The sequence below is a fragment of the Crotalus tigris genome, unplaced genomic scaffold, assembly GCF_016545835.1.
Source record: "Crotalus tigris isolate CLP2741 ecotype Arizona unplaced genomic scaffold, ASM1654583v1 scf7180000018350.1424685, whole genome shotgun sequence".
NCBI classification, from domain to species: Eukaryota; Metazoa; Chordata; class Lepidosauria; order Squamata; family Viperidae; genus Crotalus; species Crotalus tigris.
Genome location: NW_024096959.1, coordinates 1,035,374 through 1,312,431, shown reverse-complemented (window position 1 = coordinate 1,312,431; position 277,058 = coordinate 1,035,374). Strand labels below are relative to the sequence as shown.

The window sequence follows — 277,058 nt, the reverse complement described above, 5'->3', positions numbered from 1 at the left end:
CCAATAGAATTAGACTCTATTCAAGAGAGTCTATTCTATTGGCTTTCAAAAGCCAATAGAATAAAAGGGAGTAGCACAGCTAAGGAAAAGGGGAAAAAAATGGTGGACTGTGTTGTTTGGCGACCCCTGTGAAATGGGGTCCCGACCTACAGTTTGAGAACCAGTGACCTAGTGATAAGAGTGAATGACTGGCCTAAGGTCACCCAACTGGCTTCATGCCTAAGGTGGGACTGATACTCATAGTCTCTTGGTTTCTAGCTTGGTGCCTTAATCATTATACCTAACTAGGCATTGTACATCATATTTATTATCACTTAAATCAGTGGTTCTCAACCTTTATAATGCCGCGACCCCATAATATAGTTCCCCATGTTGTGGTGACCCCCAACCACTTATACATCACTGGGTGCCAGGGGCATGGCCAAAGAAAAGGGGGGAAAATGGTGGACAGCCTTGTTTGGCGACCCCCCGTGAAATGGTCGTTCGACCCCAAATGGGGTCCCGACCCACAGGTTGAGAACCACTGACTTAAATAATTACAGACTGTATTTCAAGGCTCCTTCTTAATGCAAAATTTGCAGCACCAAATATCAAAGAACAAAAGTAAAAAAATTGCAGTGCAAATCATGGTTCCAGGTCACACTTCAGTGTGGATTCTCTGGATTTCATCAGGGTTTTTCTCTAAACTAACTTCCAAACACATAATATATCTGAGCTCATAAATTGTCCACTTTTGAATTATGGACCTTCAGCTTAAAGACATTACCATGACCCAAAAACAAGGAACTGAGTTACTTTTTTTTAATCCTATGAATTTTTATGCCATTTCACCCCTCTGCCATGTTCATCAGTTTGTACAGCACATCTGTACTGATGGATTATTAATAATAAAATAGGTACTTGTGGTTTAGAATCCAACCTTAGTAAAATTATATATTTGAGCATGAATGTTAATAAATAATGAACATGACATTTATATAGGATCTCAAACCTATAGGTGAATTAATAGTATATTTCTGTTCATGGACCAAACAGTAAAAATCACAGAACTCATTCTTCACAGTATCAATATTTGCAATATCAGCACAGTTGGTTAAACCGTGAAATTTCAGAATACTGCCTTGTTGATGGACTTGAATCATACAAATAATTGCAGCTCCATATTAATTGTTTTAAATTCGTGTCAAAAACCAACATATGGTGCCTAGATTTGTGTAGATACTTTCCTCCAGCAGCTACAAAATGCTCTTAAATTTATTAGATCTGACCACTATTTTTTTACGAAATGCTATGTATCTTGTGTGAGCTGCATTGTTATGAACATTTATTTATTCAGTTTGTATAGCTAGCTATCTCACATATATCTTTCTAAACAAATCATAATAGCTAAAATACCAACAATAAGAAAAATTAAGATAAAAATGAAAGCACATAAAACTACTTTAAAAACTATTAAAGTCATAGAACATAATCAACAGCAGCCTTACAAACCATTCACAACATTCATTATGAATGTTGAACAGACTCTACACACAATCAGATCCCAAAGTCTGGTGGTAAAAACATGTCTTCAGCGCCTTCTGAAAGGCCCGTAAAGTCCTATATCTGGGGATAAGATATCCCAAAGGGTGGGTGCTCTCTTTTTGTGCCCCTTCAGGTGTCTGTCTCTAGTAGATTGTAATCAGAGTATACCATTCCTACATACCTAATGGGATGGATAGATGTAAGCAGAGAGATGGTGTCTCGGATCTGATCCCATACCTTATAAGGCTATATAAGTCATTATCAGCACCTTGAAGTGAACTCAGAAGCACACTGGAAACCAATATATGCTCATTGAAGAGCACACATAATTGCCCATACTGCTGCATTTTGGACCAGCTGTACTTTCCAGGTGTTCCTTAAGGGCTGCCCCATGTAGAGCACATTGCAATAGTCCATTTGGGAAGTGACCCTGCATAAGTGAATGATACTAGAGCCTTCCGGTCTAAAAATTGGCACAACTGGTTTACAACATGAGGTTGTACAAAGGCCCTTCTGGCCATGACTGCCACCTGCTCTTTGAACATGAATTGTGAGTCTAGGACGATCTCCAAATTGTACACAAAGTATGCTTGGGGCAGTGCCATGTTATTCAGAACAAGAGATGGTAAGTCTCTGGAATCAAAAGTTCTCAAACCCTAAAGGCAGTCTAGCTTTCTGAAGTCCCATTGTTCCAAGTTCCCACAGTTTCCAGGCAATGAGACCGGCATCAACAGCATCACTTAATTTTCCAGAGGCAGAAATGTAAAGCTGAGTGTCAGAAGCATATGATGATACTTGCTACGTAGCAAAAATATCAGAATGATACTCAGTATTATAACAAAAAGCAAATAATGGTTATTTTGCTAACCCATTATTTTATTTTTATGCTATATAAAGGTCATTTTAAGGGTTTTTCTTTAAAGTTCCTGCAACACAGTGCTGGAGAATTACAGCTGATGTTATTTATTAATGCAGAACATGCAATTAAAATATCTGTCCATCTTTTAATGTAGACCACAGGTATCAAACTCGCCACGTCACGTGACGGGTCGTGACCTATCGCAACTTTTTTCCCATTGCCGGAGCTGGGGTGGGCACGGCCTCCACATGATATAACCAGCCCATGGACCAGCAGTTTGACACCCCTAGTGTAGACCAAATGCACTAACAGCCTTTGAAACTCTTAAATTATTATTTTGGAGTATACAGAAACAGTGAAGCTTAAACTATAATTCCAATATATAAAACAACTGAATAGTTTTATTAAGATAATGAAAAATTAAAATAACTTAGGAATACAGAGTTGGAATATGATTAGTTGGTAATCATGAGCTCTGTTGAAATACAAAATAATTGCTTCCAAATGGCCTATTTCTTATTGCCTCTGATAAGCAATATGGAGCTCCTGTTCTAAAAAGTATACATTAGTTAAAGCAGAAGAGATTTTGGAATACTAGCATATACTAGGAGTTAAATTGGGCAAATGTTGGGATGTTTATGTTTGTTCCCAAAGTGAAAGTGCAGAACCATATGTCAGAACTTTCTTGAATCTTATTTCTGTATTTGTAGTTTATAACAAGGCATCAAATGTCTGCAAAGAGTCATATTTCATATGGGTGGCCATATAAATTGAATAAGTAAAGACTTCCCCCCAAAAAAATGTGATGCTAATTTTGGAAAGACCAAGATATACTTTGAAAATATTTAAGACTGTTGTACTGTTGTTGAAAGGTACCATACAGTTCCTTCAGGTTGACAGAATCTTGGCAGAAAATGGAATAAAATACTGCTTTCTTTTTTCTTTTTTAATTGAACTGTATCAGGCACTAATAGATTCCATGGTACTAAGATAAGTTAATGAAAATAATGGATTAATTACAATTATTTCTGAAAGCTTAAGTGTAACTCTGAAAAATCTTTTTCTCCAGTAGAATTTAGCTCTTGATATAAGGAAGGAATTCAGGTTGTTTGCCTTTTCCAAAAAAAGAGTTTTTCTGCCAAACTTCCAGGATTTATTTTCCTATTATAGATGTATAAGAAATCTTATGAAATAAGAAACAAGCAAACAAAAATCCTAAACAGAATTTTAGTGCAGCCTTAAGCATGAAGCCAGCTGGATGCCTTTGGGCTACTCACTTTCTCTCAGCCATAGGAAATGGCAAAGAACTTCTGAAAAACCTTGCCAAGAAAACAGGGACTTGTCCAGGCAGTATCCAAGAATTGGACATAACTGAACAGATAAGGAAAAAAATCTATTTTAAAAGCTGTTTTTTTATGCATTATGTTATACATTTTGATATTTTTAGGTTATATCTCCCATAATACTACTGCCAAGGCTGTGGGCACAATGTTTCTTATCCTTGACATTTTTGAACTGAAAGAACCTAACCCATAAACATTGTGAAGACAGCTACTTACATTGTACATGCAAACATGTTTGCTTTAGCAGTTACCACAAGTGATAGTAATGGTATTTGCAACAGAAGAGAATATATGTAGCCCAGGATTGAACATGCTTACTAGCACTGATGAAATTACCTGGTCAGCAAACAACCAAACTCAGAGAACACCAAGTGTTTTTGGTAAGTTTGATATTTCTATCCCAAAGCTTTTGCCAGTCTTCTAAATCTATAGAATATATAAAAAAAAAAAAAATGCCCAAACTATCATTGTTTCTGTTACTTGTTACATCTTCTAGTTTAAGAGGAATTTGTAGAGTTTCTTAATCAAATTTTCATCTGTTTTCAAAAGTATTTTATCAAGTTGTATTTGTTCTTTATAAAATCCCATTGACTTTGCATCTTTTTCATATCTTGTTTGAATTTGCAGATAAAGTCACCATGCTAAGTCAATACCTTGTTGTTGAAGGTCTTGCCTTTCTTTAAGTTTTCCATCCTTATCCAAAATGTCTTTATGGGTAACAAGTTTATCATAATTAATTAGATTTGGGTAAGCGAACGCTTCCATAGTTGAAAGCCACTCAGGTATTTTAGTATAATTTTTTTGTTTAATTCTCTCCCATTAGCAAAAGTACCTTTCTTATAGCATGGTTTTGAAAATATTTGTGTACTTTATTTTTCCCGTACCACAGAAAAGCATGCCAACCCAATTGTAAGTCATGTCCCTCTAGGTAGAGAAGTCTTTTATTTCTCAACGTTATCTATTCTTTAAGCCAAAGCAAAATGGCTGCTTGGTAATAGAGTCTCCAGTCCGGGAGTCCAAATCCTCCACTATCTTTATCTTCTTGTAACATTTTAGTTTTAATTTGTGCTTTTTTCCCTTGCCATAGAAATCTCAATATTGTTGCATTTAAATCATCAAAAAATTTCTTTCTCAGTTTTACAGGAACTGTTTGAAATAGAAAGAGTAGCTTTGGTAGAATACTCATTTTCACTGTTGCTATTCTTCCTAACAATGACAATTGTAGATTTTTCCACTTTCCCAAGTCTATTTTGATTTGTTTCAATAATATTTCATAATTATTTTCCTTTAATGTTGTGCATTTTGATGTTAAGTGGATACCTAGGTATTTGACTTTTTTTTAACTATTTGGAGATTTGTCTTTTTTACAAATTGGGTTTTCTGTTTATCTGTTAGGTTTTTTGTTAATACCTTAGTCTTTTCCCTGTTTATTTTCAAACCCGCCACTTCTCCAAATTTCTCTATTTTCTGGAGAAGTTTAGTAGATATTTCTAGTGGCTTCTCCAAAATGAAAACCAGGTCATCTGCAAAAGCTTGTAGTTTGTATTTCTGATATTTTATCTCCAGTCCTTTGATTTCCATATCCTGCCCGATATTTCTAGCCAGAACTTCCAATGTGAGGATAAATAACAGGGGAGATAGTGGACATCCCTGTCTTATGCCTTTTTTAATATCAAAACTTTCTGTATTGTCTCCATTCAAAAGTATCGTTGTTTGTTTATTATAGATTGCTTGGATTGCATTTATGAAGTTTTTGCTGAAATCCATTTCCATCAACTGTTGGAACATAAATTGCCAATTTAAGTTATCAAAAGCTTTTTGTGCATCAAGAAATATCAGTGCCATCTGTTTCCCTGGATGGTTTTCATAGTATTCCAAAACATTTAGAATAATCCTTAAATTGTTCTTTATCTGTCTTTTAGGCAAAAAGCCATTTTGATCTATATGGATAAATTCAGTCAGAAATTTCTTCATTCTTTCTGACATTATTGAAGCAAAGATTTTATAATCCACATTTAATAACGATATTGATCTATAATTTTTTATTTGTGTGGAATCAATATCTTCTTTAGGAATCAAGGTGATATTAGCTTCAGTCCACGGGTTTGCTATTTTTATTTCTGAAAAAATGTCATTGCACAATTCCTTCAAAATCAGACATTGTATCTTGTAAAGCTGCATAAAATTCTGCAAGAAGTCCATCAGGACCCAGGTCTTATCCTTCTTTTGTCTTTTTTACAGCTTCTGTAATCTCCATCATTGATATTTTCTTGTTTAATATATTTCAAATGTTCTCTGGGACTTTTGGAAGGTCAGTTCCTTTTAAATAATCCTGTATTCCCTCTTTGGGAACCACCTCTGCCTTATAAAGTGGGTCATAATAAGCCTTGGTAATTTTTTTCATTGTGTGATTGTGGAAGTCTAGCTCGCCTTTTGAACCTTGTAGCTTATTTATCATTCTTTTTTCTTTTTCTTTCTTCAGTCTATATGCTAACCATCTTCCCGGTTTATTAGCATTTTCAAAAAAGTTCTGTTTAGATCGTTTAATCTGCTGTGCCATGTCTATCTCAGTTAGGTTTAGTTTATGTTTTATTAATTCCATTTGTGTCTTCAAAGTCTTTTTTTTGTGGATAAATTTGAATTCAGATTCTAATTTATTAAGTTCTTCTTTCAACTGTAGCTGTAATTGTTTCTTTTGTTTATTCTTTTTAGCCACATAAATTATGGCCAAACCCCTAAAATATGCTTTGGCTATATCCCACACATTTTGAAGGGAGGTTTCTTCTTATTTATTTTAAAGAAAAATTCTATTTCCTTTGTTGCTGGTTGTAGGAATTCTTTTTCTTTCAGTATATTCAGCAACCATCTTAATTTTTTCCTAGTTCCTTTCCAGGTCATTTTAATTGGATTGTGGTCTGCCCAAATATTAGTTTCTATTTCAACCTCATGTATTATAGTTTTCAAACCATAAGATGTCCATATCATGTCAATTCTTGACCAAGATTTGTGCCTATTTGAATAAAACGTATATTGTCATTTTCCTGGGTTCATCTCTCGCCATGTATCTTGAATGGACAGTTCTTCTTTCGTTTTTAAAAAGGCCTTGGGTAAAGTGTTTTCCCCTTTTTTGCCTTGTTTATGGCTTTTATAGTCCTGGGTTGCATCAATTATTGCATTGAAGTCTCCCAACATACAAAGATTTTGGTAGTTTAAGTCCACTATTTTATTATGTAATTGGTGATAAAACTGGTCTTGCTCATCATTAGGTGCATATATTGCAACCATCAATATCTGTTTTTGATTCAACATAATTTCCACCATTAATATTCTCCCTTCTTCACTTGTGTAGACTTGTTTTAGGTTCATCTTTTCTTTTATATAAAGAACTATACCTCTTTTGTTTTGAAGTACCAGGAGAAGTAAAGCTTACCCATTTTTGGTTGTTCTAAGATTCTAGAATGTTGTCTCTTGATGTGTGTCTCTTGGAGAAAAATTATGTCCATTTTTAACTTTTGGGGTCTAGTAAACATTTTTCTCCTCTTTGAGGGAGAATTCAAACCATTAATATTTATTGAAAAAATTCCAACCTCCTCCATGGCTTCAATTATATCTGGACCTCAGTCTTCTAGGGAAGTCATCTGCCTCTGGTCTCTCGGTCTTGCTCTGGATATGTCTTTTTAAGTTCTTCTGCCTCCACTTGTTTAGATGCTCCTACAGTGCTTGCTTCCTCTTGTTTCTTAGGTTCGGAATCGCCTTTTTCCAAAAAAGGTCTGTGGTTGTTGAAAAATTCCTCTGTTTTGAGTGGTGTATCCAATCTATACCTTTTGAAATCCCCAAAAATTAATAACCCTTCTGGAACCAACCATCTAAAATTCACTCTTTTGTCGAACAATTTCCTTGTTAAGAATTGGTAATCTCTTCAAGCTTCTCTTATCCTCTAGGAATTTGTTTAAGCACTATTAATTCTTTTTCTTTGTATTTTAGTGGTTAGTCTCTTATTATTCTCAAAATCTCGTCTCGTGTAGATCTTTTAAGGAATCTTACGTGGACTTCCCTAGGAACTCTGTTTCTTCTGGCATAGCTTGAATTGACTCTAAAGACCTGATCTATTTCTCCATTCATTTGGGGCTTTTCCATTCCAAGTAGCTCAGTCATCAAATCTGACAAATTTTCATCCTTATCTTCTATTACATTTTGGAATCTTAAGAAATATGATGCTCTTTCCATCTCAATCACGGCCAAACTATCTTCCAGTTCCGTCTATGCTTGCGCCAATCTTTGATTCTCATCTTGTAAGGATTCCAATTTATGCTCAACTTCCACTGACTTGTCTTCTATTTTTTGTATTCTTTGTTGGTTGTCTGTAATCGCCTGTTGGAAGGTTTCCATTTTTTGATTCATTTTAACGAGATCATTTTTCAAATCTTCATAGTTTTTATCAAGGTCCTTTTTCAGGTCTTCATGGTTTTTATCCAAAGATGCCACCTGGGCTGCATTTGCTTGTAATATCGCCTGGATATCCTTTTGTTGAACTTCCACTTTTTCTTGTTGTAGGAGTGTAGTAATAGATTTTTGAGGCACTGGGCTCGCCAAGGTCAAAGCAGGAGCAGAGGATCCTTTCCTCCCCAACTTGGACAAATTTGAGACACTCATCTTCCAATTCCTGTGTTATATTATAATCCACCAGGTGGCCCGATGGCAGGTTGTAATCCAAAGGAAAAAAAACTCCTATTGCTAGGAGGGAAAATCAGACAAAATTTAAAAAGAAGAAATAATTCCAGTAGGGTGATAAAAAAACACGAAAAAACATCCAAGAAAAATAAAGACCAACCAGAGGAGAACAAAATCAGTAGTAGTAGAAAAAATAGGGAGAGGCAAAAAACACTCCCACTAGCAAGATATTCAAAAAAAGAAGTCCAAAAAGGAAAAAAAAAGAGGAAGCAAAAAAGGAGGCCAGAAGAAAGAAAAAAAAACACCAAGTGTTTTTATCTATTGATACTTTTATCTGTTCAATGCTTCTTAAATAATTAAACTATACCGTTTCTCAACAAAAATGTGCAACTTTTTTGTTTAAATCAGACGGCCAGTAAATGCTTAGCTCCATCCAGTCGTCTTGACTCTACTCCAAATTAAGGGATTACAGGATTGTAAAAAGGGAGTTTTAAAGGATTAGAAAGTAGACATTTCAACTTTAAGGTTTTTGTTTGTAGGGATGGGGTGGGGTGGGGACTTTAAAAAGAGGATCGAGAGAGATGCAGGAAATTACACACCTTTTAGCTTAATGTTGGTTCTCAGTAACATGTGAAAATTTTTTTTTAAAATAAATAAACATATAGGAGAATAAGCTTTTGTGAAATAGAACCAACAGAGTTCCTGCAAAAGTAAATCTTGACTCACTAACCTTTTAGACATTTTTTTGAAGCTGCTAACAAACATGTAATTGGCCCTTGAAAAGTCTTTAGCAAAATTTCTTATTAAAATCTTCTGAGCAAACTGACAAATGAGAGGAGGTGTCGGTCATGGGCAGGGAACTGGTTAAAGAATAAAGACAGAAAAGTAAGAATAAATGGGCAATTTTTGTTTCAAAGTGGGATTTTGAGAGCTATATTTTTAAATTTGCTCATGAACTATCCAGGACAAGGATTAAGCAATCAAGTAGCCAGGTGTGCTTCTGAAAGACAAACTGGCAGAAACTTTATTTTATTTGTTGACCCTTAAATAATGTTTGCAGCTGATATTAAACTACTTGGTATAGTAAGATTAAAAGGATATTTTTAATGGCATTACAAATATTGATTCATCCAGTCTGACTATATGAGCCTTAAAATATCAAATTTCAGTGAAACCATTGCAAGTCATGCATGTTGATACAAAAGATTTCAGACTTCTGTGCACTGGTAAGACTTGAACCACAAGTGACTGATCAGAAAAGGGATCTTGGCGGATAGTTCAGTGATATCAACCTCTCCTCCACCCTACCCCCAAATATTTCTAGAGTGATTGGTTGCTGTGCTTGCTTTGCATATATAATCACTGCAGTATTTGTTTATTATATATCTGTCAACTGAGAATGACAAATCATGCTTCTAATCAAAGTGGACTTTAGACCATAGAAGTTCCATGATAAATTTACTTTTGGTTCACAAAATTCTATATTGTAATGCAGAGGTTCTCACATGTATACATAACACTAGTAAAGTCCTTATCCAGATTTTACGCTGCTTCTTTTCCTTTTTTAAAAAAAACAAAAAGATCTAGCTATATATTTAGTATATCAGGATTTTCAGAACTCACATTTTCAGGACCCACATATCATTGTCAAATAATTCCATATAAGCAGAACTAAGTTTAATAAAAATTATTTGCATATTTTCCCTGTTCTCAGAACAAAAATTTAGGTGAGGAACCAACAACCTGATAAACTGAGTTCAAGCAACTCAGTGGCTAGCCTACCAGACCACACTATGGTTTCATGTGACCATAAATCTAATATAAATCAGATCGGAACTTGTTATTTCTGCTGCATTCTACTCCATTGTAATAGAGAACATAAACACTACACATGATTGAGTTCGTTTTGATTTCCTGATTATTTCAAGGACATAAAGGTAGTGTCTAAGTCATCTCTCCCTCATATTTACTAAACAGCCTTTATTAATTTGAAAATACAATATCTCTAATTAAATTACTTCTCTTTCTGGTCATTTCCCAACCAGTGACATTTGGCATATTTTAGTATCATATCCAACCATTTTCAAAACAATTTAAAGCCTGTATTCTTATTTATTTATTTGCTTAAATTTGCACATCACTCAACTTTCAACAGAGCCAAATGATGGCTGGATGACTAGAAGATATTACAAATCACCAGGAAGGATTCTGCCTCTCTTGAGAACAAGAGATGAAAAACAAGTATGCCTTTGATGTGGAAGGAAAAACAGTTGTATGTGTCAGAAAAGTGAATATAATCTTAGAAAAAGGGCAGTGTACAAATGCACTGCTAAAGCTATATACTGTTGTTGTGTTGTTTCTCAACAAATACATTTATTTATTTATTCTGCCTTTATTATTTTACAAGTAACACAAGACATATCTAATAGTCCTTCTTTCTTCTGTTTTCCCCACAAAAACAATCCTGGGGGAGGAGGGGTTGGGCTGAGAGAGTGATTGGCCGAAGATCACCCAGCTGGTTTTCGTGCCTAAAGTGGGACTAGAACTCTCTTCTCCTGGTTTCTTACCTGATGCCTTAACCACTAGAGGGCTCCATTGGTTTCCATTTTGCCTTGGTTCCACAATCCTACAGCAAGAAAAGATACACAACTTTAATAGATAAAAACATTAAATTATAAAACGAAGCAAAAGTTATAATCAAAATGAACAGCAGGCAGTTTGTAGGCAGGGCCTGCCTTCTAAGAATGCAAGAATTGACAAGAGACAGGCCTCTTGTCAATTTCACCCCTGCTCCCCTTGTCTGGATTACAGGCAGTCCTCAGTTTAAGACCACAATTGAGCCCCAAATTTCTGTTGCTAAGAGTTGTTAGGTAAATTTTGCCCCATTTTACGACCTTTTGTGCCACAGTTGTTAAGTGAATCAGTGCAACTGTTAAGTTAATAACATGGTTGTTAAGTGAATCTGACTTAATAAATGACTTTAACCTAGCTTGTCAGAAGGTCACAAAATGTGATGACATGACCTGGGACATTGCAACTGTCATAAATATGAGTCACTTGCCAAGCATCTGAGTTTTAATCATGTGACCATGGGGATGCCGCAATGGTCATAAATGTGAAAAATGGTCATAAGCCAGTTTTTTTCAGTGCTGTTGTAATTTCAAATGATCACTAAATGAACTATTGTAAGTTGAGGACTACCTTACTGTGCCTAGAGAAAGAGTTTCAAAAACCCTGGATGTCAATCTCAGCTGTATTTTAAAATGAACCTTTTGGAGTTTGTCTATTAGTTTAGGATTTTTTTTCTTTCCCCCTGTCCAGCCACTATAGTGGAAGACAACTTTGATTTGAAATATTAAAAACTGCAACTAGTGGTAGTTGTAGATGCAAAAGTGCAAAGATGGTATTAGACCTTCGGCTGCTTTCATGCAGCAGTGATGGTAGTACAGCAGCTTAAGGGCTTCTTTTAGTGTTTTTATTTTTTTTAACAGAACACCCTCATACAGCTTTTCACGGGGGTTAGCAATTTATTTCTTGTGTTGAAAAGCTGAATGAAGAAGGGGATTTTCAATTCCTCAGGAGCTGCAACAACAGCGCAGGACACTGATTGAGCCTCTTTTCCACCTTTGTCCCGGTCAACTGGATGGAGCAAAGATTGGCCAGTGATTTTCTCAGCATGTTCTCTGCATTTTAAAACAGCATCAGGGACGGCAAACTGCTGGTCGTTTTCAAACTGCTTTGAAGGATTTGGTGAGTGAAAGCAGTGGCATGAAAGGGCCTATTGTTTCCAAAGAAGTTCACATAATTTAAAAAAAGAAAGCTTGGAGCTTTTCCTAGGCTCATAATCTTAAACTGACAAGACAAAGGTAGGCAATGAAGGGGAAAGATCTGTTCATACAGAGGAAAGAAGCAGTAATTGAAAAGCTAGAATTTTTGTGTGTGTGTATTTTAGACTCAATCTTTCCTATTGTTTGACTAGCAACTTATGGTCTTGTTGAAAGAGGACAGAGTGTGCTGTCCTTCACTGCCATAGTACCAAGATGATATTTAAGTGGTACTGGTGATTCGGTTGCGCAGATGACAGAAGCAGCCCCCTGGACTCGGTTGGTCACTTCTTGCTGTGATGGATACAGCATCCCAGTGGGTTAGTGTACAAGACGAATGTGTTCATAGTGTTCTGATCTATACCTTGGGATAACAATAAATGAGTACTGTGTGTCCTGTTGGCAGTGAGAAATAAGATTGTTTTTTTTTTTTAGTATTTGCAATGTGTGCTCCTCAGCTACTAATTAATCCTTTAAAAAAAAAAGGAGAACAGCAGCAAGTGTAGGATTACAAAAGCAGTTTTTTTAACATGACATTCCAGAGACATCTTAAGATATTACAGACTTCTTCAGTTCCCAGTAAGCCTGGAAGATTAGCTTTAGATGCATATATGCATATGTGCATGTATATATACAGTATCTATATCAAATTACATCTCAAAGTTTAAGGTTACAAAAAATCAGGTTTCTGAAATATATATGCAGTTTAATGTTTCAATCAATTTTTTTCAATTACTTATTATTTCCACATGCAACTGCCCCTTAAATTGTTCTTTGGATCCAACTCTCTTCCAATTAATCCACATTCTGCCCTTTGGTGGCCCTCCATGATTAGTGTTTTCTGGCTTAGAAACCAGAAAACTTAGAAAAAGTGTTTCACCAAGTCTATCAGAGAAGCAGGAGATAATTTCCTCCTTTTAAGATCTTTTCTTAATTCACAGAAATTCTATGGTCTTGGAACTCATATTATCAATCCACAATGAACACAATGGTTTTCATTCAGAAGATCAAAATACCAAGTGACAAAAAATCATCAGTACTCATATCTATCTGGAAATAAGGGGCTTTCTACTGGTAGCAATGAAATTCTGCAGGATTTGTGGAAGATACTTCCCTTTGGCAAGAAATCTTGCCTCATGTCATGTATTTCAAGCACCAGTTGATCTGGCATTTTGTTCAAATAATGTGGCTTCATCATTTTGAAGAATGCCTTTACAATAACTTTTGCATATGATCTGATTTCTTTTGCATATGACTTGGAAAATACACACTTCTGGCCTGACTTCTCCATAAAACACACTTACATGCATAATCGACCAGGGAAGAAAGCTGGGGTGAAATTTGATAATAATTCATCTAAGATTATATTGAATTATTTCCAATTACTAAAAATAAACTGCATTAGCTCTTTTGTTAGAAAAAAACCCAGTAGAATTAACCAGTGGCATTTGTAGCAAACTACTCCACCAAAATGATGGGACACGAAGGACTACGTCATCACATAAATACCACCATTATATATTAGCATCCTAATGTCAGACCCAAGTACATAAATTGGATATGATGATGTTAGCTAAAGTATAATTTGCTGCTTATTATTTCTTCCTGAGGGTGTCCGTACTATTTGATGTGGGTTTTGGAAAAAAACCTGTTGATCTGGGTGGATTCTTTCACACTGCAATGCTTTCATTTCCAAATTCCTCAAAAACAGCTTGCCTTCACTTCTCCAATATTGCCATTCTGAGAAAAAGAAACAAAAATAATTGCCCAGCACTGATGTATCACATCTGCTGCAGAAAAGAAAATCTTCCTATACTACTGCATGCAAAAGGAAGGAAATAAAAAAAAAATTGTTTGTGCACTGCCATCCTTACTTCACATTGCATTTATTTATGTGACCATCTGCAAAGACCTTTAGCAGTTTCTATGAAGGTGAAACTGAATAATTATCAAGCAGCACTGTGAAATAGTGACTAGACTGAAGAAGCAGGGAAGCATGGTGGGATCAAGAGTTTCTGCCAATGGAGAAATTCCTCAGATCTACAACATCTCATCCTTTAACCAAATATATTTCCAGAGATTTCAAGTAGACACCCCATGAGCTGGAAATAAATTAGCATCATTGTGTTTGTATAATGAAGTTGAACAGTATTTCAAATTCAGATATTAAACAGATATTGAACAGTAAAGTGTACAATAGGCCAGAACACACAGTTGTAGTTGATTATTAGAGCAGGGGTGTCAAAATATCCGGCCCGTGGACTAGTTTCATCATACCGAGCCCGCACCACCCCAGCTCTGACAATGCAAAAAAAGTCACAATATGTCACGACATGTCATGTGATGTGGCGAGTTTGACATCCATGGGTTAAGAGAGTGCTGACTCATGCATGATGCAATCTACACTATGATTGGTTGCTATAACTATAAAGGGTATAAAGGCGGAGTTTCCCTTTTCCCCCACCTTTTTTTCTGTTTGTCTTGTATTCTGTATGTTCTATATACTGTTCTGTGTGTTCTGTATACTATTTTAGATTTACCTCATGATCTTCTTGTGTTCCTTATGTTTTTTTCCTTTTCTGGATGATGACAAAGACAGCTGTAAATTTGAATATTAAATATATTTATATAAAAGACTACAAGTTTCTGTCAGTGTCTCTGATTTCATCTGGGCAACTGCTGTACAATCCAATAACACACTGTTAAACGGGAATGATGTTAAGGGATTCCTTGTTTAGAGATTCCCTATGAGTCTTATCTGCTGTGCTTTGATTTTACCGTATAGAAGTGCAACATGGAACAGAAGAATTGGCTAAAGAAAGATTGTTGCGCTCCAGAGAGGCATGCTAAGAACATGGAGCAGCATGACCCAGATAAATTAACAAAGCTCTGTGAGATAGGATTCCTTTCCATGCAACTCTTGTAAATGAACGTTATGCTCCATTAAGTGCACAGTCAGCTCTTGTATTATATATTATTTTTGCCTTGCACATTTCTGACAGCTCTGAAAGTTTGATTTTTACAGCCCAAACAAACTTGTTATTTTTATAATGTCTCTTTTGTATAGCAAGTCCAGTTAACAAACTTGCTAGCTAGTTTTATCCTTGCCTTGTTGCTGCCATATATAGTTCCATTTACTTCTATAGATGACCAGCAATTATTTTTTTCTGATTGTTTTATTCCCAGTCATCCAGGTCATGGTTATACAAAAGTCCTTTTTTTTTCTAAAGACAATTGAACTTGTAACGCCTTGAAGACGTTTTGCTTCTCATCAAGAAGCTTCTTCAGTTCTAACTGAATATAAATATAAATCCTTCCATTCTCCACCATTCAGTCAGAATTGAAGAAGCTTCTTGGATGAAAAGCGAAATATCTTCAAGAAAAAACAAAGTCCAGTTGCCTTTTTTTTTTTTAAGAAAAAAAAGCACCTTTGGTTTTTTTGTTTTTCTTATCTATGTTTTTAAGTATACCATTTATAGGCTGCAGTTTCAGTACTGTTATGTTACCAGTTGCTGGCATAATATAATTAGTTAATTAAATAAGAAGTACAAATATTTTTACACAAACAAGAATTTTCTCTTAAGCAAGTGGTTAATTTTTATAATGTCTCTTTTGTATAGCAAGTCCAGTTAACTGACTTGCTAGCTAGTTTTATCCTTGCCTTGTTGCTGCCATATATAGTTCCATTTACTTCTATAGATGACCAGCAATTATTTTTTTCTGACAGACTGCTGCTGTTGTGCATTACCTAACAAGGCACAGAGGACTGGAAAAGAGCTGATGTAGTTCCCATCCTCAAAAAAGGAAAAAAAATGGATCCAGGAAATTACAGACCTATCAGCCTGACCTCAATACCTGGGAAGATCCTGGAAAAGATAATCAAACAATGAATCAATGAACACCTAGAGGCAAACAAAGTCATTACTAAAAGCCAACATGGTTTTGTCAAAAATAGATGATGCCAGACAAATCTTATTGCATTCTTTGACCAAGTGACAAAATTAGTGGATCAGAGGAATGCTGTGGACATAATTTACTTGGACTTCAGGAAGGCATTTGATAAAGTAGATCACAACCTACTACTTGACAAGATAGAAAAATGTGGGGTAGACAGAACCACCACCAGATGGATCCATAGCTGGCTGACCGGCCGTACTCAGCGAGTGGTCCTCAATGGAACTGCATCTATATGGAGGGAAGTGTGTAGTGGGGTGCCCCAGGCTCTGTTCTGGGCCCAGTACTCTTCAACATCTTCATCAACGATTTGGATGAAGGGATAGATGGGGAACTCATCAAATTTGCAGATGACACCAAGCTGGCAGGAATAGCCAACACTCCAGAATACAGGCTTCAGATACAGAAGGATCTGGACAGACTTGAACACTGGGCACTAACTAACAAAATGAAATTCAATGGTGAAAAAAGCAAGGTTCTACATTTAGGCAAGAAAAACCAAATGCACAAGTACAGCATAGGTGGCACCATGCTCAATAGTAGTAACTGTGAGAGGACCTCGGAGTCCTAGTAGACAATCACCTAAATATGAGCCAGCAGTGTGCTGCAGCTGCCAAAAGGCCAACACAGTGCTAGGCTGCATTAACAGAGGGATAGAATCAAGATCACGTGAAGTATTAATACCACTCTTCAATGCCTTGGTAAGGCCACACTTGGAATACTGCATCCAGTTTTGGTCACCACGATGTAAAAAAGATGTTGAGACTCTATAAAGAGTACAGAGAAGAGCAACAAAGATGATTAGGGGACTGGAGGCTAAAACATATAAGGAACGGTTGCTAGAATTTGGTATGTCTAGTTTAACAAAGAGAAGGACAAGGGGGGGACATGATAGCAGTATTCCAATATCTCAGGGGCTGCCATAAAGAAGATGGAATTAAGCTATTTTCCAAAGCACCTGAAGGCATGACAAGAAGCAACGGGTGGAAACTCATCAAGGAGAGAAGCAACCTAGAACTAAGGAGAAACTTCCTGACAGTGAGAACAATTAATCAGTGGAACAGCTTGCCTCCAGAAGCAGTAAATGCTCCAACACTGGAAGTTTTTAAGAAGAGACTGGACAGCCATTTGTCCGAAATGGTGTAGGGTTTCCTGCCCGACCAGGGGGTTGGACTAGATGACCTCCAAGGTCCCTTCCAACTTTACTACTATTACTAATAGAAGTAAGTGTTTTAAGCTTCCTAATGTTTTGAGTAATAACAATTTGGGCTGTGTGTAGGAGTTTTGTGTGTTAATGTTTGTTTTGTTTCTTTTGAATATTGAGTCAGTAAGGGAATGCTGGGTTGATGCCTATGAATCACTTATGAAATAATCGTGTTCAGGATATCTAAATAAGTGTAATGTGGAAGGTAGTATCTGCTGAGTTCAGTCAAAATGCCAGCTGTAGTTTTCTAATCATGTTTTTTTTATTGTATTCACAAAACGCACTGAGCTGTATTCTCAGTAACCATAATGGGTAGACCAACAAATCGTACACTGGCAAACCACATTGCTGAATTCAACCAAAAGGAGGATTGTTTTATGTTTAGTTAATTAATCAAGCCTTGATAAACCGATTTGTGTTTAACAACAAGCCATAACCAATAGATTCTTACATCATGCAAAGTCATTACATGCAAACCAGATGTATGTAAAACAAAACTACCTTACAAGGATGAGTTCATTCAAGAAAGAATTGCAGCCAATTATGGAAAACTCAAAGTAATGCTGTATGACATGTTTATTTCATATATTGAATTATAAGATGAATATCTAAATATCCATTTTGAATGTCTGCTAAAATAAAATAATATAGTCTCCAGTACTGTATATGTCTGTACATGGATATTCATAATCAAGTAATTCTGTGTAGTTAGCAAAGTAGTGTGCCAGTTTTATGATCACCCAAGATTAAAAAGTAAACCTTATTTAAATTATAAAAGTATTAATCAACCGCTGTACGTATTCTAATAAATGACTTCTCCTCCCCACACCACCCCAGGCAGACTTTTCATAGTACCTTGTAATGGAAAATAAATGCTGGAACAACCAGATCTCAATCTGTTCCCATAAAAGTCAAATATTTACAAAGCAACACACTGAACCTTGAAGGTTATTGTCACGTCTAAAAGGCTTTAATGAATATAATTGATTTGAAACATGCCTATTATAACGTTCTTTTCAGAATCAACTATATGTTGTAGTAAAAGAAGCTTTGATACCAACAACACAGATTGAAGACAAGCTGATCCCCCTTGATGTGCTTTTTGCCCCAAAACCATACTCAAAAAGATAATGGAATCCATGCCCCCAACTTCACTCACTTTCTTGTTGTGCTTAGGAATGCTGGCCAAGTCACATTTACAAAGGTAAACATCATGCTCTATAAATTGATGATTCAGTACAAAAAGTTCCACTCTTTTAACCACTTCTCCATATAAATACAAATGTGTAATAATATGAATTATGCCATTGATAAAGTGTGTAAAACATCTAAACACTGTGATAGAATGCAGCGGTTAAAGAAAAAAATGTAGCTTCATGATAAAAGTGTTCTCATATTATTTTAGCACACTTCTCAAAATTGTTTCTACAGTGTCTTTGGTGATTCCCAGTCATCCAGGTCATGGTTGTACAAAAGTCCTTTTTTTTTTCCTAAAGACAATTGAACTTGAAACGCCTTGAAGACATTTTGTTTCTCATCAAGAAGCTTCTTCAGTTCTAACTGAATATGAATATAAATCCTTCCATTTTCCACCATTCAGTCAGAATTGAAGAAGCTTCTTGGATGAAAAGCGAAATATCTTCAAGGAAAAACAAAGTCCAGTTGCCTTTAAAAAAAAAAAAAGCACCTTTGCTTTTTTTGTTTTTCTTATGTGTTTTTAAGTATACCATTTATAGGCTTCAGTTTCAGTACTGTTATGTTACCAGTTGCTGGCATAATATAATTAGTTAATTAAATATGAAGTACAAATATTTTTACACAAACAAGAATTTTCTCTTAAGCAAGTGGTTAAGAGAAAATTTTTATTTTTGTAAAAAATATTTGTACTTCATATTTGATTAACTAATTACCTGCAACTGTCAAGGCTTCTTGTCCATAGGCTTTCTGTGTGTGTGCATGTGTGTGAGAGCCTTTAAAGCAGTGGTTCTCAATCTTCCTAATGCTGTGACCCTTTAATACAGTTCCTCATGTTGTGGTGACTCCCAACCATAAAATTATTTTCGTTGCTACTTCATAATGGTAATTTTGCTACTGTTATGAATCGTAATGTAAATATCTGATATGCAGGATGTATTTTCATTGTTACAAATTGAACATAATTAAAGCATAGTGATTAATCACAAAAACAATATGTAATTATATATTGTGAAATATTTATGTCTAATTACAAATAAATGAAATTTTGTCTTGAAGCATGGTGTAGCATGGGTAACAGTCTTAATATAACAACAGTAAACTACATTGCTACATTTTGCGACAGTATGAGTAAAAAGCCAACCCACAGGTTGAGAACCGCTGGTTTAATGCATCCAGCAATAAACTAAAGCAGGGAAGGGGGCTGGCTTTGCCCGGCATCTAATCCCCTCCCTGCAAAAGGAAAAAAAAATGAAGCCTAAAATGATGGCCAATAACTTTAGCAAATAACACAAATAGAGTCAGCAGGATCCTCTCCCGGATGGAGACCAACTGAGTTAATGTGAAAGACAGTTTTTACCAGGGAATCCTCAAGGATAAAGAGATTCTGCCTTAGGTATAGGTCTCCAGGTGGGATAGATTTGTTTGGGGAGGGTGGAGAGGGAATTTCAACAAAAGCCACCCAATCTTAAACCCTCAGACCTCTCCAAAGGGTTTTTTTCCTGAAGCTCCTGAGATCTTTTTCTTATTTTACATTCTCTTCCTGATGGAAAGAAACTATTTTCTAAATAAGTAGGCTTGGTTTTTCTCTGCAGAAAAAGTAAGGCGGGGAGAGCCCCGACTGGAAAAAACGAGGGGGATCGCACAGTCTGAATCTGGCAGAAGTCTGAGTATGCTGCCTTCTTTTGACAGCCCCCCTCCCCTCTTTTGCATATTGGAGGGGCCAGGGATAAATTCTATTAAAGCTGCCCAACAATGCGAGGAGCTGTCAATCAAAACCACCAGATCTGTACCTTCTGTCTGCTTCCTGTAGATGTGTAACTAAGGGCAATGGCCTATAGGTGATCAGATTTTCTTCCTAGCTGTCCTAGGCCTCTAAATCTCTCTTCCCCCCCCCCCTTCTTTCTTTGGAGCCTTTGAAAAGCATTTTGAGCAAATAAAACAAGCAACTCTCCAACTTTTCTCCCCCACCTTCTGTTACGGGGCATCAAATTCACCCGATCTTCTCCTCTTGATTATTTCTCTCATGTTCCTAAACGGGCTCTTCCTATGATTTACTTCTTTCTTTTTTTAATATACCATTTATTTGTTGATATTTAAAGGTAATAAATCCGGGAGGTTAAAAAGTTTGAGCAAACTATTAAACGGCCAAGCCTTTGCCTATTTAATAAGGGATTGATAAACCTAGACACCCGACCCTCTGGGGCTTTTTCCTTGCCGGCTGCTTGAGCAGAAAAGCAGCCAAACCTCTCCGATGGGTCTTTCCCTTCTTCCTAGGACCATCCCCAATCAGCTCTCCCCTCCCCTAGCTCAGAAAAGCCGAAGAAGCGCAGAAAGATTCCCCGCCTGGGAAGGATTTTTTTTTTTAAAAAAAATGCCCCAATAACAACTATTGGCTTGAAGATCCCCCGGCTGCTATTTTTAAAAAGCTGAGAAGAGGGAAAGAAAAGAAGAAAAAAAAGAGACTAGGACTTTTTTTTTTTTTGCATTATAAAAAGAGGGAGAGGGAAGGGGGAAAAAAGGGAAATTCTCCCCAGCAGCTGGCTGGTCTGGCAGCGGTGCTGGTGGTGGAGCAAAGGGGAATCGGGACCCCGCTCAAAGCTCTCCAGCCTTCCCGGGCTTCAATCTGGGGGCCCCTTTCCTTTCACGTTGCAAAGGAAAGGAGGGGAGGGGAAAAAAGTCAGAGTTCGGGAGGCCCCGCCTCTTTCTTTTCACCCTGGCTGGCTGGCCAGGCTTACTCGCTGGCTGGGGCTCACTGACTCTTCCTCTCCCCCCCGCCGCCTTTGCTTTCGTGACGTCGCTGCCAATCGGGCTCGAGCCGCGCCAATCGTTCCTAAGACCATTGGAAATATGTGTTTTCCAATGGTCTTAGGTGACCCCTGTGAAAGGGTCATTCGACCCTCAAAGGGGTCACAACCCACAGGTTGAGAACTGCTGCTTTAAAGTAAAAGTATAAAGGTCTCAGACTTCCTCTCTCAGGAGTCTTTTAGGTCAATTCAACTTGATCTATGTTTACTTTGTCTATGTCTTAATAGTTTTCTTGTCACTATCTGTCTTCTAGGAAATGCATTTCTTGGAAATATTTTTTAGGAGAAGCCATTTTAAAAGCAAATACCTTATGGTTCTCAGATCATACAGGAAAGTATTCCCTAACAAAGATCTGATGACAGACATTCCAAGTTGCAATAAGTCAAACATGATTCAAGTTCCTCACTGCTGTTTCTCTTCTTTAATTACAAATTGATTTTTTTTCAAGTAGTCTATTAAGTATACAATTAACCTAATGTTGTCTGCTGTTTGTCTAATTTTTATAAATCTACTTGATCATTCTTAATAACAAATGATATTACTTACCATAATCTATTTGCTAACACTACTATTAACATCTTTGAATCAACATTAATCAGAGACTGGACAATAATTAGCACAATGTAAGTGGTCTTTACCTGATCTGGTATATTAATACTACAAACTGATTAAATGTCACTGATAAAATTGTCTTATCAAATATCTCATCATTCCATTGACAAAGTTTAGCTACCAAAAGATCTATAAATATTTTATATTGCTCTATAGAGAATCCATTCAATCTTGATGTTTTACCACTTGCCATTTTTAAATCTCTTCTTCAGATAATTTTACATAGAAAGGCCTCTATATCTTCTGATACATTTTCTGGTTTGTTATATAATTCTGAATATAATTCAATTCTTCCCAGTTTTGTATATTTCATCTCTTTCCCCTCTAATAATTGGAATTATTGCCCTACCTTTCTTTTGTTTTAAGTGATTAGTGATTTCCCTGTTCTCTCAGAGCCTCTGTTATTAACACATTAGCATAAATTATGTCTGATGTGATATTATAGTATTTAGTTTATATTTCTTTTTTATATTTTTCCTTGCAAAGTAATAGATGGGCATGTAACCATCTCTGTCCATAATCTTTCAGTTCATCTTTCAAATTATTTTCCCTTTTATTTTTAATCTTACTTTTGCATGATGCATAAGCAATAATTTGATTTTGATGTAAGTTTTATATGTTCCCATTCAAAAATGTGAGCAGTTGATATTTCTGAATTCCAATCAAACTGTTGTAAGATCTTTACCCACATTTCTTGTACAAATTCTTTATTATTCAATAAGGAGCCATTGAAATACCAATTTCTCAGTACCTTGAGCAGTTTTGGAAATGGACATTTCAAAGTAATTGTACTATTGTCTGATATATACATAAGAAATATCATGTTGTATTACATTCTAGAATTTGATGATATAAAGTCAGTGATGTTAAAAAAATCACTTGAATAAAATGTATATTTTTGTTGTATATATCAAATGCTAGAGATCTATTCAATTCAAGTCTTCCCTCTATCCTTAATTGTTTTTCCCACTAATAATTGGTGTCATCCTGGTTAATTTTGATCAAGCTCAGGATCCAGTGTTTCATTAAAATCTTCTCTTATTATCACTTTGTCATAAATACACTCATCCAAGTATCATAAACATCCATAAAATGTAATAGGAGTATCTAAATTTGGTCTACAAACATTAACCATAGCTACTGCAGTCCTTGCTATTTTAGCACATGCAATTAAATAACAATGTCAACAATAATCTGTTTTACATCAATTGAAAATCACTTTTGAACCAAAATGGCCAAGACTTTAGCCTTTGTCAAAGTATCTCTGAGATAAGCCTCTCCACCCAATCCAATTAGATCAATTAATAGTATATCCTGCTATTTTACTAAAAATATCAGTCATTTGCTAACATTGTAATTCTAGTGTGAGATTTAAAAATAAGCTGAAGGTCATTATAGTCTTTTGTAGATAAGCAATATCTGCCCTTAACAATTTTAAGTAAACTAAACGTTTACACAACCCTTTCACTAACTTCATCCATGTACAAAGATGTTCATACATACTATTAATTGTTTCTGAAATCCTGCTGTTGTATAAGAGAGAATTTTCCATTTCAGTTCCCCCCCCCCCAAAACAGCACATGTCCAAAAAGATAAATCTTCAGGATTTTTCCTCAGAATATCTTCAGATTAAGGAAACCCCTGCATTATCTGCCTCCTTATGACCTCTTTGGTTTTAAGGTAAAATACACTATTATGTTTCTTCCAAAACTCTAATATGTGGCACTCATCTTCCTACTCAAAAATGTGCCTTGTCTCCTCTGTACACCATGGCTCCAATTTCCATTTCATGCATTCTAGTTACGTATTTCTTTTCTGTAGGATGCTACTGCCAAATATTTAGCATTGGGAAACTTCTATTATATTTCTGATTTTAAAAAATCTGTGAAATTATTGAAGACTGCTAGAACATGTTGCTTGCGTTCCCAAACTTTGTTTATTTCCCTTAAGATCATTCCATCTGTTGTACTCAGCTGCTCAACAATTTTTTCCATATTTTACAGTTTTAACTTTGGCAAGGATCATTTTTTTCCCTCTGCCTTTCCAGCCTTAAAGCAATGGCTACAGTTCCAACAGCATTTGGTTCAAATGGAAATGTAAGATCCATTTATCAACTGCTTTACTGAAGCTTAGTCTCCTTTCTTTGTGCATTGTACTTCTGTAATAAAATTAATGTTGCTTCTTTGCTTCCTGTTTTGAAATCAAGAATTCCAAGATGAAAATTTTCCTTACGATAAGTTTTCTTTAGGACTAAATGCTTAATATAGCTGTTATGTTTCCTGTTCGATGCGGCATTGACGAGGCAGAAGGAGAAAAACTACTTTCTTTATTGAAGTCAAAACAGAAACTAACAATCATTTGCTCCACCCCTATTTATACATTCAGCTTTAGGATGCGGCAGCCAATAGGAACACAGCATTCTCCCGCTTAAATGCATACTAAGTAGTCTGTAGACAAAAAATCTGGCTGGCAGGCCAGCCACGTGGTCTGCTAACCGTTCTTACACAGATCTCAGCAACCTGTTTCACAAATTTAACTCAATACATTACAATAGCTAAGTGGTATTCTTAGTTAGGATTCATTGCCTTGGATCTGTCAAGAGAAATAAAAATAACCTGAAGGTGATTGTATAATAAAAGAAGAGATACGTCAAGCATGAATAAATGCTGAGTGAATATGGATTGAATACAAAAGTAAGTGGCAATATGAAATACTTACTCTGAGATAGTTTAATCATATAGAGAGAATGAGTGAGGGCGGAACACAAAACAAATTTATGAGGGAAAAGTGAAGGATTTGAGAGGAAGAAGAAGACCAAGAGACCAGAAGAACAAAATTATCCATTAATAATTTTTTACAATCCTCCCACTGGGAGTCCACACCCCAATCCTAGCCAAGAGCTAGCAGAAAGAGCCATATCTTTAAGGTACATTTAAATAAAAGCAAAGTCAGGGCTGTTCAGATCTCTTGGGAGGATGCTATTTCAGAGGGCAGGTGCTATGATAGAGAAGGCATCCATTCCATTTCCCCTTAAATAGTTAGGGCCTGAGCATGCCAGTTCTGTATGATCTTACAGAATGAGCAAAAACAATGGGACCAATAGAAGAGAATATTTATAGCTCAGAGTTGAACTGTGGGGTCCTTGGTGCTCTCTGAGTTTGATAGTTTTTTTGCAGATGTTTCAATACCAAACTAGGTAACATCACCAGCCAAGAAAACCTTTAGACTCTTTAGAAAGCATCAAGAACCCCACAGAAACAGTGGAAGAAAGATAACTTCTCAAATAATTAGGTCCCATGTGAGATATAGCTTTGTAAGCAATAACCAGCTTACCTGGTTTAAGTTACCTGGAAGCCTATTGCAATCCAGGTAACTTAAATAGCAAATATGTTACTTAGATACTACAGCATGCTTCCAATTGCTCATAATATGTTGCCACCAGATTTTGGTCCACCTGAAGCTGCCTAGTGGTTTTCAAGAGGCGTTCCATGCTGAGTGCATTGGAATACTGTAGTGCAGGGGTCCCCACCTATGGTCCCCAGCCCGGTACCTGGTCGCATCCTGTTGGACACCAGGCCCTGGGAATAGTTGGCAAGTCCTGCCCCACTTGTGGTAGCACTACCATGTGGGCACTAGCAGTCCCATTTGCGGATGCGCAGGGACGCTAGCACAGCTGCCAGCATCACACAGGCATTGACAGCCAGTTTGCGCATGGGTGCATGTGGCCCACTTGTGCATGCACATGAATGCTAGTGCCACCATTGTGTGCATGCCCGCTTGCACATGCATGCACAGCCCTCACACATGCATGCACGCACAGCCCCGCACATGTGCACATTTCCCTACTGCTCCCTTTCCTTCCGGGCCGCCAAGCCAGAAAGGTTGGGGAAGTCTGTTGTAGTGCACATACAAGATGACCAAGGGATGGGTGACTTCTAAGGGCCTCCCAATCCAGGAATGAGCATATATTTGGTACATAGAACTAATTTGTGGAAGAGCCTTCTTGAATACAGCTACTACCTGCTGTTTGAGCAGGAGCTGGAAGCCAAAAAAATCCCTGAATGACACACCGATCCTATCTGGGGAAGTGTGAAACTTCTTAAATTAAAAATGGAGATTTTGATTACCTGGATAGTCTCATGTATCAGGAACACTTGCTGTGGTGGTAGTGGTGTGGAGGGCAAGAAGAGGTAGGTTACTTCTTGCTTTGCTCATCTTCCTTGTCTCTTCCTCTTCCTCTGCATTTTTAGTTGCTTCCTGATAATCATTCCAAGGCCATTTTGTGACATTTTCATATCTCAATGTTACTATCAATTAGGTAGGCTTTTTGTTATTCTTGCTCTTGTCTTTGTATTCTTGTTGTCTTTTTCTATGTACAAAAAATATCTTCATTTATTTATATCAGTTTCAAAAAGGGAATCCAGCATTAATTTATTTTATCATCCTTTTGAATTTAGAACTGAGCTTTTAGTTTAAGAATTGGTAGGTTGCCAAGATATAATCTATGAAGAAATATATTGCAAATTCCTTCTAGTACATTTGTTTAGTCGTACAGCTTTAACTTCGGTTATTATGAGGGCTAAAAAGGAGCATTACTGGGTGTAACTGATATTTAGATAAAGAAAAAAGAAGTGTTGAGACAAGTGGGAACTGAATAAGAGAAACAGGATTTACCAGTATGATCACTCTGCTTGCTTAGCTGGTTTGACTTTGCAAAAAAAAAAAAACTGCCAGATGATCTAGCAAGAGTTCTGGGGTAGTTTTGCCTGGTTAATCCATTTCAGAAGGAATGAATCATCAAATTACAACTGTGATTTGATTGTGCAAAAGTGCTTTGTTTCCTTTGATATTCCATTTTTCTTTCTTACAAAAGATTATTCTCCCCAAAGAATGAATGGAAAGTAGATTAAGGAAAAAGGATGTAGAAGCTGTTTGGAACAAAGTGATAAGAATTATGTAAAACATCTTAGAGTTTCTGCTAATGGCAATAATGAAAAGGATGCAATGGAAGTAATTGTTTTGGAAATGGGTGATGAGAACTGAATAAGGAACTCAAAGAGTATGTGAAATAAAAAACATAAAACATGAAATTCTGAAGCGAGAAAATGTTGGAAGGAACATTTTAGATATTTTATGAGAATGATAGTCATATGCAAAGTATAGAATTGAGGCAAACTCTATAAATATTAATGTTCATGGGAAAAAATGAATAAACACAATATTAAAAAATAGTAACTCTGAAGATATACTGTAACTGTGGAAATATTAAAGTGTGAATTTAATTTGTTATAGACTAGTTGGGCAACTTGTTTAATTTGTGCATAGGACTGCATCTGTATTTGAGGACTAGAAGTGTGTCTGTATTTTTCCACTAGTAGTGAGTAAGTAGTAAGCTGGAATGCAAGAACTATAGAGTAATTGTAAAGGAGGTCATAAAGTTATGATTGAGAGAATACTGGAAGTGACAATATGTAAAACCTGGCAATGCAGTTTTATCCTGACTTCTTCAGCTGGTCATTGAGAAATGAATGGACGTGAAAAGAAAATTTATTATACATTTATTCATTTAGAGAAAGCATCTCATAAAAATGAATAGGTTTGAATTATAGAATATTTTGCCTGAATGTGAGCTCAACATTTATACTTGATAAATAGTATTAGAGCATAATATGATGGAAGAAAATATGCATGAGAATAAGTGGAAGACTTGTCAAGTGATTCATTCCTGAATAGGGAATAAGACAAGGAAGTTCATGGCCCTTTACTGCATATTAGTACAAGGCGCATTAGTGGTGATGTTAGAGATCAGTTGACTGGAAATGATAATATGCATGTACTTTTGTTGCATTGTTGGCAGAGAACCGGAATGAATTGGACTGAATGTCAGATAGATTGTATGATCCAATAAGGAGTATGGATCTGAAAACTAACGTATCAAATTATGTTTGACATGGAAAATGGAGTAGATAATTGCAAGTTACATGTAAATGGCAAAAATAATCCCTGAAACAGCTAGATGAATTTGGCAGAACGTTTACTAAAAATGGGAAGATGAATGAAGGGATTTTAATATTAATTTTAATTTAATATTAATATTAAAAGAAAAATAGGAGATACCATCTATGGGCCATTCAAAAGACAGGCTCAAAGGTCAAACAAAAGGAAACCACAGCCCAGATGATACAACATGCCCTCTTTATCTTCCAACTATTCTGTAACACCCAGATAAGCAGCAGCATAAAAAGAAACTGATAATAATGTGACCGTCACATAGAAATCCACATCCAACAGCACCGCCGTCCAATTATATACAAACTGGATACGACAAGCAATTATATATTGCATTTCATTTCTCCAACAGCACAATACTGAAGATGTTACCTTGGTAGTTAATGAAATGTCTACAAATGAAAGCCAACCTAAGAGAACCTCCATAAACCAATATGTCAGTCCTGGGCTGTTTATATTCCCTATCATCACAATCCCAATCTTTTCTTTAAACTGAGATTATTTATTTAGTGGAGAATTTTTTTCCTTTAGAGCAGTGGTTCTCAACCTGTGGGTCGGGACCCCATTTGGGGTCGAACGACCATTTCACGGGGGTCGCCAAACAAGGCAGTCCGCCATTTTTCTCCCTTTTCCTTAGCTGTGCTACTTCCTTTTATTCTATTGGCTTTTGAAAGCCAATAGAATAGACTCTCTTGAATAGAGTTTAATTCTATTGGCTTTCAAAAGCCAATAGGAATTGTCCAGGCTGTCTCTGCCCTGCTGAGCCCGCCAAAAGTCCCATTCTGCAAATGGTGCTGCACCAGTTGAGTAGTCCTCGACTTATGACCAGTTGAGTAGTCCTCGACTTACAACCGGTTGGGGGTCGCGGCATTAAAAAGGTTGAGAACCACTGCTTTAGAGGCAGTGATAATTAAACTATTATACTTGTTAAAATGTTAGAAATTCAGATCATTATGGTGACTGGAATTCTCTTATGCACTTTTTTGTGTAAAAATAAAAAAATTAATTTGTGATTTATGATTACATAGAATAGGTTATAGAATGAAGAGCAGTATGATGTCACTTTAGAGAGAGATATTAAAATACATTTGTAACAACTACTGTGAAGAGGAGGGAATTCGTTTCTTTCTTTTCCTTTTTTTGTTCCTAATTTTTTACTACTTTGTATCAGTTTGTATGTTCTTGTTTAAAAGTTTTAATAAAAATTATATAGAAAAATGAAATTGAAATCTTTTTTAAAATATCCTTACTGTTTCTTCGCTAATAAAAGCAGAATAATTTTATAAAGTTAGCAAATGGGCATATAAAGATAGTCATTAATTTGGAATACCAATTATGTTTGTTAAAAAATTATGATTAATGCAGAATCATGTCTTTCCTAATGCAAAATTATTCAGTTCTAATTATTTTTATCACTTTTAATAACCTACAGAAATATTTCTTTGCAGATATATGAACCTTAACCAAACTAAGTCACTAGATATGTCCATTATTTTCTTTTACCTGGAAAACTAACATTAAACTTCATTCTTTTATTAGAGATGTAATTATCAAATTTCTCATTGTAGCTGATCGTAATTTTTTTAATGAAAATCTGGTAGCTTTTTACATTGACTACTCTTGATGCTTCAATTCTACCCTTAAAACAGGAAATCCTTAAATGTCATGTCAATTGTGTTGGTTCAAGATGATCTGGCTTTTTGGTCAACAAACACACAGTTTTTTCCTTATCTCGTTAAACTTTTCTGAAATGTCTTCATATCACATTATGTAGTGTAACAAAGTGTAGAATAACCTCTTGATGCTTGCTTTAATTTTATCAAGTTCTGTTTGCAAATTTAAACAAGACTGACATAAATAGCCGTCAACACTTAAACTTATTACAGCAATACAGCCCAACGCAAGCATTTGATTATATACAGTACATGGAAAGTACTACAGTCTTATCACCAAGCTATTTCTTTCTTTCATCATTTCCTGGTTAGTTAACAAAATCTAAACATATCAGCCTAGATATTATTACTGGTTCACCAGAAGAGAACAGCTGGGATATGATAACCCCCATTTGTTTTATGTCCTTCACCTAATAAAGTAAACTAAATACTTTTCTTTATCTTAACAGGCAAAATATTTTCTATAAATCTAACAAATAGATTATCAGTTAAGAGAAACAAATGATAACAGGTTAGAGCAGTGATGGCAAACCTTTTAGAGACTGAGTGCTCAAACTGCAACCCAAAATCCACTTATATATCGCCAGGTGCAAGGTGGGTGTGGCTCACTTGGTGGGTGCAGTTACAGTGGGCTTGGCAGACTGGGTGGGCATGGCCGCTGGATGGGTGTGGCTGCAGTAGTCGTGGCAGATTGGGTAGGCATGGCCGGGGTGGGCATGGCCACCTTGATGTTGCTTATGGGGAGAGACATGTGGGAGCCGGGCAGGGTTGGGGGAGATCCAGGGGATCTCTGGTGGGTGGAATGATGGTCTCCCCAATGGCGGCTCCAGGCTGGCTGGCCTTAGGCCAGTGATGGCAAACTTTTAGAGACCATGTGTGCTGGAATGATGGTGTGTGCCCACAGAGAGGGCTCTGCATGCCGCATGCCGTAGGTTCGCCACCACTGGGTTAGAGTATGAAAATGTGTATTTATAGACTAGAAACACAGAGTATGCTCAATTATATCCTAAGCCAAAATTAATGTTAACTATGGGTAAGTCATTCACCCATGCTAGATAACAAGTCCAAACTCAGATAGTAATGGTTTGCTGATCAACTTTTATACAACTGTTATTTTGGCCACCTATTCCAACCATCTTTATGATGACTGGATGTCAACTCTATTTGATGGATCAGACGAGAAAATCCTTTCCAAAGGAAAGCTAAATTAACTCAGTTCAGCTCAAGTTTATTGTTGTCATTAACCAGCATTAACTAGGATAAAACTGCATTTATTGAGACTGGCTATCTTCTAAGTCTAATTATGCTCTACCTCCTTCTCCTTCTTATAGTTCAGTAAATTTAGAATGTGTCTGCCCAAGCCACTTCTGAATGTTATCTAACTGTTCTGAATTAAACAATGCTTCAAATCCTTTTGTTTAGGCAATCTCCATCATGGTCCATACTGATATATTAATACTTCTTTTCCTTTAAAAAGATAATAACAATAACAGTAATAAAATGCTTGTGGGTCTAAATGTTTCAAAGATACAAAGATACAATAGACTAGGGGGGTCGAACTGCCAGCCTGCACCCATCCCAGCTCCGGCAATACAAAAAAGTCACATGATGTAGCGAATTTGACACCCGTACAATAGACAGTTTGAAGGAAGGCGAAACTTCTATTCAGTATATTGAATATACTTATTTTACACACTGGATTGCCTTTTCATCTGTATTGGGACTCTTTCCTTGTCCTCTTTAAGGGAAGGCATTCTTGAAGCTTCTAGCATGAGAACTAGACCAATTAAAATCATGAAACTCTCTAGTATAAACATATGTATATAGCATAAAAACATGCTTGTAGTGATATAATATGTAATGCAAATTATGGTTCAATTAAAGGTACTATACTAGATCTAACGATGACTCATGCTAATACAATTCGCACAATTTTTTAGCAAATCAATAATCTTTTAATCCTTTATAAAATAATCTTTTATACTGTAAAAAAGCAACTAAGCTCTATAGCAGGGGTATCAAACTGGCGGCTCACCGGCTGGATGTGTCATGCACAGGCCACGCCCTCCCTGGCTCCGCAAAGGTAAAAAATGTTGCAATACGTCACTATATGTCACGTGACATGATCAAGTTTGACACCCATGCTCTATAACATTTAAAGGTTAACACATTGCAACCTGATCTTTTATATAGTATGACAGCATGATTCAGGAGATGGACAATTAACAGCTTTTTGAAATCAGCAAATTAATATATTTGAATGGAGAGCCAAGAAAGTCTTCACTGATCACATCTTTTCCATTTTATTCTCTCCACATTAACTAAGAATATCTGATAGAAAATTACCACAATTTGGGATTGCAGTTAGTAAGAGGACTCAAGTCCACTGAACTTTATCACAATCCCCCTGAAAACGTATTTGTTTGTGGTGCTGTAGTGTAGAGCACATGGCTGTATTAGCACTCCATGTAGATAATAAAAAATTTTGACCAAGAGTTTAAAAAGGTCACAGTTATTCTCTTTGGAATTTATCCTCAAGCAAGAATTCTAATGAAGAATTGAGGGCAATTTAAAATGTTGCCAGCAAAACACAGTCAGAAGATAAAAAACTACTCCAGTATCCTTAGGGATGCTATGAAAATCTCACATATGGTGAAAAGAAATATGCTTGAATAGCTCTTGCTAGGTTTCAATGATATTTATTTTTTCTCATATGAAAGGAAGCCTACAAATATTGGCTCATAGCAGTGGGATTCAATCAGTTCGCACCAGTTCGGCAGAACTGGTAGCTAATTTTTTTTTGCCCAGGCCCAGAAAGGACTTCCAGAAGCAACATCCACACAGAGAACCAGTTGTTCACATATTTGAATCCCACCACTGGCTCAGAGGCCTGAGACATAGAGTATTGTAGGTTAAGCCTAGGACACATAAGAGGCAGCAACTTCCTTTCTTCTGCTTGTTTCAGCAATTGGCTGGCCACTGTTAGACTGAAAGTACACTTGATTTATTTACTGGAAAATAAATTGAAGTATTACATTCCTAAACAGCCTTAACTATCTCAATTCTCTGGAAATGGAGAAATCTGCTAAAAGCATATAAAATATAATTAATATAATAAAAAACAGAAAGATTATACAGATAAAAATAAGAGCAATCATTACAATTTACTCTATTTTTTGGGGGGGAGCATGTGTAGTTGAAAAGATTGTCATCAGAGAAACCCTAAAATAGGCTGTTTGGGATGGTAATTCAATGAGTAGAGTGCCCTTTCTTATACCATAGGTCACTGCCCTTGCCTCTAGTCTACAGGCAGCTGAACATTGCAGTCATAAGCTCAATGTCATGTGACTGTGCCCTTAGCCACATTAGTGCCGGCAAGCCCCAATTACTGCTATTAAGTGAATCATCACAAATCATTAAGAGAAGACTTCATGTGACTACCACTTCCAACATCCTGCCATCTTTTCCATTAACTTTGCTTATGAGAAGTTAGCAAGGATTGTTGGAAATCTTGATCACATGACCATGGGATGCTATGACGGCTGGGACTCTGAGGAGAAGTCATAAGATCTCATTTAATACCATTGCAAATTCAAATGATCATTGAATGAATGGACGGAATCCACAGACTCAATAGGAAGGATCTCTAAACCTCTCAAGATTGAAAAGTGAGAATCAAAAGTGAAAAATAATATTTTAATTCTAGATTCAAAAGGCAAAATTAATTTGACTGAAATGATAATTGGAAAATGTTGAAATAATATGGATGGATGGATGGATGCATGGATGGATGGATGCATGGATGGATGGATGGATGCATGGATGGATGGATGCATGCATGGATGGATGCATGCATGGATGGATGCATGCATGGATGGATGCATGGATGGATGGATGCATTTAGCTGCTATCTACCAACAAGAATTCTGATATATCAACAATATTCAATAACTTTTATGAGATCTCATCTGAATCAAATCACTCTTCTGAGCTATAAAGAGTTGTAATAAATGACATCATCCTTATTGTAAATTTATATGAGTAGGTAGTTAAATAGAATTCAAAATCTCTGTAACTCTCTAAAATCCATGATATGATTAAAGTGGTTCAGATTATTTAATATAATCACATCCTTCAAATAAACTATTGGATATTTCCTTTAATGCCAGGACATTTTTTATACTGAGTTTTGTATTACAGGAAAAACTTTATTAAGAAATAGTTATTCCTGAAATTTCTAACATCTAATTTCAAAACTGTTGTACAAAAATAAATAAATTGTCACTTGCATTCAATTTCTTCATGGAAGTTTCAAGTGTAACTTTTAATTGTTATGCCCTGCACTATTATATAAGCTGCAGGTACAATCCCTTATGTGAAACTTGAGAATATGTTTCAATACTGAAAACCCAAACTCTGAAGTTCTTAATGTTCTTAAGTTAATAAGCAAAAGTTTTCCTGATGTTTGCAATGGGGATGGGTAGAAGATGTGCATTAACAGTCTTAAAATAAAAAGGAAATACTATTTAAGTTCAAGTACCACAATTGACTATGTACACCTCTTATGAATCTGGGACTAGAAGTATTTATGTACCTACACTGCTTTGCTTCCCAAATTAAATTAGTAGGTGCGAATACTCTTTCTGGGAGTCATTGAGGCCACTTGGAGGTTCATCAGTACAACCAGATGACTGCAAGGAATATAAATCCTTTCATTCTCCACCATTCAAGTCAAAACTGAAGTAGCTTCTTGGATGAGAAGCAAAACATTTTCAAGCAAAAACAAAGAAAGTTCAGTTGCCTTTTGAAAAAGCTTCTTTGGGTTGGTGTACTGGGGCTTGCTATGCTAAGGCTCTAGCTTTCCACAGTGTGCATGCCTATATTCTCCTGCTATGTTTTCAAGGGTGCAGGAGGACATAACAAAGAAGTGGAAATGGAAAACATAGGACATAATTTCCTAGCAGTTTGTTTCTGAATTGATTTTAATGGAGAGTCTAACTTGGGGGTGTAAAATATAAATCAATGTGAAATATCTGGAAAGCATCTGATGAATAATTAACATCAACATTTTTCAGAGAACTACTTTGAAGAGCCTTTTATTGAGGCAAAGTAAAATTGTTTTTTTAAGCAGAGGATAGGAGTCATTGTCTTAGGCTGCATACTGTTTCCCTGGCACTCTTAAATATATTGTTGCCCTAAGCAACTGCTTGGGTTGTCTGTGAGGCCAGGCCTGCCAAATTCTGTTCTTGGGTGCTAATACATGAATGTCACAATGACACTCCACGGGGAAGATATCTGTGATGGGTAGGTGGTATTTTACCAGGATATTGATAAAAAATATGGCTATATGGTATGCAGTGGCAAGCTTATCAACAACTGTTTTCAACAACTCAGTCACAAAGTGGAATGCAAACGATGTATAATGTGCCCAGAAAAAAAATGCCATTCAAATATTTTGCATTGATCTCAATTGCTTCTTTTGTTACGATGCCAGTTAAATGTTATGATGCCAATTAAATAGCAACATATTTTGAAACCTGAACTATGGAAAAGAACTAGCGGAAAGAGAGCTTGTACATCACTTTGGATGATATCTTTAAAAAAAATAGATTATTTATGAGTAAGTAAGAATTCCAAGAGATTGTGCTAACATGATTTTCACAATACAGTACTATCCAAGATGTTAAGGACATCGAATGTATATCATGAAATTCTGTGGCTATATTCATATTATGAATTTATATATTATGAGCTATGATGGGTTGTATTTTTAAATTACATTTTGTTAAATAAGCCACTATGGCTTGGTTCATAAAACTTGGTGATAATTTTTGGTTGGCAAAGCACAAAATAGCTGGCCTTATTCCACAGGTTATGCTAGAATCAAACAAACCACACCTAGTGTCACGGGTGTTGTGGTTCCGGCTAATGAAACATTTGAAAGAACTTCCAGGCATTATTTTCCTAAAAGTCTTTTATTGTTACAAAATGTCGGCACAGGCACAACGGAGGGATGCTAGGATCTAAGTTCTCTTCTTCTGAGCAATTAAATTATCAGCATGTTCCCTCCCTAAATTAGCCGTCATATCTCACATTATCCAATTAGTGAAGGTCAAATGTTTTCTTCCTCTTTCTTTCCCGGGCTTTACCCCCAACCCCCCTTCTGCTCTGAATTAACCCCATAATTACCAAACAATTCTACATATTGTCAAAAGCAAGAATATACAATATTTGCAGCGTTGACAACGGGTTTATCCAGTCAGTATCTCAGTCTTTTAGTATATCTTAAAACACAATCATATAGTAATAATCCTGTGTATGTCCAGATGATCAGATCAAGAAAACTAGGATATGTAGAAACATATTCTCAGTGATTACCTTGTTCCTCATGCTATGAAATATAAAATGCTAACAAGAAATGGAACCTGTAGTCTATTAATTAAAGCAGTGACAGTATGTTTCTTATTGTAGATAAGATAGGAAACCTTTATTGTCATTTTTTTTTACTGTGGGCACAATGGCACACAACCGATATCCGTGACCAATACAAAACTTAGCATTCAATGGGGAAGAGCAGGGAATGAGAATGATGTAGAAATAAATACAGAGGTAGTAACTGTCATGGGAAGATACAATCAATCAGAATAGAGCTGGAAGAGACCTTGGAGGTCTTCTAGTCCAACCCCCTGCTCAAACAGGAGACCCTATACCAGTAATGGCGAAACTTTTAGAGACCGAGTGCCCAAACTGCAACCCCAAACCCACTTATGCATCGTTGGATGCCGAGTTGGTGTGGCCCATTGGGCAGGTGTGGCCCATTGGGTGGGCATGGCTGCGGTGGTAACAGCAGACTGGGTGGGACTAAAAAGTCCGATCAATCAATTCCACCTTTGCAAGATCATTTTTTTCCTGCGAGAAGTTGAAATTGACTGATTTATTGAACCTTTTTTTTTTTTGTATACGGCATCGGAGGCCTAAAGCAAAAAGGTTTTATAAAACCCAGCTGAAGGCCTAGGACTGGGGCAACGGCACACGTGCCCACAGAAAGGGCTCTGAGTGCCGGCTCTGGCACGCGTGCCATAGTTTCACCACCACTGCCCTATACCATTTCAGACAAGTGGCTGTCCAGTCTTTTCTTAAAAACCTTCAGTGGTGAAGCATCCACGACTTCTGAAGGCAAGCTATTCCACTGGTTAATTGCTCTCTCTGTTAAGAAGTTTTTCCTTAATTCCAGGTTGCTTCTTTCCTTGATTAAACATCCATTGTTTCTTACCATGTAAACAAACATTTTAGGGTGGTGTGAGATTTAAGCTAAGGACCAGGGAAGATATGTCAGTTGTATAAACAATCAATAACCAATCAATTTCAAGGCCATGAAGCACCCAGCTAAAAATTCTTTGAAATGTAGCAGGAAAAAGAAAGAATAATAAATACCAAGAATTGATTTCTGACTTTCTTTTACAATAGATATGTGTAAATTTACATTACTTCTTACTCTAAGTTTAAATATAACTTTCATTTTTTCCTAACATCTACTATTTTTTCTAATCATCAATCCATACATCCTAATTTTATTTTTTTTCTGTTTCATATAAAAAGTCCAGAAGGGACTTCCAATCAGCATTCAAATTAATCAATGTCATTTATCTAATTAAAGCTGTCAGTTTTGTCATTTTGGGCAGCTCCATCAAGCTCACCATCCATTCTTCCATTTTTAGGCAAAGTCAATATCTTTCCACTATTATGCATGATGAAAGTCCATCAATCCCAAAAGAAATCTCTGGTTTCAATTGTATATGTGTCTTTAATATATTCTGAATTAATGTAGTATTTGAATCTAATTTTTTTAGCTTTTTTACATGTCCATTAAGCATGATAAAAAGTCTCTTCCTGTTGTTCACAGCATATCTTTATACATCTGAGACAACTTTCCATTGATAATACCAACGATATGTCATTTTATAAAAATTCTCTTTAAGATTTTAACCAAGTGTAAATTTCAATTTTTTTCTACCACAGTTTCTCTCCTTGTTCCATTTATACATTCTATATAGATTGAAGCAATCTGATAAAATGCAAATCAATCTGGAGGAAAAAAAACTAGCAGGAAGAAAAAGCATCAACTTTGAACTGCCTAAAATGTTAGAGGGCAATCTGGCAGAGGGCAATTAACTATTTTATGATGTTTCATCCTCATATATAGTAAAGATTCTTATCCTAACATGTCGTGTGTCTGAAAACAGTTCCAGCCTAGCAGCCTAGCCATCTAAGCCATGCTAAATAACACGTCTGCAAATTTCTGCCAAGGTTTTATAATAAGAGGATGCAACAAGGAAAAGAAGCCAAAATGACAGCAAAAAAATGCACCATCAACCCAAAGGTCTTGATTTTTAATGCCAACTCAATGGTTGATAAAACATGTACTGTCTGGGATTTTATCTTTGAGGAAAGTGATGACCTGCCATGTAATAGAGGGCTGCGGAAGGAGGGAGAGAGATATTGTCAGCTCTATCTGCCTGGTTATTCTGTATGGAAGAAGATAGACTTGAAGAATGAGGAGGTGGTGTAGGTGTAGTTTAAAGTATGTTCATCTCACTGACTAGAAGCTCCATATAACCATCTGCCTATACTGAGAATTTGCTACTGTAACTGGGAAGTCAAATCACCTTATAAGCCCTACATGGCTTGTGGCCAGGTTAGTTCAAGGAGTGTATTTTCCTAGTTACATTTACCTGACCCACCAGAGTGCGTATGTTAGAGGTCCTGTCTCTTAGGGTGGTCCATCTAGTGGGATCAAGAAGAAAGGTCTTCTCCATGGTGACTCCCTCCCTATGAAACATCATCCCTATGGAGATATGATTGGACCCCATCTTCATACTCTTTCAAAAGTCCCTGAAGACAACTGGCCTGGGGACTCCAGGGTGATATGGAGCCCATCAAGAAGTATGTTTGATTGTTGTTCCTGGGAGTGGAGATTTACTGGATTTGTACTTGGGTTTTTACTTCTGTAAGCCTCCCAAAGCCACCGTAAGTTGGGCAGCCAAATAAATTTTCTTAATAAATAAATAAATAAATAAATAAAATATATTTGGGGAAGGTGAGGATCACCGTCTACTTACCTGGCCCTTTCTTTTCCTACTTGATTTTTCCCATTAAGTTGCATGCTCTGAGAAGGTAGAATTTTGCAATCATTATCTACAGTTCACTTACTGTATACTGTAGCTGTCCATGCAATTAGTTTATCTGGAGCTACCCTTGAAAAATATATAGAAATTACAGTTGATGCAAAACGTGGCAGCAAAGCCGCTAACAGGTTTAAGGTACAGTGCGATCCTAGATGTTACAGAAAGCTGTTAATTCTAGTGTGAAATATTTAATGCCACTGGGAATTTTTTCTTCATAAAGATGAGTCAGAATTTTCTGCTTATAACTGAAATTTTATTTGAAGTTCTCTTAGCTATAAAATAGCTTTGTCCATTATCTATGCATAAACTCTGCATACCCTTACGTGGCTATTATATCATCACTTAAGGATTCCTTATCCAGGCTAAGCTTACTCTGCGCTTTGAAACTTCTTACAGGATTATAATGTGATTTCTTCTTTGCCCTGTACTTAATTCACTGAAAGTCAACAAATAAGAGGGAAGTGAAAATATCAGTGCCTTGATCAGATGAGCCTTGAACCTTATTAGAAAACATCTGACAAATGGTAACATGATCCAAAGTACCACTGTATAATTGGAACAAAGGAATGTTTTGAAATAAAGCTTAATTCAGATGCCGATACGGAACCCTGCAGGGCATCGATATGTTTGATGAGATTGATGAGTTGCATCAGCTGATGATTTGATATCATACTTTGGCATCAAACATCCATTTAAATAGAATCTAGAAGGTTACAGGTACTGTAGGAAAGTTAATTATTATTCTTCTGTCACATTTCTGACAGCTTAATTTGTAAGAATGATGAATTTTCTTAGCATAGCATGACTTTCTTCACATCATTTTTGTAACCTGTTTTTGTAAGCTGTTTCACATATTCTGATAGCTCTGTTTAGCACTTCAGCATTTAATTGATTTCTTGGTAGATGAATACATTTTAAAATGCACATTTGTCCAAATAATTGGTCATCTTCTAGAAATATTTGATACACATTAGAGAAATTCTGCAGACGGCAAGCAACAAAAGAACATCTCTCTAATCCAGGGATGTCAAACTCTCAACATCATGTGACATGTTGCAACGTATCACGAATTTTTTTCCATTGTGGCAATGGGGTGGGCACGGTTTCAGCATGACGCATCCGGCCCGTGGGCTGGCAGTTTGACACCCCTGCTCTAATCTCACTTAGAATGGGATTTTCCTTCTAAAAAGATGGTTCCTGTGATCCATTATCACAGAAACAAAGAAAAATATTTCAGAAAAAATATATACAAACATTAGAGTACTACATTTTCAAAATTTGTAACTAATCAAGTATTTTTAACTCTATCAAAGCATTATATTCCCCATTTGAAAGGCTTCAACATTTTAATCCTTGATCTCTTTGCTATTATCCACCCACCCACTAGACTAAAAATATATTTATTCTTAAATATGCACTTATATGGGTAAATTAGTTTATGCATATTTGTGTTCCTTTTATAGTTATGAGTTAAGTGGCAATCCTAAGTAAAGCTGAAACTTTAAGGCATAAATGTGTCCTTCTAAATATATATTTCTACATGCATCTATGTACATATAGAAACTTAAGTATCTCAGAACATGGTCTAAAACACAGTTCTTTTCCTACTCAGTGAGTCTAACAGGAAACCTATAATGCTACAGCAGACTTCCTCAGGGAAAGTGATGGGTAGCAGATTGATTCATTGATTTAAAGCCCTTATACTCTAAATGGTGGAATGTAAATATTTTCAAGCCTTAGTTGTCTGTTTGACAAGATTGATTTCATGTTTTTGAGTCATCAGACTTATTAGGTGTTCGACCCAGCTGAAATCAAATTCATTCATATATCATTGGCCTCTTAAAGATGCTGATAGGTTTTATTCTGGACCATATAGCTCTATGTAACCTCGTATAGCTCTATGTAACCCTAACTAGTGAGCATGTATCAGTATGTTAGAATATCTGGCAGTTATTGGGTTAAATGCTGGGTATGTTGATGGGTCAGTGGGAGGAGTCTCTAAAGGGCATTGGGAGACTTCCTGGACACAAGCCAGATTGGAATGTCTTTGTCTGAAAGAAGCAAGGGCCATCAGATGTCACCTGATGAGCCTGCACCATTATAAAGATGGTATGGAAGAGAGCATCATTCTCTTACCTGTAGGAATGGACAAAAGATGTAATTTCCAGAAGTAACAACACAGCATGAATGCAAGTAATCTTTGTAATCTTTCTGTCTGAAATATATTTTTTGTTATAAACCATTTCTATTGAGTTATCTATCTGACTTGATTTAAAGAAGGCATTTTTAACTCAGAGTCAGAAAAGTAAGAGAATGCTCAGAACTCATATCAGCTTTATAAAGGCAAACAGTAATTGATGGGGCCAGTCTCCCACTAAATGCCTGCAAAGCAAAGTCAGTGTGTCTGTTTGGCAGACAGCGTTTCAAAGAAGGTGTGATTCAGATGCATTGTTTTGTTAATTCGCTGTTAATTCTGCAAGTAGCCACTGCATGACAAAGTTTATCTGCATATTGACAAGCCTCTGCTGGATAACGTTTAAAACAGTGGTTCTCAACCTGTGGGTCGGGACCCCATTTGGGGTCGAATGACCATTTCACGGGGGTCGCCAAACAACGCAGTCCATCATTTTTTTCCCCTTTTCCTTAGCTGTGCTACTCCCTTTTATTCTATTGGCTTTTGAAAGCCAATAGAATAGACTCTCTTGAATAGAGTCTAATTCTATTGGCTTTCAAAAGCCAATAGGAATTGTCCAGGCTGTCTCTGCCCTGCTGAGCCTGCCAAAAGTCCCATTCTGCAAATGGTGCTGCACCAGTTGAGTAGTCCTCAACTTATGACCGGTTGAGTAGTCCTCGACTTATGACCGGTTGTGGGTCGCGGCATTAAAAAGGTTGGTTTAAAAGCAAAGAGATATTGTGAAGTCTATTTCACTAAGTAAAAGGAAAAATCTGCACTCTTATTTCTTGCATGTAAAGTTTGGATTCTAACACCAAAAGGAGCTTTGGGCTTTATCCCCCTCCTTTCTTTGCCAATGAATTAAACAGCCTGAAACAAAGAACTGTTTAAGGACTGCCTCTAAAGTTCAGATAAAGGCTTGGAAAGGGTGATATCCCCTCACCTTGTTATACTCTACTTTGGAATGCAGCCAAAGGCAGGCAATTAACTCTTCACTGCCTTCAAGTGTAGCGAGGCAAAAACAAATCTTTTTCTTCTTCCTGAGTCTGCTAGCCAAGGAAGGCTGATTGCTTTTTGCAAAGCCATTCTCCCCTTTTGGCCCCAGATGCCACAACAATAAAACCATTTGTTGCTATAGTGACACAGCATTGGAGAAAGAAGCTAAACTCCCCCCTCCCTTTGGAATGCTTGGAATTTCATCCAATGTCAATGGAATAAGAAGGCATCTGGTTTCAGAGGCAGAACCAACCCCAATAGCATTGCAGTAGCACTCCCTGGTGGTCAATTTATACATGACACTCTTATGCGATTTCTTGCTTTTTGCAATCTACATGCTGGATTACAATAACTGACAAACTAAGAGCACCCCGTAGAGGGGAAGAAGGTACTTCACTGCTTGCTTCACTAACTATGCAGAGTAAATCTGATAGTTAAAGAGCAAGTTACTTAAATTTATCCCAAGCTACCAACACCCCCTAGAGGGCACAGAGTGAACTTCGCCAAAGTATTCACTCACTCAAGCTGAAGACCAAGTTGTTCCAAGGAAAATAAGGAGAAGGGAAATAAGGAGAAGAACAAGCAAAGTCAATTTTTCTTGCTTATTATCACAAGCTGATAACCAAGGGGTTCCAGCCTGCAACTTAACGGCCAGGTGGGAGTTTTGTAGCTCTACATTCTCTCAGTGGCCATTAGCAGTAACGTGGTAATAGGAAGAATTTGGCTGGCCTTTCTTCAGATGCCCCCTAGTGGTTAAAGGAGGAACTAGACAGAAGCCTTTAATCACGCCCAGAGCCAGCCCTCTAGTGGACAAAGGAAGAGCACCCTGGTAGCTGACCCGCAGCAAGTGACCCCTAGTGGTGAAGGGGTGAACTGCGCTGAAGTACCCATGAACTCAGGAGAACGCACCCAGTGGCATCTCCACCCACAGACAGCACCCCTGAAACTGATCTACAAGCAGTGACCCCTAGTTGTAAAAAAGAAAAGTTCATCTGATTTGCTTTAAAATAGCTAGGAAGTGCACTGAACCTGTCCTAGCCACGGCAGAGTGTCTTATTGATTTAGATCAGTGGTTCTCAACCTGTGGGTCGGGACCCCATTTGGAGTCGAATGACCATTTCATGGGGGTCGCCAAACAACACAGTCCGCCATTTCCCCCCCCTTTTCCTTAGCTGTGCTACTCCCTTTGATTCTATTGGCTTTTGAAAGCCAATAGAATAGACTCTCTTGAATAGAGTCTAATTCTATTGGCTTTCAAAAGCCAACAGGAATTGTCCAGTCTGTCTCTGCCCTGCTGAGCCCACCAAAAGTCCCATTCTGCAAATGGTGCTGCACCAGTTGAATAGTCCTCGACTTATGACCGGTTGAGTAGTCCTCAACTTACGACCGGTTGGGGGTCGCGGCATTAAAAAGGTTGAGAACCACTGATTTAGATGAAGGGGTTCAACCAACCAGCCTAGTTGAATCACCCCAACCAGCTGGTCAAGGAGAGACACTGCAAACAGCCAACCTTGACCTACACACAAAGGCTGTAGCTTAAGCCTCAGTGAAGCCAAAGATGTCTCAGGGTCACTATGATCTGAGACAACAAAGAAAGCCCACAAAGCCATGCACTCACATCTGATGGAGAAATGGGACACCATCCACAAGCGCCATGAAAGAGGCTGGGAGAGATTATACAAACTCTACCAAGAACAGAAGGAGGAACTCTCCCCAGAACGTGTGCACGCAGTGGAAGGAGACAAGGAAGACACCTATGCACAATGGATGGACTCTGAACAGCAACTCAAGGACATTCAGGAACAATTAAGAGACTCAAGAGTCAATAGCGAGATGCAAAGCCTCAAGCTACTAAATGAGGAACGTAAGAAGCTTCCAGAGAGCTCACAGGGTTCCCCACAGCCTGAGCCTCGCCAGAGAGGCAGACTGGTCGAGTCCAAAGTTTCCCGCTCCTCACATGCAGCATCACAACAGGCACATGTGGCTCCATCTCAAGTGTCTGAAAAGGCCTCATACTTTTGCCATATCTCCAAGGCGCATTCTAGTGTGTCACAACAATCTCACATCACAGGCGCCTCCTGCCTTTCGAAAGCATCTTCCTGTCATAGCCGAGTATCCAGAATTTCACATGCAGAGCAAATAATCATCGATGCTAAAGCTGCTGAAGCAGTCTTTCATGTGGTTCAAGAGGAGAGGCAGAAAAAGAAGGAATTGGCGGCCATAGAACTCGAAGAAGCTGAAATAGAGGCCAAGCTAGAAGCCGAAGCAATCAAAATGAAGAACGACTGAGAAGCTGAAGCTGCCAGAGTGAAGGCCAATCGAGAAGCTGAAGCTGCCAGAGTGAAGGCTGATCGAGAAAATGAAGCAGCTCAAATGGAAGCCAAACAAAAGGCTATAGCATCTAAAATGAAGGCCAAAAGAAAAGACGCCCAAGAAGAGCTTGAACTTGTTCAAAGCCAAAGAGATATGGCAGACAAAATGGCTAGAGCGGAAGGCCTTCAGAAAACATTCCAGAACACCATTTTCTTGCCAAATAGGAAGCAACTGCAAAATGAAGAGCGTCATGTGAATGCTTGCAAGAAAGAAGTCAAGTGGGGTGAAAATGGGCACTTTGGAATAAGCTATTTGTTAGCATGAAGATGAAATAATGGTAAAGCAAAATTCAAGACTAGACTCCAAATCTGATATTACTCTAAAGTTCAAGGTGAAAAATCAATAATCAAAGTACATTGTTGCAATACACAGCACTCACAAAATATTTCAGAAATGTTTTTCCATTGCCTTCTTTCTAGAGCTGACTGAGAATAACTGGCCCAAGGTCACCCAATTGGCTTTGTGCATCAAGTAGGACTAGAACTTACAATCTCCTAGTTTCTAGCCTTATGTTAGAAGAGCTGTGGTGGCATAGTGGTTAGAATGGAGTATTGCAGGCTAATTCAGCTAATTTTGCTGGCTGCCAGCAGTTCAAGTCTCACTGGCTCAAGATTGACTCAGTTTTCCATCCTTCCAAGGTCGATAAAATGAGGACCCAGATTGTTGAGGGCAATATGAGGACTCTGTAAATTGCTTAGAGATGGCTGTAAAGCATGTGAAGTAGTATATAAGTCTATGTGCTATTGCTAAGTGCTATGCCTTATAACAAACTGGCTCTGTTTAAGAGCCATACTATAATACTGAAATATTTCATTAATAATTTACAATATTATTTAAGAACTGCTAAACAATACCGTATTTTATCCCAATGGGCATTTTCAGTGATTCAAAGTAACTATCAACAATGCATTCCAAGATCTTTTCAGGAAGGGCTTTTCAAACTGTGATTCATTGAAACAACCTGCAGCAAGACAAGAATTACCATTTAAAGGAAAAAAAAATCCTGACCAGTCTAGTGCAAGCAAAATATGAGTTCTATCAAAACACCCTTCAGCATTGTTATAACAGCTTGCCTTGCAAATGGGAGAGAAGAGAGCTTTTAGAGATAGCTAACATGTATAAACCATTCACCAGTTATCTGACAACAGTTATTTGTTGTTTAGTCTTCATTATTTAGTTTTATTCATAACATAAGCAATACACATTTCATTCTTTTAAATAAATGTATTTCATTAAATATGAGAACCCTGTTTTAGGGAGCTAATTACCCATAACTGAAATACATGCAGAGCAACTATGAATGTTGGTGAGAGGTATAAAGAAAACAGTGATCTTCTTCCGGTGGTTAAAGCGGTGGAGATGGCGGCTACTTTGTAGCCGTCCTCCTGAGAAGGTGTCAGATCCGCGGAGCACAGCGTTTACCAGCTGGCCCGCGGCTCGCAATCCCCTTCCCGGGCGAAGGGAAGGGGTAGAGATCGCATGAATAGAGGTAGAACCTCTTAACTCTCCCTGGATTTTTATTTTTAGGGGGGTAGAAAGAGGGTTCCCTCGGAGTTCATTGCCTTCTCCGCCTCTCAGCTGTCTTTGTTTCTTCGGAAACAAAGCGAGACGCCGCTACCATCTCCGTACTTAAAGAAACCGTGAGTAATCTTAAACCGGACAGAACTGTTTAAAGGATTTTATTTATAGTTTAGCTTTATTTTATTTTTTTTTAGTTTATTTAGTTTATTTAGTATGTGCTGATTTTTTTTTATTTTTTTTGAGCTTTCTCTTTTTTTTCGGGCGGAAAAGTGAGAGTGAAAGTAAAATGGCGTTTTGAAAGTTTTTTCCTTTAAAAGACGGATCGGCTGAATTGTTGTTTAATACTGCTTTTTTTTTACTTTTTTACTTTTTTATTCTTGGGGACTTTTAGATTGATCTTATTTTATTCTATTTTATCTTATTTTTAATTTTTTTTTGGATTACTTATTTTTATTGGTATTTTTAAGAAGAAAGGAAGATAAATTAAAATGGCTTCAAAACGACAACCAGCTACTGCAGCTTCTAAAGTAACTTCTTCTCCTGCTACTTCTACTGTGCAACAACAACTTAAAATAATACCCTCAGTGCAGCAACCTAAATCCACTCCACCTTCACCTCCCCCATCTGGCACATCAGCACAAGACATTAAAGAAATAATGGTAAGTGCCGTCTCACAGTTTAGGGAGGAAATGAAACAACTTTTGGACCAGAATAAATCTGAAACTAAGGAGGAAATGAAGAAAGAGATGAAGGAGCTTTTAGAACAGAATAATGCTATTTTGAGGGATGATATACTTCTAGCTCTATCTGGAATGGCCTCAGTGGTTGTGAAGCTGGACTCCAGAGTAGAGGAAATTGAAGAAACAGTTGAACTTTTGGATTATAAATTTCAAGATATGGAGAAAAAAGTGGAGACTTCACAAGATGATATTCTTATGTTCCAGTATAGACAGATGGAATATGCTTTGAGAATAAGGGGTCTGAAAGAAGATAAAACTCAAGATTTGATGGAAATGGTGATTAATGACTTGGCTGTTATTTTGAATATTGATAAAGAAGAGTTACGTGGGGATGTGGAAAGAATTTATAGAGTTAATTCTTGGATTGCAAAACAGAGGAATTTGCCTAGAGATGTGGTGATATATTTTGCTAAGAAGTCTCTGCGAAATCAGATTCTACAAATTTTTTATAATAAAAGATTTCAGATTGCTGCCCAAGATATTATTATTTTAAAGGAAATTCCACCTAAAATTTTAAGAAGCAGAAAAGATTTTGCTTTTTTAGCAAATGAACTTAAAGCAAGACAAATGCCATTTAGATGGGAGATTCCGATGGGCATTGTTTTGAGCCATGCGGGGACACGTTATAGACTTAATACAGTTGCTAAAGCTAAGGAATTTTATAAAACGGTCCTGGGAGCAGGCTCTCCTTTGCCCATGATGCATAAAGTCTTGAGTGACAAAGAGATGGAACAGAAATCTGAAGGTACAGGGATGATGACTGCTGGACAGGTGGTATGGATTTCTCAACCAGAGGTTAAAGAACAGAGAATGACCCGTGCAGCACATAAACGTAAAGAAAAAGAACAACAGAAAAAAGAAAAAGAAAAAGAAATTGAAGAATCTACTCAGCAAATTGCTTCAGTGCCGGTGGGAGGAGCAAGACCCAAAAGCTCTGCTACATATTCATCAGCAGCAGAATTTGAGCGGATCTTCTCCAGGCTGAAGGCCAAGGGAGATGGCAAAGCTCCTGTCCTTGGAATGTTAATGGATTAAACATTCCTCAAAAGAGAAAAAAAATTTACCACTATTTGAAACAACATAACAATGATATTATTTGCTTGCAAGAAACTCATATTACAGCTAAAGATCAAAAATATTTAAATAATCCTCGCTTGGGATCTCATTTTGTATCTCCCGCCCCTGGGAAGAAAGGGGGTGTGGTAATCTATGTTAAACAGAATTTATCTGCTACCTTGTTAGAATCAGATCCTTATGGAAGATATGTTATGCTTGAACTTGGTTTATATGGCAAGAAAATTCTTATTGTGGGGTTGTATGCACCAAACCAGCAACAGGAGCAATTTTATAGGTTACTACATCAGAAAATAACTTTGTTGGACTATAGATCTGTGATTTTAATGGGAGACTGGAATGGTGTCTTAGATATACAAATGGACAAAAAAGGCTCTTCTACCTTTTTTAAACAGGCTAAATTACCTAAAGCCTTTTTTGATATGAAAGAAGATTGGGAATTGAGAGACTATTGGCGTGAACGTAATCAAGAAGAAAAGGATTTTACGTTTTTCTCAGATAGACACCAATCTTTCTCAAGAATTGATTTCTTTTTGATCACAACAGATTTATACAACAGGGTGAAGAATGTAAAAATTTTTCCTAGGACATTGTCCGATCATAGTCCAGTTTGGATGGAACTGTTTGTAGAGAAGGAAGATAGGAGATCCTGGAGGGTGAATGAGAATTTATTTAAACAAGAAAAAAATGTTCATAAATTAAAGGAATGTTTAAAGGAATATTTTACTTTAAATATGAACAAGGGAACATCAATGTCAATGGTCTGGGATGCAAGTAAAGCTTTTATGCGTGGTATTTTGATAAAAATGAATAATTTGCATAGACAGAAACAGACTCAGAAACGGAAAGACTTGGAAGAGGAGATTAAATTAAAAGAGAAACTTTTAATTTCAAATCCCTTAGATGAAAAGGTTAAAGGAGCTTTAAAATTGTTAAAAACACAATTTAACATGCTGATGGCTGATCAAGCTGCAACTAATTTGCTATTTATGAAACAAAATACATTTTGTAATGCTAATAAACCAGGGAGATGGTTGGCTTATCAGTTAAGAAAAAAACAGAAACAGAGGAATATAGATAAAATAAATTATAATGGTAAATTGGTTTATCAGAAAGAATTGATTAAGAAATCTTTTTTAGAATACTATCAAAAATTATATAAGGGTACTAATATCCAAATTACAGATATAAATAATTATTTAGGCAAAGTTAACTTTCCTAAATTAACAGAAGATCAGGAAAAAAAGATTAACGGTTTAATTACTAAGGAAGAAATTGTTACAGCTATTAAACAACTGAAATTGGGCAAAGCGCCGGGTACGGATGGGTTGACATCTATTTATTATAAAGCTTTAGTAGAAGAGATGATTCAACCGTTGTGTGAACTGTTTAATAATTTATTACAGGGGTTAGAGATCCCTCCATCCTGGCGTAATGCATTTATATCATTGATTCCAAAAGATAGTCAAGATCTTACTTTGCCTAAAAATTATAGGCCTATATCTCTTTTAAATGTGGATTATAAAATTTTTGCAAAAATTTTAGCTAACAGGCTTATGGGGATCTTGCAGCAGTTTATACATAGGGATCAATCGGGTTTTATAACTGGAAGGTATATGAAGAATAACGTTAGACAAATTATTAATTTATTAGAGTATTTAGAAAAGAATAACCAAGTCTCTGCAGGCCTGATATTTTTGGATGCTGAAAAAGCCTTTGACCAAGTGAATTGGCAGTTTATGCTGTGTTTAATTAAGGAGATGAATTTTGGACAAAATATATTACAAGTATTATCCAATATATATCAAAAACAGACTGCTCAAATTATTGTAAATGGGGGTTTGTCAGAGGCTTTTGTAATAGAAAAAGGAACAAGACAGGGATGCCCGTTGTCTCCGTTATTGTTTGTTTTAACACTGGAAATTTTGTTGATTAAAATTCGGGAGTCTCAAGAAATAAAAGGAATAGAAATTAATAAAAAAGAATATAAATTAAGAGCCTTTGCAGATGACTTGGTTGTTACTTTGTCTCAACCTGTTTCTTCGGTGGTGAAATTATTACAATTGATTCAACAATATGGACGTGTTTCTGGCTTTAAAATTAATAATAATAAGACCAAAATATTAGCTAAAAATATGACTAATGGTGATAAACAGGCTTTAGTTAACTTAACAGACTTTGAAATCGTTGATAAGGTAAAATATTTGGGGGTTACATTATCTGCTTCTAATGTAAAATTGTATAAAAATAATTATGAAAAGCTGTGGATGGAGGTACAGAAGGATTTAAAAAACTGGAATAATTTACAGTTATCCCTTATGGGCAGAATTGCAGTTATTAAAATGAATGTCCTGCCAAAGTTTATTTTTTTGTTTCAAATGTTACCTATTTTAAAGAATGAACGTAATTTAGATGAATGGCAAAAAGGTATTAATAAATTTGTTTGGGCAGGGAAAAAACCAAGGGTGAAACTTAAAATAATGCAAGATTTTCGTGAGAGAGGTGGACTCAAGGTACCAAATATGAAATTGTATTATGATGCTGTAGTATTGACATTGATTAGCGACTGGGTGAATTTAACAAATACAGAAATACTTCATTTGGAAGGCTGGGACCTACTTTTTGGATGGCATGCCTACTTAATATTTAATAAAAAAGTGGATTGGGTTTTTAAGTCTCATATTATAAGAAACTCTTTGCTAAGAGTGTGGAGAAAGTATTATAAAAGTGACTTCAAAATACCATTATGGGCTATACCTCGGCATGCCATAGAAGGTATAAGGAAAGGGGTAAATATGGACAAGGTCTCTTACGTACAGTTATTAAGATGGGATGGCCAAGACTGGCAGTTAAAATCTTTGGAAGAATTAACACATGAAAACTTAACTTATTCATGGTTCCAATATAGACAAATAGTGGATAGATGGAAGATGGATTGTAAAATGGGCTGGCTTAGAGAAGATGAAATTTTTTTAAAACAAGTAAGAGATCAAAGGCCAACCCATATTAAGAGAGTTTATGGGGTTTTAGTGGAATTAGATTCAGAACCTGAACTAGTTAAAGATTGTATGATTAAATGGGCACAGAATATTGGTGAAACGATTTCAATGGATACTTGGGAACTTATTTGGATAAGAAATGTTAAATTCACACAAGCGCAAAATTTAAGAGAGAATTTTTATAAGATGTTTTATAGATGGCACCTTGACCCAAAGAAAATGTCCATTATGTACCCTAATCTACAGCCGAAATGCTGGAGATGTGGATATTTGGATGCTACCTATTACCATATTTGGTGGACGTGTAAGCATATAAAAGCTTTTTGGATTAAGATATGGTGGAATATTCAAAGAATTTTTAAAAGGAGGGTAAAATTTACTCCGCAATTATTTTTACTAGGTATTGTTATTGACTGTGATGCTAAGGAGGTTATATTGATGTTAAATTTGATTACAGCCGCTAGGTTGTTAATAGGACAATATTGGAAGAAGGAATCTTTGCCTACTTTACAAGAATGGTTTCATAAAGTTTCGTATTTGGCAGAAATGGCAAAGATTTCGGCTTTCTTAAAGGAGCAATCTCAAGAAAAATTTTTTGCGGTATGGGAAAAATGGATAAATTTTATACAACATAATTTGGATATGGAAAAATATTATTTAGCCTTTTTATAATTTGTAATGATTGTTTTTTCTTTCTTTCTTTCTTCTTTTTCTTTTTTATATATATACATTTTTTACGTATTATTATTCATATATTTTTTTTTTTATATATATATGCTTTATTCTTCGTCTACTTTCTTCTTTCTTCTTTCTCTCTCTCTCTTCTTTTTTTATTTCTTTTTTATTTTTTTTCTTTTTTAGTATATATTATTCATTTTAAAGTTTATGTTATGTATATTATTTCTATATATATTATTACTGTGATTTTTATTATTATTATTAATTATTTTATAAATTGCAAATGTTATTTTTAAAATATTTGTTAAATAATCCTATATTCAGTTCTGGGAAGTCGGGGGGGGGGGTGGGGTGGTTGGGGAGGGGGGGGTGGATTCTTATTTGTAAAACTTTTGAAAAATTTCAATTAAAAAAAAAAAAAAAAAAAAAAAGAAAACAGTGATCTTGCCGGCCACAAAATATTTTTACCAAACACTTTGACTTAAAATTAGTCAAAGACAATTTAAATCAGAATTATTTGTAATAAAGCACTCCATAGATGACTTTCAAATAAAGTACTTTATTCTAGACTATATTTTCAGTTTCCGAACAAAAATAGCTGACGCTATTACTAATGTATCATGTGACTAAGGTTAGATATTTGCCCCCCCCAGAGGCAGCGATTAGAAAGACATTACTGGATTATATACCATTACCATTTTCCTTTTACATTTATTTTTCTTGCATTCATTGCCTTATCATGTTGATTATTAACTCCCCGGTAAACCAGACTATTTTAAGAAGATTTTATATGTAAGACATCTCATTTTTGAAAGGGACAAATGGCTAAAAAAGAGCCATATGCTAAAAAAAAATGAACTATGGGGATGGAATCCTTGATTCCGTATTGTTGTCATCAGACAAAAGTTGAAGAGCTCTGTTTCATTAAAATCTAGCTTCGTGATGCATTTAACTATACAGATGAGCAATAGAAATGATGATGATGATGATGTATTTTGCAGGAACTGATTTAATATGTTGCATGAACCTAGCTATTAGCCAATTGTACCTTTTTTAATAAATCATAGCTTACAGCAATGACCAAGTCCAGCCATTTTAAAACATCTTTGATCTTAAGGGGCATGATGGTTGATTGTTCCCCCTATTTGCAAATACAATGATTTCATATGCAGAATAGGAAATGTATATCATTAGAATATATCTGTATATAACTTCAGCATTCCTGATTCAATCTAATAATGAAACAAGATGGAATAAATATAATGTTGCCTAAAATGAGTATCTGAACAAAACTGAAGCATCAAAGCTCAGTTTTGTATTATGCCTTAGACTTTTCACTGAGATTTTAAAATGCTGACACCTTGATTTCTAGGTCATTGCATATGTCAGTAGTTTTGATTGGATGCTTCCAGTGTGACTAACAACTAGGTATGATTTCTAGTTCATTATTTCTCCCTCTTGCAACTTCTGTGGAGTTTGAATTAAATTTAGTTTCTTGTTATTTCTTACTTTAGGGGTCTGAACTTGATTTTCCAAATCTAATTCATGTTTCAGTTTTAAGATTAACAATAAAGAGCCGAGGTGGCGTAGCAGTTAGAGTGCAGTACTGCAGGCCACTTTAGCTGACTGTGTTCAGCAGGTCAGCGGTTCAAATCTCACCGGCTCAAGGTTGACTCAGCCTTCCATCCTTCCGGGGTAGGTAAAATGAGGACCCAGATTGTTGGGGGCAATGTAAATATATATATATACATTGCTTACTGGTGTACACCGCTTAGAGAGTGCTTGCACTTAAAGCGGTATATAAGTCTCATAAATAAATAAATAAATAAATATCTTATTTTACTACCATAAAAGTTGTAATGTGAGTTAAAATATTTTCAGTAGTACAAATATCCCAGTATTTATATTCAGTCAGATATGTGAGCATTAATACCATTAAGAAATTCCATGATCTGGTTTTTCTTGAAATAAAACTTTTTTTAACACTTGGCTCCCTTTCTTTAAAATATTTTATGACTAAGAGAGCTAGTTTGGGAAGCCAACATTTCCTTATTACTCAGCCATGTGCCGTCTGAAAAAAAAAAGGAAGGGATAGAACATTATTTTAGCAGCAGTAAAATAAATGTAAATCACTATGAATTGCAGTTTTTTCCTTTAATACTAATTAAGCCATTTTCTTCAAGTATTTCAATTCTATCGTACTTGAGATCAATACAAATATATTCCAGATACAATGGATATTATTCATCCTCATTTAATTGGTAATCCTCCCTTTCTCTCATTCTAACTCATATTTGGCAAGTATAAGGATCTGAAGGCTCTGTTGAGATAAATACAATGCTAGAAGTGCATGTGCTATATATTAAAACTCTCCCATTATGAGTTAAATACCAAAGGTGGAAAATTATAATATATTGCTAAAATCTGTCCTAGTTTCCTCCCAAAGTTTCATCTTCTGCAGAAGAGACTTCTATTTTTCTACCTTAGAGCATTTACACATTTCCTTACAATTTATTTTCACAATGTCAGCTTACTGTTAATTGCTTCAAAAAGAGTGAAGGCTACTTTTAGTGTAGACATAACATATCCAGTTTGATCTAGTGGTTAAGGCACAGGCTAGAAAATGAGAGACTGAGTTTCTTAGGCATGAAAGCTGGCTGGATGAGTTTGGGTGGCCACTCTCACCCCAACACACCTCACAGGGTTGTTGTTGGTAAAATAGGAGGAAGGTGTGTTGGATATATTCGCTGCCGTGAGTTATTTGTAAAAATAATAAAGGCAGGACACACAAACACACACACACACACCATACTTGGCTATGGCTGTTTTTGTAATATATTTTTATTCATCTCCCTATCCAGCTGAAGTTGCCACTATTTTGCTTCCTGATCCTAAAAATTCCCAGGAGAGGAATTTCTCCATAACTTTTCCCCCCCATAACTTACCTTAAGCCATATTTGTAAGTGAATGGTTTGTATGTGGCAGTAAATACCAAATAATTAATTCTGATAACCACGCTCATACAAAGGGTTCCTTAATATTCAGAGAGCAGTTTTGTACTATATCTAAACAAATCAGCAATGGAATTATTCAAGTTGATCAAAATCACAGTCTTCTTTTTCAATTTACAATAAAATCCACTTTAAGCAATGACTGTCTCTTAGATCTCACCTATTTCTGATTTTAAAATATTTAAGGGAGAGTTCACAGATTATCACATCTCAGTTGTAATAAATAACAGAGAGTGAGGTTGCTAAGAAAAGAGACATCCTAGAATTTGGGAGATGCGGTGACAAATAGACAAATAAATCATGCACACATTGAAACAGCAACCAATTGCTGTAACTGATCTTTTCAACAGCTATTTAATGTTGATTGCAAGATATATTAAATACTGACAGAGATCTTTTCTCTTTAAAATGCACAAGCATAAGAGATTGAGTGAGAAAGAGACAGCCAAGGGCATTGATAGGGTTAGGAGAAGCTGAAGAAGTAAAGTGCCTCATTCCTTAGGAATGTTGTTTGGCTCCAAAGGAATCTGCCCTTTCCCAAAGGGTATGAGCTGACCTGATGAAATCAAAAGCTAAAGACTAGCTCTCTGGATTATGATGTAAATGGCAAATGGATTTAAAGAAGAAAAAGATCAGTTTGAATTGAGCCTGCAGGTGTCTCTGGCTTCCAATCCTTCTTTTGGCACAATATGTTTGAAACTAAACTAGCAACATAGTGATTTGATATTTAGCAAGGTCTCTGAGTAATTAGAGATGGACAGGAACTGTTCTCCTGCTGAGCAGGTCACTGCAGTTCAGAATAGTATTCTATGCTGTTGACGTGTCACAGAGATACTGTATAAAGTTGGCTGAAGAAATAAAGTCCTTACTTCGCCCGTTTCCTACTTAACAGTTCCCTATCCATGAACTCTCCCCATTTCAAAGATAAAAGTTTTCTTGTTGGTGTTTTGAACCATTTTCTAAGATTTGTGTTTGATATCAGTTTGATTGAGTTTTCAATTTTATAAACTGCCCCAGAAATTTTATTGAAGGTTAAATATACTGTAGTTACCCAAACGTATCATATAACCACCTAGCATTATATAATGCAGTTGAAACCTGGCATAGATGAGCAGAATTGAGGTAAAAGGTCACTCTTCCTTGTGAACAGATTCACATGGACACTTCAACCCCAGAATGTTGGCACAATGCCCCCCCTTTAAAAACTCTACTGAATGCAAAATGATGCCCTGCCCACTCAGTCTCAGATTTGAACTGCTAGAGAAATATTGTAAACAAGCAATTAAAACCTCAAGTAAATTTTTTTTGGGGGGGGGAAGAGATGCATTTATCATTTTTTAATGAAAAATAATAATGAAATGATTATTGTTTATTATAGAGATGCCCAGCCACCTGCTTGATGTCTAGATCACTGCTGTCTTGTAAACAGCCTCTGGGAGAAGTATAATATAAAAAGGCAATGAATTATAAGATGCTGTGGTGAGGACTGGATCATGGTAACATCATTTCTCTTGGGATTCAACACTCAACAGTAACCCAGGTGTTGATGCTGGCCCTGTTTATTATTGCCCAATTCACTTCCAGTTATTGGACATTTCCTTAGCTGTGAATTTTGGGAGTCCACATATCTTAAATTTGCTGAGATTGAAAAACACTGCCCTGGGTGACCCCCAAACTTATAATCATCACAGCAGCTTTCCTGTCACTTAGTGCCAGCTTTTTGACATAGTGCAGACAAGAAGTGCCAATCATGAGTATTTAACATTGCCTTTATTAAGGTTATGTAATAGAATCTTGAAAGCCTCCTCTCGTCACCTTTACAGTTCAAGAAACTAGGAAGGTCCTTTCTAAAATCTTTGCCAATTCCCCATTACTTCTGTAGGCTCAGCTACACTTATGTGAGCATTGCCTAGTCTGCAATTCTTCCTCCTGTGTCTCAGGGACATTCTACAAACCATTACATCAAGTCATCCACTGGTTTTCTGCAGTCCATGTACCATAATCTTGATGAAATTGACACCTTTGTCAGTTTCTGTCTCTGCAGTTACAGAGCTTCCTGGGGTTCGCCAATTTCTATAGACTGCTTATTCCTTCCTTTGCCATGGTGGTGTTACCTCTTACAGCCCTGTTAGCTGGACGAGACTGGACTGCCCTGCGATACAAGGACTGGGCACTCCACCACCTGATGCCCGGGTCGATTGCACTGAAACATCTGAACACAGGCCGGAACGCAGGGCCAGGACCCTGGGATTTCCGAGTGATATCCCTTGGCCGCTCCACAGCCCGCCTAGGGGTGGGCTGATCCTCTGTGGCCCTGAGTAACTCCTATAACCCTGCATCTAACTCGGTAACCACCTGAAACCAGTCGTGGAGGCAGTTCGATATACCCCTTACCACACATGCCTGCCGTAGATCCTTATCCAGGCTGATGCGGAAGTGGTTGACCAAGAGGCATTCTGGCCTGGAACACAACCGGCCCGCTGCTCATTGGAAGTCCCCTATGTATTCCTGTATGGGCCGTCCCTTTCGTTTCAGGCCCATGACCTCCACTGTAGTAATGGGGGAGGCAGAGAAATGAGGAAATATTTGCTGTTACAGGATAGTCAACGATGTTTTCTCCTTCATTAACAGAATTACACTTAAGTTTTCTTCTTAACTGAATTTTTACAGGAAATTAAGAATTATTACCCTCTGTACAGAATTAAAACCCACAGTATTAGGTGGATTGGGTATAAATAGACTAAACAGACTAGCCTATCCTAAATTACAGAATAAATGGGAAGCAATTAACTAAGATTGTTAGTTTATCTTAGTATTAGCTTGCCCTTGGCTTTGGTTGACTGCAAAAAAACATGCTTCCAGTAACACAAGGAAGACAGATTCCCACTGCTAAATGGCAACAAATGAAAGTATCTGAATGAAGTCCCCTGGAAAGGAGAAAAAAAATAAGTGTGGGAAGGACAGTATGAAGCTGTTCAAAGTGAATTTATTTATTTCAGCTATACCAGACATAGGATTTTTACCAGGCAGCCTTTTGTCATGAAATCATACTTTGGTAGGAATGACAAAAGCAGGATGTGTAATCCATGATAAAACTCCATTTATGAGAGCCACATCCATAAAAAGGGTTAAATAATTATGTGCCCTAAGTATGCATTTGGTTTTTCACAAAATGTTCTCCTCTTCTAGCTGATATTATCAGTATGAGAGTCTAAGAAGCATGACCATAGATAATTTGGCCTGACTGACTAATCTTAGCAAACAGCAGGGTGTCAAGTAGAAGTAGATTGTTACAGCTACAGCTCAGAAACATCAATTAAATAACCTCAGAATTCCATCCTGAAATTTGGGTAGCAAACCATAATGATACTAAAATAACATGTGCATCAGTAGTATTCATGTCCTAATGTCTGATCTCTACTGAACTTACCCTACCTACCTTACCTACCTACCTACCTACCTATCTAATTTTAGGCTGAGCACACAGAACAATCCAGATGCTTGAATCAATATGTAAATTTCAAAATATATTTTGTACAATTTTGACTTGCCTATCAATTAATACTGTATAAAGTGGGAAGCATATTCATATATAGTCACAACAAATAACCTAATACCAGACTACTTCTTCAGTACAAAAAAAAAAGAGCCAAGTGGAAACCATTTGCACAGTGTAATGTCACTATCACTGTGACATTACACTGTGCAGTCGAAATGAAGAGTTGCAAGAATATGAACCCTGAATTCACTAAAGATAGGGGCTGTGGTTAACTAGTCCTGGACACATTTCTGTCTGGAATGCACCTCTAATTTGTATTTATAGAATTTTAAAGTGGATATGAATTTGAATATAAGTTTTTAGATGTATTGTTAATAATATTATTATTGTTGTTAATAATAATAATAATAATAAAGTTGGAAGGGACCTTGGAGGTCATCTAGTCCAACCCCCTGCTCAGGCAGGAAACCCTATACCATTTCGGACAAATGGCTGTCCAGTCTCTTCTTAAAAATTTCCAGTGTTGGAGCATTCGCCACTTCTGGAGGCAAGTTGTTCCACTGGTTAATTGTTCTAACTATCAAGATGTTTCTCCTTAGTTCTAGGTTGCTTCTCTCCTTGATTAGTTTCCATCCGTTGTTGAAATGAGCTTGACAACAATATCTTGAAATTTATCCCAAAGATGATTTTTCACGAGGCAAATGGACTTTCTTGTTTTTCTTTGAAGACGTTTTGCTTCTCATCCAAGAAGCTTCTTCAGCTCTGACTGGATAGTGAGTGTTATGTCCCGAGCCTTGCAAACGGCTCGGGCGTTTGCAGGCAGTCCCGGGCAGGTGCAAAGCTGCCCGGGACCAGACAGGCTGTCACCAGCGCCGTGCGCATGCGCGGGTGCTGGCACGGGAAAAGTATCGCATTTACCCGGGAAATGTCTATATAAGAAGCTGGGAGGTTTTGGGAGCTGCTGAAGCCATCTACTTGTAAGCTGAACGCAGAATAAAGAAAACTGAGAACTTCAACTGCTTCTCGTGTCTGCTTCCCGCCAAGGACTCAACACTGGCGACGAAGGTGGGATTGCCTTACACCGCCTGGAAAGGAAGAAGTGTAAGCTTACCCAAGTGAGTCCTGAGCGGCGGAACGGCGTCGACTCGGCAGCTACCCGCCAATCCAGTGCGCATTCGGGGGTAGGCTGGCTGATAGACCCGTCTCCTGAAGATGGCGAAAATCGGAAGGCTTTCGGAATTCGACGTCTCACATCCAGAGCGGTGGGAGTCATACGTAGCCAGGGTGGAGAACTACTTCAAGGCAAACCAAGTGAGGGAAGAGAGCTTGAAGGCTGCCACCCTGCTTTGTGTTTGCGGCCAAGACGCCTTCGACATCGCAGAAAACCTTGCAGCACCTGTTCCAGTAGAGTCTGTAAGCTACGCAGATCTGAAGAAGCTACTGAAGGAGCACTTCCACTCCAAGATGTCCGTCATCGCATGGCACCACACCTTCGAGCAGAGGGATCAACGGCCCGGTGAGTCGGCCAAAGAATTCATCGCCGCATTACAGAAGGCCGCCAAGCACTGCGAGTTCAAAGACTTCGAAGAACGACTGAGGGACCGATTTGTGTGCGGGTTAAGGCATCGAGATCTACAACAGAGACTTTTCGCTAAAGAAGAATTGTCCTACCAAGATGCCTTAAGGGAAGTCACTGCAGAAGAAGCAGCAGGCGGCGCTGTCAAGAACATGCGGCCGATCAGAAACAGTCCAGAGGTTGCATCCGTGCACCAGGAAGACGTCCAAAGAAACTCCGAGGAGGATCCGGACGAGGAAGTCGACCGTCTCCACCCCACGAAGGAAGAAAAACAGAAGGGAAGCTCTTCAGCTCCGCTCAAGTGCATCGGCTGTGGAGGTCGCCACAGGAGAACCGACTGCAAGTTCCGCTCCGCTACCTGCCGGGCATGCGGCAAACAAGGACACATTGCAGCTGTGTGTCTGGGCCGACGAAAGGTACAACCTCAGGAAGAACTGCGCCTGAAAGGTACCAGATTCCCCAGCCAGAATAGGGTAGGGTTTTGCGCTTCGCGAAGAAGCATCCTTAGGACAGGCACACACAAGCCCATTAAGAAAAAGCTGTCACTCAAGGTGAAGCTACAAGGGGTTCCATTATCTATGGAACTAGACACAGGGTCTGCCTTTTCAATTATCTCCTTGCATACATTTAGGAAGATTTGTTCCGGTAGTGGAACTCAGGCCAAGTTAAGGCCTTCTGACATTGTGTTAACAGATTTTCAAAATTCAAGAGTGTGTGTTAAGGGGGAGGCCACCCTTAACGTGCAATACAAGAGTTTTGAAGGTCCACTAGACTTATTAGTAGTAGGGGGTGAACGAACGAGTCTCATAGGACTCGATTGGTTTGAGGCCCTGGGGATACACGTCACAGGACTCAACAGTTTACAAACACTCGACCTACAGGAAGTCTGCAAAGAATTTGCAGATGTTTTCAGCCCCCAGCTGGGCACATTCAAAGGACCCCCTGTGTCCTTAAAGCTAGACCCCACTGTCACTCCCATTAGAATTAAAGCAAGAAGGGTCCCTTTTGCTTTAAAGAGTAAAATTGACACTGAGTTAGACAAACTGATTCAACAGGGAATCCTAGAACCTGTTGATTCCAGTCCTTGGGAGACCCCCATTGTCACGCCTCTAAAGGCAAATGGGGACATTCGCATTTGTGCTGACTACAAATGCACTCTGAATAAGGCATTGCAGCAACATGCCTATCCTGTTCCTGTGGTCAGTCATATTCTGGCCTCCCTCAAGGGGGGGCGCGTTTTTGCAAAGCTTGACCTAGCTCAAGCGTATCAACAGCTGCCTGTTGATGATGATGCTGCTATAGCTCAGACTATTGTGACCCACAGGGGAGCCTTTAAGGTAAAAAGGCTGCAGTTTGGAGTGAATGTCGCTCCTGGGATTTTCCAAAGCGTAATGGAAAACACACTGCGGGGCATACCGGGGGTTTGCCCCTACTTTGATGATGTCTTAATTGCAGGAGACTCCACACACATTCTAGCTGAAAGGCTAAGGGCTGTTCTGTTAAGATTCAGGAAATCAGGCCTCAAGCTCAAAAAAGACAAATGCAAGATTGGGGTGCCTTCTACTGAATTTCTGGGGTTCAAAATTGATGCTGCTGGGATTCACCCTGCTGAATCCAAACTAACTGCTATTTTAGAAGCACCTAGGCCAAAGTCCAAGGCCGAACTTCAGGCCTTCCTGGGCCTCCTGAATTTCTACAATTCTTTTCTTCCACAAAAAGCTAGTGTAGCTGAGCCTCTTCACAGGCTACTAGACAAGCAAGCAGTGTGGCAGTGGTCACAAACGCATGAGGGTTGTTTTAACAAAGTCAAGGCTTTGCTCACTTCTAACAGTGTACTTGCACATTTCAACGAGTCCCTTTGTGTGCATCGCTTGTGATGCGTCCCCTTACGGGGTTGGAGCTGTCCTGAGCCACCTCAGGTCTGATGGAACTCAGGTTCCTGTTGCATATTACTCCAGAACATTGTCTTCTGCTGAGCGCAACTACGCTCAGATAGACAGGGAGGCTCTGGCTGTTGTTGCTGGAATTAAAAAATTCCATGACTTTCTATATGGCAGGCACTTCACGGTCTTCACTGACCATAAGCCTCTGCTGGGACTGTTTACCACACATAAGCAGACTCCCCAAATCATTTCCCCTAGAATGCTTAGGTGGTCTATTTTTTTGTCTGCATATGATTTTTCTTTACTCCACAAGCCTGGAAAAGAAATGGGCCATGCTGATGGCCTCAGTAGATTGCCTCTGCCAGTAGTAGAAGCTGACCCTGCGCCAGCTGTCAACATTCTATCAATCCAAGCCTTGCCCGAGCTCCCTCTTAGTGCCAGGGATGTTGCCGCTGAAACAGGTACAGATCACACACTTTCACGTGTCCGTTCCTGGGTTTTGTCTGGTTGGCCTGAGCACTGCCCTAGTCCTGAGTTTCAGAGTTTCTGGTCCAAAAGGAACGAGCTGTCCCTTTCTCAGGGTTGTCTGCTTTGGGGAAACAGAGTTGTCATTCCCACCTCAATGAGGACTAGGGTCTTAGAATCCCTCCACGAGGGTCATCCTGGCATTGTTCGTATGAAGGCTCTTGCGCGCAGCCACTTGTGGTGGCCTGGTTTAGATAAAGATATTGAGGCTAAGGTGCATGCATGCCACCTGTGCCAACGATCTCGCCCAGAGATGCCCCAAGCTCCCGTGCATAGATGGGAGGAAACACAGTCCCCATGGTCTAGGGTGCACATTGACTACGCTGGACCCTTTCAGGGCCAGTTCTTCTTGGTCCTTGTTGACAGCCATTCGAAATGGCTTGAGGTTGTACCTGTCTCATCCACCACCACTGCAAAGACTATTCAGGTACTGAGGGGGATTTTTGCTGCACACGGGCTGCCAGATGTCATTGTGTCCGACAACGGCCCTCAATTCACTTCCTCCGAATTCCAAGCTTTCTTACAGGCAAACATGATTCATCATGCCACGTCTGCACCCTTCCACCCGTCCACCAACGGTATGGCTGAACGTATGGTGCGCATCACAAAGGACGCATTGAAAAGACTCACCTACGGGGACTGGCATCACTGGTTGGCTGACTTTCTCCTTTCTTATCGCACCACACCGTCCACTTCTAAAGGGAGAAGCCCAGCTGAACTTCGTTGGGGGCATCAACTTACTACTAAACTTGACCGGTTGCATCCGGACAGACTGCCTTCATCTACCTCACATCCTAGGGCACCTAGACAACTACTTGTGGGTGCCCCGGTTTGGGCTCGCAATTACGGGCCTGGTCATACATGGGTCCCCGCTTCTATTTCCAGGGTCACAGGTCCTCTCTCCTACGAGGTGCCCTGGACAACGGTCGTGTCCTGCGTCGGCACATCGACCAACTCCGCCCTAGGCGGGACTTTTCAGATGAGACTCCTGGGTCTTTTCCAGGGGGGGAGGGGGACCCTTTGGAGCAAAGGGAAGGGCACGAGCTGCTGCCCATCTCCACTGATGGAGCCACAAACGGCCCATCCCAGGGTTCCGCGAGAGCTCCGAACAAGAATTCTATGAGCCTACCTAACTACCAGGCATCCACGCCTACTCCAGCCAGGGAGTCACCCCGGGGGCATACTCACTTTCCACACACATCACACAGCACTCCAGTCACGGAGGATACCCGGGGGCATCCCAACAAATCATTCCCCGCAAGAGAGCTGGCACACAATCCCCAAGGTTGGCCTGACCTTACCCCAAATCCTACAGGAGGTCAAACATACAGGGAGGTGGTCGAGGAACCAAGTCCCAACTACAACACCTCTAGCCCAAATCAGGGAGTAACAGAGTTTTGGGAAAGTACAGAAACCCACACAAGCCCGGACACAGAATGGGGTTCAGGGAATGGACAGCCTCCTGACAGGTCTTGGACGGACCTAGGAGATTCAACAGAGACGCCCAGCAGTGGCTATCACTTCAAGGGGCCCGAGGGTCTACAGCTAGGCAGGTCAACCAGGTCACAAAGTGACAGAAGCCCTGGCCTGACGAGCCCGGTGGGCGAGCAAGCAGGCCAGGCATCGGGGCACAGTCCTTGGAAGGCACCAAGGCAAAATAAGGAGAACAGGCTCACATCTCCCTCCAGTCAGGGAACTCATGCTAGTAACCCAGAGCTGAGAAGGTCACAGAGAGCAAAGAAGTCTCCTAAATACTTAGAGGATTACATAACATTGCTGGCTAAACAAAAGCCAGGTAACGATAGGAGCACTGAGAAGCAGAACACTGCATAAAATAAATGATTATATGTTGGTAGTAGTTTTAGCCCGGGGGAAAGGGGTGTTATGTCCCGAGCCTTGCAAACGGCTCGGGCGTTTGCAGGCAGTCCCGGGCAGGTGCAAAGCTGCCCGGGACCAGACAGGCTGTCAGAACCCCTTGACACAGAGATGAACCCCACCCCCTATAGTTGGCAATGGCTAGCAGAATAAAATTCACAGGGACTCCTTTACCTTTTTATTAAATATAAGTAGTTCTAAAACATATATTTGGCTTTATTTATGAGAAAACATGTGTCTGAGAGAAAAAAATCAAATTCAGGGGAAGAGAAATGTCATAGAATTAATAAATATCCAATCTCTAAATAATTGCTATGAATTACAAGCTGCATTGATAGCAGAAGATGTGGGCATATAAAAAAATATTTGCAAATTAACTCTGAAACCTTTCGTAATAACATCTCTTGTGTACCAGAACCTTTTTCTTTTTATCCCTCCCCATTAAATTTTTCTCCTCATTTATCATCTAATAATAACCCTAAAAAGTATAAATCATGTAGACAGCAATTATCAATGGTTCAGTGTCAGTAGGGACCAACCCTTGGTGGAATTTTATAAATGAATTTTTTTAAATTACTTTAGGATGGAATAGTGATTATGTTAAACTGATTTGAAAGCAGGATAGGAAAGATTGCAGGTAACATGGGAGATGAGATTAAAATGATATGAAAACTAAATAAATGGCAAGACTAAATTGCAACCTCAGAAAAGTCTTATAAATTCAGTGATAACAAGATTAGAGAAAAACATTTCTGGAGATTAAATTGGGTTGCAGTATTATGCAATATTATGCATATATTTATTTGAAACATTTATCCATTGCAACATAAATACATATATTTTAAGGAACAATATTGGTTCCTTTTTGCATATTTTAAAAAATATAATTGTATAAACATAAAAATAGGTGATCCTGAAGGTACCTAGAAGCCAGGCTTATAGCCCAACAATCTATACTTTCTAACAATTTGGTACACCCATGTGTAGAGATTTTGGTTGCTTTTCTCTCTTTATGGGAAGAAAACTAAACATTCACTAAAATACAGAAATGTATTCATTTAAAGACCAATATGGAATATAGAAATTGTTTAAACATAATAATGTTGAGGGATCACCTTTCCCCAGTTACATCTACCTATTCTATCAGGTCCAGGAAGAGGGGCCCATCAACCAAGGAGCTTTGTTTGATGTGGCTCATTCACCCCTGAGGTAAGATTGTCCCAAACCTATTGGGTTTCTGAGAGGTCCTCAAAATTTGGTTATGCCATGAAGCCTGGGGATCCTATGAAAGTCCATTAGATGGCTTCATTGTATACAAGTTTAGACTCTTGCCTGTCATTTTATTAATATTTCTAATTGTTTTTCATTGGTTTTAATGATTGAATTATGTTGATTGTTTAGGTTGTGTTTTAATTGTGTAAACCACCCTGCCAGAACCAACGAAGCTTCTTGGATGAGAAGTGAAATGTCTTCAAGGAAAAAACAAAGGAAGTCCAGTTGTCTTTTGAAAAAGCATCTTTGAGACACCCATAGTCAGTGCAAGTGAGATGGGTAGCTATAGAAATTTGATAAATAAATAAATGATGAATAAAAAGAATAAGCATATACCCATTGAGCCATATGGAAGTTTCTTTTCCTTGCAAAAAGGGCTACAATAGATAATCTGTTGGTTTTTAAATTGTTTATGCCTTTTCTGTATTTCTGTAATTTTATGTTTCTTTTTTCTTCATCCTGTGTCATTCTGACTTTGTCCCTGATTTTTTTTTCTTCCCAACCTTTCATTTCTTTTCACATTCTCTTCTCCTTTTACCTTCAGAGTGATAGTTGACCTCCGGTCACTATGTTACCCATTCACAAAATCCTAGGAGTGGCCAATAAATAAATATGCATTAATCAGAAGCTTGAATTTTAGATTGCAGGCTTACTCTATCTGTGTGCTATGTCTGCCTTAGAATTCTTGTGGTCCCAGAAGAGAGTAATCTCATTAAGCATAAGACAGCAGTCAACATATCATGCAGAAAAACAAGATTAAAATGAAGAGTTAAATCATTTGACAAAGAATTATTAGTGCCAGTAATCTGCTGAGGAAATCTATCAAAAATGGAATCCAAAGATATGAATCACATGAGATCTCTGTTGCTAAGACACAAAATGTAATACTATAACATTATTTTTCCTGACTATGGGTTGAGTATGAAGCTTTTTTTATTATCTCTCCGAACAGAAATGGAGACAATGCTTCTCAAGGCTAAGCTGTCATTAGAGATTTATTATAGATGTTCCTTTTGGAGTATGCCCTTCTATGAGATGAGAAGGTTTAAGTGGGATTGAAACAGAGTTAAAAGGGCTTGCAACAAAACAAATTCAGCATGGTAGTTGCATGTGATGATTCACAGTTACATACTTTTCCTAAAAGTACCATATCTCTGCCTGGCAAGAACCATGCTTCATCCTTTAAGGCAGAGACAGTAAAAGAAAGATGGAAAGAACAAAGATCATATACAAATCCATAATTAGTAATGTTGTGCTAGCCACATCTATTTCCGCTTTGTTGTAGCCTGGGTAGAATATATGTAGCTCTAGCTAAAACGGTGGGAGAAAAAAAGAAGAATTAGCCTACCATTAGAAGAATGCTTGTCAGCTTTCTTTATTGTCAAGCTATATTCATATGAGAAAAGGCAAACTGCAATGATCCTGGATCAAATGTCTCAGCTTTGGAAGAATAAGGCCATGGATTTGGAGGAAATATCAGAACAGAAAGGCTTTTCCTTCTAAATATCAGAACAGGAAGTATGCATAGATAGCATTAGCAGTAGCTCTTAGATTTATATACCACTCCACAGTGCTTTACAGCACTCACTGGAGATATTATCATGTAGTCCCCAACAACCTGTGACCTCATTTAATCTTTGAAGTATGGAAGGCTGAGTCAATCTTGAGTTGGTCAGGATTGAACACCTGGCTATGGGCAGCATTAGCTTGAAATACTGCATTTTAACCACTGTGTGCCATGGATCCTATTGCCCCTGAAGCTGTATCAAAGGGGATTTTGCTGTCACCTCTCCAGCCAGAATAGAAGAGATTGCAGTTCTCAAATTCTAAACCAGAAAACCATACTTGAATTTGGATCTTCTTTCCTTATAAAGTCTCTCTTGAACTGAACAGGATTTGGTCACCAAAGTGATGCTATTTGAAGCTGCAATCCTATCAAGCATTAATATGGGATTCCTTAGTAGTGATTTGAAACCAATTTTGGACTTTGCCTTGCTAGAACCTGGAATCTGCTTTACTAGATTTTGGCTGACCAAAATTGGATTGCTTATTGTTGTACTATATCTTATTGGAATCGGCCCTTGGATTATTATCTTTGTTTAGTTCTGGAAAATCCCTTCTAACTGAAAACATTGCCTGGTATAGAACCAATATGCAGTCACCTATCCATAATTTTCATCTCTTATTTATAAGTGTTACCAGTTACCATTAATATGGAACAAAGAGTTGAATCACCCTGATTAACAGACCCATTAAAGATCTGTTACTAAAATATATTGATGATAGTCAATAAATCATTTTCTGTTTAGCTGTAATTTGTCATGCAAGATATAATATTGTCTCTCCTTCTCACTTTAACTTTAAGAAATATTTTTCTTAGCTTGAAGCTAATAAAAAGGTGGACATATAATTCCTGCCTGCCTTTACAAAAAAGCAGAAATTATTTAACATAAATCTATATTTAATCTAATAGCTTTATATTATATAATATTATTTTATATTATATAATATTATATAATATTAATACAAAATAAATTTAAAGAAAGAAATCAGAACAGAAAGGAGTAAAAGGTACAATAAAAAAGAGAGAAGAGAAAGATAAGAATATAATAAAGAAAAAATATATAATGAAGTGGCTTCCAACCTTAGTCATGTATAAACAAATTTAGTAACTCTTCATTGCCTCTGAAGTTACAAACATTTATGTCTTCATCCCCTATCCCATCTCTTATCTATAAAGAAATCCATAAAACCTAATAAGAAGAGCAACAATGAACACTGGAACTAAAAAGAAAAAAAAAATCATATTACAGCATCCCAGATTACAAAATCTTGTGAAGCCATTTGTTTGGTTCAAAATTATAAATGTTTTACTGGTGATTCCCTCTCCCCCATTTTTCATATCTATTTCTATAAATCTTTCAATATAAAGTCTAGCCAGTGTTCCCCCAACTTTTCCAGGTTGGCAACCCTGTGCAGGGGGGAGGGGTGGGAAGAGAAGATGGTTTTGTGTGAGGGGCAGGCATGCACGTGCGAACAGTTTAATTTGTGTGAGTGGTGGGTACGCGAGTAGGCTGTGAATGGCAGCGCCTGCCGCTTGTGTGAGTGGGGCTATGCACATGTGCACTCACAATGGCCCATCACGCACGTGGCCCGGTTGCGAATAGGCTGCAGCCCAATAGTGGGCTGCACAGGTTGGGGAACCTCTGGTCTAGTATACTGTAAAGAGATTATCTATTAAGTCACTTTTGGTTCTGGATTTAATGCTCTTATGCAGTGGTGGGATTCAAATATGTGAACAGCCAGTTCTTTGTGTGGATGCCACTTCCAGAAGTCCATTCTGGGCCTGGGCAACAAAAAATTAGTTACCGGTTCTGCTGAACTGGTGCGAACTGGCTGAATCCCACCACTGCTCTTATGGTAGCCCTTTCTTTGCAGGGTAATGTGTATGGCTTTGCTACTTCCAAATATGCTTAGCCAGCCTGTTTGGGCCAACAGCTCATTCTCCTGGGATGCCTATCCCAGGGGTTCTCTTGGAGTCCTATCCCAAAGTCCTATTCTGATAGCTCATTGAAAGTGACTCCCTCTATTCAATCCTAAATGTCTGAATCCAATATCTGTTGGAAAGCACTCAGCCTGGCAGAGAGAAGGGATCAAGCGTGGAGCTAGCCTGAGTCACTATGCAACTGCAAAAGGGCTAGGCCTGGCTCCCTAAGTTCCTTGTACATTACCAGACTGGTGACTGATGACATTCCTGTATTATAAGCAGAACATAATAAAGTGGTTAGCTCAAACTCTGTGGGTCTGGATGTTCACTGGAGAGATTAATCTTACCAGTCTGGCAGCCTATTCCTGGGGGAAATTCAGGGGAGCTCAGACCTAACCCTTTTGTGGTTGCACAATGACTACAGGCTAGCTCTGTGCTTGATGTCTCCTCCCTGGATGCTTTCCAACAGTTACATATTTTCACAATATTCAAAGGGACAGCACTTTTAATCATTCTCTTGGGAAGATAAGGCTAGGAATATATTTAACAATAGGGTAGACCCCTGTTTCCCAATATTATATCTCCTTTGGGGGAATTGCAATATTGCAGTTAAACATGTGGTTACATGATGTCTTGCTTTACAACTGTATTGCTTAGTAACCAAAAATCCCATCCCAATAGTTGTTGAAAGTCAAGAACCACTTGTAAAACCATTCTTTGGTCATAGAACAGTTAAGTTTTTAAATAAAAAAAGAAGTTAAATAAATTCCAAACTGATCCATTTCTGAGATGCTTCAAATATTAAACTGCCATACTTAATAGCTGACTAAAACAAAAAGAGTTATTGCTTTTTTATTCTATTTTTTCATAAGCAAAAGAGAGACAGAAGAAATCCAAATTACTTTTCTTTCACATTTATCATGATGGTGAGATTCTCATTTCACAAATATACATTGATGTTTATTGATTTCAACTCAACATACTGATTGTTCTCATGTGTGTGTTTGTATAATTTCGATTAAGAAGTTTCTTACAGAGTTAAAAGCAATACAAATTTTGAGAAGCAAAATAGAGAGAAGTGATATATAAGTGAAAGAGATGCAGGGAAAAAAAACAAGGGAAAAGAAAAAAGGAAAAATAATAAAGAAGTGGCTCCCAGTCTTCTTTTAATAGTAATTTTATTAAACATTAAAATAACAAAGATAAAAATTCATGCACACTAAAAATAAAAAATAAAAAAACAGAAAGTGCAGAAAATAAAAAATAAGAATGTGTGTGTGTGTGTGTGTGTGTGTGTGTGAGCGTGTAAAGAAATTACTTCAATCTTTATTACAAGTACAATTATGGTGTTAGAAACATCCCTTAAAATACAACCAATGGTCTCTTTTTCTGATATTCCATCTCTTATTTATAAGCAAATCCTTAAAGCCTCATTGTTTCAGTAATGATCAGCAAAATTCCCTTAAGGATTACCAGAGATAACAAAACTTTAACAAGCTCTTTTGTAAATTCAATAAAGGAATACTATCCATCTCACTTTCTTGGTTTGTTATTTATATATCCCTTTTAATTATTAAGGCATCAGCTGGTTTCTTTTGTATGCTCTGTGTAGCATCCTTTTCTATATTATTCTTGTAGCCTTTCACTTTTAAATCCACTTTCATATCAGTCTTAATTTTGTCTGGAAAAAACTTGTTCCCTTCCATAAATATTTTAAACACACTCTTAAAATTATCTTTTGGGTCCATTGTTCACAAATATGCTTCAATATGTACAATGTTAAAATATTTTGCTTCTAAGACTTCCGGTCCTGAGCGGTAGCGACTGGTCGTGGGCTTGCGGATCTCCGCACCCCGTGGCTAACTTTCATCCTGCCTGGAGACCCTAATGGATCCCAGCCACCCCAGAGAAGTGGCGAAGAAAGAAGGGTGCCCCAGCGGTCTGGAATGATGGCAGAATGACAGCAGTCATTCCATTCATCTTGGGAAGAGCCTTCTAACCCGACAGAAGAAAGGCTGTATTTCATTGATCAGCCCAAGCTACTAGCAACTAGAATCCAAAAGAACTAACCAGCACTACAGTAAACAGCATGCTTGAAACTGGGTGAGGAATCTGATTTTCCCTTTTCTATTCTACACTTAATTTCCTAGAAAAGATCCCCAAGAAGCAGAATACCTCCGAAAGTGAAGGAAGGGGATTTCTGCCCCATCCTTATACTAACAGAAGTGGCGAATTAAAATGTCTATGGAGGATCAAAATATATGGTAGTGAAATAAATTTATAAACTTGAAAGCTAAAATTTAACTTTGGACAAGTTTAAGATTGTTGAATGGTTAAGTTTCTCATTTTAAAGACCATTGTTCAGATTGAAAAACTAAATAAATGCTGACACCTAATGGTGGATGAAGATTATGACAGCTATGAGAGAACTTGCCAAAACCTTGGAAAAGCCAATCTGTGTTTGTGACCTTCAAAGCTTTAATAATAAAGAACAGCTGTGACAAAAAAAAGCAACAATCTGGACTGCAGACAAAGAGAGAATTATAAACTTTAGGGGAAAAATATTTTTTGAACTCTTTGGATTACAAATATATATTTAACTGGGACTCTAAAGCTATTTGCAGATAAGAAGGAAAACTCAAACTTTTGGCCATCATGGATCAGAGACATGTAGGCAGAACACACCAAGAAAACATAAATGCCTCTCAGGAGGAGATATATAGTATACTGCAATTAATTCAAATAACACTGAGTTCAAATCACAAAGAAATACAAAATAACTTTGAAAATAAAAATCAATCTATCTCTAAGTTAACTTTACAACAAAAAGCTTCCAGGAAACAACAACAGAGAAAGAGCAGACAAAACAAATAAGTGGACATAAAATTGAAAATAGAGACTCAAAGACGGAACTTAACAAAGCAAGAAAACATGATTTAATCCTAGTGAGAAAAAATTTACAAGAAATGGAAAAAACAACTCATCCCTTAAGACTACAAAATAAATCTGAGGACAAAAAAACAAATTGGATAAAATGGAATGTAGAGATGTTGATAACATCAGAGAGAAAGAAAGTGATAAAAGAAGCAAAAAAGGAGAAAGAGAAAAAGATTTTCAAGAAACATGGAAAGGTAAAAGCCTCACATAAAGACGCTTTATTCAATTTACTTCTTATACCTTCAGCAATAGTCATGAATATCTGGAAAAACTTTTTGATTCAGCAAAACATATTGATCAAGAAAGATACTGGTCAAAAGAAAAAGATCAAAATGAAAATTAAGAAAATAGATGATGGACTCTACCAGAGAGAATATTTAAAAAAGAAACATTTAACAATAACAATAATAATAAAGTTGCAAGGGACCTTGGAGGTCATCTAGTCCAACCTCCTGCTCAGTCAGGAAATCCTAGATGAAGGAAATGTTTTAGATAATTAAATGTGTCTGAATTTAGGGAAATTATAATGTATAAAAAAGAAAAAAATGTTTTGAATAAGAGTTAAAGGATTAGATGACTAGATACATTAAATGGAATATTTAAAGATTAAATATATTTCTAATCATGGTTAAAAAGAATAAGAAATTTTGGAAATGAATATATATTAGCTTAAGCCTTAGGAGGAATATATATTTTAAATAGTACTTTACTTTTTATGTTTCTTTATTTTGCTCTTTTTTCCTTTTCTTTACTGTTTTTACCTATTCTTTAAGAAATGTAAAAGCGTTGAGATGGTTTATATGGGAAAAAATGGATTTAAAACTTTAAATGTAATTATCTGTTGAGAAAATCTTAGTCAGCAAGAATACTTTGAACTTTATGGGAGAAACAAATAATAATAATAATAATAATAATAATAATAATAATAATAATAATAATAGTCAGGTAATGCAATGAATCAGTCAGTACCTGACAAGGAAGAAACAGTGCAGTTCTGGAAGCAGATATGGGATAACCCAAAGAAATACAACAAGGATGTGGCTTGGTTAAAAGAGGTGGATGCAAATAAAACAGAAGTTGAAATGAAAGAACTAGTAATAACAACAAAAATGGTAGAAAAAAGAGCAAAGAAAATCAAAAATTGGTCAGCACCAGGTGAAGATGAACTGCATGGGTTTTGGTTGAAACATCTAACTGTTATACACCCACTCATTGCCAAGCAGTTCAACAATATACTACAAGGAGGAGAAATTGAAAAGTGGCTAACAACTGGGAAAACCTACTTAATAATGAAAAATCCAGCAAAAGGGGCAACACCAGGTAACTACAGGCCAATTACCTGCTTACCAACAACTTTCAAATTACTAACTGGTGTGGTAGCTGATGCAGTACAACAGCATCTAGTTGAAAACAATCTCTTTCCACCTGAGCAGAAAGGAAACCGCCCCAATAGCAGAGGAACAAAAGATCAACTCCTAATAGACAAAATGATCTTGGAAAACTGCAAGAGAAGGAAGACCAACCTGAATGTGGCATGGCTTGACTACAAAAAGGCATTTGACTCTCTGCCACATGACTGGATAATCAAGTGCCTAGAAATAACAGGAGTCGGTAGAAACATCAGAAAATTTGTGCAAAGATCGATGGCACAATGAAAGACACAGTTGCAGATCAATGGTGAGAGACTGGTAGAGGTTAATATCAAGAGAGGAATATTTCAAGGAGATTCATTGTCACCATTACTATTTGTTATTGCACTGTTTCCTCTGTCAACAATACTGAATAACTCAGGACATGGCTATCAAACATCAAAAACATCTACCAGACTATCCCATCTCCTTTACATGGATGATCTGAAGCTGTATGGAAAAACATCATCTGAAATAGAATCGCTGCTCAACACTGTCCGTATATATAGCCAAGATATTGTAATGGAGTTTGGCTTGGACAAATGTGCCACACTTACTATCAAACAAGGAAAAATAGTGAAAACTGAAGGAATCAAGATGCCCAACAAAAATAACATTAAGAGTCTGGATGAGGAAGATTACTCCAAATACTTGGGTATCCTTCAAGCTGACAACATCAAGCACACTGAAGTCAAGAAAAAGATTAGAGGTGAATACATCAAGAGAGTGAAGAAGATCTTAAAGTCCAAACTCAATGGAGGAAATACCATAAAGGCAATCAACACCTGGGCAATCCCAGTCATTAGGTACACAGCTGGAATAGTGGACTGGACTCAAGCAGAACTAAAAGCAATGGATAGGCAGACCAGAAAAATAATGACAATGAATCATGCCCTTCATCCACGCAGTGACATTGATAGACTTTATCTACCAAGGCAAATAGGTGGGCGTGGAATGCTACAAGTACATCAGATGGTTGAAGAAGAAAAAATGGCTTTGGAAGAATATCTGAAGAACAATGATGAAGATGCACTGAAATTAGTATATCAGGAAGGCTTACTGACTACTGGAGAGACCAAACTGGCCTACAAGAAAGACCAAATGAAGAACAGAATAGAGGCATGGGAAGACAAAGCACTACATGGCCAATACATTAAAAAAATAGCTGGGAAAGCAGATAATAACAAGACCTGGCAATGGCTAAGAGCAGGAAAATTGAAGAAAGAGACCGAGGGACTAATTCTGGCTGCATAAGACCAAGCCTTAAGGACAAATGCATATAAAGTCAAAATTGAGAAGACAGCAACAGACAGTAAGTGACGCCTATGCAAAGAAGCTGAAGAAACAGTGGACCACCTAGTAAGCTGTTGCAAGAAGATTGCACAAGCAGCGGCATGACTACAAGCAGCGGCATGACAAAGTAGCAACAATGGTGCATTGGAAGATCTGCAAAAAATATCATTTGCCTATAAGCAAAAACTGGTGGGATCATAAAATAGAGAAAGTCATAGAAAATGATAAAATTAAACTGCTCTGGGACTTCAGAATTCAAACAGACAAGCACCTGCAACATAACACCCCAGACTTAACAATTGTCGATAAGAAAGACAAAAAAGTCTGGATAGTGGACGTGGCAGTGCCTGGAGATAGCAGAATAGAAGAGAAAGAACTGGAGAAGATAACAAAATACAAAGACCTACAAATAGAAATAGAAAGACTGTGGCAAAAGCAAGCAAGGATAGTACCAATAGTGATAGGCTCCTTGGGTGCAATCCCAAAACAACTGGAGCACCACTTGAACACCATTGGCATTGACAAATTCGCTATTAGTCAATTGCAAAAGGCGGCCTTACTAGGAACTGCTTCTATCCTGCGACGATATCTATAATACCATCGAACATCCACATCTGCCTATCCCAGGTCCTGGGTAAGGACTCGATAGGTAGACAAAATGTCAAATCCAGTCTGAACATCTGGCTGACTGTGCGATGATCCATAATAATAATAAAGTTGGAAGGGACCTTGGAGGTCATCTGGTCCAACCCCATGCTCAGGCAGGAAACCCTACACCATTTCAGACAAATGGCTGTCCAGTCTCTTCTTAAAAAATTCCAGTGTTGGAGCATTCACCACTTCTGGAGGCAAGTTGTTCCACTGGTTAATTGTTCTAACTGTCAAGAAGTTTCTCCTTAGTTCTTGGTTGCTTCTATTCTTGATTTTTTTCCATCCGTTGCTTCTTGTCCTGCCTTCAGGCGCCTTGGAGAATAGCTTGACTCCCTGTTCTTTGTGTCAGCCCATGAGATATTGGAACACTGCTATCATGTCCCCCCTCATTCTTCTCTTTATTAAACTAGACATACCCAATTCCAGCAGCCTTTCCTTATATGCTTTAGCCTCCAGTCCCCTAATCATCTTTGTTGCTCTTCTCTGTACTCAACATCTTTTTTACATCATGGTGACCAAAACTGGATGCAGTATTTCAAGTGTGGCCATACCAAGACATTGTAAAGTGGTATTAATACTTCACGTGATCTTGATTCTATCCCTCTGTTAATGCAGCCCAGCACTGTGTAGGCCTTTTTGGCAGCTGCAGCACATTGCTGGCTCATATTTAAGTGATTGTCCACTAGGACTTTGAGGTCCCTCTCACAGTTACTATTATTGAGCAAGGTACCCCCTATACTATACCTGTACATTTAGATGATTTCCCCATCTATCCCCTCGTCCAAATTGTTGATGAAGATGTTGAAGAGCACTGGGCCCAGAACAGAGCCTTGGGGCACCCCATTACACACTTCCCTTCATGTAGATGCAGTTCCATTGAGGACCACATGCTGAGTACGGCCGGTCAGCCAGCTACGGATCCATCTGGTGGTGATGCTGTCTAACCCACATTTTTCTATCTTATCAAGTAGTAGGTTGTGATCTACTTTATCAAATGCCTTACTGAAGTCCAAGTAAATTATATCCACAGCATTCCTCTGATCCACTAATTTTGTCACTTGGTCAAAGAATGCAATAAGATTTGTCTGCCATGATCTGTTTTTGACAAACCCAGGTTGGCTTTTAGTAATGACTTTGTTTGCCTCTAGGTGTTCACTGTTTCATTGTTTGATTATCTTTTCCAGAATCTTCCCAGGTATTGAGGTCAGGCTAATAGGTCTGTAATTTCCTGAGTCCATTTTTTTCCTTTTTTGAAGATGGGAACTACATCAGCTCTTTTCCAGTCCTCCGGTAGTTCCCCAGTGTTCCACGATTTTTGAAAAATATAGTTATAAATAAGGACTGTAATAGGATATAATATGAGGCAACCAGAATGATTAGATAGAAAAGAAATATTATATTGATGTGATCATGAGCGATTGAACTATATTTTTCAAACCTCTTCATCAACAATTTGGATGAGGGAATATATGGAGAAATTATCAAATTTGCAGATGACACCAAGCTGGCAAGAATAACCAACATTCCAGAAAACAGGCTTAAGATACAGGAGGATCTGGACAGACTTGAACACTGGGCGCTATCTAACAAAATGAAATTCAATGGTGAAAAAAGTAAGGTTCTACATTTAGGCAAGAAAAACCAAATGTACAGGTATTGTATAGGGCAGTGGTTCTTAACCTGGGTGATATTGCCCCCCAGGGGGCAATTTCATTTTTCAGGGGGGGTGATGGAATGAAAAGGGGCAACGCGGGGGCAAAGGAATGAAAAGGAGGTGATATGGGGGCGATGGAGCGAGAAGTTTTATGGACACTTTTGAGACTTTTTTGTACAGTGAATTGCTGTATATCTGTCGTACAAAAACATTAGATCACTTGCTATTAGTGGATTGAATTGTGTTTTCAAATGTTCTTCCAGCTAGCTTCAGAACAGAACGCCGTACATATGTGAATACGCATCGCTTATCTTCATGTGCGTTCGCAGCAGCCTCTACCCATACAACCATTGGCCAGAATGGGCAGTGATGAAGGGAGGAGCGCTTCTTTCGAAACATCGCATGCTGAGTGGCTGTCCCCTATGATGTCAGCTGTAATGCTGACGCCATAGTTTAAGTTTTCAGCTTTGTTTTCGAATTTTTGTTGTGCTCTGTAAAACATTTTTTGTGTCTCTTTGTATTGTACTTTTTTAGCGTGCACTTCAGTTTGATATTATATTTTCTTTGTGTCTTTTTAATCCTTTTTACAGTGTGCGTGACTATATATACTTTCCTCAAATCTTAATTTAGTTGCAGAGTTTTTGTCTTGAAATTCTTAGTTCCTGCATTGCGGTTTGTTCTTATGCCCTTTTTTATATTTCTTTTTGCGTCTTAAATTTCACTTGTAATTCAATCATTAAATGTTACTGTTTTTCTTTTTGGGCATTTCACTTTCTTGCAATTGAATTTTGTTTTCAGTGGTCATTACATTTAAGTGTCTTGAATAAATAAGATAATAATGAAATACATGTATCACAAAGTTTGGGAATAAAGTGCTGGGTGGCACCAAAATTTTTCACACAGTTGAGATATGGGAAAAAGACTGAAAATAAACTATTTGTATCAATATGTCCTGATGACAATTTTATAGAAAACATTAAAAAGTGTTTGCATAAATTGAAGAATTATTTCCTATGTTGTGATTGAGAGGTTATGTTGGGGGAGGGGGCGATGACAACTTCCTCATTGGCTCAAGGGGGCAATTTGTTCAAAAAGGTTAAGAACCACTGGTATAGGGGATACCTTGCTCAATAATAGTAACTGTGAGAGGGACCTCGGAGTCCTAGTGGACAATCACTTAAATATGAGCCAGCAGTGTGCTGCAGCTGCCAAAAAGGCCAACACAGTGCTAGGCTGCATTAACAGAGGGATAGAATCAAGATCACGTGAAGTATTAATACCACTCTTCAATGCCTTGGTAAGACCACACTTGGAATACTGCATCCAGTTTTGGTCACCATGATGTAAAAAAGATGTTGAGACTCTAGAAAAAGTACAGAGAAGAGCAACAAAGATGATTAGGAGACTGGAGGCTAAAGCATATAAGGAAAGACTGCTGGAATTGGGTATGTCTAGTTTAATGAAGAGAAGGATGAGGGGACATGATAGAAGTGTTCTAGTATCTCAGGGGCTGCCACAAAGAAGAGGAAGTCAAGCTATTCTCCAAAGCACCTGAAGGCAGGACAAGAAGCAACGTATGGAAACTAATCAAGGAGAGAAGCAACCTAGAACTAAGGAGAAACTTCTTGACAGTTAGAACAATTAACCAGTGGAACAACCTGCTTCCAGAAGTGGTGAATGCTCCAACACTGGAAGTTTTTAAGAAAAGACTAGACAGCCATTTGTCTGAAATAGTATAGGGTTTCCTACCTGAGCATGGGGTTGGACCAGATGACCTCCAAGGTCCCTTCCAACTTTATTATTATTATTATTGTCATCATCATCATCATCATCATTTCTAGGAATATTAGGAAAAATTATATATGTAACTGTTATTTATCAAAATAGCAAGAACTGTATTATTTCAAGGTTTGCAAAGAAGACATTTTGGGGAAAAGGGGAAATCAACTAAATGTACTATGTGGATAAAATTTTTCTTTACAAATGTAAATCCAGCAAACACACTGTTTACCACCTATTAAGTGATTTATGTTTTAAAAAGCAATAAAATATATGGAAAAAATAAAATATTTTGTTTCTTTATTAGTAAGTTAGATTTAAGTGTTTTTCCCTTTTAATTATAACCTTTATTTCCTTTTCTGACTGAGGTTTTAGCAAGATGACTATTCCCTCATCTCTCAGAACTTAGAATCCACCGAAAACAGCTGTCTGGCAGTCTCCTCATCAGGAACAACTGGATGGAGCACTTGGGGTTATGTCAAATCATCTCCTTGTCCAGAAAGGAATTAAAAGAAATCAGTCTACTTGCCAGTTCTTCATTTCACTTCAGTCATCGGCTGTGCTTTTAATAGAGCCATCTTTAGTTTGCCATTTCTTCCCTGGAAGTCAGAATCTCCTTTTCCTGTGTTCTTAACAGCAACTATAAGTACATTTATATTTTGCCCTCTTTTTCCAAAGTTACATCAAAGTTTCTTTCTTTTTAATCATCCAGTCCATAAATCATCAGTTCACTTTTCTCTTTTTTCATCAAAGGTCCATAAGGAGTTTCCAAGTGCTAATAAATATAATTTATTGATCTTTCTCTAAGCAAACAAATCAAATTTGCCATCTCTGCTACATCCATCATTTTCATCAGCCTTTCCTCCATTGTGGGTATTTCAGAATCTTTCCATTTTTTTCCTCATTTTTCTTCACTGCCTTGTAGCGGTGATCTGCCATGTTTTTTTTTTTAAAAGTTGGCTGTCCATTTTTAAAAAATGTTCTTAGACTTTAAATATATTTGTCAGTAAATATATTTGATTTCAAAATGTTCTGCTTTTTTTTACCAGGTAATCCTTTGTATTACCCACATTTCTAACATAAATTGGAAGTACCTTCATACATTCTAGATAATTTTTATGGAATCATATACCAATGATCCATCATTTTATTAAATATTCTTTTTTAGATTATAACATAACATACATTTTTATCCTTTCAACCATGTTTCCCCACTGATCCATTATGTCCAAAATTCTTAGCCCATTTTACCACACACATTTTTACTGTTCATCCTTCATTTCAAATTTTAGCAAGAGATTATACATTTGGACAATCATAATTCAACTTTGAATTCTATATTCTGTTGTTCATTTCCAAATATCCTGTTTTCTGCCATAAATCTTTCTCTTAACTATGCATATGAAACTATTGAAAACTAAATCTCTCTGATGCCAATTGCTCTCTTTATTTCATCTAATATTCCCCATTCCTTATTCTAACAGATTAATCATTTAGCTTTTCCTGCTTCCCCCCCCCCATAAATGCTTCATGCGCAGAGACCCATACAAGCATTTTCAGGCGTAGTTGGGGTTTATACCTATTCCATATTCTACATTTGGCATTTCTAACATAATGATTTTTGAAATCTATATTACCCTTTATCATACAATAAGTGGATTAATGATGCTGGAGATGGTCTCTGCTCCAGCAGTTTGAGTTCTAGCACTGTATGATGGGATGGGCTGCCATCACTTGTCTCAGCTTCTGCCCACCTAACAGTTCAAAAGCATGTTCTATGCGAGTAGATAAATAGGTACCATTTTGGTGGGGAGATAGGCTAGTGCTTCATGTAGGCAATCGGATTCCTGCTGGCTCTGAACCTTCCAGATTGCAATGCCCATTTACAAGGCAGGTCCCATGGATGCTGCTGCAGGAACAGCCACTTGTCTCTCTTTCTGGTGAGAAGCTTGCTCACCCTCCTGTGTCGCACCTTAGGAAGCACGCAAGTGTGTACCACAACAGAGCTAGTAAATTGGCACCCAAATTATACTCTGCATTAGCATTGTAGTCTCCTGGCTAATATAACAATGTCATAGGATCATCATCATCTTCACCATCATACCATAGAAAGTCATGCCATCCAAGCTCTTCAAATTCTAAAATTATTTTATTTCTCAGCAGAACCCACTCTTTCATCCAAACCAAACAGCAGGCTGAAAAATATAATTTTAAGTCAGGCAATCCCAATCATTCTCATTCCTTCACATCTTGAAGGAGTTTATATTTAATCTTTGATCTTAGCGTATCATTTTTTCTCAATAGTGCTGTGAGAATATGTGGACACAAAATGGTAATACCATTATTAAATCATGATCTTAAAAAAGCCTTTGTTCTTTTAAATGCTGCCTGAAGCACAATATTTTATAAATATGTCACATACTGAAATAATATTATCAGACTCCCACATAACATCTGAGGTACCATGGAAAAACATATATTATTTTGCATAATGTAATCATTTTTATCTCCTGAATATTTGGAGTTATTAGAAAGCTGCAATGCATTCAGTTTCAAACTTTTTATGTGCTCTTATTGCAAACTTCGTTCAGAAGAAGTTAAAGATTAAATGAAGTGATACATTTCTGATAGGCTGAATCTAAAAGCTAGACATTATACATATGAACCAAAGCAGAATTTATTCAAAGCAGATTTTTTCCTAATCAATACCTGCCTGAAGTTTGCTCCTGTTGGTAGATTCAGAGATGATTTTTTTGCAAGAAAGAAATACACAGAGAGAGATCTCCAAGCTTTCTATAAAATCCCAGGTGGGGAATAGGTGAGAAGACAGGACTGGAATAATTTTAAAACAGACATCCTCATAGGACCTTTCCAATCACAGTGAAGGATTTAAAAGAAAGGATTTAGAGAGAGTAATAGTAAGACTATTCTCAAATCCAGAACTCTTCACTAATAGCCTAGAACATGTTTATGATGTGTGCATATACAGAAGAATTAAATCCATTATTCTCCTCCAAAAAAGATTGAAAACGTTTGCTGTTCTTCTGAATTTTCTGAGGCAGTATTAACTTTGAAATGTACAAAATATAAAATAGTTTTAAAAATAATAAAACTGCATTTATTTAATTATTACAAACCACAAGGACTCATCACATCAAGAAAAAATCCAGTTTTCACAATGGAATACTAACATTTTAAAGTATTCCTTTAAAGGTATTAGAGATTAGCAAGTTTATATCAGAACCCTTTATAATTATAAGATGTATCTTGTAGGAGAGGGATACAGAAAACAGTAAACATGTTTATATATTTATTCATTAGGAATTATAACTATTTGTCCACAAAAAGTTGCATAACAGCAAAGAAACAAATAGCAAACAACACAATCCTTGAGAAAAAGTACTGGGGAAAGAAAAAGAATCATGAAAACTTATAATGTATATAATCCATTCAATCATTTTGACTGAAAGTAATTCACTGGAGGGAAGGAGCTAATTGAACTGGCCTTTCTGGCTAGCTGATGGAGATGGAAATTTTTTTTTCCTATTTTCCTCTTTGTATGTGATGATTGCTGGTGGCTGAAAGCTGAGAATATGGTGGAACAAACTCAATTAGACCACTGAAATAGACCTGCATATAGCTGCATTGGCTATTGCTAACATTAGCCTCTGCTCCATAGAGAACATATATGCTAATCAAACTCCAAAGTCTGATTCTTCAAAGATATGAATATGCACTGAAATTATACAGTAGAAATGCCAGCTCCATCCATTTGGGTGGGACGGTGATGGCAAGTTTGGGAGAAAGGAGAAGAAACTACCATGGCACATATTGTCATGGTATTGCAATTTAAAGAAGCTGCAGGACTGCATTATATGTTTGTTCTGAAAGACATATTGCTATGTGATAAAGCTAGAGGTGGCATAGCATGAGAATTCTTGTCAACTATACTCTTACGTGGCCCTAGGAGGACACCAGAATCTGGAGATAGTAATAGCAAGAGCACTTAGACTTATATACTGTTGCATAATGCTTTACAGCCCTCTCTAAACAGTTTACATTGTCAGCATATTTCCCCCAACTATCTGGGTCTTCATTTTACCGACCTTAGAAGGATGGAAGGCTGAGTCAGCCTTGAACTAGTCAAAATCGAACTGATGGCAGTTGACAAAATTAGCCTGCAATGCTGCATTGTAACCATTGCGCCACCACGGAGATGGGCAGTGAAGTAATTGGATGTCTGGAGCAAAGAATGGGGATAAAAATAAATCCAAATGTAGGACAAAAGAGGACCTCATAAGTTGGTTTCTTGTGGCTGATAATTGTGTTATTATTTTATCTCTGGAAAGCTTTATTTAAGAATGTCTAGTACATTCTCATTTTATCAGAATGAGAATGAAGCAGAAGCATTTATGATGTTTATGGTTAATTTTATTTTGCTTTGCATTCCATCCACCTGATTAGTTTGTTGTCTGCAGCATATGCCTAACCCCTGTTTATTTTAAGACACAATCTCTAGAGAATATCTTCTTGTATTAATAGTTTATATTTTTTCTTTGAAGAAAAATTGAGAACATATCTGCCAGTTGGGCCATCGTTTATGTTTAGTTTATTTAATTTGTCAGCACAGAATGACTTTACCTAAAGGATATAAAACACAGGAGGAAAAACCCACCACCTTAAAATATTTCTTTTTAAATAACAGTGCCTCTCTTTCAAGGAGGCAGATGTACAAATTAGAACTATATGCAGTTTGGTTGAATTTGTCAGTATTGGGAATTCAGTGTGTTTTTATGCCGAGACTTTTGGGAAATCTTTACCTTGAGAACAAATTATGTGTGAATAAGGAAATAAGGAAAGAAAGTTTTAGCAGGTGCAGGGAAGAATGGAAATAGTAGTAGCTGATCCTCCCTTCTTATTATTATCTTTTAACTTCAGTAAAAGATAATGATGATGATGATGATAAAGTTGGAAGAGACCTTGGAGGTCATCTAGTCCAACCCCCTGCTCAGGCAGGAAACCCTATACCATTTTGGACAAATGGCTGTCCAGTTTCTTCTTAAAAACTTCCAGTGTTGGAGCATTCACTGCTTCTGGAGGCAGGTTGTTCCACTGGTTAATTGTTCTAACTGTCAGGAAGTTTCTCCTTAGTTCTTGGTTGCTTCTCTCTCTGGTTAGTTTCCACCCATTGCTTCTTGTCCTGCCTTCAGGCGCCTTGGAAAATAGCTTGACTCCCTCTTCTTTGTGGCAGCCCCTGAGATATTGGAACACTGCTATCATGTTCCCCCTCGTCCTTCTCTTCATTAAACTAGACATACCCAATTCTAGCAGCCGTTCCTTATATGTTTTAGCCTCCAGTCCCCTAATCATCTTTGTTGCCCTTCTCTGTACTCTTTCTAGAGTCTCAACATCTTTTTTACATCATGGTGACCAAAACTGGATATAGTATTCCAAGTGTGGCCTTACCAAGGCATTGTAAAGTGGTATTAATACTTCACGTGATCTTGATTCTATCCCTCTGTTAATGCAGCCTAGCACTGTGTTGGCTTTTTTGGCAGCTGCAGCACACTACTGGCTCATATTTAAATGATTGTCCACTAGGGTTAGGGTTAGATAGCATGAGCTAGTGCAGTTGAGACTCTATAATCAAAGGAAGAAAAAATGGCAAAAATACAAGTAGTCCTTGATTTACAGCTGTTTATTTAGTGACTATTCAAAGTTATAATGGCACTTAAAAATGGAATTTATGGAACTTTTTTCAAAATTACAACTGTTGCAGCATCCCCATTTTGGTCACATGATCAAAATTTGGATGCTTGGCAACTGGTTCATACTTGTGACAGTTGAAGGGTCATGAATTAATATTTTTATATAATATGCTGTAAAACATTTTTAAAAGGTGCAAGGAAGATGAGTGAAAGCAAAATGAAACAGTTCAGACAGAACTTTCAGAAGTACACCTGGGTGAATTGTTGGATAGACATCTCTCAAACTGAGTTTAGGTCTCTTATAATTGCTCTTTTTTCTGGCAAACTATCATTTGGAGAATGAAGTGTTAGTGTCCAGGATCACTCTGTAGTTTTTGTAAAATCTGATATGTCCTTGTGCATGTTATATTCTTTTGCTTCCAATGCTTTCATTTGGCATATTTTCAGACACATGCTAACATTTGCCAGGGAATTGGTTAATCTTCCTTTTTTCATGAGCTTTCAGGATAAACAAATAGCTTAGTTTATTTTAGCATTCCATTTAGGACAGGAAAATTAATTTTCATTCAATCAAAATTAAGGAATGTAGCACATGGCTTGCCTTTAATATTTTCATTTTTTCCTCCACCCAAAGTCATTATTTTGCAGTTCTGCTCCTATGAGAATAAGTGATTCCAGTCAGTAACTATGCAGAATGAAGAGTTAAACCTGGGTTGAGGTCCCACAGGCTTTCCCCTGTTGTTATTTTACTAGAAGACTGGAAAAGAACTGATGTGGTTCCAATCTACCAAAAAGGTGGAAAAATAGATCCAGGAAATTATAGACCAATCAGCTTGATATCAATATTTGGGAAAATTCTTGGAAAGATATTCAAGCGAAGGATTTGTGAGCATATAGAAAGAAATAAGGCAATTACTAGAAGCCAGCATGGTTTGTAAAAAAAAAAACAGATCATGCCAGACAAATCTTATTGCCTTCTTTGATAAAGTGAATAAATTACTGGATCAGGGAAATGCTGTGGACATAGGTTACTTCAGTAAAATATGCCAAAAACCTCACTGGAGGTTTTTAAGAATAGGCTGGACAACCATTTGACTGGGATGATATAATTCTCTTGCCTTGAGCAGGAGGTTGGATTAGAAGATCTCTGAGGTCTGTTCCAGTGCTGTGATTCGATGTCCTATATTATTAAACATTAGGAGAAGTCATATGTCACTTTGGAGTGAGATATTATCAATATATTGATGCCGCTTTATTGTATCCTGATCCCCGGAGCTGAACTGGAGATGCTGTAGCAATCTGAACCTGTTTCAAGAGGCTATGAGAATCTGGTTTAGAATCAGGCTTAAACTAAACCCTAGCACCATGCCGTTGCTATATGTCTTTAAACATAGGAATCCTGCCCTCTTTATCAGTTGTGTTTCCTTTAAGTATTAGCCTTCCCAACAGTTTTAAGTAGCCAAAAGAAAATGCATTAAGCAAGCCAGTAGCTTAACTTTTAATGGCCAAATTTCCTTGTTTTTCTGTTATTCCTTTTTACTTTGAGTTGTGCCTATTAGACTGGAACACTGAGCCACACTATACTGTTTTTCTTAAAGCTTGTGGACTGCTTATAAAACTTTACATGCTTCTAAATGAAATACATTTTTATGAGCAGAACCATACTACCATTTTAATTTAAATATTAAAAAGAAAGAAGTGGGATTCAAAGATTTTCTCTTTAATGCACAGGTATGCATTAATTTATACAGTTAACTGCATTGGTGTTAAAAATGGAAGCAGGTAAAGAAGTGCAAGTATTACTGATATTTCAAAGTGAATATCCAGAAATGTCACATTTTTTTCCCTATTAGTTCACAATTCCAACCATGTCTAATATTGTTGGGATCAATGAAATAAAGGAAGTGCAGAAGACTGCACATTTCTTAACAGATTTTTTTTAACACTGAAAAAAATATAATGTCTTTTGTTGCAGTAACCCAGGAACATTTTGAAAAGCTCCTCAGATTACCATACCATATCATATTGGCAGACAAATATCTTCAATGCAACATAACCAATAGCCTATGCATTACAATTCCAAGCTTGTAAAAACTGAATTTGCTAAAGAACATTAATTCCTTGACATTGCTTTTTTAACAGTATACTATCCATGTTTATGTGTATATTTACATTTATTGTTTGCTATATTGCATTTTAAATTTCTTATATGCATTTGTTTGTGATCTAGGGGTCCTCCTGGGTTCATGGCCAATGCTTAAACAAGAGGTGAAGACATGGGCTGGGGTGTCTTCATCCAGCTTTAGATGGTGTATCATTTATGACTCTATCTGAACCAGGATAACTTAGCAACAGTAATCTGTTCCTTCATCACTACTCTTGTAGGGGTCTTTATTTTGGGCCACCTTTGGAGAGAAGAATCTGCAGCTCCAGATTAAAGGAGACAGACTGATGATTTACCTTTCCTGCCATTCAAGGCAACACCATTTTAATATCCTACATTGGCTATCAGTAGGCTTTGGGGCCCAATGCTGGTCATCACCTACAAAGCCTTATATGTCATAGTATCAGGACTCTTCAGGCCCCACCTTAGCACAGTTCAAGCTATCTTTCCGGTGAGAACATTGTAGGAAGATTTCAAAAACAAGTATAGCAGTTAAGATGCTGGACTAGAAGCAGAGAGATACAAGATTAGTGCTCTCTGTAATGGTATGTGGGAATGACTTTGGGGGAAAAAGCAGGATATTGGACAACTGGCATGTAAAAGATCCTCAGAAGGAGAGGAGTGTTGGGAAGCATTTAAGAAAGACTCTAGTTTTCCCAAGAATAAAAAGTGAGGAGGGGAGAAATACTTGCTTTCTTGCAAGATTTTGATAATGTAACCTTACAATAAATGTGGAGCTAGGCTTCATTATTGGGCTTCTTGTCTGGACTACCTTGAAGGGCTAACACTCCCTCATGCATAGAACATGACTAGGTGATAGCAATAGCAATAGCACTTAGACTTATATACCGCTTCAGAGTCAGCATACTGCCCCCAATAACCTGAGTCCTCATTTTACCAACCTCAGAAGGATAGAAAGCTGAGTCAACCTTGCGTCGGTCAGGATCTAAGGAATCGAACTCCTGGCAATGTGAGCAGAGTTAGCCTGCAATACTGCATTCTAACCACTGTGCAGCCATGGCTCTTGATATTGGGCTAACCACTCAATCCAAATCAGGTTGAGGATCTGCAACAAACTGGCTGAAAAAAAAAATCTTCATTGCATTATGCACTGAGAGCTTCACTGTAAGAACCAGATGAGTGCAATGCAAAAACAAGCAAACCCTGCATCCATATAGGATAAAATCTAAAAAGAACAAAAGCTGTAACAGAACATTTAATAATCTGCATTATGTTAAAGCAGGTGTTAAGACAGATTCTTCTGATGCTACATCTAATCTTAGGGCTGATATTCATTCTTATCAACTCTTATTGGGCCATATTCAACCTCCGACCTACATCATTTTAGCAGGCAGATCAATTATATCTCTTTTATTTCCCCACATGAAAAGGGCCAATCAGAATACAAAATGCAGGATGATTATTTAAGACATACCTCAAATCCAAAGGGGAGATAAGATTTGATTTTTTTTAACACTTCGCAATAATACAGATAACTATGTTTATATAAAATAATCTTTGGTGAGTGGAGTCATCATTCAATAAAAACATTAATATGACGTGGCTACTGTGAAAAGGGGAGAAAAATTGCTGGGAATTATTAGTAAAGTGTTTGAAAATAAATCTGCTAACACTATAATACCTTTCTTCAAATCTATTGACTGATCCTTGGATTGCAGCACCAATATATCTGTGGAGAGCTTCCTTTATGCTCACCAGACCTCTTAGTTTTATTTCTTATAATAAATAATGCCTAAATCACCCACTGTAAAGTTTGATCTTTGAGCATCATCTTTATTTTGAGTCATGTTCTTGTCCCCAAATTGGCCACATGGGCATTAGCAATTGACCCAAAAGTTGGGGAAACTTTTTTTTTAAATTAAAAAAAAATTATTTTCCATTTATCCAACATAGTTATACAACAAAATTCATTTTACAAAATAAAATAAATTCATAATCATAACCATAACCATAGGTGCCGCTTGCTTGTTCCCCCCAAGCTGTATCCACCCTCCCTAATACCTTCCTTACTTCCCTCCTCTTTCTCTCCTCCCCTCACTACTCTCTTCCCCTCCCCTTCTCCTCTTACCATCCTACTTCCTCCCTTCACCTTCCTCCCCTCTCATCCTTCTCGAATACAAGAATATAGCGTAGGGAAAACGCCCAAGTAGCACCTCTCTCATAAATTACCATATCTATATTATCTTATTCTACCTATTTACCCACCCACCCACCCACCCCCAACCCCCCTTCACTTCCCAGAGCAGAGTACAGGGTTATTAATAACAAAATTAACAATATAAAAAAGAAAAGGAAAAAAAATCATACTTAGCCCTTAACTCCCCTTAAATTACATCATCATAAACAAATCTCTTATACAACATTTACTATAAAATTTACTCATAAAATAAATGAAACTTTATAGTCCCATACCTCTTCTGAATATAATCTATCCATCTTCTCCATACAATAATATATCTTTCTTGTGTATGATCCTTTAAATAAGCGGAAATTTTTGCCATTTCTGCTAAATTAGAAACTTTAAATATCCATTCTTCTAAAGTAGGCAACGAATCTTTCTTCCAATATGAACCTACTAGTAACCTTGGAAAGTTGGGGAAACTTTTGATTTGGTCATAGGTACAATACTTTCAGCAATGCCAGGACTACATATTAACATTACAAAGCTGCTCCACATCTTCAGAGCTACAGCACTTCTAGAACATCCTGATACTTTGAGAAAGATAAATTGTTACTTTCTTCATCTATGGCAGGGGTGTCAAACTGCCAGCCCACGGGCCAGATACATCATAGCAAAACCGTGCCCACCCCATTGCTGGCAATGGCAAAAAAGTTACAATATGTCACGACAAGTCACGTGGTGTTGTGAGTTTGACACCCCTGATCTATGTTTTCAGACTTGGCTTTGTTGTATTTAAGAACATATAAGAAATCTGCTATTTGCATGGAAATCCCTATTTAAATTAGAGATTATGGCATATCCCTGGAGTTTTGCAGCCAATTTTTTTCAGCCAACATTTTTTTCAGTAGTTGCCATCGTGCTTGTATACTGCAGAGCTGAACCTGTACTTACATGGAGGAAGGTGGCATAATGGCTTACTTGAGTCCCAAAGCTGAAATGGTGTGTGACAAGAATTTCATAAACACTTTGCTTGCATAAGCAGTGAAAAATCAAGCCAGATTTTAATTGTAGATACCAAACTGACTTATGGGATTAAGAAAGGTTGTTTGTGAAAACCACTACAGAGCTGTACTTTCAGACAGGATAAGATAATACAGATGAGGAAACGACCCTCCGTGCTATACCGATATCTAATCCACATGATACTGGTAAGGGGGGCATATTTTAGACAGGAATGGAGAAAAAAAATGGATGTTGTTATCGTTTTTGTAGAGCATGGCTACAGCATTGCAATGGTCATCACTGGCGATGCTAATACAGCATGTTTTTTTTTGTTCTACAAAGTGGTCATCGATGACCCAAACATATGACAAACATATACAAATTTAAATATTGGCAAAACTCCAGTAGGACTTTTCAAAGGCTTATTATAAAAATTGAATCCTTGTCCAGTAATAGAAAATAAATTACCATATGTTAACTTAACCCCAATCTCTTTATTTTCAGCCAGCATTCTTCAGTCAAAACCACATTTAGCTGGGGATTTGGGGAGCTGAATTCCCAATGCATCTTGGCAAGGTTAAGGAAGGCTTATATATGTATTTTGCCAGCCTGAAATCAGAGTTTTCTTAATCTTTCCCAATTCAGTTAAAGAAAAATGAAAACTGTTGTCAGGTTTAGCTTATTTTGTTATAGAAAATACAATAAATTCTTCCTAATTACTTGCTGTGCCTGAATGTTCCTTCTACTAAGCATTACTTGAGTATTGGATCTGCTGCTTGAGAGGGGATTGAACTAGAAGACCTCCAAGATCCCTTTCAATGCTGTTATTCTTTATTATGTAGTATAGTTAAATTTGCATTCCAACTTTTATAAATATCTTTACATTTTTGGAGATGTTTAGAAAGCTGAAACATCACTCAGAAGCCTACTGACCTGCAAAGTCATTGTCTTCAACAAACAGGGCTGTTTGCTGGCGGACTGTTATTACGTACGCAATATATATTTGTAAAGATCTGAGGGCTTAGACTTTTGGTCACCTGGGAAATGTACTGATAGCCTAAAGGTATAACACTGCAGTATTTATTGCAGCTGAATGATGACTCATCCTCGTACATGTTTGCTGATGTACTGTGAGGCTGCTGTGAGTTTCTTAAATCAAAGGATGGTAGATAGAAAAAAATAGGAGCTACGTGACATGTATTTTTTTAAAAAAAATCAGCCAACTTAGCAAGTATGAAGTTTGAAGTTTTATATCAAAACTTGATGAAAGTTTTTATATAAACAGGGTTATTCAGGTTGCAAATCAAATTCAGAGCTTTGTATCCTAGCAATCCGATAGAATTAAAGAAACTAGGGGTTTTGCTTATAGAGGATCTGCTCTACTTGGAGAGCTTTTAACAAGAAAACATTGTATAAAACTATTCTTTTGTTTTGAATCTTTTAAGCCTCTTTCCTGTTAAGGATACTCCCACTCTGTTTCCATTTCCATTTTCCAATCCCTCAAAACCAGTTTGTAAGCTGCTCACTGTCATCTTCACTTCTGCCAAATGTTTGCAGAAATGCAGCAAGCAAAGTATAAAGTTCCCTGCTCTTCCCTCAGTTCTGCATGTCTTAAAGCAACAAAATCTTACTGTCCCTTCATAGAAAAGAAAAAAGAATTAAACCCAAGAAACTTTGCAGATATTTCCATTATGTCAAGGAGAAAGGTGAACCTTACTTAAATAATTTCACTAATTGTCTTGCCTCAGTTATTCAGAGAGAAACTCAACATTGTCAAACCATATTTTCCTTTACGAAATCTGATTTTGTAAGGGATAAAACCTGAATCCAAGGAGAGATGAAATAAAATTTATCTTTCATTGGGGATGGGCCTTGTTCTCAAACTCTACAAAGCTGCAGAGCTTCCAGCTACAACCAGTTTCAGAGTAGTTTTTCATACGCCAGTGTTGAGTCAGAAGTAAATATCACACAGCTGCTGAAGAGAAATGACTGCAGAGAATCACACAGTTAAGGAACTGGAGAAAAGCAAAATACTGTGGCAAAGTTTTCTTATTTCTTAAGATACTGGGCATATCTCTATTACTTCCTTCAGAATTGAAATGTAGAAGCGTCTTCTCTGAATCACCAGACCTAGAACAGATATAATAAGCAAACTATTTTACTATTTAAATCACTCCTGTGCTATATCTCTTTTACTAATACTAAAACAATTACATTGCAACTTTTGTGTAACTAACTCATTATTGCAATTTAAGACATAGCTTTTCAGAGACTCTCATTTTCTTCAGATAATTTTCCACATGTAATTTTCAATACAGGTAGTCCTCAACTTACAACAGTTCATTTAGTGACCGTTCAAAGTTATAACAGTGCTGAAAAAAGTGACTTATCACCTTTTTCACACTTACAACCTTTACAGCAAATGGTCTTCAAACTTGGCCCTTTTATGACTAGTGGACTTCAACTCCCAGAATTCCTCAGCCAGCGTGCCTGGCTGAGGAATTTTGAGAGTTGAAATCCACAAATCATAAAAGGGCCAAGTTCGAAGACTCTGCTTTACAGCTTCCCCATGGTCATGTGATCCAAATTCAGATGCTTGGTGACTGACTCATGACAGTGTCCTGAGGTCATGTGAACACTTTTTGTGACCTTCTGAAAAGCAAAATCAATGGGGAAGCCAGATTCACTTAATAACCCTGCTATTAATTTAACTACAATGGTTCACTTAACAACTGTGGTAAGAAAGGCTATAAAATGGGGCAAAACTCACTTAACAAATGTCTCACTTAACAACAGAAAAGTTGGGCTTGGTTGTGGTTGTAAATCGAAGACTACCTGTACAAACACCTATCACTTTTCATTAAACAAAAACAGCAACATTAAAGAATCTCAATAAAAACTTTTCATGGAGACTTAGATTATTATATTTTTGAGTTCAAAATACACAAAGTATCATAGCTGTTTTCCTTAGGCAGCTGAGCTGACAACCCAGTCTCTTCAGAAGATCAGACAATTAAAAAATAAATGATTGCATGCAAGCACTTTCAAAATTTCTCAGTTCTCCTGCTGTTCCTGATGTCTGTGATGCTGTCTTTTTATTGTGTGTGTGTGTGGGACAAGGAGATGGAAATCATCTTTTATTCTTATAACTTGCCTTTTGGCAACATGAATAACTATGATCACACAGCGAACTTTCTTCAAATCTGTTTTCCCTAATAACCCAGGTAAAAGAAAATGTCCTTCCCTTAAATTATGTGTGAGGTTTTTTATTACCAAGAATTTATAAGGCGGTAAAGAAAGAATTAGCTTTGAATACCTGGAGATTTCAGTTGGAATTTGATTAGGTCAGAATGAAATAAAATAGGTTCATTGCATCTACATAAGACAGGGATCACAGAGACAATATGAAATCGATACAGTATTTCTCAGTAATGACTTCTCTTCAGGAAAAAGGGGAAATACTTTTTTTTTAGTTTGTCACAATTGTGCATGTGTGTGTGTATGCATGTGTGCATGTTTTATTATTCAATATATTCTTATCTTCTTTTCAGCTGTAAGGTGGGCTTGAAAACCTGAACATTTCTTAGCAAATGATAGTATTCCTTGGAGCTAAACGCTTTAAAGCAGGTGTGTCAAACTCGCAATGTTACATGATGTGTTGCAACATATTGTAACTTTTTTGGCATTGCCGGCAGTGGGGTGGCATGGATTTGGTATGATACATCCGGCCCGTGGGCCAGCAGTTTGACACCCCTGCTTTAAAATAAGGCAGTCAAAATTAAATATACCTTAATTAAATATATATACTAACTACAGTATGTACAATAAAGCCTCAATTAAAACCAGAAAAGCAACTGCAGAGATATACGGCCAACATAAACTAGTCAAGCCATCTATTTTCAAGACTGAACATCTTGTGGTAGAACAGAAACCCCTAAACTTTGGCAATGATGGTGAATGTAGATAATCAAAATCATCCAGGTTCCTGATGAAACTTAGGATGTTACTCTCCAGCGCCATGTCAGCTTTCCTCAGTGTTGTTGTTTCTGGGCAAGTGGACCTACTTGCAAACAATGCACTGCATGGAAGCCACCTATCATTTAATGCCTTGGGACATAGGCAGGCATAGAAGCATTCTTGCAAGCCAAAGTATGCTACCTTCTAATCTAGGGGTCTCCAAACGTGGCAGCTTTAAGATGTCAACTCCCAGAATTCTTCAGCCAGCTATGGGGAATGGCTGGGGAAATTTGGAGTTGAAGTTCACAAGTCATAGAGTTGCTAAGTTTGGAAACTCCTGTTATAATCTAATCTTCTAAAATAAAAATGCTATAGATGAAATCAACAGGTAGAACTAAGAGGAAAAGAGCACTAGGGAAGTGTTTATTGGCATTGTGGGATCTATAGATGTCATATTGAGGAATTACCTAATAGAGAGTATTACTAAATGCCCACGGCAGCATCTATGCATATAGATCATACCTGATTGTCTTTTGAGTAGATCATTACTGTACCTATAAGTTTCCTATGCTAAATTGGTAGTTCTGAAAGGATAAATTTTACATGTGTCTTCCTGGGTGCTCATAAACAACTGCACAAAATCTTTTGCCATTCATAATCATGCATATTGAAAGTCTACATACACAAACTTATGTATATTTTACTCAAATATGCATTTGTCTTAGTCTATGCCACTCTGACATTGTTTTTCCTAATATACATATTATTGTGCACAATTTCCATATATATACTAATTTCCATAGCCATCTTTAATGAAGACCTGCATGACCTATTTCAGAACAGTATGGAAATTCAAGGATGATTGTATTTCTTTTAACATGAGTTTGAATCATGCAAACTGGATTGACGCTTATTTAAATGCAAACCAAACAATTTTCCTCCATATCTAGACCCTCTAGGATTTGAATGTGGGGTTGGTTAATGACTGGATGCTTCTTGGGAACCAATTAACAGATACTTCCCATGAAGCATCTAATCATCAAACAACCTCACAGAATTCAAACTCCATGCAGAATGTAAATAGTATACTGCAATGTAATCCTTCGTTCAAGAGCATTCTGGGAGGAAACCTTCCTGGAATGCAGGGCAAAACATTTGCAGAATTGTGATTTGCACCTCAGTGCTGATCTCCCTGCCCAAGGACACCAATGGAAAGGCGTGCACAATATATAAATATGCATATGCTTTATGGTTTTTCTCTCTCTGATTAATTTTTACCATAAAGTAGGAAGCAATATAGTCTAAAAAGTGTAACGTGCTCAGACTTAGCCAGTGAACTTCATAGCTATGGAAAGTTTTTATCTTTTTATCTAGCTGATGAGTAATGTAATGATGGAATTATAAACAGGGGAGTCCTTGGTACTGTCTGGACTTGGCCGTTTGCTTGCAGACATTTCTTTGCCCAACTAGGTAATATCATCAGTGCCAAATATTCTCTTCTATTTGAATTATAAACAGCATACATAATGCTCTGCATTTGCAGCCCAACAATCTTCATAGCAAGCTTCCCTAACTAGGAGACACTGAAGACTGGATGAAAATTGTCCAGTGCAGTTTAATGCAGTGAATGCTTCCTGAGGAAGAGATTCATTAATGCTTCCTTCAAAGCAGCAGGAACCAACCCGTCCATCAATGAATTAGATACTACAGCATGGACTCAGCCACATGTTATTTTATTGGTGGCCTTCATGAACTAGGAGAGTTGTGGCTCAAATGACTGGGATCTTATCTACCTCCTCAAGAATTACAGACGCATGTCATTGCAACTAACCATACAAAAACTTGTTTCCATCTGCTTGTCAGGACTTGCTCAGTTGGAGGCCAACTGAGAGCAAATTAAGCAAATTTTTTGGCTAGAATATTCCTTTCAGTGGCTCTGTAGATGATTGTGAATTGTTCCTCCCTGTGGAGGAATTTGCACGTGCAGCAAACTGCCATGCATTGCCCCCCACAAACCTCATAACCTTTTGATACCCTTTGTCCCAAGGAAGCAGCCAAAAGATCACCCCCTTTTGACTTAATATCTTACCTACCTAAATAATAAGTTTCCCCTTATCTCTTCCTGTCTTTATCTCTTCTTGTCTTTATCAGTTCTTTCTCCTTTTCTAATTTACCTATATTTGTTTTACCTGCTCTCAACAGGTAACGTGTTACTAGAAAATAATTGCTTATATGAAGGAATTTTTCAATTACTTTATGTCAACAACTAAAGGTTAAACTTCTAAATGTAAAATGTCAGCAGTTAATGGTAAAGCCTATGTATGTAAAAAGTATATAAAAAACAATAAACTCAGAGTTAAAGAAGCTGTGTGAAGCTGTGTCATGCAGCTTCAAAACCTCTGCTCAAGACATGCCTGAGTCTTTTTCTTAGCATCGTTACAAATGGCGCCCGAACAGGGACATCCCCTTCCGAGGGAAAGCAGCAACCAACATATTTACAGTCGTCTGGAACAGACCCCTTGGTGCACCTTCTCGTCTTCTCGTCCTGCGAGATTTCTCAAACTGTAAGTATGGGCTGCAATATATCTCACCATCAGCAAAAGCATGTAAGGGAGTTAAAGTTTCTCTTACACAAATCGGGCATGACCATGCCTGAAAGGGAGCTTAGGAAGCTGGTGAGTGAGATAGGAAAAAACTGTCCTTGGTATCCTGAAAGGGGGACACTCCAACTTAAGGATTGGGAAAGAATAGGTAACACCCTTCATCAGGAACCCCGAGCCTCAGTGGATGTTTTGCATTGTTGGCATCAATGTCGCCATGCAGTGGAAAAATATGGAGCTGATGCAGTACAATTAAGTTCTACTCCCTCTCCAGGTTTTAATCATGAAAAGGTTTCAGTTCCATCAGCTCCTATATCTTCCACGATAGATGTAACACCTTCAGAGCAAAAGAATTCTAGATCTTATGTTTCTATTCGCCATGTATTAGAAAATCAAATGGCGAAAGGAGAGGGAGATATGCAGGAAATAGCAGATATGCTCTCAGTTTGTCCTGTACATTTGACTGGGCAGGTAGATGAGAATGGAGCCCCAGTGGTTGAATATCGACCACTTTCTTATGCAATCTTAACAGAATTGCATAAGGGTATAAGAGATACTGGGTTAGGTAGTTCATATGTGCAAGGTATGTTAGAAGCAACAATGAGGAATCATGTTTTGGTACCAGAAGATTGGAAAACAACAATTCATATGTTATTAACACCAGCTCAGTATGTGGTATGGGATAGTGAGTTTAGACATCAATGTGCATTAAGAGCAGCAACTTCTGGAGGTGCTTACCTCCCAGAGCAGTTATATGGCTCTGGTGATTACACTCCAGTGGATGCACAAATTGTTTTGCCTATAGCTACTCTTCAAATATCCTCTGAATGTGCTTACAAAGCTTTTGGAAAAGTTCCTATAACTGGGAAACCATCTCAAGCATTTTCAAATATTCGTCAAAAGGCAAATGAACCATATGCAGATTTTATTAACCATCTGCAAGATGCCTTGAGACGACAAATTGATAATCCTGATGCCCAAGCTGAATTGCTTATGAAATTGGCTAAAGAAAATGCCACCTCTGAATGTAAACGGGCCATTATTGGATTGGGAACTCAACCAGATTTAGCAGAAATGATAAAAGCATGTCAGGATATTGGGACTGTTTCTTTTCAAACTAATCTCTTAGCTGCAGCTCTTACAAAACCTCAGGGGAAATGTTATAATTGTGGTAAAATTGGACACTTTAAACAGGATTGCAGAAATCCTGGGGGAGGAAAGTATGCTCCCGACCATTTAAAAATAATGCTGGGAGACGTCCAAAAACAAAATGCCCTAAGTGTAATAAGGGATTTCATTGGGCTAATGAATGTAGGTCGGGAAACTTCAAAGCAGGCCGGTCTCTGGCCCCGGTCCAAACAGAGACCCTTCAGTAATTCCATCAACAATTAACAATAGCCCTGCTGCCACTAGAGGGAGTGCTGGGATAGATTTAACTATCCAACAAGACGTATGTTTCAAATTTCCGGGAGAAGTACAAATAATTCCTTCACAACTTTCTGGACCTCTCCCTTCTGGATATGTTGGATTAATTTTGCCTCGTTCTAGCATGGGAAAAAAGGGAATTTGTGTAATACCTGGATTAATTGATTCTGACTATACAGGTGTCATCTTTATTCAATTATGGACTAACATGCCACAGACTTTGCCAAGTAGTACTAGTCCTGCACAATTACTCCATTTGCCCTATTTTGTCCCTGCAGGGGGTCGTGATAGGGATCGAGGGGACGGCAGGTTTGGTTCCACAGATCCTGTTGTAATTGCATTAACCACCCCAATCACTGCCCAAAGACCCCATCAGACAGTCTTTTTTCAGGATAAGCCTTTTGAGGGCATAATTGATACAGGGGCTGATGTTTCAGTAATTTCAGCTAAAGATTGGCCTGCATCTTGGCCCACTGACCCATGCCCTAGTGTCTGGGGTGTAGGAGGGTGACAAGGTGCACAACAAAGTAGACAATTTCTTTCTGCAAGTCTTCCTAATTCTACTGTAACTGTTCAACTTTGTCCTTTCATTCTTGACATTCATGTCAACCTTTGGGGAAGAGACTTGCTTAGTAAATGGGGGGCTACCGTCACCTTCGATGAATAAAGTGTCTGCCTTACCCTTAACTTGGTTAACTCCTACCCCTGTTTGGGTGGAACAATAGCCTCTTCCTCTGTACAGATTACAGGCCTTAAAAATTCTTGTTCAAGAACAATTACAAGCCAGACACATTGCCCCTTCCACTAGTCCATGGAACACTCCAGTTTTTGTTATCAAAAATAAGTAGTGAGAAGTTTGTAACAAAAATTTTTCCTGTCTCTTTTGTTTTTCAACTGGCTGTGTTGCTTTAAGAGCAAGAGAGACCAAAAGAAAGGAAGGGGGGGGGAACTGTTTGTTTTAAACTTTTTTTTTCCTTCTCTGCTTAGAATTCCAGTTTGCGAATGGAGATGAAATTTAATCCCCGCTCTTGCAGTTTCAGCTAGCAAAACTTAAGTTTTGTAAATATTTAACCTACTTAATAGAAATTTGTTTGCATCTTTGATTAACTTGGAATTTAACTTATTGACCAAAGGAAAACAACTTGGAGATCTCATTTGTAGTTCCACTTGCAGCATTTACCACAGTTGAGCAAATTAAGTACTTGAGTACTCAATTTGTGGACAGAATTCCATATAAAAATTGTCACTTAACACTTTTGATATTTCTTACTAGTAAGCTACTTACAGGAGTATTAGCTGTGTTAGAAACGCAAAAAGTATATTGTATTGAATGGCTTTACTTATCCCATCACAAAATGTTTTATCTTTTATCCAGGCTGTTGCTGAAATAACCTCAGGACACAATCAAGCTTGTCCTTGAAATGGGACTGATTTAATTAATATTGTTCTTCTTATCCCAAAATTTGATTTTCAATTTGATTTTCAGAATAACTTATCTCTTCAGTGCTGACTATATAGGCTGTATTTCATATCATCTGCCTACACTGCAGTGCAATCCTCATCACAATGCTCAGAATTATCTGCTGCTATTTTAGCTTCCACACATTTTCTCAACAGACTTTTAACTTAATCTCTGACTCTCATTATGTGTGCCAACTTATTTTTAATCTTACAGGTGCTTACATCACGCCCAGGATCAACTCCAATCTTATGGCTTTGTTTTTAACTTTACAGCAGCTATCCTTTGTTTCTCACATATATATCGGACCTTTAAGGACTGCCTTAAAAAACAATTAAAAAAGGAGGGATCAAGGGTACCTAATTTGCAATTTCCATCAAGTCAATAAAGTCTTAATAACTTTAAACCAGCTAAATATTTCTTTTCAAAACACTACTGCCTACCAGCGTCACTTTCAGCAGAAAGCTGTGCTTCCTAATCCATTGGTATAGTATCAGCAATTGCCTGATAAAACCTGGTTAGATCCAATTCCAGTACTAACTTGGGGGCGAGGCTATGTGGCTGTGCTTGCTCCTACAGGCCCTCTATGGATTCCAGCCTGGTGTGTGCGACCAGCCAAAGATGTCGTGGCATCAAGTCCAGAACCCAATACTGAAAATGAAGCAGGTGATTCTTCAGACAGCACAACGTCCCTTTCGCTCTCGCCATCGCAGTTGACCAACAACCTGGGGCGATGTAAAGAACCTAACATCCAAAGCGCAGGAGATTCTGAGACAACAGGGAAAAGAACTTACACCAGAGAATTTATGCGCTGCCTTATTTGTGGTTTTGACTGCAAATTCCTTAGTCATTCTTTGCCTCTCTTTCCTTCTTAATTGCTATGTGGGGGCTCAAGCTCTTCCATCTCATCCTTTAGAATCACGGATGAAATATCTGGGTGCAATTAGCTAAGTGTAACACAAGTGACAGACTTTTGTATTTCTGAATCATATGACATGGAAAATCTGCTCTCTACCTGTCTTATACCTGTGTGTGTCCCAGCTTCAGTTTTATGTGTTATTTCAATGTTTCTGATCAATCTGGCGTTATTCAAAAGCAAATTAATGTTTTACATAACTTGGCTTCTGATTTAAAAATTGATACCTTAGGAAATTGGTGGAGTGCTCTATGGTCATGGCTTCCCATTGGCCTTCTTGGAAAAATTGTTCAATATCTCATTATAATAGTTGCTATCCTTATCAGCTGTTGTTGTTTATTTCAATGTCTTTTTTCTTTACTTAATAAGATGTCTTGCAATCTTCCATACTAAGCTAAGACCCACTAACTACTCCTGCTTAAAATGTCTTCATTAATAAAATAGAAAAAGGTGGGATGTGGAGGAATTTGCACGTGCAGCAAACTGCCATGCATTGCCCCCCACAAACCTCATAACCTTTTGATACCCTTTGTCCCAAGGAGGCAGCCAAAAGATCACCCCCTTTTGACTTAATATCTTACCTACCTAAATAATAAGTTTCCCCTTATCTCTTCCTGTCTTTATCTCTTCTTGTCTTTATCAGTTCTTTCTCCTTTTCTAATTTACCTATATTTGTTTCACCTGCTCTCAACAGGTAATGTGTTACTAGAAAATAATTGCTTATATGAAGGAATTTTTCAATTACTTTATGTCAACAACTAAAGGTTAAACTTCTAAATGTAAAATGTCAGCAGTTAATGGTAAAGCCTATGTATGTAAAAAGTATATAAAAAACAATAAACTCAGAGTTAAAGAAGCTGTGTGAAGCTGTGTCATGCAGCTTCAAAACCTCTGCTCAAGACATGCCTGAGTCTTTTTCTTAGCATCGTTACACCTCCCCGGGAGATTATTAATCATTTTTGATATTGTGCTGAACGACTATCTGAGGATACAATATCAGCAAAAAAATACAATTCATGTCTCTCTTATCACCACAACATAATCGCTAATATGGATTTTTACAGGTGTTTGGTCAGATTCACTCTGTGTCTTCCTCCAGCAGCACTCTAGGTATCTCTCCCAAGGTATCCTGGAATTGACACACAGTGAGAAGCTACATAGGAGCAATCCATACTAAATACATTGTTGCATTTCATTCCAGGCAGCAACCAAGGCCTCAGCTGAACTACCCATCAGTGCCTTGGGAAACAAATAAAGAAACTTGCTCTGGAACCTAATAGATATCTGAATATCTGTAAGGTATATCTAGATACAAAAAAAGATGCTGAGACCCTAGAAAGAATGCAGAGAAGAATAACAAAGACAATAAGGAGTCCCAACAATAAACTATATGATGAACAGCTAAGGGAACTAGGTATGCTTAACTTAATGAAGAGAAGGTTTAAGGGTGAACATGATTGCCATCTTCCAATATATGGAGGGCTGTCACAGGGAATAGGGGTCAATTTATTCTCTGAAGTGGTTGAAGTCAGGACAAAAAGCAATAGGTGAAAACTTGTCATAGGTAGTTTCAGTCTGGAACTACAGTAAGGAGACATTTCCTGACTGTGAGAACAATTAGTCAGTGGAACAGTTTGCCTCCCAAAGTTGTGAGAACTCCATCACTGGAGGTTTTCAAGATAAGATTTGGATAGCCATTTGTCCGGGATGGAATAAGGACTTCTCTTTGGTCAGGGGATTGATCTAGAAGACCTCCAACGTCCCTTCCAGCCCTGTGATTCTATGATATCAGGTAAAGGATGAAGATATTTCTCTGGAAGCATTAAGTGTGGTTAGGTGTGAGAAAATAAATAATTTAAGTATCCGAATCATTTATATGCATATATTTACAATCCCCAACAGATATTGCATCCTTTGGAATAGTACTTTCGTTATGCAAATAAAGTGATACAATAAAAACATTGCATTGCAGATGGTTGAGAGCCCTTTGGTGTAGTGGTTTAAGGTGCATACATACACACAAAAATAGGATACTGTGATATCTAGTCCTGCCTTAGATACAAAGACAATTGGGTGACCTTAGGCTATCACACTGTCTCAACTGTAGGAAGGAGATAATGGCAAACCACTTCTGAAATCTTGCCAAGAAAACTGCAGGGACTTCTCTAGGTAGTTGCCAGGAGTCAACATTGACTCAAAAGCATCAAAACAAAAACAAACTAAAAAAAAAACACCCACATGATTGGCATCTATAAATTCTGATTCAGATAAATATAGTACAATCTATGGTTCCTAAAGAGTTAAATGCCTTGACTATGAGCCTCCAACTACAAATAAAATTGCTAATGTGTGCAGATTCTAGAAGCTCTGTGCAATAATGTGATTAGAAAAACATGGTAATTTCCAAAAAATATTAAGCTAAAATCCTAAGTTAATAAGTTTTTCAATTATTGTCTCATTCTTTTTTTTTTTAATTAAAAGTTTTTGCAATTTTACAATAAAATCCCTCTCCCATTACCTCCCTACCCTCCCAACCCCCCCCTTCCCAGAGCTGAATACAGGGTTAACTAGAACTAAGAATACAAAACATTTAAACTTAAGTAAACCTCAAACAAAAGTTACATTAAAAAAATCCAATATATATATATATATATAATAAAAAAGTCCAATATATATATATATAATAAAAAATACTTATTATCTTAAACTTTAAACTTTAAACATAAATTATTCAAAAGCTAAATAATATCTTTTAATATCATACTTATACTGTATAAAGTTTATCCATCTTTTCCACACCAAGAGATATTTCTCTTGCGATTGATCTTTCAAATAAGCCGAAATTTTTGCCATTTCAGATAAATAAGAAACTTTAAAAAACCATTCCTCCAAAGTAGGCAAAAATTCCTTCTTCCAATATTGTCCTATCAACAACCTTGCCCTTCTGTTGTTCCTTTTCCTTATGCTTATGTGCTGCTCGAGTCATTCTCTGCTCCTTCATCTCAGCTTGTTGGTACCACTCAGCCTGTATTTTCCCAGCTTTCATCAATACAGTTTCTTCAGACTGCTGTTCTAGCTCCTTTTCTTCCAAAACTTTCAACATTATAGGTGGTGATGAGCGCACTCCCAGGACCGAAGTATAAAACTCTCTTGCTTTGAGAACAGTATTAAGTCTATAACGTGTCCCTGCGTGACTCACCACAATTCCAGTCGGAATATCCCATCTGAATGGCATCTGCCTCTTTTTAAGTTCATCTGCTAAAAAAGCAAACTCTTTTCTTCTTCTTAGAATTTTAGATGGGATCTTCTTTAAAATTATTACATCTTGTGCAGCAATCTGAAATCTCTTGTTATAAAAAGCTTGTATAATTTCATTGCGTAAAGATCTTTTCCCAATAAATTACCACATCTCTTGGCAGATTTCTCTGTTTTGCCACCCAAGAATTAACTCTAAATATTTTTTCAATTTCTCCAAGTATTTCCTCCTTTTCTCTGTCCAAAATCACAGCAAAGTCATTTGCCACCGTCTCTCTCAAGTTTTCTTGCATATTTTCCCTCAAGCTTCTGATTCTTAAAGCATATTCCATCTCTCTGTATTGAGACATAACAATTTCATCTTGTGAAGTTTCCATCTTTTTTTCCGTTCCTTCAAATTTTTCCTCCAATAAATCCACTTTATCTATTACTTCTTCAACACAAGAATCCAACTTTTCAACCACAGAAGCAAGTCCTTTTAGGGCCAAAACTATATCTTGCCTCAAAATATTATTATTCTCCACTAAAATCTCCTTCACTTCTCTAATTTGAGATATAACATTTCCCATAACATCTTGCAAATCTTTTACCGTGAGTGGTTGTATAGGAGGAGAAGGTGGTTGTTGGGCTGCTAGTATCGCCGGAGAAGAAGCCACCTTAGGTACTGTGGAAACTTGACGCTTTGAAGCCATTTTAAACAAAAGAAAAAAATTTTTCTTCTTTCCTCCTTCTTAAAAAAAAAAAGTACAAAGAGATCCCAAGAAAAAATAAAAAGATAAACAAAAGAGAGGGAAAATAACTAAACCCAAGTCTCTTTCAAAAAACCATAATAATAAAAAGCAAAAAAAAATGAAAAAAGAAAAAGTAACAAAGTAACCAAAATCCATTCCGTTTCCTTTCAAGCACTCAAAAAAAGCCTCACATCGCCATTTTACTTTCCCACTCAACAAAAAAAAAGAGAAAGTAAAAATAATTCTTTAAAATTAAAGTCCAAATAAATCCAAAAAGTAAGATTCCCCGATCAGCTCTATCCGCTTTTTTTAAAATAACTCACCAGTTCTCTTTAATCACGGAGGTGGGAGTAGCGTCTTGCTTTGTCCTGAACGACAAGGAACAAAGACAGCTGAGAAGCGGAGATTCCTTGAACTCCGTGGGACCACTCTTTTCACCCCCCCAAAAAACTTTTTGGGGGGGTTTCAGAGGCTCTACCACTATTCAGGGTAAAACTCCCCTCCTTCCTTTAGCCCAGGAAGGAGGTTTTAAACCGTGGAACAGCTGATATCTGCTGTCCTCGGCGGTTTTAACGCTATCTCAGAAGGATGGCTAAAAAATAGCTGCCATCAACATCGCGACACCACTGGAACCAGCAATTATTGTCTCATTCTTGTTTACCCTATTAAAATGTGCTGCTTCTGTTAAATGAGATCACAGTTTAACTCAGTTCTTACATTTAAAATCTATTATACTTGGGAAAATATTGTGTTTAAGAATGTAATAATTCAAATATTTCTGTTTGAGGAGAAATAAAATGAGGATATGGGTGCAGCAGTAATTACTATATTTTCTTTAATAGACATACCATATCTGGATTACAAAAATCAGGACAACCACTGGATGGGATCAAAGAAATTCAGATAATTCTAACTCTTTGCTGCCATCTAATGGTCTTATCTATTTACACAGCCAGTGTATGATACACATTGCATACCATAAAGACAAAAAATCATGTACTGGAATCATTTCCACTTAGTCCTTGACTTACCACCACAATTGGGGCCAGAATTTACTTTATTAAGCAAAGCAGTTAAGTGACTTGCACCCAGTTTTACTAGCTTTTCTGCTACGGTTGTTAAGTGAATCCAGCTTCCTCCATTGACTTTGCTTGTCAGGAGCTGGCTGGGAAGGTTGCAAATGGTGATCATGTGACCCTGCCGCCATTGTAAATTTTGATCACATGACTGTGGGGTTGTTATGATGGTCATAAGTACAAAAAATGGCTGTAAGTCACTTTGTTCAGTGTCATTGTAACTTTGACTTGTCACTAAACAAATGATTATAAGTTAAGGACTACTTGTAGTAAGAACTCATATCAACACTCTAGTTCACCCCCTGTCCAATGTAGAATTCAAATTAATCATTCCACAATAGACAAATACCTGACTTGTTTGAACATGTCCAATGAAGGTGAGCTACTATTCCTCAGACTAATTGGGGAACTGACAAACTAAATATAAGAATATACTTTCTAATATTCAGTTGGAATCTGACTTCTTGTAATGTAAACTTATTATTCCACGACTGGCACTTTGTGACAATAGAGAATAAATCTTAAGCCTCTTCTGCATGACATCCTTTCAGTTATTTGAGGAGATTAAGGGATCTTCCTCCTCCTCTTCTCCCAATCTTTTCTTTCCAAAGCTAAACACTTTCCATTTCTTCTCTCGTTCTTCATAGGACTTAGCTTCTAGTCACCTAACCAAGTTTTTTTTTTTCTCTGAACATGTTTCAGTTTGCCTGAATCCTCCTTAAAGTCTGGGACTGACAATGCAGACAATTTTCCTACAGTTCCCTTATTTCATTTGCCTAAAGATGCACCACATAACTATTGGGGAAATCAGTCTGTTCTGATTTAGCTCTTGATGTCCATCATAATAGGTAAGTGTGATCATAGTAAAGAAATCTTCCTGTGTCCATTGCTTACATGCAGGTTTTTGTTTGTTTTTGTTTGTTTGATGAATGCAACTAAACAAACCTATGGAGATTCTCAGTCATCCAAGTCATGGTTGTCCCAAAGATATTTTTTCAAGAGGAAACTGGACTTTCTTGTTTTTCTTTGAAGATGTTTCACTTCTCATCAAAGAAGCTTCTTCAGCTCTGACTGGATGGTGGGAATGGAAGGATTTATATTCCTTGTTCAGATGGTCATTTGTATTCTTTTAGAGAGTCGTTGAGGCCACTTGGAGGTTTATCTGTTTCCTCAGGGTTACTTGAGTAGTGCAAATGGGTGTGGAGAAAGAAAGAAAGCTCTTCTCCTGGATCCCACAGCTGGAATTCTTGCAGTGTTCTTATTCATAGGACTTCATTTATAAGTAATTCAGATCCTACAGGCAAATCTGATTTTTCAGACAGAATTCCTATCCTCTGCTGGAAATGCTACTTCAAGCTGGCTAAATGTGGATATTTCAGTCATCCAGGTCATCGTTGTCTCAATGGTGCTTTTTCAAAAGGCAACTGTTTTGTTTTTTCTTTGAGGAAGACATTTTGCTTCTCATCCAAGAAGCTTCATTAGTCCTAACAGGATGGGGGGGGGTGGAAGGTTGTTGTTTTTTTTTTACAGTCATCTGGTTGTTAGCATTTTTCCTGGGAGCTCTTTTTTTTATTAAAAAGTTTTACAAAAATTACAAAATGTACCCCAAACCCACCCACCCTTCCCCCCTCCCCCCCTCCCCCACTTCCCAGAGCTGAATACAGGGTAAAAAAATATAATAATCATAATCTAACTAACATTAATCAACTATATAGATAAACAAATATAATGCGCTTTAACTCCCTTTTAACACAGAATAAACAATTTGCAAATAAACTTAATCATATAAACAAATTAAAATCCTAATTCATAAACAATACAATATAATTAAAATTCCACTATACTAAACTATTAATAATAATAATAATAATAATATTCTAAAATTTATTCATAAAATAAATGGAACTTTTTAGTCCCATATTTATTCTGAATATAATCTATCCATCTTCTCCAAACCAAAATGTATCTTTCTTGTGAATGATCCTTCAAATAAGCAGAAATTTTAGCCATTTTTGCTAAATTTGACACTTTAAGCATCCATTCTTCTATAGTTGGCAAACAATCCTTCTTCCAATATTGCCCTGGGAGCTCTTGAGCCATTTGGGGGTTTATCTGTACCCTCAGAGTCACCTGCATCAGAGCAAATGGAGGTGGAATCTTCTGCTGAAAGGACTCCTTGTAGACAGGAGATAGGTAGTGTCTTATCCCTCTCCCCCAGTTATGTTAACATAAATGGCTGCTTTTACTCCTATTTCAAACCAATGGTGAATCCTGAATAGCTCAAGCTGAATCAAAATTGAGGGTAGGTGTCTCTGCAAGAAAGAATGGAGACTCCTATTTTTACTCACATTTCTGAAAGTATGTATGTCTGTTCTGATAAAACACCACATACTTTTGATTTATCTGCAGGCCTCATTATTACTTTCTTAGATTACTTCAATACTTTCAATATACTTCCATCACGATTTGCAGGATTTTGTTCACAAATCTTTTTTCTATGACCTACTATTTGGATGTTGGTTTAACTATTTTTTTAATGAAATCTGAATATGAGCAGTGCTCCTATCAATTGTTTGTATAATATATAGTGAACGACAACTAGGATGCCTCATCAGAAATGTCAGTAAAATTGCAAGTGCTCAGATAAACTTTATTGATTTCTTTTTTCATAAACATCCCTATAAATTAACAGACAGAGGACAAGTGTCAAGGGTCAGAGTAAGTGTCAACAACAAAACATTTAAGGCCTTTGGTTCATCTGCAAATTGAGATACACTTACTAGTAACTAAATATAGGCATCTTCTTCATACTCAGAAGCATAACATCCAGTGAACAGCCACACTAGAGCAGCGGTCCTTAAACTAATCTTTATTACCTCTAAGGTGCCTATCCTGAGGGCAACAGAATAATCTGTAATTACTTACTTTTGAATTGAACATCCAGTGAGGGATTTGCAGTACTGAGATGCTTGTGTAAAACTATGTAAAACAACATAGTCTATTTTGTATTGGGGGAGAGGGCTAATGACTTTATTCAGGACCGGGAAAAGAAATAATTGAATCAAATATTTTAGGAACTACTGTTCTACAGCAACATTGCTTAACATATGATGTGCTAAATTTCTCTAACAAGTAAGTTAGAGCCTTAAGTAGAGGACCACAGTAAGTGGTTATAATCCAAGTCCTCTCAGATAATGTAGAAAATGTGCCTTCTCTGCTGCAAATTCAGCTGTTTGGAAGGTGTGCCCCCTGTGACATGTATCACATCCACTCTTCTAGGATTCCGGAAAGCACTTAAGACTTGGCTATCTTCCAAGCCTAGGATTAAAACTTTAGTGGAACCAGGCTGCTATGCCTTATTTTGTTTTTAATTGTTTTTAATTGTATGTTTGATATTTATTTATTTATATTTCATATTTCCTAACTGCCCATATCCCTTAGGGAGTCTTTTTGGCTGGGTGGCTAAAAGGTTTTAAATAATAATAATGAGTAGGGCCAGGACTATACATTTAGGAGGCCCAAAATCAGAATGGGTAGTACCATGGAGAAATTCAGAAAAAAGATCATGTGAAATATAAATAGATGCAGGAACTTTGTTTTGATTTTGACAACGAAGACAATATGGAAGTGAAGAGGTGCCATGGACTATATAAGAAACTCAACTGGGTGGCATATTTTGCAGTCTGTATCTAAACAAAGGCCTTGGAGAAGAAAGAAAGAAAGAAAGAAAGAAAGAAAGAAAGAAAGAAAGAAAGAAAGAAAGAAAGAAAGAAAGAAAGAGAGAGAGAGAGAGAGAGAGAGAGAGAGAGAGAGAGAGAGAGAAAGAAAGAAAGAAAGAAAGAAAGAAAGAAAGAAAGAAAGAAAGAAAGAAAGAAAGAAAGAAGGAAGGAATTGTACACTCTAAGATAGGAGATTGTATACACAAAGTGCGGTATGGGATAATTTTTAAAGAACCCTCTCTGAAAGCCCAAGGGAAAATTAAGTAATACAAAATTCAGCCTTGTCCACATAAATGATGCAGTTATAATCAGTTTGTATAAGGGCCCTTGCCTTGTATAAGAGCCACGGTGGTGCAGTGATTAGAATGCAGTATTGGAGGCTAATTCAGCTCACTGCCAGAAGTTTACACCTCACTGGGTCAAGGTTGACTCAGCCTTCCATCCTTCCAAGGTTGGTAAAATGAGGACCCAGATTGTTGGGGGCAATAAGCTGACTTTTTAAACCGCTTAGAGAGTGCTGTAAAGCGATATATAAGTCTAAGCACTATTGCTATTCCCAATTGCAGGCATGGCTTCCACTCAATATCCAGTTTGGCCCTTGAGTTTTTAATCTTTCATCTAGAGTCTACTATTATCTAACTGCAAACCCAGGAAATGTACAGAGTGAAAAGCATATGACAAATGCAACACTTTCATATGGTAGACTATCCTAATGACAATGAAAGTGACATTGCTAGTTGTAGCAGGTCTCCAATAACATTTTTTCCTTAAAATAAACAAATGAATTGATTCAGCTAGAATAATTTAGATCGTTGACATTTTTGTTTAATTTACATATTTAAGCATGCTTCATCAACCAGCACACCACATAACAGCAAATAACCATCCATGTAAATTTAAGTATGTGGTTCCAAGAAACATCTGCTTCCAGTTCAGAGAACAAATTCTAAACACATGCACAAATAATAATTTGTCTGATAATTTACTTCTATTTTTAACTCCATGTCTTATATATTAACTACATATTTTTAAAGAAACTGATACCTGACACTCTGCTAAACAGATGGCAAATATTCAACTGATGTTTTCAAATAAACATGAGTTTATTTTAATAATTTAAAACCAATTGTTTAAAAAGAGGTAATTTAAAAGGGCTCCCAATATTAAAGAACCCTCATTCTTTGCTACCACAAATAATCCCTATTACGTGTTTCAAAAGGAAAAGAAAACATGCTTATACAATTCTCTTTTAAAATTAATCTATTTGGTATATGTTATTCAAGCCCAAACCTTCAAACTCAGTAGTGGAGAGTCTTATGATCACAAACATTTTCTCTCGATTAAGGTTACAGCATACTTCAGAGTCAGACATATGACTGCAGTCCTTTCTCCATCAGACTGGTTAGAAAAAGCAGCTGTTAGATTTTTAGACTCCTTTTCACCCAACTGTTTCTATCAGTACTGTACTCATTCCACTAATGCAGTGGTTCTTAACCTGGGCAATATCGCCCCCCAGGGGGCGATTTCATTTTTCAGGGGGGCGATGGAACAAAAAGAGGGCGATATGGGGGCAATGGAGCGAGAAGTTTTGGGGACACTTTTGAGACTTTTTTGTACAGTGAATCGCTGCATATCTGTCGTACAAAAACATCAGATCGCTCACTATTAGTGGATTGAATTGTGTTTTCAAGTGTTCCTCCAGCTAGCTTCAGTACAGAAGGCCATACATATGTGAATACGCATTGCTTATTTTCATGCGCGTTGCACAGCAGCCTCTACCCTTTTTATATTTCTTTTTGCGTCTTAAATTTCACTTGTAATTCAATCATTAAATGTTACTGTTTTTCTTTTCGGGCATTTCACTTTCTTGCAATTGAATTTTGTTTTCAGTGGTCATTACATTAAAGTGTCTTGAATCAATAAGATAATAATGAAATACATGTCTCATGAAGTTTGGGAATAAAGTGACGGGTGGCACCAAAAATTTTCATGGGAAAAAGACCGGAAATAAATTATTTGCATCGATATGTCCTGATGACAATTTTAAAGAAAACAAAAAAAGTGTTTGCATAAATTGAAGAATTATTTCCTATGTTGTGATTGAGAGGTTATGTTGGGGGAGGGGGGCGAAGACAACTTCCTTATTGGCTGAAGGGGGCTATTCTTCAAAAAGGTTAAGAACCACTGCACTAATGCAGTGTGCAACTTTGAGGTCCCTGGACTTCAATTCCCAGAATTCCCCAGCCAGCATGCATTCAGGCTGGAGAATTCTGAGAACTGAAGTCCACATATCTTAAAAGTTGCCAAACTTAAGACACACTGCACTAGTGCACCAGTACGTAGAGAGGGGAGAAAATCACGGGCTTTTTCACTGCATTTTAGCTATATTTAGCTCCATTGTCAGTAGAAGTTTTAGCTGGTCATTATACATGCATTTTTAATATAATTTTGCTGAAAGTTTTTTTAAAAAAGTGAATGCAAATGAACATAAAAGAAGAAATGAAAAAGTAAAAGAGAAAGCTAACGTGCAAAAACAAAAAAGGTAGAAAAATAGAAAACAAAGAACATATAAAGTGGCTTGTCACCTTTACAGCAGTTATAATTATAGAATTACCTCTCTAAAGTGGCGTTGGAACCTCTTGCTATAATCTATCCTAATTGTCAAAACCATCGATCTAAATTAATTTTTTTCTATTTTTACCAAAAAATCCACAGGGGATTCTAAATCAGCACACAAGTAGATATTATATTTGCTGTCATCAAACAGGCCATTCAGCAAGTTCACCAATCATTCCTCTATTATAGTATTGGAAATCTTTCCCTCTTTGTGTCTACAATAATCTCACTAGCTATCATGTATAAAAACACTTTCCTGGTTGTTTTCCACCTGTTTATCCATCAGTCCCAAGAGGAAAAGTTCTGATTTCAGTTGTATATTAGTTTTTAAAATTTAGCTTTTTTTTTTTTTGCAAGTCCATTAAACTTGGTGAAATAACCTCTTCCTGTTCACATTTTCAAAATAGATTTGAAGTACCTTTATATATTCTAGATAACCTTTTTTGCTGTTATATATCAACAGTATATCATTTTATAAAAGTGCTTTTTGAAATTATAGCATAGGGTTGAATTTTAATTGCTCCAATCTTGTATTTTCCCATTGTTCCAGCTGCATATTATAACCAAAATTTTAGCCCATTTTATCACACATTCCTTCACTTTTTCTTCTTATATTTCAAATTTCAGTAAACATTTATACATTTCAGCAATCATATGCTCATCTTTGGTACACAATTCCACTTCAGAATTAGTCTTAAAATATTTGATACCATAATTGTAAATAGGAAGCCCCTTAACAATTATATCGCTCTGCCATCAATTGTTCTCTTGATTTAATTGATTTCCTCTTGAGAGAAGGTTATTTTTTCATGGTACGTTAACCATTTGTTTTGCCTATTATTTCTTGTCTGTAAAATGCTTCTTGTTCTGAGACTCACTAAGATGTTTCCGGGCAAAAAAATTGCATCTATTCCATATTCACAATGTGGCAAGTCTAATACATTGTTGTTGTTTTTAATCTACATTCACCTTAACCTTCACAAATATCCATGCCATCCAAATCTTAGGTCATGTTTTCTCAGCAACACCCACTCTTTCATATGTATTTTATTTCATTGCTTATTTTTTTTATTTCTTCCCTGCCTTCTTTTTCATGCAGAGTTATGCATCCTCCATTTTTATCTCAACAGTCCTGTTAAGAAAGAAGGACAAAACTGCCTCTTTGGATTTCTATGCCTTGAACCAGCATCTTCTGAACTTTGGTATATCAGACTCTTATTAAGCAGTAATAGGTGAATAATAATACTATTTATTTGGGCAGCCTGATAAAAGCAAGCTTGAAATGTCCCCTAATAAACAAAACAAATAAAATAATTAAATAATATTATTTCTGGCAAAAATTGTAGTTTCATTTAATAAATATACCAAGTAATAAAAATAAAAATAAGACTTCAGTAGCAAAAGTAGACTATTGTTTAGTTATGTGTAAGAAAAAGTAAAACACAAAACAAAACAGAAAAAGATCATTTTGATTGCTAAGCCAAATGCTGTGTGAAATTAAGTTTTGTCAGAAGTCCAGAAAGAAATACAATAATATGTGATACATAGAAAAGTGTTCCGCTCATGTTTACATAACCAACTAAGATGATCTTCGTTTATGACAGATTATTATCAAAAATTGTTTCCTCTATCCATTCTGCAAAGATTTGTAAACACTGGCTTCTCAAATCAGGCCTAGAAACTAATTGGGAATCAGTGCTTAAAACTGACATAAAATTAGTGTAATCTGATCTAGAGTGCTACAACAGAAAACACTATTATGTCACTTTCCATGCTGGTCAGGTTTTCAAGGAGAAGACCCTTCTAGAATATGTCACAAAAAATTAATATGTTATTTTACTTGGAATGAAGGATGCAGAATACTGGTTAAGGAAAATGATAATGCAGTGAGAAGGTCTGATGTCACGTTATGTATCTCAGCATCGGCAACTTTGATGACTACCAGTAAGAATTGGAAATTCTCTGCAAAATGGCAGATAAATCCTTGGGACACACAATTTTAACATAATGTTGCAGCAGGAATGACAACTAATGCCTAAGATGCTGTTTAAGGCCCACAAACTGCCACATACAAAGGCCAAACAGCAAACACATAAAAAAGGAAATTAAAAGGTTAACATCGTATGATGAAAGGTTAAAAATGGAGCAAACAGTCAGGAGTCCAGGAAACAAATTATGATGAACTTTTAGTCTTATCTCCCCCTACAACAAATTAATCTCAAGCAAAAAGCACAGTAGGGGAAGTGGGATATTTATTCTCCAGCTAGATAAGACATAAACCTACGATCTGCTCCATATGTTATAATTTTATTTACTTAATTGTAAACAGATAATAGCTTAATAGAGATTAGGACGACCATGGAGAAAACTAACCATTTTCTTTAATCGTTGTTTTAAAATCATATTTCCCATATTTGTGTCTGTATATGTGTTTAATCTATTGGCACTAATTGAGTATAAAAAAATAACATCAACATAGGTAAGGCAGGCTGCTTTTAAAAGGAAGGCAAGATGGGAGTTTTGCACTATTTCTGCATTATAATCACAGTCCATATCAGGCTATTATGTGCTGAAAGTTAATAAGTAAAATTAGAAACTAGAGCAGGATACCAGCAATTTGCATATCCTCTAACTTCAACTCTCAGGCTCACTTAGAATTGTATTTTATTACTTCTTTTAGTACCAAGCAGAGAAAAGCTACTTAGTACTTATTGAGGCTGATGAAAGACAATTTGATTCTGGATTTTTTTTCAGAGGAAAAGAGAATCTGGAAGAAATTTGAATGTGTTGGAGGTGGTATTCTCTAACCTTTGAGTGTCAAAAGTGTGTGTGAGTTCCTGTTTCTCATCTGCCACTGTTCAATTAGTCTCTCCAGTTTTGTGCCATTCCCTTGCTTCCCAAGGTTTCTTTCTTAAGCAGTATCTCTATCTTTGTAACTGTCCTTGAAGAAACTACAAGCAAATTTCTTCTTCACCTGAAGAAGCTAAGAGATATATACATACCCATAATTCCTCTACTCGTATATTTAATCAACTACTGCAAAAAGTCCATTTGTCTCAAGCTCTGATTTCTTTCAAACATATGCATTCCTTTTCATCTTCTCTCGATTAATGGGAAAGCAGGGTGGGAAATGTGAATTAATTGCTATCTTCTGTCTGTTAGGCTTTGTAAGGCCTATGGAGACATCTCACATATCAACCCTTTTTCTCTAAGTCAGATATTATCTCCAGAGAAATAATAGCCTTTTTAAAAACAAATTCAACAAGAAGCCCAGAACAAAAAGGTACAATGGCTTTCATTCCAATATTTATATCCGGATAAACTATGTGGTCAAAGATGTCCAGTTATTTCCTGGAATATTTACTTTGTGTTGCCTTGTGGTTTTGACCCATTTTCTCCATTGACTTTTAATAAAAATGAGCCTTTTCCTAGTGCACACCCTTTTTTTGCTGTCACTGTGTGACAGTGATTTACCAACATCTAATCCAGATCCACAATGTTGGTTAAACCTGAGAAAGACAAGAAAGACAAGACAAGACAAGACACGACAAGACAAGACAAGACAAGACAAGACAATTGGTTGGGATTTTGCAACGTTTGTTTGCTTTATTCTGCTGATCTCTTTGATTTCTTTTCTCAAACTTAAAAAGTGGGATAATTGAATTGCCTTTACCAGTAGATTCCAAAGTGAGAAATAATCTAACAGGCACCCACAGATTTTATTAAACTACATCTGTTTCTGGGAGGAAAATGAAAAGGTTTGCTTAAAGCAGCATATGCAAATTTGGGAGGTGAAATTATTTAGAAAAAAGGGTATGTAAGAGCAGAATAATTTATATAACAATTGAAATTTTAAAAAGAGCTACTTTTCTTGGCATATCATAATTTAACGTCCAAGGTCTTCTAAAAGGCATCAAGGCATCTTTTATACTTAAATGTGGCCAGTGGTAACTTTTAAAATTATAACACTTAACTTGTTTTTTTTTTAACATCACATTCCCACTAGGATACTATATCTTATACGGCTTAGCTTAGTTTATCTTTCTGGGTTACTCTGAGTGCAGATTAAGAATCTGAATGGCTATTTACAATTCATAATCAGAAATTGTTGTCAAGTAATACATAAATAGGATTGGAAAGTCCATTGTTATAAGGGTATTTTTTTCTTCACTTGAATAAGAAACACCTGACCATTTATCTCAGTCCCCATTATATGGAGAACAAATTTACCTTCCCTGTTTTCAGTCACATTAGCATAGGAATTATATCACCGTTTATTATGGATAGTTTTTTAAAAAGTATTGCAGAAAATAATAACCCCATTTCCTCACTGATTTTCTAAAAAAAAAAAAATCTGAATGAATTTCAAACAACCCAGGTCAAATAGATAGAAAACAGCACAGAAGATATGGATAGAGATGTTGAAAATATAATAATGTGGTACTGTGAATAATTTAACAATGGAGTTCGCTCAAATGCTTTTAAGCAGGAATGATACAGTATAATGAGTCTTTTTTTAAAAGAGCCAGAACTAGAGGCAGCACTGAAGATGGTGGTATGGATTACAATATTCCACCAAAATATCTTTCTTACTGTAATTCTGACATATAAGCCACCTGCCAATTCACACAGCAAGCTGAAGTATGTGCTTGTGTATATTTTGTATGTAGAAACCTGTGCAAAGGAGTCCCAAAGGTGCTTTTTCAAAAGGCAATTGGGCTTTCTTCTTTTTTCCCTAGAAGACATTTCACCTCTCATCCAAGAAGCTTCTTCAGTTGAAGAAAGCTTCTTGGATGAGAAATGAAACATCTTCAAGGAGAAACAAAGAAAGTCCAGTTGCCTTTTGAAAAAGCACCTTAGGGACAACCAAAGTGTCTCCATAGACACTGTGCAGAGAAACATTCATGGATTCTGGAACTTTTACTTCCAGTTCTTACAGCAAAGTTTTCTAGCCTTTAGTGTTGTGAAAAGAAGTAGTTGGAATGTTTGTAAAATAATTTGCATCCTCAAATAATGAAGCCTCAATTTGCATTAGGCTTCCTAACTCAATTTGCATTAGGCTTCCTAATTCAATTTGCATTAGGCTTCTACATTATTTAATAATTTGTATTAAAAAATTATTTGAATACCAAAAACCTAATACAAATTAAACATAAGAAAAGAGAGAGATGGAAAAAGAAAAAAGGAAGAAAAGAATAATAAAGAAAGAGAAAAGAAATAAAGAACTGACTATCAACCTTCATCAGATATAAAGTATAAATGAATTTAGTGATTCTTCATTGTTTCTAAAATTACAGTTATCTCTTTATTCCCTATCTTATCTCTTATCTATAAATCAATCATAAAATATCTTTTCAGTCCTAGTTTCAGCTAAAAGTACATAAAAAGTTATCAAAAGTAATAACATACTATCAGATAAAATTTCTGTCATTTCTTCAATTATATCCATTTCTTTTGGATATAATCTATCCATAAAATAGGATATCTTTACTGACATTCTTAATATTGTGGCTATTTTTTTCTGATTCCTTTTTTCAAAAGTCTCCTTCAGTATTTTTATTGTCAAGATAGTTTGCATCATTTTACAGGCCTATATATCTTTCTTCTGTCTAAAATCTTTAGTCCCCTTTAGTGTCTAGTTTTTTAAATCATCTTATGTTTGTTATGTCTTGGAAAAAAATAAAACAGGATGTATTTCCCATGAGAAGCTGTTTGTTCTTTATAACTGATTCCAAAATCTTATTGTAAAAGTTTCAATATTGCACTTTTATTTGTGCCCTTAGTCCATTTATAATTTTATAAGATCAAAATCTTATTTAGTTTTTTGTTCTTTAGTTCAGATTCTTTAAATTCTTTGATTATGATTATTTTTTCTTTCATTCAGAATTGAAGGTATACTTACCCAGCACTTTTGAACTTGCCATTCCAAAGATATTGAATGGTTTAGAACTAGTTAATGAGCAATTAGTGCAAGGGATTAGAAAGTAATTTGAGAATTTAATGTCTTTTAAAAGTCTCCAACACAGTTGTGAACAAGATGGCTAATCCAATCGTGTTTAGCACTTAAATACAGTGAAAACCACTGCCCTGCAGTCTCCTTTCAAGAAGCAGTTGTCAGGAGCACATGTGTGTGATCTAGCACAGGAGTGTCAAACTGACAGCCTGCGGGCCAGTTGCATCACGTGGAGGCCATGCCCAACCCAGCTCTGGCAATGCCAAAAAAAGTCATGATATGTCGTGACACATCATGTGACACGGCAAATTTGACATCCATGATCTAGGACAGTGGTTCTCAACCTTTCTAATGCCATGACCCCATAATATAGTTCCCCATGTTGTGGTGACCCCCAAGTGGGTGTGGCCACCAATAAGAGGGAGTAGGACAGCTAGGGAAAAGGAAAAAAATGGCAGACAGCGTGGTTTGGCGACCCCCGTGAAATGGTCATTCGACCCCAAATGGGGTCCCGACCCACATGTTGAGAACCACTGATCTAGCATCTTCTCTACGATTTCAAGGAATAGGTCTATTTACCAGTTTCTTGATCTTTGCTGTGGTAATTGCCTCCACTTTCAAAGAACCATTTTCAGTTCTCCTGATCTCCCCAAGAAGCCCTTAATTGTCTACTTTAATGTAAAGGTATATAAACATTCCCAAGAGTTTAAACATAAAGGTTATTTTTATCACCTTCTGAATTAACAGATACCAGATGAGGTGATCTTGAATCTGAGTAGTTGCTTTACATTTATGTTTAGCTACTTCTGCCTGAGAATCATTACTTCAGACTTTAATTATTTTAATTCTTATACTTATTAGAACTCAAAGTTAGTGGCTGATGAAGGACAAATGAAATAATTATTCCAATTATGATAATTGGTTTGCAGAATTCACTGGCACCTAACAAAATTTATACTGATGCTCTAGATGGTTTTATAAAAAGATTAGCAAAACTCATGGAGATATTTTCTATCAATCAATTTTCCACCTCCAGTTCCTCAAACAGTTGAATGTGTATGACAGATGAAGCTATCAGCAAACTCAGGGAAGTACCAAATATAAAAATACAATATTTTTAGAAGACAACAAAGTAATAATTGGTTGCTGATAACAGAAGGGGCAAAAACTCAGATGGAAGGAAGAATGGAATAGAGTAATATGAATAGGTGTGTTCTTCCCATTACAACATTTTATTAAATATTACAATTGTCAATATTGCATAGTCACAATTGTTAATTAATTATCTATTCCAAAGTAGGAATATTTATTACTGTTTAAACAATCAATGCCAACACTATTTATATAGCATAGGTTGTGTTATGAAAAAAAGAGACCCATCAATCTTAGATATATACTCATGCTGAGAATGGTAAAAGTTGCCCATTTGAAGATCTTTGCATAGCATGGAAGCTTTGAAAATAAGTAGTCGTATGAGCTGTAAGCTATATGGTACAGTGCATATGATTTATACACTATAAAACATTGGATTGTGTATAAATAGCAACATACTATGTGTGCAACTATGTGTGGAATTTTTTCAATAAATGGATCTGTAGGATTTTCAGGAGTGTCTACTGGGAAGGGATGAAAAAATTAAGGTGGCCACAAGCAAGCAATTAAAGCCCTGTTCTCTTTTATATGCACTGTATGTGGAGTTTCACATAGACTATATGTGATCTTAACTTTTTGATCAATTGTGGACACCTATGGTAACTTTATAATAATACCATCAACATTGCTGCATCCTGAGCCAGTTGCATTGTCTGTATCAGTGTTTCTCAACCTGATATAGATTTAAGTTCTTTAAGATGTGTGGATTTCCACACATCTTAAAGTTCACAGGGTTGAGAAACACTTGTCTTCATAACCTTCAAGTAGTTTTTATCCACATCCCCTTCCTCCAATATTCAAGGTTGCCTCGGTTTTATCTTTCATTAGCTACGTCCAAGTTGTTTCCTTCAGATCCCATCCAATCAAACAAGATATATTAATATATTAGACATCGTAGGCCATTGAGCAGTGGTGATGTAATCAGTAAGCTGACACAGATATGATACTCCCATCACATCATCTACATTGCATCCTTGCAGCTTAGTTCTTTTGGGACAGGTACGTTTCAGGAGAGTCTCATTGTGTACAGTAACTGAAGGAATTTGAAAGCACTGGTGCGTTTTCTTAATATTACGGAAAGCAGTATCAAGGTTACAAAAAGAAGAAGTGGATGGATTTGACTATCATACCTTTCAGTTCCTTTTTCTTCTAAAGAACTACCTGATTTCAAATCAGATTACAATAGTGTCTCATGGAAGTGGGACACTGATATTTTATCATGAGAATCTGTTGTATACTAATGAGTCAGTAAGCAATTAGTCAGACAGTGAACCAGTACATAGGAACACAATGGTGAAGGGTATAATAAGGGAGGAGGAGTGTATTGTTTATTAAGGCTATATGTTTGAAGATTCAGTCCAAAGGAGATCGATCAAGTCTCCACTGAGGGAAGCATCAGTTCAGCGTGAATCGTTGTATAGAATCAGACACCTTTAAATCTATTCAGTCTGAATGCTTTTCGTTTATTGAAACACAAGCTTTTAAGATCCAGATCAATTTAAATCAAAGCAGCCCAATGTCAAACTACTTCATTTGGGATTCTGAATCAAGTCAGATTAATTTTTGGTAATCAAACTGATGATTCAGAATAGATTGATTAGAGAATAAAAACCGAAACAGCTATGGATTGTCCAGTCCCTGTGTTTTGCACAAGTTTATTGGATATGTTTCTTCATGGCATACAGTTTTAAATGTTTTAGCAACAGTACAGTTGAAAAAGCAAACTCTCATGATGTACAATTTTAAAAAAATGTTTTGAAACACAATAAATAAAGAACAAATTTATAAAATATCAAATACAAATAAAAACATAAAACTGGGAAGAATTAAAATCACTAACTCAATTTTTAAAGATCAAAATAACTCTTAAATCTCAAGAATTGTATGCCTGTTGTATAGATAGAGAACCAATTCTAGTGCTCTCAATTATCCATGTGAAATATATCCAGAGTTCTTATAAACAGATAACTCTGAACTCAATGTCCAAATTGTATGTCTTACAGTAATATGGCATCAACACCAATCCTTTGTGAGACTTCAGCCCACTAAGGTGTGAAAACTTGATACTTTTTGTTCCATATCTCATGTAAATTATCAATATTTATTGATGGTTGATCCAAAAATGTAGACACTATCACTACTTCAATAGCTTCATTTTCAAATCTGAGACTGATTGTTCCATCATTATCATTAGTTTGGGCTTCTTTTATTTAATTTTAGTCCCATTTTTTCACTTCCTCTTTTTACTTTTGTTACTAATTTATGCATTTTTAGCTATCAGATTAGTGCAGGCAACATAGTTCAACATAATGCAGGTTCATCCAATTTTAATTCCAATCTATTTTCCCTTACTATATATTCAGCACATAGGATGAATAAATAAGGGGAGGATATACAGAATTGTCATACTCCTTTGCCAACATGGACCCAATCTGTTTCACCAGGCAGTGTCCATACTGTGGATTCTTGACCTGTATATAAGTTTCTCATGAAGACAATGAGATATTCTGGGATTTTCATTTTTGTCAGCACATTCCACAGTTTTATACACTTAACGCAATCAAAGCCCTTTCTACAATGAATGAAGCACACAGAATTTTTTTTGGAATTCCTTCCACATAAATTCAAAGGTATTTTCAAACCTCTGTACATTTAACAGTTTTCAAATCTACTAATTACATTTTGGTAGGTGGTTATTCCCATCTATTTAAAACATTACGCACATGAAAGTAATACGCATCTTAACATATGCTCCAGCCAGCTGGATATTTTTTGCACAAGGCAAAAATTCCAGGCAGTGATATCCATGGGGGACAGGTCAAAAACTCAAGCTGGTGGTCATGGCTATATAAAATTATACCCCTTCTTATTCGTATTATATCGATCTTTGGAACCATACAAGACCTATTTTAAGTAGACATCCAAAATGGGTTTCTGAGAACCTTTAACTGAATGTTTGGTTCATCCACCTTCTAGAGCCCCCAGCTGTGCAGCTAGTGGCTACTAAAAAGTTGCCCATCATAAACCTCACAGGATTGTTGTGGAGAAAATAGGAGAAAGGTGTGTTGGATTTGTTCACTGCCTTGAGTTATTTATAAAATAAATAAATAAATAGCTTATAGTTTTTACTCTACGTTCCTCTTTACACATATATTAAAGCATCCCTAATACTGTAACTTTATGCTGCTTTAATTATCAAATTTATCTTTCGGGATTTGATTATCCTATTTAAGAAGCGGAGTTCTGCAGTGCCAGATTTTAAAATATAAGACAAATAACTGAATTATCTATTAAGAGAATAAATCACAAGACATAACAGAGAGGAACTGAAATTTCATCATAAGAATAAATATAGAATTCGCCTGCAAGGTTTTGTGCTCTGTGATGAATATTTTTATGCAGCCCTGTAATTATTATATACAGTGGTTTCCTGTGATTTACAAACTCTATCATAATTCTGCTGAATGAATAAATTATGTTTGATATGATCTGGTTTGGAAATGCACTTAGCTTGTCTCTTACTAATGACACTGAAAGATGGCTATTTTCTTCTTATCATTTCAGACTTTATCCTCAGTATATATATATTCTCTGTTAGTTAACTGATGTTGGAATACTGAAGCTAAAACAACTTATGAATACATAAAAAGTTAAACATATCAATGGGATTTAGTCCAAAGTAAATGTTTTTAGATTAGATTTTAAAAGCAAAGCCAGCTGGGAAACTAATATGAATGGTAGGGGTTCTGAGCATATATTCAGAACTACCTGAATACAAGACAAATGGTATGACAGACGTTTTTAATAGAAGAGAATACATGTAGTTCAGGGTTGAACTGTGGAGTTCTTGGTGCTCTCTGAGCTTGGGGGTTTGTTTGCAGATGTTCGTTTGCAGATGTTTCATTACTTAACTAAGAAATTTTCATCAATGGAATAACCAAGGCAAGTTCATTTGGAAGTTTTTGGATATAAAACTAGTCATAACATTTATTAGGGATGCCTAAATGTATTCATTGATCTAAAATATTTATGAAGCTTTCACTACAAGGGAAAAAATGTTAGCACATTATTCTATTGCTGCTATGTATTAGTGGCCATATTTGGATTTATTACTATGCCATCCTTATCAATGCTAATGCTGTAGGAAGCAATCACATACAGTGTTACATTGGTTCTCATCGTTAATTGGTTCCAGGTGGGTGAAATGAGTACCAAAAACAAATTTTACAAACATATTTTTTCCATAAGAAATAATGTAGTGAGTCACAATGTAGCTAATACCGACAAGTCCTAGCTTGTACATTGAGTACCAAACAAACGATGAGTACCGGGACAAAATTTTCATATCAAAATGTGTTGAATACCAAATATGATGAGTTTCAAAACAGTTGCGTAGCAAAGCACCATTGTAATTACATTTAAGAATCTAGATGTTTTCTTATCATGTCGAGAGGGTCCAGATATTGTCTGGCAATCTTAGAACAAGAATTCCGGTTGCATCATCTGTCCTATATTTATGATTAATTCGTTGGTAAGTATCACTAACTTGTTAGCAAACACATGAATAGAATCTCTGCAATAATTACTTGATCCTTTCAGTGTCTCAGTGGCATATATGAAACAATTTACCTCTGCTGCTGTCTAACTTCCTCATTCAGATTCTTATTTAACATGATGAAACAGAGTATGACCTTTGTGTTGTAGCTTGTAGGTAGATTCTTCTTCATTTTCTGGCTTTTGCTAACGCACCTAGTTTCTCTGAATTTTTTTTTCAGGGTTATTGATTTGCTCCATAAAGGGGTATGGCCAAACAGTATATGATAGGCTTCCACCATTACTCTTCCATACTCTTGCTAGAGCTAAACACATCCTTAATTTATAGATAAAGATAATACACCAAGTGTGTATTATATAGTGTGCTAAGTGATTTTAAAAATGGGCACATCATTTTCCTCCCTGAATGGCTTACCATGTAAAAGGAAGTATTTAAAAAAGAGAAATGGAAGCAGATGGAACAATTACAAGATAATCCTAAGGAGCTTTCAGATTAAGTGATCTGAAAAAATATGCATGTAATAAAGGACATATGTTTAATGAAACATATAGTAGAATTTGCAGAAATAGTTGTCTAGAAGAATAAGGCAAATAATATTAATAATAACAACAACAACCATAATTATTAAACCTGTTATTTACTATGTACTTCGATAACTAAGGGTAGCCTGAATATGCACTTCTGGTTGCAGAGGTATGCATATTTTTAAGAACAGCAACTCTAGGGAGGAAAATAGAAAGGATTCTACAGAATTCTGCATTATATGCACAAAGCAATCTGCCTTCTTCCTCTACTTCATGTAGTTACTGGTTATTGTTTTTAAAATGTAATTTAAAACAATAGTGCTCTCCCATCCTAATAATGAGAGTACTCCATGTAACATATTAAAACCTTTTTTGATGTTTCAGATATGGTCTATTTCTGCTGCTGTTAGAGTATTATTCCTTTCTGCCTGGCTCAAACCCACATTATAAACACAGTAGCTTCATGAACAATTTTTACTATTTTAAAACAGCAACAACAGTTTAGTATTATCTCAGAAACAGAAAGGGCTTTGGTGTAGATCCTGCCCATATCCAATGAGAAAGAGCTGAAAAGAAATCAACAAGAAACCAGACTTAAAACTAAATATATGAAAAACAGTCCCGAGGGAGCAAAATTGTCTCTGTTGTTCCAGGAAGCAGAAAGAAGAAGAATTTGTAGAAATTACTGTTGTGAATTTTCAGCTAAATATTTTTTAAAAACTTCCTACTGGTAAGGGCTGCCTTGGATAATGGTGAGTTGTCGTTCACAGAGCCAGAGAGGGATTGAACTAGAAGCTTAGTTAATGATAGTAATAGAATTCTGTGAGATTGAAGAAATTGCAGAGCCTCTCTTGTGCAATGGTTCAAATGCTGGAATAACTGGGAGTTTTAATGTCTTTGATTCAGCCACCCTGTTCAGCTCAACCTACCTCTCAGCGATGGAGGAAGGAGGACTATGTGTGTCATCTTAAACTCATTGAGGAAAGGCAAGTTTTAAAACCTACAAACAGAAATAAGGGGAAATCTGTTCTTTCTGTTTGTCCCATAGCCAATACAAGCCATTTCCACTTCCCAAATTTAGAAAGAGATGATGTCACCTGCCTACCATTCTCAGCCCATTTCACATGCATCTTGCACTCATGTTTTTCCATTTCTACTCAAAACTCTATTTTCCAACCAGTGCTATCTTATGCCCTCTGGAGTGCATATTCAGCACGTAGTTCTCTTCTCATAACAGCCTAGAAGCAGCTATGGTTGTTCAGTGTTGGCATGTTCCATGCAGAAGGAAATTTCATACTGATATTGCCCTGTATATGATACTGTGTACATTTCATCCTGGACTTCTATGGTCTCTCCTCATTAGCAGTTGCTGGTTTCGTTTGGTTTTTAGATAACCTGGTGAGTGATCTAACAAGGACCCATTAATACAATGAATTTACTATAGAAATTTATGCACCTTTCAATATTTACACTTTCTAGTGGGCAGCCTTTCCTTTTTTGCCCAGGTGGAATAAATATGACCCGCCCCCACCTTGCTTTACATCCCTGCATGCAGTGCTGCAAAACTTCACTTCCCCTGCTTTTATTTTTAAAAATATTATTATTATTATGGATCATCGCACAGTCAGCCAGATGTTCAGACTGGATTTGGCATTTTGTCTATCTACTGAGTCCTTACCCAGGACCTGGGATAGGCAGATGTGGATGTTTGATGGTATTACAGATATCGTCACAGGATGGAAGCAGTTCCTAGTAAGGCCACCTTTTGCAATTGACTAATAGCGAATTTGTCAATGCCAGTGGTGTTCAAGTGGTGCTCCAGGTGTTTTGGGATTGCACCCAAGGAGCCTATTACTATTGGTACTACCCTTGCTTGCTTTTGCCACAGTCTTTCTATTTCTATTTGTAGGTCTTTGTATTTTGTTATCTTCTCCAGTTCTTTCTCTTCTATTCTGCTGTCTCCAGGCACTGCCACATCCACTATCCAGACTTTTTTGTCTTTTTTATCGACAATTGTTAAGTCTGGGGTGTTAGGTTGCAGGTGCTTATCTGTTTGAATTCTGAAATCCCAGAGCAGTTTAATTTTATCATTTTCTATGACTTTCTCTATTTTATGATCCCACCAGTTTTTGCTTACAGGCAAATGATATTTTTTGCAGATTTTCCAATGCACCATTGTTGCTACTTTGTCATGCCGCTGCTTGTAGTCAGTCTGTGCAATTTTCTTGCAACAGCTTACCAGGTGGTCCACTGTTTCTTCAGGTCTTTGCATAGGCGGCACTTACTGTCTGTTGCTGTCTTCTCAATTTTGACTTTATGTGCATTTGTCCTTAAGGCTTGGTCTTGTGCAGCCAGAATTAGTCCCTCGGTCTCTTTCTTCAATTTTCCTGCTCTTAGCCATTGCCAGGTCTTGTTATTATCTGCTTTCCCAGATATTTTTTTAATGTATTGGCCATGTAGTGCTTTGTCTTCCCATGCCTCTATTCTGTTCTTCATTGGTCTTTCTTGTAGGCCAGTTTGGTCTCTCCAGTAGTCAGTAAGCCTTCCTGATATACTAATTTCAGTGCATCTTCATCATTGTTCTTCAGATATTCTTCCAAAGCCATTTTTTCTTCTTCAACCATCTGATGTACTTGTAGCATTCCACACCCACCTATTTGCCTTGGTAGATAAAGTCTGTCAATGTCACTGTATTATTATTATTATTATTATTATTATTATTATTATTATTATTATTTCTATGAAGTCTAAGTATCAGTTTCTCCTTGCTATATAACTTCCATGCACCTATAGAGGAACTAGGAGTGAAAGAATGACTTGCTCCCTGTTATTTTGATTACCATAACATTGGGGCTATGATGATATCATAAGGCAGGAGTGTCAGACTGCTGGCCCACAGGCCAGATGTGTCACATGGAAGCTGCACCCACCCCAGCTCCAGCAAGGGGAAAAAAGTCACAATACGTCGCAACACATTATATGACATGGCGAGTTTGACACCCCTGCCATAAGGGAAAAAAAAGAAAGGATCTGTGTTAGTATCAAATGACATATGTGGGAAGGGGTATGAAAACATGCATGCATGCAAACATGTGAAAAAGCAAAAGAAAGATGCTTGAGACTCGTGAGCAAAGAACTATCACTGAAAAGAAAAAAATCAGACTGAATAAGAGTGCCTTCTATTAATTCTAGTCTCCAACCAGACATACAACTTGTTCCATACTATATAATACTCTGTGTCTTCCTTTTCTTTTATCTCTTTTGTTAATTTGTCCATCTCAGCACAGTCCAGGATTTTTCTTATCACTTCTTCCTCTGATGGTATATTCTCATTTTTCCAGCATTGTGCATATGCTATTCTTGCCGCCGTTATTATATGTAAAATTAAGTACCATATTTCTTTACTATTTTCTATTTAAAATATCCAACAAAAAGATCTCTGATTTCCAGTCTATGGGTTGGTCTATTATTTCTTGGATCCATTTTCTTATTGTAGACCAGTATTTTTTTGCAACTGGGCATGTCCACCATAGATGATAATATGTTCCATATGCTTTTTTACATTTCTAGCATGTTGGCGAATTATTCTGGAACATCTTGGCGAGCTTTGCTGGTGGAAGATGCCATCTGTAAAACATCTTCAATTGGTTTTCCTTGAATGCCACCGACATAGTCAATTTTATATTTATTTCCCATATTTTTTTGCCATTTCTCCAATTCTATATTATATCCGAAATTTTTTGCCCATCTAATCATTGTGTCTTTGACAACCTCGTCTTCGATTTTATATCTCAATAGGTATTTGTATAAATTGCTAATTAATTTTATTTCTGTTCTATGTACAATTTTATCCAATTTTTGCTGCTCTTTTTGGATTTCATATAATTAATAGAGGAGAATAAACATGGAGAGGTCAAAAGTGAAAATATGTGTATAATAATGTATAACAATAATAATATGAATTATTCTTAGTAGAAGTAGAACATGAAGGAATAAAAATGTAAATAAGAAATAACAGGGCTATAAGGACAAATATTCTAAAGAAGAATAAGGGGGAAATGTAAACATTAGATTACCATTATGTAATTGCTGTAAAAAAAGGAGTATATATATATATATATATATATATATATATATATATATATATATATATGTCTTTGGTTGTTCGGGTTTTCTCCCGCGTAAAATTGGAAGTGTCTTGGCAACGTTTCGGCGAAGTCACATTCGTCATCTTCAGGCTGGTGTTTTTAGCTTCTTGCTTTGAGCAGCAATGTGTGGTTTTAGCTGTTTCTTCCTAAAGATAAAGCTAAAAACACCAGCCTGAAGATGACGAATGTGACTTCGCCGAAACGTTGCCAAGACACTTCCAATTTTACGCGGGAGAAAACCCGAACAACCAAAGACCTATATACAAATACATATATATATATATATATATTCAATAATGATGGTGAAAATGCGACTCCCGGGCATAATTATAAATGGAATGAATAAAGCGCGTTCACCAGGAGAGTTTAAAGTTAAAATACTTTAATTAAAGTATTTTACTATATTAAAAGGTTGCCAAGCTTTCGTTGGGAAAACTCCCCAACATCTTCAGGGCTGAGAGACTGTTTCTAACAAGGTGATTCAAACGGATTCCATAAACGTCTGCACGTGGTTCCTAGACTGTGCTAGCATTCCCTGCTGAACAGCTGATAGGTGGGGGGGGGAGAATCGGAGTAAAGATTTCTTCTGTCGTTCTCTCGAGCACTTTTGTTCACATTTCCGTCGACCTCAGGGGGTATTGTTAAAGTTATGTTCCGCCCTCTCCCAGCAGTACTGGCTCTCGTTGCAGTGGGTGGATTTAGTTTGATGTCATTGTGTTTCATCGGCTGCAATTTAACATCTTTCTTCTGCTGCGTGCTCCCGTATTTATCTTCGCTCGCATGTACAAGCATTAACTGGATGTGGTATTTTTCAGTGTTTGAATCATCCTCCTCCATCATGGTGTCCCCCATGCTCATCTTCCCTCGTAGGTCAATATTCAAGTTAAATCCCCCCCATTTCTGTGAGCAAAAGTCTGTTGGTATTTGGGCAGATTCCCCGCTCATGTTACTTTCCCTTTTATCAAGCGAACGGGTCGTCATCACATGTTTTTTCTCCCCTCTCTGTATGGGATATGTGATGACGACATGTGATGACGACCCGTTCGCTTGATAAAAGGGAAAGTAACATGAGCGGGGAACCTGCCAAATACCAACAGACTTTTGCTCACAGAAATGGGGGGGATTTAACTTGAATATTGACCTACGAGGGAAGATGAGCATGGGGGACACCATGATGGAGGAGGATGATTCAAACACTGAAAAATACCACATCCAGTTGATGCTTGTACATGCGAGCGAAGATAAATACGGGAGCACGCAGCAGAGGAAAGATGTTAAATTGCAGCCGATGAAGCCCCGCCTCCATGGTAGGATACACAATGACATCAAACTAAATCCCCCCACTGCAACGAGAGCCAGTACTGCTGGGAGAGGGCGGAACATAACTTTAACAATACCCCCTGAGGTCGACGGAAATGTGAACAAAAGTGCTCGAGAGAACGACAGAAGAAATCTTTACTCCGATTCTCCCCCCCCCACCTATCAGCTGTTCAGCAGGGAATGCTAGCACAGTCTAGGAACCACGTGCAGATGTCTATGGAACCCGTTTGAATCACCTTGTTAGAAACGGTCTCTCAGCCCTGAAGATGTTGGGGAGTTTTCCCAACAAAAGCTTGGCAACCTTTTAATATAGTAAAATACTTTAATTAAAGTATTTTAACTTTAAACTCTCCTGGTGAACGCGCTTTATTCATTCCATATATATATATATATATATATATATATATATATATATATATATATAAAATAAAAAAGAGTGCTTTTGTGTCTTTAAATGCTTTTACTATTATGCTTGTCCTCTTTTCACAGCACAGAATTAATATGTATTAATTAATATTTATGGGCTTGAATATTACTATTAATTAATATTCAAGCACATACAGGGCCAGGTTACTTGCAGGGGTATCTGTTCCTATCCCACCAAATCCAACTGGGTGGATTTGTTCCAAATTTTCTCTACTAAACAATGACATCTTAAAAGACAAAAGAGTTGCACCTTCTTGGTTGCAATTCCTAGCCTATGAAAAAAATCTCTACCTGGGATTTGGAAGGTCCCAACCATTTTGACTTTCTGGAAAGCTGCAGTTTTCCCCTCAGGTGCTTGACCGAAATAAGCTCAAAGTAGGTGTGATTTGTGTTGCAAGCTTATTATACAGTGCCTTTATTATTATACTACAGACATTTTAATTATGCATTCTGGTTGGTTTATAAAGAACACAATACAATGCAATGCAATCAATGCAATGCAATAGAATGCAATACAGTACAATACCACAACTTTATTAATAATATAACTTTATTGTATTTTCTGAGGGAGGTGAGTGGTTAAGAAGTATGAAAAATAAATAAATAAATATTTTTTGTTGATTGTTACTGGCCAGAGTTGTTCGTATTCTAAATGGGCAGTCATATCTATCTATCTATCTATCTATCTATCTATCTATCTATCTATCTATCTATCTATCTATCTATCTATCTATCATTTAGCTAGCTAGCTAGCTCGCTAGCTATGTTAACAATATATGATAACGTGGAAAACATTATTTTTTTTTATAAGATGGAGCAAGCACCTTCAGTTCTTTCATGTTTGATTTTTGGATTAATAAAACCCATAATAATTTGAAAAGTAATCCAAATTACACTATTACTGGGCATCTGACCTTGAAATTTCTGGGATTTTTTCTCTTTCTCTTTTAAGTATAGTTAAAGCACCTTCTCAACCTGATAATCATGTTAGATCCTTAAATCTTTGTAAATATCAGTATTCTGGTTTATAAGATTTGATAATTGATAAATCTTGATGCATTTTAAACAGAGTTGTAGATGTTGTTTTTTTAAAAAAGAGAACCATGGGTACGGTAGGGAGAAGGAGTCTTGTTAAATCAATATTGACTTGCTGGGTATAAACCAGAACTGAAGAAGACAAACCGGTACACGCAATTAAAAGTAATCTTCAACATTTTAAAAAGATTATATATTTTAGAAGCTGCCTTGTATGAAACCCAAATGATATTTCTGCTGTCCATTGGCATTCTCACATAGAAGTTACACAATCTTATTGAAAAATTGCATTGCATTGCATTGTTAGACTTCTCACAGTTGGTTGCCATAGATAATAGGAAACTATTTTAATTTTTTATACATAACCATAGAAAGAACTTGCCCTTCTTTTATCAGTTCCAACTCTTTGTAAAATAAAACTAAATGCATATCTTGTTTGTAAATGAACAATAGATTTCATCACGCACATTCCATTAAATGAGGAAAGGATATAATAATAATAATAATAATAATAATAATAATAATAATAATAATAATCCTGTAATACCATCAAACATCCACATCTGCCTATCCCTGAGTAAGGACTCGATAGGTAGACAAAATGCCAAATCCAGTCTGAACATCTGGCTGACTGTACGATGATTAATAATAATAATAATAATAATAATAATGTTGGAAGGGACCTTGGAGGTCATCTAGTCCAACCCCCTGCTCAGGCAGGAAACACTACACCATTTCGGACAAATGGCTGACAAATGGTGTATTAAAGGCATGCAATAAATTGCTGAAAAAGAAATAATTGGAACAAACCCAGATAGCTGATAGAAGACCAAAACCATCAAACAGTAAAACCTATTTTATGAATAGTGTAAAAGAAAAGGGGAAAACTTTACTACTACAAATGAAAGGCAGCTTCTGAGAAAAGGAGGGCCATTTTTTCCTATAGAGATAGTCTTTTGCAGCCAAAAAGAAACTCACTTAAAAAAAAAAAAGAATTACGTGCAGGATGATGTATGCATATGTTCTGCTATGTCAGCTGAATTTATTTCAGTCAAATTATGAATTCACAACAAAAATAATAAGCAGAGAAAAACATGAGATTGTATATTCGGAATATAAATGAGAGATTTCATCTTTCAATAAACTGCTACTTCAAGGAGAGGGTTAGGTTCAATCTTACTGTACTGAAGTGCTTGCTTTACAGATTTAGATAGTATCTCATACAAATATATGCTCAATTTACATAATGACCCAATTGCATTCAAAACTGGTACCATCTTGAGTCAGCTTTTAGTTGAAAAACATTGCAAGCATCCAGCACTGAGGAAAGATGAATCTTAAGACTTTGCTAATTTTGGATAACTGCTCAAAGTGATTATTGATCTTTAGCTTGTTTAGTTTTGTTTTAAAAAAATGTAGGAATGTTTTATTGTAAATTGTTTTAATTCATCATATATCTACTTTGGAGTACAGTAGTTGCATTGATAAAAAAAAGTAGAGTGGAATTGTACCTACACTTAGAGAGAGGGGATCTTTAGATTGATTACTTTTAAAAAATGGAATGTCAAAGTGGGAGTACGCCTTCCAAAACATTCTGACCATGTTAATGAGCCATAGAGGAGGGATAACAATTGTGTAAAAAGTAATCCAAATGACCCAAAGAGTTATTCCTAAATAGATTAACACCAGACAGAACATCAGACAGAACTCTTTGTTTGGGGCTGATTTTCCTTCAGTCAAATAATTACCCACCAAACAATTTTTTTGAAAGTTAACTACCTCTTCCAACATCTACAATTGAGATGAATTCCTAGAAAATCCTATAAAAAGACAAATCCTTCTGGTTTTCCACTTTTGTGGCCTACTAAAAAGTTTTCATATGTTACAGACACTGTGGGTTATGTATATTAAAAAAAGGCATAACAGAACAGACAGAAATAGGTAAGATTTTCTCATTCCAATTGCAACAATACTATCAAACCTATCAAAAATAGTGCCATAAAAAACAAAACAGAAACACAAGTTAATATAGGCAAGAAAATCGTTAGTGAGCACCTGTCCAGCCTAGATGAGTTCAAATCGCCAGGACCAGACGGATTACACCCCAGAGTTCTCAAGGAACTGGCAGATGTGATATCGGAGCCACTGAACTATATTTTTCAAAGATCCTGGAACACAGGAGAACTACCAGAGGACTGGAAAAGAGCTGATGCAGTTCCCATCCTCAAAAAAGGAAAAAAAATGGATCCAGGAAATTACAGACCTATCAGCCTGACCTCAATACCTGGGAAGATCCTGGAAAAGATAATCAAACAACGAATCAATGAACAACTAGAGGCAAACAAAGTCATTACTAAAAGCCAACATGGGTTTGTCAAAAATAGATCATGCCAGACAAATCTTATTGCATTCTTTGACCAAGTGACAAAAATAGTGGATCAGAGGAATGCTGTGGACATAATTTACTTGGACTTCAGTAAGGCATTTGATAAAGTAGATCACAACCTACTACTTGACAAGATAGAAAAATGTGGGTTAGACAGAACCACCACCAGATGGATCCATAGCTGGCTGACCGGCCGTACTCAGCGAATGGTCCTCAATGGAACTGCATCTATATGGAGGGAAGTGTGTAGTGGGGTGCCCCAGGGCTCTGTTCTGGGCCCAGTACTCTTCAACATCTTCATCAACGATTTGGATGAAGGGATAGATGGGGAACTCATCAAATGTGCAGATGACACCAAGCTGGCAGGAATAGCCAACACTCCAGAAGACAGGCTTCAGATACAGAAGGATCTGGACAGACTTGAACACTGGGCACTAACTAACAAAATGAAATTCAATGGTGAAAAAAGCAAGGTTCTACATTAGGCAAGAAAAACCAAATGCACAAGTACAGCATAGGTGGCACCATGCTCAATAGTAGTAACTGTGAGAGGGACTTCGGAGTCCTAGTAGACAATCACCTAAATATGAGCCAGCAGTGTGCTGCAGCTGCCAAAAAGGCCAACACAGTGCTAGGCTGCATTAACAGAGGGATAGAATCAAGATCACGTGAAGTATTAATACCACTCTTCAATGCCTGGGTAAGGCCACACTTGGAATACTGCATCCAGTTTTGGTCACCACGATGTAAAAAAGATGTTGAGACTCTAGAAAGAGTACAGAGAAGAGCAAAAAAGATGATTAGGGGACTGGAGGCTAAAACATATAAGGAACGGTTGCTAGAATTGGGTATGTCTAGTTTAACGAAGAGAAGGACAAGGGGGGACATGATAGCAGTATTCCAATATCTCAGGGGCTGCCATAAAGAAGAGGAATTAAGCTATTTTCCAAAGCACCTGAAGGCAGGACAAGAAGCAATGGGTGGAAACTAATCAAGGAGAGAAGCAACCTAGAACTAAGGAGAAACTTCCTGACAGTGAGAACAATTAATCAGTGGAACAGCCTGCCTCCAGAAGCAGTAAATGCTCCAACACTGGAAGTTTTAAGAAGAGACTGGACAGCCATTTGTCCGAAATGGTGTAGGGTTTCCTGCCCGAGCAGGGGGTTGGACTAGATGACCTCCAAGGTCCCTTCCAAGTTTACCACTATTACTATTTCAATAAAAATATATATTATTTTTTATTTATTCCACTGGGAGGTGGGGGCAAGTGAAATAGTAACTTCCTAGTTTTCAGTACAAGATTTGGGAGACAAAATATGGAAATGATTACTAGAATGGAACATATCATGCTAGGTGCTACCAGTGTATGAAGCAGAGTTAGTTGAGTGGGAATCGAACTGTCAGTTAGCCATGTTGCAGTAGACCAGTGGTTCTCAACCTTTCTAATGCCACGACCCCATAATACAGTTCCCCATGTTGTGGTGACCCCCAACCACTTATACATCACCAGGTGCCAGGAGCGTGGCCAAAGAAAAGGGGAAAAAATGGCGGACAGCCTTGTTTAGCGACCCCCGTGAAACGGTTGTTCAACCCCAAATGGGGTCCCGACCCACAGGTTGAGAACCACTGCAGTAGACAATCTTTCCATTCTTGCCCTAAACCAGTTCCATAACATTGTACTTTGAAATGTGGATCTCATACCTCTCACCAATGTGTGACTTTGGCCCAAAGTTAGCACTCAAGGATTATTCTGCTACCTTTATAACATACATAAATATTTCTATATCCTTCATAGGTACATTTTGGTTTTTTTCAGCGTGGAGAGAGGAAACCCAACAAACCACAGGGCAGGTCACAACACTCCTCTAAGCTCCTGGGGGAGCAGTTTCATTTCAACAGGAAGGCAAACTTCCCCCTTGAGCACTAGCTAGAAGGGAGTCTGTGAGGAACTGAATGCAGCAAGTGATAACATATTCTGCTTGTGCATCCTCTTTCTGCTAGACAAGTTGGGGAGGCTTGGGAGCAAGAAAACATCAATTCCTCCTTTGCAGACCTGCTCTTGCTCTGCCTCTGTGGCAAAGGATCATATCTACCAAGAAGAATAACAATGGATGGCAGTTCAGGTGGGTGATGCAGTTGGTGTAGCTGTCACCAGGAGATCAGTGCTTCCCAAGAAGCAATTCTGAATTAATCCAATGGGAGTGATTTGTAAATGAATGTTTAGAGATCTGAACCTCTGTGGTCTTTTGATAGACAGGTCTATTGAACCAAAACATTCTTTGGAGGTTTTTTTTACATGTCTTGTCTCTCCTTAACTTAACTAAGATGTCAGAGAGAGATTGGGTCTGCTAGCCTTGTAATGGTTGCCATAAAAAAAAAAAAACTAAAATATTGTTAATAGGGGTGATAAACTGAGACTGCAGGAGGCAGAAAAAAGGAGACGCTGCAGATAAAGAGTAAAGGAGCACAGACTTGATACCAACATATAATATCTGCCCCATCCAGTGGTGGAATTCAATATGTGAACAACCGGTTCTCTGTGTGGATGCTGCTTCGGAAAGTCCATTCTGGGCCTGGGCAACAAAAAATTAGCTACCAGTTCTGTCGAAGTGATGTGAACTGGCTGAATTCCACCACTGGCCCCATCACTACTAGAAAAGTGAAATTTGTTCATTCTATCAATATATTTTCCAGAAGCATTAAAAGTCAAGTTTGGGACTTATTTTTTCTTTATTTACACGTATGTAATCACTCTATGTTTTTTAATCTTATCTTTTTAAATATTTTGACTACTCTGAGTTATTTTAGAATTATTTAGTGTGCCTTAATTTATAACAGAAAAATAAGGATCACAAAGAGCATAATCTGGATGACTGATTTTGACACTTAACGAGTTTTCCAAAATGCCGCCATCTCTGTTATTCATTTATGAATTAGAATTTGATTAAGCACTGGAAGGTTATCAATTATAGATAGGTTAAACATTCTGAATTAAGAGACTTAGCAAAAGCTTTACTTATGAATATAAGGTGACAATATTACTAAGAATTTTATTTCTTTCATTTTTGAAATAAAGCAGTAACCAGGCCAAGTTTTCCCAATAATCCTAGATTTTAGCAAATCTATGTAGAAATGGCTGCTTAAATCTTATTTATTCAGAGGCAAAAAGAAGTGTAGGGAAATTTTCATTCCCAAAGAGAAAAGAAATAATTAGTCGTAACTTGCTCCAATTTAGGTTACTGCAAGTATGGTTAACTTTAATTCCTGTAATCTTTCATTGAACACAAGCTCAAGTCATATTGCTGGGGATTATGGAAGATCAAATACTATATTCTTCACTACCATTGCTTGATTTTAAAAGAAAAAATCTATTATTTTTAATATATATTTTACCTCTCACATATTTCCAGTGATGATCTGAAGAAGAAATGTTACCTATTGAAGGTCCATTCAAAAAGGCAGAAGCTATTCATAATTTCAGTGTGTCTATTGCCAGTTCTAACACTGGTAGCTGTATTTGTTGTCATTAGTTTGTTCTTCTTGGTATTTAATTTTAGTTCCATTTTTTCACTGGGCTTCTTTACTTTCACTACCAGAACTTCCAACTCATTTGCATAGTCAGCTACAGTATCAGAGTAATGTCATCAATATCAAAGTAATGTCATCTTCTTCCAATCTTGCCTCCCTCAGTGTAAATATATTCAGCATATAGTCTGAATAAAAAATGATAAACATATAGCACTATCTCTTTGTTAACAACCGAGGGCCAGGCTGTTTTGCCATTTTCCAGTATCTTCAGATAAGTAATATAGTTCAAAGGGAATTAAAAAATAAAGTGGGAAAGTGAGAGACCTGACTGAAATTTAAAAGCTTATAAAATTCAGAACACTCATTCGGCCTTATTTTTAAATTATTACCAATTTATGATAAATATGTTGCAGAAACTAAACAAATCAAAGTCTATATGTTAAATGAAAATCTAAACAGGAAAATTGATATGCAATGAGAATATTGATGGATGATGAATATTATACTTACTGCAAATATGTTATTCATGATATTTTCACTTGTCATATTATGCCTGTATCGATTGCCAAAAGATATAGTTCAATTAAAAATTCTCGTAGAAATGCAATGTTTAGTTAAATAATATAGTTAAATATAGCTAAATAAAGCCTCTCTCCACAACTGTGATTCATGCACTGTGATTCAGTCAAGGACCATTATGTCAATAGATGTGCCCCCACAGCACTTAGAGGCCTACAGGTAGTCTTTGTCTTGTTTAGGGACAATGTAAAAAATAAAGCAGCTTTGCAACCAATGCTTGCATTTACAATCATGTCCTGCAATTATATGATTGCCATTTGCATGCTTCGCAACTAGCTTCCAACAAACAGCATTAATAGAGAATGCAGAAGTTAAAGCAGAAGTCACAGTCACAAGATGTCTCACTTAATGACTGAATGGGAAGTGACATTGTAAAACTGTCAGGGTTGTGTGTGATTTTCTGCTTAGCTGTGGAGTTGTCATTCCCAGTTCTGGTTGCTAAGTGAGGACTATATGAAATGAAATGCAACCAACAATTCAGAAATAGTTCCTCACCGCTAATTTATAGGGTGATTATTTTTTTTCTAGAACTTTCACATTTCTCTTTGTTTACTTTTGCCATTCTTGCTGAAATCAGATTTTCAGGAATAAACACCCCTCCCACTTTTGTGAGTCTGTATGAACTCTCTTTTCTATGAAGAAGTCTAATAGCATGATTTTATGCACCACAGTTAATGTTGAGTATTATCCTTGTGTCCATTTATGAGTGAACTTAACAAACTATCCTAATTGGAACTCTCTGAGGGGTTTCTACTTTAAATCTCCTAGTTTAGGATATGGATTATGACAGATTAAATCATGTGAAGAATTGTTATGTAATACAATAATGAGGCTTTTCAAAGCAATCTTCTGGAATAAATTGAGCAACCAGGAACAGGCTATAGCTACTCTCAAACTTTGACAGGCTACTGCCAAATTTGAAGGCAAAATGTCCATATTTGGGTAGCGCCATTTTTTTCTTTTTTCAAAGAAGATAAGAAACCTTTGGGAGGTACTGCTCCACTTTCATCCTGACCCTTCTCCCATGGCATCCCTCCAAATGGTTCAAATTATCACCCAGTTTGTAATTTGGAGCTGTTTTATGGAGTGGAAGGGTTAAGGATTGGAATGGGGGGTAGTATGCTCTGAGATGCCTAGTTAACATGATATTAGATATTTATTCCAAAGGTTAGCAGTTATCTTCTTAAAACCACCAGCTCAAGCAATATAAATAACATGTAGAGCAATCTAGACAAAATTGCAAAATGATATTTGTCTGCTGGAACTGAATGAAACCTTTTACTTGTCTAGCCAGGAAACAACCTATTTTCTGCAATTATCTTCGAAATTGTCGATTTTTTGATTCAAAATAGTATGAAGTGAAATGTTGAAAACCTCCTGAACCATTTCTGTTAAAGGGTTCTTTGTCCCAAAATGCACATATGCTTAAAACTAGAATAGCATATGCAATGTCTTACCTTACAAGATAAATTAATTTCACTACTTGCTGAGTGACAGCTACTGCACCAGCCAGCTCTAGCAGCATCCAGTCAGCCATTAATGATCAGTCCATAGCCGTTGGGGTGGGGGGGATAATCTTAATAATCTCCATATTTTCTCTATAATCAGATTCCTTGTTCTCTAACCTTTGTTCTCTTCAAGCAGTCTACTGAAGTCACATAGTACTGTACCCAACATTTTACTTGCTGAATAAATAAAAAAGCAAAATGCTCCAAATATTTGTTTGTTCCTGAGCATACTCCAATACTTACAGTAAAGCATATGTGTGCCATTCGGTCCAGCATGCAAATTGGTTCTCCCACAGTGATGAATTTTGGTTTTTTTTTTACAATAATAATGTTGCTGCTTCTGACTTTTTTTTAAAAAAAGCTTCTGTTCTTTTCTGTACAGTTTTACACATTATGACTCATCTTTTATGACATCCATCTTCAGTTCACAGGAGAGGCAGTGACAGAATATTTCATTAATGGTTATGCCACACTTGAGTTACTGTTTCTCTCTTCATTCATGAAGATTAATATCACACGTATAATGCACATCAAACTTATCTTGTTTTATATTGTTTTTCAGCCTAGAAACATAGTTACAAAAAAGGACCAGCAGATAAAATTTGAAAAAAGTCATTACTGTCTCCTGGAACAGAAGTCTATGCATGTTGTATCATTTTAATGTGAAATAAAGATCTTTTAGATCTTTTAGATTCCTTTTACATCTTTTGAGATTTTATTGGGATATGTGTGCGTGTGAATGTGTGCGTATATACATATATATAGACATATATATAGACATAATATAATGTGTGTATGTATGTGTGTGTTGATGATATAGATATAGATATAGACACTGCTTTTTTTCTAAAAAAAAAAAAAAAGTACCAGAACTCACACACGTCATACAACCCGCCTTGCCTACCCTACAAGGTTCCATCCAAAAAAGGTGCCGGAACTCCGTTCTGGGCATTCTATGAGAAAAAAAGCCCTGGATATAGATATAGATGGATCTTTTTATGCTGTTAAATTCTTTGCAACTTGCATTTCTGAACATGAAGACATTCTTACCCATATCCGATGTCATGCCTGACAGCTGTATGCAGTCTGAAATCGGTCTTGATGCAATGAATAGCTATTTTCATTACATGGCTGGGTTTCGAATAATGATTGCCATTATTGTCCACACATGCATATCCCCAATTCCCCCACACCTGTTAATGATCAATCCTATAAAATTGATCTTCTTCTCTCTTTTGTCTAGTAGTTTGAGCTACCATTAAAATACTGTGGGATACTTTATTTAAGATTATGGTCATATATATTATTGATTAGCCCATATAGCCATGCTTAGAATTAATGGAGCTAAATAACCCACATAATAGCTGATCGCTCAAAATACAATATGAATTTTAATGCAAAGCTCAGGAGAAGTTTAAGGAGTTTCAAAAGAAACAATAGGAAAGGTTTTGGATACAGATCTTAAATTCACATACAAGCCAATGGTCCCCAGGAAGTTATCTCAGGAACTGTGGATTATGTTTGAACATCTAGAAGATTAGAAAGAGAGGTCTGATTTCAGTTTTCAAGTTCCAGTCTAGGTAGCAATGGAAACATCTAAAGCCAGTGCTTTTCACTGTCAGAATTCCAATAGAGGAAATATTGACAAGAAAACGAACAGCCCAAGTTATTAGTGAGTTTCTATATGGTATTCTCATGTTGATGGGATTGAAGCAGCTTGATTGATAGAGTCTTTGTGTAGGAAAATGGTACAATTTGAGAGAATTTTGAAAGGTATGAGGTTGGAAGACTGCAGCGTACAATTTGTAATGTGCACTACTATCTTAATCTAGTGATCTACTTTATCTCCACACCTACTTGTACTGAAGATGTACTGAATTGTAATATTTTTTGTCATATCATTAGATAGGAATTGGGAATGTATCTCAATATAATCCCTTAAATCCTAGGTATATATATCCTGTGTACCTGTGTGTATGTGTGCGTGTGTGTGTGCATGTGTGTGTGTGTGTGTTTGTGCATCAGTGTCATGCCTGTTTTGATCACTGATATTTCCTATTAAAATTTGATCAGGTATTAGGAGGGACGTCTGGCTGAGAATTTGAAAAGGAGTACAAAAAGATTTGTACTTAAACTGACTATAGGAGACCTTTTTTATTTATTTTCAAAAAGTAATTATACATTTGGTATCTAAACTTTAGTAGAATATATCTCTGAAATAAAAAAAGGATTTCAACATAAGATTAGAATTCAAATCTGTAAATACAAATATATTTTACCAGTATTCATAATATTTTATTTTGGTGAATAGATAAATGGTCCCTTTCTTTGTGTTTCTTCATTCTAGAAACTACAAGGGCTGCAATGCATAAATAATTAAGTCCAGAATAGTTCTGTAATTCAACAGGATTTTAATTAACTGTTGCAGTAGTTGCCAAGGAGCAATTTTTGGTTGACTGAACTCTTAATGTTCTGTGCTAATTGAGAAATTATGTTTTGATATTCAAATTTAATCCCCCAAATCAATCCCATGTAATAATTATGCATTAAAAATCAACTAGTCATTTCAGTTAGAAAACAAAACAAGGAAACCAATATTATCTGTCAGAATCCAGTCTTTGAACTTTTCAGAGTATTAAAAACATTTGGCCAATTTTTCACTAAGAAGAAATAATCATTGAAGTTTCCTAAATGTGAATTGACTTATAATGATATGCAGAAAAAACAGTTATGGCCCACAATTTTTAATGAAAAAGTCCAATTAAAGACTCCAAATTAACTATCAGTTTATGTAGTGATATAATTTTGCAAGTGAATCTTTCAATAATTTATAAATAGACAATTCTATTTATTAACTATTAATCAAATAATAGAGCCACCATAATAATTATTATTAATAGCATAAAGTAATTGAATTTATATAGCCACTTATCTCACTAAAACATTTAGAAGGAACAAATGTATTTAGTGACACCTAAAAGACTAAGAGTGGACAAAATATTTTTAAAGGAATATTCAAATAAGCTATTATATGTGCTAGATTAATTGTGCACTCAGCAAAATTTGGGCATATTTGCATTTTTTTTTGTGCTTAGTTACTTTGATTTTGAAAATACCAAACTGTCATTCTGACATTTTCTTCTAGAATAAATCCCCAAAATTTTAAGGAGTAAAAAATCTAATCATGTTGCCCAGGCATTCCTCTATTAGAACAAAACATGTTTTGTATTTGCAAATTAAACATGTTATGAGTGAATTGAGTTTCAGTGAAACATTTATAAATTAATAATAGGCCAAGAGCCCCATCAATAGCAAGAATATATTATTAAAACTGGATTTTACTCAAGATTAGAAACTCTCAAAATCAAGCTGACATAAAATCTAAACTGTCCATCAAAAAGGATAATTTATAATTAACAATTTCCCATGTCCTTCTTGAGTGACCTCATCGAATTCATACCAGAAAGAAGTAACCAAATAAGAATCATGCCTCTTTTAGCTGGCTGACCGGCCGTACTCAGTGTGTGATCCTCAATGGAACCGCATCTACATGGAGGGAAGTGTGTAGTGGGGTGCCCCAGGGCTCTGTTCTGGGCCCAGTGCTCATCAACATCTTCATCAACAATCTGGACGAGCGGATAGATGGGGAACTCATCAAATTTGCATACGACATCAAGCTGGCAGGAATAGCCAACACTCCAGAAGACAGGCTTAGAATACAGGGGGACCTGGACAGACTTGAACACTGGGCGCTATCTAACAAAATGAAATTCAATGGTGAAAAAAGTAAGGTTCTACATTTAGGCAAGAAAAACCAAATGTACAGGTATAGTACTGTATAGGGGGTACCTTGGTCAATTGTAGTAACTGTGAGAGGGATCTCGGAGTCCTAGTGGACAATCATTTAAATATGAGCCAGTAGTGTGCTGCAGCTGCCAAAAAAGCCAACGCAGTGCTGGGCTGCATTAACAGACAGATAGAATCAAGATCACGTGAAGTGTTAATACCACTTTACAATGCCTTGGTAAGGCCAGACTTGGAATACTGCATCCAGTTTTGGTCACCATGATGTAAAAAAGATGTTGAGACTCTAGAAAGAGTACAGAGAAGAGCAACAAAGATGATTAGGGGACTGGAGGCTAAAGCATATAAGGAACGGCTGCTGGAATTGGGTATGTCTAGTTTAATGAAGAGAAGGACGAGGGGGGACATGATAGCAGTGTTCCAATATCTCAGGGGCTGCCACAAAGAAGAGGTCCCTTCCAACTTTATCATTATTATTATTAAAAACCTATGAAAATCAACCTAACAAGCAAAGGACTTCTGTGCTTAAATTTCCTTTCATAGAAAACAAATTTATTTTATTGATTGACAATTTTGGCCAAATTATTTTGTGACAGTAAGGTCAAAATGAACGAACATGTACAAATCTTATAATTTACAATTCATTATCAAGAGGTCTTCAAAGTTATTAACATCATTATGCTTGCTCTCCATTATTTGTAGTGCTTTTTTCTATGCCATCCTAATTCTTTTGTAGTGCAGTTTCTGCTTTTAGAAAGCCTACTCTATTTTTTAGTAAACAATTGTATTTGTTCCACTTAGTAAACTGCTGAAAATACAATAGCTAAGATGGGAAAGTATTCAATGATCTCCCATTTCCATGAAATCTATGATACAGAGGTCCATTTTTTAAAAAAATATTTTCATTTTATTAATTTGTAGCTTTGAGTCAGAGTTTTTTTCTGGCCATTACCCAGACTAGTTCTTGCAGTTTTCTTAGCAAGATTTCAGAAGTGGTTTGTGATTGCCTGCTTTCTAGGGCTGAGGGGGTATGACTGGCACAAGGTAGTACAACTGGCTTTGTGCCTAAGGCAGGAGTAAAGCTCACAGTTTTTCAATTTCTAGCAGAGTGCCTTAACCACCATACCAAATTGGCAGAGGTCCATAATCATTGTTTATTGGTGGCAGGACTTATTCTTCAGAATAATCAGAGAAATCAAGTTGGCTCCAATTTTTTTTTAAATTAAGCTATTCAAGAAGAGTTACGGTAACTGATAGAATGTGCAATACTATATTGTTAATTTATTTTGTTTAGGGACTTAGTTTAATTGTAATTTTAGCCTTACCAAGGATGTTTTAATTTTCAGTAACCAATTTTTTTCTGCTGTTAACCTTCAAGAAACTTTAATCACCAGATCAAGATTTTCATACCTTTAGCTCAGCCTGGGATGGAGATTTAAAGCTCCTTTTATATAGTAGATTCAAAACAAAAACAAAAACCCTACATCAGCTATTTGTATTCCAGCATGGTAGAGTAGGTTCAGAATCTCTGACTAGCTCAAGGATATTTAGTAAGTTTCCCAGCTAAGAAGAATAATCAACCAAAATCAGATAATTGTCTATATCCCACTAAATGTGTCTAGACAATGGAATGAATGGGTATTATATTTTAGGTCTCCCAACAAAAATATTATTTCAGGAAAAAACTGAATTTAATAATTAAAATAAAGCAGTCTTCTCTAAAGCAGAATCTCTCTATAAAGATTCACAGCAGTTACTGTGAATCCATACGTTGAAGGCTATCAAGGTTAAGAAAATTTGATCTACAGTTGTAGTAATTAGGTTAAAATGAATCTAACTGATAGATTTCAGTGATGTTATTCATTAAGGGCATTTGCTATGATTAGATATTCTTTTGTCCAATCATTTTCTGTGAGAAAGGGGTTAATTTAACTGTGTTTAAATCAATGTTTGAAAGTCTTTTGTAATAGTATCAATTGGATATCTGGAAATTTTCCCCACTCTCATTACTTAAATCCTAATTATGGTCCTTTCCTCTCACAACCTGAAGTACAGAATACATCTTTTTTTTAAAAAAAATGTTTTATTGATTTTTAACATAATCACCTTAATATTTGATTAACAGCATGTTGTCTGGGTTTATATTTAAAAAACAATCAATAACTATTAATTTGTATAATTCTATAGTCCATATAATTGTTTTGCTTGATTTTCTCTACTTCCAATAATATTCTCTTTTGCCAACCTTAAATTAATGCAGTTCTTATTATTTGAATAAATGGCAATTAAGTATAGACATTTTTCTCATGTTTCTGTAAATAATAACCACATCAATATAAAGCTTCTTTTCTAATTGATCATCTTGATTGCCTCATCATAGATCCTGTTTACAAAATTCTTATTTAAATTTGTTTTCCCCACAATATTCAAAACATTTGTACTGGTTAAGATTTTCTCAAAATTAGTTACACTTAAGTATTTAAGTCTTTTTTCTCATACCAGCCATTCCAACACTTTTATATTTCTCATATCTTAAAAACAAGAAAAGAAGAAAAAAACAGAGAAAACATTTCTTTTATATAAACCATCCCAAAATTTTTTATATTTCTCATGTCAAAAAGAAAACACAATGGAAAAAAAATGAAAAAATACTGTTACTTGAGGGATTCATCCTTCTTAAACTAATCTTCATTTATATCCAAAATCTTTCTATTTCTTTAACCATATTCAAACAGATGTTTAATTTTTAAATATTCCCTCTGGTAAATCCCATCATCTAATTTCTTAATTCTCACTTAGCCTTTTTTTTTTTTTTTTTTTGCCAAACGATCAATATGCTTTGCCAAATCAAAGAGTCTTCCCATAATCTTGTAAATGGTGTTACAAGTACAAAAGGCAAAACAGGTAAGATGTTTTTATAAGAAGGTTTCGCCCCTTTGTATTCATTGAAAATCTTTTCCTTTCTCTTTTTCTTAATTTCATTTATCATGTTTTGTCTCTCAAATTCTCATAGTTCTGCTGGCAGAATCCATTTTGTCAAATCTTTTTTCTTGTCCTCAAATTTATTTTGTGATTTTAGAGTATAGGTTATATTTTCCATGTCCAGTATTTCCTGTAAGTTTTTTTACATCTGAGTTAAGTCATATTTTCTTCTTTTGTTAAGTTCCATCTTGAAAATCTTTCTCCTCTGTCTCGTATTCAGTTGTCTGTTTTTTCTGCTCACTCTCTATTTTTATTTTCTGAGAGTTTTTATGTTGTAAAGTTAAATTGGAGATGTGTTCATTTATATTTTCAAAGTTATTTTTAATTTGAGATCATTGTTGTTTGGATTCGTTGCAACATAGCTTAGATCTCCTTCTGGAAAGTATTTGTTTTTTTCTTGGTATATTCTTTTTGCAGATCTCTGGTTTTCCATAATAGCTAAAAATCAGGGTTTTCCTTTCTCTGCAGACAGCTTTAGAGTCACCATTGAGTTGGTATTTGTAATCCAGAAAGGTCAATTCTTTTTTTTTAGAGTTTATAATTCTCACTTTGTAGATAGCCCAAAATGTTTTCTTTTCTTTCTTTCTTTCTTTTTTTTTGTCATAGCTGTTCTCTGTTATTAAGATATTGAAGGTCATAAAAAACAAGTTATCTTTTCCTGGGCTTTGCCAGTTCCTGTAAGAAAGCAACTACTGCTGTATATTTTCTTCCACCACTAGATGTCAGCACCAGTTCATTTTTTAGTAATAGACAATTGTTTCCCTCTATTTTCATGGTTTAAAAGGAAAATCTTAACAGATTCCACCAATTTCAAACTTATCCAAATTAAGTCTTATATTCAATTCATTTCAGTATATTTCTGTTCCCCCTGAAAAGTTTAGTTCGCTTCTTCTATCTGTAGGAAAGTGAGGCAAAGATCCCCCTCCTTCTCACTTTCGGAGGCTTTTTGCTTCTTGGGATTTTTCTTTCTTTCTTTTTTTCCCAGGAAATCAATTTTCAAATAGAAGAGAGAAAATAACTGTTCTTACCCAGTTTCAAATACCTTGTTTACAATCAGCTTAAAGTAGTGCTTTTGGGCTTCGGCTGCTTGTAGCTTGGGCTAGACTCTGAAGTTAAGCTAGCCTTTCTCCTGGTTTCTGGAGGGCTTTTCCCAAACCAATCGGATCAACCGCTATCTCTCTGCAATCAGCGGGACTTCCTTCTCTGTTGCCTCTATGGGGAAACTTCAGGCCTATTTAGGCAGAAATTGTCTATTCAGGCAGAAATTGTCTGTAGGATGCGGAGCCCCATAATCCCTTGGCTGCTGTGCTACTGCACAAAACTGGAAGCCCTGAAGTATAGAATACATCTTAAGATGGCTTTCAGGTTATGCTCAGGTAAAAATTGCAGGTAATATCATGTTTCCCCCAAAATAAGACCTACCCTGAAAATAAGCCCTACCTTGATTTTTTTGAGGGTGGGCGGGCCTAATATAAGCCCTACCCAAAAAATAAGCCCTAGTTTGGGGGTGAGGCACATACCTAAAAATCAAGCTAGCGCATGGGTGGAGGGGTAGAGCTGCCCCATGCACCCTGTACCCACTTACCTGGCAGCCAAGCCTCTCTTCGCCAGCCCACTTCTTCTCCGGTGTCTTCTGCAGGCAAGCCTGCATTTCTCAGTCAGAGGCCTTTCCAGAAGACCTCTGCAGCTGAGAACTGAGTTATGGATTGGATTCATAGCTTGGTACTCAGCTGTATGGCCTTCTGGAGAGGCCTGATTGCAAAATGCAGGCCAGAATGCAGCTGCAGAAGAAGTGGACCTGCTGGGCAGGGCTGTTGGTGCCAGAGGTGAGTAAGACATCACTGAAAAGAAGACCTTGTGCCTCTTTTGGAGGCAAAAATAAAAATAAGATCCAGTCTTATTTTCGGGGAAACATAGTAGTTAAAATGTAATTATATTCTATCTGTGAAATGAACCTATATAAGTTTGTAATTTAAATTATAATTAATAGGAAAGTTTCTGTATATGTAGGAAATCATCCCTACTATAAGCAGAATATGCTTCTTTTTTAATGTTGTTTAATCTTCCTGAAAGTAAATTAAACTAAAGAACAAAATGAATAAAGGAATATATCTGACAGGAGAGATACCATGTTAGTTAAAGGGAAGAGAATGAGGAACTACAAGACAGAAGGAAGAAAAAAAAAGAGTATCTCATATTGATTTTAGATTTAGATATACTTAGGATAAGGTTATTGAACAATCATTTTATTTAACTTACCTCCAAAGAAAAATGAAGATTATGAAGATTCACAATGGAGGATGTGTGTGCTTGTGGGGGGAGAGAGAGACAGAGACAGAGAGAGAAAGAGCACACATTCAAGGAAAAAAGAGTAAGTAGGGGGACAATTGGAAGCAGAGAAATATAGAACACATTTTTTGGAGCATTGAGTATTTTTAAATAAAAATCATATGTTACAACTTAACTTGTCTCTTATAATAACAATTAATTCCTATTGCCAGGAATTTTAAAAAGTGAAAAAGAGACATTTATAAGAATGTCTATTGGTTATTCAATGTTTATTAGAGAACAGACTTCCTCAATATAATTAATCTCAAATTCTCCAGCCATAATCTCCATTGCACAGGATTCTGGGAGTTGAACCTATATACATGAAGGCAGCCAAATCTTTGGAAGCCATTCCCTTAGAAGAGATGGCAACTATCTAGCACAACCACTTTACAAAACACACCAGCTGGTATTAGCTAATGACTGATGTGAAAATTTTGTAGTGACTTTTTGTCATACGTTTTGTCAGCTTACAGCACAACTTTTAGAATTAAGTTTTAATTGCATAATACTGACTAGTTTAATTTGCAAGCAAGTGGCAATTAATTTGCAAACAAGTGGCAGTTATGTAGTCATAACCATTCTGAAATCAAGACCCAAGTCAAATAGAAAAGCAATATACCAGAAACAAATTTATGATGGATATGGGTTCAAATTGGGTCAGTTTGATTTCCAGAACCAGATATTTTGCATCCTGGAGTATGAAGCAACTAGATAAAGATCTGATGGCATATTTAAAAATTAGCCCTTGAAAAATCATTGACAACTAGCAAAGTGCCAGATTAATGAATGAGGAGATCTTTTTCATATCTTTAAAAAGAGGGAAAGGACAGATTGACAGATCATTCAGTCTGATATTGATACCTGATGGAATTTTTTATTAATTTAGATTTCCTATTTCTTAACCGCCCATCTCCAATAAATAAACTGATCAGTAAGGACCTTATAAACAATGCGATAATTGCCAGAAGTCATTATTTAGATACAAATGGCACGCCAATTAAATTGCACATTGGTGATTCTTTATGAAATTGGAAAGAAGAATTGAATAGGGTGCCACAAGGATTAGTTCTTGTTCCTTGGTAAGTTTATAAACGACTTGGATGAAGAGATAGATGGAATGGATATGAAATTTGCAATGACATAGTGGTTGTGATAAATAATACCCTAGAAATATCCTAAATTCAGAGAAAGTTTGAAAAGATAGAAAGAAAAAGAGTGAAGGTAATAGAATCAAATTTGCCAGAGGAAAAAGCAAAATTCTTCATTTATAAAACAAAACTCAAACACACAGTAATTTAATAACAAAGTTGTTTTCTGTTACAGACAGAAGCTTGATTATTCCTCAGCAACATTTGTTCTTATATAGTCTTGACGGTTTTATTTTCAAACATACTTAATAATACTATGTATAGTGTCTCTAATATCAGTTCCTGAGCAATGCTCAAGATTAAATCCAGATTTTATCCTCCTTAGGTCAGTTCTATGGTAAACTTTCTCAGGGCATAATCATTTAGTTTACATGAAGCTAATGGAAATCAATATTTTACAATGTTCTACTTTGGATGCTTTTTAAATTAATTCTTATTGCAAGATCTTCCTTCTTTTCTCTTTCTTTTCTTTTCCATATATATATATATATGGTAAACTTTCTCAGGGCATAATCATTTAGTTTACATGAAGCTAATGGAAATCACTTTTTTACAATGTCTTTAAAATATGTTCTTCAGTTTGTTTGTGAATTAGTGGCAGTTTATTACATTCTATGGTTGTTTTACTTCCCAGATAACTAAACCTATTAATAAGCAAAAAGAGAAATATTCCAAACCTAACATAGACCTTTAGTATAGAAGGTAATCACATGCTTTGCATCTTAGAACTTTCCAGTTTCATTCTTAACTTTATTTGCAGCAGAACTGGGAACTCTCCTACTTCTAAAGTATCAACTAATGTACACAATTTCCCTCTTTCATATTTTTTCACATTGTATCTTATAAAAGTATTATAAATGATGTATTACAGACCTAAAGTATTATATAAAGAGAAAAATGATCATATCCATCTGTTTTTCATCCCAATCTCTTTTTCACTTTACCAATTAAATCAATCAACTAAATATTACAATGTTCCTATTAGGTTGTAGGTCTTGTTTCTTTATTTTCCAGGTTGAATTTAAACTAACTTTTATTAAAAGTAGCCCAATGCCCACAACCTAGAAAATAACTTTTCCCATAAAAAGTTTGTATACTGCATCGTGTGAAAGGCTACAATTGTCTGTTCTTTCACAATGTGGTCCTAACAATACATCTTATTGTATTGAGTTTCCAAATGCAAATCAATGAACTATGGTTTAATTTGATAATAGCTATGATAATGTTACATTTTAATGATGCAAAATTCTCCTTAATTTACAATTCTATCCAAAGTGCTATCTTATATCGATCATAGATATAGTAAAAAGAGCTACCTAATAGAGATCAGTGCTCAAATTGACTATGATATTTACAAACATGTCATATGACTCCCTGACCATTCCCAATTTTTGCCAAATTATTTCTCCTTGCACTACTCACTACCAAAGCAAGAAAGTTCATGAAAATTGGGATAACATGAGTGCCACTTGATGGGGTGAGGTCCCGTTACTTACCAGCTCCTGTCCACCTGGCAGTTTGAAAGTATGCAAATATGTGAATAGATAAATAGGTACTATTTTGATAAGAAGGTAACAGCGTTCCATGTGCCTTGGCATATAGTCATGCCAACAACATGACTACTGCTTGATTGTCTGGTGTTAATTCCTATTTATCTGGGTGTCGGCTGATGGTGGGGAAGTGTTCTGATCTTTTTTTTTCCCTTTTTAACTTTTTGTTATCTCTTTTGAATGGTGAACAAATATGGTTTATTCTATGGTATCTATAATGAAATCTGAGTTTTCATCATGTTTTCTGATTACTAATTGGTATTTATATTGCCAAGTGGTAATCAGTGTAAGAGTTGCAGTATTTGTATGAAATTCTCCAAATGCTACATGGCAGTTAACACAAGGACCACAGCCTTCTGAACTAGCTGTAGTTTCTAAACAATCTTTAAAGGCAATTGCATGAAAAGTTCATTATGGGAGTTTAATTTGGTGGCCATGATGGTATAGGTTATGCAACCAGATCTTCCTACACCAGCTAAGGCCATAATTGCATCAGCTAAAGCAAAGCTAAGACTTATACAATGCAATAACTTGAAAACTCATAGCTGAATATACATGGTGTGGATTAATTGAATCAAATGGGTTTCTTGCTCTTATCTGCAATAATAAGAAATTAATATCAGCATTGATAAAGTAGCATAATTCAGAGTAAAAGTTAAGTATAATATCAAACAAATCTACTTAACATAGTGCCTGAAACTCAGAGTTCACTTTCTGCAATTTAGTAGTGCCAATTCTCTCATTCAGATCAATAAACATTACTATAACCAACATTATGAAGAAATACTGTTTCTATCAGTTCTTTCTAAAAATCAAATAGCCACACAAAAAATAAAATATAAATGTTTACATCTAAAATTAAAGCATATTCACACATGTCTTTGTTAAAGAAGAATACCATATATATTCTACAGTTCAACTGTTAAGAAATAAGTAAAATTATCAGCTGAATTCTGACAATATAGTTTGTGTGTCTAGAATTTTTGGTTTTCCAGAGCCATGAAGTATGTTGCACTTACATTCTGAAAATAAAATAAGAAAATAAATTTGTCTCAGCATGTGCTCTTTTCTTCACCCATTAAATCTCTTAGAAATGAATTAGTAGTCAATAAGTTCTGGGAAATATAGTGCAATCGTTGCCATGAGACAGAGTTCCATAGCAAATCTATTTGGCTCACAGCTAGTAATACTTTTCTGGATTGGTTAGGCCTGATGTAAATACTAACAGAGTGATATAAATATTAGATTCAGTCTTCCTTATGAAAAGAATATGTTTCAATAGCCAACTATGTATATCTAGAATGAAGGGGATGGGCTAAAACTTGAAACTAATAGAAATATGGTGACAGAATGCCTGTTTTGATTTCCAAGGCCAGATGAATAGGATGCTAAAACGACGAATGAAGTTGCTGATACTCTGACCAAACTTCTATGAATTATCTTTGAGAAATTCTGAAGAAGTAACAAACAAATGAAGGTGGTCTCTACCTTTAAAAAAGAGGAAATGAAAAGGATTCAAAGAAATTAGACAGTCTGATATCAATACAAAGCAAAGGTTCTACAGAAGATAATAAAGAGTTTCTTCTCTAAGCATTTTGAAACAATTGAGTAATTATCAGTAATCAGCATGGATTTCTCAAGGAAAAAGTGTACGATTGCCAGGTAATTTCTCTTTTCATCCTTCAGGCAGCTTTCATCATAGATTGATTTATGTAGATTTCTTGATTTCAGCAAAGTATCCCTTGACATTTGATTAACAGGCTGGTAGAATGTGAGTTCAATAGCATGACAATTAAGTAGATTCAATGAGTGCTCATCTATTATTCTTCATCAAGTAGAGTATCACAAAGTTTAGTGATGGAGCTTCAATTATTAAATATTTTATTAATTACTCAATGAAGCAATGGAGGGAATGCTTCTTGAATTTGCAGATGATGTGAAATTGGATGAGATAACTAATATTCTAACCACAATTTTTCAAATGGGTTTCTGTCAGAAGCTACGAACAACAACAACAAAAATGCACCAAATTTTCTGTCACTAGACCATGGCCTCTAGATGAAGGGTCCAAGATTTTTCTTAAGCCAAGTAAGTGCCTCCATTCTAGAAGACAGAAATAATGTTCAAAATTATTTTGATAGCTAGAAAAAATAAAAGTGAAATGTAATAGAGAACAATGCAAAGTCCTTTTCTTAGGACAGCAACCAAAATGATAGGTATAGAATGATGGAAGATTGGCTTGAAATAATAATTAAAATAGTTTGAGGCTGCTGCTGAAAAAAAGGCAAATATAAACTTAGGTTGCAGCAATAAAAGTATATTTTTAAATGTATAATAGTAATGGTGGATGTAATAGTTTTTATTTTGCACTGGTCAGATCCCATCTTGAGTGTCCTATTCTGAGCACTACATTTTAATTAGGATGCCAAAAAACTGGGAAAGAATACAAGTATAATAAGAATTAGAATTTAAGTCCTATGAAGAAAGATCGAAATACCTGAGAGTATTTTCAAGAGAAAACAGAAGAGAGGTTATGATAGTTCATAGAAGATAAATTTGTGTATGAAAGGATACCACACAGATTCTTCATCCTTTAAACAGCAGGGCATAGAACATAGATTTACATTGTAAGAAGGCAAATCTCAGCTGAATTTTATTAATAATGTTCTGAAAGTAAGAGCAATTTGTCTCCATGACCCAAGAAAGTAAGGAGATATGTTTAGAAATGGACTCAACAGCTCTCTGGAAGGATTGCTTTCATTGGGAGTCTTGCATTGTGTAGGGAGTTGAATTCAGTAGCCTAAGTATATCATTTTAACTCCATATTTCTATGATGAATAAAACAAAGTGCTTAAAGTCTTCAAATTTTAATACCTCTGCATTTCAGTAGTCAATGAAGCTCGTTGCAATCCATGCTAAACTTGCAACTCATCTTCTGTATCTCCACACCTTATGCTGATTTGTACAAATCTTAATTCAAGGAGACATTCAGTTTTTCATTTGGGTAATGTTTAGGCTGGAGAACATTCAGTGAAGATCTGGTTCTGAAAATTATATTATGGAAATTAAACAATAGGAAATGTATTCAAAGAAATGCATAAGTAGCATCATGGGAAAATATGTACAGGATGCATATGCTTGGGTTCTTACAATATACTATTTTTCATTTTTTTAGTTCTCGATGTCAACCTCCAGCTGAAAAGTACAATCAAAGCAAAACGCCAGAGCCATTGCATTCTCTAATGTATACTTTATTGGGCAAATTCAAGCTGGCAGGGTTAAAGGAAATCTAGCTCTGAGGAAATGGCAGGAAGCAGTTAATTAAAAGGATGGAACTTTCTCTCCCTTCTCTGACAGGCTGGGGTCACATTGTCCAATACATTGTTCAGTAAATATTATGAAAAGAAACTTTAGTTCGCCAAAACAACTTTTCAACAGCTCCAGCTCTCACACTGATAAGGACACCTGTGAATTTAATTTTTTTCCCTCTCTCCCTCCTGCACTGTTGGCAAGTTAGAAGCATGTAGAGGTCCTAAAGACCGTAGGGTTCGTAACTTGACACTCAAAAGGTCACACACTGATAACCAAATGGGAAGATACAAATGAAGGGAAATGAGGCTGACCTGAAAGAAAATTAGCAGGTGTGGTTATTATTGTTTTTAAATGACTTGGAATAATTTTAACAAAATAATTTCTTAGGGCTATTTCTCTTAAGAGAAAAAAGAAATTTATTGATTTATTTATTCATTTATTTACATCCCAACTTTATTATTTTTACAAATAACCCAAGGCAGCAAACATATAGAGCATACCTTCCTCTTCCTATTTCTCCATAACAACAAGTTATGAAGTATGTCGGGCTAAGAGAGAGAAATCATTTGTTATTGAGATCTGAGTAGTCAAGGTGGAATGCAGCCTATCAAATTAAACTGAGCTATATCCTACAGTTAGTATTAATTACATGTATGAAACACATACCGATACATATATGATAAGCAGTCTTACCCAAACTTATATCACTAAAATTACACTATTACAGGTAGAACCAAGATGCATTTTATGCCACCTTTTTAAAAACCTAAAAACATGTCTTTGGGCTGATTTCTTTCCAGTTTACAACTGCCAGAGTATGTGACAATTGTGTCTGGAAGAGAGGTCTATTATGCTTCTTATAGAAATAAACCTGAGCTGTCAGGCTACCAGTATAGATTGTTACATAAAATAGTGTCTTGTCATTGTGTTGATGTTCAATACACCTGGTGCAGTTAACAGGATCTTATTCTCGGTATGCACATCACAGGTAGAATTACACTTCATTTGTCTTTTTATTTTATCTCTACCAAAAATAAACACTAACACATGCATAGTTTGCATATTATTGTCTAATTTAGAGGGATCTGTAATGTAGATCTAACAAATGAGTACAAATTATCCCAAGATAGCTGTAACAAGAATCCAGGATTAATTCATAATCAAGTGATATTAGCACAGGCAGGCTTCGACTTACAACCACAACTGAGCCCAAAATTTCTGTTGCTAAGCAAGAGAATTGCTAACTGCGTTTTGCCACATTTTACAATCTTTCTTGCCACAGTGGTTAAATGAATCATAGCACATTTTAAGTTAATAATATGGTTATTAAGTGAATCTGGCTTCCCCATTGACTATGCTTGTCAAAAGGTGATATATGATCCCAGGACAATGCAGCCATAAATACATGCCAGTTGCCAAGTATCCAAATTTTGATCAGATGACCATAGTTGTAAGTGTGAAAACCAGTCAAAAGTCACAAGTCAATGCTGTGTAACTCTGAACAGTCACTAAATGGATGGTTATAAAAAAAGGAACACCAGTATTTAATTTCAAATAATTGAGAAATTTTCCTTCAAATAGTCTAGTTGTAGCATCTGACTGGTTCTCTCATTGTAGTTAAGAGCTTTCATTTTAATGCTTGTCTAATCAGGAAGAAATGAAGTTTATATGAATTAAGTGAACCTACAGAATGTCTTTCATAGCAAAAACAAAACAAAACAAAAACGCCAAATTCCTCTATTTCCTGCTAAATGGTTAAAGGAGACTCGATGACTTGATTTAAGAAAGTGAAAGTATAATCACTTTCAAAAGAAAGTATTGGCATGTCACATGTGCTGGTGAATGACTGAATGAATTATGAACTCTCTCTGTGTGCATGACAGAATCACACTTCCCTGATGATTTTTTTTTTAAAAAAAAATACTGATAAAAATATCTAACAGCACACTTTGTTCAGAGTGATACCAGCTAGCCTAGTCTCAGGATTTTGCTGTCCATTTCTGAATCAGTCCATGAAAACTACAGTGAGAATAAAATGGTGGAATGAAGTAGGGGTAGAAAGCAAATAGTAGAGATAGAAAACTTCCACCAGCTGAAATTAGAGCAGAGTGAACAGAATGAAATGACTAGAGAGAAAAAAAAACAGGGAGAAGCCCCCAGGAGAATCTTATTCAAGACACTCTCAATCTCACACCCTCCATGTTCACAAATCAAACCATCACAATGCACAACATTTACACCAATTTATCACCAAGGAAGAAGGCTGCTTCTGCTTCTGTAGAATATCATGAGCAATTGTGACAATGGATCCATCAACTGCACAATCTAATTTGGATTAGAATATTAATGACTCAAATGCAGAAAATCTCCAATAAAAGAAATTTGGGGACAGGCCAATGAAATAGGATGAATTCCAGGAAGACCCAGCTTGCCAATTTGACAGAAAGCAATTATTATTTACCCCAATTTTTCTGTCCTAATTCTGATGTCCCTGACATCTACTAAGATAGTATTAGTGGAACTTAATGCTAGAAAAGAACATAAAATGAGAGGTGCCGGAATCATAAATCCTTGTGTGGTTCTTAGATAGGCACATATTCTGAAAGTGACCAAAAGACCTGAAATAAGATACTGTTCCTCAGGTATTCTATTTTCCAAAGCAATTGAAGGCAGGACATGAAATAACAGATGGAAATTTATCAAAGAGAGACCCACCTTAGAATTAAGGAAAAATTTCTGATCACTGACAACAGTTAGTGCAGTGCTTCTCAACGTTTGTGTGACGGTGACTCCCGTCACACAAACGGTCTGCGCATGTGCTGGGCCGCGTGCATGGGGCGGGGCCCCCACGCGCGACGCGCATGCGCGACGCCCCCCCCACGCACGGCGCGCGTGCACGGTGCCGCCCCCAAGCGCAACGCGCGTGCACGGCGCCGCCCCATGCGCGGCACGCATGCGCAGCGCCGCCCCCATGCGTGGCACGCGTGCACGGCGTCGCCCCATACGCGGCACGCATGCGCAGCGTCGCCCCCATGCGCGGCACACGTGTGCGGCACCGCGAAAAATGGCAGATCGCCGCCTTTGGTGACCCCCGAAAAATGGGCGATCGACCCCAAATGGGGTCACGACCCATAGGTTGAGAACCGCTGAGTTAGTGGAATGGCTTTATTCCAGGTATTGTGGTATTCCATCGCTGATGTTTTTAAGAAGAGATTAGACAGCCATTTGTTTGGAATTGTATAGGATCTTCTGTTTGAGCACGCATTTGGACTAGATGACCTCCAAGGTGCCTTCCAATTCTTATTTTGTAATCTGTAATCTATTCCAGAAATTGGAAATATAATTTTGCCTTGGTTGATTTATTTCAGGAAAATGAAAAACAGTAATTGACAAAAAATATTTTTTCATTTTTTATGTCAAAGAATGGTTTTGAATTGAATGCTGTGGGTTTAAGAAACATATGTCATCAGGATAGTTAATGGTATACTTCAACAACAGCTATGTCTGGTAAACTATCTGGTTTCTTATAACAAATTTTTTATTAGTTTTCCATTTACAATTAAGTATTTGGAAAGCAATGTGGTGATTGGGTTAGTCAATTATTCAATAACAACATATTTTGTACATATCTCAGGCTACATCATCAAAAATTCCTTCTCCGTTTCCCTTAACATTTATATCATATTTAAGCTAGTAAGTTTCTAATTATATCAAATTCAGTTAAAACATTTATCAATACATTTTTGCTTATACATATCCTGTTTTTAAGTTTTACCTAATTTTAATGTTTAATTGCAACATTCCAATTTAACCTTTAATATCCATAATATTTTATTTTTGGGTAGCCCAAATTTCCTTTATTTCACTACATAGAAGTTATACTATCTAAAATACACATATTACTTACATAAGTATATTCTTATTTTATTTCATAAACGTTTTCTATTTCTCATCCTAATACATCACCAGAATAATAGAGTATCCTTTATTATCTCAAATCCATCATCTGCATTATCTGGGCTAAACAATAATTCAAAGCTATTTCCTAATAGTTAATTTTCATTTCCCTTATAAGTCTAAGTCCTCAATATTAAGCCAATTAATCCCTTGTTTTTTTATTATTTTCTGACAATATTTAACTCTAATAATCAAACTTCCCTTCATCTCAAAGTCTCCCTTTAGCCCTTTAGTTGAAACTTTAGGATCCTGTCTAATAAATCAAAAGACCCCAATTTTTAAAATCTAACTCTGGCTTTCTTTTTATGCCAACCAGGCTTCCATACCAATGCTTTTAGATCATCAGATAGATCTCCCTTCATTTTGTAGATGTTACTTGAACTAAAGGAGGCCATCTAATTGTCAATTTTCTTGAAACACTGGCCCATTTATAATCATTAAGTTGGCTCTAATATATTTGTCTTCCATTCAATCTGGTCTTCTTCTTCCTCAGGTTTCATCTGGTTTAAGTAGAAAGTCATGTCCAATTTTATAGTTGTTTGATTGTCTAAGTTTTCAGTAGGCTGTACTTGTTGATCTTTAACACCCTCTGTCTTGGTATTAGTTTCTTCCGCTTCTGTTGTTTTTTGAATTGTAAATTCTTTAGTTGCAATAAGGTTTCACTTTATGGATTTAAGCTAGTGCCTTTGTCTTTCAATCTGGATTTAATTATCTCAGTAGCTTCAAGAATTTTTTCAAGTATAAGTTTATAATTAACCGAAATTTGTTGCTGGTTATCCTCCATTTCTGGCATGGTTATAGATAGTCCTTTAGTGAAGGCTATTTATTAAGCAAGAGTCAGTAAGTGTACACCTCCACAGTTCCTAAAAAGCAATTTCACTGCCCAGTTGTTCTCTCAGCTTTTAATCTCTTTTAGATAATACCAAGGACAGATCTGGGTCATAAGCAGGTTTCTTTGTCAGGAATATTCACTTGCTGTACCAGATTTCACCAAAAGATGTCGTCGATAGCATTTAAAGTCTTTTTCAAATCCCAGGCTAAGTTCTTTTTCATTCTTTTTATGAGTAGATAAAGTAGCAAGTCCCCATGAGAGTAGGAACTTTTGGAGTCCCCAAATATCAAAAAGATGCAAATCCAATTTTTTAGTTGTTCTTTTCAAGGCTTTATTTTGCCTAAGTAGTCAGACACCACCATTTTAGAGGGTGGGAGGAGAACATTCCCTTCCCTCTCTCCTCACAGGGGGAAGAAATTTCAAGAAGCTTTTTACAGGAAAGTACTTGGGGTACAAAGAAGGTAAGATCTCACCCAATTCCTCCACGGTGCTTTGAAGTGCTTCTTAGTAATTTTGGCCTCGGCTGGAAGCGGCATTAGTGATGGGCCATGTTAATGGCCGATCTTTTCCTCATCAGTTTGAAGAGCTGCCTGGGATCAAATAGGAGGGCTGCCGCCTTTCCACTCTTCACACTCGTCGTCCCTCCAGGGCAACTTCTGACCCTTTTCAGGGTTCCCCGGAGGGAGAAAATCGGACAGCGGAGGGAGCGATCACTCCGTATGTCCGCCAGCACTGCAATTGCAAACCAGAAGTCCAACTATTTGTCTGATTTATCTACAACTGAATATTGGATTATAGGGCAACTGCTCACATGTCAGCTTGTAAAGTCTTATATAATATGTGGGGCAATATCCATCCCAATAGTCAGCAGGTTAAGGAGGTGGTTGTCTTATAGAAAGGTTTGTCTGAAATGGTATAGGGTTTCCTGCCTGAGCAGGGAGTTGGACTAGATGACCTCCAAGGTACCTTCCAACTTTATTATTATTATTATTATTATTATGTGGGAAAGCTCACAAGGAAAATGTATCTTTCATGAATATCTCATGAAGTTTCAGAAGTTTCATTAGCATTAATCTCATATTTTATGCTTCTAATACCTGCATCAAAAAATCCATGTAGGCTTAAGAAGAATAAATTTACTTTGGAAGCTGCATGCACATCTAAAACCAAACAGCTTATAGCTCAGTTTTGGGTTTTCATGAGAATTAATTGAAATTCAACCAGCTATTTGGAAAATTAGTTACCGTCATTACCATCTGTATCAAACCCTCTACATAAAGCAATTGAATGAGAGAACTATTTTTCCCAGGATTAACAAAAGCCAATTTCTTAAAGGATAAGAATAAGTTCTTTGGGTCAGAGCACATGTGGAATAGTTTATTCAGATATCCTATGGTATTATTAAAATTGCTAAAAGCAAAACTGAAAAGTTTTTCTGTTGGTTTCCTTTCACAAAACATTTTAGAATTAAAAAAGGAAAAGTTTCTCCCTTGTTCTCCAGGAACCATTTGACAGTAGCAAATATTTATTATGTATGTATGTTTCTACGTATATACATATGTATGTATTTAAAACATTTATATAACTGTCCATCTTTCAGACAACTCTGGATGGCTTATTGTGTGCCTGTTATCTCAAAAGGCCTCATCCATCATAGCATTCTGCAGTTAAAATGAAATTATGAGTCTCAAAAATGTTTGCCTGGCTGGCTGATCTGGCATTAATGACACAGCAACAAGGATGAAAGGATAAATTTCCTTTATTTTGCCAACAAAATTAATCAATCACAGTTTGGACTTCCCCAAAATAGAGATTTGTGTGGGAAACCCCTGAAATCATCATTGCAGCAATAGTGCAATGGGAAGTTTTCATCGTCATCTCCAGCTGCCCTATGAGTAAATCTAATCCAACAATGTTTAATATTTGGGCCAAACATTTGGCTAGATATGGGTCAGGATCCCCATCCCTGCCCCCAAATCATTGTCACACCAGAGTTATAAATCTAAAGGTTCTCTAGCTTTGTTGAGACATTGTCTATTTTAGTTATTTTGCTTTAGAATTTTGCCTTTGGTGTCCAAAGAAATTTAGAAGCCTCTTTCCAATGAAAAGGTCTAATGTCAAAAGAGCAAGAGATTTGATCAAAACAAACCTCCAATTTGTCAGGGCAGAGGATGTTCTACAGATCTCTGCTAAGTTTTATCCATGCTTACCTGAAGCTGCTTCTATTCTAGTTTTTATTTATAGCAAACTTTTTCAGTGCGTAATGAAGTAGTCATGCAAAGCCACATTATGTTGCTAGTTTACTGATCTATGTGCAAAACATTGGTGGGCAAACTGTTCATTATGGATAGACAAAGTTTGGGTATCAAGTTATACATTTAGACAGTAGGCTAATCTGCAGCTCACCTCATTTTTGAAAAACAATAATCTGTTCATGGCAAAAGATTACATGAATTGGCTGAATAGAAGAGGCATCGTGTTCTAGAGATCTGCCAGTCAGACCATAACACTGGGACCAAGAAATATTGTCCAGAAACACCAAAGATTGTATCAGAGCACTGCACCCCTAAATTGCAAAAAGTTCATGAGATTCTGAGCAAAAGTTAACAGAATATAGAATAACAGAGTTGGAAGGGACCTCAGAGGTCTTCCAGTTATAAGTTGCAAGCTTCCAGATAATAATGCGGAAATCTTGTGACATCCCTTAAATTTTAACAGTGCAATGGTAAAACACGAAATTTCAGTCTTTTTTGTACGTTTAATAGGAGCTGGGAAAGTTTGCCAACCTCTTAATTGTATCTATATACATCTGTTTTTGATATTAAATTCTTACTTAAAACAACACACAGGAACCTAGATTGAGCCTCTTTGGAATATTAGCTTTTGATATTATTATTATACAGTAATGCAATGTGACAATTGTTCTGAAATGTTTTCTTTTCTCCATTCCCTCAGAAAATACACAGGGCATTCTTGTTATCTATGAAGAAGCTGCAGAGGAATGGGCTCTGTATTTAAAATCAATTTTCAAGCACATTATACTAGAAGACAAGATCTTACTTTACGACTTAGAAGCTGCATCGATTCACCATTCAGAAGTGCCATTTCTTTGCTCTTACAGATGCAAACTGTTGATAATATCAAATGGTCTTTTAAAGGGCCTGAATCTGAAAAAAAGATATTTTCTGAACAAGATTCTACAGCCTCCTGAAAGGGTAGCTATTTTGCTTTGTGGGGTAGAAGATTCAACTCTTATCTATCAGACACTGAACATAGACAAATGCAATCAATTGATGACCACGGATCAAGGCCCGGAAGATTATCTTGCTGTTATATCTGATATTATTCAACAAGGTACTATCCTCTCTCCCTCCTTTTTTCTGCTTCTAATTTCTATATTTTAGGATAAAATATGCAAGCTCAGAGATTATGTTACTATATTTTATGTTTAGACATTTCCTCAAATAACTTAATTATGATGAAAAATACTTTGTCATTATGGTGAAATATTAAGTGTGTACAACTTGATAGAAATATGGAAGCCGCCTCTAGCTATATTGGAGAAGGCTGAAGCGAAGCAGTAGAGAAGAACGAAGCAAAGCTAGATGACTTTTTCATTTCATATTTAGATGAAAAAGCTTTGAGAAAAGCATTTCACTAGAGCTTTTGTTGAAGCAAAGCACACACACACACACACACACAAAGTTTTGCACAGGATCATAAATATCCGTCATGCCAAGTGTTATGTCCTGAGTCTGTGCAAGCAGGCTCGGGGCATTGCAAACGGTCCCGGGCAGGTGCAAGTTGCCCGGGACCAGACAGGCTGTCGCCAGTACTTGTGCGCATGCGCAAGTGCTGGCGCGCCAAAAGTTGCAGATTGACCCGGGGATGGCCTATATAAGAGGCCAGGAGTTTTGGGCGTTGTCAGCGTTTTCTAACTGTAAGCTGAACCACAGAATAAAGAGTTCCTGAGAACTACAACTGCTTCTCGTGTCTTGCCATTTCGCGACGGACGCAACACTGGCAACGAGGATGGGATGCCTTACATCAACAAGAAAGGTGTAAGCTTACCCGAGTGAGTCCGTAGCAGCAGGAATGGCGTTGACTCGGCAGCTACCCGCCAATCCCGCGTGCATTCGGGGGTAGGCTGGCTGATAGACCCTTCCTGATACAAAAATGGCAAAGATTGGAAGGCTTTCGGAATTCGACGTCTCACATCCAGAGAGGTGGGCGTCCTACGTAGCCAGGGTCGAGAACTACCTCAAGGTGAATCAAGTGAGGGAAGATAGCCTGAAGGCAGCCACTCTGCTGTGCGTTTGCGGTCAAGACGCATTCGAAATTGCTGAGAACCTTGCAGCACCTGTTCCTCTAGAGTCTGTCAGCTACGCAGATCTAAAGAAGCTACTGAAAGAGCACTTCCAACCGAAGATGTCCGTCATCGCGTGGCGCCACACCTTCGAGCAGAGGGACCAACGACCTGGAGAATCGGCCAAGGAGTACATCGCCGCATTGAGGAAAGCTGCCAAACATTGCGAGTTCAAGGACCTCGAAGAATGACTGAGGGACAGATTCGTATGCGGGCTAAGGCATCGAGAGCTACAACAGAGACTTTTTGCTAAGGAGGACTTGTCTTTCCAAGATGCCTTGAGAGAGGTCACAGCAGAAGAAGCAGCGGGCGGCGCCATCAAGAACATGCGGTCGATCAGGAACAGTTCAGATGCTGCATCCGTGCACCAGGAAGAAGTCCAAAGGAACTCCGAGGAGGATCCGGACGAGGAAGTGGACCGTCTGCACCCCACAAAGGAAGGAAAACCAAGAGGAAGCTCTTCAGCTGTCCACAAGTGCATCGGTTGTGGAGGTCGCCACAAGAGAACTGACTGCAAGTTCCGCTCCGCTATCTGCAGGGCATGCGGAAAACAAGGACACATTGCAGCTGTGTGCCTGGGCCGTCAGAAGGTACAACCTCAGGAAGAATTGCGCCTGAAAGGTACCAGGGGTCCCAGCCAGAATAGGGTGGGGTTTTGCGCTTCGCGAAGAAGCATCTATAGGACAGGCACACACAAGCCTATTAAGAAAAAGCTATCACTCAAGGTAAAGCTACAAGGGGTTCCATTAACTATGGAACTGGACACGGGGTCTGCACTTTCAATCATTTCTATGCATACATTTAGGAAGATTTGTTCCGGTAGCAGAATCCAGGCCACGTTGAGGCCTTCTGACATTGTGCTAACAGACTTTCAAAACTCCAGAGTGTGTGTTAAGGGGGAGGCCACCCTTAACGTGCAATATAAGGATTTTGAGGGTCCACTAGACCTATTAGTAGTAGGAGGTGAACGAACGAGTCTCATAGGACTTGAGTGGTTTGAGGCCTTGGGGATACACGTCACAGGGCTCAACAGTCTACAAACACTCGACCTACAGGAAGTCTGCAAAGAATTTGCAGATGTTTTCAGCCCCCAGCTGGGCACATTCAAAGGACCCCCTGTGTCACTAAAGCTAGACCCCACTGTCACTCCCATAAGAATTAAAGCAAGAAGGGTCCCTTTTGCTTTAAAGAGTAAAATTGACACTGAGCTGGATAAACTAATCCAACAAGGAATTCTAGAACCTGTTGACTCCAGTCCCTGGGAGACCCCCATTGTCACGCCTCTCAAGGCAAATGGGGACATTCGCATCTGTGCTGATTACAAATGCACTCTGAATAAGGCATTGCAGCAACATGCCTATCCTGTTCCTGTGGTCAGTCATATTCTGGCCTCCCTCAAGGGGGGGCGTGTTTTTGCAAAGCTTGACCTAGCTCAAGCATATCAACAGCTGCCTGTTGATGATGATGCTGCTATAGCTCAGACCATTGTGACCCACAGAGGAGCCTTCAAGGTAAAGAGGCTACAATTTGGAGTAAATGTCGCTCCTGGGATTTTCCAAAGCGTAATGGAAAACACACTACGGGGTATACCAGGGGTTTGCCCCTACTTTGATGATGTCTTAATTGCAGGAGACTCCACACACAATTTAGCTGAAAGGCTGAGGGCTGTCCTGTCAAGGTTCAGGAAAACAGGCCTCAAACTTAAAAAGGACAAATGCAAAATTGGGGTGCCTTCTACTGATTTCCTGATGCTGCTGGGATTCACCCTGCTGAATCCAAACTAAAAGCTATTATTCATGCCCCTAGGCCAAAGTCTAAGGCCGAACTTCAGGCTTTTCTGGGTCTTCTGAATTTCTACAATTCTTTTCTTCCACATAAGGCTAGTGTAGCTGAGCCTCTTCACAGGCTATTAGATAAACAGGCAGTGTGGCAGTGGTCACAAACACATGAGGCAAGTTTCAATGAGGTCAAGGCCTTACTCACTTCTAACAGTGTACTTGCACATTTCAATGAATCCCTTCCTGTGTGCATCGCTTGTGATGCTTCCCCTTATGGGGTAGGAGCTGTACTGAGCCACCTCAGGTCTGATGGAACTCAGGTTCCTGTTGCATATTACTCCAGAACATTATCTTCTGCTGAGCGTAATTATGCTCAAATAGACAGGGAGGCCCTAGCTGTTGTTGCTGGGATTAAAAAATTCCATGATTTTTTATATGATAGGCATTTCATGGTCTTCACTGACCATAAGCCTTTGCTGGGACTGTTTACCACACGTAAGCAAACCCCCCAAATCATCTCCCCCAGGATGCTCAGGTGGTCTATCTTTTTGTCTGCATATGGTTTTTCCCTACTTCACAAGCCTGGGAAGGAAATGGGCCATGCTGATGGCCTCAGTAGATTACCCCTGCCGGTAATAGAAGCTGACCCCGCGCCAGCTATCAATCTTCTTTCTATCCAAGCCTTGCCAGAGTCCCCTCTAAATGCCAGGGATGTAGCTGCTGAATCGGGCACGGATCACACACTTTCACGTGTCCTTTCTTGGGTTTTGTCTGGATGGCCTGAGCACTGTCCTAGTCCTGAGTTTCAGAGCTTCTGGTCCAAAAGCAACCAGCTGTCCACCTCTCAGGGTTGTCTGCTTTGGGGAAGCAGAGTTGTCATTCCCACCTCAATGAGGACTAGGGTCTTAGGTTCCCTCCACAAGGGTCATCCTGGCATTGTACGAATGAAGGCTCTTGCGCGCAGCCACTTGTGGTGGCCTGGCCTAGACAAAGACATTGAAGCTAAGGTGCATGCATGCCACCTTTGTCAATGCTCATGCTCCGAAATGCCCCAAGCTCCTGTGCATAGGTGGGAGGAAACACGATCTCCATGGTCTAGGGTGCACATTGACTATGCTGGGCCCTTTCAGGGTCAATTCTTCTTGGTCCTCGTTGACAGCCATTCAAAATGGCTTGAGGTTGTACCTGTCTCATCCACCACCACTGCAAAGTCTATTCAGGTACTGAGGGGGATTTTTGCTGCACACGGGCTCCCTGACGTCATTGTGTCTGACAACGGCCCTCAATTCACTTCCTCCGAATTCCAAGCTTTTTTGCAGGCTAACATGATTCGTCATGCCACCTCTGCACCTTTCCACCCGTCCACCAATGGTATGGCTGAACGCATGGTTCGCATCACCAAGGAGCCTTGAAGAAACTCACCTATGGAGACTGGCATCACAGGTTGGCTGACTTCCTCCTTTCGTATTGCACCACACCGTCCACTTCTACAGGGAGAAGCCCAGCTGAACTTCATTGGGGGCGCAAACTGACTACCAAGCTTGACCGGTTGCATCCGGACAGACTGCCTCCTTCTGTTTCACACCCCAGGGCACCTAGGCAACTACTTGTGGGTGCCCCGGTTTGGACTCGTAATTACGGGCCTGGTCATACATGGGTCCCCGCTTCTATATCCAGGGTCACAGGTCCTCTATCCTACGAGGTGTCCCTGGACAACGGTCGTGTCCTGCGTCGGCACATCGACCAACTTCGCCCTAGACGGGACCTTCCCGCTGAGACTCCTGGGTCTTTTCCAGGGGAGGAACCCTTTGGGCAAAGGGAGGGGCATGGAATGATGCCCATTATCAATGGGGAAGCTACACACAGCCCATCTCAAGATTCCGCGAGTGCTCCAAACAGGAATTCAAGGAGCCCAACTAGATACCAGGCATCAATGCCAACTCCAGCCAGGGAGTCACCCCAGGGGCATAATCACTACTCACCCGCATCACTCAGTACTCCAGTCAGGGAGAATACCCGGGAGCATCCCAACAATCCATACCCTGCAAGAGAGCTGGCACACATTCCTTCTAGTTGGCCCAACAATACCCCTGTCCCCAGAAGGGGGCAAACACACAGGGAGGTGGTCGAGGAACCAAATCCCGATTACAACACCTCTGACTTCACTCAGGGGACAACTGAGTTTTGGGACAGTACTGAAACCCACACAAGCCCGGACACAGAACAGGATCCAGGGGACAGACAGCCTCCTGAAAGGTCTTGGACGGACCTAGGAGGTTCTACTGAAACGCCCAACAGTGACAGTCACTTAGAAGGGCCAGAGAGCCTACAGCTAGGTGGGACAACCAGGTCACAGAGAGAAAAAAGTCCTGGCCTGACGAGCTCGGTGGGCAAGCAAGCAGGCCAGGCAGTGAAGCACAGCCCTTGGGAACCCCCAAGGCAAAATAGGGGGGACAGGCACGCATCACCCCTCAGTCAAAGGGTACTTGGCAAGCACCCAGAGCTTAGGAGGTCACAGAGAGTAAGGAAATCTCCTAAGTACTTGGAGGATTTTGTAACCCTCTTGGCAAAACAGAGCTAGTAAAAAAAGTAAAGCACTGAGGCTGATGGAAAACAGGGAACACCTGGTATTGGGGAGCATGGCACTACACTAAAGAAATGAGTTATGTGTTATTATGGTATGAGGAATAGTTTTAGCCGGGGGGAAGGGGTGTTATGTCCTGAGCCTGTGCAAGCAGGCTCGGGGCATTGCAAACGGTCCCGGGCAGGTGCAAGTTGCCCGGGACCAGACAGGCTGTCGCCAGTACTTGTGCGCATGCGCAAGTGCTGGCGCGCCAAAAGTTGCAGATTGACCCGGGGATGGCCTATATAAGAGGCCAGGAGTTTTGGGCGTTGTCGGCATTTTCTAACTGTAAGCTGAACCACAGAATAAAGAGTTCCTGAGAACTACAACTGCTTCTCATGTCTTGCCATTTCGCGACGGACGCAACACCAAGAAAGAATGTTATTGAAGCAATCATTATTCAAACATTTGGTACAATGTCATTACATAGTGGACTGCACTAATAAAATGGAAGAAATGGCAAATTCCACTGAAAAATCCAGGCTTAATATATGTAATAACTGAACATTATGAATGCATGGATTATCCCCCAGCCAGAGGGAGAAGTTCATGATCCAAGTTGCACACATGGTCCACTTAGTTAATCTTATTTTGTTTTAAAAGCCTCTTTGGATCAGGTTGTTCAAATTTAGGGCATTTAAGAAACAGAATATGTATTTAAACTAGATGCTACAAATATAAGTAATATATTTATGTCATATTAACATATTAAAATAAAATAAAAAATACAATAGCCATAGCACTCAGTATCAACATGATTCTGAACCAATTCATTCATTCAATTTTTATCTCAAACAAGTCCCTCTTGAAGATATTGTTCAGCAAGGTTTAAAATCATTACTTGTTGAGTTTCTTGACTATGAAAAGCTTGTTGGAAAAAATATTATGAATATCAAAGAAACCATTCATAATGCATAGACAAGAAGGCTATGCCAGTTGTTCTGGATTAATAATACTAGATTTTTTTCAGTGAAATGCATGCACCAGAAACCATTTCTTTATAAGATGCCAACAAAACTCTGTATGTACCTCAAGTTTCCAGAATGCATAGGAGATCATATCATATGGTGTTTTTGATGCAGCCAGAAGTATTTTACAATTAGTTATAGATTTAGAATTTTTAAAGAGATGAGATATAAGCACTGATGGATCAAGTTGTATCAATGATCAAATTACAATATACACAAATTTCATAGTTTTGAGTTATAACTATTAAAATAGGAGTAACCAACTATCCCCTCCAACAGATTGATCTTTGAGTTTCCACTGCACCTGAAACAAGATGATTGAGTTGATCACTTTTCGGCCATTTCAGTTGACAAAATGAGTCAAGTGCAAAGCTTTGGAAGGGAGCTTTGTTGTATTAGAAATTGTTTTATAAAATATTCCACTTCCAAAAGCAAAGAAAAGTGTTTCTTTGTTTTATTTCTAAAACCTCTTCTGGAATAGGAAATAGACTTTAGTATAATACAACATAGACACAAAAGCTTCTTGTGGTTACTGAAAAAGTCATACTCACACATTACTCTGTGAATCAGTTTTGAAAAGTGATTTTTTTCTAAATCTTCATCAAAACAAAGCATGTCCTTTAAAGTTTTGTGAAGTCCTATAAAGTATATGTCTATTAAAAAACAGTTAAGATATTATTGTATGTAATAAAATTTTGAAGCACCAAAAGAATACAGGCAGAGAGGGCTATAAAGTTCTAAGAAAGTGGTTTTAATATCTTGAACTCATAAAATAAGGTAAGTAATTTACATTCAAACTACAAGTGGCACAAAATATAGACAAAGCTGAAATGGAATTTGATAGTTTGTTGTTGTTAAAACAAGCCATAATCTTACCAGGATATATGAGCAAGGGCATATATTATACCATATCATGTTAACACAGGTGACATCATTTATTAAACCAGATTTAAGATTTAGTTTGTGGTATGAACTCATCAATAAAGCTGCATTAATGCAGCTAATAATATAGAGCAAAACAAGTGAATAATATGTATTCTAGTTGCATCCTGGAATTAAACCTGAATGAGAGCATGAGACTGATATGACTGGTTCCATTCTGTGATTATTATGCTTACAAAGCTGAATGGCAATTTTTGAAAAGAGATGGTTTATGCCCTCTTAAATAAAAATAAAGAGCTATACGATGAGGAACCCTTGAAGTCAGGTAGAAACCTCATTAAATCTGGAAATGTTGGCGTTGAAAAGGTATGCTCCTTATCTGAGTTTGAGAGCCAATGTAATACAATGATAAAAATGTTGGATTTGTATCAGGAAAACCAGATTCAAGAACTCAGTCGATAATAGGTAATTTGGGGCCAGTAATTGCCTTTCAATCCAACATGGCTCAGAAGTTGTTGTGTATATATAATTAGGAGATACATCCGAGTATGCTACACCAAGAAGTCAAGAGCAAAATTGGGCAACAAACAAAAAAGCTTTCTTTTTAATGGTTCTCTTCAGAAAAGATGGGCAATCCAACTACCTCCTCAAACAGATTAATCTTTGAGTTCCCACTGCACCTGAAACAAGATGTTTGAGCTAATCACTTGTTGGCCATATTTAGTCCTCACTGTCATCTTCCAAGTATAAAAGAGAAATCTCACAATGAATAAATAAATAGTTTGCCAATATATGTAGCCAAGAAAGTAATATTCTATATCCACTATACATGTAGCAATAGCACTTAGGCTTATATACCACTTCATAGTTTTACTGCTCTAAGCAGTTTGCAGAGTCAGCATATTGTCCCCAACAATCTGGGTCCTCATTTTACTGACCTTGGAAGGATGAAAGGCTGAGTCAACCTTGAGCTGTTCAGAATCGAACTCCTGGAATGAGCAGTGAGTTAACCCTGCAATACTGCATTCTAACCACTAACCACCATGGCGCAGTAGTAAGATACTGTAAATTCAGTAACTTAGAAGCAGAGCAGGTTCCTTCCTAGACAGAACTTTTATAAGAATCTGATTACAGAGTTTGATATAGGAATAGAACTGTAGCTTTTTATTTTTTGAATTTAATTAATTTGTTTGGTTGTCTATTTTCATAAAGATATATGTGCTTAGAGGTTTTACTCACAACTAGGGAGGAATCTTGCATGAGGCAAGAGGTTTCTGGGTCATTCAAGATATCCAACATGATCAGTGTGGACTTTATGGGGCCCTTGATTCCCCTCGACACAAATCAATCCACAGCAGCCATATCTTCTATATGTCAGGGATGAGATAGGATAGAGAAGACTACAAACTTCTCAAAGTATTCTAGTTTGTCATCTTCTTTAACCGCTTCCATTTTATATTTTTTAAAGAATAAATTTGATAGAAGAAAAAATATGATACAATTCCCAACAAACTATGCATTCTGGCACTTATTTAAATTATGATGTACTAGAGGTATCTAAAAGTTTCTCTTGTACAAAAACTTTCCTAAATTTTGCAGCCTCAATGATTCCTTTTTTATAATACAGTCGCAAGGCAAGACAATCATAATAGCAGCATTCTCTGCCCCCCTGCAGGCCACCTGAAATAAAATAAATAAATAAATTGAAAACCGCCACTAAAACAACCATTCTGAAAATTAGAAGCATCTTTCCCAGGGGAAGATCATTTCTAGGCTGATTTTGACACATTATTATCTGGGACAAACTAAAGTCAAAGAAGACAGTGAATAGAAATGCTGATCAGCCAGAGTTCAAAGAGAGAAAGGATCCGTGTCAGAAAAAAAGCATTCTAAATAGAATCTGTGGGTGAGCCGGGCAATAGTGTCTTCTGCTTAGGAGGTCAGAACAAATCACTGTTCCTTCTGGCAAGCTTGTATTCCAAAACATAGAACCATTTAGAACAGTGATGGCGAACCTTTTAGAGACCGAGTGCCCAAACTGCAACCCAAAACCCACTTATGCATCGTTGGGTGCCAGCTGGGTGTGGCCCATTGACTGGGTGTGGCCCATTGGGTGGGTGTGGCCCATTGGGTGGGCGTGGCTGCAGTGGTAACAGCAGACTGGGTGGGACTAAAAAGTTCAATCAATCAATTCCAACTTTGCAAGATCTTTTTTTTTTCCGCAAGAAGTTGAAATTGACTGATTGATTGAACCTTTTTTTTTTCAACATGGCAGCAGAGGCCTAAAATGAAAAGATTTTATAAAACCCAGCTGAAGGCCTAGGACTGGAGCGATGGCGCGCGTGCCCACAGAAAGGGTCTGAGTGCCGCCTCTGGCACTGTGCCATAGGTTCACCACCACTGATTTAGAAGGAATAATATTAAATCAAATGCAGATTGATTGATTGATTGATCAATCATATGCTGTCAAACTGTTTTTGATTCCTACCAACCACACAGATTTTCTCCACGATGATTTATCTATCCATAACCTAGTCTTTCAATGATGCATTCATTGCCATTGTAACTGAGTCCATCTACTTGATACTGATTGCCCTTCTGTTCTCTTTTGTTCCATCTTTCCCAGAATTAGGGCTTTCTCTAGAAAGCTAGGTCTTCACATAATGCGTCTGAAGTGAGATAATCTACTTATCTTTTAAGAAGCACTTTTTCTAACAATATGAATCCCGTCATTTACCTTGCCACAATTATACTTCCAAGTTTGCAAAGGCAGGTCTGGTTCCTAATTTTCCTGTTCCAGATGTGGATAAAGATGGATTTCCATGGTAGGTTTTGAGGGCAGCAGTCAGTCCTTGAAAATTAGAGGCATTCATCTCATATCCCACTTTTCAATATCATCCGACTGAGTTGGATTTCTTGCCAGAATACCCATTTCTTGGGGAGTAAATAATTGGAGGATTAATTTGTAAAAAGAAAGAATGCTTTTGTCCCCTAGCTGCCAGCAAAATATCAGATTAATAAGTATTACAGAGTTGTGAGAGGTTATGGGAAAGCAGGATTAAGAAGAATAGGCACGGATAAAAAAATAAGAAGAAATCTTTTGAACTGCATTTTCAAAAACTAAGCTTGAGGTATAAACTTGAGAATGGAGCCAGATGAATTATTTCACAGTCAAATTATGATAACAATGATAAATAGGATCTGAGCTGCTAATTCAGCAGAACAAAAGGGATGATTTCGCAAGATTTAACCATTGAAAAATAGTTGGGGGGGGGGGAAGCCTGACTGTAACACCCTATAAAATTATTTGGTTCCTTTTCTACTTGTCCATGGGAAAAACATATCCATGCATTTTGAACATATTATCTTAATCACACTTATATACAAGCAGCAAACATGCGTTATCCAGTCCTTGATCTGAAGTAGCCTGGTTCAAAACAGTTTGTGTGATACAATTCTGATCTTTAGCTAAAGTGTTTTGTTGTATTGTACATTGCTGTATTGTTTTATTCTACTGACTGAGATAAAAGGAATTGAACTCCTTCTATGGTTCTGTATTTAAACATTTCAAAAGCAGTACTCAAAAACCATATATCTGAGTATATTTCTCAATTATTGTTGCTGCTTTAACTGTGACATTGAAATCAATGTTACCTTACTTCACCTTCAGAACCTTAATAAAAATTAGAGCAAAGATTCTTCCTGGATATATTGAAAGCATTCCCTTAGCTTAATATAGGTACACAAACATAGCTATTGTAGTTTGTACATCATGATATTTTGCTTAGTACATTATGCAAACTCAACAAATCACAGGTCATTTGATAAATTATGGATAGCAAACATGTAATATAATGTGTGAAACCTAGTCTATTTATAATATGGGAAAATGAGATATTTATGTTCTGAATAGCTATCGTGCAAAAGTTTCCTATTCATCTTTTATTTACTATTTAAATGTACATCACTGTGCAGCTAATATACAACTCTGGGTACCTAAAAAACAACATAAAGAAATAGGAAAATAAATTTAAAAATTTAAAAACAACCCAGTGCTCATGGAACAACTCACCAATTTATAATCAAAACAGCAAGGCAGGCTCAAATGACAACCTGGCCCAATGCCCAGAAGAAGAATCAGATCTTTAACACTTTGCAAAAGTATGCCAGGACTGGGGTCATCCAAATCTCATGGAAGGTATGCATTTCACAAGGTGGTTGTCATACAAGAGAAAAGGCCTATTCCCTCTGTCCCATTAGATGGCACTGTGTAATGGAAGAGATCCTGAACCTGCCCAATCTGCCAGACTTTGTATGATGGGCTGAAATGATTAGAAACAGGCAGTTCTGCAAATAATCCAGTCCTATACCATGAAGAACTTTATGAACATCACTTCAAATTGTACTCAAAACCTTACTCAAAGCCAGTGCAGCTTTCACAGTAGGGGCACGATATAAACATAGCAAAGCAACCCATAACTAGCTACAGTAATGCATCCTGAATCAGCTGTAGCTCCTGAGTAGTGAAGGCTAGCGAATTACAATAATATAGATGGGAAAAGCATAAGGGACTGTGAGTAATAAGTGTAACTGGCATAGAAGGTTCTCCTAGCCAGAGCTGCTTTTTGCTTTTAGCAAGAGCTGAAAGTCTAGAATGATCCCAGACTCCTCACAAAACTCTTATTTGGGGAACGGCAGCCCCATCTAGAGTAAAAAATGTTAAGTCCCCAGAATTAGGGATCCCAAACACGGCAAAAGCATCTTGACATAAGCATTTGGTTGGCCCAATAAATTGTGCTATATACTGATGATATCTAACACCATACCATTGGATGACCTCATCCTATGTTCTCATATAGATATGAAATAAGAATGGGCCAGGGGTAATGGCTTGAGGTTCTCCACATAGTAAAGGTTTCCAGCTAGATTTCTCCCCAACTATCAACACTAAACAGAACTGACACCAAAGGGTGAAAGAGCACTCCATAACTCTGTGTCTCTCTAAATGGGCCCAGAAGGATACCCTTGGTGATGTTATCAAAGGTCACTGAGAGATCAAGAAGGATCAAAGTGAAGATCCCATCGCAGTTTCAGTTACTATTGCCATCTCAGAGATCACGCACAGTACGTGCAACACCATTATGAGAGTTTGGGCTGCAACTTTAGAGGACTTCAGATTTTTCCTGAACAAAGATTAACAACTTTCTCTAAAATGTATGAAGGGTCCTATCTTATAAAAAAATTCAAGGCAATTCTGTATCTCTGCTTTTTCACTTCACTTTTTTCTCCTTTCTTTAATTTCCTTTATATTGTAGTACTTTATGTTTATCTTTTATATCTTAGAATATTTAAAATAAAAATAACATAAAAAATTAAAAAGCTAGACTTGTCTAACATTCTGACAGTTTAAATTCTTATTTATACATGGCAGTGAACTGTGCACTAATGAAGCATAGATACAAGTATGTGATGTTTTATTCTTCTTTTCAGCACTAATTGGATGAAAACAGCTTATGTGAGTTGATGTAATTGAAATTCAACTAACATGAGTTGAAACTGATAGAATTAATGGAGTGGCTTCTTTTGTATTGGAGCTCAGTAAGACCTAACTTTGTGTTGGATTAAATAATTTGCATAAAAAGATAATAGCTGGTCTAGAGGAATTCTGATCAATTCATCTTTATTTTCATTAAAAAAAGAATCATGTAGATTATTTTCTTTGAACCTTAAAGTACCTATAAGCATATTCATGAATTCATGATTTATTTTATGTGTCTGTTTTACATATGGAAATAAAACATACATTGTGAGGGTAATGCCTGCTAGTCTGTGGTAAGGGAGGGTTTTTTAAAAAAAAAATCATAGAACTTAATCCTTTCTACAAACCATTATATTAATGTTAGAGCTTTTGAGAAGGTCAGTGACAAACTTTCTGTTAATTTCATTGCATATAAGGACATACCATAGGTTCCACAGGACCTAAACATCCAAAGTAATTAAAACATTAATATATTTTATACTTTGGGAATGCCAAATATCACATATTGCCTAAAATGTCCTAATATTTTTTTTAATTATTTTCATCCATAGTTCTTACCATAAGCCATCTATAGACCATTGGATGGAAATCACTGTCATAGAAATAATTAAGACTAAAAGTTTATTTTTTGAATTATTAGGAATTATCACCATCTCTTGATTCCTAGAACCTCTTATGTTTAATAGAAATTATTACCATGTTGGGTCCTGCATAAGAATTATTTATAGACTTTGTCCACACATTTACAATTAGAAAATGTATAGAAAGAGAAGCAAGGAATAGGAAAGCCTGTGGATCATTGTAACTGTCATGACTTACCCTCAGAAGCAGTATGGATTTTGACCAACACTCATCTGAGGAGAAATCTTGCCACATCAACCAATTTTATACAGGATTGTCCCTTTTATACAGGCAGGGTAAAGAAGGACTCCCAGCTAGCTTATGCTTAAGGAGCATAGCAAAGCATTGGAAAATAGTTTAATGTAACTATAGTCTGCCTCCTCCAATGCACAGTATAGAAACAAGATTCATGAGTTAGTTCAGTTAGTTTCTGTAATGGAAGACATGGCTTACTGGCCCAACTGCCTTTTTTCAGACATAATTTTTTGTGTGTTTGAACAAAACTAGCCAACCCCACTTTAGATTACCATGCTGTGGGAGCCCAACCAAAATGTCTGTGCACAGACTATGTGCACATGTGTGGGCATGTTCCTGTCACAGTGAGAAAAATATTTTGGACCAATGGTTCTGTAGACTGTTCACAATGATCTGTAAACTGTAAACAGAATCATGATTTACCCTCAGACGCAGTATGGATTTTGACTGACACTCATCAAAGGAGAAATCTTGCCACATCAACCAGTTTTATATAGGATTGTCCCTTTTATACAGACAAGATAAAGAAGGACTCGCAGCTAGCTTATGTTGTTTTTTAAATAAAAATAATATAAAATAAAAATAAAAACCTAGACTTGTCTAACATTCTGACATGGGCAACACTGTTATGGGCAACTACAGATACCAAACAAATAAATAAACTGCTGACAGAATACTAAGATACTGTTTGGTTAACTTTATTTTCCTCAATAAACTTTATTTTTCTGTTTGAAACCTTGATTTATAAGCCAATTTTCAGAACATCAAACAAGGAAGCTACTTAATGCTGTGCTTCCATATAGATATGGAACATGCAGTCTTGAAAACTTGGAAAAGATGAAAACCTGCCGGATATTCAAAGATAGATATTATTATTTTCTATGTAGCACTAATCAAGATAAAGTTCAATCATTGATGGATGAAAGGAAGGAAGGATTTAGAATCAGGAAGGGAGGGAAGGAGGGAGATAAAGAACGCAAAAAGGTGTTTACAATTTAAGTTGCATCTGTATTGGCCATTCTATAATTAGGATGCTCTAAGAAAAACAGTTATAATTGATAATAGCTGTACGTTTTGGGAATGAGATTTAGGTCCTGGTAAATTTATCTACAGAATTTACTTCATAACAATACGAAGAAGATTGCAACTGCATTTTTACAATATGTTTTTTTCAATGTGGCAGTCTAGATTATAGCCCAAGGATTTCTTGGTAGACTCCCATAAAGAAAATTAATCAAGACTGACCTTGTTTAACTTTTCAAGATCAGCCAAACCTGTCAACCAAACATGCAATACAATAGCATAAAAGCCAGATTTATCTTAGGAAAGTATTATTTTCAAAATACAGAAAATCACTATTAAGTTGCTCAAGTTTGCAACAGAAATTACTTTTAAAGGTTTGTAATTTACTTGAAGAAAGCTAAGCAGTCGGAAGGAATTCCAGGTAAGCATGCAACAATGTTGAATATTCTTAAATCAAAGTAAATCTCATTGATTTAATATTCTTCCACATAAATAAACTTTTAACTTAAAACAGTGTCTCTATAAAGCATAGCATATATGGAAAAGCTTTTGAAATGTATGTTTAGAGAAAGAAGATAAATGGATATATTTTTGCTGGCAATTTTCAAATATTGAACAAATGCCAGAAAGATAATGGAAAACAATAAATTACCTGTTTCACTGAATATATGATAAGAAGCAATGTATTAAAATATAGGAAAATAGATTTAAGTAAATGAAATTACATTTTAATTGTAGAAGAAATATACTGTACATCCCACACTATCTAATAATATCTAAATAATATTTAAAATGTCCAAAAATGTTTTAAGAAGGACTTTTTACAGAAACATTCAAGTTTACGGTTTTTTTTACCTTAGAATTCAATGAACATGCTCATAGAACCATGCATATATTTTAAAAAGTCTGTTGAGAATCGTTGCTAGGTTTATGTAATTATTTGCTTATAACCTGTCTACTTTTTTGCCAAAGAATAGTGCTCAGTGAAATTAATGAAATTTGGTTTGAAAATGCAACATTAGGTAAATGATAGCTAAGTGAATTTGTTCCCCATTCTAATCAGCCTTCACTTGTGCAGGTCTCATTTGTAGTATAGTTATTGTACAAAAGGGCATTCTTGTTATTAGTTTAATGACCACCATTTTTGCTTCCGCACACTGTACTTGCGTTAGGGACTCCATTTTGTGAAGGCAGGAAGACCACGTACACAGACCCAGAGACAGAGGAAAGAGCGGGAAAGTAATGAAAGATGATTGGTTAATATTCTGTGTGCCAACAAGTGTCATCTTGTGATTGGTTGTTATCTGTATATAAATAGAAGTGCCTAATTGACCACTGTGTGACACTTCTGAACGCAGCTGCCAGTGTTTCAGACAGTGTTCCACCCAGCAACTTCACTTGACCAAATAAAGTTCTGTTTGACTTGGAAGGCTCCACTTGAGTCTCCTTATTTGCCCTCTTGGAACCTCAAGTTCTTTGGGTAGCTGCTGACCCTTAGAGTAGAAAGCAAGGAGGAGAGTTTGGGAGCAGTGCGGCTTTCAAGTTTTCCCAATTCTCCAACTTTTTTGTTTTTGTATTTCATGGGTAGACTGGCACAATATGAAATGGAATGATATTATTATGCCAGATGCTAAATCACTCATATCAGCAAATGGGGAAATTTGTCCAAGCAGGCATATACATTAGAAAATGTTAAGAAACATTGGCTAGGTATCGTATTTCAGAGTTCAAATATACGTGCTTTCTCCATGCAGAGAGAAATACTGTTTTGGTATCAGAAGCAAACAGTTTCCTGCTTTTTATCTTCACATCTTAATGAAATTGTAATGTTTTCTTCAAACCATGATTGTGCAATAGTCTTATTTCAGGTAAAAATGTTAAATTATTTATATAAGAAGAATCACTATATATTATTAGATGGATGGATGGACGGACGGATGGACAGACGGACAGACAGACAGATAGATAGATAGATAGATAGATAGATAGATAGATAGATAGATAGATAGATAAATAGATAGATAGATAGATTGATAGATAGATAGATATTATAAATAATACACAGAGAAGTAGATATTTATGCATTTATGTATTATCTATCTGTATCTATCTATATCTCTATCTTTTTATCAAGAATTAGGAACTAAAAAGGTATGGTCTCCCAGCTACCAAAGATTCTCAGATCTGGTATCTAAAGTTCTTCAGTATAAGTAATACAGGACAAAGAAGATTTTCATGCATTTGTATTTCTTTCATTTGCTTCATATCAGGATGAAAATGCTGATCACGAATGTTTTCTGAATATGGAACAGTATGGGACACGTGCCTGTGTTTATCCACCTACATTTCTACCACCCACACATTCTTCCTTGGGCTATGGGAAAGATAGAATAGGCTAAAAACTTGAGTTTTTGTCTCCTGCAAGTGAACAGAAATAATAGGGTTTTAGTTCTTTGTATTCCTTTTGCCTGGCATGTGAGTTTCTTCTGATTTTTACTAATCCTGCTAAGAAAACTAGCTCTTTATAAAGAAATTTGAGGCGGGGCTGGTGAGAATAAATGGGAGCATTCTTCTTGCAATAATATGTCTCTGCTACGCCATCTAGTGGTGGACAGTTTCTGTGCTGATATACTATAATGCTGCTGCTAATGCTCGGGAGATTTCTTTACATAACCCAAGAGAAATATGCCACTCAGTGCAGACTTTCTCAATCTACAACATTAGAGGTAAATTATTTTTCTACTAACTTGTATGCATTATTGTATTCCACATGTCTTTGTTCAATATGAATTATTAAATATATCCACCTCTAAAACTACTTACTTTCCAAACGTTTTCCTAGTTTAAAAGGTGGCTAATATGTTAATGAACTGGTACCTAACAGGATGACTTGTTTGTATATATCTACATCCAAATCTACCTATACCATCTGCATCTATATCATCTGTATCTATGTCTATCTATACATTCATGCCACTTTTTATATGGTGGCCTTCAACCTTATAGTTAGATGTGCCACCTTGGTTTTTTTGAATCTTTCCCAGTGGATTCCCCTAACTGGTAGGCTTTTCAAGGATATGAATTTTTAGGGCTGTTCACCTAAAAATGTCACCTATTTTTCCAAATATTGATAATGCAAGTTTGCAAACATGTTTTGGTTAAGTATTTGTGCAACCTGTCTTGGTTTACCTGCTGCTGGTTTCAGAGGATATCACAGCCATTTTGCTAAAAGTACAATTTTATGATAGTAATATCTATACAGTAAATGTTTGCTGTAGCATTTAAATGGGAGCTTCCTACTTAACAGCTTAATACTTAGACCAAATAGAGTATTAGCAAGTAATTGAGAGTATTAGAAAGCAACAGAGATTTCAGTTCCATCTATATACACTTAAAAGATTAAATTATTAAATTATCAGGGAGAAAGATTTTAGCTTAGTCTTCTACATCTGTTAAGTTTCTGTTTCAGTTTCAGAGTTCTTGTCTTGTTCAGACATTCTTCTTTGCTACAATCTATTCAATCCCTCCCAGACTATATCAAAAACATTCTTCCATTCCTTCTGTTTCATATGTGAAACATCATGGTTGACCAAGGCATAGGACATCACTCTCTGTCAGTCCAATCCACATCACAAGGTTGTTGTGGGGAAAATAGAAGAAGGAAGGCATGTTGGATATGTTTGCCACCTTGAGTTATTTGTAAAAATAATAAAGGTAGGATATAAATGAATCAATCAATCAATAGCAAGTCTTATGAAGTTGGAGGTGGAGTCTGAGATTTGGATTAGCTATTAATTTATGAAATAATATGAGCAAACCCAAGTCACCTTCCAATTGACATTGGTGACTTATATAAATGCATCTTTTGTGGCATGATATGGAAGTGATTTTTATTATGGTTCGTTGCACAGTCAGCCAGATGTTCACATTGGATTTAGCATTTTTTGTCCACCAATCTAGTCCTTCCTAAGGACTTGGGATAGGCAGATGTGGATGTTTAATGGTGTTACAAATATCATCACAGGATGTAAGCTGTTCCAAGTGAAGTTGCCTTTTGCAATTGACTGAGGGTGAAATTGTCAATGCCAGTGGTGTTCAAATTGTCAATACCAGTGGTATTCCAATTGTTTTGGGATTGCTTCCAAAGCACCTACTGTGTTTACCTGAAAGTAAGACCTACCCCTAAAATAATCCTAGTTTGATTTTGGGGGGTGGGCCTAATATAAGCCCTACCTCAAAAATAAGCTGTAATTTTGGGGCAAGGCACAAGTCTAAAAATCAAGCTAGGATTGGGGGTAAAAGCTGCCCCATGTGCTCTGCACCTGCTTACCATTGCAGCCAGGCCTCCCATGAATCAATACCTGCCTCACCTCACTGGTCCACTTCTTCTGTGGCATCCCCCGGTGGGGGGGGGGACACTGCGCACGACAATCCGGATTTCCATTCTCAACTGCAGAGGCATTTCCTTTGGCCACAGACGAAGTGGGCTAGTTGGATGGAGCTGTCGGTACCCGCTGACTCAAGGCAAGACTGTGGGAAAGACCCCCCCAAAATAAGATCTGGTGCCTCTTTTGGAGGAAAAAATAAATAAATAAGACTGGGTCTTATTTGGGGGAAAACATGGATTACTGTTGGTACTACCTTTGCTTTCTTTTGCCAGAGTCATTCTATTTTTATTTGAAGGTCATTGTATTTTGTTATCTTTTCCAGTTCTTTCTTTTCTATTCTGCTGTCTCCAGGCATTTCCACATCCACTATCCAGACTTTTTTGTCTTTCTTATCGACAGTTGTTAAGCCTGGGGTGTTATTATTTATTCTGCCTTTGTTATTTTTATAAATAAGGTAGTGAACATACCTAACACTCTTCCCCCCCCCCTCCTATTTTCTCTATAACAACAACTCTGTGTGAGAGAATGAGTGACACAAAGTTACCCAGCTGGCTTTCATGCTTAAAATGGAACTAGAATTAACATTCTCCTAATTTTTAATCTGGTGCTTTAACTTTTAGACTAACTGGCTCTTGCCACTGTCTTCTTCAGGGATGTTTTCAACTTTTCAACTAGCCTATAGTTTAACCTTGCAAGGTAGCCCCTCACCTAAGCACTAACCAGGGCCAACCTGGGAGATATTATGAAGGAAACTTTGTGAAAAATGGTTGATTTGAGATAGCAAGAGAAGACTGTGGCTGTTAAAATAAGACTTTTAAAAAGAAGGGTTTCATATTATCAATTTAATAGATCAATAATGAAAGCTGACTGGAGAGGAAGTACATCTCTTGAATGAAAAAATGAAAGGGCCATATTGAAGAGAATAGGGCAAACTCCTGACAAGACAAATGGTAAGAAAGTAAACAGTATATCCAATAAAGCAAAGACAGATGGGAAATGCTCCAGAGCCAGCAATCAATGTGGATTGATTGACTAATGTGAATTGTGCAAGGGCTGGAGAAAAGGGAAAGGTTAGTGTGCAAGTTGAAAATGAAAAACAATATGATATTGGAACTCTTTGGGGAAATAAAAGAAAAAGACAGATGTGAAAGCAATTGATTTGCTCAGATCTAGGAATGATGAAAAAGACTCATTGATGGCATACTAATTGTGCTGATAGGGATTTATGAGCCTGTTTATGGTAAATAATGTGTGGATTATCTGATGGAATTTTATTATCTTATAATGCTCTGTAAGTATGAAGAGGCCCAAATAATCTTTACTGAACTTTTGCTTAGCTACCATTTTTATTTATTTATTTTGTTTTAAAAGAAATTTTGGCCCAAGTACAAGCTTTGCTTGAAAATGTAATCACAATAACTTGAATCTAAAACTGATGTTTGTTTGCTATGGAGGAATTTAGATATGCTGAATTTCTCATCAGATATATTTTTTTATTTGAACATTACTTCATAATGCTCTTGCTAAATGATCCATTTGATTCCAACCCTGACACTTGGAACATAAACTTGGAGAGTTTTGTAGAAAAAAGTTTTAATATCTCTGGAAAGCCATTAGAGGTGTAGCTGATCAATGACTTTATGAAGTAAATTGCCTCCAGAAGCAGCAAATGCTCCAACACTGGAAGTTTTTAAGAAGAGACTGGACAGCCATTTGTCCGAAATGGTGTAGGGTTTCCTGCCTGAGCAGGGGGTTGGACTAGATGACCTCCAAGGTCCCTTCCAACTTTACTATTATTATATTTAAATTCTGTATTTACTATCATGCAAAAGAATATCTTGAAATTAAACTCATTGTTGTTTAATCATAATAGGTTGCAATTCAACTACCACCTGATCTGAACTTCAAAAGATGCATTTAGATTGTAGGTTCCCTCTTTTTTGGTTGGCACTTAAATCCAATTTTATTTTGGTGCCTGCACAAAAGACCACTACCATGTCAACAGAAAAAGAGACATTTATGACAAATGCCTAATTATAAATCAAAGACAAAGTGTAGCATATAAACAAGTATTTCTGCTCAAAGACCATCAGTTAATATGCAATTTCACAAGTAAGGAATGCTTCAGCTGGTGGGAGATAACTTTGGCAATTATTAACCCAAATCCTCTATGACTTAAAATAATATCTTTGGCAGGTGCACATGATCCCTTATCTTTGGACCTAGAAAGGAGCTTGAGGCTAAGTGATGGAAGTGTGGAAAGTGAGGAGGTGACCGAGACGGTGGGAAGGCCAGAGGTGTTAGTGTTGCCAAAAAGGATACCATGTGAGGTAAGTTCTATTAAAGAAAATGCAATCCCCACAAGTGCATTCTTTTTATTCCATTTAAAAGAAAAGTGCACAAAAATAAATCTCAAAGTTCTGCTGGGTGGTGGGTTTAGACTTTAGCTTAGGAAAAAGGAGCAAGACTCACTTTTTACAACTGAATCTCTGCTAAACAGTTACAATGAGTTTGGGTTTAAATGTTTTGAGAATAACAGAATTGAAAGGGGCCTTAGAGATCTTCTAGTTCTTCTCAGGCAGGAAACCCTATATACCATTTCAGACAAATGGTTGTCCAATCTCTTCTTAAAAACCTCCAGTGTTGAAGCAGCCAAAACTTCTGGAGGCAAGTCATTCCATTAATTCATTGTTCTCACTATCAGGAAATTTCTCCTTAGTTCTAGGCTGCTTCTCTTATTGATATCCTTAGTTTGCATCCATTGCTTCTTAAGAGATCCAGTCTTTGAGAGATCCTGTCAAAATCAGTAAGTCTGCAAGTTTGTTATTGCACTCATTTTAGCCCTAAAACCCATGGTACAATAGCAGAGCAAAAGAGGTAGATTTGTTTGCATTATCTCTGTACCCAGAAAAGGATGTTGAAAGTTGTTGTTACAACAGTTATTAGTCTTTAATAGGCCACAATGTCTATTCCATTTCCTGAAAAAGGGGGGGGGGGAGGAATAAGATAGCCATCTAAAAATCTACGTCTTTAAAGGAAGTGATCTGACCATGACAAAGTCCTGCAATCTGAGTTCACCATTGCCCTAAAATCAGTTCAAGGGTGCATCCTATACAAAGAGCAAATGTTTTGTTGAACTAATCCATGCAGGCCAAATAATCGCTTTCTGAAAATATGTAGCTCTTCTGCTAATGTTTCAAACAACTTTCATGAAAATATGTAATTCAAATTGTATAGATTTGATGTATTGACGCAAAGAAATAATTGGATACAACTCATACTTTGCAGTGCCCTGGAGAGATGTTCATTATTTTAAGAGATGATGTCCCTGAAGATTCAGTAATCATTGAATTTATAACGGAAAATAAATGGATCAGAATTGAGCCAGATTTTTGGAATCAGAAAGTCAGATTCATCAAAGCTCTAGGTAAGAGTTGGTACTAGTTCAGGAAAAATAAAATTAACATAATGGAGTGCTATACAGTGTTTCCCATTATAATTCAATACTACTTTTTATGTATGAGCTTTGGATTTCAAATTCTACTTTATTAAATCAGAGCATAAAAGTTTTTGACTTATTAATAACTGGAGACATTTGGTTGTTTATTCATGATAAAGTAGCAGTTGACAGTCTTTAAAATGTCATTCATTAGTCATAGTTTGCTAGCCTTAATCAGTTCCTGCTGCACATATTATTTAGAGTAACTCAGCATAAATCTGTAGCACATATTATTATCACTGCATGACATTTGTGAAGATATTGTCTTGCTTCATGTGGAGAGTTTTTCAAATTCTTTTGTCATTTATTTGCGCTAATATATTTGGCCACATTTTGGTGTTTTATGGTCTTTTTCAACCATCTAGTCATCCTTTTTTATTGTAACATTAAGTAATATTTATTAAATCAGTAGTTTCAGCTTAGTTGAACAAAGAATTGCCCAATGTAGCAAGTGAAACTTTTTGTGGCTCTTGCATGTGTCTTTGACCATTGCTAAAAAATTAACATCACTTCTTTATTACGAGATGGGAAGCATATGAAAAATAAGCCCTAACATGTGCATATTATAATTTTTAAAAAAGAATTTTCTCCAAATCTAAAATTGTCTGTATGTTGGATATCTTCATAGCCATTTTGCAGCACTCCTTCAAAAATATTAAGTACTGCCAAAGTTGAAAACATTAAAAGTTGTTAATCTGCCCTTCTGAAAACTATTTCCCTCAACTGCTTTTTAAAGATGTTTTTATTGGTGCTACCAAGAGAGGCTACTTGGTAAAGCAGTTAAGGTGACAGGTTAAAAAAAAATGAAACTGAGTTCTGAGCACAAGGCTAACTGGGTGACTTTGGGCCAGCCACTCTTTGTTTCAGCTCTAAGAATCAGGCAATGGCAAATCACTTCAGAACTATTACCAAGAAAAGTTCAGGGACTAGTTGGAGCAGTTGTCAGGAATCAAAATCTGACTAGAAAGCACAAAAAAAAAAAAAAAAAAAGAGTCATCAGGATAGAATTATAGTGTAGACATCCAGGAGCTGAGCACAAAACCAGCAAGTTTAGCTTATCACATTTTTCACTACAAGAATTAATACATAGATTATCACTTAAGTGTGCAGCTGGAAATTCTTCTCTACCCTGAAGCACTCAGAATATTCACTGAAATGTCGTAAATATTTCCAAGTATGCTGTATATTTTAAAGCTTTCTTTGTTTTCCTTTGTTCTCTAGCCTCCAAATATATTTTAATTCTGCCTTCTTGCTCCACTGCTGCTGATTCTTTTCTTCCATTGCTCACTGCTTCTTTGCACATTTGTCTCCCCTGTGAATCGTTGACTTCTCAATCTGGAATAGATAGCATAGAAGCATTCTGAATGCTAAATCAGTGTGGAAAGGTTTTGGCAATAATTCTGTTTCTTTTTCTTCATTTTTTCCACTGAACTTTTAAAATGTTCTGTTTTTATAAGATTTTCCTGCTGGCTTTGTAAATGTAAATATCTACTGTGGAGGAGACATTAAAGCCACAGTGCAGATTGAATACTATTCAACAATTGGAGAGTTTGAGCAGATACTTCAGAAAGTGGCTGATCCAATTGCATTTGCCTGTCAGGTAAGCTGTTCTGTACATTAACGGTTAATAAAAAAAAGTTAATAAACTATTATCTAACTTAATGGAGTACATAAAATGAAAAGGGTTGATAGTTTGAGGTTTTTTCCTATCCAAACATTTCCTTTTTATTTATAATGTCTAATGAATTACGTAATATTAAGCAGTAGATTTTCCCCAAATGTTGGGTATCAGCATGTTAGAATACCAATATCAGAAGGTTAGTATTTCAGAGCTGTGCAAATATGAAGTAGAAATGTATATAGGTAGTCCTTGACTTACAGCAGTTCATTTAGTGACTGTTCAAAATTACAATAGCACTGAAAAAAGTGACTTATGACTGTTTTTCACACATACAACTATTGCAGCATCCCCATGGTCACGTGATCAAAATTCAGATGCTTGAAAATTGGCTCGTATTTATGGTGGTTGCAATGTCCTGGGATCATGTTCACCTTTTGCGACCTTCTGAAAAGTCAGTGGGGAAGCCAGATTCACTTAACAATTGTGTTACTAACTTAACAACTGCAGAGATTCACTTAACAACATTGCCAAAAAAGGTCATAAAATGGGGCAAAATTCTCTTAGCAACAGAAATTTTGGGCTCAATTGTGGTCATAAATTGAGGACTACTGTATTGCCTTGTAAAATGTTTTACATTGATTGGGTAATAGTGAAAATAGAGTCATACTAGAGATATGGAATATGGACTATAAGAAACTGTGTTACTCTAAAGCAGGGGTGTCAAACTGCCAGTCCACAGACCGGATGCATCATAGCGAAACCACATCCACCCCATTGCCGGCAATGGCAAAAAAAGTTATGATACATCACAACACGTCACGTAACGTTGCAAGTTTGACACCCCTGCTCTAAAGCTACTATGTCCTTTAATCATTCCAACTCAGCAGTGTCAAGTCACCAGTATAATTCTTTACCACTACTCAACATTTGTAAAAATTTCTATGCCCAAGACAAAGGAGCAATGAAAAAAATGGATTTAAAATACATGGCCATTATTTTAATGCAGGAATAGGCAACAGGTGACATTCCAAATATTGATCACATTCTGTAAGAATATTGAGTGGTATAGATGAGTAACATCTTGTGGCCTTTTTACTAAAAATGGCCAACCAGGAAATTAGAAAAGAAATATTAGGAAAAAAGAAATAGGAAGAAGAGAGGAGTTGTATAAAGGTTTCAATAGGCAATCCACTGACAAAAACAGGAGGAAAAGTAACCAAAACATAGCAACAGGCATTGGTGTGCACCCCTATATAGTACGCGGTAGGGGGTGCAAGTGAGTTCAATCATCAATCCATCACAAAGAGGCACATAGACACATAGAAGACAAGGACACTCGAATCCTGCTTTATTCAAATCTGTTACTATAATAATCTATAGTTTTCTATTTGTTAATAATAATAATAATAATAATAATAATAATAATAATAATAATAAAGTTGGAAGGGACCTTGGAGGTCATCGAGTCCAACCCCCTGCTCAGGCAGGAACCCTACACCATTTCAGACAAATGACTGTCCAGTCTCTTCTTAAAAACTTCCAGTGTTGGAGCATTCACCACTTCTGGAGGCAGGTTGTTCCATTGGTTAATTGTTTTAACTGTCAGGAAGTTTCTTCCTAGTTCTAAGTTGCTTCTCTCTTTGATCAGTTTCCATCTGTTGCTTCTTGTCCTGCCTTCAGAAGCCTTGGAGAATAGCTTGACTCCCTCTTCTAAAAAGGGTAACCCAATATGCAAAATTCAGGAAATGAAAGCAAATGGCTTGCAAACAAAGAGTTACAATATAGAGAGCAATTTGGTCAAGTGTCTTAGGATTTGGAAATTGGGACTGAGAACAAGTAAGTTTCTTTATACAGTTCAAAGTGCTACCATTGATATGGCAATTGCCACCTATTTACCTGTTTAGAAGGAAGATTAGACACATCCAGGAAGGATAAATTTGTTTTAAAAACAAAAGCAAGACTCTTAATCTCATGTCCATGAGCTTTCTGTTAGAATCTTGGCTAGACAGGTCTTTGTCTAATTCAGTAGGTCTTGTATATTATTCAGTTTTAAAATTATAGTTTCTTTTTAGAATTTCTTTTTATGACTGTCCACTTTGATCTTGTTAATCCTTTGCCATAAGATTTTTGCCATATGATTTAGAAAGAATCAATATTGTCATAGCTTGGTGCCCATAGGATTTATAATGTCAGAGATGCTTCATTTCTTTTCCTCATGTCATAATGGAAAAATTATATCATCACATTCCATTATTTCACCCTTGGACTCACCAGTTTGGAAACATGTTTGTTGCTATTGGAAACATGTTTGTTGCTATTGGTCAGATATATAAGGCATGTTATGATGTTCCTAGTTTTGCTTATTAATTAAATAAATAAATAAATAACCAATTAATAAGTATCAGCTTATTAAAATAAATACTTCAACTATACTTTACAATTATTTAATGCTACTAGATTTCCTTGCACAAATTATATATATATATATATATATATATATATATATATATATATATATATATATACAGTATATGCCGCCGTATTAGGCGACCCGGCGTATAAGACGACCCCCGTCTTTATAGCCGGGCCGCATTCCTAGAACATCGTCTTATACGCCGGAAACTACCAGTATTTCCGGCGTATAAGACGACTCGGCATATAAGATGACCCCCGTCTTTGGCGCCGATTTCAGCGCTCGCGGAAGTCATCTTATACGCCGGCATTTACGGTATTTGTTTTCATAGATTTTCACAGGTATAGGTATGCAGGTCTTGGTGTATTCGGATCTTTTCCTGTGTAAGATTGAGAGTATCTTGGCGACGTTTCGACGAGGTCCCACTCGCCATCTTCAGGCTGGGGTCTTCGGCTTGTGCAAGCAAAGTGTGATCGAAGCTGCTGTCTCTCTATATATATTGGTGGGGGTGTGTGGAGTGCTGGCTTAGTTGCTGTAGGTGGATTGGTTGGCTGTGTAGGAGCTATTGTTTGTGGATTGTTTGGCTATTTCGTAACATCCTGAGTAGTTGTGGTGCTGGCTGTGTGCCCATTAGTCTTTTGTGTTGTAATGACATCAGGATCTCAGGATGTCATCACACAACCCATTACCCAGGTCATTACAACACAAAAGACTAATGGGCACACAGCCAGCACCTCAACTACTCAGGATGTTACGAAACAGCCAAACAATCCACAAACAATAGCTCCTACACAGCCAACCAATCCACCTAAAGCAACTAAGCCAGCACTCCACACACCCCCACCAATATATATAGAGAGACGGCAGCTTCGATCACACTTTGCTCGCACAATCCCGAAGCCGAAAACATCAGCCTGAAGATGACGAATGGGACTTCGTCGAAACGTTGCCAAGACTCTTTCAATTTTACATGGGAGAAAACCCAAATAACCAAAGACCTACATACAAACACCCGCAAAAACCTCAGAATATATATATATATATATATATATATATATATATATATATATATATATATATATATTATGCTCGAAGCACGAGCTGAAAACAACCGCCTGAGATGACGAAGAGGACTTGTCGAAACGTCGCCAAGACATCCAATTTTACGCGGGAGAAAACCGAACCAACCAAAGACCTACAGATTACTAGTATATATATATATATTATATATATATATATATATATATATATATATATATATATATATATATATATATACACACACACACACACACACACACACACACACACACACACACACACATACATACATAGAAAGAGAGAGAGAGAGAGAACATATAATCATCAGAATGAAGATTGGTGCAAATTTCAAAGTCTATATTCAACAGAGTAAACAGATCTCTTTATGAGCATCTTGTTTGCAAGAGATAGCTATGAGGACTTCCTGTACAGATTTTAGAAGCTAACCAAATTCTGCAACATCTTTTGAATTACTCTCTGTAAATAAATAAGAAGATGGAATCAGATTGTTTATACCTATATGTTATCACATATGTAAGTTCATTCCTAGCAAGCAGATCTGTTGTTCAGGAATCCATAAATGAAATCAATAATAAACAAGTAATGAAATTAGATGAATCAATAGAGTTTTTAAACTAACATGACTGACACATGTTAGTCATATATAGCCATTCAATCTTGGAAGAGTTCACATTATTTCCCTGCAAATGTCTCATTCTATCTTTTAGAAATCCAACACAAGAGGACAAAAACTGTAGTACAAAGGCTTCCTGTTTTTCTTCCATATAATAAAAAGGGAAATCTGTTTCAGAAAAATAAAGAAATTGAAATATCATTTGTACTGCAATGGCCAGTCTGAGGGCACTTGACATGTCTATATTGTAATTGCAATGCAAGAACAAAAATAATAGCTGTGTTTATAATTCAGACAGCCTCATTTTCCTGTGACAAATCTACCATGCCTATAGCCTAAGGCATTCTGCTCATAACAAAGGATTAATAAAAAAAATGATGCATTACATTATTAGCAGTTGTTTAAAAACAGAAGTAAATTCCTTCCAAATAAATTTTTAAGAATACAAAGAGTCTGCTTAACAGCACAGTTATAAAGCAAAAGCAAAGTGGAACTTTCTCACTTTTCTCATTTCATCAACTAATTATTAAGGACATTACAATTATCACCATCATCACATTTGTACTTTCTGTACATCTGAGGAAAGCTTTGAAGTTAAAAGTCTACTAATTAATGAGGTTGGCAAATCACAACTTGATGCAGAATGTTACACAGTTTTCATGCAGAAGATCCCAAATTCAACTGTAAATTTCCAATTAACAGACATGGGCATCTCCTATGTGACTCTGGATATACTGTCAATTATAGCAGAATAGAAAATAAGTCTGACCTGGCATCTTCTAACTGGCTACCTACTGTAGCTATCTTAGAACTCATACCAAATTTTCCTCAAATATTTTCATAAGTTCAAATCATAACCCATGTGACTTAGACACATTGTAGATCTTAGCATGGTCACTTGTAACCCAGCTACAAGGAGCTTGGAAATAATCATTTCCTGTGTCTGAACTGACCGCCTTAGTACAACTTGATTTATAACTGATTCTAAACAAGGTCCATATTGTCAAAGTCCTCTTACTCAAAAGATTTTTCAAATGACAACCAGGAATTCTTTCTTTACATTTTTTTAAAAATATATTCAAATGTATGCTTATACCGTTTTAGATTCCCACTTTATTATTTTCCTTCAGAATATATTATATTTTTAAGGGAAACAAACATATAAATGACTCACCTTCTTTAATAATTTAAGACAAATTCCAAAATTATCTACCGTATATGCCGGCGTATTAGGCGACCCAGTGTATAAGACGACCCCCGTCTTTATCGCCGAGTCGCCTTCCTAGAACGTCATCTTATACGCTGGAAACTATCAGTATTTCTGGCGTATAAGATGACTCGGCGTATAAGATGACCTCCGTCTTTGGCGCCAAGTTTAGCGCTTCTGGAAGTCGTTTTATACGCCGGCATATACGGTAGCTTACAAATTAAATCTACATAGTAAGGCCAAAGCTTACAGTTTTAGATTCCCACTTTATTTTTTTTCCTTCATAATGTATTATTTTTGAGGAAAAAATAAAATGTATATATATGGCTCACCTTCTATGATAATTAAAGACAAATTCCAAAATGATCTAACTTAACATAATTAAATCTACATAATAAGACCAAATCCAATTATTCTGGAAAACTATGTTTCCTTGGCACATGGAATACAATCAACTGAGCTCAGTCAAGTAAGAATTACTGATGTTTCTTCAGGGTATAAAGTAATGTCCAAATATTATTGACTTTCAAAGGGTTTTTCCCCCAAATATGAGGACAAATTATAAGATTTTAAAATAAAAATTGCTTCTGCATTTTTGCTAAATGTAAGATTTTATAGTATATTCCTTTTATGTTCTTGTAGACCTCTCTAGTGTAAAGTCAAAAGTAGGTTATAATTTTCTGAATAAATAAAAAAGCTCTCAGATAGAGATTTCCAGTGAGAACAATTAGCTAATTAGTATTATTTATTTATCATAATATTACTAGCCTGTTTTTATAAGAGATTGTGTGTTGTTATATCAGAATGCTGAAATGTAAGTGATATAAAAATAAAAAGGCAGCAAATAACAACATTTTATGAATAACAGTAAAATCACAGGAACTATTAAGCTGTTAACATTCTAGAAGCAAAAATAAAGCTGTTTATACCCAGCACTAGAAAAATAAAGATGTGTGCCATTAAAACAGAAAATATGTCTATAAGCAAGGCACTAAAATGGGATGTTCCTGTTGGCCACTTCCTTCATCTCAGAAATAATGGAATAATTCTGATATTTGAGGAAGATGGACATCTTTTTCATCAGACCACATAATAACTGTTTGATTAATTGGTTGATTGATTATATGCTATCAAATCAGTGTCAACTCTTAGAGACCACATAGATCAGTTTTGTCCATGACCACATAGTAACTGCAGGCCTGAATTGCAATTAATTTTAGTATATGTCAATACTGTTACAGCCATATAAAGAGATAACATCTGATGTCTCAAAAAATCTGAAAATACTCAAAACAACCCAGTTCAGTCTAGAAGTATGTTTTATATTAGATTCAGAAAATTGAGAAACAGAAAGTCTGATCATCTGGAATTGCCATCTTATAAAAGGGCTATAAAATGGGGCCTCCACTGACAACTGATACCGTTTCACTTATTCAACTGTCTACTGAATATATAGATATTTTTATGCAATTTCACAAAACATGCATGCCTTTGAGCTGAGGAATGCTTGGGGTATTGGGAGCAAACACTGGAAAATTACATTCATACACAGCAGATCCCATTTTGTTATATCACACAGTATATATGAAAATTTTTCCATGTTGTATTTCCCAATAGTCCTGGATGACTTACTGAGACTGCAAGAGAATGCACACCTAAAATCTTCCAGGGAGTTCGTGATTCAGAAGCTTCAGAATAAAGATCTCCTATTCTTGTAGTTCAATCTCTTATATTTTGCTACACCAGTGTTTAAACATGTCTTACTGATTATTCATTTCAGTTTTTGAAAGTATTCATATTGCTCAGGTGAATATCTGTTTGTTTTAAAAACCCCTTCATTGTATTACTAAGTCCCATATGAATGTGCTTCTGAGAAAGTATGAAAACGAAAACTGTGTAAATAAGCTGAAAGGCACAAAGTCTTGCAAACCAGAAATGCTAGGCTGTCACAACTAAAAGGAACTAATAGCAATAATCAACTAGGAAGGGAAAGAGGAGAACCACACAAACATGCATAAGAGAATAGGGTGTCCTACTAGATTAGATTCAAAACTCCTGAACCAACTGCAACCCTTAACAGTTGCACTTGGTACTACTAGTGCTCAGAATAAAACTCAAAACTTCTACCATCCTGGGAATAAGATTATAAAACCTTTTTTTTTTTTTTTTTGAGGAAGGAAACGTTTGAAAAGCTGACCTATCATCTCCAAGCCATTCTAAATACAGCCAGTTTGGTAGCTCAGTCTCTCAGTGAGAGAGTAGCATCTATGCTATGATGTCTGGGAGCTATCTAGACACCCTGGAGTGGTGTTTCTCAACTTCCATGATTGTATGATGTTTGGACTTCAACTTCCAGAATTCCCCAACCACTAGGGAATTCTGCGAGTTGAAGTCCATGCATTTTAATTTGACAGAGGTAGAGAAACACTGGTGTAGAGAAAAGAAATTAAGCTACACAGTGGTTACTTTGCTTTATTTCTGCTTCCTCTACTCAGGAATATGAAGACGTAGATGTGGCCATCCAATTTGCTGGAATCAAAGCTCCAATCATGCCAAGCCCAGGAAAAACAATACCCAGCATTGGCTAGAGGACAAAAAACAGGCTTGTCCTGTTTTCTAATATGCCATTACCAGAAGACAATTTGCATTGTGAAAGCTCAAAATGTGTCTTGAACAACAGACATGTTGCTTTCTTCCTGGTGATAGATTGCCCTGTTCTTGATGGATGGAGAGCTGACAACTAATAAAATGTAAAGGCAAAAGAGCACAGTTGCAGTTACCAAAACAAACAATACCTTAAGGCAATGTAGGGCTAGCAAATAGTAGCCTGAAATGTTGGCTTGCAGCTTCTCAAATGTTTTCGTCCTCATAAAAAAATGTTTTTTTCCTCAGAAAAAAAGGCATTTTATAATCTTATTCCCAGGATGGTAGAAGTTTTCAGTTTTATTCTGAGGACTAGTGGTACCAAGTGCAACTGTTAATGGTTTCTATTACGTACCTTCCACCAATCTAAAACTTGCCCGGCTACTTGTCAACAAAGATATTTGCAAGCAAGTGGTAAAAAAAAATATCAAATAAACAAACAAGATGGCAATCACAACCTTGCCACTGAAGCCACATCCTTTTACATATGACAAAGTCTTTGATTTCATTCAGTTATGGCTACCACCTTTACTTTCTCAATCTCCTCCCTGCACATAAACCTGATTCCCAATGGAAAAACTAGAAATGACATCCTACTGTGTAATTAATTAAAAACATACCAAAGAGCCTGGTGATCATGACATGAGGAAATGGTGCCATGAAATTCACATAACAAATCCAACAATGAGGTAGGCAGTGATGAAAAAAAAGAAAAACTCAAACAACAATCAGGAAATACAGGAAACACCCATGGACAGGCATAAAAGTCTTAAATGCTTACATACCAACACTCAAAGTTTGGGGAACAAACAAGGCGAACTAGAAGCAATAGTACACAAGGGAGGGTATGACATAGTTGGCATAACAGAAACCTGGTGGGACGAAACCCATGAATGGAATGGACTGATGGATGGATACAAATTGTTCAAAAGAAACAGGTTACAAAAAGAGGAGGGGGAGTTGCACTATATGTAAGAGAACACTACATATCTGCAGAAATGCACATGATCAAATATAAAATCCCTCCAGAAAGTATATGGGTCAACATAAAAGAGAAAAAAAATGACATTATCATAGGTGTATATTATAGGCCACCCAAACAATCAGAAGAAATAGATGAACTCTTTGCCCACCAGCTAACAAATGCTTGTAGGAAGCATACCACAGTAGTAATGGGAGACTTCAACATTCAGATATCAACTGGGAGACAAACTCTGCAGTGAGCAGGAGATCAAACAGATTCCTAAGCAACCTAGCCGACAACTTTGTCACCCAAAAGGTGGAGGAGGGAACTAGACATAAAGCTATGCCGGACTTAATCCTTAGAAGTAGAGAAGAAGTGATAGAGGGAATCGAAATTGCCAGAACCTTGGGTGAAAGTGATCATGTGTTTGCATTTAATATAATGCAAACACTAGCAATAAAAAACAATCCAACCAATGGCTTAAACTTCAAAAGAGCCAACTTCAATATACTCAGAGAGAACTTAGAAAAGATCCCATGGATAAAAATCCTAAAGGGGAAAACAACCCAAGAAGTGTAGGAAACCCTGAAAAGTGCGATCACAAAAGCCCAGACCATCACAATACCATTGAGAAAGAAAAATAAGAAATCCAAGAAGAAACCAGCATGGTTGCACAAAGATCTCTCTAACAAACTGAAAGACAAAAAGGACAAATACAAAAAATGGAAACCTAAGGCCGATTATCAGCAGACAGCCAGAACATGTAACTGTGAAGCCAGGAAAGCAAAGGCTCAGAACAAACAAAGACTTGCAACAGAAATCAAGGACAATAAAAAAAAGTTTCTTCCAACATATTAACAACAAGAAAAAAGTCAAGGAAACTGTAGGCCCACTAAAAAGAGAAGATGGCAAGGAAATTACAGGCAACAGGAAGAAAGCAGAGCTGCTTAACTCATACTTTGGCTCAGTCTTCACATAAAAAGAAATTATAGCCAACATACCAAGAAAAAAACCCACTGCAAAAGACATACTAGAAACAAAAATTAAATGGTAAGAGAACACCTATCCAACCTTGACGAATATAAATCACTGGGACCCGACAGATTGCATCCCAGAGTTCTGAAGAAGTTGGCGATGTTGTCTCAGAACCGTTGTACTACATCTTTCATAAATCCTGGAGCACCGGGGAAATATCTGAGGATTGGAAAAGAGTTGATGAGGTCCCCATCTTCAAGAAAGGGGGGGGGGAATGGACCCAGGAAACTACAGATCAATCAGTTTAACATCAATACCTGGGAAGATCCTAGAAAAGATCATAAAAAAACAGATCTGCAAACAACTAGAAGCAAACAAAGTCATAACTAGTAGCCAGCATGGGTTTGTTAAAAACAGATCATGCCAAACCTATCTTATCTCATTCTTTGATAAAGTGACTAAACTAGTAGACCAGCGAAACACAGTGCATGTAGTAAGTACTCCTTGGTAAACTAGCAAAAGGTGGAATAGACAACATCACCACCAGGTGGATCTGTAGTTGGCTGACAAACCATACTCAATGAATGGTCCTCAATGGCACTACATCCACATGGAAAGAAGTAAGCAGTGGGGTACCACAAGGTTTCTTCTTAGGCCCAGTACTCTTCAATATCTTCATCAATTACTTAGATGAGGGAATTGAAGGGGAACTCATCAAATTTGCAGATGACACCAAACTGACAGGAGTAGCCAACACCCCAGAAGACAAGTTCAGGATCCAAAAAGATCTTGACAAACTTGAACAATGGGCCCTAGCCAACAAAATGAGTTTTAATATGGAGAAAAGCAAAGTTTTACAATTAGGCAGGAAAAACCAAAGGTACAAATACAGGTTGAGCGAGACCTGGCTTAAAAACAATAACTGTGAAAGGGATCTTGGAGTCCTAGTGGATGATCACTTGACTATGAGCCAGCCATGTGCAGCAGTAACCAAAAAAGCTAATACAATCCTGGGTTGTATAAACAGAGGCATAGAATCAAGATCACGTGAAGTATTAGTGCACTTTATAAAACCCCAGTAAGACCACACCTGAAATACTGCAGGCAATTTTGGTCACCATATCACAAAAGATGTTGAGAGTTTGGAAAAAATTCAGAGAAGAGCAATAAAGATGATCAAAGGCCTGGAGACTAAAACATACAAAGAACAGCTACGGGACTTGGGTTTGGCTAGTCAAAAGAAAGGAAGAAATAGGGGAGACATGATAGCAGTGTTATAGTGTCTGAGAGGCTTCCAGAAGGCAGAGGGGGCCAGGTTGTTCACCAAAACACCAGAGGGAAGGAAACTGATCAAAGAGAGAAGCAATCTGGAATTAAGGAGAAACTTCCTGACAGTGAGGACAATCAACCAGTGGAACAGCTTACCTCCAGAAATCGTGGGCACTCCATCACTAGATATTTTTAAGAAGAGACTAAACCTACGCCTGTCTGAGACAGTATATGTTCTTCTACTTGAGCAGGGGGCTGGACTAAAAGATCTCCAAGGTCCCTTCCAGTTCTATTCTATTCTATTCTATTCTATTCTATTCTATTCTATTCTATTCTATTCTATTCTATTCTAAATAACTGCAATGCCACCACACTTCACCCAAAGAAATTTCTCCAACATCCTCTTCTCCTTTCAAATAAATTTAAAAAGCAATGTGGCTTTTTTTAAATAAATCAAACAAATCTGGTAGAAAGGGGGCAAAATATTTCTTTTTTTCAAATAATATTTCTTTTCTACATGGCACTATCCTGAAGTTTCTTGCATCTAAACCTCAAAGATATATTTACCTTTCATAGCCAACCTGTGACAGTAGATAACCTTATTGAAAAAGAATTTTATCTGGTAACATTTTTTAGTCAGTTGCGGGAGTCATAACAATGCAGGCATTGCTGTTCAGTATGAACATAAATAACCTACTGTCACCTCTGAAAACAGATTTTGCAGGGGTTTTTTAACATTTTCTATCTGAGTTCTGAAAGGTAGGAAAAGATTCTACTCCACTACTGGAGGATCTTCAGAAGTAGCCCACTTCATTGAGTGTTGTAAATTCCATTAAAGAAGCCCACCACAGCTGCTGTCTCTGGCATATTAATGTCTTTTAATTACTTTAATTCAGTGTTTCCCAAACTTGACAATTTTAAGCAACGCTGGCTGTGGAATTCTGGGAGTTGAAGTCCTCATGCCTTAAAATTGTCAAGTTTGGGAAACACTGCTTTAATTATTTTTCAGGACTTGTGTTTCTCCAGGAAATAGTTGCCATGATAAACTTCCTCTGATCTTCAGTGATTTCCTATGCCCTTAAACCAATCTGAGAAATTATCCTTCTTTCCAGACCACCAGCAACTCTTTAAAAACTAATAGCTGTTTCCAGTTTCAGTGGTGCAAAATATTCCCACATGAGCTTGCGCTTTTTGCTTTTGGACGATGGAACAAATCTGCATGCCCTCAGGTTATTCTTTGTTTTCCTTGCCTCTATCTCACCCCACAGGCTTTCAAGTTTTCCTCAGCAGAGAAAATGGATAACATTCTCACACTCTTGCTGAAAAGTTCAATTATTTCTCATGATTTTAGCAGTTTTCCAAATGAAGTCACGGATCATGACCAGGAAACTGGTATGTACGTATATTATCCTTTGTCTGCTTTGTTTACTGAGAAGGTTCATACCAGGGTCATTTTTCATACTTGCTAATACAGGGCACACTTTGTGAGAACCTCAAGTGTTACAAAACACCACACCCCAATTAAAAAATGTGAAGAAGATAGTGTTCATAATTTATTGTTTTTTATTATTGGCTAATAATTGTTTCATCAATATTATTTGGCTGGATTATATTAATTTATAGATTATTATTACATTATTACTGTGAGAGCTTTAAATTGTTCATTGATTATTTTATCTAAGGATGTCTTAAATGTTTATTTATGACTGTAAACTTCCATAATCCTAGAAAGAGTTGGAAAGATATAACTGGAATAAATAAATAGATTGAGACTGCCCAGGCACAAGAGACTGGGGAAACATATAAAAGGAGAAATGAAGTGAAGAATTATATTTGATGATGTATACTAGAAATATATTTCGCTGACTGGCTGACAGCTTTTAACATTAATCAGAAGCCCCTCACAATGCATTTTTTTTAAAGATTTCACTGGTAAAATAAATGAATCTTTGTTTGTTTCAAGTAAGGTAGTGAAATTATAGTTAGTATTCAAATTTACCTTTTCTTACCACAACAGTGGCCCCTGGAGAAATTTAGAAAATCTGAATGTACCTATGAGAGTAGGATAAAACTAGTTAATGGCCTATTCACTTTTCTTCCACTGTAGTCACTCTTCAATGTTGTATTTAAGGAATGCTAAAAAATCATTTCAGAAGTGGTAAATGGCTTCAAGACTAGCAGCCATAAATAGATAATCTTCCATGAATTTGTCTAGTCCCCTTTTTCAGTGGCTTCATGTGAGATTTTCAAAAATAGACTGGACATCCTTTTAACTACAATGGTATAACGTCTGGATAAAGGTTGGACTACAAGACAAGAGTCCTTTCAGCCCAGTGATTCTGTGTTCCACCACATCTGATGGCAATGAAATCACATACCTAAACTGTGACATCTAAAGAAGTACTAACTTTGATTGGTCTTGAATCTATCTATATTTAGTTTTCAAGGACAATACCACATAATGGAAGTGGGGAAAAATTTTGTCCATATTTTTTATTCCATACATTATTTTATGTAGGTTTATTTTCTTTTCACTTCAAACTAAAATACTGCAGATATTCTAGTCTTTCTACAGAGGGGAACTGCTGAAATGCTGGTAATAATTTTAAATACACTTTTTACAACAGCTGCACTCTGAGTTGGCATTTTTATTGAGCTATCCCCCATGACTCTGAGATCCCGTTGCTAATTACTCACCAATAGCTTAGATCCCATTAACTTCTGGGTGAAAGTGAATGTATGTACAGGCCATCATGAATCGCTTTTAATTCCTTCCATTGAATTGGATTTGAAGGTAATGGGCAAATGTGGCATCATGTTAGCTGCCATTTTCTGCCCAGAGCAGACTTCTGAAAAAGCAGAGAAAAGAGGTAAACTGAAGTCCCATTTAGGCCAAAACAGATCCCCTCTTTTAAATCTTAGAGCCATAGAGAATGACTGCAAAGTAAGGTCCACAATGAGATCTATTTAGTTTACCCCCTATGGAGTCTTCTTCTGAAATTGTTAACTGAAAAATAATTACTGTATACATGTGAGCACAAGTAGAGATACAGGTTTTCCTTATTAGTATCAGGTAGTACACCAGCTCCAGTTGTCCTTCCTTTTCTCTTCTTTGAAAGGGTGAGAAAATGTTACAAGTGTATTCACCCCTTGATTCTCCAAATTAATCCATATTAAAGTTTATTGTTGTGGTACTGTTTGATAGATAATTTGTGCATGTTTCCAATATGGCTTAACAAACTATACTGTACATAATGTACACAGTACTATACAGAGAGTCTTTTATATGTTTCACTACCTCCCTCCCTGGCTCACACAATATCCACTGGTACTTTGACACGTGGAAGAGGGGGCAATAAGAAAAGAAGAAAATTTCTGGGTAGGCTGGGTTTTGATTCCTTTGACAGGCAATCCTCACTAATGTCCTCCAAAAGGTAATGTCATGGTTTCGACAGATGAAACTCTTTAAAAGAACTTTGAGGCATTGTTTACCTTAAAGAATCTTTTATTCGAGAAACAAAGCATCGGCACTACATAGCTAAAGCCAAAAACTGAATTCCCCCCCACACACAAAATAGCAAAGCACAATTCCCTTCTCCAATTAACAGTCATAAATCACATTCCCCAATTTAGATTGAAGCGCTGGCTTTCTCCCCAGCTCTCCAGCCCGCCAAATCTCTATCAGCTCTGGGCACAATAACCTTGATTCCCACAGCTGAGTTATTGTTGTTATGACTAACTGGACTCTCATCCACATCTCCCCTCCCAAGATCCTCTAACTCTAAAAGCGAAAGAGAAAAGATGGCTACATTTCCATCTGTTGTCAAAGCAAGAACATCCGATGTTAGCAGCGTTGACAGCTCCACCAACAGCCTGTTTGGCAGATCTGTTCTTTGGTGCTGCCTGTTCCTCCTCGTTCCTGCTGGGTCTCCACTTGCAGATTCCTCTTCCATCTCTTCTTTGTTATACCAATATCTCCAAGCTGTATCATACAAAAACAATTCTAGGAATATGCAATAATCTCCTTCCCCTTGGATGATCATTTCTATCTTTTCTGATATGATTTCATCAAGATATTTTGATTAGACATGAAGCTTCTACATGACATAGAGTCTGATTTTGGCCCACAAGAAAAAAAATGCAACCTTGAGCTAATGCCCTGATTATCTTATCCTGCCATAAACCTTTTCTCCAAAATGCCTTCTATTCTAAAGAAATAGGAGAAGGAGGAAGAAGAGGAGGAGAAGGAGTCACTTGCTTTGGTCACCATACTGTTTGCTAAAATTACATCTGAAACTGGATGTTTGAGTGTTTTAAACTTTTTAAAGTGTCCACAATCATTTTTAGAAGTTTTAAACATAAACTGAACATATCCTAATAACCATTCTATATTTTATTCCATTCATATTCATAGCATGGAACCATTCTATATTTTATTCCATTCATATTCATAGCATGGAACCACTGCTTTCATAGAGGTAAATATTCTCTCCATGTGTTGACTCTCTGTGGTCTTTGTCATCAGTGTTTTCATTCAAGCACTCTAGTTAATCCATACATGTAGATGTAGATGATAGATGCACATACATACATAGATATATCCCACCTATAAAACAATATTAATATTCCTAAATGAATCCCATTTAAGGGCAGTGTGTATCAAACACAAAATTTAACTGTCCATATTGACAATCTGAGGATCATCATAAATTAAGGCTACCCCTACCATTAAGATAGTGTGAAGCAACCACCTCAGGCATGAATAATGGAAAACAGCAGCAAGCTTTCCCCTTTATCCAGCCTCTTTAGTCCAAGATGTATTGTCAGGGTTCCGACTAATGAAGCACTTCAAAGAACTTTCAGGCATGTTTCCTAAAGTCTTTATTACAGAGCTACAAATTGCCGGTCACCATCATGGACGTTTTGATGCCAGAATCTGATTTCCTCTTGCTACAGCATTGACATGTATTTTAGCAGTGCTGCAGTTCAGTACAAATTCAAACTATATATTCTTCTGTGGGCCCAATAATCATGTAGGAATAAATAAAGGTAAAGCAATAACAATATTTTCCGAAACATTATTTGCACATGTTCCTTGCTGGGTTCTTATCCAATTCATCTAGATTTTAAAAAGCACCTCATGCTGTGGTGAACTGTGGTTTTCTGAGATAATTGCTGTTCGTGCATTCAGATTTTCCTGGTTGATAGTGAAAATGTAGGTTTACAGGTCAAGAGTTGTAATTAACAGTAATTACAGTGGGATCTGAATAAGGTGGTGATGATAGGGAATAAACGATTATCTGTTTGGGAAGCATAAAAATGTTTATTCCATTTAATAAGTAAAGTATACTTGTTGGTTCTGAATTGACAGAGAAAATAATGGACATATCTGATTTTGTAAGTGAAATTTAAAAATCGGAGGAAATCCAGTGCTGACACCAAGAGAATTATAATACACAATAATAAACTATAATACACAGACCCAGTGTAATATAATGTTGAAGCAAGTGTCCAAATTGCTTCAAGGCAATAGTTTCTGGAAGCTTCTGGGCCCTCATCCAAGAGTTCCCTCCTCCACAAGGAGCACTTCAGACATGTAAGAGAGCTCAGACTACTGACAGCACACAAGCACTTGTACTCTATGTTTAGACTTGGGCCAGGAAGTACAACTCTCTGCCTTTATTGAGTCAAGCTAATGTCTAATTTCATAGATGAAGCTGCAGTACAAAAGTTTTGTTTATCCACTAGCAATAGCACCTAGACTTATATACCGCTTCACAGTGCTTTACAGCTCTCTCTAAGTGATTTACAGAGCCAGCATATTACCCAGCATATTACCCTCAACAATCTGGGTCCTCATTTTACCAATCTCGGAAGGATGGAAGGTTGAGTCAGCCTTGAGCCAGTGAGAATCAAGCTGCCAAACTGCTGGGAGCTAGCAGTCAGCAGAAATAGCCTGCAATACTGCACTCTAGCCACTGCACCACCACTAGGACACAGAAAGCCCAATGTTGGTGGAAACAATAGATGGTAGCTGCTTTGAGCTGAACGAGGGTTATGAACCATTATTTCCTACAACTGACACTACAGGATAAGATCACACACAATTTTTGCCATTTGTGTGACTACTTCCTTACAGATTCCCACTATGCTGGAAACTGATTGGTATCAGCTCTTCAAGGTAACTCAGACTAGGAATCCAATGTCATGTAGATTAGTACTAGCTGAAGGGTGCTTTTTTCTTCAAAAGGCAGCTGGACTGGGTTGTTTTTTTTCTTTGAGGAAAAGGAAGAATATATTTTGGATAGAGAGGACCGTTGGTTTGAAAGAGAAGTAAAAGAATCCATCTACTTAGAATTGAACACCCATCCCTCAACAGAGGGGGAGGAATAAGATGCCACTTATCTCCAGTTTACAATGCAGCCCTTTCAGCAGTTCCAGGAAGATCCCACAACCAATTGTACCCTGTTTCAGGTGACCCCGAGGGCACAGATAACCTCCCAAGTGACTGCACGTTCTGACATTCTCTAAGACATTTAGTCATGTTACATTCCTGCTCTGGACTTGGGTCTCTTTTATCTGAATTTTATATTGGTAGCCACTCTTCCTCCTGTCCCTTAAGGCCTTTCTCTGATCTCTGCAATGGAGTGCAGTTGCATAAGCCAAATGTGTACTGGGAGCAAGGAACAATTTCTTTTCCATCATCAAGCTATTAACAGCATTGTCACCCTACCCCAAGCTGGTTCAACAGGGTCACTCTCCTGCCTTGCCAGAAAAATACTTAAAATTTGCAAATGTGATTGGAAAAACAGGAAGCAAATGCATTGTGTGTGATTTTGTGTGTGCCCAGAATCCAAATGTCTGGGAAGAGATGGTAGTCAATGCTTACATGAGACTTAATGATTTAGAAAGAATTTCTGGGTAACAGTTTAAAGCAGTGATGGCGAACCTTTTAGAGACCAAGTGCCCAAACTGCAACCCAAAATCCACTTAAGTATCATCGGGTGCCAAGTGGGTGTGGCCCATTGGATGGGTGTGGCCCATTGGGTGGGGTGTGGCCTATTGGGTGAGCGTGGCTGCAGTGGTAATAGACTGGGTGGGATAAAAAGTTCAATCAATCAATTCCAACTTTGCAAGATCTTTTTTTTTCCTGTGAGAAGTTGAAATTGACTTATTGATTGAACCTTTTTTTTTTTTTTGTACACAACAGCGGAGGCCTAAAGAAAAAAGGTTTTATAAAACCCAGCTGAAGGCCTAGGACTGGGGCAATGGTGAGCATGCCCACAGAGAGGTCTCTGAGTGCTGCCTCTGGCACCCGTGCCATAGGTTCACCACCATTGGTTTAAAGAAAGGATTTACTTACCCTTTCAAATCTCCAGTATACACGCACTTACATTTTTCATCCCTAAAGGAGATGACAACTTATATCTTACATTTCATAACTATAGATTTCTTAACCAGAGATAAGTTAGAGACCAGTAGTCATTGCTCGTTATTTCAGATCTTCTGGACCATCTACAATTGGGATTTGCCAATTTCTATAGAAAATTCACTCCTCATTTTGCAGAATGCACCAGACCATTGTCTCAACTCATAAAAGAAAAGTTGCAAGTGTATATGGTCTATTCAAGAACAGACAACATTCCAGGAACTGAAAAAAGTTCACGAAGAGTCCATGTACAAATTCATGGTACAGACAAATGCTTCGATGTGGCAGTTGAAGTGGTTCTTCTCCAGGGAAAGAAAGAAGGGGACGTATCTCCTGTCATGTGCATTTTATTCCAAGTTGCTTTTACTAGCAGAACAGAATTATAACATCTTCAGTAAGGACTTTCTTGTGATAAAAGCATTCCAATGTTGGAAAGATTTCATGGAAAGTACTGCCCTTCTAGTATAGGAATTTAATGAGTATGAAGTTATAATGTTATGTGGTATTGATCTTGACAAACAGGAAGAAAAGCCACAGTCTAGGCAATGATCAGATAAGAAGAAATTGGAATGACAGTGTAACAAACTTTTCAGAAGGGACTTTCCCTAATTTCTTGGACTGTAAAAGCGAGGAGAGAGACACGATCTTTCAATTTTGCAAGATAATGTTAATACAATCTTGCAATAAAGATATAGATAGCATCTCTGGATATTCTTCTTGTCTGGATTACCTCACAAGGCTAATAGAAGTAGAAGCAATCTGGGCTCAAAACACAAGCGGAATTGGTTTATTGGAAAGGCTATCCAGAATCAAAGAGCTCATGGGGAAAAGTAACAGACATCCATGCCCCACACTTAGTACACCAGTTTCACTTACAACTTTGAGGAAAACCCTATGATCTGTCAGCACCACAGAATGGCTATGGATCCTAAAATTAAAAGAACTTTTAATTTCCAAGTAAGAGACAAATGAATGTGCAGCTTTTTGTTTAGCTTACTGTGGAGCTCTTGGCAACTAAAAGCAACATTCTCCCAAAATCTTATTTAATCAGATTTATTGAAAGAAAAAAGGGGTGGATAGCAGAAATCTTGACAACTGAATGCTTTCACTTTAATAAATATGTCTAAATTTGCTAGGGTAAGGATCTCTTAATTCTCTTGCTAACAGCCATTTGATAGACAGTGGAAGTGGTTAAATGCTCGATTTTCCTGGTATTGAAGGAATATATCAAATTTCTGCAAATTTTTATTATTTTTTTCAAGTTCTGAGAAGCCTATAATACCAAGTTGCTGGAGAACATGAGCAGGAAAGTGCTGTTGTCATGATTTACCATGTATGAATGCTTGGTTAGCTTCTAAGAAAGGACAGGAGTGCAGAACTAGAGAGAGTTTTGTTTAATATAGCATAGTTCTTATTTCTTCATATTACCATGCTATTGTTATTACATTGTGCAATTTATCCCTTGTCTTTTAAAATGCATGATCCCAATGATGCTGAATAAGAACTCAGTGTTTTATTGAGTAATGTTATTCCAGCTGATAACAATATGTGCCTTGTAATGAACATTTGGTTTTGGTTTATTTTTTTCACAAGGACTCAAGTGACAAATAAAAGGAACAGCCTCAGTTCTTGACCTATTTCATGACAATGTTTAAAAGCCCCATTCTCACATGTATAGTGCCTATTACAGAAGCCTTTAAATGGTCTATATGATTAGCAAACTGATATTCTTCACACATTTTAGCTGTATTTGTTACTCTATGCCATTGAAAGAAACTATTATCTTTCCAATTACCACAGCACATCTCTGCAGAATTTTGTTTAACTAAGCAACAAAAAGATAAATGTGCAATTAAAATTCATGGATCATAAATATATATCAGGCTTCTTTGTGCTGTTTGTACTATTTCTATTGTACTTATTTCTATTAACACACACAATTATTATTCAGTTGTACTAAGTTGTAAATAGAGTTCCAAAAGCATAATGATAGCTGTTCAAAAATCCATTTAATTTGAAAGGAATGGTAGCTGCATGTAAAAGGACATATAGAATCTATCTATATGCCCAAAAAAGTTGTCTTTTGTCCAACTTTACTGAAGATAATCTTGCATTTGAAGGGCTGTCCAGTGGAAGCTCAGTTCAAAAATGAGACATCAGAAAGAGCAGGGGTCAGCAATATTTAGCAACCAAATAGTTGGTCTTCATCTACCATGCTTCATGACTCTTTAATGTATATATTTCTTTGAGGGTGAAGGTTCATTCTCCAAGCTTGTGGGTTGGTTTCTGAACATTTCATTACCAGCTAGGTAACATCTTCAGCAGAGTTTAGGGGATGTCAGTGTCAGTGTTCTTCTATTTGTAAGGGCTTCAGGTGTGGGTGTGTCAAGTGAGGATCTGTGATAAGTCTTGTGATGGGCCAGATGTGAGACATCATTTATTTATTTATTTATGAGACTTATATACTGCTTTAAGTGCAAGCACTCTCTAAGCAGTGTACACCAGTAAGCAATGTATATATATATATTTACATTGCCCCCAACAATCTGGGTCCTCATTTTACCTACCCCGGAAGGATGGAAGGCTGAGTCAACCTTGAGTCGGTGAGATTTGAACCGCTGACCTGCTGAACACAGTCAGCTAAAGTGGCCTGCAGTACTGCACTCTAACTGCTGCGCCACCTCGGCTCTTATCAGTGAGTCTTATGATGAGTCTTGTGATGGGGAGGTTACCTCAGGTCAGGTTTATTGGGAGGTGAATTGTTGGTGGGAGGGGGGTTTGTGTGGGTTGATTGAGAGTCGGTGCTGTCTCTAGTTGGCTGGATCCTGAGGGGTTCATAGGCTGTTTGTAGATCAATGTGTCTGTTGATGGAATTGCTTGTGAAGTGCCAGGCTTCCATGGACTCACAAGCTTGGCTGGTAGTAATGTGGCCGATTTTTGTGTTGTTCCAATCGAACTGGTGCTGTTTGGTGTCGGTGTGGGTAGAGATTAAGGATTTGGAGTCGTGGCATGTGACTGTTCATGGATTTTGGTTTTTAATTAACATGATGTTTGTCCCATGTAGAATTGGTTGCAATGGTTAATTTTTTAGATTACATTGTTTCTTTCATCCTTCTGTATTTATTTCTTTCCCTTCTAAAGGAATTGTGTAATGTTTTGTGATATATATGCACATCTTTGTTTCTCAATCCAGATTTGCAGTTAGAGGAACTTCCCACTCTTCTCCATTGTGCAGCTAAATTTGGATTAAAGAAACTTGCTGCACTTCTTCTCCAAGATCCCGATGTCATTCAAGCATGTACAATTACTAATAAGTATGGAGAAAACCCTGCTCATGTTGCAAAAAAGTATGGCCAGAAGGAAATTTGGAAGATCCTTACAGAATTGCCAGTAAGTATCTGCTATTACGCATGAAAATTACAGCCATAATATGCTGTGAAATAAATGGGAACACTAGTTACATTTTGTGAATTTTCATTGTGATAAAACATGCAAAGAAATCTGTGAATAGACAGATTTGTGAATATTATAATCAGATTGATGAAAAATTACATACAAAACTATAAGCATTAATCCTAATGATACATAACTCCTAGAACTAAGGAGAAATTTCCTGATAGTTAGAACAATTAACCAGTGGAACAACTTGCCTCCAGAAGCTGTGAATGCTCCAACACTGGAAGTTTTTAAGAAGAGACTGGATAGCCATTTGTCTGAAATGTTATAGGGCAGCGGTGTCAAACTGCTGGCTTGCAGGCCGGATATATCATTCCGAAACCACACCCACCCCAGCTCCAGCAATGGGGAAAAAGTCGAGATACATCATGATATGTCACATGACATTGCAAGTTTGACACTCCTGGTATAGGGTTTCCTGCCTGAGCAGGGGGTTGGACTAGATGACCTCCGAAGTCCCTTCCAACTTATTATTATTATTTAATTATTATTATTATTAATTATATTATTTCATAATAATTTGATGTTTTTGCTTTTTGAATCAGAAAAAAACGCATAATTATAGAGAATGAAGCACATCATATGACCAACCATTATTTAGATACTTTTTGCATCAATTGCATATTTGATTTTTCAAATTTAGTATTATAAAAATGTACGGTATATTCAAATATATTATATAGTATAATTGGGAGGGATTGTCTTGTTTTACATCATCAAATTTATTCTAAGCTTCATTAAAGGAAGGCAACAAAGTCTTTTTGAATTCCTAAAAGTTGGTATCTGGCAATGTAAAGCAGACATAGTTTCTTTCTTGAAAAAGTATCAGTGGGAATCAATATAAATATATTGTATATAATTTATATTAATATAAATTAATTAACAGGAGGGAAGGGGGAGGGGAGAGGAGAGGGGGAGGGGAAAGGAGAAATAGAAGCTGATATATTACAGTGCATGTTAAATTACATCTTGAAGATGGTTCAACATAGAGTATAAGATAAACTTCTATGATTTATCTGTGTCTGTATAGCAATCAAAGAGAATTCTGATTCTAAAAGTTGAAGTTGAAAATAACTTTGTAAAAGGCAAGCTTTCAGCTGAATCTCCATCATTCATAGATATATCCTTCTGACCAAAGAGATATCCAAGTACTAGAAAAAGCTATATAAGGAAAAACAATTTACTATTTGTGTAGGGGGAATCAAAGCATATATTGGGAAAATCATGTAAGTAACATAGAGAAATAGACAATGTGTGTGGACTAGCAATAACATGCAGAGTAAATCAGCCAATGGCAATAGCTATGAAACCCATACTTTAAAAAAAAAAAGATTCATTTTTGGCCAAAAATTCAACTAAAAATTCTCCAGATAATTTTCATCTCAGAAATAGGATTGATTTAAAACATTTTGTTCCTTCCCTTAGTTCATATGCTTAGAACAATTATAGTTTTTTCTCTTCATAGCATTCATCCTGGCTTGCCAATAAAATGGGGAGGTGGACTTTGGCTGGATTTTTTACTTTAGAGGTTTTTGCCAGAATAATTAAATTAAAAGGTAGAAATATGTGCTACTGCCAAATGGTTTTCAGTAAAGCTGGAAGATTTTAAAAATCATGTTGTAGCAATTTTGTAGTGTTTACTTTAAATATTGTTACATTACATTACACATTTTCACTCAATCTTTTTCAAGGAGAGCTTTTGTATGAGGCTGAACCAACATTCTCAAAAGAGGAGGTAGGAAAAGGCTCAAAGATGAAAATAAATAGTTTCCCCTCCCTTTGTTAGGTGTTTTGCTACCACTGCTAATTTTACATTACAATCCATGTGAAAATTCTGGTAACCAATCTTTTTATCCAAAAGTCATCTGAGAAAGTTAATACATTGTGGCATAAGATATGCTTGTGTGGGGTGGAATATTCAAAGAATTTTCAAAAGAAGGATAGAATTTACCCCACAATTGTTTTTGTTGGGTATTGTTTTTGATTGTGATGACAAAGAGATTATTTTAATGTTAACCTTAATTACAGCGGCAAGGTTGTTAATAGGACAATATTGGAAGAAGGAATTTTTGCCTACTTTGTAGGAATGGTTTCTTAAAGTTTCTTACTTATCTGAAATGGCAAAAATTTCAGCTTTTTTGAAAGATCAATAGCAAGAGAAGTACCTCTTGGTGTGGAAAAGATGGATAAATTTTATACAATATAAGTATGATATAAGAAAATATAATTTAGCTTTTGAATAATTTATATTTAAAGTTTAAGATATTATTTAGAAGTGTAGAATAGTTTTGTTTTTTTTCCTCTTATTATTTTTCTTATTTTCTTTCTTTTCTTCTTTTTCTCTTTCTGTTTTTTATATAATTGAGTTAAAGTACTTAACAATTTGTTTATTGAATGTAATCATATTTGTTTGAGGTTTATTTGAGTTTAAAAGTTTTTTCTTTTAAGTTCTAGTTAACCCTGTATTCAGCTCTGGGAAGAATGAGGGAGGGTTTTGGGGTGGGTTGGGAGGGATTGGGAAAGGGGTTTTTATTGTAAAATTGTAAAAATTTATAATAATAATAAAAAAGAGATGCTTGTGTGGAAGATGGCACCTGCTGGGATCAGCTACCATTTCATTACCTCCCAGAAATTCCATTTTGCTTATATTCATTATTCTAAGAGAAAAATAGTCTCCATTTCAACCTCTATTCAATGGGAAATTAATTGGAAGAGAGCATTGCACAACATAGTATATATGTATGACTATTTCCTAGGTCCAGAGCCAAGAGCCATAGCATAACAGACCTTTAAACAGACCTTTAAGTGGAAGGGATAGGCCAAGAATGATTAAGTGATATAGGCTAATGGAAAATAGCTATTGAACACAGTGATTTAAAAGTGGAAATCTACTTTGAATACATCGAACAATGGAAAACTCTGATACCTATAATACAATACACTAATAAAAAGTAATGTGTTGATTTGTCATGGGGCACCTGAGCCTTCTACTACCCTACAAACTGATCACTTACCTGTGTTCTTCACAACCATAGCAAAGTATATCCAAATCAATGTATATAAATCAACTGAAATATATAAATCCAGGATATAAAATCAAATCAGATCCGCAGATCCTTCTGTACTAGAAATTAGAATGAATTATTATGTTGAAATTCACTACCTTGAAAAATAGCTGATCCTTTTCATCTCCCTTAATTCATTAAAGCTTGAAAAATGCTTTATTTTTGCTAGTTAATGGTAGGGATGTGGAGAAGTAGCTTTTCTTTCCATATGGCCTTGAGCCCAAAAAACAGCTCAGCTTAATCTGCTTCCAAGAATTTTCCATTAGAATTTTAAAGCTGATCCTCAGATAGAGGATAAAATGAACATCAGGGTGCACTTTTTATACTGTGAAATAGTTCAAGAATATACAAAATATTCAGGTCCCCCAAAGTCACACAAGAAATTGGCAGAGGTAGAAAGCCTACCTCAAAAGGAAGCAGGACAGTATTAAGATGTTACTATTGATCAAAGAACAAGGAGACTCGGGTTCAAATTTCTATTCAGTCATGAAACTCATTGGATGACTATATTTCTTCCAGCTTTGAATGTTTCTCTTATGGAAATGAGATAACAGGAAATCACTATGAATTATGTATGCACACTGAGGTTCTGGTCTGAGGGCTCTACCTGCCTTCATATTATTACATTAGGGGCAGCACCACAGAAAGAAAAATTCCCTAAACAGATTTTAAAAGTAGATATGCAACTAAAATAATTTATATTTATTTAGCGATATTAAGTATATACACTTAGTCTGAAATGCTTTGTTTGTTTGTTTTTTAAAAAATGACACAGACTATGAACAAAATTATTTCAGTTGGATATTTTTATCAAGACTTTGCAAATATTTTAATTTTGCAGCTATTAATATAGGTATAGTTATCTATATATCTTCAATAAACTGATGAAATTTGCTATTATCTTTAGCTCAAAGAACAATCTACACCTATAATAACATATTATCAGATTTTTATTCCCATTCATTTGAATCAGTTGTGTCAGTGGAAAAAAAAAACCCTCTATCAATCTTACTTCAATTAAAGTTGACCTGGGTATTGAGATTCATTAAGGAGACTCTGTTTGTGGCCTCATGTGTTATTATGACTCATGAAGTCAGAGCTTCATTAAGGCCATAGCACTACATCTTGTTGAAAATGTAAACCATCATTCAGGATCTAGCATGGACTAGTCAAGGAGAAGGCTCAGTATATAAGTGGAGTTTTTTTATGTAAATACAAGAAGCTCTAATAATGAAAATTAGCTATTGCAAAATCTAGTAATCAAGTCCACTATACAGTACCAGGGTTTAAATCTTACATCTACTTCACCAATCTTACCTTACATGGCAATAGGCTTCTTGCTTGTTTTTCAACCAAGTGTGGAGAGTACCTGACCATGTTCTGTTGAGAGTCCTCTTTGCTTTTAGTCATGGCAATTTCAGCCCTCCACATGTGTGAGCATTCAAAACAGGGCTTTTTCAGTGGTGGCACACCAATTTTCAAATTCCTTCCTGGGTTCATTCTGCAAAAACCCAAAGTTGTTTTGCCATCAACAAACAAATCTGTTTACCAGGTAATTTAAAATATTACTTTAAGAATGAATTGATCCTTACAGTGATTTCATTGCATTCTAAACTATATCCAAATTTGTATATTATTTTTAATTTTGGTACAGAGATGCATTAACAGTGTCTTGTGTACAGTTCATGGCTGTTTCAAGAGAAAGAAATGTGTGTGTGTGTATAGCCAAACAAATATACATAAATAGACACACAATAATAATATCAGCAGCATTTATAAATGTGAATATAAAATTGTTGATCAGAAAAGGTGCTACCAGTCTCTCTCTCTCTCTCTCTCTCTCTCTCTCTCTCTCTCTCTCTCTCTCTCTTTTTTTTTTTTTTGCTACAATAGAGTAATAGCTTCCTTCTGTAATGTCTGAACTTTAAAGGATACTGTTATGCAATCATGGCATGAGACCATTCACCAAATATTATTTATTTTCAAATTAAAGAGCAGTTTTACTCAATAGCACATTAATCTGAGCATACAGGAGAAATTTATTCTAACAACAGTATCTGGTTTTCTGAACCCAAAATACTTCATTCAGTTTTGCAAAATGTGTATTTATGTAGATGCAAAGAAGTGAGGGAAAACCCTCTTATTAAAAATATATACTTTTTTTACAATTTAGCTGCCTAGATAAATATGTACCAAGCAGTACATTAGTTACTACAGTCAGTTGAAGACAAAGATCTAGCTTTGTGTGTAGATGTATATTTTTATATGAAAAAGAATAGAATCCATCAACTAGGAAAATTTTCAGAATATTATATCAAAGGATGAAATCACGAAACACTGCTTTGGTCTTTCAACAAATTCCACTTTGTCAGAAGTGTGATTTTCTTGCAATAGGATTATATTTGTAGATGCATTTTGTGTGTGCTGGACCATAACAATATAGGTCAACATGCTCTTGAATCTTGAAGATAATCTAAGGCAAATATCTTTTTCAGAACTTTTCTTACTTGAAGCTGAGAGATGGAGAGTTAGTTCTATCACATTTTCTATTTTTATGGTCCAGTAACAGTTTTGTTCACACTGCTGCTGATTTCTTCAGTGGTTCTTAGTTCCCTCCTTTCCAGAAAACATTACTACTATACTTGTTCTTAAGGCAAAAAGGCATTATTATTTCTTCTTTGAAAGGAAGATCTCTTTAGAATCGGAAAACTTTACATTTTAGAAAAGAATGGCATGCCAGAATGTATGGCTATCAGACCACCTTCCCGTATACAATACTTTTTAATCAGTAAATCTTGACATTGCCAATTTATTTTTGTCCATTTTTAGCATAATGTCCATGAAGAGTTTCTGATTTTTATAAAAGTAAAAGTAGTAAGTATGAGAGGGATCTTAGAGTCCTAGTGGACAATCACTTAAATATGAGCCCTCTGTGTGCTGCAACTGCAAAAAAAGCCAATGCATATCTCAGCTGCATCAACAGAGGGTTAGTATCAAGTTCACAAGAAGTAATAGTACCACTTTATTCTGAACTAGTAAGGCCACACTTGGCATAATGTGTCCAGTCCAGTTTGTAAAATGATACAAAAAAAGAAGAAGTTGAGACCCCGAAGAGAGTGCAGAGAAGAGCAACAAAGAGGAAAAGAGTTTGGAAGCCAAACTACAATAAACTCTTAATGGAACTAGCCTAACAAATGAAGGGTGACATTAAGGGATCAAGGGTGACATGATAACTATCTTCCAGTACTTGAGGGGCAGTCACAGAGAAATGGGGTCAATTTCCCAATGCTCCCAAGAGTAGGACAAGAAGCAACGGGTGGAAACTCATTAAAGAGGCTCCCACCCTTCTGGCCTTCTGCAAGAGCTTACAGACCTGGGTCTGCCATTTGGCTTGGAGCTCCAATGGGGAGGGGCTTCACATTGGGGGTTTGGTAAATGAATAATAGATTCCACCTTCATCCCTGCTCATCCTGCTCCCGTCCTCCCCCTCTTTTATTCAGGGTTGAATATTTATATCTTAATATTTTATTTATATTGTATAGTTTATATAATTTTATCCTTTTAAATATTATAAACTGCCAACCTGTGGTAAGATGAGCAACCAATAAACAAACAAATAGCTATCCAACCTGGAACTGAGGAGAAATTTCCTGACAGTGAGAATAATTAAGCAGTGGTACAGTTTTTGTCTGGTATTGTGGTGCTCCATTGTGGAGGTTTTCAAAACTAAATCAGACAGCCATAGGGCCAGGATGATATAAGATCTCCTGCCTTCAGCAGGCAGTTGGACAAGAAGAAATCCAAGGTCCATTCCAGTCCTAGGATTCTATGTGTATCTTTGATGCCCTTCCTTAATCAAGCAAGTCAATTTAGCCATTTCAGCGAGAATGACCATCTTCTCAGTCCACTCCACCATTGTGGGTGTTTCTGCATAGTTTAGAATACCATTTCAAAAATCCATTATGTTTTGAGCAGTGTAATGTAGGAAACAATTGAAACTATTATTGGTTTTTAATAGCACTCCATAGTAAATCATAGAAGTATCAGTTAAGCAGGACCAAAAATACTTTTTGCACACTGCCTGCCTGATCTTAAAAAAGAAAATGCATATACTTCCATATTTGCTCTGCTAAACAGGAATTATAATAAAGGTGCAAAGATTTCTAACTGGCTTCCAATTTGTGCAGTAGTGGAGCAGCTGAGGGATCACTGGGCTCTACACCCTGTGGCCAATTTATACCTGCTAGGGGACCCTAAATGGGACTGAACTTTCTCTGCAGAGGCAACAAAGAAGGAAGGAAGTCCTGCTGATTGTGGAGAGACAGCGGTCAATCAAATCAGTTTGGGAAAAGCCCTCCAGAAACCAGCAGGAGAAAAGCTACCTTAACTTCAGAGTCTAGCCCAAGCTACAAGCAGCCGAAGCCCAAAAGCACTACTTTAAGCTGACTGTAAACAACATATTTGGAACTGAGTAAGAACAGTGATTTTCTCTCTTCTACTTGAAAATTCATTTCCTGGGGGAAAAAAGAAAGAAAAACCCCAAGGAGCAAAAAAGCCTCCGAAAGTGAGAAAGAGGGGGATCTTTGCCCCAACCTCCTACAGACAGAAGCAGTGAATTAAACTTTTCAGAGGGAACAGAAATATACTGAAATGAATTGAATATAAGACTTAATTTGGATAAGTTTGAAATTGGTGGAATCTGTTAAGATTTTTTAAATCATGAAAATAGAAGTAAATAATTGTCTATTACTGATGGGTGTTGACATCTAGTGGTGGATGAAAATATACAACAGCAGGTGCTGTATTACAGGGACTGGCAAAGCCCAGAAAAAGATAACTTGGTTTTTGTGATCTTCAATGTCTTAATAACAGAGAACAGCTGTGACAAAAAAGAAAGAAAACATTTTGGGCTATTTACAAAGTGAGAATTATAAACTCTAAAAAAAAATTGACCTTTCTGGATTACAAATACCAACTCAATGGTGACTCTAAAGCTGTCTGCAGAGAAAGGAAAACCCTGATTTTTAGCTATTATGGAAAATCAGAGATCTGCCGAAAGAATATACCAAAAAAAAAAAAAACCCAAAATACTTTCCAGAAGGAGATCTAAACTATTTTGCAACTAATCCGAACAACAATGATCTCAAACAACTAGGAAATTAAAAATAACTTTGAAAATATAAATGAACACATCTCCAATTTAACTTTACAACACAAAAATTCTCAGAAAATAAAAACAGACAACTTAATATGAGAAAGAGGAGAGAGATTTCAAGATGGAACTTAACAGCAGAAGAAAGTATGACTTAACTCAGATGGGAAAAAAACTTACAGGAAATACTGAACATGGAAAAGGTAACCTATACCCTAAAATTACAAAATAAGTTTGAGGACAAGAAAAAAAGATTTGACAAAATGGATTCTGCCAGGAGAACTATGAGAACTTGAGAGACAAAAAATGATAAATAAAATCAAGAGAAGGAAGGAAGGAAGGAAGGAAGGAAGGAAGGAAGGAAGGAAGGAAGGAAGGAAGGAAGGAAGGAAGGAAAAGGCTAAAGTGAGAATTAAAAAATTAGATGATGGGATTTACCAGAGGGAATATTTAAAAATTAAACTTCTGTTTGAATATGGTTAAAGAAATAGAAAAATTTTGGATATAAATGAAGATTAGCTTAAGAGGGATGAACTCCTCAAGTAACATAATATTTTTTTCTTTCTTTTTCCCTTTGTGTTTTGTTTTTTGACATGAGAAATATAAAAATATTGGGATGGTTTATATAAAAGAAATGTTTTCTCTTTTTTCTTCTTTTTTTAAGATATGAGAAATGTAAAAGTGTTGGGTAATTAGTGTAACTAATTTTGAGAAAATCTTAACCAGTAAGAATGCTTTGAATATTGTAGGGAAAACAAATTTAAATAAGAATTCTGTAAACAGGATCTATGACAAGGCAATTAGAAAAGAAGTTTTATATTGATGTGGTTATTATTTGCAGAAATATGAGAAAAATTTCTATATTTAATTGTCATTTATTCAAATAATAAGAACTGTATTAATTTAAGGTTAGCAGAATATTAGTGGAAGAGAAAATCAAGCAAAGCCTTTACATGTAGTATAGAATTACAGAAATTAATTGTTATTGATAGTTTTTTAAATACTTACCCAGACAACACACTGTTTACCAAATATTAAGGTGATTATGTTAAAAATCAATAAAACCTATTTTTTTAAAAAAAATTCTCACTAACCATATGGCTGATAATTCAAGACATTTTGAATTTTGTTCCACTGAAACATGGAACACTCAAAATGTTCTGTTAGTATATTTTAGTATCCTGAGCTCAGAACAAATCTCTTTCCTTTTCGGTTCCCCCAACTTCCTCACTCAAGGATAATATAATATAATGTAATGTAATGTAATGATATGATATGATATGATATGATATGATATGATATGATATGATATAAACCATTATTATACTGTAAAAAGAGAGCTATATCAGTCTGTTATGGCAAAAAATGGTATCTCTGGTATCTTCTTTTCTGGCTAATACATTTTATTATAAGTCAGGGAGGATGCTATCAGATTCCTGTTTTAAATCAGCATAATGAAATTCAGATGAGGGCAAGAAGATGAAGCAATCCTTCCTATTGTTACTCTGGCATCTTCTTGGCACAAAAGCATAAAGAATCAATGCCTAGCAACAACAGATAATACAAATAGGACCAATTTTTCAGAAAAGAAGACACTAGTAGTAGCTTGCCTACTGTGATTGCACATGAATAAAACAGAGGTTTTTATACCATCTCCATGCTTTGCTACTCTATAGTGTGCATTTCAAGAGTACTTGCAGACAGAGATCAAAAGCATCCTCAGTCAAAGGAATCTTATTTGTATTGTATTCTTTCTTCCAACCTCTGCTTTGTTTGATTATCCTGTTTCTTATTGGCAGTTTTGCACTTCTGCTTAATGTCAGTCCCACAAGACCTTATAGCGATTCGTTAAAGTTGTGGTGACATCCATTCTAATTACAAAAAAAGTAATTAGAATGTAGTTCAGGACTTTCCCAGATGTGGCTTGATTGGTATCTGGGCAATAAACATCTATCTGTTGTTTCCAAAGCTGCCAGTGAAAATTGCTTATTGGAAAAGAAAGAGAACATTAGAGTCCAAGAGAGACAGAGAGAATGACTTGTTGATAAAGAAAACGTACAACTTTTATTACTTTAACACTGATTTTAATAGGCAGGTCATTTCAAAAATTGGACAGTACTTCCACAACTCATATCAGCAATAGACAGTCATAACCTGATTTTTAAGCTAAAATCAATAGGAATTCATCTCTAACTTTTGCTACACAATTTACTACTGGGCTTCCTGGCAGAGCTAAACCAGACAGTATTTCCCTAGATCTATCAATACTGAGATTGTAAGGTAAAAATGGATGGGATAAATTCATGTGTTATTTGACTTGAAACTCAATGTTTCTTCTGGGGTGGGAGCCACATGCTTCCAAATATCAGTTGTAAGGGAAGAATGGTGGAAGAAAGGTGTGTCTTTAAACTGTCTACAAGCTTCTGAAGCCATTGACAGAAACAAAAGGCTAGGCCAAGATCATCCTATGTTGATCTAGCATAATAGTAACTGAATGAAGAAAAAAAGCCTTGGAAACCAGAGAACCTCTTCCATTAAAAAAATTGTATTGATAAAATCTATTGCCAATCTAGCCAACTTTCAGAATTAAAATGGAAAGATAAATTAGAGACAGGGCCTTCTCTCTGGTGGGACACAATACATAAACCTCTTTCCAGGCACAGAATCAAAATTTATTTGTTTCTGTCTATGGAGATTCTCAGTCATCCAGGTCATGGTTGTCCCAAAGATGCTTTTTCTTATTTTTCTTGGAAGATATTTCGCTTCTCATCCAAGAAGCTTCTTCAGCTCTGACTGGATGGTGGGGAATGGAAGGATTTATATTCCTTTCAGGCAGCTGGTCATTTGCATTCTTTTAGAGAATCGTTGACTCTCTTTATTTGTTTCCTTCCTTCTTTAACATCCATTAATCTTCTTTTTACATATGCTGACCCATCTGCTATGTGTTTAACTATTTGATTATAATTAGCTGTTGAATAAGTTTTTATTTTATTTCTGGCTTGGTAGTGTTAGATTCAATTGTTATATCAGTCTGTCATGATCCACTTAGTGGTCTGTATTGGGTAGATATAAATATTACACATGAATTTCAGAGCTAAGGAGAAATTTCCTGACAGTTGAAACAATTAATCAGTGGAACAACCTACCTCCAAAGTTGTGAATGTTCCAACCCTGGAGGTTTTAAAGAAGAGATCAGAAAACCATTAGCCTGAAATGGTACAGGGCACGAGTGTCAAACTCGCTGTGTCACGTGACGTGTCACGACATATCGTCACTTTTTTTTTTGCATTGCCAGAGCTGGGGTAGGCATGGCCTCCGCATGATGCAACTGGCCCACAAACTGGCAATTTGACACTCCTGGTATAGGGTTTCCTGCCTGAGCAGCGGGTTGGACTAGAAGACCTTCAAGATCTCTTCCAACTCTGTTATTCTGTTAACTACTACCTTCTGAAGCATACTGGATGGTCAACTGACTAATCAGTAAAGTACTACTTTTCCCATTACACAAATTACTCACATCTGGGTCTGCAAATCTAAAATGTCAGTTAAGCATAAAGACTCCAATGTGTTTTGCTTTGATGCATACAGCAAATGCTATAAATATTCATAAAATCATTTATAATTCTGCCTTAAATCAAGTATTTACTTTGAAGGGTTTTTTTCTCAGTGATGGCTAATATTTTTTTGCATCTGCATAGTTTTGTTTAATCCTTTCTCAATCAAAACAAAATTAATTATATAGCAATTCCTTAGTCAAAAGCTAAAATGGTTACTAGTCAAAATAAATTGTTTAATGTATAAAGATTTTAATTCACACTGATACCTGTATATGTAATAAATGCAAATATAAACTGTTTCACACAATATGGATAATCTAGAAAATATTTGCATGTAAGAGTCCATAACATTTGTAAACATAGCAACCTTCAAAATCAATACAGAACTATAACAAAGAATTATATCTAATATCTATTTGCTTCTCATTGTAAACTTTAAAAAGGCATCTAATTTAGGGCATTAGTACATACAGACATCAAATTATATCCTGAAATATTTGAAAATTGCAATTATGGAGGTTTTAAGATGTATTCTCACAAGTCACTCACAGATTGTTCCAAGCTTCCAGCTTCTAGAGAAAATATCAGCTAACATAAGTAATAAGTAAATATGAACCAGCAGTGTGCTGCAGCTGCCAAAAAAGCCAACACAGTGCTGGGCTGCATTAACAGAGGGATAGAATCAAGATCACATGAAGTATTAATACCATTTTACAATGCCTTGGTAAGGCCACACTTGCAATACTGCATCCAGTTTTGGTCACCACAATATAAAAAAGATGCTGAGACTCTAGAAAGAGTACAGAGAAGAGCAACAAAGATGATTAGGAGACTGGAGGCTAAAACATATAAGGAATGGTTGCTGGAATTGGGTATGTCTAGTTTAACAAAGAGAAGGACGAGGGGGGACATGATAGCAGTGTTCCAATATCTCAGGGGCTGCCACAATGAAGAGGGAGTCAAGCTATTCTCCAAGGTGCCTGAAGGCAGGACAAGAAGCAACAGATGGAAACTGATCAAGGAGAGAAGCAACTTAGAACTAAGGAGAAACTTCCTGACAGTTGGAACAATTAACCAATGGAACAACCTGCCTCCAGAAGCGGTGAATGCTCTAACACTGGAAGTTTTTAAGAAGAGACTGGACAGCCATTTGTCCAAAATGGAATAGGGTTTCCTGCCTGAGCAGGGGGTTGGACTCGATGACCTCCAAGGTCCCTTCCAACTTTATTATTATTATTATTATTATTATTATTATTATTATTATTATTATTATTATTATTATTATTAATAATAATAATAATATAGTTTAGCATCTATATAATATCTATATTATATATATAGAATCATTCATATTGGTATGCCAATGTTTTCATCTTATTTAAGATAATGTTATGCAGATTTATAAAATGTTTAACATTTGCAACACTTTTATCAGTTTATATTATATATTGTTTGGGCAATTTTATCTTGAAGGAGGTAATATGCAACATTAAGAACTGTAACACATACCCTCAACTGGAGCTTTTAATAACCTGCAAAAGCCTGGTCACATTTTCTGTTAAGAAAATTGTGGATGAATAACACGGTGGACATGTAGCAGCTACTATGCCTCAGATTTGGAATATAACCTGAGCAAAGGTCAAGGCACAGGTTGATCTGCTGGGGAGTACATAGACATTGTTCCCAGCTATGGCCCTCTTCTAATCCATTTTTTTTAGACTTTCTAGTCAAGCCAAGTTGCTTCTTACCCAAATAGTACTAAATAGGGTCAGACTTTCTTCACTATAAAATCAGGCTAAAAATCGCCACCAGGATAAATGGACAAACACTTTTTCTTTCTCATGTTCTAATTTCCTGACTAAAATTCTTTCTCATTTTAAAAACATTTTGAAAGTCTCCATCAAGATATACTTTCCTGACTTCTTTCAGTATTTTATATCTGTTTCCCCACAGGTTCCCAACCAAAACAATCCACAGTTCAGTTCTGTGATAGGAAAAGAATCCAGCCCCAAAAGATGAAATAATAATTATCTAAGGTCCCTTAAGCCCTAGCGTGGTATCAATAAATTACAAAGCTTGCTGACTACCACAAAAACTAAGTGATTTATAGCCATCAAGAGTTTAGTATGCCAAACAGCATCATCATGTAACAGGCCTCAGACCTTATGTGGATCACTTTGGCTTCATTTGTCTTACTAGCAATGGTATTATTTCTTCAGCTGCATAATGACTGCATAAAAGCTCAGACATGTACATTCCCCCTGGGGAATCCAGATTGTGAATAAACCTACCAAATTCCAGAACAACTTCTTCTTTTATCAGAACTTTTTGAGGACCTCACTTTAGCACTCATGCTGAGGTTTATTGCAAACTAGTTTAGGGAAATGGACACTGATCCCTTGCATAGAATGTTTTTACAAATGGAAAAAACTATGTAGCTGCCCCCAGTCCACACTCCATTATACTGTATGTCTTTTGGGATGTAATGTAGATGTGGGTCAAATTCATTGATACAAATTTGGTACCACAATGAAGAGGTCCCATGTGCATAGAAAAGCAGGACTAATATTTTTTCCAAAATTCCCAGGCTTGAGCTAGCTAACTTAAGCATGCAGAACACTATTTATACTAGTGCTAAATGCATATATACCAAGAAGGAATATCAGCACTTGTACTAGTTGCAAAATATATAACTAAAGATATTTATTTTTTGTCTCCACTGAGACGTTTTCAGCACAGGAGGTAGAAATGTATAAGTAAACAGGATCTTGAATAGCAAAGTACTTTTTTCCAAGTAAGATCACAGAATAAGCAATTCTCATTCAAGGTAAATAAATTTATTTATCTCTTCTTTTATATAAGATGTGGAGGCAGAAGGAGAGAAAAGAAATAGGCAATTTCTGAAAGTTATTAGAAAGTGAGGTTTGTGAACTTAGTGTCCTTTAAATGATTCCACCATATTGCAAACAAGATGGCTGATGCTGTCATCTTTCAGGGCTAAAACCCACATAAAATTGCTATACTGCAACCTCCTTGCAAGGACTAGCCATCTGGAGCACATGTGGGATATCTTCCATCCTCTCCTTAACTTGGGAGTTTTCAAGGAACTGATGTTCTCACTATTCCTTGGTTGTTGCCATAGTCATCAGTTTGCCATAACTCCCCAGAAATTAGACAGAAGGATTTCTTGAGTGATCTTCTGTATTTGTGAAAATGAAGACTGAGTCCACCTAGCTATGCCTCTTTGGCTAAAGAGTATCCAAAACGTCTTGGAGCAGAGTGAGAAATTAATTTTTTTCTAGTTTGTTTTAGTAACATATTTAAGTTTGAACACATACCTACAATCTCATAAGTAATTTTCCAGAAAGTAAGATTCTTACTCCAAATAAGGCCAAAGTTATCTGTTTTCAAAAAATTGGCACACATTGTACAAATATAATTTTGTATGTTTTGGTGTTAAGGCAGAGACAAGTGACAGCCAGTCACTTGTACAACTTTATCATTAGCAGGACCAATGGCAAGGGATATTTACTATTGTAGTTCAACAAATTTGTAGGTCTACTGGTTCATTATCATTAGCTAAATGAATAAAACTCTGTTGATCAGACAAGAAGACCGTTTCTTTAGAGGTTTCAATATTTTTGTTTGCTTGTTTGTTTGTTTGTTTCATTTGGATGAAACAAACAAATAGATGACCAATTGCAATTTGAGACAGTGTTAAGCAATTATAAACATTGCTATCAGTTTCAGCAGCTGGCAACTCTGAGTAGATGAAATTAGTTTTAATTTGTTGCCCAACTGTATTCTTTAATTAATAAGGAGTAGGATGTCTCCCAAGGTGAAAAAAGCATATGCTGCAGCTCCAAATATTCCCTCTCATCATAATGATGATTTTTGCAGTAGCCAGAAATCAAGCCATTTGTTTGATTCACACAAATTACTGAGCCATGATATGATTTGTTTATTTTTTGATGTAATGTATTGTGCAAACCATGCTATGGTGTGCAAACAACAGAGAACAGTTTAGTGCAATGTTTGAGCCCAGCCAGTTGTGTTTTACTCAATAAAACATGGTCTCTGAGTAAATAAAATCCATGTAACTAAAATATAGCCCTTTTCAGCTGAATTGGGACTTCAGCTCCAATGCTGGATAACTCTTTTCTCAAGTTTCATATTAGGCTCAGTAGCTTTGCAAAATGTATTTCCTTTCTGGATGATCTATTGTTGCAAAGCTTAAGGACGATCTGCCTAATTAAGCAATAAATAACTCTTGCAGAAAAACATGATGCATCACTTTAAAGCTACACATAATTCTCTTAGTTTAATTTGCAAAGCCCAGAGTGAATAAAAGTGAGAAGGGAATAAAGCTGTGTTTTTCTTCCTGCACACAAAAGATATAGGCATAGATTTTTAGAATGTTCTGCATTAAATCATTCACAAATGATTGTAGGTCTTTAAAATACAACATTTTGTACTTCAGATCAACATATTAATGACTATATGGCCATTTAGAAAATGAAAAATGAGACTTTGAATGGGAATTTGACTTTGCTCATAAGAGATTGGCCAATGACAATCTCCACTGACTAGTTCCCAAACAATCAAAAGAAAACACTGGAGAAAAACTAGAGGAATCAATATATCTCAGTAGCAGTGTCTGAGCTCTTTATGTGTGCACCCTTTCCTGCTGATAACTGATAACTGTTAAGTTATGATTTCTTATAGTGTCTTATGATGAAATTCAGGGAACAAATGAAAGGTTGAAAATAGGATATTTCTATATCTGTTGCCCAGCCATCTCTCTACTTCCTAAAAAAAAAAAGTTTTTATCTTCTACTAATCTACTAATCACTGGAGTGAACCTTTCTGCCCTTTTTTTCCTTTGGTAGCAGAATAATCTGAAACCCAGTGAAGGCACGGATGCGGTCTTAAACATTTGCTTTGATTCTGTCCCTAAACACTGATGTCATTAATTATCATGCTTCTATGTACAAGACCACAAATTATTCTCATCAATGGGCACCCTAATATGATTATTTTTTGTGTTATCTGCGTCTTAATAAAACTAACCTTAATCTGTGTACCTCCTTTTCCATACTGTTTCTTTCTGTTACTTGTATTTCATTTAAAACTTTGTGCATTGCCTTAACTAGTTAAATCATCTAACTAATTTTGTTGAAATTACAGATTTGTAGGAAATTTCATGGCTTCCCTTTTATCCTACCCTTATGGCCAAACCTCAAACTTTTGGTTTAGAAAATGGTGAATTTAGGCATAATAAGCAAGGTCAAGAGAACTCACATTCTATAATTGCCTTATATTTGACTGTTATATAAGATCTTTGTTTATAGGACTACTAGTAAAACTTTGCATTGAAAAGAAAATTATATAAATTATATAGTGGAAATCATTTGGGGAGAGGTTGAACAAAGGTTTGTGAATAGGGCTATCATCCTTCCTATAACAACTACATTAGACTGTTGAGACAGTCATCCATCAGTTTGGGGTCAGGAATTATCAATGCAGTGATGATACCTGTTTATGCATCAAACTCTGGTTGATAGTGATGCCACCAACCTAGAACAGTGATGGCGAACCTTTTAGAGAATGAGTGCCCAAACTGCAATCCAAAACCCACTTATGCATTGTCGAGTGCCAGGTGGGTGTGGTCCATTGGCTGGGTGTGGCCAATTGGGTGGGCGTGGCCAATTGGGTGGGCATGGCTGCAGTGGTAACAGCAGACTGGGTGGGACTAAAAAGTTCAATCAATCAATTCCAACTTTGCAAGAACTTTTTTTTCCCGTGAGAAGTTGGAATTGACTGATTAAACTTTTTTTTTTTTTTGCACATGGCGGCGGAGGCCTAAAGTAAAAAGGTTTTATAAAACCCAGCTGAAGGCCTAGGACTGGAGCAATGACTCTGAGTGCTACCTCTGGCACCCATGCCATAGGTTCGCCACCACTGACCTAGAAGCTGCTGCTATCTGAATGGCTCAGGCTCAATGCTAGCAAGTGGGCCAAATACTTGAGTAGCTTTGGGTGTTTGGCCTTTCTAGTTCTAAGAACTTTTCATGTTTCACGAGACTGAACTATACAGCTCAGGATCTGTACATAATTTGGGAATCTTTCTGGACTCTCACCTGCTGCTCATTGTGGCCAGAAAGCTTTTAGCACAAATTCAGTTGATGAGACAATTACGGCCCTTCCTGGATTAAGAGAGTCTCTTCTTCAGGTCTTAGTCACCACACAATTAGCCTACAGCAGTTTATTCTATGTGCAGGTGCCCTTGAAGACCACTCAGAAATTACAACTGGCCTAGAATGCAATATCTCAAAAAGTGTTGATCAATCTTCTCAGTTGAAATCCTGGATCTTCAATATCCATTTGTATGTTTTATTGTGTTTCTTGATTTGTTATTATTATATATTTATTATGTTTTAATTGTATATTGATCTTAGCTGCTTTCAGAAAGATAGATTAAACAGCAAGACATAAGGAAAGGAAAGGTTCTTAAAATGTTAACATTCCTGAACTCACACTGTAATTCTTTACATGTGAAAAAAAGTCCCACAGAGCTGTATAAGATTTATTGACAGGTGAATGAATATGAGATTGCTGCCTTCAAAATCACTATTTTGATTGGGATGCCTATTTCAGACAATTTTTATTTATTTAATTTCTATAACTTTCTGATATGAATATCTGACTCTGAGAAGTGAACAATCATACATTTTGTAGTACAAAAGGCCAACAAGGCTGAAGTTATCCTCAACCCCAGAAGGCAGGGGTTACAGCAGAGAAGACACATTTCCTAGTCCCTGCCAGGCGATATTTCTTGTTAATAGGACCTGTAACATGCCCAACCTGATCAAATTGGATGGGTAGAAACAACTGGGGGAGAAGACAGTGCTGCAGTAACCCAGTCCCAAGCTATGATCGGCTTTAAAGGTGGCAACCTGCACCTTGAATTGTACCTGGAATCGGACAAGCAACTGATGCAGCTCACGCAGTAGCAGTATTATATGTGTTGAATATCCAATACCATTTACTACCTGTGCAGCCACATTTTGTATCAGTTGTAGCTTCCAAATGCTCTTCAAGGGCAGCCCCTTGTAGAGTGTGTTGCAGTAATCTAATCCCATAATCATAGTCCCATATCCTAGGCCATACTGATTGAGCCTGAATAGAATTAAACGTTTGGAAGGTAAGAAGATTTCATATTACCATATTGCTGCTTCAGTGTTTTCCAAGTTAACAAAGCATGCTCACTATGAAAATAGGAAGGGGAAAAGTTAGTCTTTAAATCAATGAATAAACCTTCATAGATGGAAAAGCACATTAATCATAGTTTAACAAACCTGACAGAGATTCCCAATTAAGTAGAGAACCTGTGGAGCAGATGCAGCAATCGGCCCAATGAACCACTTCTAATATCCATCCACTGGTTTAAAATGCACATTACAATAGATTATTGTCAATCCTGTATTATTAGGATCTTTCTCATGTTAACAAATTATGGCTGGGCAAAAATCATGGCAAGAAAACCTGGCATGATTTTTATAGGAGTAAACAGGTTTTGGAAACATAGCCAGAGAGAACCAGTATGTGCGAAATTTTGGTGGAAAAGGGGGGGAAACGAAGTTTGAATCCCTGGTAGTGCTTGGGGTTCTAAACTGAACCTAAATTGATGAGATTAAAATAGAGAACCATCAGTTTGAGAAAGGTTGAGATATAAATTAGAAATATAAAGATGGCTGTTTCTCATTAGCAACTTCAGCTACCACATAAAATAGATGGAGAAAGTGTTTACTGCTTTTCAGCCGAGGGTTTGTTTGTTTTTTTTTTGTAATATGCTAATTTTGCCCATGACAATAATGGGAAGGGAAATTGATTAGCCGATTTCAAGAGTAGCAGAGTTGATGGGCCCTGAATAGACTCTTTTTGGGGAAGACAGCAACTGACTGCTGTGCTGAGTTAATATGTTTGTGTTAGGATTGTGCTTTAAAAGTAGCTGAGGATTGTACAGACATGTATACTGTCACTATGTATACCCATTTCTCTATAGCTGACTAATTTAGTAGCCAAACCATCTTGTTCATGTCCTCAGAGAAATATTTTTTCTCCTAGAATGTCCAGTAATTTAATGTTTAATAAGGCAGAAAATGTGAACACATGTGGAGTGGTTAAAAATGATAGGTGATGAAATCTGATTTAAGGCTGAACTTATGTCAAAGATGCCATAGAAATTCTGCAATAGTATTGCCATTTGCTGATTACGGTGTTAATATTTTTTTTAAAAAAAAAAGCTAATAAGCCATCATCAGCAAAATTACAAAGTGCAAACCTGTAGAAAATGCAGTACACAATTTGATCAATAAAGCTGCTGCTTCTGAATATAAATTATGTAGATTGCTTTCACTCTCTGTTCTCAATGAGGAATTAAAAGGTTAGCAAGATACAGCGTGTCTGGGAAAGTAATTTGCAATACTATTTTCCAGAACCCTCTTTTTTAAAAAAAAAACACATTATTTTTAATTAAGTTTAAAATTTACAGGATCTAGGTACATTTTAACTTTGCCATAATTTTTAATGCAGACCATTGCAAAGATGTCTAGCTCTTATGCAAACAAAGTTCTGCTATTCTTCACAGAATTGTGGTTGGTATTTGTATTTTCAAGCAATGGATTTTATTTTCAGAAACTTTCTCAAGTAAAACTGTAAACCAGATCTTTCCATACCATCTACCCACAGAAATATTATCTAGATATTTCAATTGTTTAGCAAAGTGGCCCGGTAGCCTAGAGGTGAAGACATTCACCTCCCACTCAGAAGGTTGAGAGGTCAATCCTAGGCAGAGACAGATGTTTCCTTATCAGGGCTCAAAGACAAAATATTTGCTGTGAACCCTGTGCAGGTGTCAGGAAGGGCATCCAGCCAGTAAACACTCAGCTCCATTCTGTCGCCCCAACTCCACTCCAATAAAAGGGATTACAGGGTCATAAAAACAAAACAAAAATCAATTGTTTAGCAATGGCAATAACTAATCTGGCTGCTAAAGATACCAGTATGGTGAGGTTTTTTACTTTTCCTTTTTGTTGTGGTTCTAATCATCAAATATGTGTCATCAAAACTTAAAGAAAACTCAGTCTTCTGTTTTGTTATATAGTACACCTCATTAAAATTTTCCTTCTGCAAATATGAAACTTTATCACAATCCCACAATGTTTCTTTCATCTTACAGCCTCACCAACAATTCACTGATTTAATTGCATTGGGGCTTTACGGCATACTTCCAGTACAGCTGCTGATAAGAATCCCCCATTCTGTCATAGAGGCTGCCAGGTATTATTTTATAATTTTTTCCTCAAAACTAGATCCATGTTGATGATAGAATCATCAAAATCCATTTCCAGAAAGATCAAGTGAATTTTTGAAATTATACCAAAGGATTCCATGAAAGAAAATTTATATTATTTTTTCAATATTAGATGTCTATTTCCAATCCCATTGTTTTTTGTAATTTTCTAATATTGAATGGATATGACATCACAAAAACCAGGATACTTTAAGTTCTAATATTGAAATATTGCTCATTTTGCTCTGGACTGCAAGGTATTGAATTTGTAAAAAAAAATTCTATAAAGTTTTTTTCCATTAACAAGTCAATTAGCACTTGTTAATCTATTTCATAATAGAAAATATAACAAAACAATAGGTTAAGAATGGAAAATTTTGCTTTTTTTCTCCAAACTAGATTTTTATAAATTGGATTAACCTAACAACCATTTCAAACAAATAATTTGCTAAATGTCGAGAAAGAGATTATCCAGACTTATTCCAGCATCTTTTTGTCAAATTACGAGGGTACACATTTCAATCAGGCTAGAACCACAGAGTTTCCAGAACAAATATGTCAAACAAATGGAATTTGCAATAAAATAAAGTCACATGTTCTTATTGCACTTCTTAGACCACATCTGCCCAAGCATTCCACTTGCCCTGAAACCCAGTTTGGTTTCCATCCCCCCAAACCTATCCACATTTTATGGTTACTGAGCATGTTCAGGCTTACTTGCTTAATTGATATATTTTCTAACAATTTTTTCTACATTTGCAAATCTTGGAATTTTTTTCAAATGGCTGATTCATGTCAGAAACAACTGTAGAGTGTCAACAATGAAATATTGCTGTTTATAAATGGAGGGTCTTCTGCATTGTTTTTGTGGTCCAGTGTTGTTGTTGTTGTTAATTTTCTTTCATAGAACCCATTGTTATAATTTCAAAAATTCATCTGATCTTACTTGAAACAGATTTTGATTAATCTACCGTAAAGATGGATCTGGTTTTGGAGAAAGAACTGATATTATGATAGCCGTGATCCTGAATCTCTGTTCTTTTAACTTACTGCTTTTGGATAGAAGAATGTATCATCTTCACAATCACCTTAATTAAACAGCATCCAGATCAGGATTAACTTAACATGTTCTGAAGTTAAGTAAGAAATGTACGATCCCCAAATCCTCCCTACCATTAATAAAATCTTTGGGATCTACAGTAATCTGAATTTCTGCTAGCTGCATTTTTGTTTCAATAGAAATTGGGAAACCATCATGCTTACACCAGATATCAGTTAGGAAATGGTACTTCGCTGCCAATTTCCCTTGAATCTTATGAATCTTTGTACTGATTAGGCTAATGTGCTTAAGCATACTGCAACTAACGTTAATAAAACAAGGGAGAAATGTTTCAAAAATGATGCATGAGTCAGATTTAATATGCTACATTTCACTGGGATACCACTGGGATTAAGTACTGCCAGGTTTTTGCCTTTAATTTACTTTCCTGCATCCTCAAAAGGTTTTTGATTTTCAGTGAACTTGGCAGAGTGCACTTATCTTCAGGCAGTGAACAAGGAACAGAGAGCTAGTAATAAGAATACCTTGCATCCTTCTTGATCTTCTGTACTCAATATGCCCTTTTGCTACATCAGAGATGGTATTGACTGAAATGGATTTAAGTTGAAAATAGCAACATGAAAAGAGACTTTTGCATACATAAAAAATCTGGCAGTTAATTTATATTATTTGCATTAGTTCAAATGCCATATGGTAATTAATCAGATTCATGCACACCCGCCTCTTGAGTTGGAGCTGTCCAGAGTTATTAGAAGATGGGGAGGGGGGGACAATGTAAATGTTTTAAATTAATACATACATTTGAAAACAAAGAGTGAGCAAGCTCAGCCAGTGCATAGGTCCATGAACGTCCAATAAAATGGAAGTGATTTATCAGAGCCTTTGGGGATTTTGTTTTGTTTTGTTTTTACTGTCCTATTTAGCCAATAGCCATAGATTTCTTAATGGTCTTTCACACTCAAGCACTAAGTCTCCATACAAGCCTGGCCCTGCTTAATTTCTGAGCATAAGCGAAGTAGAGCAGGTGTTGCCATCTATTGAGAGAGAGAGAAAATAAAAACAATCATTAAGGTCAAGTATATGTATGTCACTTCCAAAGGCATCATGAGAAAGTGGAATAAGCTGGAATAATCAGATCACTTCATAAGAATGATAAGAACAGCTGGATGCCATAATAATCCATAAGGACACGAGACTTAATCAAAAGAGATTTTAATTTTCACCTTTTCTCTATCTGATGAACAGAGAATGGTCCCCCTTTAAAGATACCATTGGATCAAAAGACATATAACAGACTAAGAAGAACCTTGCCAACCAGATGTTAGTATCTAGACAGCCAACAAAGTAGACACTAAAGTCTTTTTCACCATGGGAAAACTAACCAGTGATCCATGTGACTGGTGAATATCTAGGTATAAATTTCAATTTACATGACAAAATGATGTTAATGATGATAGCATTAACAACAATGTGATTAAGAAATTTAAGTTAATTGCCTCCCCTCAAATGTTTGTAGGACTAAAACCTTGAATTTGGACTTCCCCAACCAGATAGACAGAATTCAGCTGCAGAATTGCTGGACCAGACTATCTATTACTGAATATTCAAGACCCAAAGTTGAGAAGACTCATTAAAAACCCCACTGAGTGCCATTACCAATTCTCCTTTGGGGTTTTAATCCAAAGCTCTTAGATACTATATTCTGGACAGTACTTAGAAGGAAGATCAGTAGCACCAAGATTGTAAGCTTATAAGGTATAAAAAATACAGATCCCAGAAGAAGGCAGTGCAAATCACTACAACACTGTTGTCAAGAAAACTATGAGGGAGTATCATGAAATTACCAGAAGTCACATGCAACCTGAAAGAAACATTAATTTGCAAATAGGGAGGGACAATATTACTACCTTAACACATCCACAATAGTTTTATATGGAGTAAGTTTAATAAATAAGGACAGCTTCAGTATTGCAGAAATAAAAAGTAAATGTAAGCTACATTTCTAGTAGAATATGTTTATTTGGTACTATGTACATTTTGACCAGCAATTTTCCTCTGGGATGCAAGAGAAAAGCATAGTTGCTCTGAATCTTAAACAAATAGAAATAATTTTTTTAAGAAATAGTCTGTGCTTTATACAGTAGTTATGGTAATGAAGCTATAAATAATGGTATGCTGATGACCTGGTACAACACAGTAACACAGTATTTCATTGCATTCTTTTTATCATATGCAAGGTTTTATGAATGAATTTTAGCCATTCAGCAGAGGAGAATTAATTCCTGTAGCCTTCCTCTGAAAGTGGGCACTGTCTGTATTTCTCCTGTTCAGGACGTTCCTGATTAATTCAGACATTGCGGTGGAAATATGAAAGCCACATCAATTCAGATTAGTCTAAAGCTGAAAATATTTGGTACTGTGATCATATATTCCTGCCCAAGCATCTGACAAGCTCATCAGAACCTGACACTGTTGATTCTGACTCAGGAACTGCAAGGGCAACATCTTATTTCATCTAAAACATATTTGTGGAAGTATAACCACTGGTGGCACAGTGATTAAAATGTAGGATTGCAGGCTACCTCTGCTCACAGTGACCAGCTAAAGGTTGACTCAGCCTTCTATCCTTCCAAGGTCAGTCTGATGAGGACCCAGATTGTTGTGGGCAATATGCTGACTGTAAACCCACTTAAAGAGGGCTATAAAGTAATGTGAAGCAGTATATACATAAGTCTAAGTGCTATTGTTTTAAATGAAGATAGTCTGTTAGCCATTAAAAAAACAAAAAGACAAAAATTCATTAATATAGAGAAATTGTAGCGAAGTAGTTCAATGATTACGTTCATTTATCACATTAAAGTATTACATGGTTAACCAGGATTTATTGACTAAATAAAAACTGGTTAAGTTCTTATAGCATAATTATAAACCACGGTTGGCAAACCACAATAATTAAATTTATGTAATTGTCTAACATAAAAACAAACCATATAAGGACTTAGTGTGCAGTGCATATAAAAAGGGGTGAGCTTCAATCACATGATTCTGGCTGCAATATTGACTTTTTTGACCCTCTCCTGGGAGACCACTAGGATTAGAAAAAAAAAGGTGAACAATGAAAATAAGAGAAATAGACAAAGTTTATACAGTGTGAAAAAGGTGAATAGGGAAAAAATTTTGTGCATGTGTCTTTAGAGTATAATCTAGAGTCATTCAGTGAAACTAAGGGAGAGGGAAGAATTCAGGAGACTCCTTTTCCTTAATTAAATTGTGCAACTCACTATCATAAGAAGTAGAGGTGGCCATATATAAAGAAATTAGACCCATTCATGGCAAAAACTCAAGAGCTACCAGTAACAATAGCTATATAATATCTCTAATGTATTAGGCAGTAGCCATTCCATCATCGGTTCCTAAGGACTGGTTACTGGAGAAACAAAATTTGGGCTTACAAAAGCATTTTCATTTATTTATATCTCTATTATATGGTGGTACAGTATTATTAGTCTGATAATCACAATTTGTATTATAGAATTTGTATTATAGAAATTTGTATTATAGAAATTGGACTTAATTTCTCCAGAAGGGAGAAATATATATCTGTAATTTCCCAATCTTGCTTGGATAACTTTCCCACCCCATGGGAATTGCTCTTCATAATGAAAGTAATGCCAATTTTCTCAACTGCTTTGAAGACTTTTCTTTATTTAATTTATGTGGATTTTTTGCATTTCTTGATAGCTAGCTATCTAAATGGAAAAGGCACATTAAAAACAACTAAGCAGATGAAACTACGTAATGCAAAACAGGTGATTGGGAGATATTGCCATAGCTATAGAGCTTGTTCTTGACTTACAACCATTAGTTTAGTGACCATTTGAATTTATAACAGCACTGAAAAAAGTCACATATGACTGTCTTTTTATACTTATGACTATTGCAGCATTCCCATGGTCAAGTGATCAAAATTTATGGTGGTTGCAATGTCCCGGAGTCATGTGATTACCTTTTCTAACCTTCTGACAAGCAAAGTCAATGGGGAAGCCAGATTTACTTAACAACTATGTTACTAACTTAACATCTGCAATGATTCACTTAACAACTGTAATAAGAAAGGTCATAAAATGAGGCAAAACTCAATAAGTGTCTCACTTAGCAACATAAACTTTGGGTTCAATTGTGGTTGTAAGTCAAGGATCACCTGTGTATAGGTTAGGCCAGGAGCTGCTCTAGACCCTATTTTGTTCAAAATATTTGAATGATCTTAAAAATATTTTAAATGAACCTGATAGACTTTTGACAAAACTTGGCAGGAGAAAGAACTGCGCTTTGATGTAATGAGCTGCTTTGTTAAGTATCTGTTAAGCAAACAGTTTGTCTTATCATAAGAAAAACTTTTAGTCTTTGAAAAGACATTAACTCTGTGGCACATCATGGAACAGGGTGAAAGCTGTATTTGTGGACTTTGTTTTATCACTTCCTTTTATGGCCAACACTGTAAAAATTATTCATCTTAATTTTCCTATAGTAAGAACTGCTGACATATTTCTGCTGATATAAAATCACCAATATTAAGGCAATTTATCATCTCTTTTATAGAGCTGATATTTATACTAAGCCTTCTGATCTAGATTATATACCCTTTTCCTATAAGACTATATTTGTGTCCCCACATGAGTTTCCAATGTGTCCATTGTATTGGTGATAGAACATGTTGTGTAGAAGTTACAATATGGTTGCTTCCCCCTGACTCCCCGTTTTAAACTACATAAGCTCTGGTCAGCCCAGAGCTATTATCTTATCTCCATGAATTTGGTCACAATTGTTCCTGGTAATTGGTAGCCCAAAGAATTCATTACCTTGAGCTTTCATCTATTTTTGTCTATCTCAGACAGGGAATAATGACACTAACAAACCAAAGACTTGACAATACTAGAAGTCCCAGGGATTTAAGTTAGATTAGAAAGTCAAACAAAAATTTCAAAGAAGTCATTGATTTTTCTATATTATTGCAAAAAAAAACTCTGTGGACATGGCCATGCAGCCTCTAGAAGTACACCTCCTTTTTGTTTACTTTCTGAATCTGAATGGATAAGGCTTACAGTCCTCTTCTTCCTTTGTCACTTTTTATTTTAACTCCAAGAGAGTCAATTTGGTGTAGTGGTGAAAGCACCAGGTTAGAAACCAGGAGACAATCAGTTCTGGTTCAAAGGTGGTTTTCAAAAGGCAATTGTACTTTGTTTTTTTCTTGAAGATGTTTCACTTCTCATCCAAGAAGTTTCTTCAGTTCTGCTTCTTGGATAAGAAGCAAAATGTCTTCAAGGAAAAACAAAGTCCAGTTGCCTTTTGAAAAAGCATCTTTGGGACAACCGTGACCTGGATAACTGAGAATTTCCATAGACACTGTCAGTTGTAGTCCTGCTTTATTCATAAAGCCAGCTGGGTAACCTTGGGCCAGCCACTTTCTCTGAGCCCTAGGAACCAATGGCAAACTATTTCTGAAAAACCTTACCAAGAAAACTAGAGGGTCTCTGAAAATTAGACATGGTTAAATGGAACAAAAAAACAACTATAAAATATTCTGTGATTTTTAGGATTAATAGGATACAAATACTTTTGGAATGCATTTATGCATAAACTTTATAAGTGCAAACAGTATGTCTCCTTTGTGTAGGACATGTGTAGAAGGTAGATTATATTAATCAGTTTACCCCCACCATGTGCTTTCAGACAACAGGGATCACAACTTCCACACTGTTTAAATTAGCTTTTAGTAGCATGAAAATTTCACTACTCAAAATGCAAATGTTGTGCTAGATTGGCTAAAGTGAAATAGGAGTGAGGAAGTAATTTAGATTTTTAAACTATATAGAGGAAGATCCTGTTAATGAATAACACTACATCCATTAAGGCAATAGTCTGCCAAAGCAATTGAAATTGAAAGAATAATAATAAAAAAATACTTACCGTTACAATTGGATCCTAAATAGCATATCTTCTAATGACTTCAGCTTTTCAATGTAATTGGGGAAAAAAGAGTTGATGTCAGAAGGTCATGGAATTTTGAAATTCCTGCAGCAAATCTGGCATAATACATTGGCAGGATCTCAGTTTATCAAAGAAACAGTATAAAATGAGAGAGCCAAACTTCTACAGTGGAAAGAATAAAGTTAAATAAACAATTTCTCTGCAGGAATGGAACTATATGTTTTGAAAAAAATGTGTTACCTAACTCCCACGACCTTTCCATGAAAAGGGGTAATTCACCACTAAACCATGACAACTCATATTATATTATATAAAATAAAATTGATAATTGATACTTTTGCTTCTTTAAGAAGCATGGTTTTGTTTACATATATTTATAAAAGTGCTACAGGAGTAACCTCTCTCCCTTCTCTATTTTACCTTTGAGAAAAATATATAATGTAGAGACTATAAGTATGACATGACATTTCCAAAGTAATAATTCATACATTAAATTAATGGATACTATGTTTTATTCACTGTATTTTACAATATGTTTTATTCACTATATTTAAAAAATGTGATTGATAATTTCATCAAGTCCATTTTTCCAATAATTTTAATTGTGATTTTTTTCTTTTTTCTTTCTTTTTGAAAAGGCATAAGTTTTCTAAGTTCCTTTTGCTCCTATAAACTTACCCAATGTATATTCATTATGCCGTTGATCCCTTTGTTATACTAATCAAGTTATGCAATATAGCAGCTTATATAAATGCAAAAAAAATTACTTCTAGCCTGAATGATCCATTTTTCAGAAATCTTGAAAAAAATATACATAGATGATTGATGTAAGGTACTCAGAAAAATGAATTAGCATCTATCACCATAAAAGGTTTTTATTCAAGAAACTTGGATTTTTTCCCATTCAATTCCTTTATTTTCTTATTCTTGAAAATAGCACTATTAGCTGAAACAAGGAAACATTACTTCTGTTTAGCTTACTTTGCTTCTGTTTTGAAAAGAGATAGGACGAACATAAATTTATGGCCATATTTCTTCCCTGATTAAGTCCTTTTCTATTGTCTATTTAATAATTGGAAATGTGTTTTTTTAAATGAACTTAACAGTTTTTAGATCATCAGGTATTATATTATGATATTTTCAATCCTTAAATTGGATTTTTCCAATTTCTGGCTTCAAAGAATCTTGCATATCAAATCCATTTGCTGATTTCTTCAATCTTAAGCCAAAAAAAAAAAAAACATGTGGCAACAAATCTAACTAGTGTTTCAAGAATGTAATCTGGATTTGTACCATTTTTTAATGTAATGATAGATAAAACAACAATGTTGATCCAAATTTGTAGAGAACGGAATATTGGATACCAAAGTACTGACTAACTCATCTCAAATCTTTCTGCGAGAGTTCATTCTCAATCATTGCCAATACTGGCATCCTATTTAAAAAAAATATCTCCATTGTGCATTGTGCTCCCTACCAGAGTCCAACCAACAAGATTTGGCTGATGCCTCACATGACTGAAAACAAATAAAACCACTTCCCCTAAATGCAGGGAGTGAGATATTCAGTCCATGAGGGTGCTATTGTAGCTTCATTGCCCATTACTATAGAATAGGTGATAAAACATGGCTATTCAACTGACCACAAAAAAAATGGTATGGTCCCTCTTTCCTAATATACAAAAGTACATTTAAACCCTTTATCAGCAACCCTTTATCAGCAACCTCAATACACAAACACAGAAAGACACAAACAAACACATGCCCAATACAAACAAAGACAACAGTTTTTACCAAAATTTATGGTGGCCCATCTTTTTTTAATGTATTGTAAAAAATTAATCTCAACACATTAAGAAGTTGAAATCTGAGAAAGGAAATAAAATAAAACTAGAGAAAAATAAAGTTCTGGAAAATGCATTATAAGGTGTCTTCCAGAAAGATCATCTTACAAAAAATAGGCCAAGGAGTTTTGCAGTATTTTTAAATCTATACTCATTTGACACACTAAGTTCAGAAGATTTAGTTCATCGTGTAGTCCAAACTCAATCTAGCCATTTGGGATTTCTGAAAACCAGGAACTGTAGTTTTCACAAACCTTGGATACAAGTCACACTTTCAGAAATTTCAAATAGCAGTCATTTTTCATTCAGATGATATGATAAGCCCCCAGCTTTGGTTAAGTAGCCAAGAGTGAATACTGTAAAAATTAGGTGTAAAGTGAGCATTTAACTGTATTATTCACAAAAGAACCTACAGCCTACGTATCTTATTACATATGTTTCCACAGATTCTAATTCAAGCTTACAGTATCCATGTTTTATTTATACTATAAATCTCTCCCAAGTGAGCAAATAACAAGCTACCTAAGTGAATAATAAAAGTTTCTGACCTATCATTGCAGCTTTATAAAGGATAGCATGTAGAAGCAAAAAAATTGTGCCACTAGTACGTTGCTGAAGTACAACTTTGCATTTCTAGATGTTGTTCAACTATCAAATCTGTTCAATCCCTTTACCATTGGCAATGCAAGCTGGGGATGCTGGAATTAAACATATGGATGGCCAAAGGATCCCTATGTATCCCTATGTATGATATAATGATAAAAGCTGCCTTTATTATTGTTGGTTGCATAGTCACCTAGATGTTTAGAGTTGATTTGGCATTTTTATCCATCAATGGAATACTTCAGAAGGACCTGCGACAGGCAGATATTGCTCTTTGTTACAGGATGTAAGCTGATCCAATAAAACTGCCTTTTGCAATTGACTGGTAGTTATTGATTATTATTACTATGGTTTGTCATAGTCAGCAAGATGTTTAGACTGGATTTGACATTTTTATCCACCTATCAAGGTCCTTCCAAAGAACCTGGCATAGACAGATGTTATTTGATGGTATTAAGGGTATTGTTTCATGATATAAACCAGACATGTCAAACTCGTGAGGTCATGTGACGTCACGCAACATATCGGAACTTTTTCCCCATTGCTGGCAATGGGGTGGGCGCAGTTTCCTTGTGATGTGTCCGGCCCGTGGGCCGGCAGTTTGACACCCCTGATATAAACTGTTCTAAGTAAAGCTGCTTTTTGCAACTGAGTGATGGTGAATTTATCAGTGCTGATGGTGTTCAAGCAGTGATCCAGGTGTTTAGGAATTCAGCCCAAGGGGGCTATTACTACTGGTACTATCTTTTGTTTTCTTTTGCTACAGTTATTCTAATTCTATTTGCAGGTCTTGTATTTTGTGATTTTCTCTTCTATTCTGCTTTTCTGAGTATTGCAATATCCACTATCCAGACATTCTTGTCCTTCTTATTGACAGTTTTTAAGTTTGGAGTATTATGTGACAAGTGCTTGTCTGTTTGAATTGTAAAGCCCCAGAGCACTTTAGCTTATTCCTTTTCTACTCTGTGATCCCACCAGTTCTTGCTTGCAAGCAAATGGATTTTTTTGCAGATATTCCACTACAAAAAAGTATATATGTGAATCATTTTTTTTAGTTCCACAAAGCATGATAAAATGTTTCTTCATGTTGTACACATTTCCAACATATATTTGAAGTGCCTTTGTATATTCTAGATAATTTCTCTGGCAGTATATACTAATAATACATAATTTTGTAAAAATTTCCTTTGAGATCATAATGTAAATCTCAGTCCTTTTAACCATGTATTTTCCCATTGATCCATGTTAGTGGTTATATTTGTATGCAGTTAGATGCAAATGAGAGAAAACTTTAAGTGATCAAATTTTACTCTTTACCTGCAATTTAGCAAGGAAATTAATTGTAAGGGATCTAAGAAGGATGAAGCTGTTTAATATCAACCTTGCTTGTTCACTGAAGGTTACTTAATGACCTGCCAAGTATTGTCTATATTACCTGGTCAGGAAGAAGCTGTTTTCCGCCAAACTAGAAAAGCCAGAGATGAAATTTTTGCACTTAGCTAGAAGTTAGAATCTTAGTCTAGAATCCCTATGTAACTGAAGAGGGAGAAGTCCAACCCCCTGGAATTATGTTGAACCTTATCTAGTCTCACCCAGGTGCAAACCGTTAGTCTGAGAATTGTGTATAGGCTTGAGCAACAAATCAATTAATTAAATTCTTCACATGTGGACTTGGTTGTTCACTCCTGAGAGTAGCCTAATGTAAGGTCCAGGCATTAGGCAGCAAAGAAGAAGGGAAATTTTAGAGGCAAATTGTTTGATTAAGAAGGCAATTTCCTATCTTCTCCTGCATATTGGTGGGTTAATCTCATTAGCCTTTGCTCACTAAAAGACTCTTTGCTTCCTAATATGCTCTTGGAATAGAATAGTTTAAATTCCAAAAATATTCACATTCCAGTTCAAATGTCTAGCTATTATAATTTCAGTTTTTTATCTCTTAAATCATCATTTATATTCAGTGATTTATCTTTACCATAAAAGTAATAATGCCATCCCTTGACAAATCTTATAGAGCAATATCACCACAAAATTAAATGGCAGCTGTTCTCCATCTTTTATGTGAGCTGCTTTTTTCTGTTGCAATTCCATCTTTTGTAAACTTAATAGGGTGGCTTACGAAGTGATATTTGCTTCAGGGATATTAAAACTGTTTCTTTGTTCTAGGATCCATTTTTTTCTCCTTTCTTTCTCTTTTTATCACATTGATTAATTTGTCATGGGTCTTCCAGCTTTTTAGACCCCCATATTGTGGATTCTACCAAATGTTGTTTTGGAATCAGTAAACTTAATTAAGATTGGATTTGCCAAGCAACGGCTTTTTCAATAAAACAATGAAGGCAAAATATAACTTTGCAGCCTATAATCTATATGGGCAATATTTGTCTATTCGGCATTTCATCAGAGTTATTTCAATTCAGTTCTCTCCCAGAACTGAAATTATTGCTGCTCATTTCTAGTTTAAATCTTTATTTTCATTTAATTACAATGTAAATGTATCTCCTCTTGAACAATGTGGAATTCATTCATTCACTCACTTACCTTTTCTTCCTTCATTCTCTCTAGCAGAATTGTTTATAAGTCTTCCTGTTCTCCAGCACAATAGTTATGAACTGTTTTATCATTATGATGCCTTGGACCCACAATAGCTGGAGGAATGAGAATAATAATCTAACATGCCTAAAGGATTCATATTGAAAAATAAGTAAAGGTAAAGAAGTCCCTATGGATTTTACTCCACTAATTGTTGCTGACTATAGGGAGCAGTGCTCATTTCTGTTTCAAGGCCATTGAGCCAGCGATGTTCAAAGTCATTTCTGCAGTCATGTGGCCAGCATGATATCACAGAGCATTGTTACTTTCCCACCAAAGTGGTACCTATTTATCTACTTGCATTTGCATGCTTTCATTGGCAGGAACTGGGGCAAGGACAGGAACTCACCCCATTGTGTGGTGCTCAGATCTCAAACCTGGACTTCTGGCTTTCAAGGCCAGCATCTTAACCGCTGAGCCATCATGGTGCCCTCATATTGAGAAATGCTACTGCAATTTTTTACATGAATTTCTCAGAATATACTGTATCTACACTTTATACCTAAATAGATTTAACATTTAATTCCCAAATATGTCATAAAGACTGGATTGAGAAGCAAATGTCCAGGATCACATGGAAAAGACTGAGAAGAAAGAAATTCTAAGTAAAACATGTCTGGATTATCAACCATGCAGTATTTTTAAATAATTTAAGTACAGATAGTCCTCAACTTACAACTATTCATTTAGTTGACCATTCAAAGTTACAATGGCACTTGGAAAAGTGATTTATGACCATTTTTTCACACTTACGACTGTTGCAACATCCCCATGATCACACAATCAAAATTCAGGCACTTGGCAACTGACATGTATTGATGACAGTTGCACTGTGCTAGGATTATGAGATCACCCATTGTGCTCTTCCCAGCTAGTTTCCGACAAGCAAAGTCAATGAGAGAAGCCAGATTCGCTTAACAACCATGTGATTCGCTTAAACAACTTTGGCAAAAAAGGTCATAAAATGGGGTACACTTAACAACTGTCCTGCTTAACAATGGAAATTTTGGAGTCAGTTGTGGTCGAGGACTATCCATAATGCACACTGCTAACCCCATAACTTTGTTCATCCAGATTCTATACTTCCATTCCGTCTAATTTTACAATTATCTCACTTTACCAGTAGTTGTTCTCTCTTGCCAGAATCCCTAGGAACTAATGTGTGGAAAGAATTATAGATATCGCTAATAAAAGATTCCAGGTGGCTTTTCCAAATTGATGAGTAAAGAGATATAAAATCAATTGACGCTTGTAGTATAGGGTAGCCATATATTTCTTTTCATGTTTTGTACAAGCTGATCAATAGAATCAGTTTTCATAAAAATGAAATTGGTACTATCAAGAAAATTGTTTTTTCTTTCAAAATGTAACTAGCCTTTTGTCTATATTGTATTCCATATCTATGATAATTATTTTGGGAAATTTGATGTACAAGAATCCAATAGCTATTTGGAGGAGGTGGGGAAAGTTTGTAGCAATGTTAGAAATGGGATATGGGATAGAGAGAATATCATGTTTCCTGGCTTCAGCTAATATTTCTTCCAAATATCACTGGTCAAGAATCAGCATATCATAGTATCCCTACAGATTTGTTTGTTTATATATTCTCTATGCCACTCCTTATTACACAATTATAGAAACAATAAATTAAATAGAATCTAAAATCAGATTAATTTTATTTCTAAAGTGTTTGGGTCCTGCTCAAAATATAATATTGTAATATTATAATATTATTGTGCTGAGGCAACTCAGCACAAGGCAGGCTCAACAGCAAGAACTGCAAGATTATTTCTATTTAACCTGAAATCCCCAAAAAACAAGAAAAATATATTAGCCTCAAAACCCACTTACAGCTTCCGAAAAGATGGAGCTGAAATGTTCAAACCATTTTATTTAATTATGAGATGATATATTAAGGGCAAAACTGACACTTTGAACATCCTTTTTCAATTCCAAGATCTTTATTTTTTTAATAATAATAACAACAATCACCACAACAACAACTTTATTGCCACTTTGAATGTACACCAATCAGCATACATCAAAATGATTTTTGTTGCATACAGCTCTCAAAGGGTCACTACTCCAATATACACTCCTTGTTCGTGGCCAGCTCAAGTCTCTAGGAAGCGCACGATGGCAAACAGGACAGATGGAAAGGGAGCTCCATGTGGATTAGCCCTCAAATTAGCTTGTATTCCTGCATGACAACCTTGCCTCCTTTCCTTTTTCTGATCCTGTCTCTTCCACTTTTTCCTTAAAGGGGCCTGGCTCCTTTTCGCCCCTGGAGCACGCTGCCACCACCTCCAACTCCTCCAAAAACCTCTTTCCCTTCCTCTGGGCTGCTGAGAGCCTCATCCAGGTCCTTCACTCCATAAGCCCTGGTACTCTCCTGTTCTGCCTCCTTTGGAAACAGCCCTGATTTGCAATCAAATCCATCGCTGCACCAGCAATCTGATCTTTCTGCCAGCAGAACAATTTCAAACAGTGCAAACAACTTTTAACGGTCTCACCAACAGTCCTGAGACAGTTAAAAACTCACTATGCCAGCAAAGATTGTCAGTTGTATGTTAGCTCAGTCCCACTACATTGCTCAAACACATTTAAACCTTCCCAATCATGTGGCCTATGTCCCTTATATCCCTCCAAAAACTTTTCACCTTTGAGAGCCAATGCAGCCGCAGCCGATCCAGGCACCGCCATCTTAACTTCATTTTAAAAAAATGAATTGGACAAACTTTTAAGGGACAAAAGCTTAAGGAGAGTCTGTAGTCCTAGATGTTACAACTTGCAATTACTAGTCAATTGGAATAAATTTAAGCATCCAGGTAGTCCTCAACTTATACCACAATAGAGCTCAACATGCCTGTTGCTAAGCAACACAATTGTGAAGTGAGTTTTGTGCCATTTTACAACTTTATTTGCCACAGTTGTTAACTGAATCACCGCAGTTGTTAAGTTAGTAACATGGCTGTTAAGTGAATCTGCCTTCCCCATTGAATTTGCTTGTCAGAAGTTCATGAAAAGTGGTCATAAATATGAATCCGCTGCTAAGTATCTGAATTTTGATCATATGACTCTGGGGATGCTGCAATGGTCATAAGTGTAAAAAACAGTCATAAGTCACTTTTTTCAGTGCTGTTGTAAGTTCCAATGGACACTAAATGAATGATTGTAAGCTGAGGACTACATGTTTTTATATATTTCCTATATTGTGTGTCTTTCACATCAGAAATGAAGAATTAAAACAAACACTAAAGATAGCTTTTCTTTCTACTGAAGGATGCTCGTTTCAGTATCTGAAACAGGAACATGGGCCTAAGAGTTTTACAGTACCAGTGAATAAAGAGCTGAACCAGTTCAATATTTTTAATTCTTTGTGTCCTTTCCCCCAAAGCATTTCCCGAGAGAATGTTTTGTAATGAAAGGCCATTTGATTCTTCATCATACGCAGCGATACTGTTCCTATGGGGGTTGAAGTGTCCTAATTTATAGAAGACAATCCTTTGGTTGAAATTAATCCTGATATAGATTAAAAATAAGGAACCAAAGAAAAGGGAGGACAGGACACCAATGACAATGGTTAGTCCCAGAAATAAAAACTATGTAGCTTTCCCCCCTCCCCTCATCACTTCCTACTCAGTTTGATGAAATAAAATTGGCTTTTGAAATTCTACTCACTGGAGCGAGGTGTTCTTTCCCTTATTTAACTTTCAGGAGAAGAGTCTGCCTAAAAGTGCTGCATTTTATGTCTGCAGGCTTTTTGTTTTCTATGCTTTTCTCAACCTTGGCAACTTTAAGACTTGTGGACTTCAACTCCCAGAATTCCTCAGCCAGCTTAAAGTTGCCAAGGTTGAGAACCCCTTAAATCTCATGAAGAAACTCCTCCCACTGGGTTGTTGTCACTCTAAAGAGGTCTCTTACCCTTGGTCTTTGCTAGAGTTGATAGAAGCAAACAAGTTCTGACTTCCTCGTTTTTTAATTATGTTTCTGTAAGACACAAGGCCTTAAGAAGTGGGGCACTTCTGACCTAAATGTTTGACTTTAGAAGTTTGAAACTGAGACTCATGCACAGCATTATACATAATGTGCAACTGATCTGAGTGTTATTATAGGAGTAATTTAACTAGCGAGTAGATTCATACATTCTGAGCATTAAACCAATATCATCTCTGCTAACATCACCATCTCATCAAAGGGTTAGGCTGGAGACTTTCCTTTGTTTTTCTTCTAATTATGAAGCTGCTAAAGCTGGTATAGGTAGTCCTTGACTTACGACCACAATTGAGCCCAAAATTTCTGTTGCTAAGTGAGACAGTTAAGTGAATTTTGCCCCATTTTACGACCTTTTTTGCCACAGTTGTTAAGTGAATCACTGGAGTTGTTAAGTCAGTAACACGATTGTTAAGTAAATCTGGCTTCACCATTGACTTTGCTTGTCAGAAAATCATAAAAGGTTATCACACGACGCCAGGACACTGCAACCATCTGTTGCCAAGTGTCTGAATTTTGGTGACATGACCATGGGGATGCAGCAATGGTTGTTAAGTGTAAAAAAATGGTCATAACCTAAGTCACTTTTTTTCAGTACTGTTGTACCTTCAGATGGTTGCTAAATGAACTGATGTAAGAGGAGGACTACCTGTAATGATACCTTCTACAGGAATTTCCTTGAATTGCTTCTGCCTGAACCCATAGTTGTTAGAGTAACACATGTTTAATGCACCCATTGCATCCCCAACTTTCACACCCAGAAAAAGTGATGAAAACTTTTTTGGGTGGATTTGTGTTATGAGGCATAGCTGTCAGTTAGCAATGAGCTGTTAGCTGTGACTAGTACTTAAAAGATGAACTGTTAAAATTAGTAACTGTAGTATTTATTACAAATAATATTATTAACATTTAAAATGTGTTATTGATTTTCAGACAGAAATATATTTTATAAGTGTCACATTCTGAAAAGGTAATTTTTTTCTCCAAATCTAGATGAATGTACGTAATGCTTCCTGACTGATCTTCCCATTACACAAAGGGGTCCTTTGAGGATGTGCCATTCAGTTCCTACCCCACAAGATTCAGGCTTTCATCTATAAAGAATGAGTGGCTCTGTTTTATTAAAAAAATATTACATGTAGTGCTTAACTTACAACCTTTCATTTAGTGACCATTTTAAATTACAATGGCACCAGAAAAAAGTGATTTATGGCCATTTTTCACACTTATGAGCATTGGTGACATAATCAAAATTCAGATGCTTGGCAACTGATTCATATTTATGATGGTTGCATGTGATCTTCTTTTGTGACAAGCAAAGTCAATGGGGAATCCAGATTCACTTAACAACCATGTTATAAACTTAACAACTGCATTTTTGTGATCTTCAAAATCAACTTTAGTTTCCCCTCCATCCAAACGCGCACTTTTTAGTTCCACAAATAGGATCTAACAAGGAAGAGGCATTTTTACCAATCCTGAGAACAATGTCAAAAATAACCTCTTTATGTTCGGCCCTCGGGGTTTCCTTACCAGGAAGAACCAAACCACAAATCTGGGGAAGGGGATTTGATGTCTACCTGCTTCTAAATCCAGAATTCAGTGCCACATAATGACTGTGGGGCCATGCTATTCTCTTCAGGGTATCTGAAATTACTTTCTGGGAAAGCGAACAAGTAAAATGCTGTGATGCATTTTCAAACGCATATGAGATCATTTTATAACCACAGACAGCTTGTACATTTCTGTTGTTTATGAGACAGTGATTTAGTGCTAATCAGATTGCATGCTTTAAAATGTTAATTGCTTGACTACAGTGCTTGAGTAGAAAAAAAGAAAGAAAATTATCTATGTTACCCCAACATTGCTCTCACTTGCTCTTCCATTATTCACCACTGTATGTGAGATTCTGTTGACTGAGGGCCTAAAATTATATTGTGAAGAATATGTGATTCCCACCAATGCATGATTTTGTTCCCATTTCTTGTTATTTTACAAAAGAATGATACCATTTTCTCACTTTCCTCCAATTCACTGGCTCTTCTTAATTCCGGGAAAAAGGGATGCCATCATACTATAGATATATTAAATTTAATTTTTATATGATTCTTGGAAAAGTTGAGAGTGTTTTTTTTAAAGACGATTAACATAATTGGGATATACATGAGAAAGATATAGGGCAACAGTCATACACTCCACAGTGTATGTTTGTTTGGTTTGGTTTTTATTCTTAACTTGCTGTTAGATCAGTCAGGGGTATAAAGCTTAAACTTTGGCTGCAGTCCAGCATGGATACATGCAGGTTTAAATCCTAAAATTCAGATTTGGCATTATTGCTTTTAGGATGCAGTTCCTGCCAAACTCCACATATGGTCTACTTTTCAGTGAATGAGATTCGCAATGGCCTTGGTTGGTGATCTGGTGATATTTCCAAAGTGAGCATTTTCTCATTTGGAAAGATGCTAGGTTGTTGATTTATTTCAGCTGTATGCCTTTATTTAATTAATTAATTAATTTATTGCTAACATTTCTATGCCACTCTACTGATGTCTCTCTTCAAAGAAAAAATAGAGGATTAAAAACAAAATGATAATAATAAACAATATGTTTTATAATGACATTGACCAACAAGGGTAGATACTAAAGTCTAACATCCCCAAATGCTCTCTCCTAGAATCAACTTTCACTTCTTGATGGAAGCTCATTGTTACATACAAAATCAAACTATTCCATAAGACGGGAGGAGAACACCACTAAGAGGTCCCCATTATATAGATGGGACTCTTTTGGAGACAAGACCTTCAGCAGGACCTCTTACTAGATGGACAAATTCAGTTTGGAGTAGCTGTCTTGGAGACTACTTGATGAATTTTAGGGTTTCCACTTCCCAATCAATCCCCAAACTATCAAAACCAATTTCACCATGTCATCCGTCTGCAAAACAGTTAGGAGGACAAAAGAGGGCTTCAGAATTATGCTGCTCCCAAAGCTTGGAGAGTAATGAATCTCAAGGGGGATGGGGGTGAGGGAGAACAGGAATTGCCACAGAGCAGGCATTCTTCCTGGCTCTCACAAGATGACATACTTTAACTAAAGGCTCTGGGAACACATCCACTCTTCAATGAAATGGGACAACTCACTGCGGCCAACTTGCTGTGGGACAACTCACTACAGGACAACTCAACAAATACAAAAGTTACATTAACTTCAGCCGAACCAGGAGGAATAATAAAAAAATAAAGTCAGTCCAGAAATACAAAAATTACAATAATTTTGACAAAAACATAGCCACCAATAATAACTAAATGAAACAGTTAATACAGTGTTGAATTGTCCTGCAGTTGACCTTGGCAAAATGGCCATGGCAAGTTGGCTATAGCAAATTGTTCTAGATTCCCCTCAGGTGTGAGAGACCAAGAGACTATGCATTTTGACAGCTGCAAAGAGGGGAAGGGCTGGAAAGTAGGCAGGATTGCCAGGCATTGATATCAATGGGAAACTAATTTGCCACTAAAGGGCTTGCATGAAAAGTTTTGCTGTTGGGATTTGGAGCAGTAGAAATAGAAGCATACTGGTTCAGCCACTTGCTAACATAAGAGTCCGGCACAGACCACCAATTCTCCATGTGGAAGAATTCTTGCTATACAAGTCTTAAAAGGAGATCTCAAAACCAACAAAATTAAGTTGTGGTAATAACAATAATTGGGTTTTTCAAGTGTTCCTCTGAAAAGCTGTAAAATACTATCAAAAACCTGATATGCAGTTTGAGAAATGTTGTGTTTGGACAACATTCATTAATATGTATCAATTTTGTAATAGCCCAATGATACTATTACTGTACAGATTTGGATGCTTCTTTGTTTCTATTAAATCTTTCCTTGAGGTGCAATTTATTTATCTGCTCACTCACAGTCAATTAATTCATTTTTGGTCATTGGATAGTGACAATAATTTTGCTTGTGCTTTAGGTCATGAAACAATTCTAATAGCTAGCAATTATAGGCATGTTCTTTAATTGTAGAAGGTATACAGAGAACTCCCTTCTGCAACTCATTTCCAAATCAGAGGATATTAGTTTTGGGTATTTACATTTTTTAATAGAAGGTCACATTGGTGTGGATGGTGTTGTAAGACTTTAGTTGTTTAGTCATGTATGTTGTTATGAATGAAGAAAAGAAACAATCAAAATTGTTTATTCAGAACTGAAACAGCCAAGTAATTTGAACAGAATTTATCATGCTATTTTTAAAATAAAAAGAAATTCTAATACATGGATATTATCTTCTGGTTTCCAAAACTGAGCTAATTCATTGTGAGGAACTCTGAGAATATTCAAGATGGCAGTGTTTGAATGTTTAGCAGCCAGAAGAGTTATTCTCACTGGTATTGTAGAAATACATATTATAATCAAGTCATTATGCATAAGGAAAAATTTACCAGTGTTCATATTAAGCAGGAACCAAATCATTAAATGCCAATTATAAGTTTGTTAACAATATGAGAGTTAAATTACCCATTATATGCCACCAACTCAATATCCCTACCTGTGACCTCAAGGTTTCCAAATTTGAAGAGCTGGGTGGCACCGTGTTTGACAGTTTATATAAGAAAGACATAGATGACATATCTTTTCACATAAAACAGGTACATATTCTAAAATGTTAAATGTTAAAGTACACTTCAAGCCAGCAAAAATCTTGCTCAATTCAACCAACTTGTCACGGCCCCATCGGAGCCTGGTTCGGAGGAGGAGGAGGAGTTGGAAGTGGGACCGTCTGACAGGGATGGCACGTCTCCCGTGGCATGTTTGGAGAAGCCAGGGCCTGAGGATGGTGCTGTCCTGGGCCCCTCAGGCATTGGGGGAGGTGGTTGACCAGACAAAGAGCTGCCTGCCTGCACCAACACAGGGGAGAATTGGATGCTGACAGGCAGTGGTGCTGATAGGCAGCAGATTTCCTCCGATGAGGAACAGCAGCCTACTCCACTCAATCCAAGGGCAAGGAGAGCAAAGTGTAGGCAAGCCCAGAGAAGGGCTGCAAGACTACTTGGGAAGAGGTCACCCCACCCTTCTGCACAAGGAACTCCTGGAGTGGAGTAACTTAAGGAGAAGCCGCGAAAAATTTTTTTGCTTTGGCTTATACTTCCCTAACTTTGACTTGTGCCTGTTGCTGTTTGCCTTGCCTTGCTTCCAAAATTGCTCTTCACCTTTTGTCTTGGACCTTGCCGTTATCTTGTGGACTGCTTTTTGGCCTTTGCTTTGCTGTCTCCTTGGAATTGTTTCTTGCCTTGGACCTTTTCTTTGCCCTGAGGACTGCCATTATCTTGTGCCTGGACTTTGCCTTGTGGACTGGAACTCTGGACCTTGCCCTATGAGCATGCTCCTACTTTGTGGACTTTATTTGTACTATAGGATCTATTGTTTGGGGGACTGAGGGTGTCTCCTTCAGGGTAGCATGAGGGTGGATCCTTACTGGTTATTGGAGGGCCATTTGCTGGACCATTTGTTGAGATAAATAAAGGACTCTCTAGAGGCCTGCCTTACCTTGACCACCTGGGTCATAACACAACTTTAAACCTGTTATTCAAGGCAATGGCTCCGAAGATCTTACAGTATCTATGGAAAATGCAATTTCAAATTTGGGACTCAAGATGTTAGATATCAAAAGGTTACTGACAGTACACAGTTTATGTATATAATAATGTAGATAAAATAATGTTGTAATGCACAAGTGATTAGTTATCATGAACTATAGGTTGTCTATATGCCCAGCATTGCACAAATATCTGCATAAATCACTAGATCCTTCAGCTTCTTGCAATATAATGATCAAGTCCATGAACTATTGTATTGAGACCATATTTTCTAAAGGTCACAACAAGAAAGTAAAGCTAAAAGTAAAATACAAGAGCACCACCTTATGGTTTTAACCTGATGTATATAAAATGCCTGGTCCTCATTATGACTGCATTCCATTTTGTCTATCCATGCAAAGCACTTAGACCACAATAAAGCACAGCAAAACAAAATAAAAAACAAAAGCAGATCATCATCATCATCCTCTTGGTTGAAATCCCTTGTTTTCTTCATTTGTGTAAAAATAACTTAAGAAAGAAAACATTCATTTGAATCAAATCTTATTTCATACTTTACAATCATATTTCATACTTGAATGGGATTGGAAACACAAAGGAGGAGGTGTAATTCTAATTATCTAGCCAAGGCAAGAGGATATGTATTCCATATTGAATGTTTTTAGCTATAAATCTTATTTTGCAATCATGTGGGCAGCCTCAATAATAGAGTAGTGTGATAATTACAATCAACAGTGCTTTGATTTTTAATTTGGCTGAGAATTTTCTGGAAGCTCCTATCAGAAGCCAGCGAGGAATGGATATAAAGTCCTAGAAACAATATTGTGGTTTGTGCACTCCCCACTTCTGATAAGGCCAGATTCAAATTCTCTCCATCATAACATTTTATATCCATTAATTATAGATCAAAAATGAATTATGTATCTTGTTAATAAAAAACAGCAGAAATGTTTGCAGGGCTGCTAAATAGCAATGCTCACAATATCTGCAACAATGTTACAGTAATTTAGAAGTGCAGAGAAAAAAACATCATGATATATTGGCACAAGAGTTTTAAAAGGAATAAATACTATGTTTAAAATTTAAATCTAAAAGGCTAAGCTTTACGTTCTTTATAAACATAACTTCCATTCAATTGTATTGTTGATCATCCTGACTGTACAGCCCCCCCCCCAAAAAAAATTCTGTGAGTCTTTTACATTTACATTTCAAACTTGGCCAGGAGAAATCAGCTTTTTTTACTCTGAGCAGTAAAGCATCAAAAGCAATGATGAGATTTTCCTTTTCATGTTATAAGAACTTTCTCCCTTGTGATGGAAATATTACTAGCCTGGGGAAGGGAAGGGAAGGGAAGGGAAGGGAAGGGAAGGGAAGGGAAGGAAGGAAGGAAGGAAGGAAGGAAGGAAGGAAGGAAGGAAGGAAGGAAGGAAGGAAGGAAGGAAGGAAGGAAGGAAAATTTCCATATTCCTTTTACAAAGACATTTTGAGGAATAGGAACTGAGTTATTGACAAGGTTATGTTCATGTTCTGATTAAAAGAATGACCATCTCAGAAGAATTCATGGCTCTGACAACATTGCTGTAGGTAGATAACCCTTTGCTATATCTATTTCTGTATCACAAGAGTCAATAATTGGTAATGTAACTGGGAATTGTTGAGAAGGAGAGATGTCAGTGCAATATTAGTTTTTAAAGGTCATCCTTGGATTCTAATATCATTTGTAGCTATCAGAATGATTGTGCAGAGGGTGTCTTTGAGGGGAAATTGAAGGTATTCCATTTTTCTTTAATTTGGATGCTTTTACCAATTAGTCATGCCTGCCCACTTCCATCTGCATAATAGTATCTGTCTCTGGCTAAAAAGGGAATTGTTTCCTGCCAATAGAGTTCTTCTTAAGTAGTATAGTACTACCTCCAAGTTCAATGAAGTTCCTAATGGACATAAATATGTTTTGTGTGCTGTAAACTTAACTATTATTTTTTTAACTAAGAATATACAATACAATGAATGTCATACCTTTCTTAGAAAAGTGAAATCTCAGATTTAGAAATGGCCATGCAAACATATGAACTAATTGCATTGTAAACAATTTCTGAGATTATATGATCTACATTCATTTTATCACAGAGCTTTATGCTTTAAAAAAAATAGACTGTTCAACATAAGAACCCTAGACCTTATCAGGACCAATAAGTCTATATCAAATAATTTAGCCTGAAACATCCTTCCTGCCCTTTCCACACTTCAATTATCTTCAAAGCCTAATAACTACAAATGGCATTCTGACTTATAGTACTTGCTGAAATATCTGCTGCTGAAATACACTTAGCATGCCATTTATTTCATCAGGAGCAAGCTTCTTGTAACAAGCAAGTGTTCCTCTAATGTTTCTCAACCTTGACAATTTTAAGCAATGCTGGCTGTGGAATTCTGGGAGTTGCAGTCCACATGCCTTAAAATTGTCAAGGTTGAGAAACACTGTGCTAGACAATGAGTTTTTATCTCTATCAATGCCATTTTGCTTTATCATTCTTTGTGGTATTTCCCTGCTTTAAAAGAACATTGGGCATTATAGTATCATGAAAAAGCCAGGAAGACCCATCAATCTGGAAACCATTCTAGGCATCTTGAAAGTAAATTTTTCAGCTGCCAGCTGCATTTAGTTGTATGCCCAGATTTAAGAGCTTTACTGATATCCATCAACAACGTGGGATGCATCTGAAAGATTCCTATTTAGTACATCTGAAAAGTTGTTGGAATAAATGGATGAAGGAATGCAGTGTAAGTTCCCTTAAGCTCCTGGAAGAATAAGCAGCATAATCAAACAATTAATCCAAGTAGATGGTTCAAAAACTACATGCCACACCTTTCTTGGTTCTTTAATGAGAGATTTTAGTCCCATGAATTACTATGGAGTAAGATCAACTCCAGGTAGGAGGGCAAGGTGGTGGTGCTCTGAAAAGTTCACTCCTTAGAAATCAGACTTGTCCTTTCTTGTCTGGCTTTTCAGGATTGTTAATTTCAGAGGAAATTGTGAACCTTCTTTAATGTAGTGTGCAATTTTTATTTACTTATTTTTATTTATTGTCATTTATGTTATTTTACTGTGGGTATTTTAATTGTTGAGAGAGAATTGTTTGCAGTAGGATAATAATAACAATAATAGTAAACAAACAACTGGACCACCATTTGAACACCGTCAGCATTGACAAAATTGCAAAAGGCAGCTTTACTTGGAACAGCTTACATTCTGTAACAATAACTTTCCAGTCCTTGGGATGGACTTGAAAGAATAAAAATGCCAAAACCTGTTTAAACATCTGAATAAATATGCAATTAACCATGATGCCCAATAGGTGGATAAAAATTTCAAATCCTGTCTAAACATCTGGCTGACTATGCAACCAACCCTAAACTATTTCCTAAAGGAGATTCTCTCATTTCACTCACTTGGCAATGGGAGCATAAATGGGATCCATGCATTGACATTAAAAATTGCCAAGGAACTAAACTGAGTTTGCAATAGCTGTTCAAAAGCATATTTAAAAAAAAAAACAACCCCCAAACTTTTATCAACAATTTTATGTGATTCAATGTGCTGGGCAGAGACCTAAAGACTTATGATAAGTCTTACTCCCCACATGCTGGGAGTAAAAAAAAAAAAGGGGGGGTATTTTTCCTTGGTAATGTCAAGGAAGGAAGTTGCTGTAGAAATGGGGAAGAATGTGGGTTTGAGAAACATTGAAGAATTTCAGAGTAATGAATCTTTAAAAAAACTCACTACTTGATGCAAGTGTTTTTCAAGAAGAAATGTCTTGCTATTTTATATTAAAATGATACAAACACTGGAAAAAATGTATCTCAGATATGAATTAAATAAGTTGGTTGTCCATTCTCTAATCTAATTTAAAATTTCCTCCCATATAAGCATTTTGGTATATAGCTTTAAATTCATTTTGCCAATATCAAGTTACATTTCCTTTTATTATTTCTGAAAGCAATAGTGCAAAAGCATCTGCAGTTATTTGAAATCTGTGCAATAAAACAGATGGCTACATATGATGAAAACCTATCTCTCATTTCACTCACTTGGCAATGGGAGCATAAATGGGATCCATGCATTGACATTAAAAATTGCCAAGGAGCTAAACTGAGCTTGCAATAGCTGTTCAAAAGCATATTTTTAAAAAAAAACAACCCCCAAACTTTTATCAACAATTTTATGTGATTCAATGTGCTGGGCAGAGACCTAAAGACTTATGATAAGTCTTACTCCCCATATGCTGGGAGTAAAAAGGGGGGGGCTATTTTTCCTTGGTAATATCAAGAAAGGAAGTTGCTATAGAAATGGGGAAGAATGTGGGTTTGAGAAACATTGAAGAATTTCAGAGTATCTCAGATGAGAGAGGAAACTATCAACCATTCCTAGAAATAATTAATTTTCTCTGACTGCAAACACAATTTTGGGAAATGCCCTGATGCCATCTTCTTCAGATTAATATCTCACTTCATGATTCATAAAAGGGTGAGGAAATCATGAGTTAGACAGAATGCTTTGCCATTGTTTGGTTTTTGTTGCCAATTATGCATTTGGAATAAAATAATGAAAAATACAGATAGATACAGACCAGATAACCTGAATGTATTTCCCAGGAAATCAATGGGATAGAAAGTTAGCATACTGAGCCTAGATCCAGTCCAATCTATACCCAATAGGTTGTGAATTTCTGCCTATTGAAATGGGCAGGTTACGGCAAAGAAATCAAATCCAGCAGAAATAGAAGAAAAGTAAGTTCAGCTGCAAGTGATCAAATAAAACCAGCAGAAAAACATAAGATAATTTTTATGACAGTTCAAAACATTGACTCCAAGACATTACATAAATAAATAAATACCAAGTATCCTTTAGCAAACACATCCAACTGAAAAATTGCAGGTTGAATACAAACTGCCATTTAGCAGTTTAAAAACGAAGAAGGAAAGTAGTCTAAGAAATGGCAGAAATTTTTCTCATCTCCTAATTGGTAATAAATACCAATATTGTTCAAAAAAATCCAATGAGCTCATGTTAAACCCCATGTAATTGTATTCAGAACAGGTGTTCTTAAATCATGGCCAGGAGCATCACTAAACAGCTGCCAAAATTCTTCTACCTCTCTATTCTAAAGAAGGGATTATGTGGATTAAATCCATCTATGATCATATTAGGTGCTAGAAGAAAAGGATAAATAATTGGAGATAGCTTCCAGCATTGTCTTCTGCTATATGACTTCCAGCTGTTGTTGTTATCTGATACCATCAAGTGCTATTTGACTTTTTTTATCCCCCATCCAGATAAATGAAGACAAAAACACAAGTGATGAGAACGAAATAAAAGCTGAGGATGACATTTATGTGTTTATGATGAGCTCAGATTCTCATTCTAATGGACTTGGTAAGTTTCTAAAATGGAGCATTCCACCATTCATTTATTGTTATATTTTTTAAAAGTTTAATTCTTTGATAATATTGTTAAACGTATACATCAATGCAATTTATATGTATTACTTTCCCAGAGATAGTCAATTAAAGTATATATATGGTAGCCATTTCTCCACAATATTAATAGACATTCCAAATGTTTTAAATTTCAAATAAAGCCTAAATGACTTCAACATTAGGGTAGAAACCATGCCTATTTATGCTTACTCAGTTTATGCTTTTCTTCTTGCATTTGTGTAATCAGTGATGCAGTCCATAAAATGCAGAGTTCTCAGTAATTCACATTTTTCTCCCAATTGCAAAATGTATGTGTTAAAGACTGTAAATTGATAGGTTGGCAACCTAGTCCAGGGGTCTACAACCTTGACAACTTTAAGACTTGTGGACTTCAGCTCCCAGAATTCCTCAGCCAGCATAACTGACTGAGGAATTCTGGGAGCTGAAGTCCACAAGTCTTAAGGCTGTCAAGGTTGCAGACCCCTGACCTAGTCTGTTAAAAATAAACAGGCACAGCTGCATAACATATAGCTTGCCGTACTCTTATATTTGTGCTATCCTGCAGCCAGAATTGTTTCTTCACTGAAGTTATAGATGTGACAGCTTTTCACTATACTATATTCATTCATGAAAGTTTAATTAGCATTGTGACTGTGTCTCTGTAGAAATCTGTAAGAAAGTGTAAAATTCTTCCAGATGGTTATTTTAAATGAAAGAATAATATATCCTCCCAACATTAACAGGCAGACCAAGCATAGAAGAACCACCTGGAGCCTATTTGAAAATCCAGAAGAAGAAAGAGATGAATGCTGATGCAGAACCAAAAGAATATAATGAGGAAGGAATGGTAGAAAAAGAAGAAGGAAATAAATTAGAAGAAAATACATGTCATCTGAGAAATAGTTGTTACGGCTTGTATAGTAAAATACTTAAGGATGTCCCAGAAGCAAAGAGTGAAAACGTCAGTCTCTCAGAGGGACCACCTTTGCCACCCCGAAATCAATCTGTTGCCAGTAAACAAAGTGAACTTTTCTACTTGTATTCAGGTATAGACTCACAGAAGAACACAAAACATTTATAGCAAAATTACAATAGTATTCAAGCTCCTGGCTACAACAGATCAAAACCATATGTATCCCCTCATTGTCTGCTGCATAGTGTTTGATCCAGGAAACTAATTAGCAGGCTAGGAAAGGAAGACCATATTCAATGGCAGCTTCCTAATTATTGCTATCAATTCTACGTTTGTGTTCTGGAGTTTGATTCAGTACCATTGACTGCCCTATCCCCATTACACTTACTGATATGTCCTATAGGAACCTGAAGGGAATACTCTTGCATTGGAATAGGAAATAGCTGTTGTATTTATAGGAATTAATTCAAGCATTAATAAGAATTGCATTGATGCACAATGTGTAGTGATGCTGGGAACTGAAGAAGCATTAAGGATGAGCATGACATGATAGTTGTTAAATGGGTCACTATGTGACCATGCCCAATTTTGTGACCTTTGTTTTGCAGCAGTTATGCAAAGGCCACAATCATTAGCAGATATGAGTTGGGCTAAGAGAGAGTGATTGGCTTAAAGTCACCCAGCCAGCTTTCATAGTTCAGTTAGGATTTGAACTCATGGTCCCCTGTTTTCAAGTATGATGCCTTAACTACTAAACCAAACTGACTCCCTTTGCTCTCTCTAGACCAGACATGTCAAACTCACGACATCACGTGACATCGCGCAACGTAACGGAGCTTTTTCCCCATTGCCAGCAATGGGGTGGGCGCGGTTTCCTTGTGACGCGTCCGGTAGTTTGACACCCCTGCTCTAGACCAAATTTGGTTTCCTCTCAGAGTCTTAAAAGAATCCTGTCCCTATAAATTTGTCTGCACTTATGGGAGATGGAATTAAAAAGCTATTGGAAAGAATCTGCCATAGCTTCCTATAATACCAGATTTGCACATGGCTGCATTGTGCTTGAATAAATTTGTGGTGTCATGCAACAACTTGAAACAGTTACATCCCAAAGATGAAAGCAAATCCCTTTGAATTCTTTCTGAATAAATCAGTATAATTATGCAGTGTTTCCTTGAAACATTAGGGTAGTTTCATCTTTGGGAAAGTATCTGTAATTAGTCATCTTTCTCCTTTTTGGGAGAGCAATTTGCAAAAAGCTCTGCAAAATAGCTGAAATATCAACTGGATTCATCCCTTGATCTTTCGGGGGGGGGGGAAGGAAACACTAGAAGAAGTGTTTTCTGGCGAGAAAACCCATGGAATGGAGCATACTGCTTCCGCTTTTGTCTTTCAGCCCCGATCTAAAAGCCTTCACAGGAAGTTGCTTCTGCGACAGACTATTTGTGTGTTAAATTTAAATTTACCGACAAAGAATTAAAGGATTAATTCTCCCTTTAATTCTTTGTCTGTAAATTTAAATTTATCCCACTAGAAGAGTTCAGAGATCAAATTATCAGAATCAGTAGAGCATGGACAAATAAAGGAATTTCAGCCTTTTCTTCTGATACCCCTAACATGCCTAGCTATGAGCCTCAGGGAGCTCCAAATGTGGTTAACAAACTGGGACTGTTGGCCAAAGAGAGTAATCAAGAGAGTAATCAAACAGAACTATATGCCTGCTTCGTTTTATTCTTGAGCATCTAATACCCCATCAGCAGAATCTCTACCTCTTGCTCATCCACTGACTCTTTTTATGACTTTCACTTCCTGGGAGGATCTTTTGAAACTTCCACTAAAATGATGAGGAATAATGAGGTTTCTATATTATTCCTTAAAATGTTCAGAACATAGTTTATAATTCCCATTTTGACTCCAGTAGAAACTTAGATGTTGCAGCTTAAAAAAACAATTTCTGACAGGAGGAATTTATAAACCTAGCTATGGATCTTTCTGTGACATAGATAGATAGATAGATAGATAGATAGATAGATAGATAGATAGATAGATAGATAGATAGATAGATAGATAGATAGATAGATAGATAGATAGTAGACAGACAGACATGGAATGTATGCATACCAGTTGTTATTTTTACTTTTATGATCGCTCTATCAGGTAAACACACAACTGGTATAGCTTTATAGATGGATCAGAATTTTCATGAAATCTTCCTGTATTATAGTTCTATCCTATATTTATTAAGGTTGTAGAAATCAGTCAACTTCTCACTGAAATTTCAGATTTAAATTTTACAGGCAATCTGATTTGATTCAAAGAAAGTTGATACTCAATAAAAAGTCTCAATGGGGTATTATCAAAAACAGATAGATAGATAGATAGATAGATAGATAGATAGATAGATAGATAGATAGATAGATAGATAGATAGATAGATAGATAGATAGATAGACAGACAGACAGACAGACAGACAGACAGACAGACAGACAGAATGTATGCATACCAATCATTCTCATTTAGCGATTGGGATTGGCAACTCTTTTGTTAAGCAAAGTGGTTGTTAAATGAAACCATGACTGTGATTATGATTTTACATCAGCTTTCATTTTCTTTATAGATCTGTGAAGGTCATAAATTGAGGATTAGTCAAAAAGTTATTTTTTTCATTGTTGTAACTGCAAACTGTCCCCAAACAAGATAATAAATGAGGATTACATGTAATTACAAAGGTCCATATTAGTGAACTTATGTCAAAGCTTTCATTCAAAGTTGTGTTTAATAACATTAGTGTCAATATGTTTGTTTTAGCCTGTAAAAGAGTGGAAGGCCAAACGGAAAATAAGGGGACAGATGGAGAGCCAAAGATAAATGATTATTTTGACGAAATAGATGGCGAAGATCCATACACTTCTGCTGTAGTAAATGATGGTGTGTATGATACAATTATCGATAATAAACTTCAAGAGCAAAGGAAAGACGGTAGATCCTTTATTATGAATCGGCCACCAGCACCTGCACCACGTCCTTTGTCTGTTGCTGCAAAAGAGGAGAGCACTTCTTATATAGCTCAAGGTAACGCTCATTGGCATTCAGTGTTCAGACGTTTTATGAACTTTTGCTGGAAATGAACATACACTTGTTTATTTCTGATCATCTGTCAGACTTCATTTTAAGCACAGTAATAAATCTTGACTTTTCAAACACTTCAGCCCATATTCAACAACTTGCTTATAGAAGCACCTCACAGACACAAGACAGCCAGATGTTCTGGCAGACAAAATGGAAGCCATATGGGTATGCAAAAAACCTGTCTATTACCAAGCACAGAAATAAAGTCCAGTTCTAGAGGTATAAGGAAGGTCGCACACCTAGCAAAATTTATACCACAAGTAGGCAAATCAGTACCCTCCAGATGTTTTGAACTTCAGTTCTTATTAATTCATGCTAAATTGACCAATGGCAAGGAAAAATAGGAATTGTAATGCAAAACATCTGGGTTATATCAGCTTCCCTGTCCCTACTTTAAATGGAAGAGGGGAACCCCAGCTCTCTACATTGTGAAGCTTATAGTAAGAAATAGTAGAAACAATTTGGATCACTAAGTCAATCTGCCAACAATTTGCCAACAATGGAATTTGCCAACAATGAGAATCACACATATTAGAACAAATGCAAAGTTATAGACTTTATTAGTACCCCTACCCTTGAACCAGTTAGAATAGAAAAACCATTAACACAGAGAGCAAACAAGCAAATTGAATCATGCTAATTTATGCAGTATATGGGATACTTAGTGCTTTCTGAACTTAGTTATTTTTTTGCAGATGTTTCATTACCAAACTAGATATCATCAGTACAAAATCAGTACATTTTATATAGTAGTGGCTTGCCCTGTCGATATTGGTGGAAAGAGGTCTTGATAATTCCTCAATTAGGCTGTTGTTTACTGTTAGCTTTATTTATATGTACTTTTGAGAATAATTGTGCCCATTTATCTATCATGATTTCCCATAGACCTAATGTGAGCTTTCAAAAATAAAATGTTGGGGATTCCCAATTCACTTAAAAATCTAAAATTCTTTAAAGAAAAAGAAAAAAGTTTGCTTGGAGCATAAACATTTATAGATAATGTGGAATGCCACCATTTTCATTTTTAGCAAGGAAACTACTGTTCATCTGCAGATTGAAGGAAGCAAAGATGACAATCCTCTGACTAGTTTCTCATATTTAACTTGCATAGTACATAGAGATGTAAAGATCAGTTCAGGAAAGGGAAAATATGCAAATACCACATTTTTTCCGATTTTATTTCAGTCCACAAGATTGAACAGTCCACAACTGTTCTTCTTTAGAGAGCTATATAATTATCCTTTTTGCTATTGTCTATAATCTACATAGGATAAATATTGTATGATTTAGCAACATCACATCAAGATCCAATCAGCTCTACATCCACTAGAGTGCACTTTAAATCTATCCCCTTTCCATTTTTAAGAGGTGGGTTTTTCATTTTTATTGTTCATTAAATCATTGCAATAATGGCTCCTATTCTATGGTGTCAGGGAAATATTTGAGAAAGTATATTATTTCCTTATGCATTGTAAAGGTTGCTGTGTATTGGCTCAGGCATACCATCCTAGGAAGCTAAAGTTAGTATCATTTAACTACAGACAGGTGCAGCTTTGCTTATAGCTTAGCTATGACTTTTCAGAACTGTTTCAGGCCTGAGGGAGCTGCTTCAGTGTCTGTTCTGGGTGACTCATTGACATCCCAGATACAGTTGATAGTGTGAAAAATCTGCCATTTGAAGTTCATGCTTATAATTAAAAGTCTGTTTCAGCCCATTTTCCAATAGGCATGTGAGCTACAATTCAAAGTCACATACATACTCTCTTCCTCAGAAATGGACTTGATGTGGTCACCAAAAATAAAGCTTATGTCCAAGTTATTGTGCAGAATAACAGAACAATAGAGTTAGAAGGGACATTGGAAGTCTTCTAGTCCAACCGTCTGCTCAGCCAGGAGATCCTATAAGATTTCAGACAAATGGTTGTCCAATCTCTTCTTTAAAATCTCCAGTGTTGGAGCACCCACAATTTCTAGAGGCAAATCATTCCACTAATTAATTGTTCTGACTGTCTGAAAAATTGTCCTTAATTCTAGGTTGGATCTCTCCTTGATTAGTTTCCATCCATTGTTTCTTGTCCTACATTCAGGTACTTTGGAGAAAAGGTTGACTCCTTCTTCTTTATGGCACCCTGAGATATTGGAACACTGTTGTCATGTCACTCCTAGTCCTTCCTTTTGTTAAACTAGACATACCCAATTCCTGCAACTGTTTAGCCTCCAGTCCCCTAATCATCTTTGTTGCTCTTTTCTGCACTCTTTTTAGAGTCTCAACATCTTTTTTATATTGCGGCAATCAAAACTAAATGCAATATTCCAAGGGTGGCCTTACCAAGGCATTATAAAGTGGTACTAACACTTCAAAAAGATTTAATTTTAATGTCATGGTATTTGTAGATCAAATTTTCATGTCTGCGATGGTGACCAAGAACATGTCCCAATTTTTAGGTCTACACATGCAGCAGATTATTCTTCTGTTGAATTTAATCTTTTGAGGAACTGATAATCTAAACTAGAGAGTTATATGTGATTTTTTAAATCATGAACAGACCATACTCCCATTAGCCAGAAACTGGAGAGACAAATCTCAAAAGCATTGTGCACTACCAATTAAAGTTATTCTTCCTTGATATTTGGTAGATACCCACACTATTTTGGGGGAAGTTTTTATCTTACCTTATAGCAGTGCTTCTCAATTATTTTCTGTCATGCCCCCCTAGGAAGAAGAAAACATTTCGTGCCCCCCGCGCGACTGTAAAAAATTTTTTTCTGTACAGAGGACCGATTTCCGGGTCTAAAAGTCACACGGGCGGGTTTGGCCAATCAGGATAGAGCATCATGTCTATCCAATCGGGTCCTTTGCATGTGTCACATGCGTTGGCGGTCATGTTGTCCTCCGCGTCGGGCTGCCGTTTGCGAGTGAGTTGGATGATCCGATCTAGAAATCCAATATGACAGTATTTGCCGAGGTCAAATGAGCCCCCCTTTACGGAGCCTCGCGACCCCCCTGGGGGGCGCGCCCCACTATTTGAGAAGCACTGCCTTATAGTGATATCACATAACTCTGGGAATTTGTGGAATATTGAAATAATGTGAACAATTGAACTTATTCATATTGTTCTTTCTCTTTTGGTAGTAATAAGTCAATCTTATATTTGAAAAAATTGAGGGCAATACAAAAGGACAAGTATCAAACTATTTAAAATATTAAGTGATCCACTTAAAAATATTTCTTCCTATAGCTATTACATTTCCTCAAAACAGTCATTCCTCAAGTCTCTTTCTTTAGCAGTAGGAGTCAAGTACTTCCTTTCCTTTCCTAATTTCATGAACTTAATACAATAATACCAATTAAGTCAAGAAAACCTCTTTTCATTTGAAGCTACATCATATAGCAAAGGATGCATGTTATAGAAGCTTACTTCCGTGTGTGTGCAGATCCAATCTAACTATGTCCAGAAACTGATTTTTTTCCTCTTCCCTCACCAACACAAGATTTTGTTGCCTGCTAAAACCATTTCCACAAAGATCCTGAATGTAAAATCATTAAAACAATGTGACTTTGATTTTTTAATTTTTTGTTTATTGTTTCTGTATTAAAAATTCTTACCAGAAATTCTATGGCTACAAACTGAAAATCAGGCTTGTCAGATGCTAGATTTTTCCTATCCTGCTCTAAGGAGTATAGAGTTGGTTTCTGACAGAAGGCCACCTGAAGAGACAAGAAGCATTTGAAATGTGGATTTATAGGCAGTTGTTACATATAAGCTGGGTTGACAAGATCAGAAATAAGGAGGTGATAAGCTGCCTGGGAAAGCCAAGGGAAATCATCAAAATAATTAAAAAATGAAAATTAGAATATTTCAGACATGTGATGCGACACCCAGAAAAGTATGGCATACTCCATTTAATCCTCCAGGGAAAGATTGAAGGCAAACGAGGTCCAGGCAGAAGAAGAACATTGTGGCTTCAAAATCTAAGGGACTGGTTTGGACAAAACTCAGCAGCGCTTTTTCGTGCGGTTGCTGATAAAACAGGATCGCCAACATGATCGCCCCCGTCTGATAACAGATATGGCACAATAGCAAGAAGAAGAAGATCGGTTAAAGGATTTTCTAATCAGGAGTGTTGTTGAATATATCTGCATCCCAGTACATAGCAATTTCTTGGAGATCACAGAATTTAATTACTAACTGAGTTACTTAATACAGGCCTTAATCCCATTAGGAAGAATGGAGTTGAATCAATCTGAGAGACCCAATGTATGTACACACACCCCTTACAATGCCATGGTATTGTAGCAAGGGTCTTATGTCTATAGTGTAGAATTTTCTGTAAAAAACCAGGCTGGACCAAGATAATCTTCACTAAATGTCAGTCTTAACTCCTGACTTTCATGTATTTCAGCATCAGACCTTGTAGTTTAAACATTGTGAGTCTAATCTGAAAAAAAGAGTCACATTCTTATCAGCCCCTCGTTTTCATGCATTCATCTAATCAACAAACTGAATTTGTACGCGAATCTGTTTAAAACCTTGGAGCCATATCATCTTAAGAAAGCTTCATATGCAATTTCTCATGATAGCATTAGAATCTCAATCCAGTCTTCCATTATATCCCTTTTCTTTTTCTCACTGAACCACTGGGCAGTAATAAAACAAAGCTAAAACAAAAAAAGTGTTCAAGCACTGTTGAGCCAAGTGAGCCACAATTAGGAAAGCATTTTGGAGTTGGGAGAATCCCTATCTATCAGAAGATAGAACAGCCATCTCAGTAAAAGGGAGGAATTGTGTAAAGGGAATTCAACTGGACAAAACTGTAGCATTCTAAAAAATAAAACCAATCGGCACTGTGGGCTTTCTTCTTATACTTTGTTTTTAAAAGTCTTAGGTTGTTCTATCAAGACATTAGAATTGTGATGCATAATCAGTTTTCTTGTTTTCCTGCTGCTACTAGTAACTTCTTAATTTGCTTTTTTGTTACAGTCTTTCAGCAAAAGCTGACTAGGACTCATGCTGGTAATGAGAAGCTGTTGAACGCTGTCAGGAAGCCAGGTACAGAATTAAATACTTTTGTCAATTTTGCTGTTTTTTAAAGTAATATAAATACAGTGTAATGGCAATACAGGATTCATTTCTCTTATTGTGTATAATCAGCCTGGCATGTTCAGCTATATTAGAACTGCAATTTGCCAAAATTCATAGCCAATATGATGAATGTACATTCTGGATGAGAACTGTAGGAATTTGCAGTCCCGGCACATCTGGAGAGAACCAGTTTGGATAAGGTGGGAATATAGCACGCAACAACTAACAGCACAACTATCTGTTATTTTTTTGGTTTCATCAATACAAACTATTACGCAGTCCTGGGATATAAATATGGAGAAGGCAGGCAGGATAGCCACTTTGAGGTCTGCAGACACAGAAGACCCCAGACATTCCTTCCATATTAAAAAAAAAACAAATTAAGTAACCAGCTGTTGCATTTGCTTAGACTGGATATGGAAGGACTAGCAGATCAAAGGAAAATAAAGTTTATATGCTTGGAGTCAGGTGGCATATAAATTATTATTATGGTCACACAGTCAACCAGATGTTTAGACTAGATTTGGCATTTTTGTCTACCTACCAAGGATCTGGGATAGGCATATCTTATTAGATAATATTAATAGTATCGTCACAGGATGTAAGCTGTTATCATCATCATCTAGGGGATGACAATTTCATTGCATACCAATCAAAGTGATTGCTAGATGGAACCAACAAGATCCAGAAAACCTTCTTTGCTGGCATTTAGTACATGTCTAGATGACTTGAAAGTAAAATGTAATGATTTTCTCATTGTAAACTTTCAATTTCTCACTGGCTCCTAGCCTAATATTAGAAAAAGATAGGCTATAGATTACCCCAAATTCTTAAAATCACCTCCACCTTCTAAAATTTTCCTGTCCTGGCAGAGAGGATACATATATAATTGATTATACTTCTGTACAGTTTTATAAGTGGGTGTAATTGCTTGGGGAAATTCCTGGGGTTGGAACCATATAGTTCCATATATATAGTAAATCCAATAATTTATATTCTGCTGGGTTTACTATAGAATCCTTCTTGTTAAAAGGAAAGTTAATTTTAACCATTTTGTTCTTTTATACATTAATACATTATATTAAATATTAATATAATAGTATCTGCTAAAATTATCTTCTAATATATCTATTATATTTCCCTGGGTAACCCACCACTAATAATTTTGAAATTTGGCACTTCTAGGAGGCATATAGACATTTAAGTTATTGAGATAGGCTCATTTATTATTATGAATATCATTATCTGCAGGGGCGAGACTAGCCCATTTTTTTAGATGCCTTCAGATTCTACTTTCTGTCAACAAAATAGCATAAAAGAACATTCCATAGAATGTGGTTTCCTTGATCTAAATTCTGCTAAATAAATTACATCCATCTGACTTTCTGGGATCCTAGTTTCTTGTAGACACACTATGTCATGTAATTTAATAAGTTTAAGAAATTTGTATCAACAATTTGAATATTCCAGCATGTTATATTTGAAACCATGATGGATAAACCATTTGAAATTGCACAGCTTAATTGTGATTTGATATGTGAGTTCTTCTTCTTAATTGTAGAATCAAGAAGACACTTTGTATTTACAACTTAAGCACTATAGTGTCAACTTGATTGATTTGATTATGGGAAGTTTATTTCTCTCTTGTTCTTTTACTGCCAATAACTTCATGTTTTGAACTGGATTTCACTATTGGAGCACAGAGTAATTTCATCAGAGATCATTAGACTAATGGCAATGGTTTGTTTATTAACCAACAGAAGATACCTCTGAGTCTCCTACTAACTGAGTGATACTGCAGGTAGATCTTAAAAAACTAAGTGCAAGTTGGTCATAGGCCTTTATCTGTAAGAGAAGAGTCTGTCTCTTGAAAAGTGGGGCTATATAAATTTTCATACAGAGACATTTAATTCATGGACCGTTGCCCTTTAGATAACTATACCAGTTAATTAACTTTAGGAGCTATCCTTAAAAAGACAGGTTTTTTTCCTTTTCCCTCCAAGGAGCAGGGTCAATATCATGTACTGTAAAGCATCATATAGAGATGCATAACTTAATGTAGCATCTTTCTGTGCTTAAGGAAAGGAGGATTGTATATATCATTCTGATATATTCTATGCATCTCTTCCTTCAGTACCACTGACCATCAAGATCTGGATATCCCTTAAACCTCATGCCCAGTATCTAGTCATGTAAAGCACAATGGTCCATGAGACATAGTAATATATATTTTGATGACTCCCAATAAGGATAAAAATGGTCATTATTGCCTCCTGGTAGTTAGTATTCCTTTTCCTTTCCATCAGCAAATGGAGTAAATATTGTCCATTTTCCCTACATGGATGAAGTAACAGGGTTTTTTTTTTTAAGAAAAAATGTTGCTGTCAAGTCAGTGTTGGCTCCTGGTGACTATCTGCACAGGTTCCTGCAGTTTTCTTAGCAAAATTTGGAAATAGTTTTATATTGGCTCCTTCCTAGGGCTGAGAGTGATTGGCTCAATATAACACAGCTGGCTTTATACCTGACTATGGGTCTAATACTCTTCTGAAAGAGCATTAAACAATGTACAAAAATAGCCCAGTTGTCAGCATACAGGAAAGGTATGAATGAAATGGGAGGAAACTATCCATAAAGAGCCAGCCTTATCCCCGATCACTCTCACAATGGTAGGGCAGTGTGCTTAAGCATCCAGAGGTAGCCTGTATAGTATGCAAAATTGTATAAAAGTGCACAAAATGGCACTTCCACTTTTCACAATTATAATAAAACCCATAAAAATCAGCAGAACTCTTCAGTGACAGAACCAATAATGCACAAGTGGCAAAATGCAGCCCACTTTTCCAATTTAAGTTGATGCTTTTGGAGGCATTGACCCAGAATTTTTTGAAGAATGCACAAGTCCTCTATTTAAAGTACAGGTGTAACCTAGCATTTATTCAAAAGAGTCCTAACTGAGTATACACAAGAAGCCAATGTTTTATCTGGCAAGTCTTAGCCACATCATCAGTAAAATGTACTAGATCTTATCCATAGCCAAAATTGTGTCAGAAGAAGAGGAAAACATTTCTCTCAAATTACAACTAAAGACAATTTTAAGCTGTCTCAGCAATGGTCTATGGATGCAGCAAGAATACTTTATGCATAAAATGGAAGGATACTTTAATTCCCACAATGGACAAATGCCTGCAAAAGTTGATGGAGTTCACAGAGATTACTAAATTGACTGTTTTGATTAAAGAAAAGAATACAATTAATTTTGTTTCTACTTGGAAACCACTTTTGGATTTTGGGCTTGAGGTGGAAAAAAATGAAACTTTGATTTTGGGCTTTGCTGACTAGATAGGTTTGTTGTTATAGAAATGGCTAGTATATATTATTATGTAAAGTTTAAAAATTGAGATTGTATGTTATTACCTTATTCTACTGCACCAAAAGGAGTTGGAAGTCAATGCTTTTCTTTGTTTTTTTTCCCTTTATCCTACAGTTTTTCCTGTTCCCCTTTTCCTTTCCTGTTTTCCCATTATTTTCATTTTTTTTATATCTCTGTATTTTACATTTTGATAAACTAATGAAATAGTTAAATCACTAGCAATGGCCTGTGGATGAAGACATAGCATAAAAATGGTTACCAGGGCATGTCTTAACCAGAAAACAGGAGGGTATTCAGTGTAGGCACCCAATGGTATCAGTAAAATCAGACCTGTCCCCTTTAATGTTCCTCATAGTTATCTAACCAGTCCTACCTCAGCCACAGAAGAACCTCCAAACTGGATCTTTAAAAGCAGGCAGGCTTGTATAGGAAGCAACTACTCTTTAATTAGTGTGAACTTAAGCCATCCAGAGCTCTGACAACATATTGGTTTATTCTACTACATCATTTGCTGTGACTCATTTTTGCAACATGCAGACTTACAGACAATTTTTTATCTTCTCTACATAGTTGAATATAATTTGCTTAGAAAAGAAAAAGAACACAGGAATATCTTTGGAAATGTGTGACAGAGATTTTATTTGATTTCTGCAGGACACTATCGTGATAGTTCTACATTTTCTGTTTTTATTTTTTGAACCAAGCCACCCACCCTTAATGTAATGTGTCAGTACTTCCTGACTTGTGTTTCATAATTAGCTAATGGCATTGTGCTATCTCTTTACAGGAACTCCAATGGCAACTAAATTTAATGAGAGTGAATTAATCAAAGAAATGGCCATGAAACTGAATGGTAGATATAGAATTCTCTCTCTCTGTCTCCCTCTCTCTCTCTCTCTCTTTCTCTCTCTCTCCCTCTCTCTCTCTCTCTCTTACTTTCTCTCTCTCTCTGACTTACACACACACACACACACACACACACTCACACACCAACTAGATATTACTTTTTCACAATTCAATGTAGTATGAATAAGTTTATTTATCAATTAAATCTAGAATATCAAAATATATTCTAATATCTCAATTAGATGTTGAGCATGGGACAAATTTGTTTCTGAACAGAGTGAAGGTAGTTTGCTGATGATGAGTGAAGAATGAGGCATATGGCTAAATGTCCTATTGATTAGTAACTTTGAAGAAGGATAAAATAATTTGCCTCTGAGAACTAGGCCTTACTGGACAATATCCAGTAGGTCCCAGAGCCATCTGGGGACCCCAGACATCTGTTTTTATGGTTCTTAGTGAAACTACTGAAAAGAAGCAGCACAATTTCCCAACATTTTAGTTAGAAAACATTGAAAATTATAGTGTGGCCCTTAAAGCATTGTGAAAGTGATTAGGAAACACACAAATGCACAAACACACACACATATACAAGCAAAACAAAACCAGGGATAAAAATTCTGGCCCATTCACAAAAGTTTTCATCTTTTGCTCTCCAAATATTATACCCAAATGTGGCTCGTCCCATGTGTTCAGAAATAGCAATGCTGTGTTGAGATGGATTGTATCTCACTTCCTTACCAAGAAATCCAAGGATGCTTTTGATGATTTTCCCTCATCATTTCCATTCGCTTCTGCAGACAGAAGTTATGAGGACAAGGTCACATACACCATTGTCAAGCCCAAAATCCCACCAAGCCAGGAAGAACACCTCTTGTTCCAACAGCAATTGAAAAAGGGAAACAGTTCCATGGTTGAAATTCAGAAACTCAAGCACTGGCAAATCCATACAAATAGACCAGAAACTACTCAGCAGGTAAATTATTCATAGATCTTGCCAATATTAATACTGAACGTTTGAGGATAACATTTGGACCACTGCCAATAAATGGAATTTGTATTCCTTGAGTGTCAAATGTAAAATCCTTCTTCTGGAATAATTATTGCTATTAAATGTGACACTGGGTTGTTCAAATGCTCAGATAAAGCTCAGCAAAAAAAGTCTTTTGGCTGCAGCAGTGTTTACCAAATTTGCAGGCAGGAAAATGGGGTGAAAGAAAATGTAAACAAATTCATAAGGCGAGGACTTCCACCTGGGCAGTAGCCTCAGTGGAAGAAGTTCCCTCCTGTTGTTGTCCCTTTTATTGATATATGGGTAGCGGAAAGGCTATAAGCTACTGGAGAGCTGTCCAAACAATGGAAAATTGGCATTCAAAAATATGTCACTAAATAAGTGCAATAAAACTACTCTATTCTCTTTTGAAAGATCTTCTAAAAAAATTATCTGCCAGCAACTGAATGAGATATGATAAGGAAAAAATGCAAGACAACCGGTCTGCACAATATTAGTTAGAAGTATTGCCTCTATATTAACTTATGGCACTTGTACCTTGCCAATATTTCATTCCCCAATCCCTTAAAAATAATTTAAATTCAATATCAAATCAGCCAAAGTTCTTAATTTTTTATGATTTTATTCCATATATTTTTTGCTCTGTTTCTCTAAAGTGTTTAGAGTTATTGGCAGGCTGAAATAAGGTTGGGAAAATAAGGCAGAAATATTTTTGCCATTGGTCTAGGTTGCTTTCTGGGAATTATGAAGTAAATTGTAGTCCAACACTTCTGGAGTACTTTCTTCTGATTGAAACAGAAAAGATCAAGGTTGATCTCTTTAAAATAATTACTTTTGGCCTTGGGGAATGGATAGCAATAGCGATAATGTTTCAGTTTTTTTCTTGAATAACTTTTCTCCACAATTCATTTGGTAGCAAATAGTGAATTGAATAAGGAAAAAATGTTTTTATAAGGATTTCCTTTGGTATAACTTGGACTATTAAAAAGCTTGTTTTGAATAACCAACTGCTCTTAATGATTATTTTGTTTCTCTTGTTTCTGTGTTGTTTCTTATTAAAAACAATACGCCATTTCACAGATTCTATTCTCAAAAAATGTCAGAAGTGGAAAAGATGTATGGTAAATTACATGTTACAAGTATTAAAACTATGTTATGAAAGTGGCTTGACTAAATTAGTAAAGTCCATTGAAAGACTTCTCTAGATTTTTCCAGAATGTTGTAGGTAACTGCCAATTTTTGCCTTCTTATTATCATTCTAGGTGATGGGATATTTCAGGGAGCAACTCAATACAGACAATGAAAGTGGACTGTAATTTCCTTTACAGCAGGGATCATCAAACTTGGAATTCTTCAATCAATTGTGGGAAAGTTATTAAAGAAATAACTGAACTTCGATAGCACTGATGTCTTGATTTATGGATTTCAAATATAAATATTTATCTGGACAGTCTCTGATTTATTCTAACAAGTATTCATTCTGACAGTTGTTCCAGGAACCTAAAAAACATCCTAGTAGACATCAATAGATGCTATTCCCAAATAAACAGAGGAGGAAAAATTCTTTGGGACTTGATTTTTTTTCATAATTATGCAACTGATTCCTTTTGTATTATTTATTTAGTGTATGGTGATATTACAATTAGCCAAGTGACTACAGTGTTAGTCCAAAGTAGTTATTTGGCTGCTGATCTTTTTGGCAAATTGTATCTTATTGTCTCTTATTGGCACATTGGAATATAATCCTGTAGCAAAATCCAAATGAACAAAGAAATATATCTGTTAACGAAAAAAAAAAATCTCAAAATGTTTATATTGGAATATTTGAGTAAAAAAATATTCTATATACGGATAAATTGGTGGCAAAACTGCACATTTTATGACTGTGTATATCTTACAAAGATATACACATTATTATGCATAATAAAATGTAAAAAAATTATACTAACACTTTCCATCCAAATTACCAGAGAGAAACTCAGATGACCAATCAAGAAAAAATCCCACAAATTAAATCAAATCAAATCTTTATTGCGATAATAGACCAGCATAAGGAGGGTGAGTTACAGTCATTAAACATCCTAGAGAATCTAACAGAATTATTGTTGGTTTACAGGAGCTTAAAAGGTTAGTATGTGGAAGACTAGCATGTTTAAGAGCATTGTATGTGACAAACTAAGTGCTCATTAAATCTAATTTATAGCGCAGACTGTCATTTGATAAATTTTGAGTGCTGCTGAATATTGTATGCTGTAATAGTGTTGGTATCTGAAAGCGGCAGGATAGTGTATTTACACATGCATAGACACATACACAGAGAGAGAGAGAAAAAACACAAACACATACACAAATACATACGGATTGGATTTTTTTTCCATTCCTGACCAACAGTATCACTTTTATTCACAACTCAGATGATAAGTTATATTACAGGTAGTCCTTCACTTGCAACCACAATTAGGACCCAACTTCTGTCATTAATGCAATCGCTAAGTGTGTTGTGCCCAATTATTATTATCATTATTATGGATCATCGCACAGTCAGTCAGATGTTCAGACTGGATTTGGCATTTTGTCTACCTATCGAGTCCTTACCCAGGACCTGGGATAGGCAGTGTGGATGTTTGATGGTATTACAGATATAGTCGCAGGATGGAAGCAGTTCCTAGTAAGGCCGCCTTTTGCAATTGACTAATAGCAAATTTGTCAGTGCCAATGGTGTTCAAGTGGTGCTCCAGTTGTTTTGGGATTGCACCCAAGGAGCCTATGACTATTGGTACTACCCTTGCTTGCTTTTGCCACAGTCTTTCTATTTCTATTTGTAGGTCTTTGTATTTTGTTATCTTCTCCGGTTCTTTCTCGTCTATTCTGCTGTCTCCAGGCACTGCCACGTCCACTATCCAGACTTTTTTGTCTTTCTTATCGACAATTGTTAAGTCTGGGGTGTTATGTTGCAGGTGCTTGTCTGTTTGAATTCTGAAGTCCCAGAGCAGTTTAATTTTATCATTTTCTATGACTTTCTCTATTTTATGATCCCACCAGTTTTTGCTTACAGGCAAATGATATTTTTTGCAGATCTTCCAATGCACCATTGTTGCTACTTTGTCATGCCGCTGCTTATAGTCAGTCTGTGCAATCTTCTTGCAACAGCTTACCAGGTGGTCCACTGTTTCTTCAGCTTCTTTGCATAGGCGGCACTTATTGTCTGTTGCTGTCTTCTCAATTTTGACTTTATATGCATTTGTCCTTAAGGCTTGGCCTTGTGCAGCCAGAATTAGTCCCTCGGTCTCTTTCTTCAATTTTCCTGCTCTTAGCCATTGCCAGGTCTTGTTATTATCTGCTTTCCCAACTATTTTTTTAATGTATTGGCCATGTAGTGCTTTGTCTTCCTATTCCTCTATTCTGTTCTTCATTTGGTCTTTTTGTAGGCCAGTTTGGTCTCTCCAGTAGCCAGTAAGCCTTCCTGATATACTAATTTCAGTGCATCTTCATCATTTATTATTATTATTATTATTATTATTATTATTATTATTATTATTATTACTATTATTATTTTGCTGTCGCCATTGAGAAAATGACTGTGATTGTTAAATGAAACATTGACTTTGCTTGTTGGAAGCCAGCTGGGAAGGTCACAAATGGCAATCATGTGACCCTGTCATGAACACATGCTGGTTGCCATTGAATCACAATCATGTGACAACAGAGACATTGTGATAGTTGTTTGTGCAAGAACTGTTCATAAGTTAGGTTTTTTTCCCCATATTGCTATAAATTCAATGCTAAATAAATAGTCATGAATCAATAACTACCTGTAGTTTGATCCTATTTTACTTTAGGGCTACGCAGAACATTTGATTAGAAACCATATACTAAATGTGGATGGTTTAGACTAGCTTTTATTTTTCTTGGATTTTTTAATGTAGTTTATCTTATTTCAAATAAAAAGAGCTAGAGAGTTTCTCTAACAAATGTTGGAATGGATGGCATAGCTTCATAGAACTCTTCCAGAGGGTGTTGTTAAGGGCAAAATGGTGCTGATCTCATGGAACCACTTTCTGTAGTATCTAATTGATGTGGGTCTCTTAAACATGGAGAAAAAATATCCACTAAAATAAACCATGGTTGGAAATTTGACAGAAAGGTGCCACCAACAAAGCCGCAGAGCTTCAGGATAACTTCAGACAAACAGGATGATTTTTTTCAGAATATGTCCATTTTTTCAGAGTAAGGGTTTTTGGAAACTGCATTATACAAAGAAACAGTCTGGTGTAGTGGTTAAGGCACAAGAGTAGAAACTGGGAGATTGTTACTTCTAGTCTTGCCTTAGGCACAAAGCTATAAGAATGAAACAGTGGCAAAGTATTCCATTTTCTAGGCACTATTTCAAAATCTATCTAGTCCAGCAGTCAGCAGGAGACAAAAAGTATATTATAGTAAATAAACTGCACTAAGATTATTTATTCCATGACCCTTTCCTGATAGGACTATCAGAATTAAATAAAGTTCTCATAACAAAACTATTAAAGGATTTTTTAACACAAAACATTTATTTATAAGAAGAGGCCAAAACAATCTAGGTCAGGGGTGTTAAACTGGCGGTCCATGGGGCAGATGCGTCATGTGCAGGCCACGCCTACCCCGGCTCCGCAAAGGCAAAACGCTATACGTCATGATATGTCATGTGACATGATCGGGTTTGATACCCGTGATCTAGGTGCTAAAAGTACTACATGCTATTTGAAAATAAGTTATGTATCAATATTTTCAATGTATCAATATTAAACACTTCTTCTTCATATCCATTATCAGATGTTGGCGATCATGTTGGCAATCCTGTTTTTATCAGCAGCTGCACAAAAAAAAGTGCTGCTGAGTTTTATCCAAACCAATCCCTTAGATTTTGAAGCCATGATGCTCTTCTTCTGCCTGGACCTCATTTGCCTTCAATCTTTCCCTGAAGGATTAAATGGAGTATGCCATATTTTTCTGGGTGTCGCATCACATATCCGAAATATTCTAATTTTCATTTTTTAATTGTTTTGATGATTTCCCTTGGCTTTCCCAGGCAGCTAATCACCTCCTCATTTCTGATCTTGTCAACCCAGCTTATACGAAACAGCCGCCTGTAAATCCACATTTCAAATGCTTCTAGTCTCTTCAGGTGGCCTTCTGTCAGAGACCAGCTCTCTATTCCATAGAGCAGGATAGAAAAAATATACCATCTGACAAGCCTGATTTTCAGTCTTAGGCTTATGTCTTGACTGCAGAAGACCTTTTTCATTTTGAAGAATGCTGTTTGAGCTTTCTCTGTCCTAATCTTTACTTCAGTGGTCATGTCCCAGCTTTCATGTAAATTAGAACTGAGATGCGTGATCCTTTCAACTTGTTCAATTTTAGGAGCTATCCTTAAAAAGACAATTTTTTTCCTTTTCCCTCCAAGGAGCAGGGTCAATATCATGTACTGTAAAGCATCATATAGAGATGCATAACTTAATGTAGCATCTTTCTGTGCTTAAGGAAAGGAGGATTGTATATATCATTCTGATATATTCTATGCATCTCTTCCTTCAGTACCACTGACTATCAGGATCTGGATATCCCTTAAACCTCATGCCCAGTATCTAGTCATGTAAAGCACAATGGTCCATGAGGTGTTAAGCTTCAAGCTGTATTTTTAAGATATTTCTTTGACTGTTGATGAGGAGCTGAAGGTCTTCATGCTTACTGGCAAGCAGAACTGTATCATCAGCATACCTTAAATTGTTGATCCAAACACCGTTTACTTTGATACAAGCATCGATGTTCTCCAGTGCCTCGGAGAGTAGACACTAGAAATGCTAATTTTTGAACCTAGGCCAATAATTAAAAAAGAAAAGGTAATATTTCAAAAAAAAAAAAAAATCACCGGATATCTCTCCTACTGTGGAGTTGCTTCATGAAAAGCTCAGATATATGTCCCTGCCTTAGAAAAAAGTAACTGACAGAATTTGACAGTTGCCTTTCCACAATATTTATTCCAATATGTTTAGAGAGAAATTATTTGAGATCTAAAAGAAGCCGCTCTTTTGTCAACAGGAGATGTATTAAGCACCTGGGGGGGTGTTAAAGATCACAAAGAAAGTAAATCATCTTGGTTTAAGGGCAATTAAAAGGATTTTTGTGTTTTCACTGTGGTGCACTTATTTAAGACTTCCACTAAAGCAAGCATGTCAAACTCGTGACGTCACATGACATCATGCAACGTATCGGGCCGGTTTTGCCATTGCCGGCAATGGGGTGGGCGTGGCTTCCACGTGACGTGTCTGGCCCACGGGTCTGCAGTTTGACACCCCTGCACTAAAGCCTTCATATATTTCCCATCTTAAAAAGGCAAGAAATAGTGCATTTAATGGTGCCATCACTTTTCCGTATCCATGGTCAGAGACAGCTCTAAACTTGCCGAGGGCCCCTGGTCCTACAAAGTGCCTCCTCCTATTAAGAGGATGTGACTTATAGCCTGCAAAATATTTCTTGGGTATAAAGTATTAAAATGTAAATAGAAAACAATCCTGTATTTATGAAATGTGTGGCAGCATTTTCTTTAGGTAACCAACTTCTCTAATATTTCCAGACATGGACAGAAGCATCTGCCAAAAATGCATAGCTCTAAATATAGATTTTACTTTGAAGCATAAGGAAAGCAGGCTTTCAGATTTACAGTATATAGCTTTTGAGATTTAAATATTTCTAAACCCTCTTAGGCACATTATAGCAATAAATGTCATAGTTGGAAA

General features: G+C 36.5%; 1 protein-coding gene across 4 annotated transcripts; it reads left to right on the top strand.

The window, feature by feature from the left end:
- Positions 1 to 134,374: 134,374 nt before the first annotated feature.
- Positions 134,375 to 272,489, top strand: BANK1 (B cell scaffold protein with ankyrin repeats 1). 4 transcript variants are annotated; one of them, XM_039350711.1, is made up of 14 exons: positions 134,375 to 134,658; positions 161,022 to 161,420; positions 182,706 to 182,839; positions 183,798 to 183,936; positions 185,466 to 185,608; positions 198,044 to 198,167; positions 207,398 to 207,594; positions 255,791 to 255,890; positions 256,678 to 256,980; positions 259,653 to 259,916; positions 264,956 to 265,024; positions 269,215 to 269,280; positions 270,071 to 270,246; positions 271,545 to 272,489. In XM_039350711.1, exons 1-14 carry the CDS (start codon positions 134,643 to 134,645, stop codon positions 271,596 to 271,598), a joined length of 2,184 nt encoding a protein of 727 aa, XP_039206645.1. In that variant the 5' UTR covers positions 134,375 to 134,642; the 3' UTR covers positions 271,599 to 272,489. The 4 variants fall into 4 exon arrangements, with proteins under 4 accessions (XP_039206645.1, XP_039206646.1, XP_039206648.1 ...); XM_039350712.1 differs by lacking the exon at positions 161,022 to 161,420; XM_039350713.1 differs by lacking the exons at positions 134,375 to 134,658; positions 161,022 to 161,420 and adding an exon at positions 181,359 to 181,459.
- The last annotated feature ends 4,569 nt before the right edge of the window (positions 272,490 to 277,058 follow it).

What these genes read in the sequence shown, in the direction of transcription:
- BANK1 (XM_039350711.1), top strand. An exon ending in CAGATTCATCAAAGCTCTAG is followed by an intron (nt 183,937 to 185,465) that starts GTAAGAGTTGGT and finishes TGTTTTTATAAG; the next exon opens with ATTTTCCTGCTGGCTTTGTA. An exon ending in CACTTCTTATATAGCTCAAG is followed by an intron (nt 259,917 to 264,955) that starts GTAACGCTCATT and finishes TTTTTGTTACAG; the next exon opens with TCTTTCAGCAAAAGCTGACT.